At 40.0% G+C, this 288358-nt stretch overlaps 1 protein-coding gene across 3 annotated transcripts; it reads right to left on the bottom strand.

The window, feature by feature from the left end:
- Positions 1–50204: 50204 nt before the first annotated feature.
- Positions 50205–281265, bottom strand: LOC306854699 (band 4.1-like protein 1). Of its 3 annotated transcripts, XM_079392905.1 has the most exons (21): positions 281120–281265; positions 236966–237154; positions 228028–228140; positions 227512–227673; positions 208753–208857; positions 199605–199647; positions 194977–195052; positions 168615–168833; positions 168073–168160; positions 167689–167841; positions 162174–162271; positions 161411–161586; positions 131151–131347; positions 121051–121080; positions 109244–109381; positions 95270–95392; positions 84736–84783; positions 53366–53461; positions 53019–53099; positions 52527–52643; positions 50205–52275 (listed from the first exon to the last, which is right to left on the bottom strand). In XM_079392905.1, the coding sequence occupies exons 3-21, from the start codon at positions 228127–228129 to the stop codon at positions 52270–52272; spliced, it is 2058 nt and encodes a 685-aa protein (XP_079249031.1). In that variant the 5' UTR covers positions 228130–228140; positions 236966–237154; positions 281120–281265; the 3' UTR covers positions 50205–52269. The 3 variants fall into 3 exon arrangements, with proteins under 3 accessions (XP_079249031.1, XP_079249032.1, XP_079249033.1); XM_079392906.1 differs by lacking the exon at positions 121051–121080; XM_079392907.1 differs by lacking the exons at positions 121051–121080; positions 236966–237154 and having other exon boundaries at positions 281120–281246.
- Positions 281266–288358: the final 7093 nt, after the last annotated feature.

Below are 288358 nucleotides of genomic sequence, written 5' to 3'. Positions count from 1 at the left end.
AAGCTAAACTCTTAAAATTGCATGAACCAACTTTCTCTCACTGAGAAAGAAGCTTTTCAGCATCTGTGGATTTGCTTTTTCTTCATTTGGTTAGTTTCATGAAACACAGCATTAGTGTTCTTAGAAGCTCTAAACAAGGGATTCTGTGCATTTAAGCTGTAACATGACTTGCTCTGCATAAATGCTCCAAAACATGAAAATATGTCTCCTGCATGGCAAATAACATTTCATGCAAAAGAAACATCTTTCATGTACTTAAGCTTTACTCTTAAAATTTCATGAACCATCTTTCTCTCTGAGAAAGAAGCTTTTCAGCGTCTGTGGACTCGCTGTCTATTCATTTGTTTAGTTGCACTAAACACAGAATTAGTGTTCCTTAGACGCTCCAAACAAGTGATTGTGTGCTTTGAAGCTCTAATATGACTTGTTCTGCAAAAAATCTCTAAAACATGAAAATCTGACTACTGCATTGCAAATAACATTACATGTCATTAGAAAGAAACTTTCTTCATGCACCTAAGCTTGACTCTTAAAATTGCACAATCCAACTTTCTCTCACTGAGAAAGCTTTTCAGCATTTATGGTTTAGCTTTCTGTTCATTTGCTGTTTCTGTAATTTCATGCTCAAACATGACTTGCTCTGCAAAAAATCTCTAAAACATGAAAATCTGACTTCTGAATTGCAAATAACATTGCATGTCATTAGAAAGAAACATTCTTCATGTACCTAAGCTTTACTCTTAAAATTACATGAACCAATTTTCTATAACTGAGAAAGAAGCTTTTCAGCATCTATGGCATTGCTTTCTCTTCATTTGCTGTTTCTGTAATTTCAGGCTCAAACATGACTTGCTCTGCAAAAAATCTCCAAAACATGAAAATCTGACTTCTGCATCGCAAATAACATGTCATTAGAAAGGAACATCATGTACTTTAGCTTTAAAATTGCATGAACCCATTTTCTCTCACTGAGAAAGAAGCTTTACAGCATCTTTGGCCTTACTTTCTCTTCATTTGCTTAATTTCATGAAACACAGCATTAATGTTCTTAGAAGCACTAAACAAGTGATTCTGTCCATTTAAACTGTAAAATGACTTGCTCAGCAAAAAATCTCCAAAACATGAAAATGTGACTTCTGCATTGCAAATAACATTACATTTCATGAGAAAGAACCATCTTTCAGGTACTTGATTTTTATTCTTAAAATTTCATAAACCACTTTCTCTCACTGAGAAAGAAGCTTTTCAGCATCTGTGGATTTGCTTTTTCTTCATTTGGTTAGTTTCATGAAACACAGCATTAGCGTTCTTAGAAGCTCTAAACAAGGGATTCTGTGCATTTAAGCTGTAACATGACTTGCTCTGCATAAATGCTCCAAAACATGAAAATATGTCTCCTGCATTGCAAATAACATTTCATGCAAAAGAAACATGTTTCATGTACTTAAGCTTTACTCTTAAAATTTCATGAACCATCTTTCTCTCTGAGAAAGAAGCTTTTCAGCGTCTGTGGACTCGCTGTCTATTCATTTGTTTAGTTGCACTAAACACAGAATTAGTGTTCCTTAGACGCTCCAAACAAGTGATTGTGTGCTTTGAAGCTCTAATATGACTTGCTCTGCAAAAAATCTCTAAAACATGAAAATCTGACTACTGCATTGCAAATAACATTACATGTCATTAGAAAGAAACATTCTTCATGCACCTAAGCTTTACTCTTAAAATTGCATGAACCAATTTTCTATCACTGAGAAAGAAGCTTTTCAGCATCTATGGCATTGCTTTCTCTTCATTTGCTGTTTCTGTAATTTCAGGCTCAAACATGACTTGCTCTGCAAAAAATCTCCAAAACATGAAAATCTGACTTCTGCATTACAAATAACATGTCATTAGAAAGGAACATCATGTACTTTAGCTTTAAAATTGCATGAACCCATTTTCTCTCACTGAGAAAGAAGCTTTACAGCATCTTTGGCCTTACTTTCTCTTCATTTGCTTAATTTCATGAAACACAGCATTAATGTTCTTAGAAGCACTAAACAAGTGATTCTGTCCATTTAAACTGTAAAATGACTTGCTCAGCAAAAAATCTCCAAAACATGAAAATGTGACTTCTGCATTGCAAATAACATTACATTTCATGAGAAAGAACCATCTTTCAGGTACTTGATTTTTATTCTTAAAATTTCATAAACCACTTTCTCTCACTGAGAAAGAAGCTTTTCAGCATCTGTGGATTTGCTTTTTCTTCATTTGGTTAGTTTCATGAAACACAGCATTAGCGTTCTTAGAAGCTCTAAACAAGGGATTCTGTGCATTTAAGCTGTAACATGACTTGCTCTGCATAAATGCTCCAAAACATGAAAATATGTCTCCTGCATTGCAAATAACATTTCATGCAAAAGAAACATCTTTCATGTACTTAAGCTTTACTCTTAAAATTTCATGAACCATCTTTCTCTCTGAGAAAGAAGCTTTTCAGCGTCTGTGGACTCGCTGTCTATTCATTTGTTTAGTTGCACTAAACACAGAATTAGTGTTCCTTAGACGCTCCAAACAAGTGATTGTGTGCTTTGAAGCTCTAATATGACTTGTTCTGCAAAAAATCTCTAAAACATGAAAATCTGACTACTGCATTGCAAATAACATTACATGTCATTAGAAAGAAACTTTCTTCATGCACCTAAGCTTGACTCTTAAAATTGCACAATCCAACTTTCTCTCACTGAGAAAGCTTTTCAGCATTTATGGTTTAGCTTTCTGTTCATTTGCTGTTTCTGTAATTGCAATAAATCTCCAAAACATGAAAATCTGACTTCTGCATTACAAATAACATGTCATTAGAAAGGAACATCATGTACTTTAGCTTTAAAATTGCATGAACCCATTTTCTCTCACTGAGAAAGAAGCTTTACAGCATCTTTGGCCTTACTTTCTCTTCATTTGCTTAATTTCATGAAACACAGCATTAATGTTCTTAGAAGCACTAAACAAGTGATTCTGTCCATTTAAACTGTAAAATGACTTGCTCAGCAAAAAATCTCCAAAACATGAAAATATGACTTCTGCATTGCAAATAACATTACATTTCATGAGAAAGAACCATCTTTCAGGTACTTGATTTTTATTCTTAAAATTTCATAAACCACTTTCTCTCACTGAGAAAGAAGCTTTTCAGCATCTGTGGCCTTGCAGTCTCTTCATTTTCTTAGTCGCACTAAACACAGCAATAGTGTTCTTAGAAACTCTAAACAAAGTGATTAAGTGCTTTGAAGCTCTAACATGACTTTCCCTGTAAAAAATCTCCAAAACGTGAAAATCTGTTTTCTGCAATGCAAATAACATTACATATCATGAGAAAGAAACATCTTTCAGGTACTTGAGCTGTACTTGAGCTCTTTCCAAACATGAAAATATGACTTCTGTATTGCAAATAACATTACATGTCATTAGAAAGAAACATTATTCATGTACTTAAGCTTTACTCTTAAAATTGCATGAACCAATTTTCTCTCACTGAGAAAGAAGCTTTTCAGCATCTATGGCCTTGCTTTCTCTTCATTTGTTGTTTCTGTAATTTCATGCTCAAACAAGACTTGCTCAGCAAAAAATCTCCAAAACACGAAAATATGACTTCTGCATTGCAAATAACATTACATGTCATTAGAAAGGAACATCATGTACTTAAAATTGCATGAACCAACTTTCTCTCACTGAGAAAGAAGCTTTTCAGCATCTGTGGATTTGCTTTTTCTTCATTTGGTTAGTTTCATGAAACACAGCATTAGCGTTCTTAGAAGCTCTAAACAAGGGATTCTGTGCATTTAAGCTGTAACATGACTTGCTCAGCAAAAAATCTCCAAAACATGAAAATATGACTTCTGCATTGCAAATAACATTACATTTCATGAGAAAGAACCATCTTTCAGGTACTTGATTTTTATTCTTAAAATTTCATAAACCACTTTCTCTCACTGAGAAAGAAGCTTTTCAGCATCTGTGGCCTTGCAGTCTCTTCATTTTCTTAGTCGCACTAAACACAGCAATAGTGTTCTTAGAAACTCTAAACAAAGTGATTAAGTGCTTTGAAGCTCTAACATGACTTGCCCTGTAAAAAATCTCCAAAACGTGAAAATCTGTTTTCTGCAATGCAAATAACATTACATATCATGAGAAAGAAACATCTTTCAGGTACTTGAGCTGTACTTGAGCTCTTTCCAAACATGAAAATATGACTTCTGTATTGCAAATAACATTACATGTCATTAGAAAGAAACATTATTCATGTACTTAAGCTTTACTCTTAAAATTGCATGAACCAATTTTCTCTCACTGAGAAAGAAGCTTTTCAGCATCTATGGCCTTGCTTTCTCTTCATTTGTTGTTTCTGTAATTTCATGCTCAAACAAGACTTGCTCAGCAAAAAATCTCCAAAACACGAAAATATGACTTCTGCATTGCAAATAACATTACATGTCATTAGAAAGGAACATCATGTACTTAAGCTTTACTCTTAAAATTGCCTGAACCAATTTTCTCTCACTGTGAAAGAAGCTTTTCAGCATCTGTGGCCTGGCTGTCCCTTCATTTGCTTAGTTGCACTAAACACAGCATTAGAGTTCTTAGAAGCTGTAAACAAGTGATTTTGTGCATTTAAGCTCTAATATGTCTTGCTCTGAAAACAATCTCCAAAACATGAAAATCTGGCTTCTGCATTGCAAATAACATTACATGTCATTAGAAAAAACATTCTTCATGTACTTAAGCTAAACTCTTAAAATTGCATGAACCAACTTTCTCTCACTGAGAAAGAAGCTTTTCAGCATCTGTGGATTTGCTTTTTCTTCATTTGGTTAGTTTCATGAAACACAGCATTAGTGTTCTTAGAAGCTCTAAACAAGGGATTCTGTGCATTTAAGCTGTAACATGACTTGCTCTGCATAAATGCTCCAAAACATGAAAATATGTCTCCTGCATGGCAAATAACATTTCATGCAAAAGAAACATCTTTCATGTACTTAAGCTTTACTCTTAAAATTTCATGAACCATCTTTCTCTCTGAGAAAGAAGCTTTTCAGCGTCTGTGGACTCGCTGTCTATTCATTTGTTTAGTTGCACTAAACACAGAATTAGTGTTCCTTAGACGCTCCAAACAAGTGATTGTGTGCTTTGAAGCTCTAATATGACTTGTTCTGCAAAAAATCTCTAAAACATGAAAATCTGACTACTGCATTGCAAATAACATTACATGTCATTAGAAAGAAACTTTCTTCATGCACCTAAGCTTGACTCTTAAAATTGCACAATCCAACTTTCTCTCACTGAGAAAGCTTTTCAGCATTTATGGTTTAGCTTTCTGTTCATTTGCTGTTTCTGTAATTTCATGCTCAAACATGACTTGCTCTGCAAAAAATCTCTAAAACATGAAAATCTGACTTCTGAATTGCAAATAACATTGCATGTCATTAGAAAGAAACATTCTTCATGTACCTAAGCTTTACTCTTAAAATTACATGAACCAATTTTCTATAACTGAGAAAGAAGCTTTTCAGCATCTATGGCATTGCTTTCTCTTCATTTGCTGTTTCTGTAATTTCAGGCTCAAACATGACTTGCTCTGCAAAAAATCTCCAAAACATGAAAATCTGACTTCTGCATTGCAAATAACATGTCATTAGAAAGGAACATCATGTACTTTAGCTTTAAAATTGCATGAACCCATTTTCTCTCACTGAGAAAGAAGCTTTACAGCATCTTTGGCCTTACTTTCTCTTCATTTGCTTAATTTCATGAAACACAGCATTAATGTTCTTAGAAGCACTAAACAAGTGATTCTGTCCATTTAAACTGTAAAATGACTTGCTCAGCAAAAAATCTCCAAAACATGAAAATGTGACTTCTGCATTGCAAATAACATTACATTTCATGAGAAAGAACCATCTTTCAGGTACTTGATTTTTATTCTTAAAATTTCATAAACCACTTTCTCTCACTGAGAAAGAAGCTTTTCAGCATCTGTGGATTTGCTTTTTCTTCATTTGGTTAGTTTCATGAAACACAGCATTAGCGTTCTTAGAAGCTCTAAACAAGGGATTCTGTGCATTTAAGCTGTAACATGACTTGCTCTGCATAAATGCTCCAAAACATGAAAATATGTCTCCTGCATTGCAAATAACATTTCATGCAAAAGAAACATCTTTCATGTACTTAAGCTTTACTCTTAAAATTTCATGAACCATCTTTCTCTCTGAGAAAGAAGCTTTTCAGCGTCTGTGGACTCGCTGTCTATTCATTTGTTTAGTTGCACTAAACACAGAATTAGTGTTCCTTAGACGCTCCAAACAAGTGATTGTGTGCTTTGAAGCTCTAATATGACTTGTTCTGCAAAAAATCTCTAAAACATGAAAATCTGACTACTGCATTGCAAATAACATTACATGTCATTAGAAAGAAACTTTCTTCATGCACCTAAGCTTGACTCTTAAAATTGCACAATCCAACTTTCTCTCACTGAGAAAGCTTTTCAGCATTTATGGTTTAGCTTTCTGTTCATTTGCTGTTTCTGTAATTTCATGCTCAAACATGACTTGCTCTGCAAAAAATCTCTAAAACATGAAAATCTGACTTCTGAATTGCAAATAACATTGCATGTCATTAGAAAGAAACATTCTTCATGTACCTAAGCTTTACTCTTAAAATTGCATGAACCAATTTTCTATCACTGAGAAAGAAGCTTTTCAGCATCTATGGCATTGCTTTCTCTTCATTTGCTGTTTCTGTAATTTCAGGCTCAAACATGACTTGCTCTGCAATAAATCTCCAAAACATGAAAATCTGACTTCTGCATTACAAATAACATGTCATTAGAAAGGAACATCATGTACTTTAGCTTTAAAATTGCATGAACCCATTTTCTCTCACTGAGAAAGAAGCTTTACAGCATCTTTGGCCTTACTTTCTCTTCATTTGCTTAATTTCATGAAACACAGCATTAATGTTCTTAGAAGCACTAAACAAGTGATTCTGTCCATTTAAACTGTAAAATGACTTGCTCAGCAAAAAATCTCCAAAACATGAAAATATGACTTCTGCATTGCAAATAACATTACATTTCATGAGAAAGAACCATCTTTCAGGTACTTGATTTTTATTCTTAAAATTTCATAAACCACTTTCTCTCACTGAGAAAGAAGCTTTTCAGCATCTGTGGCCTTGCAGTCTCTTCATTTTCTTAGTCGCACTAAACACAGCAATAGTGTTCTTAGAAACTCTAAACAAAGTGATTAAGTGCTTTGAAGCTCTAACATGACTTTCCCTGTAAAAAATCTCCAAAACGTGAAAATCTGTTTTCTGCAATGCAAATAACATTACATATCATGAGAAAGAAACATCTTTCAGGTACTTGAGCTGTACTTGAGCTCTTTCCAAACATGAAAATATGACTTCTGTATTGCAAATAACATTACATGTCATTAGAAAGAAACATTATTCATGTACTTAAGCTTTACTCTTAAAATTGCATGAACCAATTTTCTCTCACTGAGAAAGAAGCTTTTCAGCATCTATGGCCTTGCTTTCTCTTCATTTGTTGTTTCTGTAATTTCATGCTCAAACAAGACTTGCTCAGCAAAAAATCTCCAAAACACGAAAATATGACTTCTGCATTGCAAATAACATTACATGTCATTAGAAAGGAACATCATGTACTTAAAATTGCATGAACCAACTTTCTCTCACTGAGAAAGAAGCTTTTCAGCATCTGTGGATTTGCTTTTTCTTCATTTGGTTAGTTTCATGAAACACAGCATTAGTGTTCTTAGAAGCTCTAAACAAGGGATTCTGTGCATTTAAGCTGTAACATGACTTGCTCTGCATAAATGCTCCAAAACATGAAAATATGTCTCCTGCATTGCAAATAACATTTCATGCAAAAGAAACATCTTTCATGTACTTAAGCTTTACTCTTAAAATTTCATGAACCATCTTTCTCTCTGAGAAAGAAGCTTTTCAGCGTCTGTGGACTCGCTGTCTATTCATTTGTTTAGTTGCACTAAACACAGAATTAGTGTTCCTTAGACGCTCCAAACAAGTGATTGTGTGCTTTGAAGCTCTAATATGACTTGTTCTGCAAAAAATCTCTAAAACATGAAAATCTGACTACTGCATTGCAAATAACATTACATGTCATTAGAAAGAAACTTTCTTCATGCACCTAAGCTTGACTCTTAAAATTGCACAATCCAACTTTCTCTCACTGAGAAAGCTTTTCAGCATTTATGGTTTAGCTTTCTGTTCATTTGCTGTTTCTGTAATTTCATGCTCAAACATGACTTGCTCTGCAAAAAATCTCTAAAACATGAAAATCTGACTTCTGAATTGCAAATAACATTGCATGTCATTAGAAAGAAACATTCTTCATGTACCTAAGCTTTACTCTTAAAATTGCATGAACCAATTTTCTATCACTGAGAAAGAAGCTTTTCAGCATCTATGGCATTGCTTTCTCTTCATTTGCTGTTTCTGTAATTTCAGGCTCAAACATGACTTGCTCTGCAATAAATCTCCAAAACATGAAAATCTGACTTCTGCATTACAAATAACATGTCATTAGAAAGGAACATCATGTACTTTAGCTTTAAAATTGCATGAACCCATTTTCTCTCACTGAGAAAGAAGCTTTACAGCATCTTTGGCCTTACTTTCTCTTCATTTGCTTAATTTCATGAAACACAGCATTAATGTTCTTAGAAGCACTAAACGAGTGATTCTGTCCATTTAAACTGTAAAATGACTTGCTCAGCAAAAAATCTCCAAAACATGAAAATATGACTTCTGCATTGCAAATAACATTACATTTCATGAGAAAGAACCATCTTTCAGGTACTTGATTTTTATTCTTAAAATTTCATAAACCACTTTCTCTCACTGAGAAAGAAGCTTTTCAGCATCTGTGGCCTTGCAGTCTCTTCATTTTCTTAGTCGCACTAAACACAGCAATAGTGTTCTTAGAAACTCTAAACAAAGTGATTAAGTGCTTTGAAGCTCTAACATGACTTGCCCTGTAAAAAATCTCCAAAACGTGAAAATCTGTTTTCTGCAATGCAAATAACATTACATATCATGAGAAAGAAACATCTTTCAGGTACTTGAGCTGTACTTGAGCTCTTTCCAAACATGAAAATATGACTTCTGTATTGCAAATAACATTACATGTCATTAGAAAGAAACATTATTCATGTACTTAAGCTTTACTCTTAAAATTGCATGAACCAATTTTCTCTCACTGAGAAAGAAGCTTTTCAGCATCTATGGCCTTGCTTTCTCTTCATTTGTTGTTTCTGTAATTTCATGCTCAAACAAGACTTGCTCAGCAAAAAATCTCCAAAACACGAAAATATGACTTCTGCATTGCAAATAACATTACATGTCATTAGAAAAGAACATCATGTACTTAAGCTTTACTCCTAAAATTGCCTGAACCAATTTTCTCTCACTGTGAAAGAAGCTTTTCAGCATCTGTGGCCTGGCTGTCCCTTCATTTGCTTAGTTGCACTAAACACAGCATTAGAGTTCTTAGAAGCTGTAAACAAGTGATTTTGTGCATTTAAGCTCTAATATGTCTTGCTCTGAAAACAATCTCCAAAACATGAAAATCTGGCTTCTGCATTGCAAATAACATTACATGTCATTAGAAAAAACATTCTTCATGTACTTAAGCTAAACTCTTAAAATTGCATGAACCAACTTTCTCTCACTGAGAAAGAAGCTTTTCAGCATCTGTGGATTTGCTTTTTCTTCATTTGGTTAGTTTCATGAAACACAGCATTAGTGTTCTTAGAAGCTCTAAACAAGGGATTCTGTGCATTTAAGCTGTAACATGACTTGCTCTGCATAAATGCTCCAAAACATGAAAATATGTCTCCTGCATGGCAAATAACATTTCATGCAAAAGAAACATCTTTCATGTACTTAAGCTTTACTCTTAAAATTTCATGAACCATCTTTCTCTCTGAGAAAGAAGCTTTTCAGCGTCTGTGGACTCGCTGTCTATTCATTTGTTTAGTTGCACTAAACACAGAATTAGTGTTCCTTAGACGCTCCAAACAAGTGATTGTGTGCTTTGAAGCTCTAATATGACTTGTTCTGCAAAAAATCTCTAAAACATGAAAATCTGACTACTGTATTGCAAATAACATTACATGTCATTAGAAAGAAACTTTCTTCATGCACCTAAGCTTGACTCTTAAAATTGCACAATCCAACTTTCTCTCACTGAGAAAGCTTTTCAGCATTTATGGTTTAGCTTTCTGTTCATTTGCTGTTTCTGTAATTTCATGCTCAAACATGACTTGCTCTGCAAAAAATCTCTAAAACATGAAAATCTGACTTATGAATTGCAAATAACATTGCATGTCATTAGAAAGAAACATTCTTCATGTACCTAAGCTTTACTCTTAAAATTACATGAACCAATTTTCTATAACTGAGAAAGAAGCTTTTCAGCATCTATGGCATTGCTTTCTCTTCATTTGCTGTTTCTGTAATTTCAGGCTCAAACATGACTTGCTCTGCAAAAAATCTCCAAAACATGAAAATCTGACTTCTGCATTGCAAATAACATGTCATTAGAAAGGAACATCATGTACTTTAGCTTTAAAATTGCATGAACCCATTTTCTCTCACTGAGAAAGAAGCTTTACAGCATCTTTGGCCTTACTTTCTCTTCATTTGCTTAATTTCATGAAACACAGCATTAATGTTCTTAGAAGCACTAAACAAGTGATTCTGTCCATTTAAACTGTAAAATGACTTGCTCAGCAAAAAATCTCCAAAACATGAAAATGTGACTTCTGCATTGCAAATAACATTACATTTCATGAGAAAGAACCATCTTTCAGGTACTTGATTTTTATTCTTAAAATTTCATAAACCACTTTCTCTCACTGAGAAAGAAGCTTTTCAGCATCTGTGGATTTGCTTTTTCTTCATTTGGTTAGTTTCATGAAACACAAGCATTAGCGTTCTTAGAAGCTCTAAACAAGGGATTCTGTGCATTTAAGCTGTAACATGACTTGCTCTGCATAAATGCTCCAAAACATGAAAATATGTCTCCTGCATTGCAAATAACATTTCATGCAAAAGAAACATCTTTCATGTACTTAAGCTTTACTCTTAAAATTTCATGAACCATCTTTCTCTCTGAGAAAGAAGCTTTTCAGCGTCTGTGGACTCGCTGTCTATTCATTTGTTTAGTTGCACTAAACACAGAATTAGTGTTCCTTAGACGCTCCAAACAAGTGATTGTGTGCTTTGAAGCTCTAATATGACTTGCTCTGCAAAAAATCTCTAAAACATGAAAAGCTGACTACTGCATTGCAAATAACATTACATGTCATTAGAAAGAAACATTCTTCATGCACCTAAGCTTTACTCTTAAAATTGCATGAACCAATTTTCTATCACTGAGAAAGAAGCTTTTCAGCATCTATGGCATTGCTTTCTCTTCATTTGCTGTTTCTGTAATTTCAGGCTCAAACATGACTTGCTCTGCAAAAAATCTCCAAAACATGAAAATCTGACTTCTGCATTACAAATAACATGTCATTAGAAAGGAACATCATGTACTTTAGCTTTAAAATTGCATGAACCCATTTTCTCTCACTGAGAAAGAAGCTTTACAGCATCTTTGGCCTTACTTTCTCTTCATTTGCTTAATTTCATGAAACACAGCATTAATGTTCTTAGAAGCACTAAACAAGTGATTCTGTCCATTTAAACTGTAAAATGACTTGCTCAGCAAAAAATCTCCAAAACATGAAAATGTGACTTCTGCATTGCAAATAACATTACATTTCATGAGAAAGAACCATCTTTCAGGTACTTGATTTTTATTCTTAAAATTTCATAAACCACTTTCTCTCACTGAGAAAGAAGCTTTTCAGCATCTGTGGATTTGCTTTTTCTTCATTTGGTTAGTTTCATGAAACACAGCATTAGCGTTCTTAGAAGCTCTAAACAAGGGATTCTGTGCATTTAAGCTGTAACATGACTTGCTCTGCATAAATGCTCCAAAACATGAAAATATGTCTCCTGCATTGCAAATAACATTTCATGCAAAAGAAACATCTTTCATGTACTTAAGCTTTACTCTTAAAATTTCATGAACCATCTTTCTCTCTGAGAAAGAAGCTTTTCAGCGTCTGTGGACTCGCTGTCTATTCATTTGTTTAGTTGCACTAAACACAGAATTAGTGTTCCTTAGACGCTCCAAACAAGTGATTGTGTGCTTTGAAGCTCTAATATGACTTGCTCTGCAAAAAATCTCTAAAACATGAAAATCTGACTACTGCATTGCAAATAACATTACATGTCATTAGAAAGAAACATTCTTCATGCACCTAAGCTTTACTCTTAAAATTGCATGAACCAATTTTCTATCACTGAGAAAGAAGCTTTTCAGCATCTATGGCATTGCTTTCTCTTCATTTGCTGTTTCTGTAATTTCAGGCTCAAACATGACTTGCTCTGTAATAAATCTCCAAAACATGAAAATCTGACTTCTGCATTACAAATAACATGTCATTAGAAAGGAACATCATGTACTTTAGCTTTAAAATTGCATGAACCCATTTTCTCTCACTGAGAAAGAAGCTTTACAGCATCTTTGGCCTTACTTTCTCTTCATTTGCTTAATTTCATGAAACACAGCATTAATGTTCTTAGAAGCACTAAACAAGTGATTCTGTCCATTTAAACTGTAAAATGACTTGCTCAGCAAAAAATCTCCAAAACATGAAAATATGACTTCTGCATTGCAAATAACATTACATTTCATGAGAAAGAACCATCTTTCAGGTACTTGATTTTTATTCTTAAAATTTCATAAACCACTTTCTCTCACTGAGAAAGAAGCTTTTCAGCATCTGTGGCCTTGCAGTCTCTTCATTTTCTTAGTCGCACTAAACACAGCAATAGTGTTCTTAGAAACTCTAAACAAAGTGATTAAGTGCTTTGAAGCTCTAACATGACTTGCCCTGTAAAAAATCTCCAAAACGTGAAAATCTGTTTTCTGCAATGCAAATAACATTACATATCATGAGAAAGAAACATCTTTCAGGTACTTGAGCTGTACTTGAGCTCTTTCCAAACATGAAAATATGACTTCTGTATTGCAAATAACATTACATGTCATTAGAAAGAAACATTATTCATGTACTTAAGCTTTACTCTTAAAATTGCATGAACCAATTTTCTCTCACTGAGAAAGAAGCTTTTCAGCATCTATGGCCTTGCTTTCTCTTCATTTGTTGTTTCTGTAATTTCATGCTCAAACAAGACTTGCTCAGCAAAAAATCTCCAAAACACGAAAATATGACTTCTGCATTGCAAATAACATTACATGTCATTAGAAAAAACATTCTTCATGTACTTAAGCTAAACTCTTAAAATTGCATGAACCAACTTTCTCTCACTGAGAAAGAAGCTTTTCAGCATCTGTGGATTTGCTTTTTCTTCATTTGGTTAGTTTCATGAAACACAGCATTAGTGTTCTTAGAAGCTCTAAACAAGGGATTCTGTGCATTTAAGCTGTAACATGACTTGCTCTGCATAAATGCTCCAAAACATGAAAATATGTCTCCTGCATGGCAAATAACATTTCATGCAAAAGAAACATCTTTCATGTACTTAAGCTTTACTCTTAAAATTTCATGAACCATCTTTCTCTCTGAGAAAGAAGCTTTTCAGCGTCTGTGGACTCGCTGTCTATTCATTTGTTTAGTTGCACTAAACACAGAATTAGTGTTCCTTAGACGCTCCAAACAAGTGATTGTGTGCTTTGAAGCTCTAATATGACTTGTTCTGCAAAAAATCTCTAAAACATGAAAATCTGACTACTGCATTGCAAATAACATTACATGTCATTAGAAAGAAACTTTCTTCATGCACCTAAGCTTGACTCTTAAAATTGCACAATCCAACTTTCTCTCACTGAGAAAGCTTTTCAGCATTTATGGTTTAGCTTTCTGTTCATTTGCTGTTTCTGTAATTTCATGCTCAAACATGACTTGCTCTGCAAAAAATCTCTAAAACATGAAAATCTGACTTCTGAATTGCAAATAACATTGCATGTCATTAGAAAGAAACATTCTTCATGTACCTAAGCTTTACTCTTAAAATTACATGAACCAATTTTCTATAACTGAGAAAGAAGCTTTTCAGCATCTATGGCATTGCTTTCTCTTCATTTGCTGTTTCTGTAATTTCAGGCTCAAACATGACTTGCTCTGCAAAAAATCTCCAAAACATGAAAATCTGACTTCTGCATCGCAAATAACATGTCATTAGAAAGGAACATCATGTACTTTAGCTTTAAAATTGCATGAACCCATTTTCTCTCACTGAGAAAGAAGCTTTACAGCATCTTTGGCCTTACTTTCTCTTCATTTGCTTAATTTCATGAAACACAGCATTAATGTTCTTAGAAGCACTAAACAAGTGATTCTGTCCATTTAAACTGTAAAATGACTTGCTCAGCAAAAAATCTCCAAAACATGAAAATGTGACTTCTGCATTGCAAATAACATTACATTTCATGAGAAAGAACCATCTTTCAGGTACTTGATTTTTATTCTTAAAATTTCATAAACCACTTTCTCTCACTGAGAAAGAAGCTTTTCAGCATCTGTGGATTTGCTTTTTCTTCATTTGGTTAGTTTCATGAAACACAGCATTAGCGTTCTTAGAAGCTCTAAACAAGGGATTCTGTGCATTTAAGCTGTAACATGACTTGCTCTGCATAAATGCTCCAAAACATGAAAATATGTCTCCTGCATTGCAAATAACATTTCATGCAAAAGAAACATCTTTCATGTACTTAAGCTTTACTCTTAAAATTTCATGAACCATCTTTCTCTCTGAGAAAGAAGCTTTTCAGCGTCTGTGGACTCGCTGTCTATTCATTTGTTTAGTTGCACTAAACACAGAATTAGTGTTCCTTAGACGCTCCAAACAAGTGATTGTGTGCTTTGAAGCTCTAATATGACTTGCTCTGCAAAAAATCTCTAAAACATGAAAATCTGACTACTGCATTGCAAATAACATTACATGTCATTAGAAAGAAACATTCTTCATGCACCTAAGCTTTACTCTTAAAATTGCATGAACCAATTTTCTATCACTGAGAAAGAAGCTTTTCAGCATCTATGGCATTGCTTTCTCTTCATTTGCTGTTTCTGTAATTTCAGGCTCAAACATGACTTGCTCTGCAATAAATCTCCAAAACATGAAAATCTGACTTCTGCATTACAAATAACATGTCATTAGAAAGGAACATCATGTACTTTAGCTTTAAAATTGCATGAACCCATTTTCTCTCACTGAGAAAGAAGCTTTACAGCATCTTTGGCCTTACTTTCTCTTCATTTGCTTAATTTCATGAAACACAGCATTAATGTTCTTAGAAGCACTAAACGAGTGATTCTGTCCATTTAAACTGTAAAATGACTTGCTCAGCAAAAAATCTCCAAAACATGAAAATATGACTTCTGCATTGCAAATAACATTACATTTCATGAGAAAGAACCATCTTTCAGGTACTTGATTTTTATTCTTAAAATTTCATAAACCACTTTCTCTCACTGAGAAAGAAGCTTTTCAGCATCTGTGGCCTTGCAGTCTCTTCATTTTCTTAGTCGCACTAAACACAGCAATAGTGTTCTTAGAAACTCTAAACAAAGTGATTAAGTGCTTTGAAGCTCTAACATGACTTGCCCTGTAAAAAATCTCCAAAACGTGAAAATCTGTTTTCTGCAATGCAAATAACATTACATATCATGAGAAAGAAACATCTTTCAGGTACTTGAGCTGTACTTGAGCTCTTTCCAAACATGAAAATATGACTTCTGTATTGCAAATAACATTACATGTCATTAGAAAGAAACATTATTCATGTACTTAAGCTTTACTCTTAAAATTGCATGAACCAATTTTCTCTCACTGAGAAAGAAGCTTTTCAGCATCTATGGCCTTGCTTTCTCTTCATTTGTTGTTTCTGTAATTTCATGCTCAAACAAGACTTGCTCAGCAAAAAATCTCCAAAACACGAAAATATGACTTCTGCATTGCAAATAACATTACATGTCATTAGAAAAAACATTCTTCATGTACTTAAGCTAAACTCTTAAAATTGCATGAACCAACTTTCTCTCACTGAGAAAGAAGCTTTTCAGCATCTGTGGATTTGCTTTTTCTTCATTTGGTTAGTTTCATGAAACACAGCATTAGTGTTCTTAGAAGCTCTAAACAAGGGATTCTGTGCATTTAAGCTGTAACATGACTTGCTCTGCATAAATGCTCCAAAACATGAAAATATGTCTCCTGCATGGCAAATAACATTTCATGCAAAAGAAACATCTTTCATGTACTTAAGCTTTACTCTTAAAATTTCATGAACCATCTTTCTCTCTGAGAAAGAAGCTTTTCAGCGTCTGTGGACTCGCTGTCTATTCATTTGTTTAGTTGCACTAAACACAGAATTAGTGTTCCTTAGACGCTCCAAACAAGTGATTGTGTGCTTTGAAGCTCTAATATGACTTGTTCTGCAAAAAATCTCTAAAACATGAAAATCTGACTACTGCATTGCAAATAACATTACATGTCATTAGAAAGAAACTTTCTTCATGCACCTAAGCTTGACTCTTAAAATTGCACAATCCAACTTTCTCTCACTGAGAAAGCTTTTCAGCATTTATGGTTTAGCTTTCTGTTCATTTGCTGTTTCTGTAATTTCATGCTCAAACATGACTTGCTCTGCAAAAAATCTCTAAAACATGAAAATCTGACTTCTGAATTGCAAATAACATTGCATGTCATTAGAAAGAAACATTCTTCATGTACCTAAGCTTTACTCTTAAAATTACATGAACCAATTTTCTATAACTGAGAAAGAAGCTTTTCAGCATCTATGGCATTGCTTTCTCTTCATTTGCTGTTTCTGTAATTTCAGGCTCAAACATGACTTGCTCTGCAAAAAATCTCCAAAACATGAAAATCTGACTTCTGCATCGCAAATAACATGTCATTAGAAAGGAACATCATGTACTTTAGCTTTAAAATTGCATGAACCCATTTTCTCTCACTGAGAAAGAAGCTTTACAGCATCTTTGGCCTTACTTTCTCTTCATTTGCTTAATTTCATGAAACACAGCATTAATGTTCTTAGAAGCACTAAACAAGTGATTCTGTCCATTTAAACTGTAAAATGACTTGCTCAGCAAAAAATCTCCAAAACATGAAAATGTGACTTCTGCATTGCAAATAACATTACATTTCATGAGAAAGAACCATCTTTCAGGTACTTGATTTTTATTCTTAAAATTTCATAAACCACTTTCTCTCACTGAGAAAGAAGCTTTTCAGCATCTGTGGATTTGCTTTTTCTTCATTTGGTTAGTTTCATGAAACACAGCATTAGCGTTCTTAGAAGCTCTAAACAAGGGATTCTGTGCATTTAAGCTGTAACATGACTTGCTCTGCATAAATGCTCCAAAACATGAAAATATGTCTCCTGCATTGCAAATAACATTTCATGCAAAAGAAACATCTTTCATGTACTTAAGCTTTACTCTTAAAATTTCATGAACCATCTTTCTCTCTGAGAAAGAAGCTTTTCAGCGTCTGTGGACTCGCTGTCTATTCATTTGTTTAGTTGCACTAAACACAGAATTAGTGTTCCTTAGACGCTCCAAACAAGTGATTGTGTGCTTTGAAGCTCTAATATGACTTGCTCTGCAAAAAATCTCTAAAACATGAAAATCTGACTACTGCATTGCAAATAACATTACATGTCATTAGAAAGAAACATTCTTCATGCACCTAAGCTTTACTCTTAAAATTGCATGAACCAATTTTCTATCACTGAGAAAGAAGCTTTTCAGCATCTATGGCATTGCTTTCTCTTCATTTGCTGTTTCTGTAATTTCAGGCTCAAACATGACTTGCTCTGCAATAAATCTCCAAAACATGAAAATCTGACTTCTGCATTACAAATAACATGTCATTAGAAAGGAACATCATGTACTTTAGCTTTAAAATTGCATGAACCCATTTTCTCTCACTGAGAAAGAAGCTTTACAGCATCTTTGGCCTTACTTTCTCTTCATTTGCTTAATTTCATGAAACACAGCATTAATGTTCTTAGAAGCACTAAACGAGTGATTCTGTCCATTTAAACTGTAAAATGACTTGCTCAGCAAAAAATCTCCAAAACATGAAAATATGACTTCTGCATTGCAAATAACATTACATTTCATGAGAAAGAACCATCTTTCAGGTACTTGATTTTTATTCTTAAAATTTCATAAACCACTTTCTCTCACTGAGAAAGAAGCTTTTCAGCATCTGTGGCCTTGCAGTCTCTTCATTTTCTTAGTCGCACTAAACACAGCAATAGTGTTCTTAGAAACTCTAAACAAAGTGATTAAGTGCTTTGAAGCTCTAACATGACTTGCCCTGTAAAAAATCTCCAAAACGTGAAAATCTGTTTTCTGCAATGCAAATAACATTACATATCATGAGAAAGAAACATCTTTCAGGTACTTGAGCTGTACTTGAGCTCTTTCCAAACATGAAAATATGACTTCTGTATTGCAAATAACATTACATGTCATTAGAAAGAAACATTATTCATGTACTTAAGCTTTACTCTTAAAATTGCATGAACCAATTTTCTCTCACTGAGAAAGAAGCTTTTCAGCATCTATGGCCTTGCTTTCTCTTCATTTGTTGTTTCTGTAATTTCATGCTCAAACAAGACTTGCTCAGCAAAAAATCTCCAAAACACGAAAATATGACTTCTGCATTGCAAATAACATTACATGTCATTAGAAAAAACATTCTTCATGTACTTAAGCTAAACTCTTAAAATTGCATGAACCAACTTTCTCTCACTGAGAAAGAAGCTTTTCAGCATCTGTGGATTTGCTTTTTCTTCATTTGGTTAGTTTCATGAAACACAGCATTAGTGTTCTTAGAAGCTCTAAACAAGGGATTCTGTGCATTTAAGCTGTAACATGACTTGCTCTGCATAAATGCTCCAAAACATGAAAATATGTCTCCTGCATGGCAAATAACATTTCATGCAAAAGAAACATCTTTCATGTACTTAAGCTTTACTCTTAAAATTTCATGAACCATCTTTCTCTCTGAGAAAGAAGCTTTTCAGCGTCTGTGGACTCGCTGTCTATTCATTTGTTTAGTTGCACTAAACACAGAATTAGTGTTCCTTAGACGCTCCAAACAAGTGATTGTGTGCTTTGAAGCTCTAATATGACTTGTTCTGCAAAAAATCTCTAAAACATGAAAATCTGACTACTGCATTGCAAATAACATTACATGTCATTAGAAAGAAACTTTCTTCATGCACCTAAGCTTGACTCTTAAAATTGCACAATCCAACTTTCTCTCACTGAGAAAGCTTTTCAGCATTTATGGTTTAGCTTTCTGTTCATTTGCTGTTTCTGTAATTTCATGCTCAAACATGACTTGCTCTGCAAAAAATCTCTAAAACATGAAAATCTGACTTCTGAATTGCAAATAACATTGCATGTCATTAGAAAGAAACATTCTTCATGTACCTAAGCTTTACTCTTAAAATTACATGAACCAATTTTCTATAACTGAGAAAGAAGCTTTTCAGCATCTATGGCATTGCTTTCTCTTCATTTGCTGTTTCTGTAATTTCAGGCTCAAACATGACTTGCTCTGCAAAAAATCTCCAAAACATGAAAATCTGACTTCTGCATCGCAAATAACATGTCATTAGAAAGGAACATCATGTACTTTAGCTTTAAAATTGCATGAACCCATTTTCTCTCACTGAGAAAGAAGCTTTACAGCATCTTTGGCCTTACTTTCTCTTCATTTGCTTAATTTCATGAAACACAGCATTAATGTTCTTAGAAGCACTAAACAAGTGATTCTGTCCATTTAAACTGTAAAATGACTTGCTCAGCAAAAAATCTCCAAAACATGAAAATGTGACTTCTGCATTGCAAATAACATTACATTTCATGAGAAAGAACCATCTTTCAGGTACTTGATTTTTATTCTTAAAATTTCATAAACCACTTTCTCTCACTGAGAAAGAAGCTTTTCAGCATCTGTGGATTTGCTTTTTCTTCATTTGGTTAGTTTCATGAAACACAGCATTAGCGTTCTTAGAAGCTCTAAACAAGGGATTCTGTGCATTTAAGCTGTAACATGACTTGCTCTGCATAAATGCTCCAAAACATGAAAATATGTCTCCTGCATTGCAAATAACATTTCATGCAAAAGAAACATCTTTCATGTACTTAAGCTTTACTCTTAAAATTTCATGAACCATCTTTCTCTCTGAGAAAGAAGCTTTTCAGCGTCTGTGGACTCGCTGTCTATTCATTTGTTTAGTTGCACTAAACACAGAATTAGTGTTCCTTAGACGCTCCAAACAAGTGATTGTGTGCTTTGAAGCTCTAATATGACTTGCTCTGCAAAAAATCTCTAAAACATGAAAATCTGACTACTGCATTGCAAATAACATTACATGTCATTAGAAAGAAACATTCTTCATGCACCTAAGCTTTACTCTTAAAATTGCATGAACCAATTTTCTATCACTGAGAAAGAAGCTTTTCAGCATCTATGGCATTGCTTTCTCTTCATTTGCTGTTTCTGTAATTTCAGGCTCAAACATGACTTGCTCTGCAATAAATCTCCAAAACATGAAAATCTGACTTCTGCATTACAAATAACATGTCATTAGAAAGGAACATCATGTACTTTAGCTTTAAAATTGCATGAACCCATTTTCTCTCACTGAGAAAGAAGCTTTACAGCATCTTTGGCCTTACTTTCTCTTCATTTGCTTAATTTCATGAAACACAGCATTAATGTTCTTAGAAGCACTAAACAAGTGATTCTGTCCATTTAAACTGTAAAATGACTTGCTCAGCAAAAAATCTCCAAAACATGAAAATATGACTTCTGCATTGCAAATAACATTACATTTCATGAGAAAGAACCATCTTTCAGGTACTTGATTTTTATTCTTAAAATTTCATAAACCACTTTCTCTCACTGAGAAAGAAGCTTTTCAGCATCTGTGGCCTTGCAGTCTCTTCATTTTCTTAGTCGCACTAAACACAGCAATAGTGTTCTTAGAAACTCTAAACAAAGTGATTAAGTGCTTTGAAGCTCTAACATGACTTGCCCTGTAAAAAATCTCCAAAACGTGAAAATCTGTTTTCTGCAATGCAAATAACATTACATATCATGAGAAAGAAACATCTTTCAGGTACTTGAGCTGTACTTGAGCTCTTTCCAAACATGAAAATATGACTTCTGTATTGCAAATAACATTACATGTCATTAGAAAGAAACATTATTCATGTACTTAAGCTTTACTCTTAAAATTGCATGAACCAATTTTCTCTCACTGAGAAAGAAGCTTTTCAGCATCTATGGCCTTGCTTTCTCTTCATTTGTTGTTTCTGTAATTTCATGCTCAAACAAGACTTGCTCAGCAAAAAATCTCCAAAACACGAAAATATGACTTCTGCATTGCAAATAACATTACATGTCATTAGAAAGGAACATCATGTACTTAAAATTGCATGAACCAACTTTCTCTCACTGAGAAAGAAGCTTTTCAGCATCTGTGGATTTGCTTTTTCTTCATTTGGTTAGTTTCATGAAACACAGCATTAGTGTTCTTAGAAGCTCTAAACAAGGGATTCTGTGCATTTAAGCTGTAACATGACTTGCTCTGCATAAATGCTCCAAAACATGAAAATATGTCTCCTGCATTGCAAATAACATTTCATGCAAAAGAAACATCTTTCATGTACTTAAGCTTTACTCTTAAAATTTCATGAACCACCTTTCTCTCTGAGAAGGAAGCTTTTCAGCGTCTGTGGACTCGCTGTCTATTCATTTGTTTAGTTGCACTAAACACAGAATTAGTGTTCCTTAGACGCTCCAAACAAGTGATTGTGTGCTTTGAAGCTCTAATATGACTTGCTCTGCAAAAAATCTCTAAAACATGAAAATCTGACTACTGCATTGCAAATAACATTACATGTCATTAGAAAGAAACTTTTCAGCATCTATGGCATTGCTTTCTCTTCATTTGCTGTTTCTGTAATTTCAGGCTCAAACATGACTTGCTCTGCAAAAAATCTCCAAAACATGAAAATCTGACTTCTGCATTACAAATAACATGTCATTAGAAAGGAACATCATGTACTTTAGCTTTAAAATTGCATGAACCCATTTTCTCTCACTGAGAAAGAAGCTTTACAGCATCTTTGGCCTTACTTTCTCTTCATTTGCTTAATTTCATGAAACACAGCATTAATGTTCTTAGAAGCACTAAACAAGTGATTCTGTCCATTTAAACTGTAAAATGACTTGCTCAGCAAAAAATCTCCAAAACATGAAAATATGACTTCTGCATTGCAAATAACATTACATTTCATGAGAAAGAACCATCTTTCAGGTACTTGATTTTTATTCTTAAAATTTCATAAACCACTTTCTCTCACTGAGAAAGAAGCTTTTCAGCATCTGTGGCCTTGCAGTCTCTTCATTTTCTTAGTCGCACTAAACACAGCAATAGTGTTCTTAGAAACTCTAAACAAAGTGATTAAGTGCTTTGAAGCTCTAACATGACTTGCCCTGTAAAAAATCTCCAAAACGTGAAAATCTGTTTTCTGCAATGCAAATAACATTACATATCATGAGAAAGAAACATCTTTCAGGTACTTGAGCTGTACTTGAGCTCTTTCCAAACATGAAAATATGACTTCTGTATTGCAAATAACATTACATGTCATTAGAAAGAAACATTATTCATGTACTTAAGCTTTACTCTTAAAATTGCATGAACCAATTTTCTCTCACTGAGAAAGAAGCTTTTCAGCATCTATGGCCTTGCTTTCTCTTCATTTGTTGTTTCTGTAATTTCATGCTCAAACAAGACTTGCTCAGCAAAAAATCTCCAAAACACGAAAATATGACTTCTGCATTGCAAATAACATTACATGTCATTAGAAAAAACATTCTTCATGTACTTAAGCTAAACTCTTAAAATTGCATGAACCAACTTTCTCTCACTGAGAAAGAAGCTTTTCAGCATCTGTGGATTTGCTTTTTCTTCATTTGGTTAGTTTCATGAAACACAGCATTAGTGTTCTTAGAAGCTCTAAACAAGGGATTCTGTGCATTTAAGCTGTAACATGACTTGCTCTGCATAAATGCTCCAAAACATGAAAATATGTCTCCTGCATGGCAAATAACATTTCATGCAAAAGAAACATCTTTCATGTACTTAAGCTTTACTCTTAAAATTTCATGAACCATCTTTCTCTCTGAGAAAGAAGCTTTTCAGCGTCTGTGGACTCGCTGTCTATTCATTTGTTTAGTTGCACTAAACACAGAATTAGTGTTCCTTAGACGCTCCAAACAAGTGATTGTGTGCTTTGAAGCTCTAATATGACTTGTTCTGCAAAAAATCTCTAAAACATGAAAATCTGACTACTGCATTGCAAATAACATTACATGTCATTAGAAAGAAACTTTCTTCATGCACCTAAGCTTGACTCTTAAAATTGCACAATCCAACTTTCTCTCACTGAGAAAGCTTTTCAGCATTTATGGTTTAGCTTTCTGTTCATTTGCTGTTTCTGTAATTTCATGCTCAAACATGACTTGCTCTGCAAAAAATCTCTAAAACATGAAAATCTGACTTCTGAATTGCAAATAACATTGCATGTCATTAGAAAGAAACATTCTTCATGTACCTAAGCTTTACTCTTAAAATTACATGAACCAATTTTCTATAACTGAGAAAGAAGCTTTTCAGCATCTATGGCATTGCTTTCTCTTCATTTGCTGTTTCTGTAATTTCAGGCTCAAACATGACTTGCTCTGCAAAAAATCTCCAAAACATGAAAATCTGACTTCTGCATCGCAAATAACATGTCATTAGAAAGGAACATCATGTACTTTAGCTTTAAAATTGCATGAACCCATTTTCTCTCACTGAGAAAGAAGCTTTACAGCATCTTTGGCCTTACTTTCTCTTCATTTGCTTAATTTCATGAAACACAGCATTAATGTTCTTAGAAGCACTAAACAAGTGATTCTGTCCATTTAAACTGTAAAATGACTTGCTCAGCAAAAAATCTCCAAAACATGAAAATGTGACTTCTGCATTGCAAATAACATTACATTTCATGAGAAAGAACCATCTTTCAGGTACTTGATTTTTATTCTTAAAATTTCATAAACCACTTTCTCTCACTGAGAAAGAAGCTTTTCAGCATCTGTGGATTTGCTTTTTCTTCATTTGGTTAGTTTCATGAAACACAGCATTAGCGTTCTTAGAAGCTCTAAACAAGGGATTCTGTGCATTTAAGCTGTAACATGACTTGCTCTGCATAAATGCTCCAAAACATGAAAATATGTCTCCTGCATTGCAAATAACATTTCATGCAAAAGAAACATCTTTCATGTACTTAAGCTTTACTCTTAAAATTTCATGAACCATCTTTCTCTCTGAGAAAGAAGCTTTTCAGCGTCTGTGGACTCGCTGTCTATTCATTTGTTTAGTTGCACTAAACACAGAATTAGTGTTCCTTAGACGCTCCAAACAAGTGATTGTGTGCTTTGAAGCTCTAATATGACTTGCTCTGCAAAAAATCTCTAAAACATGAAAATCTGACTACTGCATTGCAAATAACATTACATGTCATTAGAAAGAAACATTCTTCATGCACCTAAGCTTTACTCTTAAAATTGCATGAACCAATTTTCTATCACTGAGAAAGAAGCTTTTCAGCATCTATGGCATTGCTTTCTCTTCATTTGCTGTTTCTGTAATTTCAGGCTCAAACATGACTTGCTCTGCAATAAATCTCCAAAACATGAAAATCTGACTTCTGCATTACAAATAACATGTCATTAGAAAGGAACATCATGTACTTTAGCTTTAAAATTGCATGAACCCATTTTCTCTCACTGAGAAAGAAGCTTTACAGCATCTTTGGCCTTACTTTCTCTTCATTTGCTTAATTTCATGAAACACAGCATTAATGTTCTTAGAAGCACTAAACAAGTGATTCTGTCCATTTAAACTGTAAAATGACTTGCTCAGCAAAAAATCTCCAAAACATGAAAATATGACTTCTGCATTGCAAATAACATTACATTTCATGAGAAAGAACCATCTTTCAGGTACTTGATTTTTATTCTTAAAATTTCATAAACCACTTTCTCTCACTGAGAAAGAAGCTTTTCAGCATCTGTGGCCTTGCAGTCTCTTCATTTTCTTAGTCGCACTAAACACAGCAATAGTGTTCTTAGAAACTCTAAACAAAGTGATTAAGTGCTTTGAAGCTCTAACATGACTTGCCCTGTAAAAAATCTCCAAAACGTGAAAATCTGTTTTCTGCAATGCAAATAACATTACATATCATGAGAAAGAAACATCTTTCAGGTACTTGAGCTGTACTTGAGCTCTTTCCAAACATGAAAATATGACTTCTGTATTGCAAATAACATTACATGTCATTAGAAAGAAACATTATTCATGTACTTAAGCTTTACTCTTAAAATTGCATGAACCAATTTTCTCTCACTGAGAAAGAAGCTTTTCAGCATCTATGGCCTTGCTTTCTCTTCATTTGTTGTTTCTGTAATTTCATGCTCAAACAAGACTTGCTCAGCAAAAAATCTCCAAAACACGAAAATATGACTTCTGCATTGCAAATAACATTACATGTCATTAGAAAAAACATTCTTCATGTACTTAAGCTAAACTCTTAAAATTGCATGAACCAACTTTCTCTCACTGAGAAAGAAGCTTTTCAGCATCTGTGGATTTGCTTTTTCTTCATTTGGTTAGTTTCATGAAACACAGCATTAGTGTTCTTAGAAGCTCTAAACAAGGGATTCTGTGCATTTAAGCTGTAACATGACTTGCTCTGCATAAATGCTCCAAAACATGAAAATATGTCTCCTGCATGGCAAATAACATTTCATGCAAAAGAAACATCTTTCATGTACTTAAGCTTTACTCTTAAAATTTCATGAACCATCTTTCTCTCTGAGAAAGAAGCTTTTCAGCGTCTGTGGACTCGCTGTCTATTCATTTGTTTAGTTGCACTAAACACAGAATTAGTGTTCCTTAGACGCTCCAAACAAGTGATTGTGTGCTTTGAAGCTCTAATATGACTTGTTCTGCAAAAAATCTCTAAAACATGAAAATCTGACTACTGCATTGCAAATAACATTACATGTCATTAGAAAGAAACTTTCTTCATGCACCTAAGCTTGACTCTTAAAATTGCACAATCCAACTTTCTCTCACTGAGAAAGCTTTTCAGCATTTATGGTTTAGCTTTCTGTTCATTTGCTGTTTCTGTAATTTCATGCTCAAACATGACTTGCTCTGCAAAAAATCTCTAAAACATGAAAATCTGACTTCTGAATTGCAAATAACATTGCATGTCATTAGAAAGAAACATTCTTCATGTACCTAAGCTTTACTCTTAAAATTACATGAACCAATTTTCTATAACTGAGAAAGAAGCTTTTCAGCATCTATGGCATTGCTTTCTCTTCATTTGCTGTTTCTGTAATTTCAGGCTCAAACATGACTTGCTCTGCAAAAAATCTCCAAAACATGAAAATCTGACTTCTGCATCGCAAATAACATGTCATTAGAAAGGAACATCATGTACTTTAGCTTTAAAATTGCATGAACCCATTTTCTCTCACTGAGAAAGAAGCTTTACAGCATCTTTGGCCTTACTTTCTCTTCATTTGCTTAATTTCATGAAACACAGCATTAATGTTCTTAGAAGCACTAAACAAGTGATTCTGTCCATTTAAACTGTAAAATGACTTGCTCAGCAAAAAATCTCCAAAACATGAAAATGTGACTTCTGCATTGCAAATAACATTACATTTCATGAGAAAGAACCATCTTTCAGGTACTTGATTTTTATTCTTAAAATTTCATAAACCACTTTCTCTCACTGAGAAAGAAGCTTTTCAGCATCTGTGGATTTGCTTTTTCTTCATTTGGTTAGTTTCATGAAACACAGCATTAGCGTTCTTAGAAGCTCTAAACAAGGGATTCTGTGCATTTAAGCTGTAACATGACTTGCTCTGCATAAATGCTCCAAAACATGAAAATATGTCTCCTGCATTGCAAATAACATTTCATGCAAAAGAAACATCTTTCATGTACTTAAGCTTTACTCTTAAAATTTCATGAACCATCTTTCTCTCTGAGAAAGAAGCTTTTCAGCGTCTGTGGACTCGCTGTCTATTCATTTGTTTAGTTGCACTAAACACAGAATTAGTGTTCCTTAGACGCTCCAAACAAGTGATTGTGTGCTTTGAAGCTCTAATATGACTTGCTCTGCAAAAAATCTCTAAAACATGAAAATCTGTCTACTGCATTGCAAATAACATTACATGTCATTAGAAAGAAACATTCTTCATGCACCTAAGCTTTACTCTTAAAATTGCATGAACCAATTTTCTATCACTGAGAAAGAAGCTTTTCAGCATCTATGGCATTGCTTTCTCTTCATTTGCTGTTTCTGTAATTTCAGGCTCAAACATGACTTGCTCTGCAATAAATCTCCAAAACATGAAAATCTGACTTCTGCATTACAAATAACATGTCATTAGAAAGGAACATCATGTACTTTAGCTTTAAAATTGCATGAACCCATTTTCTCTCACTGAGAAAGAAGCTTTACAGCATCTTTGGCCTTACTTTCTCTTCATTTGCTTAATTTCATGAAACACAGCATTAATGTTCTTAGAAGCACTAAACAAGTGATTCTGTCCATTTAAACTGTAAAATGACTTGCTCAGCAAAAAATCTCCAAAACATGAAAATATGACTTCTGCATTGCAAATAACATTACATTTCATGAGAAAGAACCATCTTTCAGGTACTTGATTTTTATTCTTAAAATTTCATAAACCACTTTCTCTCACTGAGAAAGAAGCTTTTCAGCATCTGTGGCCTTGCAGTCTCTTCATTTTCTTAGTCGCACTAAACACAGCAATAGTGTTCTTAGAAACTCTAAACAAAGTGATTAAGTGCTTTGAAGCTCTAACATGACTTGCCCTGTAAAAAATCTCCAAAACGTGAAAATCTGTTTTCTGCAATGCAAATAACATTACATATCATGAGAAAGAAACATCTTTCAGGTACTTGAGCTGTACTTGAGCTCTTTCCAAACATGAAAATATGACTTCTGTATTGCAAATAACATTACATGTCATTAGAAAGAAACATTATTCATGTACTTAAGCTTTACTCTTAAAATTGCATGAACCAATTTTCTCTCACTGAGAAAGAAGCTTTTCAGCATCTATGGCCTTGCTTTCTCTTCATTTGTTGTTTCTGTAATTTCATGCTCAAACAAGACTTGCTCAGCAAAAAATCTCCAAAACACGAAAATATGACTTCTGCATTGCAAATAACATTACATGTCATTAGAAAGGAACATCATGTACTTAAAATTGCATGAACCAACTTTCTCTCACTGAGAAAGAAGCTTTTCAGCATCTGTGGATTTGCTTTTTCTTCATTTGGTTAGTTTCATGAAACACAGCATTAGTGTTCTTAGAAGCTCTAAACAAGGCATTCTGTGCATTTAAGCTGTAACATGACTTGCTCTGCATAAATGCTCCAAAACATGAAAATATGTCTCCTGCATTGCAAATAACATTTCATGCAAAAGAAACATCTTTCATGTACTTAAGCTTTACTCTTAAAATTTCATGAACCACCTTTCTCTCTGAGAAGGAAGCTTTTCAGCGTCTGTGGACTCGCTGTCTATTCATTTGTTTAGTTGCACTAAACACAGAATTAGTGTTCCTTAGACGCTCCAAACAAGTGATTGTGTGCTTTGAAGCTCTAATATGACTTGCTCTGCAAAAAATCTCTAAAACATGAAAATCTGACTACTGCATTGCAAATAACATTACATGTCATTAGAAAGAAACTTTTCAGCATCTATGGCATTGCTTTCTCTTCATTTGCTGTTTCTGTAATTTCAGGCTCAAACATGACTTGCTCTGCAAAAAATCTCCAAAACATGAAAATCTGACTTCTGCATTACAAATAACATGTCATTAGAAAGGAACATCATGTACTTTAGCTTTAAAATTGCATGAACCCATTTTCTCTCACTGAGAAAGAAGCTTTACAGCATCTTTGGCCTTACTTTCTCTTCATTTGCTTAATTTCATGAAACACAGCATTAATGTTCTTAGAAGCACTAAACAAGTGATTCTGTCCATTTAAACTGTAAAATGACTTGCTCAGCAAAAAATCTCCAAAACATGAAAATATGACTTCTGCATTGCAAATAACATTACATTTCATGAGAAAGAACCATCTTTCAGGTACTTGATTTTTATTCTTAAAATTTCATAAACCACTTTCTCTCACTGAGAAAGAAGCTTTTCAGCATCTGTGGCCTTGCAGTCTCTTCATTTTCTTAGTCGCACTAAACACAGCAATAGTGTTCTTAGAAACTCTAAACAAAGTGATTAAGTGCTTTGAAGCTCTAACATGACTTGCCCTGTAAAAAATCTCCAAAACGTGAAAATCTGTTTTCTGCAATGCAAATAACATTACATATCATGAGAAAGAAACATCTTTCAGGTACTTGAGCTGTACTTGAGCTCTTTCCAAACATGAAAATATGACTTCTGTATTGCAAATAACATTACATGTCATTAGAAAGAAACATTATTCATGTACTTAAGCTTTACTCTTAAAATTGCATGAACCAATTTTCTCTCACTGAGAAAGAAGCTTTTCAGCATCTATGGCCTTGCTTTCTCTTCATTTGTTGTTTCTGTAATTTCATGCTCAAACAAGACTTGCTCAGCAAAAAATCTCCAAAACACGAAAATATGACTTCTGCATTGCAAATAACATTACATGTCATTAGAAAAAACATTCTTCATGTACTTAAGCTAAACTCTTAAAATTGCATGAACCAACTTTCTCTCACTGAGAAAGAAGCTTTTCAGCATCTGTGGATTTGCTTTTTCTTCATTTGGTTAGTTTCATGAAACACAGCATTAGTGTTCTTAGAAGCTCTAAACAAGGGATTCTGTGCATTTAAGCTGTAACATGACTTGCTCTGCATAAATGCTCCAAAACATGAAAATATGTCTCCTGCATGGCAAATAACATTTCATGCAAAAGAAACATCTTTCATGTACTTAAGCTTTACTCTTAAAATTTCATGAACCATCTTTCTCTCTGAGAAAGAAGCTTTTCAGCGTCTGTGGACTCGCTGTCTATTCATTTGTTTAGTTGCACTAAACACAGAATTAGTGTTCCTTAGACGCTCCAAACAAGTGATTGTGTGCTTTGAAGCTCTAATATGACTTGTTCTGCAAAAAATCTCTAAAACATGAAAATCTGACTACTGCATTGCAAATAACATTACATGTCATTAGAAAGAAACTTTCTTCATGCACCTAAGCTTGACTCTTAAAATTGCACAATCCAACTTTCTCTCACTGAGAAAGCTTTTCAGCATTTATGGTTTAGCTTTCTGTTCATTTGCTGTTTCTGTAATTTCATGCTCAAACATGACTTGCTCTGCAAAAAATCTCTAAAACATGAAAATCTGACTTCTGAATTGCAAATAACATTGCATGTCATTAGAAAGAAACATTCTTCATGTACCTAAGCTTTACTCTTAAAATTACATGAACCAATTTTCTATAACTGAGAAAGAAGCTTTTCAGCATCTATGGCATTGCTTTCTCTTCATTTGCTGTTTCTGTAATTTCAGGCTCAAACATGACTTGCTCTGCAAAAAATCTCCAAAACATGAAAATCTGACTTCTGCATCGCAAATAACATGTCATTAGAAAGGAACATCATGTACTTTAGCTTTAAAATTGCATGAACCCATTTTCTCTCACTGAGAAAGAAGCTTTACAGCATCTTTGGCCTTACTTTCTCTTCATTTGCTTAATTTCATGAAACACAGCATTAATGTTCTTAGAAGCACTAAACAAGTGATTCTGTCCATTTAAACTGTAAAATGACTTGCTCAGCAAAAAATCTCCAAAACATGAAAATGTGACTTCTGCATTGCAAATAACATTACATTTCATGAGAAAGAACCATCTTTCAGGTACTTGATTTTTATTCTTAAAATTTCATAAACCACTTTCTCTCACTGAGAAAGAAGCTTTTCAGCATCTGTGGATTTGCTTTTTCTTCATTTGGTTAGTTTCATGAAACACAGCATTAGCGTTCTTAGAAGCTCTAAACAAGGGATTCTGTGCATTTAAGCTGTAACATGACTTGCTCTGCATAAATGCTCCAAAACATGAAAATATGTCTCCTGCATTGCAAATAACATTTCATGCAAAAGAAACATCTTTCATGTACTTAAGCTTTACTCTTAAAATTTCATGAACCATCTTTCTCTCTGAGAAAGAAGCTTTTCAGCGTCTGTGGACTCGCTGTCTATTCATTTGTTTAGTTGCACTAAACACAGAATTAGTGTTCCTTAGACGCTCCAAACAAGTGATTGTGTGCTTTGAAGCTCTAATATGACTTGCTCTGCAAAAAATCTCTAAAACATGAAAATCTGACTACTGCATTGCAAATAACATTACATGTCATTAGAAAGAAACATTCTTCATGCACCTAAGCTTTACTCTTAAAATTGCATGAACCAATTTTCTATCACTGAGAAAGAAGCTTTTCAGCATCTATGGCATTGCTTTCTCTTCATTTGCTGTTTCTGTAATTTCAGGCTCAAACATGACTTGCTCTGCAATAAATCTCCAAAACATGAAAATCTGACTTCTGCATTACAAATAACATGTCATTAGAAAGGAACATCATGTACTTTAGCTTTAAAATTGCATGAACCCATTTTCTCTCACTGAGAAAGAAGCTTTACAGCATCTTTGGCCTTACTTTCTCTTCATTTGCTTAATTTCATGAAACACAGCATTAATGTTCTTAGAAGCACTAAACAAGTGATTCTGTCCATTTAAACTGTAAAATGACTTGCTCAGCAAAAAATCTCCAAAACATGAAAATATGACTTCTGCATTGCAAATAACATTACATTTCATGAGAAAGAACCATCTTTCAGGTACTTGATTTTTATTCTTAAAATTTCATAAACCACTTTCTCTCACTGAGAAAGAAGCTTTTCAGCATCTGTGGCCTTGCAGTCTCTTCATTTTCTTAGTCGCACTAAACACAGCAATAGTGTTCTTAGAAACTCTAAACAAAGTGATTAAGTGCTTTGAAGCTCTAACATGACTTGCCCTGTAAAAAATCTCCAAAACGTGAAAATCTGTTTTCTGCAATGCAAATAACATTACATATCATGAGAAAGAAACATCTTTCAGGTACTTGAGCTGTACTTGAGCTCTTTCCAAACATGAAAATATGACTTCTGTATTGCAAATAACATTACATGTCATTAGAAAGAAACATTATTCATGTACTTAAGCTTTACTCTTAAAATTGCATGAACCAATTTTCTCTCACTGAGAAAGAAGCTTTTCAGCATCTATGGCCTTGCTTTCTCTTCATTTGTTGTTTCTGTAATTTCATGCTCAAACAAGACTTGCTCAGCAAAAAATCTCCAAAACACGAAAATATGACTTCTGCATTGCAAATAACATTACATGTCATTAGAAAGGAACATCATGTACTTAAAATTGCATGAACCAACTTTCTCTCACTGAGAAAGAAGCTTTTCAGCATCTGTGGATTTGCTTTTTCTTCATTTGGTTAGTTTCATGAAACACAGCATTAGTGTTCTTAGAAGCTCTAAACAAGGGATTCTGTGCATTTAAGCTGTAACATGACTTGCTCTGCATAAATGCTCCAAAACATGAAAATATGTCTCCTGCATTGCAAATAACATTTCATGCAAAAGAAACATCTTTCATGTACTTAAGCTTTACTCTTAAAATTTCATGAACCACCTTTCTCTCTGAGAAGGAAGCTTTTCAGCGTCTGTGGACTCGCTGTCTATTCATTTGTTTAGTTGCACTAAACACAGAATTAGTGTTCCTTAGACGCTCCAAACAAGTGATTGTGTGCTTTGAAGCTCTAATATGACTTGCTCTGCAAAAAATCTCTAAAACATGAAAATCTGACTACTGCATTGCAAATAACATTACATGTCATTAGAAAGAAACTTTTCAGCATCTATGGCATTGCTTTCTCTTCATTTGCTGTTTCTGTAATTTCAGGCTCAAACATGACTTGCTCTGCAAAAAATCTCCAAAACATGAAAATCTGACTTCTGCATTACAAATAACATGTCATTAGAAAGGAACATCATGTACTTTAGCTTTAAAATTGCATGAACCCATTTTCTCTCACTGAGAAAGAAGCTTTACAGCATCTTTGGCCTTACTTTCTCTTCATTTGCTTAATTTCATGAAACACAGCATTAATGTTCTTAGAAGCACTAAACAAGTGATTCTGTCCATTTAAACTGTAAAATGACTTGCTCAGCAAAAAATCTCCAAAACATGAAAATGTGACTTCTGCATTGCAAATAACATTACATTTCATGAGAAAGAACCATCTTTCAGGTACTTGATTTTTATTCTTAAAATTTCATAAACCACTTTCTCTCACTGAGAAAGAAGCTTTTCAGCATCTGTGGATTTGCTTTTTCTTCATTTGGTTAGTTTCATGAAACACAGCATTAGCGTTCTTAGAAGCTCTAAACAAGGGATTCTGTGCATTTAAGCTGTAACATGACTTGCTCTGCATAAATGCTCCAAAACATGAAAATATGTCTCCTGCATTGCAAATAACATTTCATGCAAAAGAAACATCTTTCATGTACTTAAGCTTTACTCTTAAAATTTCATGAACCATCTTTCTCTCTGAGAAAGAAGCTTTTCAGCGTCTGTGGACTCGCTGTCTATTCATTTGTTTAGTTGCACTAAACACAGAATTAGTGTTCCTTAGACGCTCCAAACAAGTGATTGTGTGCTTTGAAGCTCTAATATGACTTGCTCTGCAAAAAATCTCTAAAACATGAAAATCTGACTACTGCATTGCAAATAACATTACATGTCATTAGAAAGAAACATTCTTCATGCACCTAAGCTTTACTCTTAAAATTGCATGAACCAATTTTCTATCACTGAGAAAGAAGCTTTTCAGCATCTATGGCATTGCTTTCTCTTCATTTGCTGTTTCTGTAATTTCAGGCTCAAACATGACTTGCTCTGCAATAAATCTCCAAAACATGAAAATCTGACTTCTGCATTACAAATAACATGTCATTAGAAAGGAACATCATGTACTTTAGCTTTAAAATTGCATGAACCCATTTTCTCTCACTGAGAAAGAAGCTTTACAGCATCTTTGGCCTTACTTTCTCTTCATTTGCTTAATTTCATGAAACACAGCATTAATGTTCTTAGAAGCACTAAACAAGTGATTCTGTCCATTTAAACTGTAAAATGACTTGCTCAGCAAAAAATCTCCAAAACATGAAAATATGACTTCTGCATTGCAAATAACATTACATTTCATGAGAAAGAACCATCTTTCAGGTACTTGATTTTTATTCTTAAAATTTCATAAACCACTTTCTCTCACTGAGAAAGAAGCTTTTCAGCATCTGTGGCCTTGCAGTCTCTTCATTTTCTTAGTCGCACTAAACACAGCAATAGTGTTCTTAGAAACTCTAAACAAAGTGATTAAGTGCTTTGAAGCTCTAACATGACTTGCCCTGTAAAAAATCTCCAAAACGTGAAAATCTGTTTTCTGCAATGCAAATAACATTACATATCATGAGAAAGAAACATCTTTCAGGTACTTGAGCTGTACTTGAGCTCTTTCCAAACATGAAAATATGACTTCTGTATTGCAAATAACATTACATGTCATTAGAAAGAAACATTATTCATGTACTTAAGCTTTACTCTTAAAATTGCATGAACCAATTTTCTCTCACTGAGAAAGAAGCTTTTCAGCATCTATGGCCTTGCTTTCTCTTCATTTGTTGTTTCTGTAATTTCATGCTCAAACAAGACTTGCTCAGCAAAAAATCTCCAAAACACGAAAATATGACTTCTGCATTGCAAATAACATTACATGTCATTAGAAAGGAACATCATGTACTTAAGCTTTACTCTTAAAATTGCCTGAACCAATTTTCTCTCACTGTGAAAGAAGCTTTTCAGCATCTGTGGCCTGGCTGTCTCTTCATTTGCTTAGTTGCACTAAACACAGCATTAGAGTTCTTAGAAGCTGTAAACAAGTGATTTTGTGCATTTAAGCTCTAATATGTCTTGCTCTGAAAACAATCTCCAAAACATGAAAATCTGGCTTCTGCATTGCAAATAACATTACATGTCATTAGAAAAAACATTCTTCATGTACTTAAGCTAAACTCTTAAAATTGCATGAACCAACTTTCTCTCACTGAGAAAGAAGCTTTTCAGCATCTGTGGATTTGCTTTTTCTTCATTTGGTTAGTTTCATGAAACACAGCATTAGTGTTCTTAGAAGCTCTAAACAAGGGATTCTGTGCATTTAAGCTGTAACATGACTTGCTCTGCATAAATGCTCCAAAACATGAAAATATGTCTCCTGCATTGCAAATAACATTTCATGCAAAAGAAACATCTTTCATGTACTTAAGCTTTACTCTTAAAATTTCATGAACCACCTTTCTCTCTGAGAAGGAAGCTTTTCAGCGTCTGTGGACTCGCTGTCTATTCATTTGTTTAGTTGCACTAAACACAGAATTAGTGTTCCTTAGACGCTCCAAACAAGTGATTGTGTGCTTTGAAGCTCTAATATGACTTGCTCTGCAAAAAATCTCTAAAACATGAAAATCTGACTACTGCATTGCAAATAACATTACATGTCATTAGAAAGAAACATTCTTCATGCACCTAAGCTTTACTCTTAAAATTGCATGAACCAATTTTCTATCACTGAGAAAGAAGCTTTTCAGCATCTATGGCATTGCTTTCTCTTCATTTGCTGTTTCTGTAATTTCAGGCTCAAACATGACTTGCTCTGCAAAAAATCTCCAAAACATGAAAATCTGACTTCTGCATTACAAATAACATGTCATTAGAAAGGAACATCATGTACTTTAGCTTTAAAATTGCATGAACCCATTTTCTCTCACTGAGAAAGAAGCTTTACAGCATCTTTGGCCTTACTTTCTCTTCATTTGCTTAATTTCATGAAACACAGCATTAATGTTCTTAGAAGCACTAAACAAGTGATTCTGTCCATTTAAACTGTAAAATGACTTGCTCAGCAAAAAATCTCCAAAACATGAAAATGTGACTTCTGCATTGCAAATAACATTACATTTCATGAGAAAGAACCATCTTTCAGGTACTTGATTTTTATTCTTAAAATTTCATAAACCACTTTCTCTCACTGAGAAAGAAGCTTTTCAGCATCTGTGGATTTGCTTTTTCTTCATTTGGTTAGTTTCATGAAACACAGCATTAGCGTTCTTAGAAGCTCTAAACAAGGGATTCTGTGCATTTAAGCTGTAACATGACTTGCTCTGCATAAATGCTCCAAAACATGAAAATATGTCTCCTGCATTGCAAATAACATTTCATGCAAAAGAAACATCTTTCATGTACTTAAGCTTTACTCTTAAAATTTCATGAACCATCTTTCTCTCTGAGAAAGAAGCTTTTCAGCGTCTGTGGACTCGCTGTCTATTCATTTGTTTAGTTGCACTAAACACAGAATTAGTGTTCCTTAGACGCTCCAAACAAGTGATTGTGTGCTTTGAAGCTCTAATATGACTTGCTCTGCAAAAAATCTCTAAAACATGAAAATCTGACTACTGCATTGCAAATAACATTACATGTCATTAGAAAGAAACATTCTTCATGCACCTAAGCTTTACTCTTAAAATTGCATGAACCAATTTTCTATCACTGAGAAAGAAGCTTTTCAGCATCTATGGCATTGCTTTCTCTTCATTTGCTGTTTCTGTAATTTCAGGCTCAAACATGACTTGCTCTGCAATAAATCTCCAAAACATGAAAATCTGACTTCTGCATTACAAATAACATGTCATTAGAAAGGAACATCATGTACTTTAGCTTTAAAATTGCATGAACCCATTTTCTCTCACTGAGAAAGAAGCTTTACAGCATCTTTGGCCTTACTTTCTCTTCATTTGCTTAATTTCATGAAACACAGCATTAATGTTCTTAGAAGCACTAAACAAGTGATTCTGTCCATTTAAACTGTAAAATGACTTGCTCAGCAAAAAATCTCCAAAACATGAAAATATGACTTCTGCATTGCAAATAACATTACATTTCATGAGAAAGAACCATCTTTCAGGTACTTGATTTTTATTCTTAAAATTTCATAAACCACTTTCTCTCACTGAGAAAGAAGCTTTTCAGCATCTGTGGCCTTGCAGTCTCTTCATTTTCTTAGTCGCACTAAACACAGCAATAGTGTTCTTAGAAACTCTAAACAAAGTGATTAAGTGCTTTGAAGCTCTAACATGACTTGCCCTGTAAAAAATCTCCAAAACGTGAAAATCTGTTTTCTGCAATGCAAATAACATTACATATCATGAGAAAGAAACATCTTTCAGGTACTTGAGCTGTACTTGAGCTCTTTCCAAACATGAAAATATGACTTCTGTATTGCAAATAACATTACATGTCATTAGAAAGAAACATTATTCATGTACTTAAGCTTTACTCTTAAAATTGCATGAACCAATTTTCTCTCACTGAGAAAGAAGCTTTTCAGCATCTATGGCCTTGCTTTCTCTTCATTTGTTGTTTCTGTAATTTCATGCTCAAACAAGACTTGCTCAGCAAAAAATCTCCAAAACACGAAAATATGACTTCTGCATTGCAAATAACATTACATGTCATTAGAAAGGAACATCATGTACTTAAGCTTTACTCTTAAAATTGCCTGAACCAATTTTCTCTCACTGTGAAAGAAGCTTTTCAGCATCTGTGGCCTGGCTGTCTCTTCATTTGCTTAGTTGCACTAAACACAGCATTAGAGTTCTTAGAAGCTGTAAACAAGTGATTTTGTGCATTTAAGCTCTAATATGTCTTGCTCTGAAAACAATCTCCAAAACATGAAAATCTGGCTTCTGCATTGCAAATAACATTACATGTCATTAGAAAAAACATTCTTCATGTACTTAAGCTAAACTCTTAAAATTGCATGAACCAACTTTCTCTCACTGAGAAAGAAGCTTTTCAGCATCTGTGGATTTGCTTTTTCTTCATTTGGTTAGTTTCATGAAACACAGCATTAGTGTTCTTAGAAGCTCTAAACAAGGGATTCTGTGCATTTAAGCTGTAACATGACTTGCTCTGCATAAATGCTCCAAAACATGAAAATATGTCTCCTGCATTGCAAATAACATTTCATGCAAAAGAAACATCTTTCATGTACTTAAGCTTTACTCTTAAAATTTCATGAACCACCTTTCTCTCTGAGAAGGAAGCTTTTCAGCGTCTGTGGACTCGCTGTCTATTCATTTGTTTAGTTGCACTAAACACAGAATTAGTGTTCCTTAGACGCTCCAAACAAGTGATTGTGTGCTTTGAAGCTCTAATATGACTTGCTCTGCAAAAAATCTCTAAAACATGAAAATCTGACTACTGCATTGCAAATAACATTACATGTCATTAGAAAGAAACATTCTTCATGCACCTAAGCTTTACTCTTAAAATTGCATGAACCAATTTTCTATCACTGAGAAAGAAGCTTTTCAGCATCTATGGCATTGCTTTCTCTTCATTTGCTGTTTCTGTAATTTCAGGCTCAAACATGACTTGCTCTGCAAAAAATCTCCAAAACATGAAAATCTGACTTCTGCATTGCAAATAACATGTCATTAGAAAGGAACATCATGTACTTTAGCTTTAAAATTGCATGAACCCATTTTCTCTCACTGAGAAAGAAGCTTTACAGCATCTTTGGCCTTACTTTCTCTTCATTTGCTTAATTTCATGAAACACAGCATTAATGTTCTAAGAAGCACTAAACAAGTGATTCTGTCCATTTAAACTGTAAAATGACTTGCTCAGCAAAAAATCTCCAAAACATGAAAATATGACTTCTGTATTGCAAATAACATTACATGTCATTAGAAAGAAACATTATTCATGTACTTAAGCTTTACTCTTAAAATTGCATGAACCAATTTTCTCTCACTGAGAAAGAAGCTTTTCAGCATCTATGGCCTTGCTTTCTCTTCATTTGTTGTTTCTGTAATTTCATGCTCAAACAAGACTTGCTCAGCAAAAAATCTCCAAAACACGAAAATATGACTTCTGCATTGCAAATAACATTACATGTCATTAGAAAGGAACATCATGTACTTAAGCTTTACTCTTAAAATTGCCTGAACCAATTTTCTCTCACTGTGAAAGAAGCTTTTCAGCATCTGTGGCCTGGCTGTCTCTTCATTTGCTTAGTTGCACTAAACACAGCATTAGAGTTCTTAGAAGCTGTAAACAAGTGATTTTGTGCATTTAAGCTCTAATATGTCTTGCTCTGAAAACAAACTCCAAAACATGAAAATCTGGCTTCTGCATTGCAAATAACATTACATGTCATTATAAAAAACATTCTTCATGTACTTAAGCTAAACTCTTAAAATTGCATGAACCAACTTTCTCTCACTGAGAAAGAAGCTTTTCAGCATCTGTGGATTTGCTTTTTCTTCATTTGGTTAGTTTCATGAAACACAGCATTAGTGTTCTTAGAAGCTCTAAACAAGGGATTCTGTGCATTTAAACTGTAAAATGACTTGCTCAGCAAAAAATCTCCAAAACATGAAAATGTGACTTCTGCATTGCAAATAACATTACATTTCATGAGAAAGAACCATCTTTCAGGTACTTGATTTTTATTCTTAAAATTTCATAAACCACTTTCTCTCACTGAGAAAGAAGCTTTTCAGCATCTGTGGATTTGCTTTTTCTTCATTTGGTTAGTTTCATGAAACACAGCATTAGCGTTCTTAGAAGCTCTAAACAAGGGATTCTGTGCATTTAAGCTGTAACATGACTTGCTCTGCATAAATGCTCCAAAACATGAAAATATGTCTCCTGCATTGCAAATAACATTTCATGCAAAAGAAACATCTTTCATGTACTTAAGCTTTACTCTTAAAATTTCATGAACCATCTTTCTCTCTGAGAAAGAAGCTTTTCAGCATCTGTGGACTCGCTGTCTATTCATTTGTTTAGTTGCACTAAACACAGAATTAGTGTTCCTTAGACGCTCCAAACAAGTGATTGTGTGCTTTGAAGCTCTAATATGACTTGTTCTGCAAAAAATCTCTAAAACATGAAAATCTGACTACTGCATTGCAAATAACATTACATGTCATTAGAAAGAGACTTTCTTCATGCACCTAAGCTTGACTCTTAAAATTGCACAATCCAACTTTCTCTCACTGAGAAAGCTTTTCAGCATTTATGGTTTAGCTTTCTGTTCATTTGCTGTTTCTGTAATTTCATGCTCAAACATGACTTGCTCTGCAAAAAATCTCTAAAACATGAAAATCTGACTTCTGAATTGCAAATAACATTGCATGTCATTAGAAAGAAACATTCTTCATGTACCTAAGCTTTACTCTTAAAATTACATGAACCAATTTTCTATAACTGAGAAAGAAGCTTTTCAGCATCTATGGCCTTTTTTTCTCTTCATTTGCTGTTTCTGTAATTTCATGCTCAAACATGACTTGCTCTGCAAAAATGCTCCAAAACATGAAAATTTGTCTTCTGCAGTGCAAATAACATTACATTTCATGCGAAAGAAATATCTTTCATGCACTTAAGCTTTACTCTTAAAATTGTATAATCCAACTTTCTCTCACTGAGAAAGAAGCTTTTCAGCATTTGTGGCTTAGCGTTCTCTTCATTTCCCATTTCGGTAATTTCATGCTCAAAAATGACTGGCTCTGCAAAAAAACTCCAAAACATGAAAATCTGACTTCTGCATTGCAAATAACATGGCTTAGCGTTCTCTTCATTTCCCATTTCGGTAATTTCATGCTCAAAAATGACTGGCTCTGCAAAAAAACTCCAAAACATGAAAATCTGACTTCTGCATTGCAAATAACACTTGTTTAGTGCTTCTTAGAACATTAATGCTGTGTTTCATGAAATTAAGCAAATGAAGAGAAAGCAAGGCCAAAGATGCTGTAAAGCTTCTTTCTCAGTGAGAGAAAATGGGTTCATGCAATTTTAAAGCTAAAGTACATGATGTTCCTTTCTAATGACATGTTATTTGCAATGCAGAAGTCAGATTTTCATGTTTTGGAGATTTTTTGCAGAGCAAGTCATGTTTGAGCCTGAAATTACAGAAACAGCAAATGAAGAGAAAGCAATGCCATAGATGCTGAAAAGCTTCTTTCTCAGTGATAGAAAATTGGTTCATGCAATTTTAAGAGTAAAGCTTAGGTGCATGAAGAATATTTCTTTCTAATGACATGTAATGTTATTTGCAATGCAGTAGTCAGATTTTCATGTTTTAGAGATTTTTTGCAGAGCAAGTCATATTAGAGCTTCAAAGCAGACAATCACTTGTTAAAGAGTAAAGCTTAAGTACATGAAAGATGTTTCTTTTGCATGAAATGTTATTTGCAATGCAGGAGACAGATTTTCATGTTTTGGAGCATTTATGCAGAGCAAGTCATGTTACAGCTTAAATGCACAGAATCACTTGTTTAGAGGTTCTAAGCACACTAATGCTGTCGTTCATGAAACTAAGCAAATGAAGACAAATCAAAGCCACCGATGCTGAAAAGCATCTTTCTAAGAGAGAGAAAATTGGTTAATGTAATTTTTAGAGTAAATCTTAAGTAAATGAAGGATGTTCCTTTCTAATGAAATGTAATGTTGTTTGCAATGCAGAAGAAAGATTTTCATATTTTGGAGATTGTTTACAGGGCAAGTCATGTTAGAGCTTGAAAGCATAGAAACACTTCTTTAGAGTTTCTAAGAAAACTCTATGGCATCTCTATGGCATCTATTAGCATTAGAGTTCTTAGAAGCTGTAAACAAGTGATTTTGTGCGTTTAAGCTCTAATATGTCTTGCTCTGAAAACAAACTCCAAAACATGAAAATCTGACTTCTGCATTGCAAATAACATGGCTTAGCGTTCTCTTCATTTCCCATTTCGGTAATTTCATACTCAAAAATGACTGGCTCTGCAAAAAAACTCCAAAACTTGAAAATCTGACTTCTGCATTGCAAATAACATTACATGTCATTAGAAAGAAACATTCTTCATGTACCTAAGCTTTACTCTTAAAATTGCATGAACCAATTTTCTCTCACTGAGAAAGCTTTTCAGCATTTATGGTTTAGCTTTCTGTTCATTTGCTGTTTCTGTAATTTCATGCTCAAACATGACTTGCTCTGCAAAAAAATTCCAAAACATGAAAATCTGACTTCTGCATTGCAAATAACATTACATGTCATTAGAAAGGAACATCACGTACTTAAGCTTTAAAATTGCATGAACCAATTTTCTCTCACTGAGAAAGAAGCTTTACAGCATCTGTGGCCTTGCTTTCTCTTCATTTGCTTAGTTTCATGAAACACAGCATTAATGTTCTTAGAAGCACTAAACAAGTGATTCTGTGCATTTAAACTGTAAATTGGAGCAAAAATGCTCCAAAACATGAAATCTGTCTCCTGCATTTCAAATAACATTTCATGCGAAAGAAATATCTTTCATGTACTTAGGCTTTACTCTTAAAATTGCATAAACCAACTTTCTATCACTGAAAAAGAAGCTTTTCAGCATTTATGGTTTAGCTTTCTGTTCATTTGCTGTTTCTGTAATTTCATGCTCAAACATGACTTGCTCTGCAAAAAATCTCTAAAACATGAAAATCTGACTTCTGAATTGCAAATAACCTTGCATGTCTTTAGAAAGAAACATTCTTCATGTACCTAAGCTTTACTCTTAAAATTACATGAACCAATTTTCTATAACTGAGAAAGAAGCTTTTCAGCATCTATGGCCTTTTTTTCTCTTCATTTGCTGTTTCTGTAATTTCATGCTCAAACATGACTTGCTCTGCAAAAATGCTCCAAAACATGAAAATTTGTCTTCTGCAGTGCAAATAACATTACATTTCATGCGAAAGAAATATCTTTCATGCACTTAAGCTTTACTCTTAAAATTGCATAATCCAACTTTCTCTCACTGAGAAAGAAGCTTTTCAGCATTTGTGGCTTAGCGTTCTCTTCATTTCCCATTTCAGTAATTTCATGCTCAAAAATGACTGGCTCTGCAAAAAAACTCCAAAACATGAAAATCTGACTTCTGCATTGCAAATAACATTACATGTCATTAGAAAGGAACATCATGTACTTAAGCTTTAAAATTGCATGAACCAACTTTCTCTCACTGAGAAAGCTTTTCAGCATTTGTGGTTTAGCTTTCTGTTCATTCTCAGTTTCTGTAATTTCATGCTCAAACATGACTTGCTCTGCAAAAAATCTCTAAAGCATGAAAATCTGACTTCTGAATTGCAAATAACATGGCTTAGCGTTCTCTTCATTTCCCATTTCGGTAATTTCATGCTCAAAAATGACTGGCTCTGCAAAAAAACTCCAAAACATGAAAATCTGACTTCTGCATTGCAAATAACATTACATGTCATTAGAAAGGAACATCATGTACTTAAGCTTTAAAATTGCATGAACCAATTTTCTCTCACTGAGAAAGAAGCTTTACAGCATCTGTGTCCTTGCTTTCTCTTCATTTGCTTAGTTTCATGAAACACAGCATTAATGTTCTTAGAAGCACTAAACAAGTGATTCTGTGCATTTAAACTGTAAAATGACTTGCTCTGCAAAAATGCTCCAAAACATGAAATCTGTCTCCTGCATTTCAAATAACATTTCATGCGAAAGAAATATCTTTCATGTACTTAGGGTTTACTCTTAAAATTGCATAAACCACTTTCTATCACTGAAAAAGAAGCTTTTCAGCATCTGTGGCGTTGCTGTCTATTCATTTGCTTAGTTGCACTAAACACAGCATTAGTTTTCTTAGAAACTCTAAAGAAGTGTTTCTATGCTTTCAAGCTCTAACATGACTTGCCCTGTAAAAAATCTCCAAAACATGAAAATTTGTCTTCTGCAGTGAAAATAACATTACATTTCATGCGAAAGAAACATCTTTCATGTACTTAGGCTTTACTCTTAAAATTGCATAAACCAACTTTCTATCACTGAAAAAGAAGCTTTTCAGCATCTGTGGCCTTGCAGTCTCTTCATTTGCTTAGTTGCACTAAACACAGCATTAGTTTTCTTAGAAACTCTAAACAAGTGTTTCTGTGCTTTCAAGCTCTAACATGAACATGAACATCTGTATTCTGCAATGCAAATACAAATAACATTACATTTCATTAGAAAGAAACATCTTTACTCTAAAAATACATAAAACTCCTAAGGCATCTGTATATACTAATGGCATACAATCTCCCCCCTTCTCTCTTCAACGTGGGACACGACAGGGCTGTCCCCTTTCTCCCTTACTTTTTAACTTGGCCATAGAACCTCTAGGTATCTGGCTCCGTAGTCACAGTGGTTTTGAGGGAATTTCTCGTCATGGTTTAGTTCACAAGCTTTCTCTTTATGCTGATGACCTTTTATTATATATCTCAAACCCAGCTGCCTCTCTACCCCCGATTTTGGATATCCTAGATAAATTTGGACAATTATCTGGCTAAAAGATAAATTTACAAAAAAGTGAACTTTTTTTCGTTAACTCTGTAGCTAAAACACTTCCACGTACACTCCTACCTTTCAAAATTGCCCCTGAGGGCTTCAAATACCTGGGGGTCTTTTTTGCAAGTTCATATAGTAAGCTGTTCGCAATAAATTTTCAGCCATTACTTGACAAATCTAAATTGGATATGTCTATATGGGCCTCTCTCCCTTTATCTCTAGTAGGTCGGACCAATTTGGTCAAAATGGTTATCTTACCCAAATTTTTGTACCTATTTCAACATATACCTATTTGTATTAATAAATCTTTCTTTACTGGCTTAGATAGTATTTTGCGCTCATTTCTATGGGGGAATAAACCTGCTCGCCTCAAGAAGTCAATTCTACAACTTCCTAAAGCTAAAGGAGGCCTGGCACTTCCTAACTTTCAGCAGTATTATTGGGCCTGTAACATTAAAAATCTTCTCTTTTGGAATAGGGACAACTACTCAGACAATTGTCCTCCCTGGGTACATGTGGAAACTTCATCAATGAAAAATACCCTTTATTCTATTGTTTGTTCGCAATTGCCCTTAGTTGTAAACAAAGTCTCGGATTATCCGATAGTAACTAGCTCCCTCAGAATCTGGGTCCAATTTAGGAAACATTACGGTTTACAAAGAGGCTCTACTTGCATGCCCATCCTTAACAATTATTTTTTTCCTCCATCTAGCTTAGATTCTGCATTTCTCCTTTGGTCATCTAATGGCCTTCTCAAGATTAATGATCTCTATGAAGAGGGGGTATTTGCCTCTTTCTCCTCCTTATCTAAAAAGTATAATCTACCTAGTCACCATTTGTTTCGGTTCTTTCAAATCAGGCACTTTATAAAGAAGCAGTTCCCTCACTTTCCTAATCGCCCCCCTGAATCACAAATTGACCACTTTCTTGCTCTAAACTTTAGCCGTAGGCATTTAATTTCAGTCATTTATAATTTAATAAATTCTATTACTGCAGACCCTACTGACACTTTTAAAGGTATCTGGGAGCAAGACCTGGGCGTTTCTATTACAGAGGACTTATGGCATAGCATCTTGAACCAAGTACACTCCTCTTCCATATGCGCCAGGCATGGGTTAATACAGTGCAAGATACTATTCAGAGCTCACTTAACCAATGCCCAATTGGCCAAAATTTTTCCAGACAGGAGCACTGCCTGCAACCGTTGCAAACAGTCACCTGCCAATCATCTGCATATGTTTTGGACATGTCCGAAGCTAGCAACCTTTTGGTCTTATGTATTTGAGACACTTAAAAAAGCTCTTAACATTAACATTGTCCCTGATCCATTTTTAGCCCTCTTTGGGGTTTCTCCTATGCCAGATTTGATGGCCCGAGAACGCAAGTCATTGCGTTCACTACAATCTTGGCCAGACGGGCTATTCTGCTTAAGTGGAAGCATACTTCTCCTCCATCTCATGACAGGTGGATACAGGACATTTTCTATTGTGTTGGGCTGGAGAAATTGAGGTGTTCACTCTCTGGTTCACTTGAATCTTTCTATAAGACTTGGGATCCCTTCTTAAATTACATTAAAGGTTTACCTTGCTCACCTCCAACTGGAAACGACCCATAAATTTGAACTATTAAAAGACTGACTTCGGGAGGAATTTAAAGTTTATTTCCTTTAATTACTGGTTTATTTTATTTTATTCTTATTTATTTTATTTATTATAATTATTAGTATTTGTTTCTGCAATTTGAATCGTTTAGGGGTTATTTGGGTTGAGGGAAGGGTGGTGGGAGAGATTAATGTTGGACAGTTTCTTGTGATCTGCTTTTCTTTCTGTGATGTACCATTCTGTAACTGTCACTGAAAATGCTAATAAAAAAGATTTGAAATAAAAATACATAAAACAACCTTCTCTGGTAACACTTTAGAATACTGTTTCTTACTGCATAACTAATAAGCAATTATTGATGAACACTTAAGTCTCTAACACTAATTTAACTAAGGAAGATGTTAACTAATCAGTATGTACTAATCAGTATGTAATACAATTTTATGATTGTGTTAATGAAATCCTGTGCTGACCAGCTGGCCCCCATGTTCACTCAGATCTTCAACAGATCACTGAAACTGTGAAATTCCCTCATGCTAATCCCCATCCCAAAGAAACCCAAGATTACAAGGACTTAACATCACTACAGACCTGTGGCTCTAACATCTGTGGTCATGAAGTCATTTGAAAAACTGTTTTTGTCTTATCTGAAGGACATCACTGGACCCTTACTGGGATGATGGATGTGGATGATGCAGTCAACATGGGACTGCATTACACACTGAAACACCTAGACAGACCAGGGATTTATGTGAGGATCCTGTTTGTGGACTTCAGCTTGGCCTTTAACACTATCATTCCAGACTGCCTCCTGCTCAAACTAACTCAGCTCTCCGTCACCACCTCCGTCTGTCAGTGGATCAACAGCTTCCTAACAGACAGGCAGCAGCTAGTGAGGCTGGGAAAATACACATCCAATACCCGCACTATCAGCACTGGAGCTCCTCAGGACTGTGTTCTCTCCCCACTGCTCTTCTCCCTCTACACCAATTACTGCACATCTAAAGACCCCTCTGTCAAGCTCCTGAAGTTTGCAGACGACACCACACTGATCGGCCTCATTCAGGACGGTGACGAGTCTGCTTACAGACAGGAAGTTTAAGGAGCTGGCTGTCTGGTGCAACCTTAACAACCTGGAGCTTAACACGCTAAAAACTGTGGAGATGACCGTGGACTGCAGGAGAAACCCCCCTGCTCTCCCCCCACTCACCATCATGAACAGCATTGTGACTGCAGTGGAGTCATTCAGGTCCCTGGGCACCACAATTTCAAGGAAGTTCAATCTGCCACAGGACTTGCTGAAACAGTTCTACTCTGCAATCACTGAATGCATCCTCTGCACTTCAATAACTGTCTGGTTCAGCTCAGCTACCAAATCTGACCTCAGAAGACTACAGAGGGTAGTCCGGACTGCTGAGCGAATCATTGGTACAACCCTTCCCACTCTCCAAGAACTTTTATCCAGAGTGAGCAACTTTGTTACAGTCCACTACTACTATTATTAGCTATAATAGAAAGGAAATATGCATTTTGTTTGCTGCACACCCAAATGGACTCATTACTATAATTGTACATAACGAGGGGTGAGAACCAGAAGGGCGTAAGAGCAACTAATATGCATTAGTTATTGAGTAGCTAACTGTTACTTAACACAATCATAAAATTGTATAACATACTGATTAGTTAACACATCTTCCTTCGTAGTTAACTGTTAATGTGAGTTGTGTTAATGAATAATTACCTGTTAGTTCTTCAATAATTCCTTATTAGGTATGCAGTAAGTAAGAAATGGTATTCTAAAGTGTTACCAACTCTTTTTATTTTGGTTGTCATTTGTTGAAATACATATAAAAAATACAATGTGTTTGTGCCTGTCTGCTGAATGTAACCCACAATATCTGACTCTTCTCCGTGGCCATGGAAAAATTTATATTTACAATGACAATAAATTATACTCCAACAAAGAAATGGGTGGACTTCCACTTTACATGCAAACTTGTTGAACACAATTGTATTTGGATATTCTACCATTTGATGGCTAAAGCAGCAGCGAACATCCACCTTTGACACTATTTTCACCCTAATCAGATCAACATTGTAAACCAAATTCTAAAAAACTTGAGATAAAAAATAAAATTCTCAGGTGAAGTGATAACGCTTCTCTTCCCTGAAAATGATACAATGAAGAACGTGAATATTTAACTTCAAGGCCAAAACAAAGCAAAAGATAAGCAGGTATCCTCATTACTGTAATTTCAGCATTTGCAGCAGAGGGAAATCTTCCTAGAATGGTGGCGGTGCCACTGCATGCAACACGGCGTGACATAGCTTCACATTCTCTATACATGAGAGGACTCTCTTTTCATTATTTTCCCTCTTTAGCAAGTTAACTGCAAAATGGATATTCATCGTTTTTAAATAAACCTGCTAATAAAAATGCGGTGGACTGAGTCACTGCTGGCTGAAATGTAACTAACTAAATGGCATTTTTACTCTTTATAGTAAAAATAAAAGTGAAACTCTGCCTAAGACTATCAACTGACAAATGAAGGCTGCAATACTAGATCTCTCAATCCTAGATATTCAAAGAATTTCTCCATCTTGTCTTCAGGGTCCTCATTTATAAAAGGTTGCTCAGAAACCATCCTACATTTAATGTTACGATCATTTCTCAAATATGCGTACATTTCATTCATAGAATGAACATACGAAGAGAAAACGCGTACACGTCTCTTTCAGATGTGAAATCTATGAATCGCAAATGATTTCGAACTTTGCATGCAATTGAATGGTTTCAGCCTTGTAAACGACTCCTAATTAATATCATTAACATATTAAAATATCACCAATTATCATAATTTAGAACAGCGAGCTGCAAGAACAGCTTCATTTAAAAAAAACCTGCAATACTCGGACAATAAAAAGTGCGTACATATACGTGCAAAAGTGCGTTTTTATAAATATGAGCGCTGGCGTGGATTTAAGCGTATGCACACTCTAAGATCAAATCTGTGCGAACGCACGCTTTATAAATGAGGCCCCAGACCTCATATCCTTGTGCTGACTGTGTTAGGTAGTTTGTTATAAGGCTGCTGTTTAGGATGAGGCCAAGGTCCTTTAGTATTGTTCAACAAGAATGCGCATTCACAAGTAACATCTGCTGCTCTGCTGTCTTATGAGTTAACTATTGCATTACTTCACAGGTGTACAAGGGTCTCCTCCACATGTTCATCAGCATTCCTGTTGTACTTTTTACAAATATTCTTTTCAGATCGTCCCATTCCTCAGTTTCAGGGATGCATATGCCCTTTGGTGCAGGCTTTGGGATTGAGCGCTGATTGAGCGCTGATTCTGGGATGGACATATCTGGATTTAAAATAAATATGTGCTGCATTTGTGTGTGTTATTAAACAGGTCTTACTCATTTCACATGTAATATGGGTATTTAGAATGGAGCACTTAAAGCAGACAAGCAAAAATGGCCCATTTAAAATTTAAAAAAGAATGAAAAACTTGCAACATGTGAGGCATGTAACATGACAACTTAAAATCTGGTCTAATCAGAATTATACAAGATAATTTAAATATGTTGTCAATAAAAGACAATTATTAACATTGTCAAATAAAATTGTAATTTTTAGTAATTAAAAACTAAGCTAATTTTGGAGTTTGATAATGAATACACAGCAAAAGCAAAGCTATATATCACTATATGATAGATCAATATATGATTGATACAATGAAGTTCTGTCATATTTATCACAGTAACAGTCCTTTATTCCATTAACTTTTTGCTTAATAACAGACTCAACTGCTTGAAACCTGATGATGCTCTTGCATCTACATATGAGAATTTTCCCTCCCTTCAACACAACCAATCACGTAGTAACATTTTTCCAAAATGAACAGTAGGATTAACTTTTGAGCAGGTTCACAAAAATTCAGCAGATTATTTTCTGCAGACATTTCCCAAGCTTCCATCCCTCAGGAGAAAGTGTTGAGAAGTACATACAGAGACAAAAACCATGGTTAACAGTGACACATTGGTGCATATATCTGTAATGTGGAATAAACACAGTATGTATAATCACAGTTTTATCTATAAACATTAATTATTGCAGAAGTATTGAAAGGAAGAGCTCACAGTATCTAGTACCCCTCTGTTAGTGGTTTTCTTTTAGGTTACTGCACTAGAATGCATAGAACATACATTTAATATGATGATTGTTTTTCACGACAATGCATAATTTTATAATTATGTTTTTTTTTTTAAATTATGTGTTATGCTTTTTGATTGGAATATACACATACTGTAGGTCAGATATAATGTTACATTCACACTGCTGTATGGTAACAATTTATAGAGATGGAAAACCCACATAAAAAAAGTCATAAAGTCAAAGTCATATAGCATAACTTAAATAGAACTCACTGAAAATCCAAAAAAGCCTTACATGATAAACATTTAAAAAATAAAAAGTAAAAAACTAAATTAATTTTATTGATCAAGCATAAGTAACTAGAACACAACCTTGTAAAGTTGCTTTGTCCACTGCCTTCCAAGACAACATCCTGAAACTGAATTTAAACATAATATAGAAAAGATCTACAACATTCAACGATACAATATGTCAAATAACATTCCACACAGAAGACTGAGAAATTTATTTAAATAAAGAATGTGAGTAATGACATGATACTCTAGTAAAAATAAAAATACACATTTTTAGTTATTTATAAAACATTATTATTTAATTGATTCTATATAAGCAACACTTCTCTAACCACAACCATCATCTTTGATTGCATATTTTCACTGAGACCATTAAAATTTATTTAGGAATTTCCTTATTTAAAAGTGTTGCTTAGAATTCAGACAACAAAGGTTTCTAAGACAGTATAATTATCTTTTTGAACAGCCTTTGTGTCAGGTTAATGATGCCTTAAAAATGTCACCAATAAGCAAGTCAACAAGTTTTAGAATGGAGCCAAGTTAATACTGAAGATACTCATTTGACCTAGTGAAAATAAGGTTGAAGAAGCAAGTTTTTTTTTTTTTTTTTGCCACAAATTTGCCACAACTTAAAATGCCATGTGGATTTCAATTTGGTGTGTGGAAATATTTGTTTATTATTACGGCATGTGTAATTCTGCTTTGTTCAGCTGTTTTGATGTGGGGTATACACTCTTTTCATTTATTAACTGGTCAGGTGTGGGTATCTTTCAAAATGCTAAACTTCAAACATCCAAAATTTTGGCATATGCACAAGACAGTTGAAATTATAAATATTCATAATTTACAAGCAAACACTTGATCAAATATTATAAGCTGGCCATCAAGTATACGTAGCTTCTGTGTATGTCCATTCTTATACTTTTTCAGGTACTTCCTTGAAAGTCATGCCTAAATTTTAAATGGAAGCCTAATCTTCCAAATCCAATTTCAGGAAGAGTTCAAAAAAGCTGTGAGCTCAAAAAAGGTGCACGAATGAATAATGAAGTGCACGCATGATAGCATTAGTTTTCCAACACCCTCTAATTAAATGTTAAACTACTGAGATTTACACAAGACTGAAGATAATTCAGACTACTGTTGATATGGTGAAAGTACTCCGAATGGTACAGAACATTGTAAAGACACCAGATGATGGGAGATTGTCACTAAAATGGATAGATTAGAGTGTGATGGCAGAGTACTGGGTGCATGGGTGATTTGTTTTGAGCAAACTGTTCAGTAGCATAAGTAGCACAACTCCTTTCAAGTGAAATACATAGAACCAGAGCTGATCTTCCCTCCATGTTCCAAATAGCACCTTCTATTGATCAAGACTGGAACAATTGGACAAATGCACAGTACACACACACACACACACACACACACACAGAGAGAAAGATGTACCACAGTTAAGTCAAGCTCAGTAAGGTGCAATCATTTAACTGCAGAGATAAACCCTATAATTCAAATGAATTTTACTTAATTTCACTTTACGTTTAACATGTTCAAATATCACCTTAATGGCCAATAAGAAATTTGAAGTTTTAGAAATTCAATGACCAATGTTTTTTTATGTTTGCTGTACCTCAGATGTTCGATGTTTCTCTTCACATGAAGAGTCTGTTTCCCGGACCACTATGGCCTTAGTCACCAGCATATCAGGGTGCTGTTGTTTGGCCTCCTGTATTGCCATGGCAAGAGCCTGCAGAAAGTTAGGTTCAATGACAGTAAAGTGATTTTAATATACATGTACCATTATATTATTTGCTGACCTACATAGTATGCTAAATTAGGTTTAGTGCTTTCTAAATCATACTAAATTATAAAAAGTTTTTGGAGAATTTTATACTAGCAGAAGAAAATTAATAAAGAACAAATAAATAAAAATACAGGTGAATGTGTCTTAGCAGCCTGAACATTGTCTTTTAGTCAGGGTAAGCAATCATGAAGGGCTATGTGGTGTCAACATTTATTTATTGCATGTTAAAATTTACCAGCACTGGTCATCTGGCTTCCTTCATATTTAATAAGTACACACTTGACAATCACTATACATACATTACATTTCTTTGCTTACCTGATGTTGATCCACATCATCATCTCCTGTTATGATGATCCTTTTTTCAATCCTGGTCTCTGAATAACCTCCTTTCACTGTCTGAAACCAGTTAAAAACATTAAAGAATTTAATCTGACAAAACATTTCATCAGCTGCCATTTTTATAGTCTTTCGCCACCATCCTGTTTATTTAAAGCTTTTTTTTTTTTTTTAATTATCAAAATATTTGCCTTATTAATGTTTGCAGATAAATTGATCTGTCCATTTACTATCTGCAATTTTTGAAGTTATGTCAAGTTGAATAATAATGGTGTGTTGGCTCAGAGGGCATATTGTTCTCAAACTTAAGGTGACATGTCTCTTACCTTGGTCACTTGAGTCGTGGTTTCTGAGGTAATGTTTTCTGTAGTGACGGTGACGGGAGAAGCAACAAAGTGTCTTTCAAGACTGTTTGACCTTACCTGAAATACAACAATGTGTTATATATTTTACTGTTAAACAGTTTTGCCTCTCTACCCTTTGCAAAGTAATAAATAAATAAATAAATATCACACAGACAACTGTACATACAGTACACAATTAGTAAACCACGATTCAGATCCTTTGCCATGACACTAAAAATTTATCTCAGATGCATTCCATTTCCAAGGCACTTCTGGGGAAGGCTACAAAAAATCTCCTCCATTGAAGGTTGCCAAGAGTGGTCTTCATTATTCTTAAAAGAAAGAACAATTTTGGAACAACAAGGAATTTCTTAGAGCAGGCCATCCACAGCAATCAGGGGAGAAGGGTCTTGGTGAATAAAAACCCACTGATAACTCTGGTTGAGCTCCAGAAATCATGTGTGGAACAACCAGAACCCTGTAGTCCATAAGTCCAGAAAACTTCATGACGCAGGATAACTTCACTATAGCATTTGAGCATTTGTACAGTGCTCAGACGCACATTGTCTGCTCATTAACTCACGCGGAACAAGCAGCCCCCTGTCTCAGTGCAGCATTCAGTCATGTATGGAACACAAAGGAGTTCCAGTCGCTCACTCATTCAGGTGTTATAAGCAGCCGTGCCTTTGAGCACCGGTCAGCCGTGTATAAATAATAAATATGTATGAATCACTCACAGTTTCCAGTTTAAATGAACACTAGAGGCAGGAAATAAGGACAACTTTTATTCCTTTTCACACAAAGTATGATTTACATGGTCAGTTTTGATTAAGAAAGACTTATTTTCGCACAATATTATGACTTCAAAACAATTTTAACATGCTGCAAGGTTTGAAAACTTTTGAAACTTTGAACGCTAGCATCACATATACAACTTTATATATATGGGTTCCCTTTCGAGACTCAACACCGCGACTATTTAGTCACTTGGGCGAAACTCCTTTTACCTCACAATCTTTCTCCTTCACTCAGCTATGCCATCTTCAGAAGCCTCTTGTTGCTTACTGTTAAAGGTCTGCTCGTCAGAGGACAGTGCCTGGATTGCTGTTCCCTGTCTTCAGGAAGTTCCAACCGCTCACACAATGTAAGCGGTGTGTTCGGAGCACAGGAAAATTTCCAATCAGTCACCCGTTCACTCAATACAAACAGCCCCAGTGGTCAAGGGTAGAAAAAGCCCAGTCGCAGCACCAACCATGAAAATAGTGGGAAAATAGTGAAGTTCCACTCCCTCACTCATTAACACAATGTAAGTGTCCCCTGCCTCAGCGCAGCAGTCAGCTGTGTATAGAGCACAGAGCAGTTTTCGACCGCTCGCTCTTTGTCACGCAGCGTATGCAGAGCTCCTTTTTAAAGACACTACCAGATCCTTCCTTACATTGAATTTAGTAACACTGGATTAGAGCCCTCTGTGATTGTAACATTGTCCTCACAGGAAATGCTTTATCACAAGCCTCCTACACAACTTTGGACAAAACTAAACATGCAATATAGTCTGTGTAACTTCTCTGTCTGGGCAACAGCCTCCAAGACCATTTGCCGAACTCCAAAGGTCATGGCTACCCTCAGCTGCTCAGCCTGTTCAGCCTGCCCATCCTCAGGTACAGCCACAGCATCAACCGATTCCAGCGCAACCTGCACCCACCCATTTGCAGTGACCACATCAACCAGTTGCTGTGCAGTCTGTGCCAGCTCCCATTCAGTCTGTACCAGCTCAACCAGCGATGCATCCTGAATGCCTTTTTCAACCATTACCTCTGCCTCCACCTCCCTGGCCTAGACCACAACTACAGTATTATTATTCTGTCAATCCTGTGGCACCTGGACTGAAGGAAATAGCCACTGGTCCCTCCCATGGCATACCCAAACCAAGCTGTCAGTCTTCTCCTAAGAGAATGAGAGGGATTTTCTGATGCTTAAGGACTATTATCCTTGGCCCTCAAAGGCATTTGACTGAGGACTACAAGTGTCAGGTGCCCTTAGATCATCTACAACTGCCTGCTGCTTGCTAGGTAGCTAAGACGTATGTTAACATCCAATTTCCCTACACCAGTTCTATGCCCTAGAGCAGAGGTATGGTCAACCAAGCCAGCTAATTCAGAATGAGCTAAGAGCTATTCTGAATGCTCCAGCCATTCAGCCAGGTAGTGCTCAAAGTGCCAGTTCCAGGACTACACCTTGCCAGAGTTTGTTGAATAGCTGGAAAGAAATGCTCAGGCCATTCAAATATCAAGGCATGTAACAGGGTTAGTTCATGCAGAGCCACTTTGACGAGAGCAGAAACCCTTTCCTAACCCTAAAGCCAAGGCAGCCACAATTCTCACAGGCAGTGAACAATCTAAAGCCAACAATGTGCCCTCTAGTTCCCTAACAGACATTAAATTGGCAGCTACAGCTAACAATCACCTAACAATCTACTGCAACAACCATGAGCATTATCTCAATGCTTGTGCCTTTTACAAGCTGAACCACATTCAAAGAGGAAGCTGGATTAAAGAGAACAATAAATGCTGGAGATGTGGACGAGAACACAAACAAGGGAGCTTTACATTTAAGAAAACATGCCCTACATGTAGGGGGCTTCACCTGCTTGTTCTGCAAGAAGTTTTGTTTACTGTGGAGAACCAAATCTGACCTGACAAATGTGTATAACACAGAAATCGTCTCAGGTTACGCAGGTAACCATGGTTCCCAGAAGGGAACGAGACGATGCGTCCGAAAACGCTTAGGGAACGCCTTCAGCGTAGCCGTGCTCTGAATCATCTGTACAATCAGTCCAATGGAAGGGCGAGGCGTCACGGGTGGGTGACGTCATGACCAGGAAGCTTTAAAAGCACGTGAGGAGGAGCCGGCTTCAGCTTCTAGGAATGAAGCAAGCGCTGGCAGGGATGCCGGAGGTATGGCCTCGAGATGCAGCATCTCGTTCCCTTCGGGGAACCATGGTTACATGCGTAACCTGAGACGTTCCCCTTCAGGAACTTGAGCTGTGTCCGAAAACGCTTAGGGAACGAGATACCCACGCCACTAGACTGACAAGTCCCTGCCTAGTGTGTACTAGGACGAGAGAACAGAAGAGCCCGGAGCGGAGGACAGAAGGCCTGAAGTACGACGGGCTGTGGCATCACAGAGGGAACTTTAGGTACATACCCCGCTCGGGGGTAGAGAAAAACTTTGGCCATACCGGGCGCAAAGTCAAGATAGGCAGGGGCCACTGAAAGGGCCTGTAGATCACCAACTCTCTTTAGAGAGGAAATAGCTAGAAGGAAGGCAGTCTTAATGGTGAGGAGTCTGTCATATATCTCCACAATGGGCTCAAAGGGAGCCTTGCAAAGAGCCTCTAGTACCACAGCCAGGTCCCACGTGGGGACACAAGAACGTACTGGCGGCTCAGCCTCAGCGCACCGCGGAGGAAACGTGTAACTAGGGGGTGTCTACCCACTGACTGACCACCGACAGGAGCGTGGTAGGCCGCAATAGCCGCCACGTAAACTTTAATGGTGGAGTGGGTTAACCCCGCGGAGAGACGGGCCTGCAGAAACTCCAGAACTGTACCAATCGGGTAGTTAACTGGGTCGAGCTGGCGGTCTCGCACCATGAAGTGAAGAGTGTCCACTTCAGGGCGTACAGTTTCCTTGTAGAGGGAGCTCTGGATTGGAGGATCGTCTCGACAACCTCGGTTGAGAGACCGGAAGCTATGAGCTCTGCCCCCTCAGTGGCCACACCCACAGCTTCCACAACTCCGGGCGAGGGTGGACGACAGTGCCCTCCGCCTGTGAGAGGAGATCTCTCCTGACGGGAATCTCCCATGGAGTGCCATCGAGAAGAGAAAGCAGGTCCGAGAACCATACTCGGCCCGGCCAGAACGGCGTTACCAGTAGTAGACTGACCTCGTCCCGGCGTACTCTCGCCAGAACTCCCGGGAGCAGAACAATAGGGGGAAAAGCGTACAGACGAAGCCTCGGCCAAGTCCACCTGAGCCTGGCCAAAAACTCTCCATATCTGCTTCACTACGTCGGGGTGAAGCATCCATTCCCCGGGCCACGGCCCCTGTCTCAACAGAACGTCTGCTCCCACATTGAGATGCCCAGGAATGTGCACTGCTCTTAATGAGAGGAGTTTGCCCTGGGACCACACAAGGATGTGGTGCGCCAGCTTGTACAAGGGTCGCGACTGCAGACCTCCTTGGCGGTTTATGTACGAGACCACCGACGTGCTGTCGGTGCGCACCAACACGTGGTGATCTCTTAGGTCTGGGAGGAAGTGTTTGAATGCTCGAAACACGGCCAGCATCTCCAGCCAATTGATATGCTATGTCAGATGGCAGCCACTCCACAGGCAGGGTGGCCACTCATGACCGCACCCCAACCGGTGAGAGACGCGTCCATCGCTAGTGTTACACGGCGACAAGGAGCTCCCAACACCGGGCCCTGGGACAAGAACCAAGGTTTCCTCCACATGTTTAAGGCACGTATGCAACGTCTCGTGAACTTGAAGGTGTGGAGTGGGTTTCCCCTCGGGGAGAACCCCCTGGTTTTGAGCCACCGCTGTAAGGGTCTCATGTACAGCAGGCCCAAAGGTATCACGTTGGACGCAGCTGCCATCAGACCCAGCAGTCCCTGAAACTGCTTGACAGTGAGTGACTGGCCCTCTTTCACTCTCTTGACTGCTGTGAGGATCGACTCGATACGAGCAGGGGACAGATGTGCCTGCATCGTGGTCGAATCCCACACCACGCCCAGATAAGTGGTCCTCTGTAATGGAGAAAGCACACTTTTCTTGGTGTTTAGTCTTAACCCCAGGTCTTTCATGTGGGCGAGAATGACATCTCGATGTCGAGCCGCCGTCTGCTCTGATTGAGCTAGAATCAACCAATCGTCTATATAATTCAGTATGCGGATGCCCTGAATCCGCAACGGGGCCAGTGCCGTGAAAGTCCGGGGTGAGAGTGCTAGGCCAAAAGGAAGAACTCGATATTGGTAAGCTTCGCCCCCGAAAGCAAACCTCAGGAACTTCCTGTGACTGGGAAGGATGGAGACATGGAAGTACCACGCGGACGGCTAAATCAGCGGTCCTCCTGAGTTCAGAAATATCTTCTGCTTTGAACTCCTCACCCTCATCTAACTCCTTCAGCAGTTCGGCTTGGTACGCCTGTAACACAAACATTGTGTGCAGACACGCACCAGCCTGACCAGCATACCCTTTGCTCACCAACGCAGATGTAGTACGTAGCGGCTTGGTAGGCAAAGTTGGAGCCTTCAGAGACGATGCAACACCTGGCGACAGATAGCTCGTCCGTTCGACCCGTGGCATCGCTCTGTACCCGCGCTCATTCAGTCCCGCCACATTACCATAGTAATCAGACGCGGGGATGAAGAGGCGGGATGAAAACGGTTTAACCCACGATCTCGACACCTCGGTGTGGAGATCGGGGAAAAACGTCAGGCTCCGGTGTGGAGGTGGTGGCCTCATACGCAGAAAGCGCTCATCTAATCTGCTCCTCTGCGGCTCAGATGTTTTCTCGGCGGGCCAGTCAATGTCTAGCTTGGCAACCACTCGAGTAACCACCTCCAACAGCTCCTCATACTGGGGCGATTGAGGAGGCGAATCCTCATCGGTGCTCACCACCTCAACCTCCTCGGAGGAAGAGAGACGAAGCATTGAGCCCTTACCTCGGGGGGAAGAAACCGCAGAACAGGCTACTAAACACAGGGAGAGGGCACCAGATCTGGCATGCGAAAAAGAAGATAGGGACTCGCCCATCTCCATTCCCTCTGCCAGATCAGCCTGCGAGCCCCACGAGTGCAGCCGCCGGCCAGCACCGTGGGGAACACTCGCAAAGGCTCCCTTCTCGAAGAGAGCCCTCCGGGAGCGAAGTGTGCATAGCGAAAGCCCCTCGAGAGCCGACTCCGCATGCCACGAACCCAGGCAGACCACGCACAAACTGCGTGTATCCCCGCTCGTGATGTAGCGGGAATTATGCATAGATTTATGCTTAGATTATGCTTAGATTTACTTCTGGCCTTGGACATAGTGTTTTATTTTGACACACAACACCAAATAAGACTCACAAAACAAATATCGGACTGACAGACAGAGTGCTTGCTGAATGATAGAAAGCTGAAGCCGGCTCCACTTCACGTGCTTTTAAAGCTTCCTGGTCATGACGTCACCCGCTCGTGACGCCTCGCCCTTCCATTGGACTGATTTTACAGATGAGTCCTCAAACATGCACAACTTGCACGACTGAAAACTTTTCAAAGAGCACGCTCTTAAGCCAATAAACCTGTGCATTCAAATAGTCGATTAAGGTCCCTTCTCCAGCATTAGACCCAGATCTTGGTCTGATTAGAGTGGGTGGTAGACTGCAAAAAACTGCAACAATCCCAAAAGATGCAATATGAGATGGAAGGTAATATTCCTGAATGTATATTTGCAATATAAATTAATGTATATCACTAATAAATAAATTCCTGTGCATTTAAATTTTTTCTAAGAAGTCATTATAATTTAGTTTTTGTTTATTAGTGTCATTCTGGAGAAAGAGTTTTATGAGTTGTGTACTGCTAATTTGTACTGCGTTGTGACATCATTACTGTTCAGCTGGTGCTGCGTCCTCAATCTACTTTGAGTGCGCTGAGGAGAGGTAAGCGGTTAGCGGTGTTCTCTCAAGATAAAGTCTGTAAAAGTTCTGTTTTAAAGGAAAAAGGATCTATTTTAAAGTCAATGTCTTATGTTTCATAAGCATGTATTAGTGGTTGTAAAAGCCCGACTCGCTGTTCACTAGAGGAACCATCTCCCTTTTGCAAGCAAACTTTGTACTTCGGCCCAGAGAACACGATAATTGCTGTCCTGTACCTAAGTTTGAATAATACCTCTGAAGCAAGGTGGCCTGCGTATGAACTGGAGCAAGTAACCTCATTCTATGGTCCGCAGGACCCAACTTGAAATGCCCTTTTCAAGCTTGGAGCTGGGTGGCAAGAATCTTTCGAGTGGCAGGTCACCTCAGAGCGGTACTGTGCTTTTGAGCAAGTAGGCCCGCAATTACAATGGTAATTTGCTTGGGCATGCATTGAGTGGGAAGGACGGGCCCAGCATGAACAATGCTTCCATTGCCTGGGGTTAGACGGGGAACTGGAAAGTGAGCATGGGTGTTTAGCCACTTGAGGGTACTGTTGAGCCCATGCTTTGATTTTAGCAAAGGCCAAGCTGGAGACAGGGCTTCGCAGAATGCTGGGAAGACGGAAGAGTCAAGGAGTTGAGGGGAGACAGTGGACTCGAGTAAAGGCGACTAAAGTGGACTCTGTCTGCATCCTTGATCTCTTTTAAATCCAGCCAAGCTGGCCATTGCCCAGCCAATTGTCTGTGCAATAGCCTTAGTAACGTGCAGAGCCAGATCGGTTGCTGTGCGCAGCTCCTTAAAAGCATCAATATTAGGGCCGGACTCATCCAATTCATGGAGGAGTTTAGCATGAAACACTAGAAGCATAGTGTGAAGCACTAAAAATGACTCTGGTCTCTGGCGGGAAGTTCGTTGACAATTTTTAGTATGTAACTATGAAAGTAAACCTGATACATTCAAAATTAAGCAAGTGCATGTCTTAGATGAGGTATTGAATCATATTGAGTGCATTTACATGCACCCTCTTAATGCAATTATAATGAGATTTTGACAATATTGTGATTAAACTTTATCTCAAGTAAATGCAATACTTTGATCTAAATATTGCGATTAAGCTCGTAATCGCAGCAAGCATAATCGTATTAACATAGGTGGTGTACGCCGATTTTAATTTAAATATACAGGCTTGTAAACATTTTAATTGTAGTATTTCCGCTCTGACCAAAGTGCGCATGTGCTTGTAACATACATGAATGACGTGACACGCACCTGAAATTATATGCATATTATTAGAAACGATGGCGGGGAAGAAAGCATTGCATTTCTGGGGAAAACATAACTCACTGCCACCAGTCTCTTACCCTCATCCAGAAACGGCGAATAGAACACGACGGCAGCATAGGCAAACGAATTGCCATCACATTTCTATGGTGCCGAAAAAGCATGGAATATACAAAAGTGTTTTGCATTAGAAATTAAAATTAAAACAGTGGCCAGTAACACACCTGCTCTTTCTGAGTCCATCATTTGTGCTGTGCAGTGGGGTATGTGAATAATGGAAGTAAAAATTAACCACAATTCTTAGCGAATAATAAGAATAATAGAAATTGCATGTAAACGGGAGTGAAGAGCTTTGCTCTTGACATGTAAACATCATAATGCGATTAAGTCCTTTCTCTGATTATTGGAAATAATCGCATTATTCGTGCACATGTAAATGTAGTCATTGACTCATCCAGTTCATTCTTAATGCTAAATCCTTCATTAAAGGAAGAAACTCATTGTGAAAAAACTCAGAGATGTGTGACTGTTTTGCTGTTTTCTTTGTTTGGAACTATTTTCAGCTTATCAAATTGAGCATTTTCAGTTTAAAGACAACTGACAATACTGTTTTAAAAACCAGTCACTCATTATTAACTAATTCTATACTGTATGAACTCTTATATGAAAATCAATATCAAATTTCATACCAGTTTTCAGTGAGAAACGCATTCTCTTGGTCGTGTCCTGTCGCTTAACTAGGCTGTATCATATATTATAAACATAAAACTGTATGTTTCTTCTGTGTGCAGTTGCGTTCATTTGTTTCGATTTCACCCTGAGATTTCGCAAATCAGACACTGAGCGTTGTGACGAGTCGGCTGCCTCCCCCCTGTCCATCATCACAACCCCGTCCCGTATTCGCCGCCCTTCACCAGGCTCCCGACGGGAGTGGAGAGGAGGGGCGCTGAACACCCAGGGCTGGCGGCGTGTGATGAGGCGCACCTGATGTTGATAGAGCCTCATCACCGCTGCTGTTTAAACCGCGCAAGAGACGCCGCCGCCACTCGCTCCCGGCCCCGAGAGGGGAGCGCGTGCGGCCACCGGCTTCCCTGGACGCTTCCCTGACGAACACTACCCTCCTTCACTAGCCCCGCGGCACAACGAGGACACCAGATTCCCCGTTTATTTGGACACTTTTCCCCTTGGACACTTTATTTTCCCTTTTTATTGTTTAATAAAAACCTCTCCGAGGCTTGATGCCACGCCCACTGTGTCTGTCGTTTGCTCCTCCCGCCACAGTGGTGGAGAATGCGGGCAGGCGGAGCCTAGACAGCGCAGTTGGGCAACATCAGATGACGTCATCCCCTCTCGCTCGCAAGAAGCCGACGAGCCCGTACGGGGACGGAGGAAGGACGGGGACAGCCTCCCAGCCACCAAAGGGGTAAGTGACGTTCTTTCTATTTGTCATTTACCCTGTGGCTGGTTGAGGCTGATAACTAATACCCGGTTCCTCTGTCCCGGTTCCGGCGCGGTGCGAGAGGGAGAGTTGCCCGGAGAGGAATCCCTGCCCTGCCTACTCCGACCGCTGGAGCCTGGTTGAGGAAGGTAGCACTCCCGCGTGGGCGGCGACCCTAGGACGGGGATGTCGCTTGGGGGGGGGGGATGTGACGAGTCGGCTGCCTCCCCCCTGTCCCCCAGAAGCGCCGGGAACCCCGGAGATGGACGAAGCCGCGCAAGAGACGCCGCCCCCACTCGCTCCCGGCCCCGAGAGGGGAGCGCGTGCGGCCACCGGACTCCGCCCCTTCCCTGGACCCTTCCCTGACGAACACTACCCTCCTTCACTAGCCCCGCGGCACAACGAGGACACCAGATTCCCCGTTTATTTGGACACTTTTCCCCTTGGACACTTTATTTTCCCTTTTTATTGTTTAATAAAAACCTCTCCGAGGCTTGACGCCACGCCCACCGTGTCTGTCGTTTGCTCCTCCCGCCACAGCGTAAATATCACCCTTTCCAAACCTCTTTCTAGAGACCGTTGGCATTAGTGTATTGTCAGTTTATGATTATCTAATTTGCATTAGATTCCATATATAACTAATGTCAGTTAATATCAAATAATCTCTTGATTTATTTGTTGAACATAGAATAATGTTTAAATGATTACTTCCAGGAAACTTCAGTTTATCTTTCCATAAGATAACGTCCATAGTAACATCCAACTCAGTCACGTGGATTTATCAATCTTTGCACTTTATCCATTCATTGTATCCATTTAGCAGTTGTGAGCTCCCCTTCAGGAACTCAAGCTTTATCGAAAACGCTATGGGAACGCTTTCAGCATGACCACACTCTGAACCACTTGTGTAATCAGTCCAATGGATGGGCAAGACATCACGGGCGGGGTGACGTAGCGACCAGGAAGCTTAAAAGCACGTTTCGTGGAACCGGCATCAGCTTTCTGTCACAGCAGTCGCTAGAGTAAGAGAAGGCAACCCACTGTCAAGCAGTCTCAAAGACTGCTGGGTCTGATGGCATCTGCGTCCAACGTGATATCTTTTGGCCTGCTGTACATGAGACCCCACAGTCAAGACCAAGGTGTTCTCCCCGAGGGGAAACCTGCTCCGCATGCTCAAGGTCACACGGCGATGCCTATGTGCCTTAGACATGTGGAGGAAACCTTGGTTCTTGTCTCAGGACCTGGTGCTGGGAGTTCCTTGTCGCCGTGTAATGCTAGCGACAGACGCATCCCTCACTGGTTGGGGAGCGGTCATGAGTGGCCACTTGGCCCACGGTCTGTGGAGCCATCGCCATCTCTCGTGGCACATCAACTGCCTGGAGATGCTGGCCGTGTTTCTGGCATTGAAACATTTTTTCCCAGACCTAGACCCAGAGATCACCATGTGTTGGTGCGCACCGACAACACAGTGGGGGTCTCTTACATCAACCACCAGAGAGGTCTGTGTTCACGCCCTTTTTACAAGCTGGTGCACCAGATCCTTGTGTGGTCCCAGGTAGGGATGGGCGATATCTTATCGTTTGCGATATACCGTTGAAAATTCTCCTCACGATAAAAATTTGTCTCCTCACGATAATAACGATAAGTCTAGTTGATGACGTAGTTTTGTGTGCGCCCGATTCACTGTTCACGTGCGGAGTGAAAACAAGCATGGCGGAAGGCGGACGTGAGGCTGACAGTGCGTTCACACCGGACGCGACTTGCGCGAATAAATCGCGCTATTCGTGCGTAGTTGGACGCGTGAACATTTTGGGTTTACTCGCTTCATTCGCGCGTGAAATTCACTGCACAACAGACGCAAATTTGCGTCATGGGCGGGGCTTCTGCCAGGCGCACATGTATGACTGCCACAGAGAGCATATGTATAGAATTTCGCTCTAAACGCTCAATTCGCGTCTTTGCATTGACTTAACATGTAAATCACTCGCGCTTAACGCTTCATTCGCGTCTGGTGTGAACGCACCATGAGGAGGAGCTTGTTGTTACGCGAGGAGCTACCTCCACAATTTGCAACTGGTTTGGTTACAGAAAATCAGATGAGGAACAAACTACCGTAATATGCAAAGTGTACAGAAAAATGGTGGTTACAAAGAGTGGAAACACGTCCAATTTGAATTTGACAAAAGATGCCATACTTTTAATAAAGTTAGAAAAATGCCATTACAAAGGTAAAAACAAAATTCCCTGTAAATCACTTTAAGGAGTCAAATATCACCTCGTAATGGGAAGGTTCATTTTTGATCAGAATTGTTGATTATTGATTTGACCGTGCTCCTAAATATTTTAAATTAGAAGCACAAGCGCTCCTAAAAAGAAAAGTAAGCGTAGAGCCCTGAGAAATATTTCTCTTGTATGTGACGAGCCCCAATTTTAAGTTTTCTTTTTTTAATTATTATTATTTTAAGTTGTTTCATTATTAGGAAAAAATGCAAGTGATCCGCGCGAGCACCTCACTGTCATGCATGCGCATTCTTTTCCGCACAAACACTTGCATATGCATAATAGTCTAGACTCTAGAGCATAGCCTCATAAACTTGTTTTAATAAATCGCTTATGCATTAAATAAAGATACAAAACAGGTTGTTAAATATGCTGAATATATTGTTCAAATATTTATAAAATGTGAAACTGTAGCTAATCGTATTCGCAGTCTAGCGTTTTGCATCTGCATAACATAGTGAATTATTCTTAACATGCAATGATACAAAATAAAACCAAACAAGATTTGTAATGAAGAAAAAAAATGTAGACAAATAAGAATGATGTAGCCCACATCTCTTGAGCGTCTCACTCAGCATGCGCGTGAACACGCAAAATCTTGCTCTCTGCATGAATGCAACGCAGATGGCGACATAAGTTTGTTTGAAACACATAAAAAGTTTAGATAAGATAATAATATTAACAATGAACATTATATGACATTTAAAATAGTTTTGGCGATTTTTCCTTTAGTCCGCCTGTGCATTTCTGACCCAAACAGCAAAGCAGTGTAAATCTCTGCGATGTTCTCGTTAAATATGCCATTTCTGAGATATTACAATGACTTAATTTCTAAAATGTTATGATATGGAAAGCCTGAAACAGATCACAGCAGTATAGCCATAAACAGGCTTTCAGTCATCAGCAACGTGGTAAACGTGTGCCAGTAGCCTATGCATATGATTTAATATGAAGCATCCGTAACGCATTATTATGGTTGATAAGAGCAATTAATGGAGATGAGCTGTTGATCATAATTAGCATGGCCATAAGTTGGCTGTGTACAGAAAGTTTCAAGTTAATTGCATTAATAATACTATATGAAATAAACTTAATCTTTAAAACTTAATCTATTTATATATATATATATATATATATATTATCGTCATTTGTATCGTTATCGCAATAAATACCTGAAATTATCGTGATAAATTTTTTAGGCCATATCGCCCATCCCTAGTCCCAGGGCAAACTCCTCTTGCTGAGAGCAGTTCACATTCCTGGGCATCTCAATGTGGGTAGTACAGTGTGAGTTGACATCCTGTCGAGGCAGGGGCCGAGGCCCGGGGAATTGGGGCTTCACTCCGAGGTGGTAAAGCAGATCTGGAGAGAGTTGGGCCAGGTTCAGGTGGATCGGTTTATGACTCTAGAGACATTGCACTGTCCCTTTTGGTTCTCTCTGACTCATCCAGCTCCATGGGGTACAGACTTGGTCGAAGCTTTGTCTGTACGCCTTTCCCCCAATTGCCCTGCTCCAGGGAGTTCTGGAGAGAGAGCACCTGGACGGGGTCCTTCTACTGATAGTAGCCCCGTTCTAGCCGGGCCCAGTATGGTTCTCGGACCTGATTTCTCCATGGGAAATTCCCATCAGGAGGGATCTCCTCTCACAGGCGGGGGGCAGCATCTTTCCCCACTCGGATTTGTGGAAGCTGTGGGTGTGGCCCCTGAGTGGGAACAACTCATAGCCTCTGGTCTCTCAACCAAGGTTGTTGAGACCATCCTCCAATACAGAGCTATCTCAACGAGGAAACTGTACGCCCTGGAGTAGAAGCTTATCACTTGATGGTGTGGAGACTACCAGCTTGTGTTCCTGCAGGCCCGATTCTCTGCAGGGTTGACCCTAAAGGCCTACCACGCCTCTCTTGGTGGCCAGTAAGTTACACGTTAGATATAGTCAATCATTCCATTCTTATTTCTTTTTTTTTTAAGTGAGTGAGTGAAGTGACATAGTGCCAAGTATGGTGACCCATACTCGGAATTCGTGCCAATTTAACCCATCCAATGTGCACACACACAGCAGTGAACACACAGTGGGCAGTGGGCAGCCATTTATACTGCGGCGCCCGGGGAGCAGTTGGGGGTTCGGTGCCTTGCTCAAGGGCACCTCAGTCGTGGTATTGAGGGTGGAGAGAGCGCTGTACATTCACTCCCCCCACCTACAATCCCTGCCGGCCCGAGACTCGAATCCACAACCTTTGGATTACAAGTCCGACTCTCTAACCATTAGGCCACGACTTCCCCTTTTAGAGCACTATGTAGGCCTGTGGGGTAATGTCCTTCAATGGCTTATTTCTTATTTGACCAAAAGATGTACAGTCAATATTGCAAATTCCACATCATTCTTGGCTAGTCTTACCTGTGGAGTCCCACAAATCTCCATTCTCTGTCCCATTTTTTCTCTCTTTCTATTAGGGCTGCACGATTAACCTTTATCGCATCGATATTGAGGTTTTAACTCCCGCAATAACCTAACCTCAGGAGACTGAGGTTTTTTCCCCCGCCTCTGACATTTGAGTGACAAACCTATTAGCCAATCAAAATGGTCGAATCTCGCGTTCCTGGCTTGCTGGCCAATTAGAAATGGCAATGGAAACAAGGTTGTATGCAGTGCACCGGCTTTCTGTCAGCAGCAAAGCAGCTAACACACAACGTGTACCTCGAATTGTGCCACCCTTTTTGAGTCGACGTCACGATTACGTCACAGCACAAGCTGGAGGCAAAACAGAGGGAGAACTGGAGGCGGCCCATTCAAACCAGCGCAGATTCAGCAACATAAGGAGCTTTAAATATAGTCTTGTTGTGATGTTGGGTGCCAGAATCGACATAGTAACTTACAGGCTCTGATTTTAAATTTTATCGCTTACCTGCTGCCACTGCCAGACAAAAACGGACGACTGTGATTAAAACGCGATAAAACCAGAGGACTGGACAGAAACGACCGTCAAAATGCTCGCGTTTGCAACGCACACTTCTTGTCAGAAAAGGTGCAATAAAGTATTGTCTTTTGTTGTTATGAGTGCGTCTATAGATTTCTTATGCATCTCACGATTATGTTGTGTATGAAATAATGTCTGTGTGCATGTGTGTAAAAACAACAAACTTATAAGCTTAATCATTTGTAATTGTATTGTTATGAGTAATTGTGGCTTGGAATAATAATGTTTTTGTAAAAATAGTTGCCTGCTGAAATTGAAAATACATCTTCATGACTAGATAGACACTGTGAGTCTGTCTTAACTACACAGGTTAGATGTGAGTCAGTCAACCGGAGGGAATCCTGTCAGATCGTCCATGCTTCGAGGAAAAGCGTGCGCGGGTCGGCCGATCTGGTTTCGTCCATTAAAGTTAACCTTTTCAAATAACAATCGCGGTCCTGGACAGTGCGTGACCTTACATATGTGGGTGAAATCGGATTTTCTCCAGTTATTGTTAAAAAACAAGCTAACAAACTTCATAGCTAGCGTAAGTGAAGCGGTCAGTGGAATCTTTCTGCCTCCAGCTAAGTTCCGCCCACAGAAAAACGTCACAATGTTTACTAACAGAAAAAGCTTGTAACTGCGCAGAAATGCACATCAAAATGCACGCAAAAATCGAAAATCGCATCGCAATATTTGTCAGAAAAACTAGGTTTTTTCTCAAAATCGTGCAGCCCTACTTTCTATGCTTCCAATGGGTGATATTTTCAGAAAACACTGAGTATCATTCCATTGTTATGCAGATGACACCTAAAATTACTTGCCATTAAAAAAATGCTCAAGACAATGACAGCCTGTTTTAAAGATCTAATGAATTGGATGTCGCCGAATTTCCGGTATCTAAATGACTTGAAGACTGGGATGATTATATTTAATTAAGTATACATTTTAATTTATAAATCTATTAATAACCTTGCTCGCTTATAGACAGTTTCAATGGCAACATAAACAAACATTACTGCGCATGCAAGCTTTTGTGGCCCGAACTTAACTTCTGGTAGATTTCCGCAAAGAATCAATAACAACAGCAAAGTCCCTCCAGAGAAGATTATTTCTGATAACAAGCTAATTATGTTTGCTGCATAAATCAGATGAGCTTATTGAAAATGCAAATTAATTCTCTGCCAGCAGGAGGTGCTTTTGGAGTGGCAGAAATAGCGGTTTCCCCAGTAATGGCTGTACACTAAGCAGCACTCTGCTCACAAGACGCGAGCCAAGCCCCGGACGACGACCTCTCTCCCTCCGCCACCTCCGGTCTTCGAGATCTCCACCCGGAACCGCTTCGCTCCCCTCCGCGAGACGGAACGTGATGCTGTGATCGTCGGAGATTCCATTGTCCGGCATGTCCGTGCTACGTTAGCTGAAGGTAAAGGGCACACTCACTGTTTCCCCGGTGCTCGTATTCTCGATATTTCTGAGCAGAAACCCGCAATCCTGAAGGGCGATGAGAGCATCAGTGCTGTCGTGCTGCACGCAGGGGTTAACGACACCAAGCTGCGGCAGACGGAGACACTGAAGAGGGACTTCAGGAGCCTGATCGAGACGGTATGCCGCACATCGCCCGCGACAACGATCATCGTGTCAGGATAGCTTCCCACGTATCGACGAGGAAACGAAAGGTTCAGTAGACTGTCTGCTTTAAACGAATGGTTATTGTCATGGTGTAAAGAACAGAAACTGCTCTTTGTTAATAATTGGAATCTTTTCTGGGAGCGTCCTAGGCTTTTCCGTGCTGATGGCCTGCACCCCAGCAGAGTCGGAGTGGAACTCCTGTCAGACAACATCTCCAGGACGCTACACTCCATCTGACTAGTAAGACAATTCTCAAATAACTGCTATGATGACTTTTGTTCTACCCACTTAAAAGATAGAAGTACTTGCGTTGTCCAATCTATACAGACTGTGTCTGTTCCCCGAATAGCAAGGTCAAAATATAAATTTAATGCAGGATCTAGAAAAAATCTGATCATGATTAAACCAGAAAAACGCAAAATAAATGAACAAAAACTATTTTTAAAGCTTGGGCTCCTAAATATTAGATCACTCGCACCCAAAGCAGTTATTGTAAATGAAATGATCACAGATAATAATTTTGATGTACTCTGCCTGACTGAAACCTGGCTGAAACCAAATGAATATTTTGGTCTAAATGAGTCTACTCCACCAAGCTACTGTTATAAACATGAGCCCCGTCAGACTGGTCGTGGCGGCAGTGTGGCAACAATATATAGTGATATTCTCAATGTTACTCAGAAAACAGGATACAGGAGGTTTAACTCATTCGAAATACTTCTGCTTAATGTTATACTGTTAGATATGCAAAAGAAATCTCTCCTATCTCTTGCTCTGGCTACTGTGTATAGACCGCCAGGGCCATATACAGATTTCCTAAAAGAATTTGCAGATTTCCTCTCAGATCTATTGGTTAATGTTGATAAACTGCTAATTGTCGGCGATTTTAACATTCAAGTTGATAATACAAATGATGCGTTAGGACTTGCATTTACTGACCTAATAAACTCTTTTGGAGTCAAGCAAAACGTCACCGGACACACTCATCGTTTTAATCATACGCTAGATTTAATTATATCGCATGGAATTGATCTTACCGATATAGATATCGTACCTCAAAGTGATGATGTTACTGATCATTTCCTTGTATCGTGCATGCTGCATATTACTGATATTAATTATATGGCTTCGCGTTATAATCCGCGCAGAACTATTGTTCCAGCCACCAAAGACAGATTCCCAAATAACCTGCATGATTTATCTCAACTGCTCTGTGTACCCATAAATACACATGAACTAGACGAAATGACTAGCAACATGGGCACTATCTTCTCTAATACATTAGAAGCTGTTGGCCCCCTCAAATTGAATAAGGTTAGAGAAAAACGTACTGCGCCATGCTACAACAGTTATACCCATTCTCTCAAGAAATAAACTCGTAATCTTGAGCGCAAATGGAGAAAAACTAACTTGGAAGTTTTTAGAATTGCGTGGAAAAACAGTATGTACAGCTATAGACAGGCTCTAAAAGCTGCCAGGGCAGAGCATATCCGCAAACTCATAGATAATAACCAAAACAATCCAAGGTTCTTATTTAGCACAGTGGCTAGATTAACAAATAAACAGACACCGCCCGATCTAAATATTCCCTCACAGTTTCATAGTAATGACTTTATGAATTTCTTTACTGTTAAAATAGATAACATCAGAAATACAATAACAAATGTAGATTCTACTGCGTCTAGTATTTCAGCTTCATTCATCGCACCCAAAGAAAAACTGCAGTGCTTTACAACTATAGGACAGGAAGAGCTAAATAAACTTATCAGTGCATCTAAACCAACAACATGTTTATTAGATCCTGTACCCACTAAACTACTGAAAGAGTTGTTACCTGTAGCAGAAGAACCGCTTCTCAATATTATTAACTCATCGTTATCTTTAGGTCACGTCCCAAAACCATTCAAGCTGGCGGTTATTAAGGCTCTTATTAAGAAACCACAACTAGATTCTAATGAACTGGCAAATTACAGACCCATTTCAAATCTTCCGTTTATGTCTAAAATTTTAGAAAAAGTTGTGTCTGCAAAAAAGATGATCTCTATGAAGAATTTCAGTCAGGTTTCAGGCCTCACCATAGTACAGAAACTGCACTTGTTAAAATTACAAATGACTTACTTCTTGCTTCAGATCAAGGCTGCATCTCATTGCTAGTATTACTTGATCTTAGTGCTGCGTTCGACACTATAGACCATGATATACTCATAGATCGATTACAAAACTATACTGGTATTCAAGGGCAGGCTTTAAGATGGTTTAGATCCTACCTGTCCGATCGCTACCACTTTGTTCATTTAAATGGAGAATCATCACAATTATCACCAGTAAAGTATGGAGTACCACAAGGATCTGTCCTAGGTCCTCTGCTATTTTCAATATACATGTTGCCTCTTGGTAATATTATTAGAAAATACGGGATTAGTTTTCATTGTTATGCTGATGATACTCAACTATATATCTCAACAAGACCAGATGAAACTTCTAAACTATCTAAGCTAATAGATTGTGTAAAAAATGTAAAAGATTGGATGACCGATAATTTCCTCCTATTAAATAGAGACAGAGATATTACTTATTGGACCAAAAAACAGTACACAGAATCTCTTGGATTACAATTTGCAACTAGACTGTCACATCCTCTAAAGTCAGAAATCTGGGTGTTATATTAGACAGCAACTTGTCCTTTGAAAATCATATTTCATGCTTTTTCCCATGTTACAAAAACAGCATTCTTCCATCTTAGAAACATTGCCAAGCTTCGAAACATGCAACCTGTTTCTGATGCAGAAAAGCTAGTTCATGCATTCATGACCTCTAGACTGGACTATTGTAATGCACTGCTAGGTGGTTGTCCTGCATCTTCAATAAACAAACTACAGATAGTCCAAAATGCAGCGGCTAGAGTTCTTACCAGGTCAAGAAAATATGATCATATTACCCCAATTTTACAGTCTCTGCACTGGCTACCTATTCAGTTCCGTATCATTTACAAAATATTATTACTTGCCTATAAGGCCCTAAATGGGTTAGCTCCTGTGTACCTAACTTGTCTTCTACCACGCTACAATCCAACCCGCTCCCTAAAGTCGCAAAACTCTGGACTTTTGGTAGTACCTAGGATAGCAAAGTCCACTAAAGGAGGTAGAGCTTTTTCACATTTGGCTCCCAAACTCTGGAATAGCCTTCCTGATAACGTTCAGGGTTCAGACACACTCTCTCTGTTTAAATCTAGATTAAAGACACATCTCTTTAGCCAAGCATTCACATAATGCATCTTATAATCTTGTACTGCAGTTATATCTGATCAAATGTACATTATTATTATTCTTTAGCTTGGGTTGAACAAATCATCTTTGCTTAGATGGAACAGCAGCTACGCTAATTATGTCTCTATTTGTTTCTCTGTTTCTGCCACGGGATTAACATACCGTGGTAACTAGGAATGACAGAAGCTTCAGTCTGGATCCAACCCTTAAATGATCTGAGATGACCGAACACCTGAGGAAAGATAATGCCAACCCCTCAGAGGACTTCGGAGGATGCCAATGCTCAGACAACATACAGAATTACCAAATTTTGCCATAAATTAAGCATATTAAGGTTCTGCAATATATAAATATATTGTGGAAACTTAAATTCCTGTAGAGCTGCTTTGCAACGATTTGTATCGTAAAAAACGTTATACAAATAAACTTGAATTGAAAACTTGAATTGAACTGTACAGAAGAATAGCAGAAAATCCTCAAATCCAGGTGTTACTGATGTAACACCTGGATTAGCCAAAAAACTTTAGTTTGTAATCGCTGTCAAATATGCTTTAGATGAGTACTGAGTTAAGGGTCTGAATATTTAAGTCAATGTAATATTTTAATTTTTACTTTTCATAATGAATTTGCAAAGTAACCAGTTTTCTTTGTCATTATGGGGTACAGTGTGTCTAAACATGGGCAAGGTTAATGATAACCATACCCATAAACAGAAAAGCAACCCTTTTGTCAATTCTAAAATCTACCTCCAGTCTTGTCAAAATAAATAAACAAATAAAGAAAGAAAGAAAAAATAAATAAATGAAAACAATAAACTGTTTCATAAAATTTAAATATCAATTAAACTGTATTCTGTGAATATAATATCTGCATTGTATCTGAACAGTATTAGCCACCTCTATACATCACAATCAGCCATTACAAAAAAAAAAAAAAAAAAAAACTTTTTAGTCCACCATTATTTATTGGGGAGTGATGCTGCCTGTCCCTGTCGTGCTGCTGAGAGGTTTGCGATTGTAGCTCCGTGTAGCTTCGCTTTTCTGTTGAATCTCTATCTTACTTTCACTCCCTGTTGTTTAAAGTGATAATATATAACTTAATTCCCACCATATTTCTGGTATTATCTATCAAACTAATTTGATCGTTCGCTTTTTAAAACCGCTTGTCACTCGCGGTTCCATTCGCATTTCTATTAGCGCCTCTTATTGTTCTCTTTTTTCTCGCTCCGTTTTTCACGAGTTCATCAAACAACAGTGGTAAGCGATTCATTCTTCAATCATGGTGAGTAATGGCTTCTTCTCTTGCTATTGTTGTTTGCACTGTTTGCCATTTTGAAATAGTCAGGAGAAGATTTCACGCATCCAAACTTTAGTTGAGGACAGTAAGAATGTTAGGGCTGTAGATACTGCTTTGGATGTGAATAGCTCAGGGAGTCCTGTACATTGTTCGGTTCCAGTAAAGCCCATGCAGCAGGGCAACTGGGTGACTGTGAGGGTCACCTAGTCGCGGGTCAAACACCACTCAGTGAGAAACCTGATGAAAGTGCTTTAGTTATTGGCGATTCAATTGTACGGAACATGAAAATAGAGACACCAGCCACCATAGTCCAATGTTTACCGGGAGCCCGAGGGCCTGACATCTTGGCAAATTTAAAAGTGCTGGCTAATGCTAAACGTAAATTCAGTAAGATTGTTATTCATGTCGGTGCTAATGATGTTCGACTTCGCCAGTTGGAGATAACTAAATATAATGTTAAAGAGGTGTGTGGACTTGCAAGTACGATGTCAGACACTGTAATATGCTCTGGTCCGCTCCCTGCTTACCGGGGTGATGAGATACATAGCAGACTGTCGTCACTCAATGGCTGGATGTCTAAGTGGTGCCCGCAGAATAACATAGGTTTCATAGACAATTGGAGGAATTTTTGGGGCAGACCTGACCTGTTGAAAAGAGATGGTCTTCATCCCTCTTGGGGTGGTGCCGCTCTTCTCTCTAGAAATATGGCACACAGTCTTAGAGTTCGCACTTGACTAACTGGGGCCCAGGTCAGGAAGCAGACAGACTGGCTAAATGACCAAGATGGCAGCGCGGACACATCGCGAGGCTCAGCATCTCTCCAGTTTTTGCAATTTTGCAGTATTTTTCCTGCTCATCTCGGGTCTGTTCGCACTGAACAGCTTTGCCTTAACATCATACACCCGACAGGAGCTTTTGGATATCGGTCTGCACTTTTCCAACAGTTTTATAACCAATCATCAACTCATCCCTGAGATCTCCAGAACACCCGAGGCTACGCACTCTGCTTGGCCGGGCGGAAGTGCTCACAGGCGGCGCCGAGATCGAAAACAAAGGCAGGGGAAGTGCAGAGGGCTAAGAGCTAAGCTAAAGCTAACACCACAACGGCTCTCTTTACCCAGCATTTTCCTCGCTAATGTGCGGTCATTGGTGAACAAAATGGATGAGATAAGACTTTGCATCACCCATAGTAAGAAACATTTGGACTGCAATGTCATGGTTTTCACTGAAACATGGCTACATAGCGACATACCCAATAATGTTATTGATCTAACCGGACGCTACACGCTCCGAGCAGATAGAACGGCAGATGACTCCTGCAAGACCAGAGGCGGAGGATTGTGCATTTATGTAAACAAAGCTTGGTGTACGAACTCTGACATTGTTGGAAAACACTGCTCACCTAACCTAGAGTTTCTCATGGTTAAGTGTAGACCTTTCTCTCTGCCGCGGGAGTTCACTTCCACCATCATAACTGCAGCTTATATTCCCCCGGATGCTAATGCCAAGCTTGCTATGAACGAACTGCATGCGGCCATTAGTAAACAATAGACTGTACACCCGGAAGCTGCATTTATTGTTGTGGGTGATTTTAATCATAGTGCTCCCCAAATTCCATCAGCATGTCTCCTGCCACACTAGAGGAGAAAAAACTTTGGATCATGTTTACACACACATCGCAGGAGCTTACATCGCGACACCGCAAAACTGCTTTCAGATCAGATGACGCTCAGGCCTACAGCATATCCAGGGCTAACCTGAAGAGGGGCATCAAGAAGGCCAAGCACTGCTACAAGCTAAAGGTAGAGGAGCATTTTTCCAACTCTGACCCCCGGCGCATATGGCAGGGCATCCAGGTCATCAGTGACTACAAGCCATGCAACTCCACTCCGACGGTCACAGACGTCTCCTTCCTTAATGAGCTAAATTACTTTTATGCTCGCTTTGACAACAACAACAAGGAGACAGCCACCAAGATCACACTCTCAGGAGACCATCAGACCCTCAAACTCACCTCCAAAGATGTCTGCACAGCATTGAGCGGATCAATGCATGCAAGGCTGCTGGCCCCGATGGCATTCCTTGACGTGTGCTCAGGACATGTGCAGAGCAGCTCGCAGGGGTCTTCACAGACATTTTCAACCTGTCACTCACCCAAGCAACGGTGCCAACATGCTTTAAGTCCACATCCATTGTGCCAGTGCCGAAACACTCCTCCCCAACGTGCCTGAATGACTACTGCCCCGTAGCACTTACACCCATTATTATGAAGTGCTTTGAGCGACTGGTCCTGGCACACCTCAAGAACTGCCTCCCACCCACACTGGACCCACACCAATCGAAGCAATAGAAGCACTGAGGATGCAGTATGCACAGTACTGCACTCGGTACTCACACACCTGGATAACAACAACACATATGCACAGATGTTGTTTGTTGATTTCAGTTCAGAATTCAACACCGTCATTCCCTCCAAGCTGATCACTAAACTTGGTGACTTGGGTGTTAACACCTCCCTCTGCAGCTGGATTATGGACTTTCTGACCAAAAGACCTCAGCATGTTAGGTCAGGCCACACCTGCTCCACCACCATCACACTCAACACCGGCGTACCACAGGGCTGTGTGCTGAGCCCATTTCTCTACTCCCTCTACACCCATAACTGCAGGCCTGTGCATGGATCCAACTCCATCATCAAGTTTGCTGACGACACCACAGTGATTGGCCTCATCAGAGACAACGATGAGACTGCCTATAGGGAGGAGGTACAGCACCTGACTGCATGGTGTGCTGACAATAGCCTGCTCCTCAACACCAGCAAGACAAAGGAGCTTATTGTGGAATTCAGGAAGAAGAAAAGTGGAACGCATGACCCCATCCACATTAACGGGATGGTTGTTGAACGTGTCTCCAGCTTCAAGTTCCTGGGAACCCACATCTCTGAGGACCTGACCTGGACCACCAACACATCCAGCCTAGTCAAGAAGGCTCACCAACGCCTCTTCTTCCTTAGGACACTGAAGAAGAACCACCTGTCTCCAGCCATCCTGGTGAACTTCTACTGGTGTACGATTGAAAGCATCCTGACCAACTGTATCACAGTCTGGTATGGGAACTGCTCAGTTGCTGACCGCAAGGCACTGCAGAGGGTGGTGAAAAACGCCCAACGCATCACAGGGACACCACTTCCTGCCATTGAGGACGTCCAGAGAAAACGCTGTTTACGTCGAGCTCGCGGCATTCTTAAGGACTCCTCTCACCCTGACCATAGACTGTTTAACTTACTGCCCTCTGGGAGGCGCTTCAGGAGCCTCCGAACAAGGACAAGCAGACTCAGGAGCAGCTTTTTCCCTACAGCTGTTTCCCTACTATACTCTGCCCAATGATACCCCCCTCACACACCACTACAAACTCTTCACCCCTCCCCATCATTAAATCGGTAAAAATCTACACACTGAGTACTATGTACTGGAAATTTTTAATTTCAATGCACTTTCAATGTTCATTGCACTAGTGTTTATATATCTTAATGTATAGCTTATTCATATCCATTTGTAATTATATTAATAGTTTTTGCTCATAGTGTACATACATTTACTGCACAATCCATCAGTATAGTATGTTCATATCACCCATCTGTATTTCATACTGATAGTATTTAAAAAAAAAAAATTTATGTCCATAGTACTACTGTCTTATCTGTATATTCTGTACATATGTAACATATTGTAGGCACTGTATATCCTGTACCTCTGCTTATTGCACTTCTGGTTAGATGCTAACTGCATTTCGTTGCCCTGTACCTTACATGTGCAATGACAATAAAATTGAATCTAATCTAATCTAATCTAATCTAAACCGACCATCTGCTAGAAGTCAGTTGATTCTCAGCACATAGATACTCTTTCACCTAGATATCAAACTATAGAGACTGTGTCTGTTCCCCGAACTAGAAAATACAGAAAACATCCAAACCAAAGTAAGAGTAACAATTTAATTGATGTTCAACAAATAAAAAACAGATATAATACAGATAAACAAATGATAAAGCTTGGCTTATTGAATAAGCCAAGAAAGATCCCTTTCTACAAAAGCACTTTTTGTAAATGATATGATCACTGACCATAAACTAGATGTGCTTTGTTTGACAGAAACATCGCTAAAACCAGATGACTACATTACTTTAAACGAGTCGACCCCCCAAGATTACAGTTATAAACATGAACCGCGCCCAAAAGGTAAAGGGAGAGGTGTTGCCACAATTTATAGCAATATTTTCAGTATTTCTCAGAGGTCGGGTTTCAAGTATAATTTGTTCGAAGTAATGGTGCTTCATATAACGTTATCCAAAAAAAATAAGTGTTAATGATAAATCCCCTGCGATGTTTGTACTGGCTACTGTATACAGGCCACCAGGGCACTATACAGACTTTATTAAAGAATTAACTGATTTTCTATCTGAGGTAGTGCTGGCTGCAGATAAAGTCCTAATTGCTGGTGATTTTAATATCCATGTTGATAATGAAATAGATTAGCTGGGATCAGCATTTATAAACATTCTAAACTCCATTGGTGTTAAACAACACGTTTCAGGACCTACTCATTGTAGAAATCATACTCTCGATTTAATACTGTCATATGGAATTGATGTCAGTGGCATTGAAGTATTGCAACAGAGCGATGATATCTCAGATCATTATCTAGTTTTGTGTATATTCCATATAGCTAAAGCTATAAAGCCAACTCCTTGTTACAAATATGGTAGAACCATCACTTCTACCACAAAAGATTACTTTATAAATAAACTTCCTGACTTATCTCAATTCCTCAGCATATCCAATAGCTCAGAACAACTTGATGATGTAACAGAAACTATTGACTCTCACTTTTCTAGCACTTTAGATACGGTTGCTCCTAAACGCTTAAGGAAGATTTAGGAAAAGAGTCCAACACCGTGGTATAATGAGCACACTCGGGACCTAAAGAGAGCAGCCCGGAAAATGAAGCGCAGCTGGACAAAAACTAAATTAGAGGTATTTCATATTTGCTTGGCAGGAAAGTACCCTGTCCTACAGAAAAGCATTAAAAACTGCTAGATCTGCTTACTTTACATCTCTTTTAGAAGAAAACAAACACAATCCCAAGTATTTATTTAATACAGTGGCTAAATTAACAAAAAATATAACATCAGCAGGTGCAGACATTACCCAGCAGCACAGTAGTAATGACTTTATGAACTACTTTACTTCCAAGATCGAAACTATTAGAGATAAAATTGTAACTATGCAGCTGTCAGCCACAGTATCGCATCAGATAGTGCACTATAGATCCCCTGAGGAACAATTCCACTCATTCTCTTCTATTGGAAATGAAGAATTGTATAAACTTGTTAAATCATCTAAACCAACAACCTGTATTTTTGACCCTGTTCCATCTAAGCTCCTAAAAGAGGTGCTTCCAGAAGTAATAGATCCTCTTCTGAATATTATTAACTCATCATTGTCATTAGGATATGTCCCAAAAACCTTCAAACTGGCTGTTATTAAGCCTCTCATTAAAAAACCACAACTTTCATTAAAAAACCACAAGCCAAAGAATTAATTAATTACAGACTGATCTCGAATCTCCCTTTTCTGTCAAAGATATTATAAAAGGTAGTATCATCACAACTATGTTCCTTCTTAGAGAAAAATTATATATGTGAGGAGTTCCAGTCATATCATACCATATCATAGTACTGAGACTGCTCTCATTAGAGTTACAAACGACATGCTTTTATCATCTGATCGTGGTTGTATCTCTCTATTAGTGCTACTGGATCTTAGCGTCACGTTTGACACTATCGAGCACAACATACTTTTAAATAGACTAGAAAATTATGTTGGCATTAGAGGAAGTGCACTGGCATGGTTCAAATCGTACTTATCTGACCGCCATCAATTTGTGGCAGTAAATGAAGAGGTATCATACCAATCACAAGTGCAGTATGGAGTACCTCAAGGCTCAGTACTTGGCCCCTTACTTTACACTCTTTACATGTTACCCTTGGGAGATATCATTAGGAAACATGGTGTTAGCTTTCACTCTTATGCTGATGATACCCAGCTCTATATTTCTTTGCTACCTGATGAAACTTACCAATTTGCAAAACTAACGGAATGTATAGCTGATATCAAAAACTGGATGACTAGCAATTTCTTACTGTTAAATTCTGAAAAAACAGAGGTGTTAATTATTAGACCAAAAACTTTTGCATGTAATAACCTAGATCACTGTCTCTTGATGGCTGCTCTGCAAATTCTTCGTCATCAGTTAGGAACAGTGGTGTCAAAAGTATTCACATTCATTACTCAAGTAGAAGTATAGATACTAGGGTTTAAAAAGACTTCTTTAGAAGTTGAAGTATCAACTCAAGTTTTTTACTCAAGTAAAAGTGTAAAAGTACTGGTTTCAAAACTACTTAAAGTATAAAAGTAAAAGTAATGGAAGGAAAAAAAATGCCATTAAGGACAAAAGCTTAGGCCACGGCACAGGGGCCTATTGTGCACTACCCCACCTCCTCAAAAAAATTTTTTTCTAAAGGCCATAATGACTATAATGTTATATTAAAATGTTAATGTTGAAAAATGTGGGATGCACTAGGCTACCTGTTTCAGCCGGATATGTTCCCACTGAAAATGAACGCATTTTAGTACAATGCAAATACATTAAAAAACCATGTGTACTACTGAGCATTAACGTGTTTCATGGAGCGGAAGATATGATGACTAGTTGCCTGTAAGTATTGTAATGGTGCAAAAAGTCAAACTTCAGAGGCATGTCATCAATAACATTTATTGGAATGTAAATGTACATCCAAGCTTAGCTGCAGGAATCTGTGAGGGCAACGGACGAAGAGAAAGCACCCGTTTGATAAATGAGCCAGTAGTGGAGAAATAATAACTTTTAAGAAATAATCTTTTTTGAGTGTGACGTGATTTGTGTCATGTGCAGGTGCGATGGATCGCGTACAAACCAATAGGGTGTCGGAATGGTATAGGTTTTTATTCTCATCCAACCACAATTCACTCTATCCGGATGGCGTGATTTATCTGGATAGGTTTTTATTACATTTTTTTTTTTTTTGAGCGATGACCAAGGGCGATGCTAGGATTTTCATTTTAGGGGGGCTCAGCCCCCAATGATTGTATAATAATAAAAAAGAAATAAATATTTACAAAAAAAATTATTAATAGGGTAGGATGGTATACTAAACATATTGCAGTATTCCACTGTATTGCATAGATGGGTATAACATCCGAGTACAAGCCAAATACATACAAGTCTACCTGATCTCACACATACACACACCTGTTTACTGTACAAACCAAAAATGTTACTGTTTGCATTACTAGTACAAATCTTTTTCTATGCTCAAGTACAAACAGAAAATTGTAAACATAAAACATCATATCACTTTAAACTTACACTGACTATCCATATTAGCACTATAAACAACACAGCTATAAGGCTGGACAATGGATTAAACTATGTGGGTGCTGTAATTAACTTTTAAAAGTAAAAAAATAAATAAAAACCCGCAAAACTGAAGCAGTCTGTGAGAAGGACACACAATGTTTCAATCTCTGTCAATCACTCTGATATGCAATTAAAATGAGTGCACTGACTGAGTGCTGTCTGTCACTGTCTTTAATCACTTCCATGCATAACTGTATGGTAGTTAATGCCACATGCACTGTAATATTAAGTTCTATATTGAAAGCTAAATTTTCAAATGAAAATAGCAATAACGTGATCGTTTTATAAAGTATGCGTATAATGTGTTAAGGGCTTTCGCTGAAGGAAACAGCTGTGGTGTGATGAGTGGTGAATGCAGCGAAAACTTTACAGAAGATTGGAAACCGATTGCTCTCCCATGACTTTTTGTAAACTGTATTTAAGACAAAGAACTGCACAGATGTAGATATTATAACAATCTATCGATAAACACACACCTTGTCCTCTCCTCAGCGCCACCGCAGTCTGTGGATTGAAGAACGCGCAGAAAGATGGGGAGGAGCCAGAAGTCTGCTGCCATTTGACATTTAAAGGGGAAGAATCGCAAGATTTTTAGGGGGGCTGAACAGAAATTTAGGGGTGCTAAAGCCCCCCTAAAAATGACCTAGCAACGCCCATGACAATGACAAGCCGGAATGAAAACGAGCCGAAATGAAATAGGAGTAACGAGGCTATTTTTAAAATGTAAGGAGTAGAAAGTACAGATAATTGCGTGAAAATGTAACGAGTAGAAGTAAAAAGTCGGCTGAAAAATAATTACTCCAGTAAAGTATAGATACTCAAAATTTCTACGTAAGGTAACGAAGTATTTGTACTTCGTTACTTGACACCTCTGGTTAGGAACCTGATAGCAATCTTTCCTTGGAAAAATGCAGTTTTACAAATGCTAGAAACATGTTTTTCAATCTTAAAAATATATCTAAATTATGACCCATGCTCTCAATGTCAAATGCAGAAACATTAATTCATGCATTCATGACCTCGAGGTTAGATTATTGTAATGCTTTACTGGGTGGTTGCTTTGCACGTTTAATAAACAAACTCCAGTTGGTTAAAAATGCAGCAGCTACAGTTCTTACTAGAACCAGGAAATATGACCACATTAGCCCGGTTCTGTCAACAGTGCACTGGCTCCATATTAAACATTGTACATTTTAAGATCTTGCTAATTACCTATAAAGCCCTGAATGGTTTGGCACCTCAGTATTTGAGTGAGCTCTTATCGCATTATAGTCCGTCACGTCCGCTGCGATTTCAAAACTCTGGCCATTTGATAATACCCAGAATATCAAAATCAACTGCAGGCGGGAGATCGTTGTCCTATTTAGTGCCCAAACTCTGGAACAATCTACCTAACACTGTTCGGGAAGCAGACACACTCTGTCAGTTTAAATCTAGATTAAAGACCCATCTCTTTAGCCTGGCTTACACATAATGCATTATTGCATTTCTATAATTCAAATCCGTTAAAGGATTGTTAGGCTGCATTAATTAGGTCAACCGGAACCGGGAACACTTCCAAAAACACCTGATGTACTTGTTACATTGTTAGAAGAATGCTATCTACGCTAATATTAGTCTGTTTCAAGATCACAGGAACCAGATGAGTCCTTTGCACAATCTGATTCTGCTTTAGCCTAGATTTAAACTGCTGATTTTGTCTGGCCAGAGGAGAGTGACACTATTTCGACAAACTATTTCCCCATCTAAATACTGTAAAGCTGATATAAAGCCACCCAGCCCGCGAGGGATTAAAAAAAAAAAATTATACGAATTTGCAGAGGTGGGCAAACTACGGGCCTTTTAATCCAGTCCGTGATGCAGTTGTTCCAATATGCAGTATCAGTAAAATCCAATAGATGGCGCTGTAGCCTGTAGTGCAGTATATAACCCCTGATTTACACCATCCCACCACTCCAGTCAATCCGCGGCACGTTTCAGAAGCGGCTCTCCGCGGGGCTTCACTAAAGACAGGCGCCACGTCTATTTTTGACGGACGCCGCCGCGTTCAAGCCGCACAGCGAATACAAAATAAAAAGTCAAAATAGCTATATACACTACAAAACTGGCACAATAGTAAATAAGTTACATGTTTTAAAAATGTGAAAGTGTTCATTTGTTTTGAAAAATGCCTTTATTGTAAAAATGCTTAAAAGACTTTCCAGTATCAGAACAAATGCCAGTGTTATCCTCCTGCTCACGGGTGCTGTAATTTGGGGAAAACATGGAAATAATTTGTCATTTTATCTTGCAAAGATATGATTTCTTCTGTTTTCCACACACATTTTTATGAAAATGGATATAGTACAGTTTTTCTGGATTATAAATTGCATTTGTTCATCTGAAACGTGCTGCGATTTCCAAGGCGACTTACATAAAGCAATCAAGGTCAAGTGCAAAGCGCGCACATCAGGATTGGTGATGAATGAGAAAAGGCAAGTGAGTTTAAATTGTGCATATTCTGCGCGTTTATAATATGTTTATGGTGAATGCCACTATAATTTGTGTTTGTTTTTTACTTATGTTTTCGTTCTTTTTTCTATTCTGAACACTGCTAAATTTACAGGACTTTTTGTGTAGTGTAGGGAATATAAAAAACGTTTCTAATGTTTGTAAACGTTTCGTTTATTTTACATTATTTCTGAATGAAAGGATAAAATGTGTCTTATACATCGACTTGTACACCAATGCAACTTATCTGTGTGTCATAAAGTGTTCATAAAAATAGGTAGAGATGGTACAAGAAAATAACTGCCATGTATACATAGTACAGTAGTAAGTGAGTGTCAATTTAGAATTAAAAAAATAATAATTCAAAGCTTCATTTGTCATAAACCTATTATGCGGCCCCTCACTTAATGTGGAAAATTTGATGTGGCCCTCGAGTCAAAAAATTTGCCCACCCCTGCGCTATACAAACAATATTGACTTGACTATTGACTTGACTTGAGTGATTATATGCACAGACTCACAGGGGACTCATTCTTTTTTGCCTCCTTAAGCCTGCTCTCTTCCAGTTTCTGCAACAAACATGAGAAAAGAATCAAGAAGCACCAAGGCAATACAATTAAGAGCAATAAAACCTGAAAATACAGTCTCGTTGCCAGCAGATGGCACAATAGTAGCATGCAGTGAAATACTGTTTTTATCCCATGTATGAATGATAAAGGTAAAAATAAAAGAACCAGCTTTTAGATTGCTGAATGACTAATGAAACAGTATAAGCATTTCTTGTATATTACTGCTATTTCACTGCTACTTACACCTGAAAAGCAAATGAGCAAGACATAACAGCAAAATATTTGGGAGACGATTGTTGGGAGTTTGACTATATTGTATTGAAGTAGACACAAAAGTAGAGAGAAAGAAAGTGTATCTTTATATAGGACAAGAGAGAAAGACACATGACAATGAGGACTTGAGGCCTTTAACCCAGTTGTCCAGGAAGGCATATGTCATTTATTTTCAGTTATATTCTAGAAAGAAACTTTATGAGACACAAGATAAGACAAAAACAGTAACATACCACGGATGTTTCATTTAAAATATTGTCCCTGGAATAAACTGATTCACATTTTACCAGTTTTTTTTTTTAATAACATATTTAGTTAACTAGTAATATTTTGTATATTACAAATATTATGTTCTATTTCATCTCAGTCAACATGTTGCCATCGTCAAAACGGCCATGCCGCCACCCTTATGAGTTTTCATTGGCAGCGTCCATCTTAAAATTGATCTTACGATCATCTGTCAAATATGCGTACGTGTGATTCATAAAATGAACGTGCGTACAGAAAATGCACGCATGGGTCTCTTTCAGATGTGAAATCTACGAATCATAAATGATCTCGCAAATGAATGGTTTCAGCTCTCTGCTTGTAAACAACTCCTAATTAATGTCCTTAAGATGTAAAAGATCACCAGTTATCATCCAAATTCTTTTATTTAGAATAGCGAGCTGCAAGAACAGCTTACATTTCCAAAAACCTGCAGTTCCTCTTCAGGAACTCGAGCTGCGTCAAACGACGCTTTGGGGAACGCCTACAGCGTAACCGGCTCTGAATACATTTATTCATTTAGCTGAAACACTGCACAGGCTCCTCATATGGGACAACAGAGTGGGTGCAACATGCTCGACGCCTCCCATGTCAACCTCCTCGGAGGAAGACGCGAGAAGCGCCGATGCCGCTGCCCGAGGGGAAGAAACCACCACGCGTGCTTCCGGACTCGGGGAGCGGTCGCGGGATCCGGCAGGTGCGGATGGAGAAAGAGACTCGCTCGTCTCCGATCCCTCTGCCAGATCCCGTTGAGAACCCCACGAACGCCGTCTCCGCTCCGCCTCAGCGGAAGCGGGTCAGTGCCGCGGGGAACGCTAGTGAAAGAGCCCTCTCCGGAGAAAAGAGCCTTTCGGGAGCGAAGCACACGCAGGGGAAAACCCACGCAGTGCGGACAGTCAGCCCCCTCGAGGGCTGCCTCCGCATGCCTCGCTCCCAAGCAAAGCACACACAGACTGTGTGTGTCCTCCGCACACAAATAGCGTTTGCACGAAGGAACACACAGCCCGTATTGCGCCTCACTCCTCAAACAGACAACGGTAAAAAGGACTCACCAGTCACAGAACGCGTCGCTGAATGACAAAAAGCTGATGCCGGTTTCACCGCACGTGCTTTTGTACCAGCTGGTCATTACGTCACCTCGCCCGTGACGTCTCTTCCCATTTCTGGACAGATTTGATTGGTATTCAAATCTCTGTTGTCCCATATGAGGAGCCTGTGGAGTGTTTTGTCGAACCGCAGAGAGGGTTATACTGCGTTCTCTGCGGTTTCAGACTCACCTCCACATCTGAGCCTGCCCTTTTTTTCCCCCGACCTCCACACTGAGGTGTCGAGGTTGTAGGGAAAATATTTCGGCCCGCCTCTTCGTCCCCTCATTCTGTTACTTCGGTAGTGTGATGGGGACGAGTGAACGCGGTTACAGAGCGATGCCGCGGGTGGAACAGACGCTGGCGAGCTATCTGTCCCCTGACGCTGCGTCGTCTCTGAAGGCAAGGGGTACGCGACAGCAGGTCGGGCTGGCTTATGTCTGCACATCATGGTGGCATGCCAGGCTGACCTGCTCAAGGAGTTGGATGAGGGCAGGGGATTAGTGCGGAGCACATCCGTGAACTCCGCAAAACCGCTGATTTGTCTCTCCGCGCCGCCAGGGAGACCGTCAAGGCGATCTATGGCAGCCCTGGTGGCGGCAGAGAGGCATCATTGGTTGACCCTGTCGGATTTATGGAAAACCGTGACAGGGCCTTCCTTCTGGACGCCCCACTTTGCCGTCTGGCCTTTTTTGGTTCGGGAGGCAGGTGGCGGCGTTCCAGCGGTTTCTCCCTCGCCGCTCTTTAGCTCATGGGGCTGCTGGGCGAGAGCAGCCCCTGCCGCGTGCTGGCTCCTCGTATAGGCAAGCGTGCCCCCGCGGGAGCGGGTTGGGGCGGTAAGAAGGGTGCGCGGTCAAAGACCTCCCAGCCAAGCAGGCGAAGACGTCTTCGGCCAAGAAGCCCTGATGTGAGTGAGATCAGGGCTTATGAGGGTAGCCCCCGCTGTGCGTTCGTCGCCCCCCCCAGCGCCCTCAGGAGATCGTTCTGCCAACCCTGCCACATATGGTGCTTCAGGGCGCAGCGGTCTCCAGCGAGCGCATATCTCAGTCTCTTTCGCCCGGTATCGTAGCGGAGCTGAGATGCTCGCCACCCCTTCGGGGGTCTCTGGAGCAGCTAGTTCGGCCGTTCCCTTCCGGGGTTCCGCTTCAGGGCACCGAACGAGCCGCTCCGGGTTACACCAGAGGCCAGTCTCGAGAGACTGGTTCCCTTAGTAGACTATTTTGCAGCGTGGATACTACTGCCAAATGTGTCTCAATGGGTCCTGCGCACTGTAGAGAGAGGCTACAGAATCCAGTGTGATTCTCGTCCGCCTCAATTCAATGGGGTGAATTCCACGTTGTGGGCCCCGAGCAGGCTCTGGTAATGGAACAAGAGGTAGATACTCTCTTAAGGAAAGATGCCATCGAGGTGGGTCTTCCTTCCGAAGAGAGTCCGGGTACTACAGCCGGTACTTCATAGTTCCAAGGAGCAGCATACTCAATTACATCGACCTTGGTTGATTCTCGCTCTATCAGAGCGGAGGGCGGCTCGACATTGAGGTGTTGTTCTCGCTCACTTAAAAGTGTTGGGGTTAAGACTGAACCCCAAGGAAAGTGTGCTTTCTCCATTACAGAGAACCACTTATCTGGGGGTGGTGGGGATTTGACCACGGTGCAGGCACGTATGTCTCCTGCTCGGATCGAGTCAATCCTAACGAAAGTCAGGAGGGTGAAAGAAGGCCAGTCACTCACTGTCAAGCAGTTTCAGATACTGCTGGGTCTGGTGGCAGCTGCGTCCAACGGGATACCTTTTGGCCTGCTGTACATGAGACCCCTACAGTGGTGGCTCAAGACCAAGGGGTTCTCCCCGAGGGGAAACCCGCTTCGCATGATCAAGGTCACGCGGCGGTGCCTACGTGCCTTGGACATGTGGAGACAACCTTGGTTCTTGTCCCAGGGCCTGGTGTTGGAAGCTCCTTGTCGCCGCATACGCTAGCGACGGACGCATCCCTCACCGGTTGGGGAGCGGCCATGAGTGGCCACCCTGCCCACGGTTGGTGGAGGGGTAATCATCTCGCCTGGCACATCAACAGGCTCGAGATGCTGGCCGTGTTTCAGGCTCTGAAATACTTCTCCTAGACCTAAGAGGTTGCCATGTGTTAGTTCGCAGCGACAACACATTGGTGGTCTCTTATAGCAACCACCAAGGAGGACTGCGGTTCGCGCCCCCTGTACAGGCTGGCACACCAGATCCTTGTCTGGGCTATGAGGCCGAGCTCTCCTGGTTGGTCGAGCTGGCATTGCTCCCCTCAACTTTGAGGGTCACCTTTGAGCATGCCGCTCCCTTCTGAGTGTCTAAGTTCCCTCTCATGCAGAGAGTTAAGTGCTCCGCTCTCCAGAGCTCTGCCTTGGTAGAGCTAGCATTGCTCCCCTCACTATGAGGTCACCTACGAGCATGCTGCTCCCTCCCGGCTCTCCTGCCGGTCGAGCTGGCACTGTTGCCCTCAACTTAGAGGGTCACCTGGAGCATGCCGCTCCCTTCAGAGCATCTGAGTTAGTATCTCAATGGGGAGCAGACACCCTGTCGAGGCAGGGGCTGTTATCCGGGGAATGAATGCTTCACACCGAGGTGGTGAAGCAGATCTAGAGAGTGTTTGGCCAGGCTCAGGTGGATCTCTTCGCTACTCAGGCAGCACAATGTCCCCTCTGGTACTCTCTACGTCATCCAGCTCCGAGGGGCTGGATGCCGTGGTACAGACGTGGCCGAGGCTTCGTCTTTATGCCTTTCCCCCGATTGCTCTGCTCCCCGGAGTTCTGGAGAGAGTGCGCCGGGACGGACACCGGCTGCTATTGGTAGCCCCGTTCTGGCCGGGCCGAGTATGGTTCTCAGACCTGATTTTCCTCCTCGACGGCTCCCCATGGGAGATTCCAGTCAGGAGGGATCTCCTCTCACAGGCAGCAGGCACCCTTGTGCACCCCTGCCTGGAGTTATAGAAGCTGTGGGTGTGGCCCCTGAGGGGGCACAGCTGATAGCTTCTGGTCTCTCAACCGAGGTTGTTGAGACCATTCTCCAGTCCAGAGCTCCCTCTACGAGGAAACTGTATGTCCTGAAGTGGAGACTCTTCACTTCATGGTGCAGAGATCGCCAGCTCGACCCAGTTAACTGCCCAGTAGGTACAGTGCTGGAGTTCCTGCAGGCTCGGCAGGGTTAGCCCACTCCACCTTGAAGGTCTATGTGGCGGCAATTCCTGCTTACCACACCCCTCTTGGTGGATCGACAGTGAGCGCACAACCCCTAGTTACACGTTTCCTCCGTGGTGCACGGAGGCTAAGGCCTCCGGTACGGTCCCGGGTCCCACCTTGGGACTTGGCTGTGGTACTGAACGCTCTCTGTAGGCCTCCCTTCGAGCCTATCGAGGAGATTTCAGATCGCCATCTCTCTGAAGACCGTGTTTCTTCTGGCAATGGCATCTCTTAAGAGAGTGGGGGACCTTTCAGTGGCCCCTACCCATTTGGACTTTGCGCCTGGCATGGCCAAAGTTTTCTATACCCTCAGGCAGGTTCCCCAAGGTTCCTTCTGTCACACCACAGCCTGTCGTACTGCAGGCCCTTAGTCCTCCTCCCTTTCGGGATCCTGACCAGCTGAAGCTAAACCGTATGTGTCCAGTGCGAGCACTGGGCGCGTACGTCCACAGAGCTGCCATGTGGAGAAGGACGGACCAGTTGCTAGTGTGCTACGGTCCTCCTAAGAGGGGTCTGCCTGCTTCCAAGCAGACCCTCAGTCGGTGGATTGTGGATGCCATTCACATGGCTTATGAGTCTTCTGACCTCCCCTCGCCGATGGGAGTCAGGGCTCATTCCACTAGGAGTGTGGTGGCCTCCAAGGCCTTTCTCGCAGGTGTCCCTATTCAGGACATCTGCAACGCTGCGGGTTGGTCCACGCCTCTGACCTTCGTCAGGCTCTATGGCCTGGACATGTGAGCCACTCCAGGTTCTTCCGTTCTCTTGCCCTAGCTGTGCGCCCTTTGTGGACACACAGGGCAGGGGTGCGGAAGTCTGGAGCCGTTGGTATCTCGTTCCCCAAAGCGTCGTTTGACGCAGCTCGAGTTCCTGAAGAGGAACGTCTTAGGTTACTTGTGTAACCCTAGTTCCTCGAGGGAACGAGACGCTGTGTCACGGAGCCACACTTCCGGCATCCCTGCCAGCGCTTGCTTCATTCTAGAAGCTGATGCCGGTTTCACAGCACGGGCTTTTGTACCAGCTGGTCATTACGTCACCTCGCCCGTGACGTCCCTTCCCATTTCTGGACAGATTTGATTGGTATTCAGAGCCGGTTACGCTGTAGGCGTTCCCCAAAGCGTCATTTGACGCAGCGTCTCGATCCCTCGAGGAACTAGGGTTACACAAGTAACCTAAGACGTACTCCAACAAGAAAAAGTGCGTATGTCTGCTCAGACCCTGATGTGACGCTAAGCATTTTTTAGAAATATGAGAATTGGTGTGGATTTAAGCATACACACTCTACGATCAAATCTGAGCGTACGCACGCTTTATAAATGAGGCCCCAGGAGTGTTTGGAAGGGATGAAAATTAAGTGCCTTCAGAACCAGATGACATCTCTGAGTCATAAACAGGGGATAGTGCGTCGGAGACTTCAGAGGCTATTGCACTGGACCCTTCAGACAAAGCAGTGATTTCCAGAGCAGCTGAGCATGCAAAACTTCCTTCCCAAGCTGCTTCAACATCAACCTCAGTGTTTGATAAATGCATCGACAGAAAACAGAGGGGTTGCCAATACTTCCCGATTTTAGAGTTGCAGTCTTCATGGAAGGCCCCTAGTTCTACAGCACTCCCCAGGACACAGCTGGGCAACCTGACAGGGGCAACATCTTATGGGCTTGCTACAGCTCCTCAGATCGGACCCACATTTGCTATGTTAATGGAGGCTATGGCCAGGACTGGAAGAGATGCTACACACCCTAAAAAGCATGGCAGGATAATCGACAGTCAACTGAGGAAAGACGTTATCATTTTACATGACTATTTTCCTATTTTGATATTGTACAGTTGCTTTGACACAATTTGCATTGTTAAAAGCGCTATATAAATAAAAGTGACTTGACTTGACTTGACAAGTGCGCATGCTCAAGGCCTGGGGCTATCCATGGCCAATATGGTTCAAGCATGCCATCAGGTATGACTATCTCAAGCTAATCTGTTAGATCAAGACTGCATGGCAGTCATTGCAGCTCCATTAGTGCTGGGGGAGGTCTTTGGATCACCTGCAGAAGCAGCCTTAGATCAGTCTCGTAGGACAAGAGAACTGACTCAGTGGGTCGAGCACCAGCTACTTGTGGGCTACGCACATCAGCTGGAAGCAGCAATTGTGCTCGGGCAGAATTATCAAGCCGGGCCTTCGTAGGTCAGCGCTGGTCTGCTGCCCAAGGGGCACCCATAAAACCAAGCCAAGGAGTTCGGCAGTCCTTTCATAGGACACGGCAGGCAGAGTTTTCCAGCACACGTGCAGCAGGTGGAAGAAACCGCCACTGATGGTTATAAACCTTCGGCCTCACGTTTTTCTTTTTCCACTGGCGCCAATGCACTGAATGTACATGGGAGCTGAGCACCTTGGAGTTCAGATACAGGCTCCAATTCAAGTCCAAGCCACCCCAATTTCAAGGGATTGTTCCTACTGTTTTGAGAGAAGAGACACAGTGCAGGTCTCTGAAAGACGAAGTCTCAGTTCTTTTAGGAAAAGGAGCAATAACACGCCTGCCCTTGGGATCAATAGGGCAGAGGTTTTATTCAACCTATTTCCTGATTCCAAAGAAAGATGGGGGTCTTCAACCCATCCTGAATCTCAGGAATCTCAATAATCATTTAAAGCGACTGCCATTCCGTAACACTTTATTTTTCAACCCTTTTAACCTTCATCAGACAAGGGTATTGGTTCACAAGTGTGGATCTCCAAGACGCTTATTTCTACATCCCAATTCATGAGGACCAAAGGAAGTACCTTAGATTCTACTTTCAGGGCAATACTTATGAGTATAATGTTCTCCCCTTCGGTCCCTCATTGGCTCCCCACACCTTCACCAAATGTATGGATGCGGCACTCATTCTTCTTCATCGCCAGGGTATACGTATTGCACGTATTGCCAATTACCTGCACAATTGGTTAATTTGCTCTCCTACAGAGCAGCAAGCCAGGAGCAACACAAAGGTGGTCTTAGCCCACTTGCAGAAATTGGGGCTGACTCTGAACAGCAAAAAGAGTTGTCTCACTCCCACAAGGGTAGTGATATTTCTAGGCTTGAGTTTGAATTCAACTATAATGAGAGCATCTCTGATCTCTCCACAGAGGTAGTCAGTGTTGGAGGAGTGTCTGTCCGAGTTCCTCAAAAAGGAGCAAGTTACAGTGAGGTCAGGCCGGAGACTGCTTGGCCTAATGGCAGCAGTCAGTCAGGTGGTACCATTGGGGTTGCTTCACATGCGCCCATTACAGCGATGGTTAGCAAAGTACAAAGTGAGTCCATATGAGAATGGATAGCGACTGATTCCAAGGGACCTGGATTGTCTTCCAGCAGTCAAGTGGTGGCTCTCAACTCCAGGCCTAAAGGAGGGAGTCAAGCTGGGCCTGATATGTTCAAGAGAGACCATGAAAACTGATGCCTCACAGGCAGGCTGGGGTGCTGTCTGGCGAGGCAATCCAGTACAGATAAAATGGGATGCCTCTTGGATAGAAGCACACATAACCCTCTTGGAGCTGGAGGTAGTATTTTCGGGCCTTGATCCATTTTATTCCTCAGCTTCAGGAGAAGCAGGTGATTGCTCATTCAGACAGCACAACAGTCATGTCATACATAAATCACCAGGGTGGATTACGTTCAATATCACTACACAGCAAGGCCCGGGATCTCCTGTTATGGGCAATTATTCAAGGGGTGTCCCTGAGGGCTGTACATTTGCAGAGAGAGGACAATGTAGCAGCCGACCTTTTGTCCAGGGGGGTTCCAGACCAGGAGTATGGTGACTTCACCCAGCAGTGGTACAGGCCATCTCGCTTTGGTTTGGGAAGGCCAAAGTAGATCGTTTTTCGACACAGGAAACCACACACTGTCCCCTGTGGTATTTAATGGTGGGCCCCAGAGGGCCCCTAAGGGTGGATGCTCTGGCAAACAAATGACCCTTAGTACTACTGTATGCATTTCCCCCTTTCCCACTTCTGCCTGCAGTCCTAGCCAAGGTGAGGATTTTGAGGGCCAAAGTCCTCCTGGTTACACCTCCTGGTCGTTAATCGCTTTGCTAAGGGGGTCACCATGGTGTCATTTCTCCAATTCCTGCTGGAGACTGGATTAACGGAATCAGTCTTGAGAGAGTATGTAGCTGCTATATCTGATCATCATGAAGGCTATGGAGGTTACACAGTTGGGTTTCAACCTCTTGTCAGGCATTATCTGAAGGGGCCTGACAGATTGTGTCCATCTTGAGCTTGGCTAATTCCCTCATGGGATCTGGGTATTGTCTTAAAGGCTCTGACAGAACCTCCTTTTGAACCATTAGATGCGATAGGGATGGAATTTCTTACGTTGAAGACTGCATTTCTTTTCTCTGTTTCTTCAGTTAAGAGGTTGAGTGAAATTTGCAGCTCATCTATTTCACTTCTTCCAAACCCCTCCTTTCTGCCAAAAGTTCTGCCCTTTGCTTCCAGACTGTATCCAGACTGCATCTAATCTACCCAGTTAGGCCACTGAAAAGATACATTTCTCGCACACAACAGATAAGGCATGTTAGCTGTTTGTCTGTTATGGGTACTCTGTGCAAGGCCAGGCAGTGTCCAAGCAGAGGCTGGTAAAATGGGTGGTCAGGGTGATAGAGCTAGCCTATCACAGCGCAGGGATGCCTCCTCCTACGGGAGTGGTGGCCCACTCTACAGGAGGAGTGGTTGCCTCCTGGGCATTGTTTAAAGGTGCCTCTCTGGAGGATGTGTGTGCAGCTTGGTCATCATTTGTGACATTTGTCAAATTCTATCATCTGGATGTTGCTACAACAGTCTCATCTACTGTCCTGCAAACAGCAGAGCAGATGTGATCTGCCTTATGTAGACAATCTCAAGGTGGTAAAAACCCGCTGAATTAATTGTGTAAATAACGGGGAAAACTAATAAAATGTTCTGTTGGCATGAATTGGTTTCCTTGAGTTTCATTGCCCCACTTGGGTTTTATCTCCCCTCCTGACCTTATCTGGTACACAGTAGACCCATACTGTGGCATGTTGACTGAGATGAAATAGAACGAAGGGTTACGTAGGTAACCTAGTTCTGTGATTGAAGTCAACACGCCACACGGCGTGGTCACTCGGGGAGCACTTGTCACTAGTCGGCAAAAGAGAAAGTGCTGGCTACCTCGCACCTGTATTTATAGACAGTGATTGCAAGGGGGGCATGGTTAATTTGTTATACTGTCTCCTGACACCTCATCCTTAGCAAGGCTGACCCATACTGTGGCATGTTGACTTCATTCAAAGAACTAGGTTACCTACATAACCCTTTGTTTTAATCTTATATTGTTTTTCATTTACATCACAAATGTTCAGTGTATAAATTGTATAAAATTATACTTTTCCACAACACTGTTTGCATACTGACAACTGGTCTACTCACACTCATTCCAGCAAGACCACCTTGGTCAAACTTAACATTTGTAGAAAGGAGACTTTTCTGCACCTCTTACAATCTTGAATTAGAATTTAATAGCTATTTTAAGTTAGTATTTAAAGTAAATTTTATTAACTTTTTTAAAATGAAATTCAGCAACTTGAGCATAGAAAATCCAAAAATTTCAGTATTAATATGTAGGAATGATATTATAGTTATATTCTTACATGGTCAGAGATGTCTTTGACAGGAGCCTCAGAGCCATTAGAATGCAGTTCCATTTTAACTGCTCCTTTTCTCAACATCTGGGCTGCATTCACTGCACTGGGGTCTTTCTTGGCAATAGGGGGCTGATGAATAAAAATAGGAAAAAACAGTTACATTAGTATGTGGGGTATACAATATGTCTGCTGAGTACTTGTTACGAAAAGTAATATCACATAATCCAAACAGTACTATCGCAAACAGTAATATTAGAAATAGTAATAAGTAAAATCTGTTTTGTTCGAAGGTATAATTAGATGTATAACAGATTTAAAGGCCATGATCTACACATATGCATGATATGTATGTGATCAATAATGACACTAATGACATGTTTCAGAAAAAAATGTGCTTGGTATCCAAAATATTTTTATTTCATAGTAAAACAGAGGAGGTCCAATACAAAATGTTTAATTATTATTAGCCATTTAATAAATATATAAATTAATCGAAATGAAATATTTCCCATTTGAAAAATATTGCAATTTTTGTCAAGAGGAAACTCTTTCTTATTCATTTTATTTATCATTTTTATTCTTTTCCATAATGACGAGTCTGGTAATTTAGTTTTTTATTAGTAATTCTGTTAGTTATTATTTTTATTAGTATAATTTATTTATTTATTTATTTTGCATGATGGGTAAATTTCACATTAAGGGTGCTTTTACATATAGTTCATTTTAAATGAACCAAACCCAGCACCAGAAAGTGAACCAGTCAAAAGTGACCTCATTCCTTTTGGTGTTCACAATATAGTGGACTCAAAAGAGTACCCGTTCTTTTCTTGGACCACTCCAGCACCTATCCTCAGACCCTTTATTACCCACAACTTCACAAGAACCAAAACTCCAGCTTTCTGTGCAGCAGTGGAATGCTGGAGTCTGACCTACTGGAAAATTTGGAAGATGAAGTGGACATGGAAGAGGGTGAGGAAGAGCTGGCAATCTCTGATCATGACACCAGTCAAAATATTTGCAGAGCTTTAACAACACATTTCAGTCAATTGAACAAAAGCTTTTGTGTCTCGGGCCATTGCCGCAGCACGGATGCAGTTGCCTGATGCCATGGATTATGCTTTTACTGCGTTGCTATAATGATGAAGTGTGAGCACCAAGTCGTTTTTAGCTCCGAGCTTGCGAGATTGTGAGATCACGGGCGGAGCTATATTCAGCTCAGCTGAGCCGCTCTAATATGCTTTTTATTGTGTATGGAGAGCCTTGCTGGGCGTGGATATACTGAATGCTCTGTGGAGAAACGCTTGCGAGATTTCTCTCCCAGGGTGTTTCAGTCACCTAGAGTGGTTATTGGGAATGCTCCTTCCTGTGCTCCTTCCATGGGTTTAGGTGTGGGCTTCCTCTCCAGGCTTCTGGGTATTTTTTAGTGGATGGTCCCTCTGAATTAGTAAGTTTGGACTGAGTAGACTGTTCCCCCTCTTGAGTGCTTTAAGTGAACAGTCTATGCTCAAAGGGAAGCTGTCTGTGGATGGTTATGCTGCAGCTCAAGCTTGCTTTGCTCTGGAATATAGCAGTCTGAGGGCATCTATGTTCTAGCCTGACGTCTATGACTAGGTTGGGTTCCCCGTGGCACAAGCTCTCAAAGATAAGTGCTGAAGTTTTTGTCTAAGAATCTGCTATTTGAGGATATTTGTGTTCCAGCCCGAAGACTACTCCCCCTTGTGGGTTTTTTAAGTAATGTTCTCCTTGAGCCTTTGCCTAGACTGTGCTGTCTCCCCTGTTTGGGTTTTAAGTAGATGGCCCACTTCCATGGTCTGGGCAAACTTCAGCCTTATCTGAGGGAAATGCTATTCGAGGATAGCTGTGTCCAGCCACCAAGTGTTCTGGTTGTTGCTTGCATCAGGCTTTGATCTTGGGCTAATGTTTTTTTATGTGTACACTCTTTAGCGAATCATGTACTGACAGTCTTGTATCTTGTGAGCCTCTGGTCAATATAACAGTGCTCTCTAGCCTACTGTGGGACTGACATTGACTCCCCTTATAGGGTTTATAATTAGACAGCCTTCTGCTGATGGTCTTGGCAGTTGCAGTGGTCCCCTTTCCTAGAGCCTAGCTATTTGAGGATAGCCATGTGCAAACTCAGTAACTGCTCCCCTTCTTAGGGTCTTTAAAGATTAACTCCTGGAGCCCCCACCTAGACAGCGCTGTCTTCCCTGCTAGGGTTGTAAGTAGATAGCCCACTCTTTGTGGTCTGGGCAACCTCATAGGAGGGTTTACCTACTGTAGTTATTTAGGCTAGCTGTGCGGGACTAGCTGTTTGATATCTCGGTGATTGCTCCCCTTCTTAGGGTCCCTTCTGGAAGACTCCTCAGACAACAAAGTTGGTGACGTACCCTTTTATACATTCGTGTACCTGCCTATGACGTCACAGGCCACGTGAACCAATAGGACTGGCGTTGTTTAATAAGTGCTTCAGACACCAGTCATGCTGGCAGCATTCCCCAAAGTGTCCCCTAGAGGGGGACGTAGCATCTCGGTCCCTCTCAAACGAACCCTCTGAGTACGGTTTGCTTGTGGGTCCTTTTAGGGGAGTCTGAGATCACATGTTTGTTCACATATTCGAGCTGAACTGCTCCAAGAGCGTTTGCAGGGCTCAAACTAGGTGTGAAAACACCCTTATACTACAAGGGGCCTTAAATTAAAATCCAAATGTTTGCAGTAGATTTACTATTGCTGTTGTAGTCTTCACTTCAGAAAATCTTCTCCAATACAGTTAAATCATTGTGGATGCCTTTTTGATTTAGGAATTTCCAATAAATTAAATAATAATAAACACAATGAAGTAGAATGAAAAGAATTAAAAGTAACAAATTCAAATATTTTACCAAAACATAAATGATATTCACTGAGAAAAAAAAGGCACAAAACAATTTGCAATATGATAATGTAATTTAAATGATGTAATGAATGTCACAATTGTGTAGATCTCTTCCTCGCTTGACCTGTTTATGGAATACGAACTTGCCCTTACAGGTTCTATATCTTGGTGACTACGATCTTCAAGGAGATGTTCTCTTCCAGGTGATACATCTTGCAAATTCATGTGACAGATGGAGTGAGACCTGGGAGTGTTGTCAAAACTCTCCCTGCCCAGCTCTAATTTGTCCTTCTCAACCAACTCAGTCATGCCTCTAGAAAATTCCTCCACATCACTGTGTAAGTCCATAATGACAGTGAAATCCACCTCAGCTTCCAGGCTTGAAGTGGAGCTGACAGTCATACTCGAACATTTCCTCTCGATGGCCAGGTCCTTCAAGCCAGCAAACTCACAATTATAGTCGTCCTCCAGGGCAGAGTGAGATTGCTGCTGTTAAGGAAAGAAAAAGAGTAGCGTTTTTCTACATCACATAATGAAACAAACCGTAATGATGGAGATATGAAGAAATCATGGGTGTGATTTTGAGCAGTTGATTGTAAAGCGCTTTGGGTGTACGGCAATACACAATAAAAGTGCTATATAAATGCATCATTCATTCATTCATTCATTCATTCATTGATCATGCTTGAGTGAAATGATCCAGTGTAATGATCCAGTCATGAGATCATATATGTTGATGCATTCTGTTCTCCCAACAGGTAAATTTTATCATATGGTTTGCAGTAGGCACGTGACAGTTTCGACAGTTTTCGACAGTCGCGATAATTGCTGAAGATTTTGTCATGATAAACCAGTATTGTATTACCACAGAAATTAAGTACACTGCTAAAAACAGGTTACTAAAAAAAACTTCAATATTGCGTCCTTAATAAATTTAATTTTCCAAATAAAAAATAACCATAAACATTTAAATACAATAACACAACACACAATAAAATGAAGGCTATAATCTAAACAAATGAGAAACCCCATACTGTTTAACATACTGTATGTATGTAAATACAGTTTAACTTCCTGTCTTTTACATGACAAACTGGCGTCAGAAACAGAAAATGGTAATGCTTCTTTAGGTAACAGTGGTAACTGCTGTATATTTGTTGTTCTATAAGTGCCACCTACTGTCAGACAGCAATTTTTGTTGAAATATTTTTAACCAGTTAATGGAAAAGAAGCTAATGAGCATTCTAAAAAATAAAATCAAACAAATCAAAGGATAATGAGGCATCAAATCAAAGGATAATGAGGCATCTAGAATTATTCATGGTATTTAAGTGCCCACGATAACAATCCCTTGCATCAGCTTTCTCCAAGTTTTGCTCCAAACTCCAATCATCAGTGAAGCAGCTCACAGCTAGATGATCGATTGCTTCTGTCTGTCCCTGTCTATCGTGCTGCTGAGAGGTTTGCAGTTGTAGCTCTGCTTTTCTGTTGAATCTCTATCTTACTTTCACTCTCTGTTGTTTAAAGTGATAATATATAACTTAATTCCCACCATATTTCTGGTATTATCTATCAAACTAATTTGATCGTTCACTTTTTAAAACTGCAAGTGCAGCGCGCATGCAGCACGTTAGCATTCGTTAGCCGGTTAGCTTGTCACTCGCGGTTCCATTTGCGTTTCTATTCACGCCTATTATTGTGTTCTTTTTTCTTGCTCCGTTTTTCACGAGTTCATCAAACAACAGTGGTAAGCGAATCATTCTTCAGTCACGTTTCAGTGACTGAAGAATGGCTTCTTCTCCTGTCTGCCGTTCTGCTGAGAGGTTTGCGATTGTAGCTCAGTGTAGCTTCGCTTTCTGCTGAATTTTACTATCATTCTCTGTTGTTTAAAGTGATAAAATATAACTTAATTCCCTCCATATTTCTGATATTATCTATCAAACTAATCTGACTAATTTGATCGTTAGCTTTTAATCTAAAACCGCGAGTGCAACGCGTGTGCCATTCGTTAGCCGGTTAGCTTGTCATTCGCATTTCCACTCGCGTTTCTATTCGCGCCTATTTTTGTTTTCTTTTTTCTTGCTCCTTTTCATCTCTCTCTTGCTCTTCTGGCTTCTTCTTCTGTCTGCCGTTCTGCTGAGAGGTTTGCTGAGAGGTTTGCGATTGTAGCTCCGTGTAGCTTCGCTTTCTGCTGAATTTTACTATCACTCTCTGTTGTTTAAAGTGATAAAATATAAATTAATTCCCTCCATATTTCTGATATTATCTATCAAACTAATCTGACTAATTTGATCGTTTGCTTTTAATCTAAAACCGCTAGTGCAACGCGTGTGCCATTCGTTAGCCGGTTAGCTTGTCATTCGCATTTCCACTCGCGTTTCTATTCGTGCCTATTATTGTTTTCTTTTTTCTCGCTCCTTTTGATCTCTCTCTTGCTCCGTTTGAACTCACGAGTTCATCAAACAACAGTGGTAAGTAAATCATTCCTAATCATGAGTAATGGCTTCTCCTTCTCTTGTTATTTGCATTTCATGTCACATGTATAGTTTATCTCTCTCTGTCGGGGATGAGGAATTCACATGTGATAAATGCAGGGATATAGCTGTCGGCGACGAGGGATTTACATTTGATAAATGCAGGGATATAGTTAGGCTGACAGAGAAGATTTTAGAACTAGAGACACGCATCCAAACTTTAACTGAGGAAAGTAAGAATGTGAGGGCTGTAGATACTGTTTTGGATGCGACTAGCTCAGGGAGTCCTGTACATTGTTCAGTTCCGGTAGAGCCCATGCAGCAGGGCAACTGGGTGACTGTGAGGTGGCCTAGTCGCGGGTCAAAACACCACTCTTCCGTTCCAATCAAAACGCCAAACAGGTTTTCCCCACTCAGTGACGCACCCACTGAGAAACCTGATGAAAGTGCTCTAGTTATTGGCGATTCTATAGTATGGAACGTGAAAATAGAGACACCAGCCACCATAGTCCATTGTTTACCGGGAGCCAGAGCGCCTGACATCTTGGCAAATTTAAAAGTGCTGACTAATGCTAAACGTAAATTCAGTAAGATTATTATTCATGTCGGCGCTAATGATGTTCGACTTCGCCAGTCGGTGATCACTAAAAATAATGTTAAAGAGGTGTGTGAACTTGCAAGTATGATGTCAGACACAGTAATATGCTCTTGCCCCCTCCCTTCTTACCGGGGTGATGAGATTCATAGCAGACTGTCGTCACTCAATGGCTGGATGTCTAAGTGGTGGCCGCAGAATAAAATAGGTTTTATAGACAATTGGACAAGTTTTTGGGGCAGACCTGACCTGTTGAAAAGAGATGGTGTTCATCCCTCTTGGGGTGGTGCCGCTATTCTCTCTAGAAATATGGCACATAGTCTTAGAGTTTGTACTTGACTGATTGGGGCCCAGGTCAGGATGCAGACAGACTTGCTAAACCGACCGTCTGCTAGCCACCTCACGTCACAGAAGTCAGTTAATTCTCAGCACATAGAGACGCTTTCACCTAGATATCAGACTATAGAGACTGTGTCTGTTCCCCGAACTAGAAAATACCGAAAACATCCAAACCAAATTAACAGTAACAATCTAATTGATGTTCAACAAATAAAAAATGCTTACAATACAGAGAAACTATTTATAAAACTTGGCTTACTGAATATCAGGTCCCTTTCTACAAAAGCACTATTTGTAAATGATTTGATCAATGATCATGACCTAGATTTGCTCTGTTCGACAGAAACATGGCTAAAACCAGATGAATACATTACTTTAAATGAGTCTACCCCCCAAGATTACTGCTATAAAAATGAGCCACGTCCAAAAGGTAAAGAGGGAGGTGTTGCTACAATTTATAGCAATATTCTCAGTATTTCTCAGAGGGCAGGCTTTAAGTATAACTCGTTTGAAGTTATGGTGCTGTGTATAACATTATCTAGAGAAACACGTGTTAGTGATAAATTCCCTGTGATTTTTGCACTGGCTACTGTATACAGGCCACCAGGGCACCATACAGACTTTCTTAAAGAATTTGCTGATTTTCTATCTGAGTTAGAACTGGCTGCAGATAAAGGCTTAATTGTTGGCGATTTTAATATCCATGTCGATAATGAAAAAGATGCATTAGGATCAGCATTCATAGACATTCTGAACTCTATTGGGGTTAGACAACATGTTTCAGGACCTACTCATTGTCGAAATCATACTCTAACATCAATTCCATGTGACAGTATTAAATCTAGTGGTGTTGAAATTCTGCAGCAAAGCGATGATATCTCAGATAATTTCTAGTCTTGTGTAAACTCCATATAGCTAAAACTGTAAATTCTACTCTTTGTTACAAGTATGGTAGAACCATCACTTCTACCACAAAAGACTGCTTTGTAAGTAATCTTCCTGATTTATCTCAATTCCTCAGCATATCCAATAGCTCAGAACAACTTGATGATGTAACAGAAACTATGGACTCTCTCTTTTCTAGCACTTTAGATACATTTGCTCCTTTACGCTTAAGGAAGATCAAAGAAAACAGTCTGAATCCGTGGTATAATGAGCACACTTACACCCTAAAGAGAGCAGCCCGGAAAATGGAGCGCAGCTGGAGGAAAACAAAACAAGAGGTATTTTGTATAGCTTGGCAGGAAAGTACCCTATCCTACAGAAAAGCATTAAAACTGCTAGATCTGATTACGTTTCGTCTCTTCTAGAAGAAAACAAACATAAGCCCTGGTATTTTTTCAATATAGTGGCTAAATTAACGAAAAATTGTATCTGTCTACATGTGTAGAGGTCTGCAGAAGAATGGAATGTGCAGACGTATGGTTTAAAGTAAAACTGCACATCCTGTTTTGACAAAGTCATGTCTCTTCACTTAACGTAACATACAGAGGGGCTATTGTCTGCTCTAGGAAACAGATGGAGACTGTTTCTTAGAAACAATAATGCTATAGGAAATGTATAGAACACGCCTTAGGGGGAAAACTGTATTTAAGAGGGAACGAACACAGATTCGGGAGATTCGCTGCAGCATCTCTCGGTTTTATTGTCTCTGATAATAAAATCTAAATTCTGGCATCAAAACCCCAAGGCTTCAAGACTGGTTCTTTAGAGAAAACGGAGGACACGACATCCGTAGGAGAGTTTTGTTTGGTTTTTGGCTAAATACTGATAATGTCAAATCGCACATCGTTAAAACAACAATTACGATATTAGCTTAGTTTATTTAATTTACTATATACAGGGACGATGCACAACAAAAGTGTTGTGCCAGAGTTAGCTATAAAGCTAATTTGCATCGGCAAATTATATTATCGCAGATGATATACAGTATATCGCACACCCTGCACCACTGTCGTTTTGGCTAATTTGTGCAGAACCTTTTGCTAAACTGTCAAAGCTTCATTTTAACCACCAATGCAATGATGCAAGTATTTACCTTACCTTTACATGCTTGCAAAGGGGTGATGTCGAGATTTTATAAGCTGCTAGTTTGGTATCCCTAGGCAAACACAGCTTAGACCGAATAATAGAGCATAAATATGGCCAGGGGTTCACTTCATTTACTTCAAGTTCAACTTCAGCACAATATGACGGGGTTTGAGTTTCAGCTGGGTCTGCGCCATAACGTTGTCCGTATACATCTTTTTAGTGATTTTAGCGCCAGTTTGTTCCAGGGTGCGATTTAAAAAAAAAATTTTTTTTACTAAAATTAATTACTGAGTAAAAAAAAATTTTTACTCAGTAATTAATGTGTTTTAAAATGTAGCGAAGTACAATACTTCAAACAAAATATACTTAAGTAAAAGTAAAATTACAGATTTGAAAAATTACACAAAAAAGCTACTCAATTACAGTAACGCATGTAAATGTAATTCGTTACTTTCCACCTCTGCATATAACCAAATACAGGCACATGTCTAGTTTGTAGAAAAAAAGGAATTAATTGACCAAAGACATTTTGCATGCATGATTTTGAATTGGGAACAACAAAAACTACTGTAAGAAGTCATTCTAATTTTCTAATCATCCTGACCGCTGATTGAGCAAGTACACTAAACTGTCACTTGGAACACCTAAAAAGTATTCGAAAGCATGCTTTTAATATTGTTATTTTGATTTTAAAAGAGCCTGAGTAGAAAATGAAGTATTTTTTTAAAAAACATGCAAGAACATGCAAACAGTGTGGAATGAGACACCTTAACATCATATTGTGGGTCTTCAAAAGTAGAAGCAGTGGACAGAGGCTCCTGCAAAGGAAAAGCAGAACAAGAAAGAAAGAGAAGCAGTCTAAAGTTAGCTGTGTTTATGAAGCAACACACCAGTAAAGAAAGACATACATTGCAACCTAAACACATACATTTAAATCACTTTGTAAGTGACTATAAAATTCTCTAATTCTTAAAATGTGGTTCCCCTTCAAGGGAACTCCACACTGCATCCCCTAGGGGACACTTTGGGGAATGCCATCAGCATGACCGGTGTCTAAAGCGGTGTCTGTGGAAAAAACTCCAATCCCATTGGGCAATGCAGCCTGTGAAGTCATTAGTGATCTGTTTGTTCAGCGTGTGAGACATGGATAGGACTTAATCTGAGCGTTTTAGGAAGTGTGTCCTAAAACACAGTTCTAGATTTTTGACACCTGAGGACTTGCACGACCTATGTTTGGGAGAGAAGCATGTGTGTTCAGTGCTCGAGGGCATTGAATGTGTTCATTGCGAGAAATTATCAATGAAAAAGCTCAGATGTCTTTATTCTCCAGGGATGCAATGAAATGGATGACGAGAGATCTTTCTGCTTCTTTTGTCAAAAGCCGCAGGATCTGGACACGCTCTCTCTCTCTCTCTCTCTCTCTCATTTTTACTCATCCGGTTCGGCAGTTAGTAAGCTGCTGGCGTATCAAGACGAGGATGTGGATATAGTTGGTGATGACGAGGAAAGTGTGAGCATTCCAGCGCGCCAGCCCCGCATACAGGGAGATATTGGAGGTTATGGCCCGTGCTACTAAGAGACTGGAGTTGGTTGAGGGCATGAGAAACAGAAGCGTATGTGGCAGCAGGTTAGGCCAGGGGGCTCTGCACACTATGGCTGTGTTGCAGGCACACCAGGCAGACCTGCTGAAAAATCTAGATGAAGGTAAGGGTTTGTCCCCTGAGGCTATGGAGGAGCTGCACCACAGATCTCGATCTCCATGCTGCCAAGCAAACCGCTGCTGCCATAGGCCGGGTGATGGCGCAATGGTGGCTACGGAGTGCCATCTGTGGTTAAATCTAGTAGACATTGGGAGTAAGGAGAAGAACCTTTTCCTTGATGCTCCATTCTCACCCTCTGGGCTTTTTGGCACATCCGTTGAGGCATTGGTCAAAAAGTTTAGGGAGGCGAGGGCGCAGTCTTCAGACTTAAAGAGGTACATTCCTCATCATTCTAGATCATCTCCCAAAACCTTTGAGGGGGGCTGGTCTGTCTCGGTCCGAGGATCGCAGACAGGACCAGAAATCTAGCATGGCCACTTGTGCTCCTCCCCCTTCCAGGAGTAGAGCACACAGGAGGCGTGACGCTAAAGAGATTAGAGGGTATCTCCGGAAGGTGATAGAGAAGAGGCGCGCTGATAGCAGGCACTCTGTTTCTAACTCCCCTTAGTGCTGGGTGTCGGCCCTCTCATTGATCGCCCCCATCTCCGGTGTATGTTTACCTCTATTCTTGGTGGTCAGGCATGCACCAGGGCATGGAGTGGTTGGTATTTCATTGCCCAAAGTGTCCCCTAGGGGACGCTGTGTGGAGTTCTCATGAAGGGGAACATTTTAGTCTAAAACTTGTAACTATGGTTCCCCAAGAGTGAAAGTGAAGTGACATACGGCCAAATATGGTGACCCATACTCGGAATTCGTGCTCTGCATTTTAACTTACAGTTTTGCAACTTACTTACAGTTTTGAGTAATATTGCCTATTGAAACCCCATTAACCCATTTTCTGGGTTGATATCAGCACAATGACTCAATTCTAGAACCTAGAGAGCTGTCTATTACCAACATTGGCCAAAAAAATACCCCTCATAAGTGACAGATTTAGAATGCTCTACTTGGGGAGCAACTCCATGTGTCACAAACAGCGTTACTTACATAAAGCGTGCGGAAGACTTGACTCACAACTGATGGACAGGTTCCCTGCATCCCCCACGTTTTGTACGCCCATGCCCATCACACAGCATTCATTATTTAATGTGACAGTCGCCACAAACCTTCTGTTAAGGCTTGAATGCTCAGGCTGGTTGCTGTTAGTGTTTCAAAAATTTTCTAAGGTACTATGTAATTTCACAAAATTTACTATGAAGAAATGGTCTGTCGAGGCAAATGGCCAAAACATTTAACCTCCAGACAATTATAAACATATTGAGGAAATAGTTTGAAAATAAATAGATATTTTTGGTGCGGTCGATTGCATATTAAACAGAAAACTACTCATTAATGGTTGAATTGTAGGCTTCTCTAATCCCTCTCTTCATGGGGAAGCAAACAGTATAATTTTACAAGTACTGTAAACACAAGTATGTTTAAATTATAAAAAGGAAAACAATGAATGTGTGAATCAATCTTAAGTTCATGCAATACTTGTTTGTCCAGTGACTGAAAATTAAAAAAATGCCATGTTGATTACCAGAAGGTTCTTTTTGTTGGCTTCAAGAGTTGGGTCTTTGCTGAAAATGCGACTATTGCGCAGAAAGAGACCTGATTCTCTTGCTTTCTTTGTTTTGACTGGAGGTGTTGGAGGGGACATTTTTTGGTTAACTGTCTGTCTGGAGAAGTGAAGTTCTGAAATTCTCTCATCAGTATGCAGAAGATCTCTGTGGACTATTCTGCTGGGATGTCTTGTAGTGTCTTCATTCTGTTTACCCCTTTCTTTTGGTGAACTCTCAAGACTCTTTATCGCTTGATGCTCTGAGCACACACAGATGTCCTTGATAGCTAAAGATAATTCCTGACTTGTATTACCTTTCACTAGACTTGTGGTGCAGTTTGCATGGAAATAGCTAGTGTCCCTGATCTCAAACTTACAGGGGTCAAAGTGTCTCACGAAAGATTCATTCATACTGTATCTTTTAAAATTTCTTTTCATTAGTTCAGAGCCTTGTCCAATATCTAGGTCATCTTTGTAGCCTTCGCTCCTCACTCTCTCAGGTTTTAATGGAACAATTCTTGTTATATCCGTTCTCACATGTCCAGTAACTCTCTGGCTAGTTTTTCTCAGTTCCATGGCCAGTTGGATTTCTGCAGATTCTTCCAGTTCAAAATTGCTTATCTTCTTTTCGAGAACCAAATCTTCTGTTTCTTTCTTCTTTGCTTTTCCAGATTTCGCTTCATTCTCGCTATTATCAATCATGATGACTTTCATGACTTCAAATCTGATATCACCCTTGACAATTTTCTGGTCATCTTTGCCAGGGCCACTGAATGAATCTGGGTTTTCTTGTTTGCCTTCAGTGTTCATAATCTTCACTTCGTTGGATAGCTGCTCTTGACATTCTACAAAATTTCTTGCATCATCAGACTTTCCTGAATCATGCAAACTTTCATGCATCTTTCTTGCTCCCTGATTCGGACTCTGCAAGTCTTTTCCCATTACTCTGTCAAACTGTGCATTTTCTTTAAGCGGTGCTGCAGCATATGTATTTGTGGCTGGCTGATTTAGCTTTTCAGCCATGGATGATGTCCATGTGTCTGTTGTTGTGCTAAAATTTTCAGGATGACAGATCACAATCTCCTTTACAAGTTCGGTATTGTTGTCCTCATCAGACTCTACACTATCGTGTGTGATGTTTGAACCTTTGGCTTCTGTCTCATACACAAAGTCTCTTGACTTCCCCAAGTTTAAGCTTTGAGGTCTTTTTTCCCTTCTGACCTTATGTTGAGAACTCTCCTCCATGATGTCTATAATGGTAATCTTGTTAGGCTGAGACTCAGCAAGTGGTGTAGGCTCTTTTTTTGATATTTCATGAGACACATTAGATGTAATCTTAGATGTGGCATCTTCCCCTGTGATGATATTTTCCTTAGATTCACCTGACTTGTCCATTAGTGATATTTTTGAGGATGCAAAAGTCTTCATGTGCAATTGTGTTTCATCACTCTCCTCTCCACCTAGTTCAACGTGTGTCATCTTGGTTTTCTGTTGTTTTTCTGTCTCCTCCTTTGGAAGGGGATCAATGACCAGAGAAGGTGGAGGTGTACTAGCTTTGTACTTTCCTTTCTCCTCCATTTCATAGTCGAGCAACACCTGTTCTTCAGAGCCCTATTTAATCATATAAATTCAAATTGTTAGTTCTTTAACTTGTCATAAATCAGTAACCATTAGTGAATTTTAAATGTCAAAGGAACCTCATGTGAAGTTACTAGAGTCTTCTGGATGAAGCCCTCCACCGAGAGGCTGTTGTCAGGTTCCCCTACCCCTGCACCAACAGCCTCCTGATAGATGGCCAGCTCCAAGATAAAGAAGAAAAGAGGATAAACCAACAATCATCTTATATTATGAACATTTAAAGAGCAATTTAAGATGTTCAAAGAAAAAAATAATGAAAAAGATAAAAGAAATAGCAATACAAGTGAAATTATTATAAATAATGGGTTTTAACAGCATATAAACATGAAATCAGCATAATTAAAACACAGCAGCAATAATGACTTGGACAACCATTAAATACAATAGCACAACAAAATGCAACATAGTGGAGAACTGAATATAAAACATTACAAATTAGAATGTTAAACCAACATGACATACCAGTTCATTATATCCGGTAAAACAAAAATCCGTATCAGCACACAACAATTAGTTTGGCAATAAACACTACACCCACACCACATAATACTTTCTCTTTTTACCTTTACTAGACTAGTCAATGCAAAATCGCTCCAAAAGGTGTAACAACTGAACTGACACTAAGGATTTTCCTTGTCAGTGAGGAAAAACACATTGCACACAATAAATAAAGTGTTTACAGCATGATATCCATGATGATTGCAGCCAAACAAGAAAGTAGAGATTAAGCCAAGTATCAGCACATGTATTAATATGCTGTCTTAATGTAGTATTTCCATACTCACTGCCTTCTTCTCTGGAGTGCCGCCTGACAGATGTTTTTCCCGGTTCATCAATTTACTGTTGGGCTCCCTCAGGGCCCTCTTCAGCTCATTGATGCTGGCTTGGTGCTTCAAGAGAACATCCTCTGATTTGTCTAGAAACTACAAAGAGTACCAGAGAAAGAATAGCAATGATCAGGAAAACATCTAGTGGGATTTTAAACATTTATATTTTAATCCATGTTGAAAGAGTTATGAGACTTATTTTCTATTCCTTAGAATGGTATAGTAATGCTTGAGATGTGAGTATAGACTGAATAAATACTCTACAACAGTGGTCGCCAACCCGTCGATCGCGATCGGTAGATCTTTATCACTGTCCCGGTAGCTCCCGAAAATAAAAACTTTTTCAGTTTTGCAAGCATCTGTATTTCTTAATCCAACTGCTTTATTTATTTTCAATGAAGTGACCAATCAGATAAAAGAAGAGCACCCGTAAATTAACTGTCGCAAAAGTCAATATGGATCTCCATGGTGATAGCCCGTGGCACCGAGGTAACAGTCAAACTAGAATGGCGGAGGCTCCACGAAAGAAGGCAAAAACATACAATTTTCATCCAGAATGGGAACAGGAATTTCTGTTTACCTTGGTAAAAGATAAGTGTGTATGTATGTTGTGCCACCAAAAACAAGCATTATGTAAAAGAGGGAATCTGGAGCGGCACCACAATACCAACCACCCGAAATTTAAAGACCGCTACCCGCAAAAGAGCGCGATTCGTGCACGGAAAGTTGACGAGCTGAGATCTGAGTTGAAGGCCCAGCAATCATTTTTTACAAAATCTGCTGATCAAAATAAGGCTGCTACTGAAGCATCGTTTCGTGTAAGTCACTTTCTGGCTAAAAACAAAAAGCCTTTTACGGATGGCGAATTATTCAAGGAAGCCATGGTCATTACTGCAGAGACTTTCAAGGATTTTGAAAACAAAGGCGACATAAAAGCCTCACTCCGTGCTGTACCTCTCGGCCCTGCATCAGTGGCAAGGAGGGTCGAGTCACTGTTAGAGGATGTGGATCGACAGGTGTTAAAGGACTTGTCACTCTGTGAATATTTTTCAGCTTGTTGTTTTTGTTAGAATGGCTTTCCAGGATTCTACAACAAAAGAGGACTTCCTCACTCTTTTGCACTTAAAGGAGAGAACGCGAGGTGAGGATATTTACAATGAGTTTAAAAAATATGTAAGAGAAAATTATATCCCCATTCATAAACTGGTAGCAATTACCACCGAAGGAGCACCGGCGATGCGTGGCGTGCGCTTTGGTTTTATAGCACTGTGACCCTGATTTTCCCGAGTTCAAGAATTATCATTGTGTCATTCATCAGCAGGCCTTAGCAGGGAAAGTCGTAGACTTTTCACACGTAATGTCATTGGTGGTCAAACTGATAAACTCGATACGAGCAAAAGCACTTCACAGCGTCGCTTATTCAAGGCGTTACTGGATGAGCTCAATGTACGGAGTACGGAGACCTACTACTTCATGCTAATGTGCGGTATGTTGAGCCGCGGGAAAGTGCTCCAGCGGTTTGTTGACTTACTGCCTGAGATAAAGACATCTCTATCTGCAAGAAACGAGGAGCACAAGGAACTGTCAGATGATGCGTGGCTGTGTGACCTGGGGTTTCTGACAGACTTTCAGACAACGAGCTCCAGGGAAAAGACCGACACCTGCCATACATGATCAGCACAGCGAATGCTTTTAAGTCTAAGCTCGGTGTTTGGATCACACATCTTAAAAACGGGAGGCTAACACACTTTCCCAACCTGGAAAAAATGTCACAGAGCATTAAAGACAAGGACGTTTTTCACCCTGAGAAATACTGCGCTCACCTGGACAAAGTTGCAACAGAGTTCAATATGCGTTTTGGTGAGTTAAACAAAATGGAATGTATTGTTGCATTTGTCTCAAACCCATTCATGCTCATTGATATAGAACAGGTTGCAGCCAAATTCCAGCAAGTATATTCTTTGTCAAGTGGAGTTGACATGGAGATTATTGATTTGCAAAATGACATTGAGCTGAAAGCCAGATCAAGGGACAGTGACTTTTGGGGACTTGTCAATAGAGAGAAGTTTCCGCTCCTCACTGCATGTGCACTAAAAGTGAGTGCCTACTTTGGATCAACTTACCTCTGTGAAATGGCATTTTCACAGATGAAAATAATCAAATCAAAATACAGGAGCCGCCTTACTGACAGACACCTCACAGACTGCCTCAAACTGGCTGTCTCTAGCTATGAGCCAGACTTCAGAGGACTCACAGACAGTATTCAGTCACAGCCATCACACTGACTTGAGTGAGTAACATTACTGCAGCAGTTTTGCCTTCTGGTGGCATTGAGAAAAGAGATGTTGCATAAGATGGGACATAACTGCAATTAGCTTAATTGAGATTGTTGATCATTTTGTTTCCACAGTTCATTTATAAAATGTTAAGGGTAGTACCTTCAGAAACTTCAGTGAATAAGCACTTTACTGCTGACAATGGCATTTTACTTGAGTTCAGTGCCACTTCATATGATCTGATTATATGATGGTTGCATCCGGGTTAAGTAAAAAAAAGAAAAAGAACATTTAATGTATATAAAATTCAAATACAATTCAAATCCTAAATGAAAGGCCTCAAGTTGGAAGTACAATCTGCGCTGTCTTTTTCTATCTATTCTTCGATAGATAGGTAGATCTTGCCTTTCATTAAGGCCGAGGTCAGGGATCTTCAGCTTGAAAAGGTTGGTGACCACTGCTCTACAACCTAGACACATACGATTATATAGACTATTGTGATGAAATCAGAATGAAATACCATGCCTACCATATCCACGTACCATGGAGTTTACATGATATTCTAAGGTACTTACAGACATACAGCCATGGTATGTGTCCAAAAACTGATTTGATGTCATATTCATTGAAGCTTGGCATATCATATAACTATTTTATATTTTGTTTTTAGTAGTGTACTTTACTGCAGAATGTATGGATTCTTCTTTGGAAAATTAGACAATAACTGACACAAAAAAGTGGGTGGTATAACTAACATTCTATATCATAGAATGTTACAAAGCCAACATGGTCCTCTTTTTAAATGTATTATTATGTAATTGGCTTAATGTATTATGTAATTGGCTTGATTATCTATTTAAACATCATAGTGATGCAGTTGTCCTGCATTGGTATGGATGTGAGTGACAGCTAAAATTATGAGGGTTTTTTTGGGAGAGATGAGAGAAAATCAAGACATGTGGATGAGCTCTTTTGACTAAGGACTATTTTTTGACTATTTTGTCTGTTCTAGAAGATCACATCAACCATGTCAGAGTAGTTCTCCATCACCTCTAAAACAACCAACTGTTAAAGCCAAGAAGTGTGAGTTTCACATTACAACCACTACTTTTCTAGAATATGCCACCCTGAACTTCACCACCCTGATCTGTCTCTACCCTTCATTGTTGAAGTGGTTGGCTTCAACTTTGACATAAAAGCAGTCCTCTTACAACATCATGGTAACCCAGCTAAGATGTACTTATGTGCATTCTATTCCTACAATTTGAATCCTGCCAAACAGAATTCTGATCACTACACCACCACCATTATTATTTATATAGCACTTTATACAATGCAGATTGTGTCAAAGGAGTTTAACAGTTTTAAACAGGGAAATAGTGTGTCGAATTATGATGTGAGTAACTGGGAACTCCTTGCCATTAAGTCAGCCCTGAAAGAGAGACAACGCCCTCATTGTCTTAATCGACCATCAAAACGTGAAATACCTTAAGACAGCAATACAACAAGCTTGCTGGTCTCTCTTTTTCTCCTGATTCAAAGTCTCATTTACCAACTGACCTGTCTTAAAGGGGTCATCGGATGCCCATTTTCTACAAGTTGATATGATTCTTTAGGGTCTTAATGAAACGTCTATAGAATACTTCGGTTAAAATTTCTCAATGGTGGTGTAAAACAACACCCTTTTTACCTTGTCAAAATCATCTCTGTTCACAGCAACCTGTTCTGTTGCATGTTCCTTTAAATGCTATTGAGCTCTGCTCACCCTGCCCCTCTCTTCCGTGGGGTGACAAGCTGTTCTCGCTGAGACTGTTTACTTTAGCCGCATATAGCCGCGAAACGTCTCAGGTTACGTATGTTACCCCGGTTCCCTGAAGGGAACGAGACACTGCGTCAAAAGCTCTAGGGGAACGCCCTCAGCGTGACCGCGCTCTGAACCAGAGTGTAATCTGTCCAATGGAAGGGCGAGACGTCATAGGCGGGTGACGTCACTGACCGGAAAGCATAAAAGCACGTGCGGTGGAGCCGGCGATTGCTTCCAGGAATGAAGCAACCGCTCGCAGGGATACAGGAAGTATGGCCTCGAGACGCAGCGTCTCGTTCCCTTCAGGGAACCGGGGTTACATACGTAACCTGAGATGTTCCCTTCCAGGAACTCGAGCTGCGTCGAAAGCACTAGGGGAACGAGATGCCCACGCCACCAGACTTCCAAAATACCTGCCCTGTGTGTATCACTGGGAGCACAGCGAGGGCGAGAAAAGAGAAGAGCAGGGAGTGGCCCTAAGATCAAGGCCGTAAAACCGAACAAAGGTGAGGGGCGTGGACCAACCCGCAGCATTGCAGATATCCTGCATCGAAACCCCTGCCAGAAAGGCCTTGGAGTCCGCCATACTCCAGAGGAGTTAATAAGAGAAATAGTATCCACAATCCACCGACTAAGGGTCTGCTTAGAAGCATACAATTAAGCTTCTGGTCGGGCTCCCCAAAGGGAGGAGGACTGAAGGCCTGCAGCACAACAGGCCGTGGTATAGAAGAGGGGATCTAGGAAATAACCCGCTCGAGGGTAGAAAAACGCTTTGGCCAGACCAGGGGCAAAGACGAGATAAGAAGGGGCCATGAAGGGCCTACAAATCCCCACTCTCTTAAGAGAAGATATCGCCAAAAGGAAGGAAGTCTCAAAGTGAGAATGCGATCAAAAATCTCTTCAAAGGCTCGAATGGAGGTTACAGAGAGCTTCTAAAACCACAGCCAGGTCCCCGGAGGGACACGTCGTACAGGAGGCCTCAGCCTCAGCGCACCGTGGAGGAAACATGTAACCAGGGGGTATCGACCCACTGTAAGGCCACCGAGAAGGGCGTGGTAGGCCGATAAAGCCGCCATGAAAACCTTCAGGGTGGAGTGAGTTACCCCTGCGGAGAAACGGGCCTGCAGGACCTCCAGCATTGTAACAAACGGGCAGTTAACTGGGTCAAGTTGGCAGTCTCCGCACCAAGAAGTGAAATATTTTCACTTCAGGGCATACAGTTTCCTCGTAGAGGGAGCTCTGGATTGGAAGATGGTCTCAGCAACCTCGGTTGAGAGACCGGAAGCTATGAGCTGCGCCCCCTCAGAGGCCAGAGCTTCCACACGTAATGCACGCGTCGCCTCGGCAACGTGCGCTGCAACAGCGAGCAATCACTCAGAGGGGGAAGAACCGCACACGCGGGCTTCCACGAGCGAGAGCGCTAGATCTGGGGAACGCAGGAGGAGATAGGGCGAACCCATCTCCAACCTGTTCGCCAGATCCATGTTGCCATCCAGAACTCGATTGGGGAAAACCATACAGACGAAGCCTCGGCCAGGTCTGTACCATAGCGTCCAGTCCAGAGGAGCTGGAGGAACTAGAGGGGCATAGCGCTGACTCTTGAGTCGTAAAGCCAAAACCCTCCATATCTGCTTCACCACCACGGGTGAAGCATCCATTCCCCGGGCCTCGGCCCCTGCCTCGACAGGATGTCTGCTCCCACATTGAGATACCCAGGGATGAAGATGGCTCTGAGCGAGCAAAGTTTACCCTGGGACCACACAAGAACCTGGTGTGCCAGCTTGTACAAGGGGCGCGAATGCAGACCTCCCTGGTGGTTGATGTAAGAGACCACCGCTGTGCTGTCGGTGCGCACCAACACATGGTGATCTCTTAGGTCTGGGAGAAAGTGCTTGAGTGCACGAAACACGGCCAACATTTCCAAACAATTGATATGCCACGTTAGATGGCGACCGCTCCACACTCATGACCGCTCCCCAAACGGTGAGGGATGCTTCCGTCGCTAGCATTAGGCGGCGACAAGAGGCTCCCAGCAGGTCCCTGAAACAAGAACCAAGCTTGGCTCCACATGTCTAAGGCACGTAGGCATCGTCGCGTGACCTTGATCATGCGAAGCGGGTTTCCCCTCGGGGAGAACCCCTTGGTCTTGAGCCACCACTGTAGGGGTCTCATGTACAGCAGGCCAAAAGTAATCACGTTGGACGCAGCTGCCATGAGCCCCAGCCGTTTCTGAAACTGCTCGACAGTGAGTGACTGGCCCTCTCACTCTCTTGACTGAGGTGAGGATCGACTCGATCCGAGCAGGGGACATACGTGGCTGCATCGTGGTCAAATCCCACACCACGCAAAGATAAGTGGTTCTCTATACTGGAGAAAGCACACTTTCTTGGCGTTCAGTCTCAACCTCTTCATGTGTGCGAGAACGACATCTCGATGCTGAATCGCCACCTGCTCTGATCGAGCTAGAATCAACCAATCGTTGATGTAAAAATGCGGGCTAAGACTGCAGGGCCAACGGGAAGAACCCGATATCGGTAAGCTTTGCCCCTAAAAGCAAACCTCAGGGACTTCCCGTGAGAGGGAAGGATGGAGATGTGAAATATGCGTCCTTAGATCCATCGTGACAAACCAGTCCTCGGACTTGGCCTGAGACACGACTGATGAGTGTAAGCACCCTGAACTTCAATCACATGACTGAGCGGTTCAACTGACGCAGATCTACCATCCTTCTTTGGAACAATGAAGTACCGGCTGTAGAACCCGGACTCTCTTCCGTGAGGAGGGACCACCTCGATGGCCCCGTTCCTCAAGAGAGTGTCTACTTCCTGTTCCATGATCAGAGCCTGCTGGGGGCCCACGCACGTGGGAATCACCCCGTTGAAAGGCGGTGACGGAGCGCCGAACTGAATACAAAAGGCCTTTCTCTACAGTACGCAGGACCCAATGAGATCCATTTGGCAGTAGTTTCCACGCTGCCTAAATGGTCTACTAAGGGAACCAATCTCTCGAGACTGGCCTCTGATGTACCCAGAGCTGCTAGCTCGGTGCCCTGAAGCGGAGGACCGGCAGGAGACGGCCGAACCAGGAGCTCTAGAGACCCCCGCAGGGGTCGCGAGCTTCTCAGCTCCGCTACACTTTGGGGCGGAAGAAACTGAGAACATCGCTCGCTGGAGCCAGCTGCGCCCTGGAATTCTGGCAGGGTTGGCAGACTGCTCTCCCGAGGGCACTGGGGGAGACGGACACCCGATCTGCCCCAGAGGGGTCTGCCCTCGTAAGTCCTGGGCACAGCACCAGGACTGCCTCAGCCGAAGCCTCCTAATGAACGACGGTCCTCAGACCCGCATCATTCCTAGGAAGATCAGGCTGATAGAACCAGACCCTGCAAGGCAGGACCCAAAGAGACACATTGGCAGTAGTTTCCACGCTGCCAGATGGTCTCCTAAGGGAACCAGTCTCTCGAGACTGGCCTCTGGCGTGCCTAGAGCTGCTGGCTCGGTGCCCTGAAGAGGAGAGGAGATGGCCGAACCAGGAGCTCTAGAGACCCCCGCAGGGTGGCGAGCTTCTCAGCTCCGCTACACTTCGGGGCAGAAGAACTGAGAACATTGCTCGCTGGAGCCAGCTGCGTCCTGGAACACTGGCAGGGTTGGCAGACTGATCTCCCACGCCCGTAGGCTTCTTGGCTGAGAACCCCCTTAGACTTAAGAACGGTCCGCAGATCCGGCTTAGCCTTAGAGGTCCCCGACCCACAGCGTTTGCCGCCACGGCCCCACCTCGGTGGGGTGCGAGTAGCCACGCTCTGTTTTGTGCCTCTCTGATGAGTAAGTAAATAAGTAAGTTTTATTTATAGAGCACATTTAAATTCAGCATTACACTGACCAAAGTGTTGAACACAACCAATAAAACAAATACTAAAATAGAATACAATTAAAATAACAACAATAATAATAAAATAACATTAACAACAAAAACCGTACACACTGAATTAATAGCCGAAAATGCAAGAGAATAAAAATGTGTCTTAAGTCTGGACTTGAAAGTAAATAGAGAAGAAGCACACCTAATGTCAGATGGCAACTGATTCCACAAACGTGGAGCGGCAACTGCAAAGGCTCTGTCTCCTTTTGATTTAAGGCGTGACCGAGGAACATGTAATAAAGATTTATTTGCCGACCTAAGGGACTTGGGCATTGAATGCAAATTAATTAGTTCCCGAAATATAAGATGGGGCATGTCCATTAAGAGCTTTGAAAACAATAAGTAAAATTTTAAACTGAATGCTATAAAAAACAGGAAGCCAGTGAAGAGACGCTAAAACTGGCGAAATATGGTTTTTTGGTGCCGGTTAACAGTCTGGCCACCGCGTTGTGAACCATCTGCAGCCGTGACAATGAAGATTGTGGAAGACCAACATATAACGAGTTGCAATAATCCAGGCGTGATGTGATAAAAGCATGAATGACTATTTCCAGATATTGAAAAGAAAGCAATGATTTAAGTCTGGAGAGGATCCTCAGCTGATAATAACTATTCTTAACAACTGAGCTAATTTGTTTTTCAAGTTTTCTAAGTTCCCAGCAACAGAATTTCTTGTTTTAGAGGGACCAAAGAAAATCACCTTAGTTTTATCATTGTTGAGTTGCAGGAAGTTATTTGACATCCAGCATTTAATATCCTCAAGACAGTCAATGAGAGACTGCACAGAATCACAAGATTTTAAAGGAAGATACAGCTGAGAATCATCGGCATACAAATGAAAAGAGATTTTATATTTCCTTATGATATTACCAAGTGGAAGCATATACAAATTAAAGAGCAATGGCCCTAAAATGGACCCCTGAGGGACTCCACAGAAAAGAGAGGCAGATGATGAAATAAACTGGCCAACAGACACTGAAAATGACCTAGATTTGAGATATGACTTGAACCAGCAAAGTGCTGTACCCTTTATGCCCACCCAATGTTCAAGGCGTGACAGAAGGATATTATGATCTACTGTATCAAAAGCGGCACTCAGATCCAATAAAACCAAAACTGCATTATCTCCAGAATCAGCTGACAGTAACAAATTATTCAACACTTTTAACAAAGCTGTTTCAGTGCTGTGGTGGGTAGTATAACCTGACTGAAAAGGTTCAAGTATATGTCAAGTAAAAACAGTGGCTCAGATGTCGGGAGTAAATGATGACTGCGATGCTCATTATTACTTGCAACAACAGAACACCTCAAACGCTTAGGAGCCATTCTTGTCTACCCCAGCTCCGGCGTTGAAACAATGGTGGACTGTTCACAGATCACTCAGGCCGGGTCAAAGGTAAAACGCTAGTGTCAATCAACAGTCGTGGGAGGGGCCAGGGTCTCTGTGATGTCACACAGACAGGCATCTGAGAATGGCTTGATATGAGAAAGGGTTTAACAAGATTAAAAAAAAAAAAAAAAAAAACACTGGGTGGATCTTTATCATTATAGGATGGTTGTGTACACACACTGCCAACACACATTTCAGTTGAAACAACTTGTAAAAGTGCATGTTGCATCCAATGACCCCTTTAAGGGATTCAAAAGCAGAAGCCCTGTCTAAAATGTAATCCCCTCACAACTCCAAAAAACCCCAAACTTCCTGCCTCCAGGAAACTGAGCAAGCATCAAGAGCATAAGCCTCCACATCCCATACCTGACTACGCTCTAGTCATTTGCGTGAGAAATGCACCAATCAACTGGTTTAGGACAAGTTCTGCTGGCCTTTCCTTCTGTAGAATTAGAGGTCGACCATTTGATCAGTTTTGCCGATTAATTGTCACTGTTAGCTAATTGCTGGAAAAACTGGTTATCAGCAAAAATCCATTCCTGATAGTTTTTCCAGGTTGCATCCGTTGCTAGAGAAACTGAGAAGGGTCCGCTGTCATTATACAGTATGAGAGCATCCTCTAGTGGCGAAATCACTGACACCTCATGCTGTTTTTTTTATTTTTTATATGTGAGACGTGAGCTGCACAGAATGGCACACGTCAGATGAGGATTTAAGACAACAAAACAAAAAAAAAACGTCTCGCCCCTCAGCTCAGAGGCATGTGCTCCGGTTGTATTGTAAACAACGGCATCGTCTATATTGCTTATCAGTTTGAGCCCGATTGAGACCCAGAGAATATTAGTGAAGAGGACTGTGCAGAACCTGTGCAAGCACGGCTATTAAAGGTGGGGTATGTAATTTTCCAAAAACACTTTAGAAAACTGAGTTGGGGCCTTGTACCAAAACAAACTTAAGATACAGATGCGGATAAAAAACAAAAGAGGAAAACGTCTGCTGAACGATAAGGCAAGAAGTAGCACCCATGTAAATATTGGATCAGCTTTCCAGCACTGGAGAGAACTCAAGGAGCGGAAGGCCTGCGAACGGATGCCGAGGTTGCTTTGTTTCTTCTCGATAGATAAGTAACACAGTGTCTACAACGGACGCACTGCGCCGCAACAGCTAAAGTCTGCCTACACTGGATGCGATAAAGTGACCGTTGAAAATCATTTGAAATTTGTGTCAGCACGTCATAAATAGAACGCAGCAGCAGTTTTCTGTCTGAGATTTGTCATGCCAGCATCATCCAGTGTAAACAGCATCACTGATTATAATGACTTTTATATTAGTATTTTGTCGCTCCGCTCGCGTCCGGTGTAGACACGGTGTAGCATTTGTTTTGCTTTGTTTCACAGAACTAATCGTTGCCTGGGTTGCGTAAGTATGTGTGGGGCGGAGCTATCAAAATGGGGGCAAGACCCTTTTGGGGTAGGGGCGTGTTTGTTTTGGTGATTTCAAATTTCAACATTGGCTACCAGAAATCGCCTTCCCCACCTTTAATGGTATGTTTTTGTTTGTTTGTTGATGTCTCATACTTTTAGATATGCTGTTATTTGTAAGTGCTTCTGTTAGCTTTTAATATATGGTTTTATCCTGATTAAAGCTTTAATACAGCACAGCAACCGCACGCGCATCCATGTATAACATTTCTCATTGCTATGTGAAAATAAGTGTATAATTGGAACAGTTTGTTGGAGCTGATCTGACGGTCTGAATGAGAGAGAGAGATGCAGAGCATGTGCAGAGCAGGGGGATGCGAGGTACAGTATTAAGAACCTCTTCTTTAGAACATAGGATTTTGAAACTTGTGAATCCATTAGAATCGTTAGAAGACAAAATTGCGATTCATATATGAATAATTTTTATGTGCCGAACATCATTGGTAATGTTATTATTTTAGTGATTGTGCAAACAAAATGTCATTTTATTTGTTGTTTGTTGATTCTTAAATATAAAACTTGGTGAAGTGATTTATGTGTCTGTGCTTTTAGAACATCTCCAGCACATTTTAACAATACCGTGATAATACTAATAACCGTGATCATTTTGGTCATTATAATCGTGATAAGAAATTTTCATACCGTTACATCCCTACTATATCTTTAGTTGGACTTCAGCACTATTTCCCCACAATTAAAGTGCATTAAGTACAAAATTAGTTGTTCAAGTTTAGCAGTCTTTAAGTATACCAGTTTAGTATACCAAATGTACAATTACAGTAGTATACTTAGCATAAAATAAATGTATTTTAAATATATTTTAGTATGTTTATTTTTCACTAGGGTAACCAGCTCTAGACAAATACATGTTCAACAGAAGAACCTTAAGGAAGAGATACCTCCTGCTTGTGTAGAGGGGTTGACTCCTTCTTCAAGTGTAGATGACAGGTAGATGGAAGCAGCAGAGATGGAGGAATAAACAGGATCAAGTTTGATGTTAGTTACAGACAAGGGCAGAAGAGCAAGAAACACAAGAACGAGGCCTTCTACAAGAGCAAGAACAGATCAGGATTAAACAGGATCAGATAGGAAAAAAGTTTTTTTTGGAAGAGTTCAGTTATATGTAGATATGGGACATCAACTGTATGCAGACACTGTACACAACAACTTTTAGTCCAAGGAAGTAACAGCACATAGACTTTATCTGGAGATGTTGGAGTAATTGGAGAATAATAAAATGCCTAAAAACTAGAGCAGGGGTCGGCAACTTGGCATGGGGTAATCACTGGCATTTGAAAAACAGAGATAAAAAGGTATATTTCATTTGGATGGATTTCCTTGCATATGCATACTGATCTACATTTTAAGGTAATGCTTTCTCCTTGTTACATTACCTATACAGAAATAGGAGTTAAACACTAAGTGTGAGAATTAAACTGTGTTAACTAAAGAAAACTTGTAGTGCTCCAAGCAGGTGTGTAGAGCCATGGGAATACTAGAATATGAACAAGAAGGTAGCAAGCCACACACTGAATCCAATACAGACTGAAAAAGCCTAGAATATTTTTATTTTATTAATTGCATCATACAAAAAGTGCGAGTTAAAAACAAGTGGACAAGTGCTCGTTACACTTGTTGACACTTTTACACAGCCGGAGCAGTGGGCAGCCATTTTTGCTGTGGCACCCAGGGAGCAGTTGGGGGTTCGATGCCTTACTCAAAGGTCTCACCTCAGTTGTGGTATTGAAGGTGGAAGAGAGCGCTGTACATTCACTCCCCCCACCCACAATCCCTGCCAGTCCCAAGACTCGAACTTGTGACCTTTGGATTACAAGACTGACTCTCTAACCATTAGGCCACGACTGCCACCAATAGTGTTGCCTTTTAGTGAATTTTACAGTTTTTAAGCTAAAATATATGTGCACATTGTAGAAAAGCATATGCTTGATCACCGTTATAATTATATAGGGGTCAATGGAATTTTTTCAAAACATACATTGCACATTTTGTATGCCTCCCTTAAGCCAGGCATACACTATGCGAGTTTGGACACTCGGGAAGTTGTGAGCCCTTGCAAACATTATAAGTCAGTTAATATGACAATTGTGTCAAAGCAATTGGTACACGGATCGACTATACTGCGTGCCAAGCTGGCGACAATTATCAGAAGCTCAAGAGGTGATCCCAATATACAGTAAGTGGCACTGAGTGGCTATATATTTTAGAATCTTTCCACTGAATAACAGCAACCAAACACACACAAACAGCTGTTCAGAGAACCTATCTGTCTGGTAAATGCACAAACCACACAAGGCAGAGTGGCTGCAGGCGTGGCAGGTTGGCTGTATCCTCCCCAGCTGCCGACTCACTCAGGGTGAAAGCTGAGAGAGTTATATCAATGGAGTTATATCACTGACTTTGGGCACATACTATGGTCTGCTCTTGGTTTAAGGATGGCTTTACAGACATGCCAAAAACCATGCAAGTCTCGCTGACTGAAATAGCATGCATATTGCTGACTCGCTTAACGGTAGCAAGAGTGAGTAAAAGCTCTGTTTTGAAAGAGAGTTGTTTTGCGCCTCATAAAAACTTAATCAGATTATTTCTCCCAACCGACTGGTTATCCATTTAATTATAAAAAGCGGATACAGCAGCCATGTACACTTTGAGCATAGAGGGTGGTGTACAGCTGTCACCCAAACGCTCCTGTAAAATGGACAAAACTACTGGGATTGGGCAGTTTACCAATCCTCTTCCCTAGAGCTGCACAAATTCATAATGACTTTCCATTTGGGAGTTTTACGTCTAGTAGACACGATTCAGAAATCATTCTCAGCACTTGGTATTGAAGTGAAACTGATGCTGGCATGCTCTGTTGAATGGCCAGATTTGCAGATTCCGTACGTTTAGGTTGGGGTCATTTGCTTGAGAGAGGAAGTCCCTTTTCAGGAGAATGTTCAATTGGACACCTGACAGCATCTCCAGCAGGTCTGGGAACCTGGGCTAACAGATCTGACTCATTCCCCTGGCTTATTTTGCACAATACTTGGTGCAGGATATTCACTGGGGAAATGCAAATTTGCTCTCTCTTGGCCAGTAGTGAGCATCCACTCCCAGTGTGGAATGCTCTGCCAGAGAGAAAAACAGCAGACAGTGAGTGTTCTCCACTGACGTAAAGGGGTCCAATTCTGCCTGCCCAAAAACACTCCATAATTGCATCCACTGTCCGATGGTGTAGCTACCATTTTCCTTGGGCTACCCCGTATCTTGTCAGTGTGTCCGCCCAGCAGCTGGTCTTAATGAGTTGTTCTCCTCCAGGGAGCCAGTGTCTCTAGGCAATTGTGATTCACCAAGATGTGCAGTGAGCCATAGTGCCAAGTGTGTGCAGAAATGCAGATCTTCAAACAGAGTGGAGCACCTGCATGTAAAGTAGTCCAATGTGACATTGCTGAGGGAGCTGCCATCAAACTGAGTGTTCTCTGAAAGCTCTATAAGACTTCCATTCTTCGAAGATCGCAAGCGAGTTTATGATAGCTTGTGTACACTCCGGTATAAGATGGGCTCACATGAAGACAGAGTTGAGACTCTCATTCAGAAAGGGAACACACATTTCTTTGGAGATGGCTTTTAAGGCGAGACACTACAGGTGAATAGGGTAAAATTTTTAACTAGCAGATATCACCATGAAACTTTCCCAGTTGATTACCTACATTAAGATGAGAAAAAAATGTATTACAAAGTTTCTGTAATTTTATGTTTAAATATGCAAATTATGCATTATCTAATTAAATATGCGCTAATTTGCATATATTTTAAAAAACGAAATCTCAGAATTGGATAAAGCCAGGTTCAAAATTCTTTTTTCATTGTGTTCACATATTAGATGGGAAAAAAATTACAGAGGGATTTATGGATATCTACTTTTGTTATCCTGTAAATCAGAATATACTGTCAATAGCCTTAAAAAATGTATTTTCGCCATGTTTTTTGGAATAAAATGTTATATAAATCAGGCTAGGAATAATATATTTACAAATCCCTCTGTAATTGTCTTCATAATATAACTAGGTACAAGACTGGAAAGTTTGGTGTATATAGGTGCTACTGAAGTGGAGATTTCGGACTTGGAGTATGAGAGAAAAGTCATTTTGAGAAAACGGGCTTTAAAGATTTATATTGTAAAAATCCACACATTTTTATATGAAAACATTGCTAACAAGCAAAACAACTGGCCAAGTAATTGTTTATAACAATGTAGACCATGAACAATGACAACTGAATAAAACAACATTGCCAAATAAGACCTTCAACTAACCACAGAGAACCACAAATACAGACACAAACTTATCATCAGAACTGCAACTCTAGTCATCTATGTCCATCGGAACACAAAGTTCACCCATGAGGGTTGAAAGCCTAGCTCTCCATGCCTGCACCATATGTAGGCCCCTCACCCCTCTCTTGCTGATGCCTTTTCAGCTTTTTAGCTGTGCTCAGAGTCTTTCTGCAACGTTTTACACTCTCAGACTGGATGGATTCGGCTTTTGTGATCCTCAGCATGTCGGTTTCCCTGATGGTGGTGACGGTAACGACAGTGCTTTCCAGCCAAAGCTTATCCATAATGGCAAGCATGGCAGAGGCCCCCTCATTAAAAGTGTGATGATCCCAATCCCATAGTGTGATGTGAACCCTCTTTTCTGCCAAGTGCCATCAAAAGACACACTGATATTTATCACCGCATCTGCATCCTCTCTCAGCAACTCTGCCACATCTGCATCAATATCTGCATAGGCCTGCCTGACCTGCTCCCTGGTCCTGTGAAGTGACTCAAGACCTCTCTCAATTTATGCCACTAAAATTAAATGTGTATTGTATCAATAACTGTTCATTTGTTTTGTTTTTATAGATACAGCACACAGAAATCTGTACTGTAAAAGTAAAACTGACCACCGCAACACAACATAATGAATGAGATGGCACTTTATTCTAGTCTTATAAATCTTATAAATAAATAAATATTTCATCCATACAAAACAAATATTGTTACAGTAATGTTATAATATGTTACAAGGTGGTAACAGCCACACGTATTGGGCTATTTCTGACATTAGAAATTCTAAACCTCCCATCGACAGCTTACGTTCAGATGCGCTTCCCGAGGGCATTTCACTGGGTAATCCATCACTAATTTTCCTTTTCCCCCTTGCAAGTGACAACTGCTGTACTCTTTTCGATGATTGACGCGAAGTCATTTTCATTAATTCACTCAAAAGATCCCGCGGAAAGCTTAACCAAACAAGGAAGCGTCAAAGCATACCATGTCATGTGACGATTCTGAACGAATCACGTTGTCAGAAATTGTCTTCAGCCAATGAGATTGCGCATTTAGAGTTAAATCCCCTCTTTTACTTTCACGATTGGTTGCTGATAAAAAGGAAATGACCATATTTGGATCCGACAGCATTGTAGGGAAGAGAGAGAGCTTTCCAGCAATATACGTGATGCTTGGTACAGGCAGAGATCGCGGAGCAGCATGTTGATTTAGAACGCCAACTTTTGTTGAATTTATGAGAAATCTACAGACGCAAACAGACAAAGTGCAGTAAAATAAAGACCTAAATGTGTATTTCGGACTTTTTTTCACCACAAGTCTGAAAGAAGACATGTTATTGAAGACAAATATCCAAAAATCTCAAAATTGACCAATAAAAAAAAAACGATGTTTTTGCCTGCCGTGTCTCGCCTTAAGTTGAGTCTGAGCCTTTAAGCACCGCAGCTGGTTGATAAGCAGATCTCTGTGACTGCATAGCACATCCTCTGATTGGGCCATAAGCAGCCAGTTGCCCCAATAATTCACAACATGTACTCCACTAAAACGAACAGTGGGGAATTTTAGCTTGAACCTTAGACAACACCATGCCATTGAAGCAGGGTAGGTCTGTTTTCTTAGAAGGGCAACATGTGCCAGCATAAACAGCAGGTAGTGCAAGCAACTGTCAATGAGTGTGAGGCCAAAGGGTGAAATGAAGGTGAATGATTCTCGAGGAAATGTCACTCAGCGAGAAGAAATATCACTTCGAGAAGAAAGGTATTTCCCCATAGCATCAGCTAGCTGTACACAACATCGTGAGACCATCTCGAAAGGGAACCCCTGGGCTAGTTGACTAGTTTCGCACATCCCTACTTAAAGGGATAGTTCACCAAAAAATTAGTGATCGACCGATATTGATTTTTTTATAACCGATACCGATACCAATTATTTGCATGTTTATGTGCCCGATAACCGATATGCAGAACCGATATTTATTTACTGTTATAAAGTGAATAAATGACTGCGTGAAGTAAGTCCATACTTCACTTTGGGTTTTCCTCCTTTCAGTCATCTTAACAAAAAATGTTTTGAGAATTAGCAGTCTTTCATGCAGGGCTCTAGACTCATTCTTCCCGGTGATCTCACTTTTGCGATTAACTTTCTCAGTTGGTTGCACGAGCACATAATTTGGTTGCAATTTATTTTTTGTTTTTGCACATTTGAACATTTGACTAATCAATGCATGCTGATGAACTTTTATCATAGTTTATAGTTATATGATAACGAAAGTGTTCAACATTCAACTCATTCCTTTTCATCGGTATTATTTGTGATTTAAATTTTGTGAACAGGAATTCCTTTTTTCGTGCGCTTTCACTTTCAAATTTGCGATCTTGGTGTCACATTTTACAAGAAAAGATAATTGTCTGTTTTGCTTATATCTATACACCTTTCATTTTTTAGGACTAAAACAAAAGATGGATTCGTTGCTATTCTTAATTAAAAAGCACAACAACAATAAAACAGTACGTTGACAATGACAAACTAGCTTACATAACATTTATCAGCAAAAAGGAATATGACGAGGCATGGCATATAGGACACACCACATGCTGTACTATATACCGAGTATATTACAGAATGTTTAATATAATGGGTGGTGAAGGCGCAGTGGATAAGACACATGCCTTTGGTGTGAGAGACCTGGGTTCGAATCCACTGTGAGACACCAATGTGTCCCTGAGCAAGACACTTAACCCCTAGTTGCTCCAGAGGCGTGCGACCTCTGACATATGCAATTGTAAGTCGCTTTGGATAAAAGCGTCAGCTAAATGAATAAATGTAAATGTTTAGCAAACGCTGAGGAAGCAAATAAATATTAATATATATATTTTTTTTTAATTAAGGAAAGCCTCCATAGCATAACGTGAGGTAAACAGCAAAGATAACAAGCTTCTCAAAACGAAAACAAAAAGAAAAGTAAAACTAAACTGGCTGTCGCTGACAGGACTTTCATGTTTTTTCTACAAGAACACCACCTTCGTGTTCACCTTCTCTGGTTTAAGAAGCGGCCTTTTACTTTAGTTTGAAAACAAAATCCTCCGTTGTGCTCCGTCCGCGACGCGCACCTTCGAGCTCGTGCTGACGCGCCGAGTATAAACCAGGCTCTACCCACGAAGCGCTCGCGCTGAAAGCACCTCTCTTCACGTGATCAGTGAAATCTGACTCCTGCTATAATGTGCTGCGGCTGACAGCGCGCGCTGTATGAAGCACACGGTTTGGAGCAGCGCAGACCATGCACTCGTACAAATGCGACCACGTCAAATTTTAACTTGCAAAAAATGACCATTTTGGTCGCATTCTAGAGCCCTGTCATGTTAAATTTAATCTTCGTATTACAACAATAAAAAACATTTTATTTATAAAAAGCTTTAGCAGCAACACTAATATTAGCAGTAAGCAAAATAAACGTAGAATGTCTAATGTTTTCAAATGGAGAAAATAAATAAAGGACAGGAGTCATATCAACTTCATTTTTAACTACAGTTTTAGTAGGTTTATAAGCTGTTTAATAGGCTAAAGAGTGAAGAATAATTCACTGGATAATGTTAATTCACGGAATAATATTCTCTGGAATATTGGAATATAACAAGCATTGTATTTTATTGCATTTCTCAACTGGCATGCTCTAAATTATGCTGCTGACAGCGTGGTTTATCTATGCATTTACACAGAACTATAGGCTATTCAAACTGCGATCGATTGCAGAGATAATAAATAATACATTTCCATAGAGTTGTCTTAATTTAGATGTTTATAAACGAAATAATGGTTATATAGTAAGTGTTAATACAATTTAGGGTGCTTCAAAAAAGTGAATCTTGTTAAAAGTTACATGCAGTGGCCGTGCTGAGCATTTCTTGAGCATCAACCGCTGAGTGAACAGCAATATGAAAGCGGCTTCACGAGACTAATGATGAGTATATAGACAACAGAGAGAGAATTAAATTCAATGCTTTTATTTCCAACAAGCAATCATTCATGGCTGTATTATTTAATTCATGCAAAGTTACGTCTTTATTGGGAGAGGACTTGACGGATTATCTACATGACTCCGACTTCACGAGACTAATAGACCACAGAGAGAGAATTCAATTCAGCGCTTTTATTTCCAACATGCTCTAATTCATGGCTGTGTTATTTCAGGCAAAGTTATATCTTTATAGGGACAGGGCTTGACAGAGCATCTTATTTATCATATTTCTTAGAGCCAAGTTGCATAAACTATATATCAGGCATTTATGTAATACATCTAATTTGTGCATTAATGACTGTAATATTAAATAGTTTACTAACTACAGCAAATCAAGTACCTGCACGCCGTTGTTGTTGTCTCGTCTCCCCTCAGATGCGCTGCAATTGCGATCCTGCGATCAAAACGCCCACAAGATGGCGGTGTTTCCCGGGGAATCCGATATTACAAAACCGATATCCGATTATGGAAAAAATGCTTAAATATCGGGAAAAATATCGGTAAATCGACATATCGGTCGATCTCTACAAAAAATGTAAATTAACTTAAATTTTTGGGTGAACTATTCCTTTAACAACACGTGAACTCCTAAAATATGTCTAAAAGCGCAAATGCTCACTATGATCAAACTATGATTTGCATTAAAAGGGAAATGTATAATGGACATAGACACTGATGCTTTAAAATACCTTCTGCATATTAAGTCCCAGATATGCTTCCTCCTTTAGCTGGGATTTAATGGAAGAAATAAATCATAGCATTGTTTAACTCTTAATTAAAATCTTAATTAAAGGGGGGAGTGAATAACCAACACTCTCTCCACCCTCAATACCACGACTGAGATGAGACCCTTGAGCAAGGCACCGAACCCCCAACTGCTCCCCGGGTGCCGTAGCATTGGCTGTCCACTGCTCCGGGTGTATGTTCACTACTGTGTGTAAAACTCTTGGTTTCATAAAAAAAAGCAACATTTTGAGCAAAAAGCTGAGAAAGTTGCATTTTTATCAAATACTACATCTGAATCATATTCAGTACAATGATCAAAGCAAATATGCAGTAGATCTAGACTCATTCAGGAGATGCGTAATAGTGCCCCTGAGTGTATAACATTGAAAACGCGGAAACCAGTAAAATTTTGTGTTTGGCAAGGAAGCGTTGTCTCATGAATAACGTAAAATTCTGTGTTTGGCGGGGAAACAGTTAATGTGTTCTAAAAAGAGAGTTGGACTTGTAACCCGAAGGTTGTGGGTATGAGTCTCAGGTCCGGCAGGGATTGTAGGTGGGGGAGTGAATAACCAACACTCTCTCCACCCTCAATACCACGACTGAGGTGAGACCCTAGAGCAAGGCACCAAACCCCCAACTGTTCCCCGGATGCCGCAGCATTGGCTGCCCACTGCTCCGGGTGTATGTTCACTACTGTGTGTACACTTGGATGGGTTAAATGCAGAGCACAAATTCCGAGTATGGGTCACCATACTTGGCCACACACCCCTTTCCCTTCCTTTCCTAGAGAGAGACAACAGCAGATATATGTTGGTACAGTTGGTTGCAGGCAAGTAGAATTGAAACATGGGTCTAAGAAAGGTGTTTCCCCATATCGTCAGCAAGCTATACACAATGTCGAGAGACCATCTTGAAAGGGAACCCTGTTGACTAGCTGTCAACTAGTCTCACACATCTCTACTTAAAGGAATAGTTCACCAAAACATGAAAATGAACTTTCATTTTTGGGTGAAATACACCTTTAATAACATTTGGCAGTGTTTTACAAACTAAATTTTACAGTTCCTCAAAAATAGACATGTTCACATCATGGTGCATCTGGAGCAAAACCAAAACAACATCAACAACAACAACAACAACAATAATAATAATAATAATAATAATACTATACAGCTGAACATAGTGTGTCCCATAAAACTATAAAATAAAATAACTAATAACTGTAATAATAGTATTAGTATTTATAGTATTTATTTTGCATATTTTAAAATAAATTAATGTGAAGTGTGATAATACTATTATATTTTTAAGTAAATGTGAGTATTGAATAAAAATATTTTTTTTATTTAATAATTTATTTATAGTACAATTAAAAATTCAATGCTAATATTTACTTTTTTATTTTTTATTATTATTATAATTATTATTTTTTAAATAGCTAGCAAGGTTTTATTTTGGCGGGTTGCGGGCAAGTAAGTATATAAGTGCATAGCCAAGATTTATGCTTTCAGTTTGATTGGAAATCTTATACAGTATTACAGTTAGTCGATCTAAATCGTTGATTGTGGATTACTTGTCAGCCATGTCGGTACACAAATGAGCGGTCTTAACTATTTACACAGCACTTTTTCTTTGGTCGCGCATGCACACCACTTATATGCACCCCCTGTATATATATATATATATATATATACATACATATATATATATATATATATATATATATATATATATATATATATATATATATATATATATATATATATATATATATTACACACACATAATAATAATAAATGTACATATCTATATTTTGTACTGAAGGTTTATGTTTATTTATTTATTTCAGGGAGGTAAAATAGGAGATACAGTAGAATTTGTGAAATTTTTCTGAATTTGTGATTTATCATAAAATAGTATCTTATTACCTTAATGTCCTTTTTTCTTGTAGGCGACATAACAGTCTCTTCACAGTTGCTATGATCTTGATCTTGTTCCTGGTCTTGATCCAGACTGAGGTCGGCATCAGCTTCATCTCCAGAAAGAAACTGAGGCTGCTCACTCTCACTCTTCTGAGAATGACCATCATGAATTTCACCCAGTGTGGATACCGGTTGACAAAATTCTGTTTGACACACAATAGAAAAAAGAAATTAAAGAAACCTTTCATTAAAAAAGAAACCCTATTTCTTCTGGGTTTCCAGTAGAAATATCAATAAAATACGATCAGTAAATAATTAAGCAACTTAAAGTCAACGTAAAATAGCAATTTATCTTATTTGGTTTCTTAATATATGTTATGTAATGTTATATTAAGTTGTAATATATATAATATATAATACATTATATTGTGTAATATTATATACTGTCCACAATTCAGGTTTCTAAGGGTCATCCAACTGGGCACTGGTAAAATACCCACTACAATATAATGAATTACATTTTATATGTTGCTTTCAAAAAATTTAATTTAATCATAATACAAATATTTTTCTATATAAATATATAACACAAAGTTATTTCTGAATGGCCATGAAACGAGAAAGGTGCTCTTTGCAGCCACTAAACAATTGCCCTAAACCAATGCATTACATCTAATCTTATATTCTTAATATACATTGTTATTACAAATTATTTGATCTTACATCAGAAGTACAAATAGTATAATTCATACATAAAACATGCTTAACTACTTAAAATGTGTATTATTTTCAAATGTTTTATAGAACCACAGGCACAGAAGATAGCAACCTTCAAAACGCCTTTCCACCACTGAAGTGCAAAAGTTTCACTTTAAAGTGGAAGTGAAGCAGTCAGTTAAGTTGACATTATTTAGTAAAACACGCAAGAATGATAAACTTTGAGGAAGCAGCACTGGCCCGACCGTTCAGATAGGTGATTAGTTAAACACTACGGCCTGTTAACAGCAGGAAAGCTAATTGTATTCATAAAATAAAAGGTAAACATAAAATATGATGCATACAACTGGTGAACCAGTCAATGTAATGCATATGTCTGGATGGTCTGATTAACAATAAAATGCGACATGAATGATACTGTATTAAGCGTTGTTTGTTTATATCAATTTGCGCCTCGCATTATGAAAACAATGTTTGGGATACAGGGCGTGTCTATGGGGGAGGGGGCGGAGTCTTTTTGCTAGGAATATAGCCGTTTCCCCGGTAACCGCAGTAAACAAAGCAGCGCAGCACCTGACTTTGAAACTTGCAGCGCTCATATTTAATCAATTAAACCATAGCCTTTTGAAGTGTAAGCTATATCTCAATTTACATGTATAGTTTATTTTTTAATTTTTTTACCAAAGCACCACCTAAGTATTCTCCTCCGATATCTACCAGTGAACCCACAGCGTCCGTGGATATAACCGCCATCCGCGCATCACTGGGTTGTAGGTTGCCAAGTTGCCAGTAGGATTAAAAATACGGGAGAAATACGGGAAAATATTTAAACGGGGTGATAGCGGGATAGAATGGTAAAATACGGGAGAATCCTGGGAAAAACGGGAGGGTTGACAGGTAGCCAAGTACTGAACATGCCTTTAGAGAGAAATGCAACCTTCATACAGATTACAATAATCAGGAAATATTTGTTTTTGAATTGGTTTGTTTAAAAGTAGACATTTTAAACTTTCTATAGATCTAAGCCTATTTCACATGTAATGGCAACATGTAGGCAACTTTTTTCTGACGTGCTCCGCAGGGGCGTTGTTTCCGTGGCCATACCCTAGCCCAGTCAGGTGTGCCGTGTAAAATGATCCAAACTTCATATCTCTATAATATTTCGTTATTATCATTTTAAATCAGTGCTATTGATCTTCCTTATGTCTGTGTGGGGGTTTTACAAATATTTAACCAGTGAAAAGTAATTAAAAGAGCTTGTCAGTAAAACTTTGTAACACCATTGGATCCTCAAACTACCTCAAACTTTACCCCGCCTCCATTCAGAATGAAGCACTGCGCACAGCCTGGAGGAGACAGATCTTCGCTTTTTCGCAACGCAAGCGTAAATAAATAACTTATATTTGCATAAGAACAGCGTTTTCTTTACTTAAACACTGTGTCTCTAAAGGCTAATTTTGTGTGTGTTTGAAGAGTGGAGAAGAGTTACGTTTGCCATCTAGTTGTAGCCAATATACATTTGTACGTTTTAAATATCCTGTGCATACAGCGCTTCATATCATTCATGTTTTGATATAAGAGTGCAGATTTCCAACATTAACAATGTGTTTTTCTTTCCCCACAGAGGGCCCAAACACAATTACTTTGTTGTTTGATTGATGTTACCTCAAATCTATGGCCAGGATAGTACAAACTGAAGGTGCATGGATGAATGGAGCAGTAGGCACTGTAGCGTCTGCTTATGATCCTTGATGGTCATTGTGGTTTTATGTCTTAGAGACCCCTTTTAACCTGTGACATTAGCTAAATAACTCACAGACCTGGCCCCAAATTCTACATTTATATGGTGTGTAATTGCCAGTGGTTGCCCCCCCCCCCCCCCCCCCCCCACTGTCAGATACTAAGCAGAATTGACTATCTGTTCTCTCCCTCGGACTTCAAACACATTCCGAAAAGGAGTGAATGCCCCCTGTGCCAGGCACCAACGGCCTGACTAGACCAGTGGTCTCCACAATTTCAAATACACATCACACACACACACACATAAAGACATTTGCTTTATTTAGGCTATAATTAAGCAGTTATAAATGTATCTGATATATGCATGTGTTGTATGTATATTCCCCTATTATATTAACCTAGTTACAACCCTTTACTTGTATTAGTTAGACTCTAAACGCCTATATTCAGGTGTATGAATGTATCTCTGGTTTAATATATGCTAGATGTTTCTTTCTTGATATCAAAATGATCTGCTCTTCATTTCTCAAACAATGATGTACACTGTGACCTTGTGAAATGCATCATAATATTCCTACAGTACTGTGGGAAGAAGTACACTGATCCAGCAGAAGTCATAAAACATGCAAATGAGGTGTAAGTGAGACACCTCATTGAACTGAACACTCTCCCGCCGAAACTATACGCGTTGTTACTGGTCGAACTGACCAGAAATGGGCGTTGCTGAATCCAGATAAAAACTTCTAACACCACCCAAAAGACCTTCTTCCTCACTTCTTTTTTTACCTTCGGTGCACTAGAGACATCATCACCGTGGAAACTTTGCGACTCTCCTTCGGGGGAGTTCGAGCTCATGGCAGCTTTGAGCTCAGTTATTTTGGCGACTTAACTTCGGACCAATCAACCCGTGGCTGGAATGACAAAGCTTTCGCTCCTAAAGGAATTCATCAAGAATTAAGAAACACATTGCAACAAACCAGTGCAAGCAACCGCTTGATAATGTTTAGACGCGCTTCTAGGCTTCGACCACAGTTTGATTAAGGTGATGTAATTCTTTGATGGTTCTAACAGGTTGTGTCAGCTGATGTACAACTCCTGCCATTATGCTTTCTTCCTCTCCCTTGCGCACTCGCGCAAGCGCTCTCTGCTCTTTCTCTTTCTCTCTCTCTCTCTCTCACTCTCTCCATGCCTTCCTTGCGTTGGCATCTGTGTTTAATGTATGTATGTTTGTGTTTAGTTCAATGTTATATGTACCCCTGTAGTGTAGTTTAATAAACATCCATATGTATTCACACTTGGTCGTCTGTGTCTGCAGCTCACAGAACGAGGTCACTTTAACGTTCCGGTTTTGTTACACGCTCAGTGTTAAGAAGGAGATTATTCTCAGTGACCAGAGAAATTATTTTCCTTAGAGTCAATAGACGATTGAAACTTTCCGTACTGCGGACGAACAAATAATTTCATTGTACTGTTAATGCTACAGTTAATTCCTGAAGATGAATATATAATTGATAACGACCCGTTATGATAAATTATGTTCATTTTACTTTGAGCTAATTTGCTTCAGCACTTTATCGGTGATCTTTTGATTTCTCTCTATCACTGATTTAAACTACACTTTTTATTAAAAGCATGCAGTAGGCGGCAGATTTAAAGGTATTAGCCAACCTACATCATCTGATGAAAATCAGATTGGTGAGTTTGTGATCGCGAAATCCGCGCAGGCCACGTGAGATTCAAATGCAACATCGGGTTCCTGACGAACAAATTATTGAAAGTATAGGATTTTCAAAATAATCCAATATCTAAATTAATATACAATCGATATTTGTGATCAGTTTTTTATTAGAAATAAGTCTAACTTGAAAGATCATTTGAATTTGGAGTCAGAATAAACATGGAACTACACTAAAATTTAAACTAAATCTTGATAAATTAAGTGAACTTTGCAGAAGCACAAGTAAAAGACAGAACACGCAGAATACCTTCAACCAGGTCACTGGACTTCACTTTTGGGCTGACGAGTGGATCCTTACAATTCACTTTACGAATGAAGCAAAACACTGTGTTTATGAATGTTTCACTGACTCACCTGATTCGTTCAAAAATGCACCACTGTTGGTTGCTCAGAGGTTGCACGGCTGTTCTGCTGTGGTCTCTGTTTGAAACCATCTTCAACAGTTAATATTGTGTCACTTAATAATAATGGTTTGCTTATTGAAATGTTGTATAAAATCAATGTCACATTTGTAATCATGCTGATATTTGGGACAACAGCACTCTTGGTCAAGTAGGAACCTTCAGCCCGTGGACAGATCCCTCATTCCTTCAGGCAGGAGTGCCCCTGGAGCAGGTATCCAGGCATGCTGTGGTGTTCACAGATGCCTTGGCCACTGGCTGGGGAGCCACATACAACGGGCATGCAGTGTCAGGGGTTTGGACGGGTCCCAAACTGCGTTGGCATATCAATTGCCTTGAGTTGTTAACAGTACACCTGGCTCTGAGCCGCCTCAGAGGGCGCCATCAGGGCAAGGATGTTCTGGTCCGCACGCACAACACTGCGACTGTAGCATACATCAACTGGCAAGGCTTTACGCTCCCGTCGCAACTCGCCCACCACCTCCTCCTCTGGAGTCAGAAGCATCTGCGGTCCCTTCGTGCCATCCACATCCCAGGAGTGCTCAATCGGGCAGCCGACTAGCAGTTTCGAGCAGCACTTCCAGGGGAGTGGAGACTCCATCCCCAGGCGGTTCAGCTGATTTGGAGGCGGTTCGGAGTTGCTCAGGTATACCTGTTTGCATCTCCAGAAACCACCCACTGCCAGTGATTCTTCTCCCTAACCGAGGCAATGCTTGGCGCAGATGGACTGGCCACAGCTGGCCCTGGGGCCTGCGCAAATATGCGTTCCCCCCAGTGAGCCTACTAGCACAGACACTGTGCAAGATCAGGGAGGACGAGGAGCAGGTCCTGTTAGTGGCTCCATATTGGCCCAACCGGACCTGGTTCCCGGAACTCATGCTCCTTGTGACAGCCCCTCCCTCTGAGGAAGGATCTGCTTTCTCATGGACGTGGCACCAAGGATATTATAGTTTTGAATTTTTAAATTAGTTTTTATTTTAATATAGTTTTCAAATTTACTATCATTTCAGTTTAGTTTTAGTTAGTTTCATTAATGGTTTTGTTAGTTTTAGTTTAGTTTTTATTTTGTGAACATTTCTATTTAGTTTTATATATTTTAGTTTCAGTTTTAGTTTTAGTAATTATAGTTTAACAGCGTTAATGAAACACTTCAGTGTAGAACAAACCAAGACATTTAATTTTAGCAAAGTTGAATGTTTGCAGTTTACAGTTAACTCGTGTGCAAAGCTCTTAATAATGAAAATAAAATAATTATTTACAATTCAACCAAAGCCCAAAATATGCAACTTATATTTATACAATTTATTAATTCATATTCATATTCATTCATATTGTAATCTTGTTTAATATGCCAATAGTTTACAAACAACAAGCTAATCAAGGTTTTCAGAGTTACTAGACAGCATCAGGCAGTTTAGTTTTTATCAGGGATGGAGTTAAATTCTGCAGGACAATGGCCCTCCAGTGCTGGATTTGAGGAAACATGCCCTGCATCCCAATGTGCATACTATCCACCCTATCTGCCCTAATAGTGTTAAAAATGACTAATATCACATAGAATTTAGCATAGACAGTGTGCACACTGGGATGCAGGCATGTTCTTTGCAATCTTCATTGAAACACTGTAAACTTTATTTTTGTCCATCTGTGTTTTCAATGCATTCATTTGTTGGATCTTTTGCACAGAGTCACTGGTGCACACTACTACTGTATGTCCCGTCTCTCCCTCTATGAACATACACAATAAGAAGAAACCATCTAAAATGCTTTGAAACCTCATACTACTCAAAAATAAATACGATATGGTGATTTAAATGATGTTTGCACTTTACTTTGACGAGCCGATCCAGCGCGCACGCGCTTCAGATGAGCAACGCAATCAATCCCCGTTCTAAAGCCCCTTTTACACAACACGGCAAGTGCTGAAAACACAGTGCGGCTATCGCTTTCTCTCATTGTGGATGAGTTTTATACAGTCAAGGCGGTGCTCGTGTCATGGACTCGAGGCGGACGAGTCAGCTCATCCAAAAATGTAAATTTTGTGTCCGTTAACGCACTCTCATGTTGTTCTCGCACGTCATGGATGCTTTTAAACATTTGTGCGGTGTAACGTGTGCATTATTATTATTTCCCATGTTATAGCCCGTGTCTTTTTTTTTTTAAAGCAAAAACGCATTCTTAGGACTCAGCTCACGTGCATGAATCGTTCAGGTCCGCTTTTCTGACACAGAACGAGAGTTTATTAAATCACGAACACGATTATTTATTTTTGCTAATTATTATTTTATTTTAGTTAGTTTTTCAGTTACTGTTGTTAGTTTCGTTTAGTTTTAGTTTTTCATTTATTTAGAAAGTTTAATTTTATTTCAGTTTACGAAAATGTTTTTTGACCAATAGTTTTAGTCTTAGTTTCAGTTTTCGTTTACGAAAATAACCTTGCGTGGCACCCTCTGGCACTCGCATCTGGACCTGTGGAAACTCCACGTGTGGTCCCTGGATGGGACATGGAGGTTCTATGTGACCTACCTCAGGAGGTAGCACTCATTATTGCTTCAGCACGAGCTCCGTCCACAAGACGGGCCTATGCGCTGAAGTGGAACCTGTTCGTCGAATGGTGTTCCTAGCACAGCGAGGACCCCTGGAAGTGTTCGATCAGAGGGTTGTGTGTCCCCCTCCACCCTTAAGGTTTACGTTCCTGCTATTTCCGCCCACCACAACCCCATAGAGGGGAGGTCGTGGGGAAGCACGGTCTGGTTGTCAAGTTCCATAGGGGAACCAGGAGATTAAATCCTCCTAGGCCTCCCTCCCTACTTTCTTGGGATTTTGCATTGGTGCTAAGAGCCCTACGAACTGCCCCCTTTGAGCCTTTGCAGTCAGTCAAGTTGAAGTTTCTCTCTATGAAAACCCTACTCCTGACCGCATTGGCCTCGATCAAGAGGGTGGGGGACCTGCAGGCATTTTCGGTCGACGATTTGTGCCTTGAGTTTGGGCCGGCTGACTCCAGTGCAACACTGAGACCCCGGCCCGGCTACGTGCCCAAGGTTCCTACCACTCCCTTCAGGGACCAGGTGGTGAACCTGCAAGCTCTGCCCCTGGAGGAGGCAGACCCAGCCCTAGCTTTGCTCTGTCCTGTACGCACACTGCGACAGTATGTAGATGGAACTCAGAGCTTCAGGACCTCAGAACAGCTCTTTGTGTGTTACGGAAGATAGCAGAAGGGGAAGGCTGTCTGCAAGCAGAGGATGGCCCACTGGATAGTGGATGCCATCACCTTGGCCTATGAAGCACAAGGTGTGCCCTGCCCGCTCAGGCTGCGTGCTCACTCCACTAGGGGTGTTGCATCGTCCAGGGCGCTGGCTCGTGGTGCCTCGCTAGCAGACATCTGTAGAGCTGCGGGCTGGGCGATTCCTAACACATTCGCTAGGTTCTATCGTAGGTAGAACAGGTAGTGGCACTGAGAGGCCCGGTTCAGAGTCGGCTTGCGGTGTCCTTAACAAGTCAAGTCAAGTCACCTTCATTTATATAGCGCTTAATAAGCAACTTTCCAATATCAAAATAGGAAAATATTGTGTCAATAATGTAAAATGACAAGATTAAACACTCAATTTTCAGTTAAAGGCATTTCATTATTGAATTCAGTGATGTCATCGTCCAGCTCAGTTCAGTTTAAATAGTATCTGTGCAATCAAGTCGACGATATCGCTGGACATTAAGTGGATTTAACGCCTAAATTCTCCAGAGAGTTCCCTGACCGGGCAAATCCTGTCGAGTCCTCCAGCACTCTGGCGGCCAGACGTGGCGGAGTGTCCGGCGCCAGGCCATTTAGCCAGTGAATTCTTGAAATCTGGTGTGAGGCTAGTGCCCATGTGAGTGACCCTGTTGGGATCCCATATGTGTATTTCCACGGTACACTTACTAGGGCCATGGTTTCCCTGGCAGACCACGTTCTGCCGCCTCTAAATGATGCAGGCTTTGCCATCTCAGAGACTTCCATGTGCAATAGGGCCCTAAGGGGTTACTTGACATGTCACTGAACCCCCTCTAGGAGGCGGTGACTCCGCAGTGTGCCTCTTCCAGGTGGAAAGGCACGGTTTCCCAGTATTATCTAAGTCCTACTGTTTGGGTTGATCGAGGAACAGCAGTAGTCGACCTTCTCTGTGTAGAGCCCGGTGCTATCGTCTGCTTTATAGGAAGAACCAGGAGGCCTACACAGGGCATTGGAGGGGGCAGCTCCTGTGGCGCTTTGGTAGGGATCCCAATTCGTCGGTCACCGATGTGACTCGGAGTGACCGACTAAAAGGGAAGGAGGGAACAGAGACGTCACATCCCATCGCCACAGTCGCTGTACCACAGATGAGCTGCCAGGTCACTGGCTCGGCTCCTCAGCGAAAACATGAATTAATGCGGTGCACCTGCTGCCTCTTATACCCGCGCTGTGGGGTATGGCAGTATGGCACAAATTCAGTCAGATGGCCAGCAAAGAAAAATAAAAGAGTGACATCCAGTGTTTTAGTTTGTGTGTTCCTCCCTGTCCACGTTATATTACAGGTGGGGATACACACAATCTATGCATTGCTGGTCTGGTATCGAAAGATGCACAAGTTGTTCTCAAGGGAGCTGACTGTGTCTTGTGTGTGTCTGCTGTTGTGCATGCTCCGTTCCCATCTGGCATTCTTCGAGGAGGGTGCACAAGCTTGCAGTCCTTGTGGTTCTGGTCCTGCTACTGCCAAGGCAAAGCAGCGATTAAGATCGTGGGAATCACAGATGGATCTAATCACAGATGGATCTATATTCACCACTCTCTCTCAGGATTCGGTAGCATGCTCTGGTTCCAGGAGGTTAGGAAGCAGGAGACTGCATTCCAGCAGTACCTTTCTCACTGGGGTCTGGTCTCAGGGGCTACTAGGTGGGAGCAACCCCAACTGTCTTCCAGCTCCTCACATAGAGTGCAGCAGAAGAAGAACATCACTTCCTGAGCTCACCCACACGGAGATCAGGGGTCAGGGTGGCCGAAGTGTTCCAAGGAGAAGGTAGATCTGAGGACCGACATTCCTTCTCAGAAAGCTTTGTCTAAGAAGTCCTGACGCCACGTATGCCAGGTTTCTGAGGGCAGGCCTCTGTAGGGAAGAACGGTGTACACCTCATCATACGGTGCTAGTTTCTCCTCAGTGCCCTCAGGAGACCGATTTGTTAACTCTCCGGTGTTTCTTGGTGCAGCGGCCTCCAGCGAGTGTAGCATTCAGTGTCCGACCGGAAATGTAGTGGGGATGGAAGGCTTGCATCCCCAAAGGAGGTTATTAGAGCAGACAAATCGGACGGTCTCTGCTGGTCATCCACTTCAGGGCACCGAGCTAGCTGCTTAGACTACACCAGAGGCCAGTTTCAAGAGATTGGTTCCCTTAGTAGACTCTTTGGCAGCATGGAAGTGCCTGCCAAACGTGTCTCAATAGGTCCTGCAGACTGTGGAGAGAGGCTACAGAATCCAATTTGGTTCTTGTCTGCTTCGATTTAATGGTATGTCCCAAGCAGGCTCTGGTGATGGAACAAGAAGTGGCAAATCTCCTGAAGAAGGATGTCACAGAGTATGTCCCTTCACTTGGGAGAGAGTCCAGAATTTACAGCTGATACTTCATTGTTCCAAAGAAGGATGGGGGGGTTGCGTCCTATTATAGATCTGCACCAACTCAACCACTCTGTCAAGATGTTCAGATTCAAGATGCTGACGCTCACTCAATTTAGATCCGAGGACTGCTTTGTCACCATAGATTTGAAGGATGCAGTCTTCCACATTTCCATCCTTCACATGCACAGGAAGTTCCTGAGGTTTGCTTTCGGGGGCAAAACATACCAATATAGGTTTCTTCCGTTCTTCCGTGGGAGATTCTGATCTGAAGGGACCTTCTGGCAGGCATTTTGTCCTCCTGTCTTCCAGGATCCAAACCAAGAGAAGCTTAATTTAGTGTGTCCAGTTCAAACACTGGACATCTATGTCCACAGAGCTGCCCTGCAGTCACGAAGAGGCGTTCCAAAAGTGATTGTGCTCTGGAAAACATCAAAATCTAGTATTTTCAACGCATTTTGCAGTGCTGAGCAATGTAGCCAATCACAGATATATCTGTTGATCGCTTGAATTCAATGGACAATTAGAGGCATTTAAGTCAGGAATCCCTCACTACTGAAAACATCAGAGTTTTTGTCCAGTGCAGCTCTGCACACTTGAGAATAATCTCATAATAAAGTGCAGACATGATGTAAATAAGAGATTTGTTGTGTAGTGTGGAGAGATTCGGTTTCAAGAAATACATTTGCATATCCTGGATTTAAAAACAGGAATGACTGACCATAGTTGGGATAGAAATAGATGTGAAAATAGATGTGCATTAAGGCTAGAGCGCCTTCAGGGATTTCACTCTCAGTGAGGATTGGCCTGGTCAAACCTCCACAGACAGTGTGCATACTGAGTGAGATCCAGTTCACAGACCAAAAACATGTGCAAACTTTATTGAGATTGGGCCATATCAATGAGATTGAATTTCTCATTGAAAGAATGAATGGTATGCAATTTATGACTGTCTTGAATATAGTCCAACAATTGATTGGGTTTATTTTAATTTTTTTATTTATTCACTCAACAGACACTTATAAGACACTTATAATGAGAATCAGAACCATTCAAATGAATGAATGAATGATGATGCATTTATATAGCGCTTTATTGTGTATTGCGGTACACCCAAAGTGCTTTACAAACATGTGGGGGTCTCTCCTCAACCACCACCAGTGTGCAGCATCCACTTGGATGATGCGACGGCAGCCACAGTACAACGGCGCCAGTACACTCACCACACACCAGCTACAGGTGGAGAGGAGAGAGAGTCATAGAGCCAATCAAGTGTATGGGGATTATTAGGAGGCCATGACTGACAAGGGCCAGTGAATTTGCCCAGTACACCGGGGTTACACCCCTACTCTTTATGAGAAGTGCCATGGGATTTTTAATGACCACAGAGAGTCAGGACCTCGGTTTAACATCTCATCCGAAAGACAGTGCTTTTTTTGACAATATAGTGTCCCCGTCACTATACCGGGGCGTTAGAACCCACACAGACCACAGGGTGAGCACCCCTTGCTGGCCTCACTAACACCTCTTCCAACAGCAACCTAGTTTTCACCGGAGGTCTCCCTTCCAGGTACTGACCAGGCTCAACCCTGCTTAGCTTCAGTGGGCAACCGGTCTTGGGCTGCAGAGTGATATGGCTGTAATCATTGGCTCAAGTCAGCAGTTAAGGACAATCCAGTTTATTAAACACTGGCAACCTCAAATCTTACTTATCTGACTGCCTATCTGACTGCCATCAATTCATGGCAGTAAATGAAGGGGTATCATACTAATCACAAGTGCAGTATGGAGTACCTCAAGGCTCAGTGTTACTCTTGGGAAATATCATTAGGAAACATGGTGTCAGCTTTCACTGTTATGCTGAAGATACTCAGCTCTATATTTCTTTGCGACCCGATGAAACTTACTAACTTGCAAAACTAATGGAATGTATAGTTGATATCAAAAACTGGATGACTAGCAATTTCTTACTGCTAAATTCTGAAAAAAAACAGATGTCAATTACGGGACCAAAAACTTTTGCATGTAATGACCTAGATCACTGCCTAATACTTGATGGCTGCTCTATAAATTCTTCGTCATCAGCTAGGAACCTAGGAGCACTTTTTGATAGCAATCTTTCCTTCGAAAAACATGCTTCTAGCATTTGTAAAACTGCATTTTTCCATCTTAAAAATATATCTAAATTACGACTTATGCTCTCAATGTCAAATGCAGAAACATTAATTAATGCGTTCATGACCTCGAGGCTAGATTGGGTGGTTACTCTGCACGTTTAATAAACAAATCTAGCTGGTTCAAAATGCAGCAGCTAGAGTTCTTACTAGAACTAGGAAGTATGACCACATTAGCCCGGTTCTGTCACCACTGCACTGGCTCCCTATTAAACATTGTATACATTTTAAGATCTTGCTAATTACCTATAAAGCCCTGAATGGTTTGGCACCTCAGTATTTGAGTGAGCTCTTATCGCATTATAGTCCTTCACGTCCGCTGCGATTTCAAAACTCTGGACATTTGATAATATCCAGAATATCAAAATCAACTGCGGGCGGGAGATCGTTTTCCTATTTAGCGCCCAAACTCTGGAACAATCTACCTAACACTGTTTGGGAAGCAGACACACTCGGGTTGCGGGTTCGAGTCTCCGGCCGGCAGGAATTGTAGGTGGGGGGAGTGAATGTCCAGCGCTCTCTCCACCCTCAATACCACGACTGAGGTGCCCTTGAGCAAGGCACCGAACCCCCAACTGCTCCCCGGGCGCTGCAGCATAAAATGGCTGCCCACTGCTCCGGGTGTATGTTCACGGTGTGTGTGTGTTCATTGCTGTGTGTGTGCACGTTGGATGGGTTAAATGCAGAGCACGAATTCCGAGTATGGGTCACCATACTTGGCTGAATGTCACTTCACTTCACTTCACTTCACTTCACTTCACTTCACTCTGTCAGCTTAAATCTAGATTAAAGACCCATCTCTTTAGCCTGGCTTACACATAATACATTATCGCATTTCTATAATTCAAATCCGTTAAAGGATTGTTAGGCTGCATTAATTAGGTCAACCAGAACCGGGAACACTTCCCAAAACACCTGATATACTTGTTACATTGTTAGAAGAATGCTATCTACGCTAATATTAGTCTGTTTCAAGACCACAGGTACCAGATGAGTCCTTTGCACAATCTGATTCTGCTTTAGCCTAGATTTAAACTGCTGATTTTGTCTGGCCAGAGGAGACTGACACTATTTCGACAAAATATTTCCCCGTCTAAATACTGTAAAGCTGATACAAAGCCACCCAGCTTTATATCAAGCCAATGTAAAGCTGCTTTGCCACAATTTGCATTGTTAAAGGCGCTATACCAGGGGTGTCCCAACTACGGCCCGCAGGCCATCTGCGGCCCGCTATCACTCCCGTGGCGGCCCGCGAGGGATTAAAAAAAAAATTATACGAATCTGCAGAGGTGGGCAAACTACGGGCGTTTTAATCCAGTCCGTGATGCAGTTGTTCCAATATGCAGTATCAGTAAAATCCAATAGATGGCGCTGTAGCCTGTAGTGCAGTATATAACCCCTGATTTACACCATCCCACCACTCCAGTCAATCCGCGGCACGTTTCAGAAGCGGCTCTCCGCGCGGCTTCACTAAAGACAGGCGCCAGATCAGATGGTGGATCATATCCAGATCAGATGGTGGATCAGCACCTACAGATGACCTCTACAGCCCTGAATGTCAGCAGAGACCAGGACAACTAGATGAGCCCCAGAGACTGAGCCCCAGTGAAGACCCTGTCTCCTAGACAGCCATCAGGACAAGACCACAGGAACCACATGAGTCCTTTACACAATCTGACTCTACTGCAGGCTAGATTTAAACTGCTGATTTTGTCTGGCCAGAGGAGAATGACACTATTTCGACAAACTATTTCCCTGTTTAAATACTGTAAAGCTGATATAAAGCCCCCCAGTTTTATATCAAGCTGATGTAAAGCTGCTTTGACACAATTTGCATAGTTAATAGCACTATACAAATAATAATAGTAGTAGTAGCAACCTCTTTATGTTATTCTTGACTGTGATGCTATTATTAACTGCTTTGATGCCATTCAATAAGCTATGACTTTGTTTTGATGCTTATATCCGTAAAGACATTTTTGTGAACGTTTTGCGCACATCAGTTCAATGAGTCTAACGGTTAGAGAGTCAGTCTTGTGATACAATTTTTATGAAATTAATGCCAGAAATAGGATTGACAGAGTAACAGGGATGACAGGACACATATTGTTCAGCACACTGCACATATTTGTTTACATTACTGTAAAGTTTTACCATTTTAAATTGCAATATATTGTTTTGCACTTACGTGGCATAGTTGTAAACAATAGTAAACAGTCAATTTTTTCAGTAAAACTTCATTGTTGATTTAGCACATTACATTTCTAAAAGATCTAATGTTTTAAACGGTTAGTTCACCCAAAAAATGAAAATTCTGTCATTAATTACTCACCCTCATATCGATCCAAACCAGGAAGACCTGTTCATCTTCAGAACACAAATTAAGATATTTTTGATGGAATCTGAGAGCTCTCCGACCCTCCATAGGCACGGGTTCAACCACAATTTTACGAAGCTACGAGAATATTTTTGTGTGCATGAGTTATGAAAAAAAAGTATTTTATTGAGACTGATCATCCTATCCTGGTCATTAACAACAAAAATAGTATTAATAACAATACCAACGATACTAATTAAAAATGTAACTGATGCTCATATGCCACTAAATGATAGCATATTTTAATTTTTTTTAAATTTTACACAGACAATCTTTAAAAACAGAGTGAAAACAAATCAGTAGGTGTGTTCGACTTGAAGCGGCGCTGTGCAGAATGATCAGTGTATGACATCAAAGTACCGCGAGAGCGATAAGAGAGCAGATGGATCCTTATGCTTTCTAATCGCTCTCACAGTACTTTGATGTCATACACTGATCACTCTGCGCAGCGCCGCTTCGAGTCAAATACACCTCATTTCATCCCTGTTACCCACATGTCAAATATGGAATGCCAATCCTGCCATAATTAGAAATAAATAAATAAATGTACAAAGCAGTGTAAAAAAGCAAAAATAAATAATTAATAATTTTATTTCCTTATGTATTTTCAAATTTTTTTTCCCCCCACATTTATTATTATTTTTTATTTATACATTTATTTCCACTTTTATTTATTTTCACATTTATGTATTTATTTACGTAATTATTTATTTATTTATTTCCACCTGTAAGGGAAACAGGTCAATTTAGCTCAAAGGGAATCTATGATTTTATAGGGAATTTGAACAGAATCACTGTTTCACGGCTGATCACTGAGTCGGACAGCAATTCACTGAACGAGCCATACAAAATCAACTCTGCACTGGATATTAAAATCCAAAATATAGTGAAAAATATATTAAATAGCACTGTAACAAGATCGGCAGTTTAAGACATTAACTTTTAAGCACAAAACACAAGATACTTCCCTAGTGAAAAAATTGTATACTTAAGTACAATTTATTCGTATGTACTTTAGTATAACTAAATATATTTGTGGCAAACTATAAATTGGTATACTTAAAGTCTGCTAAACTGGAACAACTCATTTTGTACTAAATGCATTGTAGTTGTTAAAAAAAAAAAAAAAAAACTCTTTCCCTCTATCTTTCTCTCCGCTTACTAGCTTGTACTTATTTGAACAATGACTGTGACTTGGTGTTACGAGCACTTCCTCTGTCTGATTGCCTCTTCAAGATTAATCGCTTTGTGTATTCCCCAATTGTAAGTCGCTTTGGATAAAAGCGTCTGCCAAATGACTAAATGTAAATGTAAATGTAGTTGTACAATAGCAGTGCTGATAAACTGGAACAACTAATTTTGTACTAAATGCATTGTAGTTGTACAATAGCAGTGCTGAAGTTCAACTAAAGTTGTATTAAATATACTTGTTTGTGCTAAAGTGGAACCATTCCAAGTATACTTAAGTGCACTTTAAATATCCACTCTTTTATAATTTTTTTTTTTTTTTTTTGTGAACAGTTATTTTTTTATTTTATTTAAAGGCAATTTAAAGGCAATAACACATGAATACAAAAACTACACATCAAAGAGAATAAGATAGTAGAAGAAGATAGTTGTTATGGACAATGGTCTGCATGATTGCTCTAGGAGAAAAGAGCAAACAACCGAAGCAGAAACAACAGAACCACCAGTGGGGAGAACCACTTTTCACAAGGGATGTACAGGCAATTCTGTCAACATTATCACCATTTCTATGCAAAATGAAAACTTTCAAATCTCTTCAAACACTTATCAAAACACCCCTAGTTCCACTATCAGTCGCAGCAAAAGCGACCACCTTGCAATATTTACCATTGCATCCATGAACACCATCCTTCCACAAATGGGCCTCCTGGACCCAAAGCAATGTCAACCCTCTTTCGCCACAATTGTTCTAAAAAACTTGAACGTTTATGGGGGCCATAAATTACATTACAACTTAGTATATTAATTTCAGTCATTACTATCAAATTAAGTGATCTGAACAAATGAGTGAAAGTTATACCACTGCAAACGAATTAACTCAAGTCTGCCTTTAAAAATCCATTAACATAAAGAAAACCCACCCCATAAAACTTTACAGACTGGGGTGAAGACCCCAGGCTGCCGCCCTCCCCTGTCTTAATCAGTGACTGTAACATGACATCCAGTACCATTCTTTAGTACACCGCCATTAGCCCTATTATAAAAGAACAGAATAACTTTGAAGTAATAAAGTGGGGTAAAAAAAAGAGCATGTATACTTTCTATAACAAGGAAACAAACATAAATAATTGCATCATGTACACTGAAAACTGTACATTAGTGATACCAAGTTTCCTAGCTTACATGAAGAACTGCCAGTAGCCGATTGTCACATGAAGTTCTAGATCAGTAAATCAGAAGTCAAGTCACTCGGTATTATCAAACCCTTATGCCACGTCCATCCCAGGAGAATGAGAAGCGGGAATGGAGCTCAGGAATTTACGCATTTTGACCGGTGACCGATTAGTTTGGTCTCGCCATGTTTCATGCCGATCTTCAGCGTAGCGGGATACTGAAGAAAGGTCTACAGGCCTGGTTCTTTCAATTCCTTCCGTATTGTACCGAAGGAACTCTGCTTCTTTGCCGTCGCGGGAGATAAGTCGGGGAAAAAGCTCAACATCACACCATCATTTGCTTTTACAGGACCACGGTGTCTTGCTTCATTTAGAATCAAATTCCTGTCGTTGTAGCGTAACAGTTTGAAGAGAAACACTCACGGTTTGGAGTGATCAGTTGAAGCTCTGGAGTAAACTTGATGCGCACGTTCGATCTCGATATCTCTGCCCGCAAGTGATGGGATCCAGATTGTCAGTGACCGTTTCAGAAAGCCAATCAGGCCATCCTTCTCTGCCCCTTTAGGTAGTCCCAGCAGGTGGAGATTACTGCATCTGCTGCGGTCTTGTAAATCAGTCACTTGTTGCACGAGGTCATCCAGACGCATAGTGTGTTCGCCGATCACTTTTTTTCTGCTCTCTCTTTTTTTTCCCCGATTAAAAAGTAAACTTTAGAGCATATATTCTGGATTGTAGTCACGTGAGAGGCGAATGCAGTGCGCATTGCTGCTAATTCAGCCTTCAAAATGTCCTCAAATCGCTTTATAGTGACCGCTATAGGACCTTCCATGTCTCGGCCCACCGCGGCCATTGGTTTTGTTTTCTTCTTACTTGGCGAGGATGATGGTGAAAGATAAGTGAGTTTCCGACTCTGTGACATCACGGAGCTCAGCTAATGTGCGTCTTGGCTCATGAAAGCATCACGTGATTTGTAGTGCATGAGCATGTAAACATACATATATTGCTGAGTCTTTTGTGGGATTGTGTATATGCAGCAGAGTGTGTAAAGTGTCTAGTGCACATAAAGGAGAGTGTGTTACTACAGGTGGTTTGTACAGGTGGTTTGCACCTGTGTGTAGCACACTTCGAATTGCACAAAAAAGTTCCATACAGTTTTTTCTTTGGTTTGCATGGGGTTTCAGAGGGGGGCGGTTTGAGTTCAGGGCTCTCACAGCCTGGTGGAAAAAGCTGTTGAGCAGTCTGGCGGAGCGGGCTCTGATGCTCCGGTACCGTCTTCCTGATGGTAGGAGCTGGAAGAGACTGTGGGAGGGATGGGTGGAGTCCTTCACGATGCTGTTGGTTTTGCTGAAGCATCGTGTAAGGAAAATGTCCAGGATGGAGGGGAGAGGGGCACCGATGATCTTTGCAGCTGTGTTCACTGTCCGCTGGAGGGTCTTGCGGTCAGCAGCACTGCAGTTCCCGTACCAGACAGTGATGCAGCTGGTCAGCACACTCTCAATGGTGCCTCTGTAGAATGTGGTGAGGATAGGTGGAGGGAGACTTGCTCTTTTCAGCCGGCGGAGAAAGTGTAGGCGCTGTTGTGCCTTTTTGGAGAGTGACATGGTGTTGGTGGTCCAGGTGAGATCCTCTGTGATGTGCACCCCCAGGAATTTAGTGCAGCTGACTCTCTCCACAGTCGAGCTGTCGATGGTCAGTGGGGGGTGGTCAACGGAGTTTCTTCTGAAGTCCATCACAACCTCCTTTGTCTTCTCCACATTGAGGGACAGATTGTTAGTGCCACACCATTCAGCCATCTGTGCCACTTCCTCTCTGTAGTGCGTTTCATCGTTGTTGCTGATGAGACCTACCACTGTTGTGTTATCAGCAAACTTGATGATGTGGTTGGAGCTGAACTTGGCAGTGCAGTCGTGGGTCAGCAGTGTGAAGAGCAGCGGGCTGAGCACACAGCCTTGTGGGGCCCCTGTGCTCAGTGTGGTAGAGCTCGAGGTTTTGTGGCCGACACGGACTGACTGAGGTCTTCCGGTTAGAAAGTCCAGGATCCAGTTACACAGGGAATTGTTAAGGCCCAGCAGGTTTAGTTTATTTATGAGCTGTTGTGGGATTATTGTGTTGAATGCCGAGCTGAAGTCAATGAACAGCATTCTAACATAGGAGTCTTTATTTTCTAGGTGGGTAAGAGCCAGGTGGAGGGTGGAGGAAACTGCATCGTCCGTAGAGCGGTTTGGACGGTATGCAAACTGGAGCGGGTCGAGTGTGTTGGGGAGGCTGGTTTTGATGTTGTGCATGACTAACCTCTCAAAGCACTTCATCATGATTGGAGTCAGTGCTATGGGACGGTAGTCATTGAGACAGGACACAGGTGATTTCTTTGGTACCGGTATGATTGTTGTGGATTTGAAACACGTGGGGACGACTGCCTGGCTCAGCGAGGTGTTGAAGATATCTGTTAGGACATCTGTCAGCTGTGCAGCAGTCTCTCAGAACATGGCCAGGTATGTTGTCAGGTCCCGCAGCCTTGTGTGGGTTAATCCTGTTGTGTACTTATTATATAATTTATTAATGCAATAAATTAACCTTTATAAATAATGCCACAGCTTAAGAATTGCCTTTTACTACCACCCCAAGCATACCACCCAACTCAATTATCCAGAGAACATCAGTGGAACATTGGACACAGACATTTGAACATTGGCTGAAGGAAACCCTGCGGACTGGATTCGAACCCGGGTTGCTGCCACACAGGTGCACTCACTTTACAACTAGGGTTGCAAAAAAATTTAAATATCGAGAAAATTGCCTTTAATGTTGTCCAAATTGAAGCCCTTAGCAATGCATCTTACTAATCAAAATTAAGTTTATATAAAATTTATGGTAGGAAATTTACTAAATATCTTCATGGAACATGATCTTTCTTAATATCCTAATGATTTTTGGCATAAAAGAAAAATCGATAATTTTGACCCATACAATGTATTTTTGGCCATTGCTACAAATATACCCATGCTACTTATGACTGTTTTTTTGGTCCAGGGTCGCATATGTATGTAAAGCTGCTTTGCAACAATGCAAAATTGTGAAAAGCACTATTTGAAGTGTGGTTAAATTATTGAAAAGGTAAAGTTCACAACTATACAAAGTACTGCATCATTATGAATTATTATAATAATTATTTGCAACTCAAAACATTTATTTTTATCTATACTATTTTATACTCAACAAGTATACAGTGTATTGTATTGTACATTTAATCATAAAAGGATTCAGCTAAAATAAATTACTGAAGTATTACTTCAAAATTTAACTAATTAAATTGTTTTATTTGCAAATCCCCCATTGTTACATTTGTGCTGTAGGCAAAAGCTGTGTTTGGAAACTCTGCCCTTACAGCACCTGTTAGCAAAAACATACTGGATGTTTCAGTTCATACCTCTTTGGTGTCTTTGGTTTGCCCAAAAAGAAAGTCTCATTTAAAAAAATTACACAGCATCATCTTAAAATAATTTCATCATTCTCAGATTTTAAATACACAGTGAGATTAGTGTCTTTAGCTGCAATGAGTCTCTAGACTCCAAAGTTCCCTTATTGAATGGGAACTCACACTGCGTCCCCCTAGAGGACACTTTGGGGAATGCCCTCAGCGTGACCGGTGTCTGAAGTGCATGTGGAAGCATGACAATGAACGTCTCGGGTTACGTATGTAACCCTGGTTCCCTGAAGGGAACGAGACGCTGCGTCGAACGCTACGGGGAACGCCTTCAGCGTGACCGCGCTCTGAACCAGAGTGTAAAATGTCCAATGAAAGGGCGAGACGTCATAGGCGGTGACGTCACTGACCGGAAAGCATATAAGCACGTGCGGTGGAGCCGGCGTTTGCTTCCAGGAATGAAGCAACCGCTCGCAGGGATACAGGAAGTATGGCCTAGAGACGCAGCGTCTCGTTCCCTTCAGGGAACCAGGGTTACATACGTAACCCGAGACGTTCCCTTCCAGGAACTCGAGCTGCGTCGAACGCTACGGGGAACGAGATGCCAACGCCACCAGACTTCCAAATACCTGCCCTGTGTGTATCACTGGGAGCACAGCGAGGGCGAGAAAGAAGAGCCGGGAGTGGCCGTAAGATCAAGGTGATAGAACCGAACAAAGGTGAGGGGCGTGGACCAACCCGCAGCATTGCAGATATCCTGCATCGAAACCCCTGCCAGAAAGGCCTTGGAGGCCGCCATACTCCTAGTTGAATGGGCCTTAAGCCCCAGAGGCGAAGGGATGCCTGAAGATTCATAGGCCAAGGAAATAGTATCCACAATCCACCTGCTAAGGGTCTGCCTAGAAGCAGGCAGACCCCGCTTAGGAGGACCGAAGCAAACTAGCAATTGGTCCGTCCTTCTCCACAGGGCAGCTCTGTGGACGTATGCGTCCAGTGCTCACACTGGACACACACAGTTATGCTTTCGCTGGTCAGGCTCCCGAAAGGGAGGAGGACTGGGGGCCTGCAGCACGACAGGCCGTGGTATAGAAGAGGGGATCTAGGAAATAACCCGCTCGAGGGTAGAAAAACGCTTTGGCCAGACCAGGGGCAAAGACGAGATAAGAAGGGGCCATGAAGGGCCTACAAATCCCCACTCTCTTAAGAGACCACAGCCAGGTCCCCGTAGGGACACGTCGTACAGGAGGCCTCAGCCTCAGCGCACCGTGGAGGAAACATGTAACCAGGGGGTGTCGACCCACTGTAAGGCCACCGAGAAGGGCATGGTAGGCCGATAAAGCCGCCACGTAACCTTCAGGGTGGAGTGAGTTACCCCTGCGGAGAAACAGGCCTGCGGGACCTGCAGCACTGTACCAAACGGGCAGTTAACTGGGTCAAGGTGGCGGTCTCCGCACCAAGAAGTGAAATATTTTCACTTCAGGGCATAGTTTCCTCGTAGAGGGAGCTCTGGATTGGAAGATGGTCTCAGCAACCTCGGTTGAGAGACCGGAAGCTATGAGCTGCGCCCCCTCAGAGGCCAGAACTTCCACACGTAATGCGTGCGTCGCCTCGGCAACGTGCGCTGCAACAGCGAGCACTCACTCAGAGGGGGAAGAACCGCACACGCGGGCTTCCACGAGCGAGAGCGCTAGATCTGGGGAATGCAGGAGGAGATAGGGCGAACCCGTCTCCAACCTGTTCACCAGATCCCTGTTGCCATCCAGAACTCCCGGGAGCAGAGCAATCGGGGAAAAACCGTACAGACGAAGCCTCGGCCAGGTCTGTACCAAGCGTCCAGTCCAAAGGAGCTGGAGGAACTAGAGGGGCATAGCGCTGACTCTCGAGTCGCACAGCCAAAAACCTCCATATCTGCTTCACCACCTCGGGGTGAAGCATCCATTCCCCGGGCCTCGGCCCCTGCCTCGACAGGATGTCTGCTCCCACATTGAGATACCCAGGGATATCGATGGCTCTGAGCGAGCGAAGTTTGCCCTGGGACCACACAAGGATCTGGTGCGCCAGCTTGTACAAGGGGCGCGAACGCAGACCTCCCTGGTGGTTGATGTAAGAGACCACCGCTGTGCTGTCGGTGCGCACCAACACATGGTGATCTCTTAGGTCCGGGAGAAAGTGCTTGAGTGCACGAAACACGGCCAACATTTCCAAACAATTGATATGCCACGTTAGATGGCGACCGCTCCACAGACCGCGGGCAGGGTGGCCACTCATGACCGCTCCCCAACCGGTGAGGGATGCGTCCGTCGCTAGCATTACGCGGCGACAAGAGGCTCCCAGCACCGGGCCCTGAGACAAGAACCAAGCTTGGCTCCACATGTCTAAGGCACGTAGGCATCGCCGCGTGACCTTGATCATGCGAAGCGGGTTTCCCCTCGGGGAGAACCCCTTGGTCTTGAGCCACCACTGTAGGGGTCTCATGTACAGGAGGCCAAAAGTAATCACGTTGGACGCAGCTGCCATGAGCCCCAGCAGTTTCTGAAACTGCCTGACAGTGAGTGACTGGCCCTCTTTCACTCTCTTGACTGAGGTGAGAATCGACTCGCTCCGAGCGGGAGACATACGTGCCTGCATCGTGGTCGAATCCCACACCACGCCTAGATAAGTGGTTCTCTATACTGGAGAAATCACACTTTCTTGGCGTTCAGTCTCAACCCCTTCATGTGCGCGAGAACGACATCTCGATGCCGAGTCGCCACCTGCTCTGATCGAGCCAGAATCAACCAATCGTTGATGTAAAATGCGGGGTACGAGTGCAGGGCCAACGAGAAGAACCCAATATCGGTAAGCTTTGCCCCTAAAAGCAAACCTGAGGGACTTCCCGTGAGAGGGAAGGATGGAGACGTGAAATATGCGTCCTTAGATCCATCGTGACAAACCAGTCCTCGGACTTGGTCTGAGACACGACTGATGAGTGTAAGCACCCTGAACTTCAGTCACATGACTGAGCGGTTCAACTGACGCAGATCTACCATCCTTCCTTGGAACAATGAAGTACCGGCTGTAGAACCCGGACTCTCTTCCGTGAGGAGGGACCACCTCGATGGCCTCCTTCCCCAAGAGAGTGTCTACTTCCTGTTCCATGATCAGAGCCTGCTGGGGGCCCACGCACGTGGGAATCACCCCATTGAAAGGCGGTGGCGGAGCGCCGAACTGAATACAAAAGGCCTTTCTCTACAGTACGCAGGACCCAATGAGATCCAATTGGCAGTAGTTTCCACGCTGCCTAAATGGTCTACTAAGGGAACCAGTCTCTCGAGACTGGCCTCTGATGTACCCAGAGCTGCTGGCACGGTGCCCTGAAGCGGAGGACCGGCAGGGGACGGCCGAACCAGGAGCTCTAGGGACCCCCGCAGGGGTGGCGAGCTTCTCAGCTCCGCTACACTTCGGGGCGGAAGAAACTGAGAACACCGCTCGCTGGAGCCAGCTGCGCCCTGGAACTCTGGCAGGGTTGGCAGACTGCTCTCCCGAGGGCACTGGGGGAGACGGACACCCGATCTGCCCCAGAGGGGTCTGCCCTCGTAAGTCCTAGGCACAGCACCAGGACTGCCTCAGCCTCAGCCCCCTAATGAATGATGGTCCTCAGACCCACGTCATTCCTAGGAAGACCAAGCTGAAGAACCAGACCCTGCAAGGCAGGACCCAAAGAGACACATCGGCAGTAGTTCCCACGCTGCCTGATGGTCTCCTAAGGGAACCAGTCTCTCGAGACTGGCCTCTGGCATGCCTAGAGCTGCTGGCTCGGTGCCCTGAAGCGGAGGACCGGCAGGAGACGGCCGAACCAGGAGCTCTAGGGACCCCCGCAGGGGTGGCGAGCTTCCCAGCTCCGCTACACTTCGGGGCGGAAGAACTGAGAACATTGCTCGCTGGAGCCAGCTGCGCCCTGGAACTCTGGCAGGGTTGGCAGACTGATCTCCCACGCCCGTAGGCTTCTTGGCCGAGAACCCCCTTAGACTTAAGAACGGTCCGCAGATCCGGCTTAGCCTTAGAGGTCCCCGACCCAGAGCGTTAGCTGCCACGGCCCCACCTCGGTGGGGTGTGAGTAGCCACGCTCTGTTTTGCGCCCGAGGGCACGCGGCGAGGGCTGCTCCCGCCTAGCAGCCCCCTGAGCTGGAGAAAGGCGAGGGAGAAACCGCTGAAACGCCGCCGCTTGTCTACGAGCCTCCTGGTACCTGTCGACGACGTAATTGACGTAGTCGCCGAACAGGCCAGAAGGCGCAAGCGGGGCGTCCATAAGGAAAACCCTATCTTCTCCTTCATGTCAGATAGGGTCGACCACAGACAGCGTTTCTAGGGAGCTCAGAGACCAACTTATAATTCAATCAAGTTGAGCCCAATCCCTCATCCAGCTCTCTAAGCAGGTACGTCAGCTTGGTGTGCCTGCAACACTCTCTCTTTTTTTTTTTTTTTTCCGGTGTGCAGACACGCACCAGCCTGACCTGCAGCCGCGAGCCTTCAGAGACAACGCCACGCAAGGGGACAGATAGCTCGCGAGCGTCTGTTCCACCCGGGGCATCGCTCTGATATGAATGAGAATAACGCACGCGTCGCCTCGGCAACGCGCGCTGCGATCCCCGCACTCACACTCGCCGCCGTGCCTCAGCAGCGGCGGGAATGTGAGATGTACAGCGGAGAGAAACACAACCAGCCCCCTTTTTTTTTTTTTTTTTTTAGAGCTGACTGCGCGCCGTTCTCATTCATAATATGCTTGTGCAAGCACTGTTTCATTGACGCGTCCACCTCCTCGGAGGAAGACAGGTCTAGGAAAGGAAGAAGACACGGGCTCGCCCGTCTTCATTCAAGGCTAGTGAAACTCACTCCTCTCTTTTTCTTTTTCAAAGAGAGCCTTCAGAGAGCAGGCGTAAGAAATGAAAAAGCTCACAAACGGGCAGTCAGCTCCCTCGAGAGCTGAATCTGCGCGCTCTGCTCTCAAGCAGACCACACACAGACTGCGTGTATCCCAAGCAGTGATATAATGTTGTGTAGGGAGGAACACACAGCCCAGAATGCGATCTGCTATCGCCCCAGTGCTTGCACATATTGCTGGAGCCTACTTAAGTGATTGTGCAGGACAAACAACACTAAATAAGACTCACAACATGCAAAGACAATACACACAGACAGAGAAGCGGTTGCTGAATGACAAAAAGCAAACGCCGGCTCCACCGCACGTGCTTATATGCTTTCCGGTCAGTGACGTCACCGCCTATGACGTCTCGCCCTTTCATTGGACATTTTACACTCTGGTTCAGAGCGCGGTCACGCTGAGGGCGTTCCCCGTAGCGTTCGACGCAGCTCGAGTTCCTGGAAGGGAACTTGACATTGGCCTATGATGTGATACTGACCGTGAGTATAAAAGGGCACCTGTAGAATACGGCATCAGCTTCTTGTCTTCAGGAGCCATTTGTTTGTGTGTGCTTGTGTGAAGCAGGACGTGAAAAAAAAAAAAAAAAGGAAAGCATGAGCTTGGGACAGGTCTCTCCCTATCCCAATCCTCATTCACCAGCTCTGTTGCTCTCGAACCGGATCTGGAAGCCGGATCTGGAATATTATGACTGGTTTATTCCGATCCGGCAGAGAGCACGTTACTCGGCCGGTCTAGCTCCGAGGAGATAGACGTGACAGGAGTCGAGGCAGACGCTACATCAACCGTCTCCTTCTCGTCACCCGCGTATGGGGAACTCTTAGATGTCATGACTCGCGCCACTGCCAGGCTGACCCTGGACTATTCGGCGGAGTTGCAGGAATGCACATCTAGTAGCTGTCTGGATGAGCACTTCCTAGCGGGTCATAAACGCTCTGCCCCTCTGAGCCTTCCATTCCTCCCTGAGCTTCACAGCGAGCTGTTGAGGTCATGGAGGAATCCTTTTTCTGCCCGCGTCTTTCCCCCTAGCAAGTCCAACTATGCTAATGTGAAGGGGTTGGAAGACACAAAGATGCCTCGGATGGAGGAATTCCTTGCGGGTTATCTCGCTGCTCCCCAGGCATCTTCGTGGAAGGCTTCTACCTTGCTTTCGAAGCCGTGCCAGTTTAAATCTAGGCTCGTGGGCAAGGCATATGCAGTGACTGGGCAGGCGGGCAGTACCCTGCATACTATTTCTGTAATGAAGGCATACCAGGCGGACCTGCTAAAAGATGCTGATGCAGCGGAGGGCGTGGCTCCTGCTGAAATCGAGGAGCTCCGCCGCTCATCTGATCTTGCCCTCCGTGCGACCAAGCAAGCGGCTCGCGCCATCGGCCGGTCTCTTGAGCCACTCATTATCACGGAGAGGCATTAATGGCTTAACCTGTTGGGAATAAAGGAGAAGGACAGGTCCTTTCTCCCTGATGCCCCAGTTTTGCCTGCCGGGCTTTTCGGAACTGCTGTAGAGACAGTAGTCCGTAAGTTGTGGGAGGCGAAGGTTAAGTCAGGGGTGTTTGAGCGCTACATCCCTTGCCGTAGGCGGCGTCCTTTCGGTCAACCACCTGAAGCTGAGCCTGCCGCCGGGCCCAGCTGGCGGCAGGGTCAGAAGGTGAGCGTAGCTGCGAGAGCCCCACCTCTGAGGAGTCGGGGCGCTGGGCAGTGACCTCGCTCGAGGCAAAGACAGGACCTCAGGGAAGTTATCGAGGCCAAGAAAGGAAGCCGAAGCCCTGAGTCCAAGGCTTTTATTTAATTTACTGTTAGCTTTCGTTAAAGAAAGCCTCTTACTAGCCTCAGTTGAATGTTGATTTCATTTTTTGCAACTTTGTTGTCATTTTCAACTTGGAATATAATATATTGCTTTCTTCTACTACAATTTTTGTCATGTAGTGGGGATCAGTCCCTGATTTCAATTCATACTTTTCCCAGTACAACGGCGGCTTTCCCGTTGTATTGGTGTTAGGTTGTGAGATGTTGAGGAAGGTGGGCTACTCCGCGAATCGCATCCCACTCCTTCAGCTATTTTTCTCTATGTGATACGAATCGTGTTATGGGTTTAGAAAGTTGGGCAGAATCATTTCTTGCTTCCCACTTCTTATTTTTATGTAGACGGGACAAGGCAGGTTGCCTTCGTACTGCACAAGACGGTGAGATGTGTTGAGAAGATGGGCAGTATTGCAGCTTGCATTCCCACTTCTTAAACTATCACGCAATAAGGCGGGGTGGTTTCCCCTCTGTATTGCGCTTAACACTGTGAGATATAGGCAAGAAAGTTGGGCTATTCCGCGGCTAGCGTCCCACTACCTCGGCTGTAATCCTCACAATATTATACGGTTTGAAGTAGATGGGCAGTACCGCTTCTCGCATTCCCACTTCTTTTAATTTACCATGTGATAGCGCAGGGAGGGTTTATTCCTCCGTTTGTGCGCACAGATGTGAGAAGTACGCAGAGATGGTGGGCTATTCCGCGGCTTGCGTCCCACCTCCTCAGCTATGATCCTCACAATATTATGACGGTTTAAAGTAGATGGGCTATATCGCTTCTCGCGATCCCACTTCTTATAACTTACAGTGATTAGCACATCTGCTTGTGTGTATATATGTGAGAAGTACGCGGAGATGGTGGGCAAATCTGCAACACAATAGTGTGCACTCTACCAAGTTCTGATATTTAGCAAATGTACAGCAAAATCGATTGTTGGTGAATTTCAGAGCTCATGAATGTATATGGTGAGGAGAGACTGACTTATCAAGCCCCCTTCACTGAACATACTGTAGCCTATATTTAGGCCGATGTTAAAATCACATTATTAAAATACTTAAAGGTGGGGTATGCCATTTTTCAAAAACGTTGAGGACGAGTACCAAAACAAACTTGTAGCCAATCAGCAGTAAGGGGGGTGTCTACTCATGATATGGAGGAGAGAGCATTCAGCGAACAGCCGAGCCTGGCGACAGAAAGATAGAGATTGCGGATAAAAAAGTCCAGCTTTTGGGTGGAGTGGCCAATCAGAGGCCTGAATTTTGAGTGGGAGAGACTTTCTTTGTCTCCGTTTATGATCCATTTGCATTTTCATTGCTGGTCTGAAGAGTTGGTGCAGTTTTACTTCAAAGTAAACAGTTTTACAGTTGTCCTGCTATTTAAATACCCTGGACAACTTTTGCACATTCCTCTTAGTACTATTTAAGTCAACAACATACTGACCTGTACTGACCTGCACATTTATATTTATATATTTTTGTTATCTCTTATTTTATTTTATTCCTCTTATTTTCTACTTTTCTTTTTCTTAATATTTGTATTCTATATAATTGCACTGTCCTTGGAGCGGACCTGACCTACATTTCACTGCTGGTTATACCCTGTATAATTGTGTATGTGACAAATAAAAATCTTGAATCTTGAATCTTGAATCAAAGCATAGTAAAACATTGTATGATGCATTTCACGATCACATGCTAACTGCATTTTTTAATGTAACCAAAAACCAAAACCAACATTGACAGTATCAGAAACAAACCCGTAAACTGATGTCCAGGGCATTTTAAAAAAACCTGTATTAAGTATGCATCATGAATATGGAATGCCACATTCTTAATTCCAATCGATAAATTCAATTAAAATAATAAAGGGCTGTTACTAGTAAAAATTAAATCAGTGTCAACAAAAGCCATCAGAGACATTATTACTGAATGCATTTACACTGCAATTAGCCTACAAATGCATAAAATGTTATGAAATTAATGTGTTAAATTTTGAAGGCAGAAATATGTCAATATGTCAATCAATTAAATTATACATTTAATATGAAACTAAAACACTAGGTGACGCCAAGTCACTGTCTTAACGAGTGAGTTCAATCCGGATTCCTTCAAATAGGTTATGCTGATTATGAAAATACCACTTGTTCAGCTGTGGATTTGTTTCTGTGATAATTATATGTAGGCCTAATGTGTTAAGATTCCATCGCTTTCTCTATTTTTTCTTTCTTTTTCTTTTTGTGTAAAGAAAACACTGTACTTTATTATTATTATTATTATAGGCAAAGACAATTTTAAAAATAACAGTATAAACCATTATTTTTTCTACTCAAACCGGTTTCGGAACGGTAATAATACAGAGGAACGCAGGAACGGAGTGAACTGATTGACACTTTTTTCATTTTTAAACCCTGACCAGGAGTGGCGTCCAAGTCAAGATTTTAGAACCTGATGAACGTAAGCGGAGTGGACCATACCGCAGTGTTGCAAATGCCGTATAAGGAAACACTGGAAAGAAAGTCCTTGGAGGCTGCCGTACTTCTAGTAGAGTGAGCCCTGACCCCCAATGGAGAGTGGAGATCAGATGACTCATAGGCTATTGAAATAGCATCCACTATCCACCTGCTTAGTGTCTGCTTGGTCACAGGGAGACCTTTCTTAGGAGGACCATAACTTCTCCAGGATCTAACTTTCTCCACAGGGCAGCTCTGTGGATGTACGAGTCAAATGCTCACACTGGACACATATTCCATGTTTCCTGCAGTCCCACAACAGTTCAGCAAAATGTTCAATGGGTGTTTTTTAAAGTTTTTTCATAATGATTGTAGCGACATGGTCACCACTGAACAAGGTGTGCGCAACCATAATTAACTCCTAGATTAACTGTGTCCATTGTGAAAGACTGGAAGTAGTGGAAAGCTACAATATAGAGTCTAGCCAAAATGCAGACAATTTTGCAACAGCAAAAGGCAAAGTAGAGGAAAACAAAAATGTTCTAACCTCCATCTAGACTGCGAGAAAGAAGGTATCTCTTGCTGGTGAACCGTTCAAAGTGGGGAGCGGGCCGATCGATCAGAGCACTGGCCTGCCGTGTCTGGGCCTGGGTCCTTCCACTGTATCTGAACTTTGAACCCATCACCAGAAAGCCCTTTGGTGGTGGCTCAGGAGACACTAGCCTAAAACAGACCAATACAGGAAAATGTTATTGGTTTACTGATATTAACGTCATTAATAATCTGCATGAGAAGGTACTGAAAAGACAACCCCCCTGTATTAATAAAAAGCTATACAGTGGTTGATAGGTAATTGTCTCAAGTCAAAATAGCCCAACACCGAGTCTCTATGGTATTCTGGTCTTTATAATAACATACCTAGAGCAATAGAGGTTATGCAAACAGAGGCCTTCAATCTGAGATTCTTTATCAATGTTAGTCATTCCTAAACTTTTTCATATATTTAAAAAAAGGCAGTGTAACTATCAAGACATAGCCACACCAGACTATGTTCTCCATTGATGCCATTTAAATTTCATGCAAATGTGGGAGACCGGAGACAAAACATATTCAATAGTATGACAGCTTCAGGCATTGGGAGGTCAAATACAAATGACTGAAAGTCATAAAAGATAAATTCATAGGACAATGGTGACCCAAGGTTTGTCACTAAGAAATGTGAAGTAAAATAATGGCTGCCACATTGACATGAGCATGACTACAATGTTGATAACAAAATTATATAAATCAAATTAGTCCAGCTAGTTTACCTGAAAAAGGTGTGGTGTTCAATGCAAACCTTCCATAGCCTCTTGGCGGCTCTGTGATTAGACAGCTTGAAGCCAATGGTGCTCTCAAATTGCTCATACTGTGTAAAAGAAGAGGAAGAACAAATCAGTTAGTTCCCTGTCACGATCTGGTCACTTTTGTCTGTTATATGTGGTGACAGAGTCCTGACACCCATGTTTTTGTATTTTGTGTCTGGTTGAGCACACAGATCGTGGTAATTCTCCTTGGCTGTATACTCTCCTGTTCCTTTTGTGTTGGAGTGTAGGGTATGGATCCTGACACTTCTGTCTGCATTAATGTCATTTTTGTGGTGTGAACACTTGGCTTCTGTCATGTTTGTTCCTATTTACCATATGCTCTTCTATCTCATGTCTTGTCCCTGCCCTCTTGTTATCTTGTTAATAGTTCATTTGCCCCACCTGCTCTCCCTTAATATTCTTTTCATTTGCTGCCCTATTTAACACCCCTCTCTTCTGTGTGAGTTCTTGTGCCTTATGCTGGGCACACACTGCACAATTTTAGCCCCAATCACATAGTGTGTGTTATCAAAGACACAACTTGAGAGAAGCACATTAAATATCTGGACCTGTTAGCGAGTCCTGCAGTGTAAAATATGATTTGACTGAAGATGACACTGGCGATGACCAATGTTTCCTTTTTTTTTCTTGCTGAGCAAACCTTTTCTCAATTGGGTGGACATTTCGGCCACCTGAGCAAAAACATTCTTAACACCAAACCTGTACAGCGTGTGCACACACACAAAAAAAATTTGTAACTTTTAACTGTAATGTGCTGTTTATATTTGATTCGACCATTGATGTAACTAAATGATGCACATTTTTTTTACAGTGCAATTTCATAGCAGAAAATTCTATTAAAAATTACGCAACAGTTTGACAGTTAACAGTTTGAGTCTTTATTATAATATAATAGGCCTATAATAATATAATATAATATAATACAAAAAAAATAAACTTTTTGAGGTCAATTATTAGATTTATATAATATTATATAACAATATACTGTAATGTAATATAAATTGAAACTATAATATAATAAACAAATTGAAGCATTTAAACTGAAAGAATAGAATAGAATTAAATAGAATACAAAGCATTTAAACTCATATTGTTCAAAAATGTGAATGTGAATTCTAATAATTACAGTATCTAAACATCCCTATGTAGTAGCGTTTGCACACTACTACACCTGACTGTGGCTTTTAAATGTCTCAGACTTTTGTTACCGTTCTGTGCCCATCATTTGTATTTTTGATATACTAAACTAGAATAGTAAAGTCTGCTAAATTGGAACAACTAATTTTGTCCTTAATGCACTTTAATTGTGCAGAAGTAGTTCTGAAGTCCAACTAAAGATATACTGATGCATATTTGATTTTGCAAAAGTGGAACTATTGCAAGTATACTTTAGGTACACTTTAAGGGTGCTTTCATACTTCGTTTACCTGGTCCGAACCCGAGTTCGATTGCTCCCCCCTCCCCCTGCCCTCACTGGACTGCATTTCTATTATTTTATTTGGGTCCCCCTACCCCATTGCTTAGTAACAATGGCACAGGGGAAGGCGGCAAAATTCATAACATTACTCTCTTCACTTTTAGATATTTGTTTTTGAACCATTGTTTTGTTTCCAAAGCTTCAGTACATAACTGCACATATGTCTGTCTTACGAATGTACTGCAAATGCTCTAAAGAATACTGAAGGGGAACAGAAATGCGATATATATAGCTCTCTACTTTCAGAGCATCAGTCATAATCGTCAGGAAAGTGCGTGACACATGCACACAAACTCACATTTCAGTCAGGACCACTTCCGTCAAAGTATATTTATCACAATTATATTGCACACTGTTAGTGTCGGCGGTATGGTTCTGTTCTGGGCAAAACTCCACACGCTTATCCATGAGGGTCAACACATCTGATGCAATTTGAATGGTCAATGATGGGAAATTTTGCTTAATAATCATATTTATGGGGGGGAAGCATCACCCCAGCTCAGCAAGCGAGGACATGCAACAAGCATGCTGCTTGAGCTGTTTAAGCAACTGTGATCATAGAAGCGGGAAACATACACCCCTAGCAGCAGCAAGTCTGATACAACAGCCTGTTGTATATTATCCAAATTAAAGTGTCTAACATGCTATTAATTGCATTAATGGGGAAGCATCACCCCAAGCTGAGCAATTGAGGATATGCAACAAGCACGTTGCTTAAGCTGCTTTAAAGCAAATATGAGATTGTAAAGGTGTAAAATTGTAAAGCATACACCCCTAGCATAAGCAAGTATAATACAAGTAGGGTTGGGCGATATGGCCTAAGAAAAAAATCCCAGAGTTTTTCACAAAAAATCCGATTTACGATTAAAATCGTTTTTTTCCCCCCTACTTAAAATCAATCTGCAGATGACAAAAAAAATTGTTAAAAAAAACAAGTTTAAGATCTTGCTATTCAGTAGATAGTTGGTAGTTCTGATAAAGTGCAAACAAAACATTCAACAGCATTAAATATCAGTGACTACAGGTAGTTTTTTGGTGGGACGATGACGAATGATTTACAGATCCTGAGCACCACTGACAAGCATCTGATCTTGTAAAATGTGTGGTAAGTACTGCCGCTCCATAGTATACAAACAGAGTACGTGTGATTGCGAATCTCGAAAGTGAAAGTGAAGCTAAAAGCGATCGTGCATTCAAAAGAGGTTTCAATGCCAGGCAAAATAGCGGCTCCCTGATGCCTGCAATTTTATATACAGTATGATTACCCAATGATAAAACTGCAAGAGAAAGTACTGAAATATATATTTTCCTCCCACCTCATATTTATTCCCTTTAAGGGGTTCCATAGTACACGTCATTTTCTTTCCGTACACAGTATTGGGATGTAGTGGATTGCGGGGAGGAGGATCACGATGCCGGCTTAACATCGTGATGTCTATCAGCCATTCATCTATCGCCCCAACCCTACATGGCAAACGCTCGGGGGGAGGGCTGAGCCCATTCGGAACTACGGGAGCCCAGAGGGGAGTGTCGGCGGATGTTAGAGAAAAACGATTTTCATTCAAACAAGTCGACGTAAAAAACACACTCGAATTAATCGATAAAATCGATTTATCGCCCAGCCCTAACAACAAGCACGCTAATATGTATTTATGTATATATTGTACCATATTATGGGGGAAGCATCACCCCAAGTTGAGCAATGAGGATGAGCAACAAGCGTGTTGCTTTGAGCTGCTTAAAGCAATTATGTGATCATAAAGGGGGAAGCATACACCCCTAGCAGTAGCAAGGACATCAATCATGTTGTATATTGCATAATTTAGTATAGAGCTTGGGGAAACTATGTAATTGCGCATTGCATTCTGGGTGGTCGCCACCATGTTTTAAGAGATGCTAAGTAGCGTACAATGACAACAAATACAAATCACCAGAGGAAAATGACTGTATTAACGTAATTTTTTTAAAACGCTGCTTGCACTTGGACTAAATAATAATAAATGGACTAATATTTAAATATTGATACACTTTGTACACTTCTACTTAAGAGATAATGACTGAGCCAGTTGCATCAGGGACCTGCATGGGCTGGGTCCAATGGCAAAATGGTGGGAGTAAGAGCCAAACCACCAACTGTGACCCTGGACCACAAAACCAGTCATAAGTAGAACAGGTATATTAGTAGCAATAGCCAAAAATACATGATATGGGTCAAAGTTATAATTTTTTATTTTATGCCAAAAATCATTAAGATATTATGTAAATTTCCTACTATAAATATATTAAAACTTAATTTTTGATTAGTAATATGCATAGCTAAGGACTTCATTTGAACAGCTTTAAAGGCAATATTCTCAATATTTAGATTTTTTGGCACCCTCAGATTCCAGATTTTTAAATAGTTGTGTCTCGGCCAAATATTGTTGGTAGCACTTTAATTTACAGTACGTGTACTTCCCTGGTACATACATGGTAAATATCTTGTACCTGCATATGAGTGGTAACACAAAGTACTTACCTGAAGTGTATGTACATGGTAACTGTTAGGAAATGATCAGAACATGAAACGTGTGGATTCATCTGCAGGGTTTTATTCAAAGACATGGTCAGAAACGAGCAAGCAGTCACAGATGAGGCAAGATAAAGAGTATTCCTAGGACAAGCGTGGGTCTATAATCGGCGAACGGTGTCCAACAGGGCAAGGCAAAGAGAGATAAACCAGGTAAACAAGCAATAATCCGGGCAGGGGAAAACACAATCCAAAACAGCAAAGCAAAGGGTTAAACCAAGATACACAGGCTAGAATGAAAACAGGCAAGACTATGACTATGAAAACTACGATAGGCTCCGTAACGTAGCTATCAGCAAGGGTAGCGATATGTGCTTACAATACTCGGCAATCTGAATGAGGAAGTCCATGGCTTAAGTAAGGCGTGTGATAGGAATCAGCTGTGTGTGTGTGTGTCATCAGTGTAATGGATGATGGGAAATGTAGTCCGGGGGGGAAGTAGTGTACTACAGTAGTGTAGTGCAAGTGTCCATGTGGTGAGCGGGTGACCTCTGGTGGTGAGTGAACAGAGCCAGAGGCCAGGACAGGGCCGACAGAGCAGGGACCCACCAGGGCGGAGTGGACGGAACAGGAGCCGACCAGGGCGGAGCGGACGGAACAGGAGCCCACCAGGGCGGAGCGGACGGAACAGGAGCCGTGTGCGACTTAATGTGCGACTGTTAAGTACAGCCGTGTTTCTTATTTTTTTACCATGTACATACACCTCAGGTAAGTACCTTGTGTTACCACTCATTTGCCTGTAGGTACAAGATATTTACCATGTATGTGTTAGGTAACACTGTAAAATAAAGTGCTACCATATTGTCATATCCTAACAAATCATACATCAACGGAAAGCTTATTTATTCAGCTTTCAGATTATGTATAACTCTTAATTTAGAAAAATGGACCCTTATGACTGGTTTTGTGGTCCAGGGTCACAATTAGATTTCTAGACTCAACAGGGTCCAGGACTTCTGGCAATCAGTTAATTTCCCCTTTTTCATTAAGATTCAAGCAATTGACACTGTCACGTGACTTAATAAAAATGGTCAGTATCAGTAATAAAAATCCCAGGGTCACTAATAGTTAATTATATGACCAAACTGAGAGTGTGCAAGCAACTATTGGCCAGGTTTACAAAACCTGGCAAATCAGCCTTATCTCATAAAGGTGCAGATGGCAGTGGAAAGTTCTGTGGGTGATCTACTAACCAAAGTGCAGTTAAAGAAAATCAATGCTTTCAGGTTAAAATCTCTATTCATATTGTGTGTATGAAAATTGGGTACATATTTTAAGCCAAGACTACAGCTTACTTAGACTATTTAATGCTTTCAGCAATATACCGCAGTTTGCTTGTTCTATATTTTTTCAAGAGATGGATACTTTTGAGAAATTATCATGGTTTAAGATCTTCTGAAAGATCTGATTACCTCTCCAGGGCGGATTTTGATGTAGAAATTGCTCCTTTTGTAGGAGATCTTGAGGATCTTTGGCCAGGCAAATCGATTGATTCTCAGCCTGTCACGGTAAATCAATAGACCATTGGCACACACGCCCAGCATTATGTCAATCCCTTCTGAATCCTGCCTCAGAAAGAATGGGTGATTATTAAAGGCACAGTCAGCTAAATTACATAACTTCTACTGCAAGAAAGTTTGCCTAATACTAACTCTTAGTAAATAATTTTTTAGAAAACATTTTAATGTTGAATGTATGATTTCTACATTCACTAATGGCACTAACTGAGAGCTACTTGCTGTTGTAGTGTCTTTAGCAGTTGTAGTTACAAATTGTACCATGTGATTTTTATGTACCTTAGCATGATGCAGGTCGACACCGTACATGGACAGTTTCTTAGCATTTTCCAAGAAATTAATTTCCGCCTCAGCAGGTGTCATTCCCCTGAGAAAAAGGAAGAAAATAACCATTCTGGTTATACAAAGGTGCCCCTGACAGTCACATGTGTGCATTTATCAGCATTTACAACAGCTTCAAACATAGTTGCAGCTCCATATAGAATTTACAATCAGAACTGATTTATTCATTAAAGAACTGATATATTTATTAAAAGTTTTATAATAAGATTTTAAGAAATCATTTAGAACTATTCTGAAACAGAACAGAATATTTGTTAACATTTGGTAATATTATACATCCTATCCATTGTCCAACTGCCTTTCCTATGTATGGTTTACAGGGATGCTGAAGCCCATCCCAGCACCTCAGGCCATAGGCAGGGAACATTACATATACTGGTAGTAATATTAATATAATCTGTAATATAATCTCTTTTGAATTAGACAAGTATTGTACAATCTCTCTGTAATAAATACAGTCTATAATATCTCTCTCAGACCTGTAAGTTCTATGCAGTTCCATCACCCTCTCCTCCAGTTCACGAGTTTGGTTGGGGGCAAAGTGGAAGTCACTAACATAGTCGGAGCCATGGTCATCTTGGTCAAAGTCTCCCAGTTTTGCCTGCACAGTGTAGGAACCCAGCAAAGCATGTGTGACAAAGGAACAGGGCAGACGGCCAGAGAGGATGTCATTTCGCAGCTGCCAACACAGGTAGTACCTGGAACAGAGAATATCTCCTGAAAGTATAAATTTTGTAATATTCTTATCTTCGTTGTTAAGGTCTGACCTGTAGAAAAGCTGAGGGGTCTTCAGAATGACATACTATCATAATATATTTCAGTATATATATATATTTTTTTTTTTGTTAACTTTGCACAGCATGCAAATGTTCTATAAACTTAAATTAAAAATAAAAATAACCTGGAAACAATATAGTACTTGATTTATCATCTCTTTTGTGATGGGAATGTCAGTTGGAATGCCAAATTTTAACATTTTTACACAATGTAATCCAATGTAATGTAAACATATCATGTAATTATGCCTTGCAATTGACAATGTTTATTGTGGCATACTGCAACGTTTATTATTACATTGGCCAATAATCATGTTGGCTTGGCTTTTTACGAGATGTAATAAATGTCTCAGGTGTCCTTTAAATGTGTCTGTAAAGTTTTAGCCCAGAAATACCCAACAAATCATTTGTAATTACATGCTGTAAAAGCCCATTTTTTAACAGAAGCAAAAACATACTGTTTTCATGCATGTATCTTTAAATGCAAATGTGCTGTTTTTCCCCTTTCTGCCAAAATATTTTTTTTAGATTTGATTATCATGACATTGCAGTTCTTTGACATTTTTTGACAGTTTATTATTTGCATGCATTTTTAAATCATATCAGTTTAAAATTCTGATATATGGTTTTCTGAGAGCACACATCTGAAGCGAATGCACAGAATTGTCCATTGAACTGTTCACCAACTTGCACCATGTCTGCACAGCTGACATGACACTAAACAGAAAAATTGCAGTATGCCTATCTAGGGGTGGGAGAAAACATTGATTCTCCCATAACCCCATAACTATTGTCTGTAAACTTTCGAATACTTAAAGAACACTTATTTTAAATAAGTAATTGCTTTAAAAAGTAGCCTGCTTATATAATAAAAAATAAAATAAAGTAAATTTTGAACAAAATAAATTTGATTTAAAATTTATATGAAAATGTAGCCATGTGCAGTAGGCTAATATTGAAAACTGAGAATGTGACGCATCGTGATATTGAGTTGATAATGATAATCATAATTTAACTGAATTATGAAACCAAGATTCACACCCCTACATTTAAGATGGCATAAGGCTACTGACACACAGAGATTCCAACTATAAACAAAAAGCATAAAAACTGCAATTTTGGTAGAGATGTAAAGTTGTAAAGATGTATTTGCACAGCAGAAGAATTAATTGGGGAAAAAATGTAGATCAAAAATAATTTTGGAATTAGATCGTGACTTCCAGAATAGGAATCGGATCGGATTGTGAAGTGCCTGAAGATTCCCACCCCTATGCCTAACATGGAAAGTATAAAAGAACAGAAGATGCCAAGACCATTTCTTTTGAAATAAACACTTGGGAATTTACCATTTTTATAAGGCAGCGGCTATTTACACTATGTGTACACTGAGTGATAGGGGCTATTTTCATTATATGATAACACTAAGTGTAAATAGCAATGGATTCAATTTACACAAAGTGAAAATAGCAGTATTTTCTTAGCGATATTCTGCTATTTATACTACCTATTGCAAATATTGGCAATTATCTGCACCTCAGAATTGTAGTACATTATAAAACAGTATGCAATAATAACGCATTGAGTGTAAATGATTATTTTGGCCTAATTCAAATTATTAAACGCATGCCACCTTATTGGGACAATATAAGCCCTCCCTACACCTACACTAACCCTACCCGATACTTTATTTTCAACTTTTGAATAAAAACGATTATTTCCCTCATTTTTATTGAAAACAAATGCCTTTCTGACATGATATGAGATTTGAAAAGGAAGAAACAAATTTGACAAAAGGTGGATTCGAACTTGGGTCGATCGCATCAAAAAGACTGCAGCATGCTCTTTACCATCTACACCACTGGAGATGCTGTTAGACTAGTGGAGATTTGCAGTATGCAAATTTGGAAAGCCATAATATCGAGACCATACGGTGGCCGAGAAGTGCAAAACAAATCACAATTCTGAAACCAAAATAACAAATTACAAATGCAAATGCAAATCTAAAAACAAAAAACAAAATAACAATTCAGAAAACACAACAACAATTTCGAAAGCATTATAACAAGTCAGAAAACACAACGACAAATCTGAAAACAAAACAAGCAAGAAAACACAACGACAAATCCGCAAACACAATGACAATGAAATGAGATATACAGCTAAGAAGACCACCATCGGATAGGATATGACAGAAAGGAATAGTTATAAATCGTATAAACCGCTAAATAGTTCATTAGACTTCAATAATTTTCTATAGAGAGAATAATGTCTAAAACAGCTTCTTTTTTAATGTATCTTAAGGCAGTCAATAGATTAAAATGATTAACAATTAATATCATGTTTCTCATGGTTTTCTCAAAATTTTACACTTGCTTCTTTTCCTTTCAAATCTTAATACTTTATTTGTAATGATGATGAAAAAAAAACCATACAGATTTGTTAAAGATACCACAGTGTTTTATTGATCGGTGGTTTTTCTCTTGAAGCAGATTTGTTAAAGATACCACAGTGTTTTATTGATCGGTGTTTTTCTCTTGAAGCAGGGTCAGAAATTAACATGGAGTTTTAACATACGTATGAGCCTAATCATTCAGAACTGCTGCACTAGAGTCTCATGAACATGCAGTCGTGCACACAGACCTACGACCAAGGTCAGGATATTCATTAAATAAACTAAATTTCGATTTGTTTTTCACCAAACCCTATCATTTACCCCCAAAACACTTGGATAAGAATAAACTTTTGTACTAATATTAGGACATCAGACAATCATCAGATTTCACTGTCAATTCTCAGCCATTTATGTTTGTTTTTTTGGGGGGTAATGAGGGTAATCAGACACAGAGGCACCTACAGTTGCAATTAAAATCATTCAACCACTTTGACCAGCAAGAAGAACAAAAGTGGTAGCACTTTATTTTACAGTACGTGTACTTCCCTGTTACATATATGGTAATTATCTTGTACCTACAGGCAAATGAGTGGTAACACAAAGTACTTACATGAAGTGTATGTACATGGTAACAAATAAGAAACACGGCTGTACTTAACAGTCACACATGCATGGTAATTAGTTTGTACATACAGACAAGTGTGGGTAAGAATGGTCACTTACAGGTAGTGCCCGTACATGGTAACTAATCAGATACTTTACTGTACTAACTAATGTACAGGTATGAAAATTTCTTATCACGATTATAGTGACCAAAATTATCACGGTTATCAGTATTATCACGGTATTGTTAAAATGTGCTGGAACTGTTCAAAAAGTACCGACACATAAATCACTTCACCAAGTTTTATACTTAAAATAAAATAAATTTTATTTGCTGTTTGCTGATTTTTATCACTAAAACAATAACATTACCAATGAAGTCTGGATTTTAAATGACAACTTGACTGACAACAGTTTAATAGCATGTTCAAATAAATAATATAAATGTTCAAATAAAACTTTGAAAAAGTTTCATATAAAAGTAAACCTCACATTTCAGCCTTTAAATAAAGAAAAGGGTTAAGTCAAAATGATAATTGATTAATAAATGATTATATGTATTTTATATGCTCCATAAATAATTCGATATAGTTTATCTGAATTGTTTAAATGTGTAGAATCCACATAAGCTTGTTTTTCATCAACCTGTCAAAATTTACTGCAGGGCATGCAAATTTGGTCCGTTTTTGGCCAGACAGAAACTGCAGTGCGCACAGACTGAATTTAAATATAAGTCTCTGTAACTCCACTCAATGACAGCAGGTGGCGCTTTATATGGAAAAGCTGAACTACAGAGGATTCCCGTGAACTCCATGGACAAAGCAATATTGCAATTAAAAACACTTCCTTTAGGTATTGGTACATGGAGCGAAGATGAAAACAAAATGCCATCGAATCATTTCTGAAGACAGTCAGAACCTTCAGAGGTACATTCATATAAGTAATTCATTGATATATTCATTTGTATAATTCCCTTAGCACTCTTTTAAACCCTCCCAGCTTTTCCACCCTATTTTCACTCAAAACGAAATTACTCTGCGCGCTGTGCGCACGTGAGACAGTTACTTAAAACTCTCCTTTATGCTGGACAGTATTTATTTATCGTGAGTTGTTCAGATCGCGGTAATCGAATATGGTTTTAATGATAATTAAAATATGAAACGATAATACTAACCGTGGAGAATTTTATCATGATTTATCGTCAAACCGGTAATCGTTACATCCCTATATGTATATACATGGTAATATTAAGTACTTATGGACAAGTGGGTGCAAATAGGCATGTCCTTACAGTATCCATATATGGTAACTAATAAGACACATCACTGTACATACTAATGGTATGTACATGGTAAATATGTTGCACCTACGGAAAAATTTGCTATTATGTGGTAACAAACAAGACACATACTGTACTTGGTATACACATGGTAAATATGTAGTACTTACAAACAAGTGTGTTAATGTTAAATTGCTCTCCACAACAGTGCTTACAAAGTTTGAAGAATTGGTAATTCCTGTGTAATGTTTATGTAAAATGGTGCACTGTCACGTTGCACACAACGGGGAGGAACACGAGACGAGGATAAACTCAAATAGCAGTCTTTAATGTAGACATCAGGGCAAGGCAGGCCTGAGGGCTCTGGAGGCCCCTCAGGACACACATGGATAGGCTTACAGGACGGGGACCTCCAGAGCGGAACAGACAGAACAGAGGCCATGGCAGAGCTGGGAGCTCTGGAGGCCATGACGGTGCAGGGAGCTCAGGAGGCCATGGCAGGTGGTCCTTGTGGCCGTGGCCTCGTCCCTCAGCCCGGCCACTCCAAACGGAGTGGGCATCCTCTGGGCATGACGAAGGAGTCAGGGGCCCTCACAGGGTCCCTCTGCAACCACTTGCACTTCCGTGATGAGTCACCGTGGCCATGACAAGTCAAGATGAGTTAAAACTGTTCCTGTGGGCACGACAAGACTAAAAATCCATGACTCCTGGGAACATGAAACGGCACTCCTGGCTGTGAAGTGGACTGGATCCATGGGACCGGGCTGGAGTCAGCAGTGGGCCGGCGGGATTGAGTCAGCGGCATGCTTAGGAGCATCGATCTCCCCGCGAACGGCAGCGTCGATCTCCCGCAAACGGTGGGAAATAGGACTGTAAAATAAACTGCAGCATTTTACATAAACATTACACAGGATTTACCAATTCTTCAAACTTTGTAAGCACTGTTGTGGAGAGCAATTTAACATTAACACACTTGTTTTTAAGTATTACATATTTACCACGTGTATACGAAGTACAGTATGTGTCTTGCTTGTTACCACATAATACCACATTTTTCCGTAGGTGCTACACATTTACTATGTACATACCATTAGAATGTACAGTAATGTGTCTTATTAGTTACCATATACCTATACTGTAAGGACCTGCCTGTTTGTACCCACTTGTCCGTAAATACTACATATTTACCATGTATATACATTAGTAAGTACAGTAAAGTATCTAATTAGTTACCATGTATGGGCACTACCTATAAGTGACCGTTCTTACCCACACTTATCTGTATGTACAAACTAATTACCATGCATGTACGACTGTTAAGTGCAGCCATGTTTCTTATGTGTTACCATGTACATACACTTCAGGTAAGTACCTTGTCTTACCACTCACATGCCTGTAGGTACAAGATATTTACCATGTATGTACCAGGAAAGTACACGTATCGTAAAATAAAGTGCTACCACAAAAGTTTATGAAACCAATTCAAAGGCATCAGTAGACTATTAGAGAAAGTTTATTAATAAACATTTGAGTGTTTATTAATCTCTGCTGTCAGGTATACATTTATTATACATTTGTCAGGTAATTGTGTTAAATACATTGTGCTCATAGAACACACTGTATAGTTGTTTGTGCTACTACATGTGCACAGAGGCTAGTTAAGTTTATTATTTCAAACACGTTTTGCTGTCAGTGTTCTTTGAAATGCTTAGGTAAAAGGTTGTAGATGCTATGCATTCTAGACCATGTGTCTTGTGTAGCATTTGGACCAATCAGACACACAATTTTGCATTTGATTTAACAAATCAATTAGTTATTAGATTAACAAATGGTCAGAGACCCCCCCACCCAATACACATACTGGGTGCTGGTATGTCTGTCAATTACTCCAGGCCCCCGGTTCCATGGCAACCAATCTGATAACACTTGTTTTATTGCTCAAAAAAGAATGCGGGCAGAGAAACTCACTTAATTTTCCCTTAGGAAAGACATTATGCCATAAAAATTGACTCTTCTCTAATTAATTCATAGAAAAACCTTTCTTTGAATGAACACACATATCTTCAGGTCATAGTGTATATTATTACAGTTCTTGTATATGTTTTTGTGTATTGTATCCTGTTTTATCCATGTTAATGATAGAACACTAGTTAATATTACCTGACTTATACCATGTTTGGTCTCTATCAATTCGTCTTCGGATGATCTAATTGAGTGTATATTATATGTCGATACCTATGCAACATATAAGTGTTCTAAGAATCTTTAATAGTTTGTATATCAACTTCCATATCAACAGTAGCAAAGCCGGAAACTTTGCTTCCGGCTTTGCTACTGTTCGGACGCTCTTGCACTTTTCTCAGATCTCTCTAAGATTTTAACTTCAGCAGATCACCACAGTGCTCAGACAACACATTTTTTGGGGAAAATTGAGACTCTTTCCCAGCAGTTTACATTCCAGAGACGGAAAAACACAGCTGTCTACATTCAAACAGACGAGATAAAATGCCTCTCGTGGAATCTATTTGCTGCAGAAACTGCCACAGACTTCTACAAAGGATTGTGGTTCTTGAAACAAAGTTACTTGCTGGACTTCCAAAATAGGCGGAACACACAGCAGATGGTCATCACGGACCCCCTCAGCATACAGTCGGTGAGTCCTGTGAATCTAGTGAATCTCAACAGTTTATACAAAGTGTAGAGGAAAAAGCCGAAACAGATCGACAGACAAATCGATGGCACAAACAGGGAGCGAGACTCAAAGGCAATCGAGACATCAGATTATCACGAGTATCTCGTATTGCCGCTGTAGCATCCTCTATCCCAGATACGGCTATGACAAGACTTGTAAACACTGGTATCCTACCACCCCCTATACATCTTAAGAACAGATTTGAAGCATTAATGAATGTGGGTGAGGAATCCGCAAATGTGACTAAACACGGATCGAATCAGCCAGCAGCTAACATCGCTACTAACAGGCGCTCAAGGTCGAGCAGACAGCGGCTTTCAGCTCAGAGCGCAGCCGAGCCCAGGACTCTGATAGTGGGTGACGCTATTATCAGAAACATCAGTAGCAGGACTACAACTACATACTGCTTTCCTCAAGCAACCGTCTCTGATGTGAACAAAGAACTTTGGAACATTCTGATGAAGCACAAGACTGCAAATCGAGTCATCATCCATGTGGGGAAGAATGATATTCGGAAGGAGCAGTCAGAACTCCTTAAGAAGGATTTCAGTGAACTCTTTGAAACTCTTCAAAGTCTTGAAGTTCAGCCGTTCATCAGTGGACCATTCCCAGCAAGGGGAACTAACATGTTTTCACGGTTGCTTGGGCTAAATACATGGCTACAAAGAACCTGCAGTATAAAAGGAGTCAACTTCATCGACAACTTCAATCTTTTCTGGGGCCACAGACAACTGTTTAAACTGGATGGCCTCCACCCAAACAGACTCGGTGCAAGAGTGCTAAAGGACAATATCTATTTCTCCCTCCGTCATCCTTCAGCGGTGTGTGCCAATCTACTCGGCCTGAATGGCACACACACACCTGGACAGAATATGAATGACCACAAGACTTCATGTCAGCTTTTGAGTCAACATGTGGTTGACACATCCCACAAGGATACTGATAACACTACGCAGCCACAACAAGCACTGCTCATGGACATCCCGGCTGAGCCCTGCCCACAGAGCTCATCACATGCAGACTGTGACGTATTACAACAGCTCCAAAACTCAGCACCCAAGGACGACTTTCTGGAAAACAGCCAGGGAAGCCAGGACAACATCTCACAGCCACCGGAAACACCAGAGCCAGAGCCCTGCTCACCAGACACACTTTCCCAATCTCCAGCATCTCCACTTCTAAGCTTCTCACAGAAAATGGAGGAACTGGTGTATGCTGGGACCAAACTCTCCCACTCTTTCGCTGCAAGCCCCCAGATATAAACTAAAAACCGGTGGGCCCCACAACCACCAAAGACTGCAGGCCCAGCTCACCCTCCTCCTCCTGCGAGAGCTCTCCGGCCGCTGCCACAACGCCAGGGTCCAAACCCTTCTCCATCTGGTGTAGGTGAACCAAAAACAACTGATAACAGCTCTCAGTGATATGTGTCGGGTCCCCGCTATATTAGCCACAACATTCACAAATGTTTACAGAATAAGCGGGAACCCAGTGTGCCTGTAGCCTCCTCTATTTCTATTTTATCACGTGATAGAAAGTCTAAGGCCTTCTCAAGCCGTACGGCTGACCCATCTAACCTGCGGACTATAATGCATAAATCTAAGATTGCTGTAGAGACAAAATGTAATTCCATCAAGTTAGCATTTTTAAACATTTGCTCACTTAAAAATAAATAATTTCTGATCAACGATTTAATAACCACAAACAACCTGGATTTTATGTTTCTAAATGAAACATGGTTAGAAGACAGCTGCAGTGCAATAGTCCTCAATGAAACAGCCCCTCCTAACTTTAATTTTATAAGTGTCTGTAGGACTGTTAGGAGAGGTGGAGGTGTAGCTGCTCTGTTTAAAGATGTTTATCAGTGAAAGCAAATGTCATTTGGTCAGTATTTGTCTTTTGAATACCTAGGTATTGTGCTGAAAGGTGCTCCACGCACCCTGTTTATCATTATTTACAGGCCTCCAAAATATTCTCCAGCCTTTGTTGATGAGTTCACCGAACTGTTATCAATGATTTCCTCAGAGTTTGACTGTTTTGCTATTGTAGGGGATTTTAATATTCACATAGATAATGCAGAAATCAAAACTACAAAAGAAATTATAACTGTTTTAAACACTTTTGACCTGAGTCAGCATGTGCACGGACCCACACACAATCGTGGACACACTCTAGATTTACTCATCAGTAGAGGTCTAAACATCTCATCCATTGTAATTAAGGATGTAGCACTATCTGATCACTTCTGTATTTTCTTTGATATATTGATCTCAGTCACCACTGAATCTAGATCTGTCTCTATCAGAAAGAGATGCATTAACGAGAACACTAGTGCGCTATTTATGAAGGCAATATCATTAACACCAAGCATTTCTGCAGACCCTGTTGATCTTCTCCTGGAGTCATTTAACTCAAAAGTTAAGAATGCTATTGATGATATTGCTCCGATAAAGGTCAGCAAGAAGACTGGCAGACAAAAATCAGTTTGGAGAAAATCAACAGCAGTTCAGAGCATGAAAAGACAATGCAGAAAAGCTGAGCGGATGTGGCGGAAGACGAAACTCGAAATTCACTATAGCATCTATAAAGACAGCCTTCATGCTTTCAATGTGGAACTAGCCACAGCTAGACAGACTTTCTTTTCAAACCTTATAAACAGTAACTTAAACAACACTCGCACTCTTTTTGCAACTGTTGAGAGACTGACAAACCCCCCAAGTCAGATTCCCAGTGAAATGCTCTCCGACAGCAAATGCAATGAGTTTGCTTCCTTCTTTTCTGAGAAGATCAATAATATCAGAAAGGAGATTGGCACATCCTCAAGTTATGCAGAGGTCACACAGATTCGACCGCAATTTCAAAAAGAAGTGACTATGTGTGTTTAAAAAAAAATTGATGATAACATTTTGGAAGAAATAGTACAGCACCTTAAATCTTCAACCTGCTATCTTGACACACTTCCCACATCCTTTTTCAAAAATGTGCTTAACTGTTTAGAAGCTGATCTCTTAAAAGTAGTGAACGCCTCACTTCTTTCTGGGACTTTTCCAAACTCCCTTAAAACTGCAGTTGTTAAGCCCTTTCTGAAAAAGCGCAATCTTGATAACACCATGTTGAGCAACTATAGACCCATATCAAATCTTCCTTTCATAGGTAAGATTATTGAAAAGGTAGTTTTTAATCAGCTGAACAACTACTTAAACTCAAATGGATACCTGGACAATTTTCAATCTGGTTTCCGAGCACATCACAGCACAGAGACAGCACTCATTAAGATAATAAATGATATTCGCTTCAATTCTGAATCTGGCAAAATATCAGTGCTGGTACTACTAGATCTTAGTGCTGCGTTTGACACTGTCGATCATAACATACTTCTAGAGAGACTGGAAGACTGGGTCGGGCTTTCTGGGATGGTACTCAAATGGTTCAGGTCATATTTAGAAGGGAGAGGTTATTATGTGAGTATAGGAGAGCATAAGTCTAAGTGGACGGCCATGACATGTGGAGTCCCACAAGGCTCAATTCTTGCACCACTCTTGTTTAGCCTGTAAATGCTCCCACTAAGTCAGATAATGAGGAAGAACCAAACTGCCTATCACAGCTATGCTGATAATACCCAGATTTACCTAGCCTTATCTCCAAATGACTACAGCCCCATTGACTCCCTCTGCCAATGCGTTGATGAAATTAACAGTTGGATGTGCCAGAACTTTCTTCAGTTAAACAAGTCATTGCATTTGGTAACAAAGATGAAGTTCTCAAGGTGAATGCATACCTTGACTCTAGGGGTCAAACAACTAAAAATCAAGTCAGAAATATTGGGGTGATTCTGGAGACAGACCTTAGTTTCAGTAGTCATGTCAAAGCAGTAACTAAATCAGCATACTATCATCTCAAAAACATTGCACGAATTAATGTTTTGTTTCCAGTCAAGACTTGGAGAAACTTGTTCATGCCTTTATCACCAGCAGGGTGGATTACTGTAATGGTCTTCTCACCGGCCTTCCCAAGAAGACCATTCGACAACTGCAGCTCATCCAGAATGCTGCTGCCAGGATTCTGACTAGAACCAGAAAATCTGAGCATATCACACCAGTCCTCAGGTCCTTACACTGGTTTCCAGTTACATTTAGGATTGATTTTAAAGTACTTTTACTTGTTTATAAGTCACTCAATGGCCCAGGATCTAAATATATTGCTGATATGCTCACTGAATATAAACCGAACAGACCACTCAGATCATTAGGATCGAGTCAGTTAGAAATACCAAGGGTTCACACAAAACAAGGGGAGTCTGCTTTTAGCTATTATGCGGCCCGCAGTTGGAACCAGCTTCCAGAAGAGATCAGATGTGCTAAAACATTAGCCACATTTAAATCAAGACTCAAAAATCATCTGTTTAACTGTGCATTTGTTGAATGAGCACTGTGCTATATGTCCGAACTGACTGCAATGAATTTTAAGTATAATCATTTTCTTTAAATTTATTTTAAATCAATTTCTATATCATTTTAAAATTCCTTGTTTTTATTATTTTTATTTCCATGTTTATTGATTTTTAATGTCTATTTCACTTTCTTTTATGCAAAGCACTTTGAATTACCACTGTGTATGAAATGTGCTATATAAATAAACTTGCCTTGCCTTGCCTTCCAATCCAGTACATATGCAAATTACCATGCATAGAGACAAAGAGTCGTAAACTTTCCCTCCAAAAGTTCAAGTCACCATAGGCTCTTTGACTCCCCAGAAGTGTGACCTCTATAGCAGATAAAGCTCTCACGTAAGTGACCCCCCGGCAGTCTGCGGTTCTGTTAGATTCTGAGAAGATGAGGATGTGAGCTAGAACTCTTCTACACCTTTTAAGTTTTGCGCCAGGCCTTTCAGCCTTGACTTTCCATTCAACCAAAGCTCCTCGGACCTTAGCAGATCTCTTTCTTAGCTCTTTTTCACTTTCTACCTGGCAAGAACATTTCTACCTCAGAACATCTTTGGAATTCATCACTCTTCAACCCGGAAGAACGTGATCGGGAGTCCAAAACCTTCATCTGAAACTGCATTCCGGACACTCGTCACAACCAAGCAATGCAAGTATAACATTTAACTAAATGAAACAGAGGTTTAGTATAAGTTATAAAGCCCGTTATGAATGGTGCTGATGATTTTAATCAGGTGGTTAAATTACTTTTTCCATAACTGCATTCTCTGGTTTTCCTGATGGTTTCATCAATCAACTCTCATTTGCCCTTTCCCCATGTATGAGTGATTGAACGTATGCTTGTTTGTTTGTTAGACTAGTTTGCGTTAGTGTTTAGTTAATAAAAGTCGTGTGCACAAATTAGTTTTGAGTTTCTGGTTCTGCCTTGCAAATTAAATGTCTCTTTACGATTTTGACCCTTAAAACATGCTTTAATGTATTAATACTTAGAAAGGTATTTTCTGTGGCCAAGAAAATATCCTTTCTTAGAGTTGATATGAATTTACACTGAATGTTCCCTGGACGAACGGATTAGATGATGGCAATTTAATTCTGTGACAGTTATTACTGTCAGCCGATATAAATAATTGTAATTAATCATAATTAATTGTGATTATTTATATGCAATTCCCTTTTGAGCTAATTTGTTAAACTTGTGTTAAATTAGAATAAATTATTAGTTCAGCCATGAAACTCTATTGGCACTCTAATTGGATTCAGTGTTCTCAGCCAATCAGGTTCACATACTCATTACCGTGTGCCATATATAACCCGGATGTATGCTTTGTATGCCATGTCTGCGCACAATGCTTATCCTCCTATTAGTGTTCTGGCTCCTTCTGGGCATTCCCAGATTTACGAGGATCATGTCTAACCCTGATGTCGACGAGGAGTCATCCCTTAATGACCCTGGATCAGATCCAGATGATGACACCGCAATCTCGCAAACTGCCGGAGTCAAACAACTCTTCAACCCTCTTGCCAAATGCAGGAGTGTTCGTCTGGCCCAACGCCAAGCCTTAATTTTTAGAATGGCTAGTATCTAGGATTATGGAGAATTTATTCAGCCGTAACATCGTAGTTCCCACAGGATTATCTCATCAAGATTTGTTTACTTTTTTTCTCGCCTCTTCCGATCCTGATCAGACTCAACCTACTATATCCAACCCTGCCCTAGTGAAGGCTAAGGCTAAAAGGAAAAACACGACGCCCGCGGCAGCTTCCACTCCTTCAGCCAAAAGACCTATAAGATGTTCAGGACCCTGTGCTCGCAGCTCTTCTTGACATTAAAGATTCAATCAACAAAATAGACACCAGAGTAGCAACGCTGGAGAAATCTTCCTTTGCGGGAAATCCCTCACCACATTCCGCAGTACTCCCAGGTGTTTCCCAGTGTGACGTGTCTCTGTGTCACACGTTGGTGACAGCGACTCTGGCACCATCCAGCGGACCTCCTTCATTTCACCTGCAGCCACCATCCCCGCAAATTTGAGGAACCAGATTTTAGCAGGTAATGACGTCAGTTTTGTTAAAATACTGCTTTGCTCTCCTGGGATCATAGATAAAAGAATCGTTGACTGTGGGGACATCGTTGTTCTGAAAGAATGTGACCCTAGACTGTCCTGTCACTTGTAGAATTCAATGTTGCATTCTGAGTTTTCAGTGACACAATTTGCGAGGTTTTTCCAAACAGAAGTACTGAACTAGACACATACTTGTCTATTATCTCAGATTTGGCATTTAACTACGGTGGTTCTTTGTTTTACGAATACCATAAGTCCTTTTCTGCCAAAGCAGCATTGTACATTCAGCGCTTCAACGTTAAACTGGATCGGTCTGTCATCGATCTCGAACTGATAAGTAGACATTTTACTGGTCACAAGACTAATTCTTGCTCCATTTGTGGCTCCTTCTGCCATACCGCAAATCTATGTCCTCGTACTGCTTATGAAACATCCCATGGGAAAGTCCTTCAAATCAGACATCGGGTCCAAAGTCCAAGGTTTACCTAGCAAAGGCAGAGTATTACAACCCGAATTTATGCTCACTTCGAGGCTGCAGCTAATCACGCTAGCGGCGCTAGCAGTGCAAACTGCATGCACGCTGAGGAAGCCGGTGAGGACAACGTGTTCACCATCACGGAGCATGACGTGAGGAGGGCATTCAGGAGAGTGAACATCAGGAAGGCAGCAGGACCAGATGGCATCACAGGTCGGGTTCTGAAGGCCTGCGCTGACCAGCTAGCACCGGTGTTCACTGTGATCTTCAACCTCTCCCTGGAACAGTCCATAGTCCCCTCATGCTTTAAGCAGTCCACCATTGTTCCTGTCCCCAAGAAACCCCAGCCCACCTGCCTAAACGACTATCGCCCTGTAGCCCTCACATCAGTGGTGATGAAGTGCTTTGAGAGACTGGTCAGAGACTTCATCATTGCATCACTACCAGACACACTGGATCCACTACAGTTTGCGTACAGACATAACCGTTCCACGGAGGACGCCATCTCACACCTCCTCCACACCACAACAAGTCACCTGAACTACAGTTCAGCGTTTAACACCATCATTCCCTCCACACTCACCTCCAAGTTGGAGGTCCTTGGTCTCAGCACATACTTGTGCCAATGGATCTCCAGCTTCCTGAAGGACAGACAGCAAGCCGTACGGATGGGTAAACACACCTCATCCTCCATCACCCTAAGTACTGGAGCCCCTCAAGGTTGTGTTCTGAGCCCCCTGCTGTACTCACTGTACACTTATGACTGTGTGGCCACTTCCAACTCCACCACCCTCAGCAAGTTTGCTGATGACACTGTTGTGTTGGGCCTGATCTCAGACAACGACGAGACGGCCTACATACAGGAGATTAAGAACCTGGAGAGTTGGTGCCAGGTGAATAGTCTACACCTGAACATCAGCAAAACTAAGGAGCTGATAGTGGACTTCAGTACGAAGCAGGAGCGGTCATACCAGCCGATCACGATCAACGAGACTCCAGTGGAGAGAGTGGACAGCTTCAGATACCTGGGTGTTCACATCACGCAGGACTTGACTTGGTCCTGTCATACCAGCACCCTGGTGAAGAAGGCCAGGCAGCGTCTGTACCATCTGAGACGCTTAAGGGACTTTAGACTTCCCTCTCGGGTGCTTAAAACTTTTTACACCTGCACCATCGAGAGCGTCCTGACGGGCAGCATCACTTCCTGGTTCGGGAACTGCACTATGCAGGACATACGAGCCCTCCAGAGGGTGGCGCGTTCAGCGGAACGTACCATTCACACCGAGCTCCCTAACCTGCAGGAGATCTACAGCAAGCGGTGCCTGACCAGGGCCAGGAAGATAGTGAAGGACCTCAGCCATCCCAACAATGGACTCTTTTCTCTGCTGCGTTCAGGGAGACGCTTCCGCTCCATGAAGGCGAACACAGAGAGAATGAGGAGGAGCTTCTTCCCGCAGGCCATTCGGAGTCTTAACCTCTCTCCACTCTAAGCACATCACCCCACACTTCCACTTTGCACATTTTCAAATACAATCTGCACTAATTTGTAGAAGGTTACGTAAGGATAAATGAGTGGGATTTACATACCATTTGTCTTTTGTCTTTAGTATTCCTTTTACTCACTTATACACTTTACTGCACTGCACAGCACACGGACACTTTATCACTGACATACTCTTTACTTTTTATAGAATCTATATAGAATCATATTCTATTTTTTATTCTTCATATCTATATTTATTCTCATATCTATTTTTTATTTTATTTTATTGCTAGTTTATTTCTGTATATATGTTTACTGTACTTTTTCTATTTGTATTTTTGTAAACTTGAGGTTTTTCTTAATTTTGTTGGACAATTTGTTGGACAGTCGTACAATACATTTCACTACATGTTGTACTATGTATGTATATGTATGTGACAAATAAAATTTGAATTTGAATTCCTGAAATGTTGGGACGTTTTTAAAATTTGAATAAAATGAAAACTAAAAGATTGGTAGCTATTTTTCTGCTTCAGCATCTATCACCTGTGGGGCCCCACAAGGGTCCATCTTGGGTACAGTCCTGTTTTCACTGTACATGCTCCTGTTGGGAATGATCTTTAAGAAGTAACCCTTGTTAGCATTTTTAGGATGGCTACCAGTACAATTTAGGATACAGTATAAGATTTTGATATGTTTTTAAAGCGCTTCATGGAATGGCGCCAGAATACTTAGCTAGGCTTAAGCCCTACAGTCCAGGCGTAATATTGAATGAATGATGCATTTAAATTTATATAGCACTTTATTGTGTATTTCTGTACACCCAAAGCGCTTAACAATCATGTGGGAGGGGTCTCTCCTCAACCACCACCAGTGTCTAAAAGTCTCAAACCCAAAGAGATATTCTTTATAAAAGTTAAGACTCGTCCACACCCCCCTAAAATGGCTCATTTAAACACGCCCCCACGTGTCTATGTCACTGTGTGGGAAGAATTGCATAACACTGCCCAAATGTATACGCAAAGAAAGAAGGCGTGATTTTTATTCTCGCTGTAGTATTGTTGCTGCCGCTGACGCCATGTCCTGTAAACGCTGTGTTTCATTGTGAAAGCGAAACTACTTTGTTTGGGCTTCCAAAAGAGGACAGAACTAGAAATCAGTGGTTAAGTTTTATTTACAACACTGTTGCAGAACAGTTCAATCCAAATATTAGAGTGTGTGCAGCGCATTTTACGGAGGACTATTTCCTGAACCTGGGAGAGTAGCCTACAATACCAGCTGTAATATTGAATGAATGATGCATTTAAATTTATATAGCACTTTATTGTGTATTTCTGTACACCCAAAGCGCTTAACAATCATGTGGGAGGGGTCTCTCCTCAACCACCACCAGTGTCTAAAAGTCTCAAACCCAAAGAGATATTCTTTATAAAAGTTAAGACTCGTCCACACCCCCCTAAAATGGCTCATTTAAACACGCCCCCACGTGTCTATGTCACTGTGTGGGAAGAATTGCATAACACTGCCCAAATGTATACGCAAAGAAAGAGGGCGTGATTTTTATTCTCGCTGTAGTATTGTTGCTGCCGCTGACGCCATGTCCTGTAAACGCTGTGTTTCATTGTGAAAGCGAAACTACTTTGTTTGGGCTTCCAAAAGAGGACAGAACTAGAAATCAGTGGTTAAGTTTTATTTACAACACTGTTGCAGAACAGTTCAATCCAAATATTAGAGTGTGTGCAGCGCATTTTACGGAGGACTATTTCCTGAACCTGGGAGAGTAGCCTACAATACCAGCTGTTTCTATAAAGTGGGGCAATTCCAACTTTGCAAGGACAGTCTGGCGCTTCTGACGCACAGCCTGTAAGTATGTTTTCATATTTAAAGAATTTGCCACTACACTGCTCAAAACTCGCGTTTGAATAGTCAGAGTAGTGCTTGTTGTTTGTTGTTTCTCCGATCACAAATGCAGACATGGTAATATTTATAAAAGACAGTTTGAGTCATTATAATCAGTAATTATGTCTCTCACTGGATGCAACAAATGCCTCGTTTATAGTGGGTTTTATTGTTTCATCTCATCGTGCTGGAACACAGCATCACAATACGATAAGGGGCTTAACATTTCCGTCTCACGCTTGAGGTATTCGGCCAAAGACAATGCACTGGACTAATTTTTTCATATTTTTTTTTGCGATTTTGATTAATTATTTGATTCTATAAATACTTCTTCTAAAGTGTCTTAGGTAAGAAAAAAAATAAAGACAAACTATTTAAGATTATTTATTGCAAACAACTTGAAAGTAAGCATTAAATACATGTACATACAGGCTACTTGACATATAACTTAGACTGCAATGTGCCAATAAAATAAAATAATATTAAGATCATCGAACAAGTTTCTCTTAATTCCCTGAGCGCGTCTCAAATTGAAGGGTGATCATGCTTTCTCTATCGTTGGCCCAAGGCTGTGGAACAATCTGCCATTGGATGTTAGATCATCTTTGATTCTTAATGCTTTTAAGGATCATTTAAAATAATTTTTGTATTCTCTGGCGTACATTGGTATATTGATGTTTTTTTTGTTTATCTTATTGTTCTGCTTTTCATTGCAATGTACAGCACTTTGGAGTAGGGATGTGCCCGAATCCAAATCTGATATTTGGAAAGGAAATGATGTGTACTACGGCAACCGTAAAGGGAATAAATACGATATATACAAGAAAAATATATTTCAGTGCTTTCAGGGAGCCGTCATTAATATGCAGGACATTGAAATCACTTAAGAATGCGCGTTTGCTTTTTACTTTCACTTTTGAGATTCGCAATCACACACAGCCTACTCTACTAAGGAGCAGCACTACTTGTCACACATTTCACAAGATTAGATGTTTGTCAGTGGTGCTCAGAATCTGCAAATCATTCGACATCGTTCTATCGGTCATCTCTCCTTATTGCTCTCTGTTTATGTGGTAAGTGAAATTTCATGTACTTGGCAACTGCTAGTAAGCGGCTAACCATGTCCCTTTTGTGGCTCCGTAGAATGCATTATTCGTTTTCTGTGCCTTTCCGAATACTGATTCGCTATTTGGGCACATCCCTAGCTATACTGTGCAGCCTGTAAGGTGCTATATAAATAAACCACAAATTAATAAATTAGTCCTCCCGTTTATGTAGAAAATTCATCTTGATTTAAGAATCTTCAGCTGTTTTGAATGGAAACAAGAAGACAACAATTCTAAGAAAAGCATTTGCAGTGCAGGTACATTCATTGCGCATATTTTCATCATGCAGACACCATCAAAGCATTCTATAGATGAGGTGGCTGCTTTTTTTCTTTTTTTTTTGCCATATTCACAATGCATATTTATTTAAGTGGTACCAATTAAACTGTGGTTTTCTATAAAACATTGGAGATGCAGAGCACATCAGAAAGGCCACTGTATGCAGACCGATAAGGAAAGTGTGCGTAGCTTTTACGCTCTTTCTCAGAATTGTTTTTTTTTTCTGGGTACAAATCTGTCAAAGAAGAGTTTCACTGGACTGTAGATCAGTAGTGTAGATTGGTTTAATTGAGGCAAATCTGATAAATGATGTTCACTTGATAACATCTTGCTGTGAACTCTGGAAGTAACCCAATAACTAGAATTTCTTTCAGGATTTCCAGTGTGGTTGGATGCATTGATGATACGCATATTCCCACCTTCACGTCTTCTGAAAAAAAATTGGATTGCTGTATGGAATGGAAGGATGCCAGATGGAGAGGTAGTTAGAGAGATATGCCGTAACCACAACAGCTATTAAATAAACACAAATTATTCACAATTTATTTGGTCAATTTTTTTTTACTACAAATACACCAATTATTTTTTTTAAATTTTTGGATTTTAAAATTCTTCCAATACTTGACCATCTCCTCTTCATCTGTCAGTGGTGCTTTGCAGGTTCTCCCCCCATTTTGCGAGCCTCTGCCTTCTTGCTGTCGACATTTATTTTTTTCCTTTATTATTTATTATTTTCTAACTCATTACTCTAAGAAATGCAACAGGTTGGATTAGAGAATATTTAATTAGCCTATGTGAAAAAGAGTGAAAAAAGCTGCTGCGCATTGAAACGATATTTAATACTGTATGTCAAATGTGTGTAAAGTCATGTACAGTAGCCTACACCCATGAACCTTTTATGCTTAAAGCTTTAGCTTGATTGAATTATGTTTCGTACTTCATTATTAGCTGCTGGTACGTTCCTTTTTTTTTCTTTTTACTTTTTTTGCTGTGGGATACCATGAAAATTATTATTAGTTCAATAATTTACAGTTTTCACCTCTGATATTATAAGTAAAGTGATTAAACTTACATGTTGACTCAAAGTATATGGACGTCTTTTTGTCGGGTGCTGTTGCTGTGGTGAATCATAATTTCGGAGCTCCACTGATCATGTCTTCTCATAGTCATGGTGCACGTGCTAAACTCAGTCAACCTACTAAGAGTGGATTGAACTAACACAATTCAGCTGTTCTGAAACGGAAAACTCAGAGTTTCGCGTCTCAGGGTAAGTCAACTCAAGAGTTCAAGTTTCAGAGTTGGTTGAACCTCCTTATTGAAACGGGCCCCAGTTCTCCCTCAGTGTTTGTCAGTTCTCGTTTATGTTGGTGTGTAATTATTCCTGTCTTCAGTATCTTTATTAAAGTCTATTTCCTAGAGTTTATCTTCATCTTCATGAGCTTTATTACACACATATGTTAACAGAAGAACTAAGACAGTTCATAATTTAGCAGTGTTTTTTTTTTCTTTCTTTTGTTTTATTTTTTTCCCCTATGGAGTTGCCTGCTGTCCAACTCCTATGCCGCGAGCAGGACGACCATTTCCTGGAGGATCACACCAGAGACTTTTTGGATTTGGATCTGGTGAAAGCCAAATTGTTGTTCACTAGCACCCACTCCACAAAAGCAGCGAAGTTCTTTTGGAGAGGTAATACCCAATGTTCCTGAATCTCCAGAGTCTCCTACAACTGGTTCTGCCCAGCTCTCCTGAGTTTTCTACGTCTCCTGAATCTCTGGTTCTGCCCAGCTCATGTTTTCCTGTGTTCCCTCCCAGCCTCCTTCTACTGCCTCCTCTTCTAGAACCGGCCAATTACTCAGCCATGCCTCTGCTGTTTCCTGTTAGTCCCTCATCCTCAGTCAACTCCATCCTGTTGTGCGAATCCACCTCAGGCCTTCCGGTCACCAGCTCTGCATAGGCAAGAAAAATTTCTGTCTCCGCCCTCCGAGTCCTGGATTCCACCTTGACCCTCAGACCCATTGGCTCCGCCTTGCCTCCTTCCTCTCTCTTGCTCCACTGGGCTCCCTTGTCCCTCAAGTTCCGCCTTGGTCAGAAGTGTCCACCTTACTCTGCTTTGGGATTCCACTCCTCCGGCTTTGCCTCATTCCTACATTCCTGAGGCTCAATATGGCTCTTCTTTCGCTCCAGCTCCACCGTTGTCCTCAGTTGCTCCGGCTCTGCTGTGGTCTTCCAGGTCCCCTTCTCCCACCTCGCTCACATGAGTCATCAGGTCTGCCTTGGCCCTCCTTACCTTGGGTGTCACCTAGACTCTCCTTCTGCTCTGCTCCATCTGGGTCTCCATCTTCAGCAGCTCCATCTCCGTTTCCATTGCTTGTCCCCAGGGTGTGTCCTCTGCCAAGTCAACACCATGGCTTTCCCTCCCTTGACTTTGCCTTGGGGCCTTGTCCTCGTCTCTGGACCATCATCTGGCTCCCCCTTCTCCTGGCTCTTCACTGGATCCTCCCACCTCCTCTCCCAATTGGATTTATTCTGTGGTATTTTTTTTTTTTTTTTTTCCTTTCCTACTCCAAGCCCTCCTCTACAGCCCGCACCCTCCCTCCTCAGTTGGACTACTTATGGAGTGAGGACGCGCGTTCCACGGACGGGGTGAACTGTAACATGTATATCTTGTGTTTCCATGCTTATAAGTCCTCAGTTCTCCCTCGGTGTTTGTCGATTCTTGTTTATGTTGGTGTAATTATTCCTGTCTCCAGTATCTTTGTTTTTAAAGTCTATTTTCTAGAGTTTATCTTCACCTTTGTGAGCTTTATTACACATACCGTAACAGTCGGCCTTTTATGTTCTTCTTGGTCAAGAGTATTATTCAGCAAGTTGCCTCAACATGACAGCCATACTTGTCTAGTGTTCTTATACTCTGCCTTGAATGTTTTTTTTTGCCTATTTTCATCGTCGTCATCTTGAAAGTATTTGGCAGTACATTGCAGGTTTTTCTAGGTTGCTCAGGTACAACACATTTTAAGCTACGGAATAAGATTGTCAGTCGTCTCTAGGAACTTTGAACTATGAAATCTTCATGTAGTCTTAGACTTTCTAATGTAATACAACTATTTCTTTATAGCATTTGTGAGAGCTCTATTGACTTATTTGATATTCAACTTAAGCACATGCATGGGCTAAATGTAAAGTACTGCAGTCTCTGGGGGGTTGAATAATTTTGATTGCAACTGTATGTATTTGAATAAAAGTGCTTTTAATGGACATTGTGATGCAGACAGATGCGCAGCGTGCAATAGCACAAAATCAATAGCATATTGTGCGACAGCGGTTGTACTGTAGGCCTACTTGGTTATTGCACCCGTTTGAACCGGTCAACCACTGAGCAAGTCCGACAGTGTTGCTACGCCATGTTCAGATGTGCATCTTTGATCGTTATTCAAATAAAAATATTTTCAATTTCACAGCTAAGTAATTTCTTCCTGCCATTAAAACTAAGCATACCATTTAATATAAAACTATTCTAAAAGCAGAGCACCAATAATATTTCCACTTTCACTGATTTCATGTAATTGCATATGCACAGCATGGGGGCATTGCGCACATTGCACCATTTATTGTTTATAAACCACAATATGTGCTATAATTTTGTGATTTATAATTTTTATATTAAGATTTATAAATCTGGCCTGTCTGGTCAATGCAAATGTATTTTGCTTCACATTTATAAATTATGTAGATTATCATATACAGTGGCATGCGAAAGTTTGGGAACCCCTTGCAGAATCTGTGAAAATGATTGAGGGACTCAAACACAACAATTAAAAAAGGTTCAAACATTCACTGATGCTCCTGAAGGAAACACGATGCATTAAGAGCGAAATGCATTAAGGGTGAAAACTTTTGAACAGGATGAAGATGTCCAAATTTTTCTTATTTTGTTGAAATATCATATTTTTCCATTTAGTACTGCCCTTCTGACGCGACAGAAGATACTTGCATGTTTCCTGGAAGACAAATGAAGTACAATTTACCTTGATCTTCAAATTCAAAAAGTTTTCACCCCCGGCTCTTAATGCATCGTGTTTCCTTCAGGAACATCAGTGAATGTTTGAACCTTTTTTAATTGTTGTGTTTGAGTCCCTCAATCATCCTCAGCGTGAAAAGGTGGATCTCAAAATCATACAGTTACTGCTGGAAAGGGTTCAAATATGCAAAAGATGCTGGAAAACTGAAGATTCTGCAGGACCTGGAGGATTTTTCTGAAGAACAGAGCTCAGTTGAACTGTTCAGAACAAACAAGGGACTCATGAACAACCATCACAAAACAAAAAAACAGTCGTAGATCATCCAGGTAACCACACACAGTATTAAGAACCAAGGGTTCCCAAACTTTTGAATGTGGTTATTTTAATAATTTCAGCTATTTTTTTGTCTTGTGGACTATATGTAAACATCTTTTATGGAAAATATCTTACTCAGGACAGTACTAAATAAAAAATAACATGCATTTTGTATGATCTCTCTTATTTTGGTAAAATTATCCACATTTTCACAGATTCTGCAAGGGGTTCCCAAACTTTCGATCCCCACTGTAAGGGACCAACTGGAGATTTAGATCCTATATTGCCATTTACCCAAGAAATATTAAGCAAATGCCTCATCATACTTTGTTTAGAATATCACTCTGAAATGCAATTCCAAATTTGACCCCCAAATCCATTCACCAGTGACATAATACCCTTTCAAATCAAGCAAGGAAACAGACCAATTAATGCACGGCCATTCAATATTTATTTTTAACTTGCCCACAAAAGTACTCAAACTTTTTTTTTTAATCCTCGCTTTGACGATGACAATATTTACATCACTGTCTGGTTCAACACCTTAAAATAGTCTTTGCCAGATCAGTGGCCCGTTCTTCATATGTGGATTACTCAGTTAGCTGGATTTTATTGTTGGCGATTTAACATGATCCAGGATTATTAAATTATTCAAAGCTCAATTTGGAGTAGCTGTCATCGCAACAGGTCAGGTTTATTTCATGTAAACGGGACTAAACTGCATCTTTTTAGGTGAAGGTGATCCTGAAAGTCTGTTCCAGCCACTGCTACTTTATTCTAAAAGTACCTTATTAAACCAGGATAAATGTATATATTTTTTTAATTCAAATTTTTTAATGATTTAGAAAATAATTTGAATGTTGTGTAACTTATAGTTACTTTAATAATAGTAAAAGTTAATAATGTAGTTAATAATCTCTTAAATTAGATTAAATGAGCAAATATCGACCCTTAGAAATATCGAAAGTTCAATTCTGTCACTGCACTGTATTGATATGTTTTTTTTATATTGATCATTTCTTCTTAAATTTGTTGTTTACAATAATGATTCTGTATTATTATAAGTATTATAGTAAATTATTATTATTATTATTATTTATAAATGGAGAGCCAATACCAACAGTCGTGGAGAAATCTTGGACGTTGGTACACTGCAGTACACCTCTATCAAGCCTTGTGAAATAGTACAAATGCGCCAAAGCTAGGCTGGAGATGAATAATATACTGACAATGCACACTAATGCCAAGGTCTCTGGAAAGAGGTTTGGTGAGGAGATAATTACATTCTGATAGGTGACATAAGTCAGAGCGGTAATTGTCTTCCACTGGTTTATGTAGAAGGTATTGCTGCACAGCAAATGTTTGTTAATTTGCATTTCTTTAGGATTGTGCGTGGGGTGAGATGGCATTTAAAGTTTTCCAAGCTTTTGTTTTCCAGAGCTCTTGCTGAATGGATTTTGCTTGTAAACATTTGCGGCCAAGGCTTGGTTATCTTCCCAAAGTTGCTTCAACTCCATTTTGCTCTCAAGCTGTTGTGCTGCACTCTTTCTCTCCTCCACCCTTTGTGTCGTGGAAGAGTGAGAGATTGCACAAGCTTTGATTGAAGATTTACAATGACCAATTGTTCATTTGTTTTGGTGGTTGTAACAAAGGTTTTGTAGCTACCATGAATGTTGCATTTTGTGAGAGATACAATTTTAAAGGCCTATGAGGTGTGTGAGGTACTTTTGTGTGCACTCTACAAGAGTTTTTGTCTCAAAGAGTGTCTTTGGAAGGTATTTGGGTGACCTTTTAGCAGGTTTTGTAGTTTTGATATTGACTTGATTACTCAGGGTAATAAATTGCTGATCACGTCGTAGTATGCTGTTGTGTTCTAGTGTTCACATAGCATCAGACTGACAGTGTTGAGTAAACCAACTCAAGGAACCAAAGTTACACACACAAACAAAATGCTCTCAATGGGCCTCATTCATGAAACACGAGCAGAACGAAGTTTTGTGTAAATCATTCATAAAGCTGTTCTGATGTAAATTTTCAGATTCATGAAAATGTTCGTATTTTTAAAACGCTAGTTAGTACGAAAGAAATTTGCACCTGCTCCATAACAGGTGTAAATGGTGCGTAAAATATTCTGTTTTCTTTTTGGCAAACTGATGACACTGAATTTTGATGCACTGCCATTATAATATTTTACAAGCTCGTTTGCTTTTTTTTTTTTTTGTAGCTGAGAGCTGATAAACTGTTTAGCTCCAGTTTAGGGCGCTTGTCACTGTCACTTTTTAGCCAGTGGAGGAGGAGCAGGACAAATACTACACCGACCAGTCATCCTACATGTACAACAATTGAACAACAATAGAGAAGTTAATATTACTGGTTACTGCATTTTTATATTCAGTAATATTCTTCAAAACGAGATACTGCCATGGATATTCCACATCATAGCAACCAAATCGACAGATGGAAAAAAAATATTTTTTTTACAGTCTATGGGAAAAATGCTGTGCCACCAAAGCGTTTTCAAGCACCACCAGCTGGCCGTTTTCAAAAGAGCACCTGACATTGAATATTTGCTGTTAGCCATATGGCCTATTAGTCTTTTTTGCAATATACTGGAGCCAAACCTGAGAAAGTAGACCAGAATATTCCACTGCGTTCCTGGACACGAAATTTGCGTAGCTGTAGTCATAGGTGGGGATTATGCTAATTGTGAATAAGCATGCACGAGCGCCCTATTTACGAATGATTGGAATTCATTAACATACATGTTTAACTATCAAATCGGACGTTTACAAAGCATTTGTGAATCCGGAGGAAAGTTTTCGAGAAGGTCTGTTTTACTAGGAATTTACTCCTATATTTACGAATGTTTCATGAATGAGGCCCAATGATATTAGAAATTTTATGTACTGTATGTCACATTAAGTTATGCATATATCAGCTATCCTGCTTTCTACATATTGGTACTTGCCAAAAGAAAAAACATACACGTTGAGAAATAGCTGTAGCATTTAACTTTACTCACCTTGTAATGTCTTCCATTAACTGGGAGGGGTCCGGTGGATAAAACTTTACAGCAAAATTAAATTGCCAAGAAGAAGCTGTAAAAACATACAAACAAAGTGAGAGCAAAAAAACACAACATGCTTGCAGAGTGGTTGACTGATAAACTGAAATTTTTCTCATAGTTGGACATAATTTAAGTGGTTTTTGCATGTAGCAAATAAAAGCAAAGATCAGAGCAAGTGAATTGATCAGTACTGAACAAGACAGGGTTGTAAACATGGGCTAATTGTTTGAGTGAATTTGATTTGCGTGATTTTTCTAAATCAAATTTAGAAAGCTCTTAATGTTTTATCCTAATTATTTTGCATTATTGAAAGTAACTTTAGAGTTATGTAAAATCAGCCAGGTTAAATGTATACTACATATCGGAAAAATTAATGCATAATTATTTTAAATTAATGATGTTTTATTGCAAAATGTCTAGGTTACTGTGTTACTAAGTAGGAACGAAATGCTGTATAATGACACAATGGGAACGTATCAGTGGTCACAGGGTCAGCACTCTGAAAAATCACAGCAATTTTTGGCTGATGGTGCTAATACTTTAGCAGAGATATAAAGGTAAAAAGGAACTGCATCATAGAGCCCTTCTAAGAGTGTGTTTAGCGCAATGACCTTACCTATGCAGCAACACAGTGTATCGGTAGCTACGCAGCTTCTCATTCCCACTCAGGAAACTAGGCTTACATTGAGTAGGAACTCAATGTATAATCACACAGTAGGAAAGATGTAACCTCACACATTCAAACCATTTGTAGAAGCTTATTCATAATACAGGTTATACAATCTGAAGTATGGAGAGAGGACCAATCTCCACCATACAAATGCCCTGTAAATAGGTAACTCTAGCAAGGGCCCATGTAGACGCCAAACTTCAAGCAGCATGCTCCCGAATATCCAGAGATGAAAGGCAATCCAGAAGCCTCATAGACCCCAGTAAAATCACATCCAGCAACCAATGCGAAAGTCTCAACCTGTCTGGTCAACATTAGCCTTCAATGCCCTAACCTGCCAGAGCTCAGGACAACCCATCTAATAATAAAGTTTCCCCTTTTGGGGCCAAACTCTCAGCCATTCAAAGTTCTGGCTAGATGTGACAAATGTGCCCTGGGCTTCAGACAACATGTCCTTCTGATGCAAAATCTCCCACGGTACACTGTCCTGGAGAGATGCCAAAGTTCAGACTGCAATACAGAGCCACCACTGCAACCATCATTGCCATGCTGTGCTCACCGAGCATGCAATGTCCTTCATGGCCTAAGCGCCAAATTCAGTGCCCTACAGAACTCACGAGTGGCCTCAGAACGCAATCCAGCACCTTATCCATGAACCTCGTCAACCTGCAAGACCTCCAGGGTGTGCAGAGCCAATGCTGTGTGACCTGAAGCCACAGTGTGGCAGGCTTAAGTAGAGTCTGCTGCCACCTTGTTTAGTAATTTTGGCAAAATATGACCAGGATCTTGAAACCTTATAGTGGAGATCTGGAGAAAAGGGAAACAGCCTTGCGAGGTGTGGTTGCGCTCTGGTCCAGCAGAAAAAAATGTAATCAAAAAGATTTCTGCTCCTCCGATTGGGAATATTCTGGCCATTAAAGAGTAGGGACCCTTCCGCTGGGAGAATCTAGTCTCGGCTTTAATTGAGCTGTTCAGACTCCAAAACCTCAGTAGACATGGCATTTGTTTCTACATCATCCATCTGAGACAGAAAATGTCTCTTGAAAAATGCAGGTCAGGAGATGAAGAAAGCGGTAGCTTCAGGTCCCCCATGTGCTCGCTGATGGGCCGTGTGGTGCTATTAGCTGGGTGGATAGAGCACACCCGTGATGTCAGCAACACGTACTATGGGCTTCCAGATTCCTCTAAAGTGGCCTCTGCATGATGGACCCCCAAATAGGAGACACATGTTGTATGTGTCTTTGCTGACAATAAAGTGCATGGATAAGAGAGGCATATTCTAAACATCATTTTGCACTCAAGTTTGGGAATCAAATATGCTTGACTGTGAATTGGTAGACAAAACAAGCTTAAACTATCATGCACTGATTTAAAAAAAAAACTGAAACGATGGTGCAGCACCTTATGAGCAGTGCTTTAGCACCATCAGCCAATTAATTTAGCATGATTTTATAGAGGTTCAGAGTTTGTGACCACTGATGTGTTCTCATTGCTTCATTACGTAACTTTGGGTTTCTACAAAAGGAAAGAAAATTAATTAATGCAATTCAATGAATTTCTCTTCCTGTCATTTAAATTCAAGTCCAATATAATTAAAATTAAACCCATTAATTAACACAGAGCCAAGTCATACGGAGCCCCGCAAATGACATGCAGGGAAAAAAATAAAAAGTGGCAGCATGTCCAAGTAGCTTTTCTCAACTGTGTGTGTTTTTGTGTTTGTGCGCTTTTTCTTTTCTTATTATGAGTGAAGCAGCAGACAGACTGGTGTATATGAGGGACGATCTTTAGGCACTGAGAAGTTCAAGATGTGGGGCTAAACGTTTCATACTGCAGAAGATTTACCGTTGCTGCAGAGCTGGGGCTAAGCAAAAGTAAAAACAGGGAGACAAGAAGTGGAGATACAAGCCGTTTCTGCCATCGATACTCATACTTGACTGTATATTGACTGTCTCACAAGAGAAAATATAAGATATTAAATCTGTTGCATGCAAATGTCAAGTAGGGTTATAGTGCTATAGCCCAACCACCACTTTGGAAATCAGACCATAATCTGGTCTTTCCAACCGACATACAAACCTTGTGTAAGGAAAGTGCCTGCAACAAATCATACTTTGAGGAAGTGGACATGGGAGGCCAGTGAGTCACTTAAGGACTATTCTGAATGTACTGTTGGAGTCACAGGAAAACAATAGGCACATGGACATTGATAGGATGGCAGTGTTATTGATTATATTACTTTTTGTTGGGACACTGCCAGCAAGGACTGTACGCTGCTTTCCTAACAATAAACCTTGGATCACTAACAACATTAGGAAGAAGCAAGAAGATGAAGCATGTTCAACATGAGCTGAAGAAGAGTCTAAAGCAGGCTAAACTGGAATACAAAAAGAAAGTAGAGAAGAAGCTGCAGCATTATAACATCAGAGCGGTCTGGAGAGGCATGAGGAATATTACTGGCTATAAGAAGAACAGCCAGACAACAGAGAGTGACTTGGACAGGGCAAATGAGTTTATCCTGTTTTACAGCAAGTTTGATTGAGCAGCTGGTGTTTGTCCAGCCTCTGAAGGACCTACTTCTCCTCGCGGTCGCTAACCTTCTACAGCAGCTATAAATCTTCCCACTATTCAATCACCCTCCTTTTAGGATCCACTGTGGATACTCTATTTGTACTGTTGGTGCAACTTCCTACAAACCTGGCTCCCCCTCCCTGACCTTTACAGTAGAAGAGGTGAGGTCAGCGCTTGGAAGGATACGCCTATAGGGAAAGCGTTGGGCCCAGATGGTGTGTGTCTGAGATTGCTAAAGGAATGTGCAGCCCAACTAGCCGAACCTCTTCAGAGGATTTTCAATATCAGTCTACAGACAGGGAAGGTGCTGCTGTGGAAAACGTGTCTTGTGCCAGTACCTAAAGCAGGGCACCTGAAGGAGATTTTTGCACATTATGAAAACCATGGAGCGGTTACTTCTTCGCTTCTTAAGACCAGCGATGGCAGGAGTTTGGACTGTGTGGGATTGGTAATGTAGAGAAGTATGAGGAGAAAATTGCAGGCAATACTGTACAATGCTTAACATCCTCTTTATAACATCTGAATTAGTCAGAGGGGCAGTTGCAGCAGACGATTTTCTTTGCGAAGATCTCTGATCCCTACAGCCATTAGGTTGTTTAATAGTTATTCTCTCTCACCTCTCTTTTACTTTTATTATTACAAACTTTATAAAATAATGGATAAGTTGAGGCAATATTTTGGTATGTATTATTTTTTTTAATTTTTTTTTTAATGGACTTTTAGGGACCATGTGTTATCTATCTATGTCTGTCTGTTTGTCTATCTACAACTTTGTACACACAAAATAATAATTTGTCCCTAAATCTTGCACAACATCATAATTTGTTCTCTCATTTTACTAAATCATGCACAAGACATTACTAAATCATAAGCATGTTTTAGTTTAATCAAATCTAGTGAGCAAATTATTATATTGTGTGCATGTTTTACTTAAAAGAAGGGATAAGTAAATTAAGAAGTACTAAGAAGTTAGTAAATTGTGCGCATGATTTAGTAAAATGGGGGAGCAAATTAAGTTGTGCACACAATTAACTTTATTTCCCCTGTATTTTATATGCTGGGCTTTGTATATTCAGATGTTTTTGGGGGGGTGGGGGGGTTATTTTTGCCATTTTGCCCTTATTACAACAGAATAGTGTAGAGCAGACAGGAAGCAAAGTTGATGAGAGAGATGGGGGCAGGATTGGGAAAGGTCCTTGAGACTGGATTAAATCTTGGGTTGCCCGAAGCGCAATGAGGTTATATGTCACTAGGCATACGGCACCGACAGAATTTTGTAGTTAAACATTTTACGTGACACACCAGTTTACATGACATATCCATTCATATGAGTGATACTCACTTCTCATCTGTTTCTTGATCTCTTTGGACAGGTCCAACCAGTTCTGCAAAACACAACAGAAACAACTAAATCTTATTGTTTAAGAACTATTTGGTCTGTTCCAGAATGGTTTGTCTCTGTTTCTCTATATGTCTGCATTGAGACAAAATTTGCAGAAGGAGATTAATGCAAATCTCAACATCTGTCTTTCCCACTGTGGCTTTAAGTGTAACTGAGATACTTTGTATTTAGGACACCAGAAGAGATCAATGCACATCTGTACATCTGCATGATCTTCAGCATAAGGTTGACTGGAACCATAGAAACAAAAGTACAAGAGGTTGTGGCTTTAATCTTCAAAATCACTGTTTAATCTTTAGATTAAAAAACAAAGACTATGTTTTGAATGTTCCATATATATTATAGGACAAAGAATATAAAAATCAGAATGAGCTTTATCAGAATCAGAATGAGCTTTATTGGCCAAATATGTTTACACATACGAGGAATTTGTTATAGTGACAGAAGCTCCACAGTGCAACAGAAAGACAGCAACAGGACAGGTGTCATGAATCAGACCTCTGTGGCTCTCTCCGATGGCCACCGGAGGGCACCCTCTCCTGAGTATTGACTTTCCCGGACTCCATTTCAGAGACTAATCATCTGCACAGGTGTTCCCCATTATCCACACTACTTAAACAGCATTCACTCTCACTCTCATTGCGAAGTCTTGTTTTGCCCTGGCTGACATTTCTAAGCGGTTACCTTGTGATTCTGTGACCCGTCTGTGTATGATTTTGGATTGTTTGACTACTGTTGATTCTCTGCCGCCTGCCCTTGTGATCTTGCTTTCTGGAACTCTGACTGCTTTGCTGCCTGCCCTGACTCAAGCCCGGTATCGTTTATGTCTCTGCTCTGCCTCTGATATTCCTGCCACTGTTGTTTTGAACACTGCCTGCTTGATCCTGACTTTGATTATTAAAGATATCTGCAAATGGATCCACACGCTTCTGACCCCTCATTACAACAGGACACAGATAATAAAGAATAATATACAAATATCCAAATAGGCAATGTACAGAACAGCAAAAACACAATATATAATATAGACAATTGTGTAAGTACAGGTCTGATATGTGCAAATTTGAAATGATAAAAAATAAAAGTGTGGTGGATAAATAATGTATAATAGTTGTGTGTTCTGCGTTTATTGTCAAGTGTTCATGAGATGGATTTCCTGAGGGAAGAAACTGTTTCTGTGTCTGGTCGTTCTGGTGCTCAGAGCTCTATAGCGTCGACCAGACGGTTAGAGTTCAAACAGGGAGTGTGCTGGATGTGAGGGATCCAGAGTGATTTTACCAGCCTTTTTGCTCACTCTGGATAAGTACAGCCCTTGGAGAGTGGGGAGGGTTGTACCAATGATTCGCTCAGCAGTCCGGACTACCCTCCATAGTCTTCTGAGGTCAGATTTGGTAGCTGAGCTGAACCAGACAGTTATTGAAGTGCAGAGGACGGATTCAATGATGGCAGAGTAGAACTGTTTCAGCAGCTCCTGTGGCAGGTTGAACTTGAACAGGTGGAATGCAGCCCAGAGGAGCTCCAGTGCTGATGGTGTGGGTGTTGGATGTGAATTTACCAAGCTTTACTAACTGCTGCCTGTCTGTCAGGAAGCTGTTGGTCCACTGACAGACAGAAGTGGGGACGGAGAGCTGTGTCAGTTTATTCTGAAGGGTGTTCGGGATGATGGTGTTAAAAGCGGAGCTGAAGTCTACAAACAAGATCCTCACATAAGTCCCTGGTCTGTCCAGATATCTGCAGGGTGAAGTGCAGTCCCATGTTGACTGCATCATCCACAGACCTGTTTGCTCTGTAGGCAAACTGTAGGGGGTCCAGTAAGGGTCCAGAGATGTCCTTCAGATAATCCAAAACCAGTATTTCAAATGATTTCATGGCCACAGACGTTAGAGCCACAGGTCTGTAGTCATTAAGTCCAGTAATTTTGGGTTTCTTTGGGACGGGGATGATGGTGGAGCATTTGAAGCATGAGGGAACTTCGCACAGCTCCAGTGATCTGTTGAAGATCTGTGTGAAGATGGGGGCCAGCTGGTCACCACAGATTTTAAGGCAGGCAGGTGACACACCGTCTGGGCCTGGTGCTTTCCTTCTTTTGTTCTTTCTGAAGACCTGGCGCACTTTAACTTCACTTAACTGAATTGTAAGTGTGGGAGAGAGGGGGGTTGCTGGAGGTGTGAATGGTTCTGTGGAGAGGTGTTCAGGGCGGGTGTGGGGTGTTTTTTCAAACCTGCAATAGAACTCGTTAAGGTCTTCTTCTTTGGCCTGACGGAGCTTGACGGAGTTTTGCAGTGAACCATGATTTTTCATTGTTGTAGGTTAAATGAGTCGTGGTAGGAATGCACATATCCTCACAGAAACTGATATAAGATGTTACAGTCTCTGTGAGCTCGTCCAGTTCGGTGGCAGCAGCTTCAAAAACAGTCCAATCAGTGAGAGAGAAACAGGCTTGTAGATCCCGCTCTGTTTCATTAGTCCATCATTTAACAGTTCTTAATACAGGTTTTGCAGACTTAAGTTTCTGCCTTTAGTTCGGAATAAGATGAACCAAACAGTGATCAGAGAGTCCTAAAGCTGCCCGTGGGACAGAGTGATATGCATCCATTATTATTATTGTTGTGTAACAGTGATCCAATATATCACTCTCTCTGGTGGGACATGTGATGTGCTGTCTGTATTTTGGCAGATCGCGGGAGAGATTTGCTTTATTTAAGTCCCAGAGAATGATTAAAACAGAGTCCGGGTGTTGTTGTTCTTTGTCTGTGATCTGATCAGCGAGTTTCTGTAAAGCTGAGCTCACGTGTGCTTGTGGTGGAATGTAGACACTCACGAGAATGAACAAGCAGAACTCCCGTGGCGAATAGAACGGCTTGCAGTTAATGAAGAGTGTTTCTAGATCTGAACAGCACATCTTCTTTAACACAGTTACATCTGTACACCACCTCTCATTGATGTAAAAGCACATCCAGCCGCCGCACGATTTCCCCATTTATTCCGCGTCCCGATCTGCTCTGATCAGCTGGAAATTAGCCAGATTTAGCACGTTGTCCGGAATGTCGCCATTCAGCCAGGTTTCCGTGAAACACAGAGCAGCAGAGTTAGAAAAATCCTTGTTTGTCCAAGAGAGCAGAAGGAGTTTGTCCGTTTTGTTGGGTAGAGAGTGGAGATTCGCCAAATGGATGCTAGGCAACGGCATTTGAAATCCGCTTTGATGAAGCTTCACAAGCGCACCGGCTTGCTTTCCCCGTCTGCGCGTCCTGAAGCGTTTGACCAGAGCTACGGCTCCGCCAACTACAATGTCCAGCAAAACGTCTGAATAGTCAAAATCCGGTAAAAGATTTTGTGGTGTGTTCTGCCAAATGTTCAGCAGGTCATCCCTGGTAAAACTGATCGTATTTGAGAAACAAAAAACAGGAAAAACAAACACAAACACAAAAGAGCAAAGCCACAGTAGCTGCCATCTGCGGCGCCATCTTAGAAGACAGTAAAAAGCAGCCATTATTATTATTATTATTTATCACTATCTGGAGATATATACCCTTCTACTAGCTCTTTTAATGATATAGAAGTTACATATACCAAAAAAGGGAGAATCACATTCATACAAGTCTGTATTTTAAACAGAATCCGAGTCCAAATTCCAGAATTTCATGGTCATGGAAGAATTGGAAATCAATCTGTGTGGAGATCCAGACACTGAAGGGAGAACTCACAGTAACATCATTATAATTAATGGTGGGTCTGAACACCAATATCTTATTTTTAAAGGCATGGATAATGGCTTCAAAACAAATAATGAATTCTACTAATAATAGGAAAAATATTTGACACAGTAACTCAAGTTTTCGGGATAACAAATAAGCCAGGACAGTACAATCACAAATCAGTGCCAAACAGTCTCTCTTAGAAATCAGAGCTGTCAAAGAGTTATATCAAATAAGATGCTGAATTATACACATTGTCTACTATTTGAATTGTCTATTTAAATGTTTTAAAGCTTGTAAGAGAATATTTTTTATACTCTATCCTGGAGCCAGTCCTTCATTTATGTATTTTCTATCATTTGTTCAGATTTGCATGTATAGAAAAAGATGTTTTGAACCACTGAATATTTTATTTAATTTTTAATATCTAATATTAAGACTACACCTTACACAAAAGTCTGGGGACAGTTAAAATTCCTTATTATTGCAGGTTTACATAGAGTTTAGTGTTTCAAATCCTTGTGTGATATGATGAGGAATACAAACCTGTCTTTGTTATTATTATTATTATTATTACTACTACTACATTTACATTTAGCAGATGCTTTTACCCAAAGCAACTTACAAATGAGGACAACAGAAGCGATCAAAACCAACAAAAGAGCAATAATATGTAAGTGCTGTGACAAGTCTTGGTTAGTCTAACACAGTACAAATAACAAGCTTTTTTGTTTGTTTTTTATAATACATAAAAAGAAAACAAGCAGATAGAATAGAAAAAGAATAGAGAACGCTAGTTTTAGAGGGTCATTTTTTTAAATAAATAAAAATAAAAAACAAGTCAAGAGAATAGAATAAGAATAGACAATGCTAGTATTAGAGGGTTCATTGTTTTAATAAAAAGAAAACAAGTAGTAGAATAGAAATAGAATAGAGAGTGCAAGTGTTAGAGGGTCAAAATAAATAAAGGGAAAACAAGTAGATGGAATAGAATAAGGAAAGAAAACGCTAGTGTTAGAGGGTTCCTATTTGGGAAGGCACCACAATGCATCGTTCACTTGCAGTACACATTCATTATATTAAGTTATGACTTAAGTCAAGTCACCTTAATTTTTATAGTGCTTTACACAATATAGATTGTTTCAAAGCAGCTTTAAAGTTATAAACATGATTCAGAATCAGAATGAGCTTTATTGGCCAAGTATGTTTACACATACATGGAATTTGTTGTAGTGACAGAAGCTCCACAGTGCAACAGAAAGACAGCAACAGGACAGGACACAGATAATAAAATAATAATATCCAAATATCCAAATAGGCAATGTACAAAGCAGCAAAAACACAATATATAATATAAACAACTATATTATGCAAACAAAACAATTATGCAAACAAAATTCTGCTGTAATGCAGCTCTAAAAAGTTAATAGTAAACATCTCAGTTATGTTCATAACACTCGTTCCCTGATGGAGGGATACGTTATGTCGTTTCAACATTAGAGGTTTACTCGGGCCTCAATCATCTCTGATTTTAAGAGAAAACGCCAATGAAATTTGGCTAGTGGATTTTGCATGCTGAGCCACAATATAAACAGGCGATAGGTGCATCCACTCATTCATGTTTTACGCTGAGGAGCTGAGAAGATGTCCTTGGCAACCAGAGATGTTTTGAGATTGTGGCATGGGGATATAACGTCTCCATTCCCTCTTGATGAGGGTTACTACGTAACTGAGATGTTCCCTATCTGTTGGTCACTACAAGTTATGTCTTGTCGACATTATGGGTCCATGGAAAGCGCCACAATCCCAACATTGTCACGGCCCTGTGGCATCACAAATGTTGACAAGCAGCTGTCAGACAAATGCTGTGCAAAGGTCGTAACCTTCCGGATGCCCCAGCGCAAATTCACTGACCTTGGTGCCTGTGGGGACCAAAAGGTGAGTGCATCGCTGCTGGAGATAGCCATGCTGCTGTTCCGTTCACAAAAAATTCTTAACAGAAGGGATTTCAACCTTCAGTGAAAGAATTACTTCGGATCTTTCCTATTTGTTGTTATCAGCTTAGGCAATAACGATGGGGAAGTGAGCCTTCCAAAGAATCGTAAATGTGATCATATGGGATCGCCTGAAGGGAATCAAGCCATATGGACACCTAGACCAATACAGGGGCTGACCGGAGACCCGGGCAAGCTAACACCGATACAGGGCCTGGTGTCAGACTGCTCCGCCCAGTCTGACTGCCGGGGGTGCTGAATGACACTCAACCAGGGTTCGCCGTCCAGGGAACTCTACTGGAGGAGGAAAAAGGTGCTTGCATCCCCAGGTGAGAGGGAATGGCGATGTACGTCAAGGCAATGGCATCCACTATCCAGTGGGCCAATCTCTGCTTGGAGACAGCCTTCCCTTTCTGCTGTCCTCCGTAGCAGACAAGAGCTGCTCAGAGCTTCTGAAACTCCAAGTTTTTTTTTTTTTTTTTTTTTTACATCCATAATATTTGGGTGAGGGGGCACAAAAATATAATTCTGCTTAGGGCGCCCATTTGGCCCTGAGTATACTTTAAAGGCTTGCGCACTCAACTGTTTGCAAAATGGAGCTTTGTGCTTGTGTATCCTACCTCTCTCATTCGGCACAAATCCATGGCTGAGAAATACAGTTTCACTTGCCATGTAAAAGGGTGATTTGGGGTCAGAGATATTGGTAACTTTACAGGTTATTAACTAAATTAAAATTATTTAGGTGGGAGACCAGTTCTGTAGCATGGGGATTGATAAAAATGATTATGATAATAAAAATATGATTAGTGGTCAATTACATTTATCAGTTAACATTACTAATGATCTATTAGTCAACAAAAACAAGTAAAATGCTTGCCAAAATGTTCAGCAATGTTAAGCATAAGTTGTTGTTCTTTTAGTAACTCTGATGTATTGTTGGAGTATATGAAATACACATGTATAGGCAACATTCTATGTGATTTTACCCTATACATTGTCAACAAGTAGGCTAACACATTATTAAATCACATTTATTTGATTTCTTGCAGCTCTACAGTGTGGTCCACTTCTCTTTGCACCCTGGGAAGGGCAATGCTGTCACAAGGCTGTTTTTTGTAAGTATTATTTAAATTAATTTAATTTTTATTTACATTTTAAGTCAAAAGTTTACATACACTTTGCAGAATCTGCTAAATGTTAATTATTTTACCAAAATAAGAGGGCTTATCATACAAAATGCATGTTATTTTTTATTTTGTACTGACCTGAATAAGATATTTCACATAAAAGAGGTTTACATATAGTCCACAAGAGAAAATAAGTTGAATTTACAAAAATAACCACATTCAAAAGCTTACATCCCCTTGATTCTTAATACTGTGTTGTTACCTGAATGATCCACAGCTGTTTTATTTTATTTTATTTTTATTAAGTCCCTTGTTTGTCCCGAACAGTTAAATTGCCCACTGTTCTTCAGAAAAATCCTTCAGGTCCCACTAATTATTTGGTTTTTCAGGCATTTTTGTGTATTTCAACCCTTTCCAACGACTTTGATTTTGAGATCCATCTTTTCACACTGAGGACAGCTGAGGGACTCATATGCAACTATTACAGAAGGTTCAAATGCTCACTGTTGAAGAATTTTTTTTTTAGTTTTTTTGAGCAACTGGGATGGTGCGTGTGTCCATTAATTCCACGAGACCATAGGGTGTCTTCTATCTTCTGTCTTCTAGACTTCTACCCGAGAGTCATGGCGACATTACGTCACAAAAGTGCGGACTCAGAGGAAGACCACGAGGGTTTAAGGTGCCATTTGGGACAGGGCCATGGTCACTGTCTAGTGGGCTTTGTTTTCAAGTGCGCAACTCTGTTCTTCTGCTGATGGTTATCAAACAGCGTGTCATTACTGCGCCCCCTTCTGGATTGGGGGTGAATTGCCTGTATTCATTGTAAGGCCTCATGCACCAAACAGAGATGTCCATACCGTGACGGTTCGGTACGAATACATGTATCGTTCCACCCCTATTGGTCACGTATCCAGGGCGGGGTCTCAGGACAACGTGAGAGTAGGCCGGCCCGAACACAAGGCACTCTTCGCTCACCAAAAATGCTTGGAGGTCCCCGACCCTCTTGATGGAAGTGAGTGTGGTCAGGTGCACTGTCTTAGCAGACAGGAATTTAAGCTTGACTGAATCCAGTGGCTCAACGTGCTAGAAAATCGTTTATAAAGAAAATGTTGCGTTTTGTTCCGTTCTTCTGACCTCATTTGCTTGCCTGTATATAGTTTGCATCAGGTGTATTCAGAGATCTGTGGTCTTTTTTATATCGCTGTATTAGTTCACTGAGGCACGTTAAGCGTTTTTCATGTTAAGCCCAATTTATACTTCTGCGTCGAACCTACGCCGTAGCTACACCATAGGCTGTGTGTAGCATGCACAGCCTGTGGCGTAGCTTGATGTGCACCTCTCCAAAAATGTAAAGGTGTGTCAATTCTACGTGGACCGCAAGCGCAGTGATTGGTCTGCTAGAACCCCTCCCTACTTATGAATTTGAGTTTTGTGTGCTTTTTACATTTTAATATATACAGCCTATGGCGTAGGTCCGACGCAGAAGTATAAATCAGCCTTTAGGCATCATTGGGGAATCCTGGAGTGTGACGTATGAGGGAAACCCCAGTATTACAACCCAGTGTCACACAGGCCATAATACAAAGTTATGGAAACTAAGCAACCGAATACAATATGTCTCCTCAGATGTAATGTTAGTTCTGTACATCAGCGAAGGGTAAAATAGCATTATAATCTCCTTTGCGATAGAGAAAGGTTCCCGGATGAGAAATATTGAAATTTCTGCCGAATTTTAACCACTGAATTTGTGGAAGCGAAAATCTTTCACAAATCACCTGTTGAATATTATACATCATATTTTTAAACAGACTGAATATTTTGGAAGTGAATTCTAGAATGTGAATATGAATTATTTAATTTTTAATTATGAAAATGTGTGAAATGTTTTGAATTTAAATATTCACAGTTTAAATAAACAATTATGTTAAATTTCAACCCCTAAAAATGCAAGCCCGGAAAATACAAGGCATTAAAATGCAAGCGTTGTTAATCAAAGCATTATTTTTTCAGTTAGTGCAACTCAATATACTTTTTTTTTTGTTTCAAAGACATTTGTCATTATTTTTCTTCCATAGACTGATGGCCGACTGGATAGTGAAACAACAAAGTAGCTGATTTAGTCTTCAGATGTTAGCTTGAATCTTGAATTAAGTTAATTTTCCTTACCTATCTGTGAACTCATTTAATTGTGATACAAGTGATCTTGTAGAGATATTATTTGTGAGTCTTCTGTTCTGTGGGATAAAACTGTAATATGTCTGAGATTTCTGACCTTTTGGCTGTCAGAATCACTGAAGGTCAAGCCGAAATAGTCCTTTTCCAATAAGTTTAGATGTTCACACACCAGGTCCAGGAGAACCTGCCCCTTACACAGTTTCTGCAAAAATAACAAAAAACAAATGTGAAAGAGGTAAAACATACATATAAATTATGCAATTAGCAGACCATAATAACCATGTTTATAAGATGTTTTGACACTTGTTTATTTGATGATTTGGTCCTAATCAGAGATTAATTCCATCCTCCTACCCCATCAGTAGTTGCTTGTCACATATATTATTTTACAAAAATGCATAAGCATTTTTACAATAAATGTACCACAGCAATAACATTAACAACAACAAAATATCAGATTCTATTTTCCAATAACTGTGGGGCTGTTTTAGTTTATTTTTCAGTATTTTGGTGAAATAAATGTATTCTTCCTGGCATAATCACCCAAAAAAAGGTTTAGGAGTAGGGTTAATGTAGGGGGATAGAATAATTGTACAATATAAAACCCATTGTTCCTATGGAATGTCATCATAATGATAGGAATACGTGCATGTACCAGGAATTTGTACCAAGAGCCTCCCTTAGAGGACGTCTTCATTTGTAAAACTGTGCGTTTTGCAATTTGTGAACATACAGCAGCATACAAGGGAGAGAAATTGATCAGAGATGTATCAGAAGAAGGAAGACAGATGGAATCAATAACAGCATTTTACATTACATTACCATGGTAAAGACTATACAGTATTACATGGCATAGAGACTGTACATTACCATAACTAACCTTTCATCTGAAAAGTTCAGTTACAGTATAAATTCAATATTATATCATAATGCATTGACAGTAATCTCTGTTCTAGCACAAAGCCGTATGGCCATGTCATTCATCATTATATCTTTTTATACAGTAACACACTGTATAAATACTTTTACAAACATTATGGATTTAGTGAGTTATGCCAATTATTGCCTGCATTACTGTAATTATTTCAGCAATAAATGTGATTTGAAACCTGTCTCTTGCATTGTATGATCTTGAATGAACTGATTGTTAAAAGTACTAAATTGAAAGAAGATCACAATGTTGTTTCGATGATTAAATCAAATAAATATAATGTGTAATTGTCACGGTGAGACTCGCAGGAAGCACGAGGTAGGCATGAATACTCTTTAACCTGTTAACCAGCCCCCATTTTGGGCCTCACAGGTGAAAATAACCTACCTAAATTAAAATGGTAACAGTTCCTGACAAAGTGTGCTACACAAACAAATTAGGTATCTTTGGAAAGAAGACACTCTAGGCTTTACTATCCATCATCCAGAGTTGATAATGCTCAAAAAGATAAAAAGTTATAGACACTGACGTGCCTTGAAAAATGTTTTTCCACACTGAATGTTTTTTTTTTTCATATACAAATACATGAAATACGTCCTGGAGCAATCCAGAAAAGTAATGGGTTGAAAGCCACGTGTCTCATGAGTTTATATTTCAAATTTGAAGACGATACCATGAAAAATAAGATTCCTGCAATATTTTTTCTGAAAATATTTATAGTCCCCCCAGCCCCTCTGTTTGAGGAAAAATAACCACCAGAATTGCAGTATTGCAGAATTATACAAACTATTTTAGTCATTATACATATTCATGACATGGTCATACAGTCAGTAATCGCACGCTGATGTGCTTCCATACAGATGATAATCATACAGATGGGCCATATAATCAATAATAGCTGAGCATTGAATCACAATGATAGCCGTCATAGAGTCGGTAATAAACATGCTGATGTCCGTCCATACATATGATAATCATGCAGATACGGCCACATTCCCCACACACATATAAAAAATGTAGAAGAAAAAAAAAAACAGTTTTTTATGGAAAAGGCAGATCGCTAAGTTACACCCCCCTCAGATGACAGCTGCGTCACAGTGTGCGTCACGCTTTCAGGAGAGAGCGCCAAATTCAAATAAACTATATTCCGCTTTTCTGAGACTTTTTTTTCCGTGGACGGTCTCATTCTGTTTGTAAAACTGTATGCTACAACACCGTGTTGTTTTTTTACCACCAAGACGCTGTTTTTGAGCGTAATTTATTCCATAACAGACGCGAACAATAACTCTCCCGAAGAAATGAAATGTAAACAAAGAAATATTCATCCTTATTACAACGTTATTGTTTCGCTGGACTAAAAGTGCTCGCTGGGATGTTGTTCTCTGGACCCTTACCTGTCTAACTACACTGGGATTTCAGCAGTGGACGCGTTTGTGACTCGTTATTACAATGAATCTGGTACGTACTGCTTTTTTATTCTGCATGTTTTGATGTGTACTGCTTACACAAATGTAGCAAATACATTCCTTATAAGCTCTCTATCGGAAAACAGCGATCTGTCGTCGATGCTTGAGGCTTAGACCTTCAGAATGATATATAGTTTGTCAAGATTAATGATATTCTTTCACGTTAAATTCATTCATAAACATTAAACTAGTGGGGAAAAAAACGCTTCAGTGCGCCGTCGCTCTGGCAAACATTATCAGGTTAACTGTCTTTAATGATTAAAATGCAGGGGAATAATCCAACATAGGAAAAGCACAAACACACGTAGCAAATGGGTAGACCCGACAAAGGAACACAGAACAAACAGGAACTTAAATGCAAGGGATAATTACAAAACACAGGTGCAAGGAATGATCAATTAACTTAACAAGAAAAGGAACATGACCAAGTAAGGAAACAGGAAGAGAAACAGGGGCAAAAGCCCTCTCTGGGCTTAACTGGGTATCAGGAGCCCTCCCTGGGCTTAACTGAGGATCAGGAGCCCTTCTCGGGCTAAACTCAGAAACAGAAGCCCTCCGTGGGCTAAACTCGAGAACTGCAGCTCTTTCGTGACGCTGGTCCGTGGCTAGAGCCATCTCACGACTCTGGTCAGGGGATAGAGCTGATACTGGAGGGAACTCTGGGGCTGGAGCCGACACTGGAGCGAACTCTGGCGCTGGGGCCGACACTGCAGCCACAGCTGGTCCGAGCCGTTGGTGGGGTATGTGGGGGTTCCTGGTGCGGGGTGAGCTGGCAAGACGAGGCGTGCCTCAGCAGGGACTGGACGACAAAACTGAAACTTTTTCTTTTAAGTCTTCAACTTCATAATTTCAATTGTTCAAATAAAGAACGAGATTAATCAGCTCGATCATTACATTACAGTAATTGTAATAAAAGCATGAGATCAGATTTTGAAAGAATGACTAGTGGTGTTACAAGTGTGGATTTCAATCACTTTGGATTTTTCTACTAAGAGTTTTGAAAATATACACCTTTCTTGTGAAAATAGTACCAAAGCGAATAAAAAAATGAACAAAAAAACTGCATGTTGATATTCATTCTTATTTTGATTTAATACATTTACAGATTTTTTTTATTTGTTTGGTACCATTTTCATTAGTAAGGTGTACATTTTCAAAGGTATGACATGGCCATAAGGTTTGGTGCTAGAACAAAGTTTATTGTCAATGCAGTATGACATATGACTGAATCTATACTGTAACTGAATTTATCAGATGAAAGGTGAGTTATAGTAATGTGCAGTCTCCATCATGGTATCACGGTATCTTCTGATATATCTCTGATTAACTTCTCTCCCTTGTATCCAGCTCTATGTTCACAAATTGCAAAACGCAGTTTTACAGTCAGGTTACATCAGGACATTCTGGATCATAATGTCTCCGTCGAGGGCTTTCTGATGGTTCAGTCCGACCGGGATTGCAACGAGAGCGGTAAGAGAAAGGGAGGGGGGCTTGCCATTCTAGTAATTTACAGATGGTGCAACCCTTGTCATATTATGGTTAGGGATCAGATATGTTGCCTGGAAATTGAACTACAACCCCAATTCCATAGAAGTTGGGATGTTTTGTAAAATAAAAATAAAAATCAAGAATATGTGATTTGTTCATTCTCTTTAACTTTTATTTAATTGACAAAAGTACAAAGAGCTTTCCAAAGTTTTCACTGACCAACGTAAACGTATTTTGTAAATGTGAACAAATTTGTTTTTTGACGGCTGCAACACATTCCAAAAAGTTGTGACAGAGGCTAAATAAAAGTGAAAAGGTTATTGAATATCCACGTTAAACTGTTTTGAAACAGTTCACAGTAAGCAGGTGAATTGGTAATTGGTCAAGGTATCATGTTTGGGTATAAAAGGAGCATTTCAGTCTTTGCAAGCAAAGCTGGATCATGGCTCATCACTTCATACCAAATTTTATGAGAGAAGTGTCAAACAAATCAAAAATCACATTCCGCAATTCAAAATTGCCAAGAATTTAGGTCTTTCACCAAGTACCATACATAATATTGTGAAAAGATTCAGGGAATCGTAGGGCAAGGCAGGAAACCTCAGTTGAATGTGCTTGACCTTTGAGCCCTCAGATGGCATTGCATAAGAAACCATCATGCTGTGGTGTTAAATACAGTGCCCTCCACTAATATTGGCACCCTTGATAAATATGAGCAAAGGCGGCTGTGAAAATAAATCTGCATTGTTTATCCTTTTTGATCTTTCCCTCAAAAAAAATTCACAAAATTCTAACCTATCATTGAAATAAAACAATTGAAAAGTGGGGAGAAAATCTCATGATGAAATAAAGTTTTTTCTCCATTGAACAAGACAACAATTAACTAATAATCACACTTAACAAGGACAGGAAACAAACCAAATAAGGACACAAGAGGCAGGAACAGGAGCCTGGAGCTCTGGAGGCCATGGCGGTGCAGGGAGCTCCAGTGGCCATGGCGGTGCAGGGGGCTCAGGAGGCCATGGCAGGTGGTCCTTAGTGGCTGTGGCCTCGGTCCCCTCCGCCTGGCCACTAAAGCCAGAGGTTTACTACCCCCCCAAAAACAGGAACAAAGAGGAACAGGACAGCCCACAAGAACACGAAGCCCTCCTTGGAAGCTGAGGTTTCCACTGGGCATGACAAGGAGTCAGGCGGGCTCGAGGGAGCCGCAGCCGGCGGTTTGAGCGAGCGGCAGCCCGCGAACTTGACTTTTTGGAGTCGCGGACGGCGGTGGTGAATTCCCTGCGAATGGCGGGCTTGAGGGAGCGGCGGACAGCGGCGGGACACACAAACAGGGAACTAACAGGGAACGTTCCCACAACTTTCATTAACATTGTTTCAAAGGTATATAAATGTTAGGACAGAACATTCTTAAAATAATGTTTATAGGATGTTCTAACAACGTTATTATGCTTGATTTACATTCTTGTAACGTTAAGAGAAAACATTTTTATAACAACATTTTCGGAACGTTCTTTCGATGTTATTTGTACACGATTGAGGTTCTTGTAATATTAAAAGAAAACGGTCTTTTAACAACATTCTCGGAACGTTATTTTGATGTTATTTGTACACGATTGAGGTTCTTGTAATATTAAAAGAAAACGGTCTTAGAACAACACTCTCGGAACAATTTTTTAATGTTATTTGTACACGACTGAGGTTCTCGTAATGGTAAGAGAAAATGGTCTTATAACAACATTCTCGGAACGTTATTTTGATGTTATTTGTACACGATTGAGGTTCTCATAATGGTTAGAGAAAATGTCTTTAGAACAACACTCAGAACATCCTTGTGATGTAATTTGTACTTGATTGTTCTCATCATGTTAAAATAAAACTTTCTTACAGCATATTTAAGAAACAGCCTCATAATGTTGATATAAAAAGTGTTTAGAAATATAATGTTATCATAACGTTAATGTCAGGGTTCTGTCACTTCAGTCTAGAGATCCCTGACATTCCCGTCATGTCTCTATTTTCTTGTGAGAATGCGGCTTCGAATGCACTCTCATCTGCGTGCCCTGTTTCTTTGTTTCATGTTGGGAGCATGGTGATCGGATCCCGGCACTCATGTCTTGTTCAGGCTCAGTTTTGGCTCCGTGTCGGGGTTCGGACACTCATGCTCCATGTTCTGTCTTGTTGTGAGAGCGTGTGGTCTCGAGTTCACTCCGGCCGTGTTATGTCCACGTGAGTGGTGTTGTGTTTTGTGTAGCAAGCGGTTCATGTTCGGCCACGTGCTTTTCTCATTTTCTTGTGTTGTTGCATGCAGTTCGTGTTTTATCAGCTTGTGTTCTTCATTGGCTGCATGCTTTCATGTTGTCATGTCTTGTGTGAACACGCGGCTTATGAATATTCTCAATAGCTGCGTGTTCTATGGATGGTAAAATTCACCAATTCGCACCGGGGTATTGGCATAAAAGTTAGCGATGCGATGCATTAATTTAAAAAGTGTGCATCGGATACAAGTTTGCATTTATATCGCGATGCATCATTTGTAACATATTTGCATTGGAGTTCTGTAGTACAGTGATTTCCTTTCTGAATATGGTATTCGGATTTGGGCACATCCCTGTGCCATACTGAATTGCATAGCATCATTTTTTTTTTTCCATTGCATCATATCGCATTGTTTTGAATTGAATTGAAATCAGATCGTACTGCATCATAATAGGGGTGAATCGTATGTCATCGCATCGGTAACTGCTTCATATGTATCTTGAATGTATCGTATCACTGGTTATGCATATCGCATCGGGCTTAGCTTTGGAGATGCTCATCCGCGTAGTCGTCTTGTTTTGCACATGGCCCGTGATTTGTTTTGCTAGCCATGAGCTTGTTTTTGTTTTGTGTGAGCACTTTTTTTTTTTGCATTTGCTCTCATATCTATTGTCTTGACCCCGCTCATCTTGTTACCTCATTATTGGTTCAGTTGTCCCTCATTACCCTCCTCATTTGCTCCTTATTTATTCTCCTTGTCCTGTGCCAGTTCGTTGTCATATGTTCTCTGGTTGTGTCCTGATCCTGCCCAGCCTGTCAAATTGCCAGCTGAGTTTTACCACACGGGGTAGTTTTCGTTGTTTGTTTTGGTTTTGTTTTTATTAATAAAATAACATCTTCTGCACTACTGAGTCATTGCCTCATCCCACACTCCTGACAGTTATGAAAATGTTATATTGGGATATTCTTGTAACATTCACATAACAGAGAAAAAACATAAAAAAACCTGGACGTTTCGAACGTTTACATAACATTAAAAATAACATTGTCATAAGAGGTTTAAAAGATCAAAGGGAATGTTTGTCCAACGTTTGTATAATCAGTAAAAAATGTTCTCATAACATAAAATATGGGTGTTTCAAACAGAGAGAAAATTTAAATATAAGGTTCTCATAATGTTATGACAATGGTAGATTAGAATCAGAATCAGAATTACCTTTATTGCCAGGCATGTTTGCACATACGAGGAATTTGTTTTAGTGACAGTAGCTCCACAGTGCGACAGAATGACAGCAACAGGAAAGGACACAGATAGTAAAAAAATGAAAATAAAATAAATTATGTACAAATATACAAAAATGGACAATATGCCAAATAGCACAAACACAATATACAAAATAAACAATTCAGTATGTATAGGTATGTTAGGTGCAAACTTGAGATGTAATAAGTATGTGTGTACAATAAAAATAAAAAGTATGATAGTGTTGTGTGTTTCATGTTTATTGTTAAGAGTTCAAATGTTCATGAGATCGATTGCCTGAGGGAAGAAACTGTTGGGCCTATGTCTGGTCGTTCTGGTGCTCAGAGCTCTGTAGTGTCGACCAGTTCAAAGAGGGATTGTGCTGGATGTGAGGGGTCCAGAGTGATTTTACCAGCCCTTTTGCTCACTCTGGATAAGTACAGTTCTTGGAGAGTGGGGAGGGTTGTACCAATGATTCGCTCAGCAGTCCGGACTACCCTCTGTAGTCTTCTGAGGTCAGATCTGGTAGCTGAGCTCAACCAGACAGTTATTGAAGTGCAGAGGATGGATTCAATGATGGCAGAGTAGAACTGTTTCAGCAAGTCCTGTGGCAGGTTGAACTTCCTCAGCTGGTGAAGGAAGTACAACCTCTGCTGGGCCTTTTTCACAATAGAGTCAATGTGAATATCCCACTTCAGGTCCTGAGAAATTGTAGTGCCCAGGAATCTGAATGACTCCACTGCAGTCACAGTGCTGTTCATGATGGTGAGTGGGGGGAGAGCAGGGGGGTTTCTTCTGAAGTCCACGATCATCTCCACAGTTTTGAGCGTGTTGAGCTCCAGGTTGTTAAGACTGCACCAGACAGACAGCTCCTTAACCTCCTGTCTGTAAGCAGACTCGTCACCGTCCTGGATGAGGCCAATCAGTGTGGTGTCGTCTGCAAACTTCAGGAGCTTGACAGAGGGGTCTTTAGATGTGCAGTCGTTGGTGTAGAGGGAGAAGAGCAGTGGGGAGAGAACGCAGCCCTGAGGGGCTCCAGTGCTGATGGTGCGGGTGCTGGATGAGGATTTTCCCAGCCTCACTAGCTGCTGCCTGTCTGTCAGGATGCTGTTGATCCACTGACAGATGGAGGTGAGGACGGAGAGCTGAGTTAGTTTGGGCAGGGGGAGGTCTGGAATGATAGTGTTAAAGGCCGAGCTGAAGTCCACAAACAGGATCCTCACATAAGTCCCTGGTCTGTCTAGGTGTTGCAGTGTGTAATGCAGTCCCATGTTGACTGCATCATCCACAGACCTGTTTGCTCTGTAGGCAAACTGCAGGGGGTCCAGTAAAGGTCCAGTGATGTCCTTCAGATAAGCTAAAACCAGTTTTTCAAATGACTTCATGACCACAGACGTTAGAGCCACAGGTCTGTAGTCGTTAAATCCTGTAATCTTGGGTTTCTTTGGGATGGGGATTATGGTGGAGCGTTTGACGCATGAGGGGACTGCACACAGCTCCAGTGATCTGTTGAATGTTCCTCAAACATTACAAAAACTGGACAGAACGTGTACAAAACATTCCGTAATAGTGTTTTCATAACATTGTCAAAATGGTAGGATGGAATGTTCCTGTAACGTTCGCAGAAACCCCACAAAAAAACTTTCTTAATACATAAAAAAACTGGACGTTTTCAACGTGTACAAAACTTTCCGAAATAACGTTTTCATAACTTAATGGGAATGTTAGCAAAATGTTCTGACAACTCGTTTTTGTTAGCTGGGTGGGCGCCGCTTACTGTTGTGGTCTGGTCTTCTGTCACGGTGCACACAATGGGGAGGAATGAGGAACACGAGACGAGGAGAAAACTAAAATCAACAGTCTTTAATGAATCCAAACACAAGACACACACGACAGAGGACTGACAATTGTAGAGGTCCTGAACTTTATGTTTGGCAGCAAGCTTTGCTCTGAAGGGTTCAGTTCTGAGCTATCCACAGGCAAACCTCACTGAGGTTTGAACCCCCCCTGAAGCCTAAGCAATTGGCAGATATTTTAATATGCACAGTAATATACACAAAAGTAGGGTAACACCGTACTGTGGATAATATTGAACTATTGAGCAACATGAGCAGGATAGGTGATATATCTTCATGGGCGAGCAGTTAAGTGATCATGGATCTGCATAAGGAGGAGTTGGGGATGAAGGAGGGTAAGCGCATGTCTGTGCGACAGAACTCAATTCTGATAGAAGCGCATGTCTGTGCGACAGACAATAATAAGAGTACGGATGATCTTATATATCTTGTTAATTGTAGTGGGAGTTACAATCAGATGAGCTTAATATTTAGAGTAACTTCTTACTATGCAGAGATTTCACCATTATCAGATCAGGTTACGTATTGGCATGATGGGCAACAAGACATTCCATGGCCATATTATGCAAACAATGTTTAAGTTATGCGCTGTCCTAAATGCGCGTCTCAGAGCACCGACCGCCTCCACAGCAACTGGAGCCTCCAACAGCAGCCGAAGCTACTTAATCCATCAGCAAATGGCTCATAACTTATAAGGCGGGGACCTACTGTCCACTCTGCATGCTGCACTTCCTAAAAGGCATATAATGTCATCTAGAGATATTTAGCAACTCAAACAGGCTTTAGCTACTCACTGAAAATATCCAAAGTCCCTTTAAGGCAAGTCATGTCACTCGGCGGCCATCTTTGAAATGCCTCTTGGCCATGCAAGTGCAGCAACTATCTCTTTAAATGGGGAAACATCAAATTCTCCAAACTGATCGCTAACGATAACAAAATACTGCAACAGCATTCCAATAACAAACAGAAGCTTTTCAACAGCATATTTGTTAAAACACAGCTAGCCTTAACAATGAGAATGTTCCCAATGATAAACATGAAATCCTGGCAAACAGTAGGTTCCAAATAGTGACTAAATAGCTTTTAAGCAAAAGCAAAACCAAACAAGCTATGGCCAACTAGATCAGAAGACTATAGCGACAGCGTGTACTGAGAAATTACACTTAGCAACAGCGCGTTGCCAATATCTGATAACTTTAAGCATGAGTATGAAAAGAAACTTGGCTTAGCTTCATGAAGACACGTTCGGATGAATGGAGAGTGAAGTATATCCACATCTGTTGAGGATGCTTATCTTCTTAATAATGTACAATTCCTTATGCAGTGAGGCCCGATCTCGACTGAATTGTTCTTGAGTTCCGAATCAAGCCGCTTTACGTTATACTGGTCGATGCGGTGAATCGTGTGTTCAAACGGATCTGAATCGATAACTGTATGATCAACATCCTTTAAATTCATTTGAAGCTGTCCTGAGTGAGTGTTTGTGACGAACTAGAAGACTGTTAAGCAAGTATCTGTGCAACGGATTAGCGTTTTGAAGCTGTCTTGAGCGTAAAAGCGAGTTTCTGTGAGACAGAACTGAACTGACTCGTTTGTCTGTGCGACAGACTAAAACTGTTTTAGCACGCGTCTGTGCAACAGACCTCAAGGCTGACTGAGTGCATTTCTGTGCGACAGAACTCAAGGCTGACTAAGTGCATGTCTGTGCGACAAAACTCAAGGCTGACTAAGCGCATGTCTGTGCGACAGAACTCAAATCTGATAGAAGCGGATCTTAATGCGTGGTTTTTCCTTCTGGAGCATCAGTGAGCGTTTGAACCTTCTTTAATAGTTGCATATGAGTCCCTCAGTTGTCCTCAGTGTGGAAAGATGAATCTCAAAATTATACAATCATTGTTGGAAAGGGTTCAAATACACAAAAATGCTGGAAATCCAAAGAATTTATGGGACCTGAAGGATTTTTCTGAAGAACTGCAGGCAGTTTAACTGTTCAGGACAAACAAGGGACTCATGAACAACTATCACTAAACAAAAAAAAAACACAGCTTTGGATCGTTCAGGTAACAACACAGTATTAAGAATCTAGTGTATGTAAACTTTTGAACGGGGTCATTTTTATAAATTCAACTATTATTTTCCCTTGTGGACAATATGTAAACATCTTTCATGTGAAATATCTTATTCAGGTCAGTATTAAATAAACAATAACATGCATTTTGTATGATCCCTCTTATTGTCAGTCCTTGTCTTGTGTTTCCCCTCCTCCCGTGCCCATATTTGGCCTTCCTGTTCCTGTCCTCGTTTGTCTTCATTAGTTTAATTAGTCCCTAGCCCTGTGTTTGATTAGTCCACACCTGTTCCTTATTTCCCTGTGTTTATAAGCCCTGTGTTTCCTAGCCCCTGTGTCCGGTCTAAACGTCATAGATGTTCGTCTCTCCCCATGCTCCCTGTCTGTCTGCTGGATTCCAATAAAGAACCCTATTTGGAACTTCCACGTCTCCGCACCTCCTTGTATCCCGAGAGGGAACGTGACAGAAGACCGGACCTACAACAACACTATGGCTGAAGACAGGCTTTGGTGTCTGCGGCAGGATGGTCGGGAGTTGGTAGAGTATGTTGAGGAGTTTCTTGAGCTTTCCAACGAGGTGAGCTGGATTGACGCCTCGCTCGGTGTGTGTTTTCGGTTTGGGTTGGACAAAGATGTCATCAGCTGCGATCTCCCCACGTCCAGTTTTTCCCTGATCGGGCTGATAAATTATGTCCTCAATGTACATGGCATTGATTTTGAAGTCGAAGAATGTCAAACTGATCTTCGTCCAACCCAACCCGAGAACAACCCGGCCTCACCAGCTCACCGCTCGCCAGGACCCTCCACATGCCCTGCAAAATGTTCCGGCCACCCAACTCTTCCCAGCACTGCTGCTGTCCTCAGCCCAGAGCACCCCCGCAACCCCGCGCTTCAAGAGCGCCCTCCTGTACCTGCTCCTCGCAAGTGCCCTCCTGAGTTCCCGCTGGCTCCGTCCAGCCCTCCTGAGTTCCCGCTGGCTCCGTCCAGCCCTCCTGAGTTCCCGCTGGCTCCGTCCAGCCCTCCTGAGTTCCCGCTGGTTCCGTCCGGCTCTCCTTCGTCTCCGCTGGTTCCATCCAGCCCCACGCCTCCCGAGCGCCCCCAAGTGTCCGCGCCTCCCGAGCGCCCCCAAGTGTCCGCGCTTCCAGAGCGCCCTCCCGTGCCGGCTCGACGCCCGTGCCCTCCTGAGTTCCCGCTGGCTCCGTCCAGCCCTCCTGAGTTCCCGCTGGCTCCGTCCAGCCCTCCTGAGTTCCCGCTGGCTCCGTCCAGCCCTCCTGGGTTCCCGCTGGTTCCGTCCAGCCCTCCTGAGTTCCCGCTGGTTCCGTCCAGCCCTCCTGAGTTCCCGCTGGTTCCGTCCAGCCCTCCTGAGTTCCCGCTGGTTCCGTCCAGCCCTCCTGAGTTCCCGCTGGTTCCGTCCAGCCCTCCTGAGTACCCGCTGGTTCCGTCCGGCTCTCCTTCGTCTCCGCTGGTTCCATCCAGCCCCGCGCCTCCCGAGCGCCCCCAAGTGTCCGCGCCTCCCGAGCGCCCCCAAGTGTCCGCGCCTCCCGAGCGCCCCCAAGTGTCCGCGCCTCCCGAGCGCCCCCAAGTGTCCCCAAGTGTCCGCGCTTCCCGAGCGCCCCCCAGTACCGGCTCCACGCACGCGCCCTCCCGTGCCGGCTCCACGCACGCGCCCTCCCGTGCCGGCTCCACGCCCGTGCCCTCCTGAGTTCCCGCTGGTTCCGTCCAGCCCAGCTCGTCAAGAGCGTCCCCAAGTGGCTGCGCTTCAAGAGCGTCCCCAAGTTTCTGCGCTGCAAGAGCGCCCCCAGGTGTCCGTGCTTCCCTTGCGCCCTCCCGTGCCGGCTCCTCGCACGTGCCCTCCCGTGCTGGCTCCTCGCACGTGCCCTCCCGTGCCGGCTCCACGCACGTTCCCGCTGGTTCCGTCCAGCCCTCCTGAGTTCCCGCTGGTTCCGTCCAGCCCCGCGCTGCAAGAGCGCCCGACAGAGTCCGCGCTGCAAGAGCGCCCGACAGAGCCCGCTCCTCTGTGGCTCCCAGGGGGGAGCTTCCCCAAGAAAATTTTGGGGGGGGGTAAGAGGGTCACAGCCTGTGTGGCCGGGCCAAGGCCACAGAACCCCTTGGGGCCCAAAAAAAATAGGCCGTGGCCTCCCGAGTCCCCTGACCCGCTCTGGCCTCCCGAGTCCCCTGACCCGCCCTGGCCTCCCGAGTCCCCTGACCCGCCTTGGCCTCCCGAGTCCCCTGACCCGCCCTGTCCTCCCGAGTCCCCAGATCCGCCCTGGCCTCCCGAGTCCCCTGACCCGCCCTGGCCTCCCGAGTCTCCAGATCCGCCCTGGTCTCCCGAGTCCCCTGACCCGCCATGGCCTCCCGAGTCTCCAGACCCGCCATGGCCTCCCGAGTCCCCTGACCCGCCATGGCCCCTGGAACGGGCACCGCCCTGGAGGCCTCCAGAGCGCCCACCCCCCCTCCCCATTGGATGGTGTTAGGCATGAGGACACGCCTTCCGGAGGGGGGCGTAATGTCAGTCCTTGTCTTGTGTTTCCCCTCCTCCCGTGCCCATATTTGGCCTTCCTGTTCCTGTCCTCGTTTGTCTTCATTAGTTTAATTAGTCCCTAGCCCTGTGTTTGATTAGTCCACACCTGTTCCTTATTTCCCTGTGTTTATAAGCCCTGTGTTTCCTAGCCCCTGTGTCCGGTCTAAACGCCATAGATGTTCGTCTCTCCCCATGCTCCCTGTCTGTCTGCTGGATTCCAATAAAGAACCCTATTTGGAACTTCCACGTCTCCGCACCTCCTTGTATCCCGAGAGGGAACGTGACACTTATTATGGTAAAATAATGAACAGTTTGCATATTCTGAAATGTTTATGTAAAGTTTTTACTTCAACTGTATATATATATATATATATATATATATATATCTCAAACATCCCCTACATCACCACATGTTGTTCAGGAGGGTTTCAAGGAAAATTTTCCTCACTCAACCAAAAACAAACTCCAGCAAATTCAGTTGTCAGACACGACTGGAACTCCAAATGGCACTGGCTTCTATGGTCAGATGAAAATAAAAAAAAAAAAGCATTAAACAGTATGCAATTGTTTACTGCCAATGCATTAAAAAGCATTGGCAGTAAACCCACCAGAAGAGTTTAGTACAAACAGGGATAAAAAAGTACCCCATGTCCACGGTTAAATATACTGCTGGATCTTTAATGTTGTGGGCCTGTTTTTCCGCCAGAGGTCCTAAACATCTTGTTCAGATGCATGGCATCATGGAGTCTATCAAATACCAACAGATAAAAAATCTAAACCTGACTGCCGCTGTTAGAAATCTTATTATGGGCCGTGTTTGGATCTTCCAACAGGACAACAATCCAAAACAAACTTCAAAATAAACACAAAAATGGGTCACTGAGCACAAAATTAATATTTTACCATGGCTGTCCCTGTCATCTGAGTACAGCACACATTTTAACTGTCTTTTTGACTAACTGAGATAAGATCTGGCCCAGAGAACCCGGCTACATCGTTGCGTTGAATTGATGTATAGCTTTCTCCTAGAGTAACAGATATTCACGTTGCATTTCTTGATGCAGCAGCAGACTGTGGTAAATGACAGTGGTTTTCTGAAGTACTCCTGAGCCCATGTGGCTTTGTTTAACACCGCAGCATGACGGTTTCTTATGCAATGTCATCTGAGGGCTCAAAGGTCAAGCATATTCAACTGAGGTTTCCTGCCTTGCCCTACACGTACTGTGATTTCTCTGGAATCCCTGAGTCTTTTCACAATATTTTGTATGATTCTTGGTGAAAGACCTAAATTATTTGCAATTTTGCATTGCAAAATGTGATTTTTGATTTGTCTGACACTTCTATCGTACATTTTGGCATGAAGTGATGAGCCATGATCCAGCTTTGCTTGCAAAGACTGAGATGCTCATTTTATACCCAAACATGATACCTTGACCTATTACTAATTCACCTGCTTACTGTGAACTGTTTGAAAACAGTTTAACGTGGCTATTCTATAACCTTTTCACCTTTATTTTGCCTCTGTTCCAACTTTTTTGGAATGTGGTGCAGCCGTCAAAAACGTTCTCGGTTACTATCGTAACCTCGGTTCTCCGAGATATAGGAACGAATACTGCGTATGTAAGACGCTTGTAGGGGGAAAAACTCCTTTTTTCCTCTTCAACTGAAGCCTTTTCAATCACACAGTTAAACTGCATGTCCATTGGTTCGTGCAGTGCTATAAAATTTAACCAATGGCTCAGCAGCCCGCCAAAATGCCACATCTCAGATTTCTTTGAATGAAGCGACTGAGGTGTGCAGCTCATAACACGGCCAGGAACGCAGTACTCGTTCCCATATCTCAGGGAACCGAGGTTGCAATAGTAACAGAGTACGTTCCCTTTCGATATTCCACTCGTAATGCGTCTGTAAGACACTTGTATGGGAACCAGTACAATCACGCTGTGCTATGATGGAGAACGACTCAAACCCATGACTCACGTGGGAGTAAGACCCAGGGGAGTTAATAAAATACACCAAGCACAGGCTGAGCCATCAGGGTCATCCGTGGCCTGGGTGTCGCCCGTATAGTTGATACTTGGTGTCTATATAATATGGACCGTCCAAGTGAAGGAGGGACTTGAACAATGCTGGTCAAGTGAACCCATAAGACTGCTTAACTAGCCGCAGGCGGCGAACTAAGCAGAAAGGACTCTGGCCTGCAAGGCAGGGATGTCCAGCATGGAATCCCATTCATTGTATTCAAATTGAATTTATATTGATTGGTATTTTGGTAGATTTAAATGTCATTAAATTTTTTTGTTGTTCATACAAATGCTGTGGAAATCTGATGTTAAAAAAATGCAAAGAAAACATCTTATGACTGGAAGATGTAACTTTTATTTAGAATTGGAAAACATAAAAACAAGACATCAAGTTAATATGTTCCTTTGTGTTACATAGCTTAAGTAATTCAAAGTATTCTAAAGTATTTAGATTAAGTTACTAAACCTGAGTAATCTAATGAAATAAATTACTGATTACTTTTGAAATCATGTATTTTGTAATCTGTAGTGAAATACATTTTAAAAGTAACCTTCCCAGCCCTGCACGTACATGAATTAACGAGCTGTTTTGCTGCCACTGGGACTGATGAAGTGCAGAAAGTAACAGCAGTTATCAAATGACTAAATTATGATATTTGCTCAGGTCTCATTTGCTGGGGTCTTATTTATCGGATTGCAACGTACAGTGCCCTCTATAAGTATTGGAACAGTAAAGACAAAATTGCTCTGATGGCTGTGGAGTCAAGACGTTTGCAAATATGATTAAAAGAGGAATATGAGACAAAACTACAGAATGTCACATTTTATTATTAGCCGTTTCAACACATATGTTTTACCAAATAAAAAGAACAGCACTTTTAGAGTTCATCCCACTCATTGATGTGAGCATAAGTATTGGGACATTTGAACACAAGGCAGATATAAAAGATTAGAAGCCTTTAATGCAGCCAATTCCAACTGTTGCTTGTTTTGGGAGTTTCTGCCTTTATTCTCCTCTCCAGCTGGTGAAATTCATGTTCAATCGGATTTAAATCTGGAGATTGACACTTTCCATTTCTTTGCCCTTATAAATTCCTTGACTGAACTGGCAGGGTCTTTTGGGTCATTGTCTTGATGCAATATGAAGCACTTCCCAATGAATCTGGTGGCATTTTCTTGAATATTGGTAGGCAAGATGGTTTTGTACCCTTACAAATTCATTCTGCTACTGTCATCATACATTAAGTCATCAGTAAAGTTGAGAGGGCCTGTTCCAGAGGCAGCCATGCATGCCCATGCCATGACAACACCTCCACTATGCTTTACAGATGAGGCTGTATGCTTGGGATCATTGCAGTTCCCTTTTTTTCTCCACATTTTTGCTTTCCCATCACTTAGATAAAGGTTCGTTGTCTCATCAGTCCATAAACACAGTTCCAAAAGTTCTGGCTCACCTTTGTGCTTTTTTGCAAACTCTAATCTTGCCTTTCTATTTTTGGTGCTGTTCAGAGGTTTGCATCTTGCTGTGTAGCATCTGTAATTCTGTGTCAGTCTCCTGAGGACAGTAAATTGTCAGAGCATCACCCCTGCTTTCTAGAAGTTGATTTTACAGACACGTCTTTTAGGATTAATTTTCACAGCTTTTATGATTTGTCTGTCATCAGCTACTGTTGTTTTCTCAGCTGATCAGGTCGTTGTTGGTTGCTGGTGGTTTCCAAACTCTTGATTCCTCCATGCCCTTTGATTTTGCTATAGCTCTAACTGACTTCCTCTTTTCTTTTAGCATCCAAATTGCTTGCTTTTCTCTCAAAGTCAGCTCCCTCATCTTCATCCTGGTTTGTATGTGTCATCATCGAATGCAAAATTCAGAATACAGAAGTAATGGATATAACTGATACGATACATTCCCTGCTTTTAATATCTGAAGAATTAATGTGACAAGACACAGCTGATCACTTAGAAAGAGCTGTGAGGCAACTGTTCCAATACTTATGCTCACATCAGATAGAGGGATGAAACTCTGTTCTGAACTTCTTAGCTGGTAAAACATCTATCTGTTGAATCACCCAATAATAAAATGTGACATTCTGTAGTTTTGTCTCATATTAATCTTTTAATCATATTTGTAAATGTCTTGACTCCACAGCCAACAGAGCAATTTTGTCTTTACTGTTCCAATACTTTTGGAGGGCACTGTATATCCATTTTGTTAATTAACATTACACATAGTGCGCATCTAATTCGAGTTAAGCCCGTCGGTGTGGTAGCCAAGGCTCACATAGTCATAGGCCACTAGTGTTAAGCCGGTTGGCGTGGTAGGCCAGGCACAAATAGCCATAGGCCACTAGCGTTAAGCCGGTTGGTGTGGTAGCCCAGGCACACATAGATAGTAATCCATGCGGTTCACATGGCTCTTCGAAGCAGCAACAGTACATATGTCTTGGCGATAGATCTGCTTGTTGGGGGGTGTTTTGTTCTTGTTTTGGCTTGTATTGTCCCTTCTATGTCTCCTGCTTTGTGGGGGGTTAGCTATATTTGCAGCAGCAGTATTTCTTACATGCTCACAGCAGCATGTTGTGGATGTATTGCAGTAGCAAGTCTCAGTACTTGGTACTGAGAAGTACCAATTCCAGAAAAGTCCCAACTTCTCTGGAATTGGGGTTGTAGAGGAAACAATTATTTTGTGTAGTGAAAAGGACACTTTGTGATTGTGTGTATTGTACTAAGACAATTGAAATTACGCTGAAATGTTTGAAAAAACAGCACTTTTGAGGTTAAAGAGAATGGAGAAAGGTTCAAAATCTTGTTTATTGTATTTTCCAAAATGTTTTTTTGGAGTTTGTACAGTCTAAAACATCACTGTGAGGGAAAGTGTATTTTATAATAACCTATGGTGGTTTCAATTTAGAAATGATTCCAGTCAAAGCTGTCAGTGACAAAAACAGTTGATTTATGAGTTTATTAAAGGGTTCATGCCAACACCACTGAAACCCTACTTACCTCAATGTTCACTTCATAAATAGAACTGTCCAAAAGTGCGACTTTAAAGGGAACAGTCTTGGAGCGTTTGGAGCCTTTCTGAGGGGATCTTGGGCTCTTGTTGGACGTTGTTCTGTCTGATGCATCATGTACGTCTCCAGAGTCATCATGAGGCTTGACATCCTATAATCAGTATATATTATCAGTTTATTACATTATATCAGTTTATATTACATAATATTTTTTCCACATCTGTTAATCATTAAAAAAAATATATATATTTTTTTTTTCTCTTTCTTTCTTTCTTTCTCTTAATTTTTTTGTTGAAAAAACAAAATTGACAAATTAGGCAGTAATGCGAGTCTACAGGAATGGGTCCTCTTTGTCATGTCATCTGTCTTGTGGTTTTCTTGTCAAATGGTTTCCTGCATGTTGGTTTACTACACTGTCTTTGATTTAGTGGACAAGTTTTTAAAGAAAAAAAATAAATGAACAAATGTCTAAAATATTAGTTGGACATTTAAAACAATTCCCTACCTCTTTCGCCATTTTACCATCTGAGTCTGACTCTGGAATGGTAACTTCAGTACTCTTATGTTGGGGTGTCACCTCAGTCCCAGGCCCTGTCTCAGTCCTCATAGTCACCTTTCCTGAAAAGAAAAAAAAAAGTTATTTATTACATTGTTCTCTACATACAGTCATGGCCAAAAATATCGGCACCCTTGCAATTCTGTCAGAAAATGCAACCCTTCTCTCAGAAAATTGTTGCAGTTGCAAATGTTTTGGTACTCACGTTTATTTTTATTTATTTTTTTTGCATTGGAGCAACAAAAAAAAAACAGAAGAAAAGTCAAATCTGATACAATTCTACACAGAACCCAAAAAAACGCACTATACAAAATTATTGGCACCCTTAACTTAATATTTGGTAGCACCCCCTATGGAAAAAAATTTACTGAAATCAATCGGTTCCTCTAACCGTGAATGAGTTTCTTACACCTCTCTATTGGAATTTTGGACCACTCTTCTTTTGCAAACTGCTCCAGGTCATTCAGATTTGAAGGATACCTTCTCCCAGTTTTCCTGTTTCCCTGTTTTGAGATCTCTCCACTATGGGATTCAGATCTGGACTCATTGCTGGCCATTTCAGAACTCTCCAGCGCTTTGTTTATAACATTTCTGAGTACTTTTTGAAGTGTGTTTCGGGTCATCAAAACACATTGTGCAAAGGAGCACATTGTGTTTGATGCAAAACCAACTCGACTAAATCAAAAGAAAAATCACGCTGTAACTGTATTTTTATGTTTTCTCAAGCAAAGCAAATTTTAAAAGTCCACTGAAAACATATCTTCTTACATTTTTGGTTACAGACAACGTATGCATGTTGAAGATATAGGCTAGTGTATGTTATTGTCAACATGCGTAATTGGTAAATTACAAAAAAAATTTTTTTATAAAGTCATGGGCTATATAAAATTTTAATAGCCTAATAAAAACATCAGGAAAAGAAAGAAAGATGAGTCCTCTGAACATTTTGAACATTAACAAGTTATTGTTCCCTTTGTTTTGCATATGCTAAAGTCCTTCTCTGATTTTATTGTTGTTTGCCATGTTGCAACGTTACTTAGAAATATTTTAAAGATATTAATATTTGGGGTATTTTGCATGGTCTGTTATTGGAGTAGTGTCACCTGGGTGGAAGTTTTAACTTCTATTCACACATTTTTTTTTTTTTTATAAATGTAAGGTTTTTTTTTTTTTTTTATTATATAATAAAAGAATTTAATAAAAAGATAAAAATAAAACAGATACAAATACACAAATAATAGAGCAAGCTAGTGCTATAGAAGCCTTTTTTTTTTGCTTTTATTAATTGTATAATAAATAAAAAGAAAACAAATAGAATACAAAAAGATTAGAAAAGCAAGTGTTAGTTTTTATTTATTTTTTGTTATTTTTATAAAGAACAGAATTAGAATAGAGAGTGCTAGAGTTATAGGGTCAAATAAAGATGGAAGAGATGTCTTTTTAGCCGATTCTTGAAGATGGCTGCTAGGATTGAGTTAGGCAGGTCATTCCACCAGGAGGGAACATTTAATTTAAAAATCCTTGAAAGTGATTTTGTGCCTCTTTGGGATGGCACAATAAAGCGACGTTCACTTGCAGAACGCAAGCTTCTAGAGGGCACATAAGTCTGAAGCAATGAATTTAGGTAAAGGGGTGCAGAGAGAGTGAAGGTTTTGTAGGCAAACATTAATGCCTTGAATTTTATGCGAGCAGCTCTTGGTAGCCAGTGCAAATTGATAAACAGAGGTGTGATATGCATTTTTTTGGCTGATTAAACATTAGTCTTGCTGCCACTTTCTGGTTTAATTGTAGAGGTTTGATAAAACTGGCTGAAAGACCTGCCAAGAGAGCAATAATCCAGCCTAGACAGATCAAGATCTTGAACAAGGTGTTGTGAAGTGTTTCCGAAAGAAAGGGCCTGATCTTGTTGATGTTGAATACATCAAATCTGCAGGATTGGGCAGTTTTAGCAATGTGGTCTGATAAAGTCAGCCGATCATCAATCATAACTCCAAGGTTTATGGCTGTTATTGAAGGAGTTATGGTTGATGCGCCTAACTGGATAGTTCTGTCTTGGCAAGGTTGAGTTGAAGGTGATGGTCCTTCATCCAGCAAGAAATGTCTGTTAGACAAGCTGAGATACGAGCAGCTTTTCTCAAATACTCAGGATGGAACGAGAGGTAGAGTTGAGTATCATCAGTGATGTGAAAGCCATGTTTCTGAATGACAGAACCTAGTGATGCCATGTAGACAGAGAAGGACCTATCTGAGAGTTAAGACTCAAAACACTGGAGTGCGGTTCCTGAGATGCCCTTTGCCAATAGGGCTGACAGGAAGATCTGGTGGTTAACAGTGTCAAAAGCAAATCCAACAAGATAAGTATTGAAGATTTGGAATCCGCTCTTGCCAGTCTTAGGGCTTCAACAACTGAGAGCAAGGCAGTCTCAGTTGAATGTCCACTTCTAAAACCAGACTGGTTGCTGTCTAGGAGATTGTTCTGTGTGAGAAAGGCAGAGACTTGGTTGAACACAGATCGTTCAAGTGTTTTTGCAATGAAAGGAAGAAGGAAAAACAGTCTGTAGTTCTCTAAAAGAGATGGGGTAAGGGTGGGTTTCTTAAGCAGTGGGGTTATACTAGCCTGTCTAAATTCTGAGGGAAAAACACCAGTGTGAAGGGTTGTTAATGATGTGAGTGAGTGCAGGTACAACTGCAGGAGAAATGGCTTGAAGGAGATGAGATGGAATAGGATCAAGCGGACAAGTAGAAGGATGATTAGAAAGGATGAGTTTGGAGACTTCTTCCTCGGAGAGTGAAGAGTAGGATGTGAATAAATGTATGTTTGCTGTTAAAATGTGCTTGACAGATTATGGTGTGGAAAATTGCGCACAGATGGTTTTAATTTTATTAATGAAGAACGTGGCAAAGTCGTCAGCTGTTAGAGTTGATGGAGGAGGAGGACAAAGGAGGGAGGAAAATGTTTTAAAGAGCATGTGAGAGTTAGACAAATTGTTAACTTTGTTATGATAGTATGTCCTTTTAGCAGTGAAGATATTAGCATGGCTATTACCCATGGCTGGTAACCACAAATGATGATTTTTTTCTGTGTTGTACTGTATACACAATTTAAAATAGAATTGCAATATTTATACTTACATAAGACATTATATAAATGACAAATACAGATACATGATACAGAACTTTGATGAATAAAAATATCTGTAACTTTGTACACCCTTTAAAGGGGTAAATACACACACAGACACATACATGTTGGGTTTCCATGTTTTATGGGGACATTCCATAAATGCAATGATTTGAATACTTTACAAACTGTATATAGAGGATATCTCATAAATCTTTATTGTTTTTATATCAGGTTAATGACCCCTGCCCCTAAACATAATCATCACAGAAATATGTGCAAAACACTAGAGTATATTTAAACATAAACAGCTACCTGTTTGAAAAAGTAGATGCTACTTTTTTTTTTTAACTAAGGCCCCGTCCACACGAAGACGGGTTTCTCTGTATACGCATAAATTTTTTACCGTATAGGCGTTTCGTCCACACGAAACCGGCATTTTCGAAGAGTGAAACCGATCATTTTTGAAACCGGGTCCCAGGGTGGATAAATTTGAAAACGCCGGTTTCATGTTTTCGTGTGGACGGCGAATCCGTATATTTTCTGAAACGATGACGTCATCAGCCCACGTCTCGCCCCTAATCAGACACCGCTACGTCACATAACAGCGACAACAACAACAACAATGTCAGACTACGTGCCTGTGTTCGTGCTGCAGAACCTACTGAGCTCATTAGTTTTATTAAAGAAAAATCTTCTGCTTTGTGTGTTAGTTTGTATTCAGCGCGCAAGGTTTATGCACATGGTCCAAGTCTTCTTCTCTGTTTTTTGTGTATCTCTGTGGCAGAATTACAGCGCCACATATTGGTCTGGCATGTGTACTACATCGTTTTCAGTCGTTTTCAGTGATTCCGTGTGGACACAGATATTTCCTGAGACGACTCCGTGTTTACGGAATTTGAGGCAAAAAAAAAGATCGGATACGGAGAAACCCGTCTTCGTGTGGACGTAGCCTAAAACTAAAGCTATTTAGGGGGGCAATACCTTAAAGGTATAGTTCACCCAAAAAATAAATTGTCATTAAAGGGATAATTCACCCAATAAGGAAAATTCTGTCATTAATTACTCACCCTCATGTCATTCCAAACCCGTAAGACCTTTGAAAAACTTTTTGTGTGCAAAGAAAACAAAAATAATGACTTGATTCAATGATTTCTTCTCTTCCGGGTGCAATCTTGTTTAGTTTGACTAACGCCAGAAACACACTGCATCACTGGTATTCTCACACTATACAACTGTCTGGAGTACCATTTACAGTAGTTGCTTTTGTGTGCACACTAAACAACATATCAGTGAGAGGGGCTCACACATTACAAAATTTTCAATAGGAGGGATCATTGTCAACTCTGTCTGGTCTACAAACTATGTTTCACAACCAAACACACGCAAGAAGTGATGCAGGAAACAATGTACCATTTCCAAATTTCACACTGCAGGACTCACAGACAGGTCAAGATATTCAGCATGCTAAGTATCTTAACAGTATCAGTGATGAATCAGCTCTTCTCTCAGACTGCGACTTTGATAATTTACACTACATGATTGTTACTCATGTGACCAAGCACCGATTTGCCCCTACTTTTGGGGTTTTGTTGGAGATTTCCTCAAAACTGTTGATAAGTGATAATCAGGGCTAAAACTGTGCAGTGTGTAATTGTCACTCTGTGTGAAAATCTGATAAAAGAAAATTACATTTATAGGTAGTGCACGTCTCTATAAGCTCTGCCCATTTTGACCAGAAACTACTGGCCTGGCGCTGCTGTCCCAAAACTTCTGTGATGTATGGTTCTGTGGTTCCACTGTTAGTTAATATTTGATGGTATGAGCACTGCAGTGGGCAAAACCATATGGAATCAAGCCAGTTCAATGAATCAATCCCTTGATGCTTTCATCGAACACTTCAAAAAAGTCTTCCATCATCCTATCAGAGACTCATCAATCCATGACAAGCTCTATCATTTAAGTCAGCATTTGTTCCAGTGGTGCTGGAAACAATATTTTTGAAAGGGGGAAGTTGAGGTGATCTTGGGGGACATTTGTTTGAGTTGAATTTCCACCACAGATTCGCAGCTAAATGAGCTGAATCATCACAACTAATTGCAAAAGAATATGGTTTGAACCATTCCAACACTGTGACTAAACTGTACGCATCTTATGCTCCAAATCCATTGTCTTGTTTCCTTATAGCAAAAGTGTGGAGTAGGTCAGAAATAGAAAGTGGCATCTGTTTATTACTTGTGTTTGTGTAAAGAACAACTGATTACAATGAGTTATGGTTTTGTTGTCATGAGCCGGGTTTGCCTTTTTTTCCCTTTCTTTCCTTCTCTCTCATTCTCTGTTCTGCACGTATACTTAGACTCAGCTCTTTGCCATTGCAATCAGTGCTCATGCTGATTGAGATGGCACCTGTTTTCTCTTTTCTCTGATTTTCTTCTCTATTTATCCCTGCGTACTTATAGGCTTTTTGCCAAATTATTTTTGGTTACTGACTGACCGTTCTAAGGATCTCCAGACTTCTTTTCTAGTCTAAGTCAGTTTCAGTCCAGTCCAGTCCTATCTAGTCTGGTCATGTCCTGTGCTTCATACCTGTTCTCTGCCCAGTCATCCTGCTGCCCCTGAATACTATTCCTGTTGCTGAGTGCAGGAAAGAGCTGGTTGGGGACTGCACTAGTCACACTCCACCTGCCCACTGCATGGACTTCTGAATACCTCACCCAAGACCTTACGCTGACATGCTTTTTCACCTAATTTTGTATTCAGCTCTGCACCTGCCAAGTTTGGCTAGAGAACGGCAAACTGCCTATGTTTCTTTTTATTAATAAACTATTGCATTTACTTGCCTTTGCCCTTGGGTCCACATTTTACGCTATGACATTTGATGCACACCAAATTCATAAATGAAATCTTCTGGCAATACCTGCATAACTACATGCTTATCCACATTGATTATATTCTCCATGCAACCTAACAAAGCACCTCAGACTCGTCACCTGGGCACTCAAGAAACTGTAAGAACACTGTTTGTTCCTCAAGGCTGAGAAGTGTTCTTTTCATCAACCATCAATACAATTCCTTGGCTACAACATCGGACCTGTGTGCAGATGGACTCAGAAAAGAAGAAGCATTCAAAACCTGGAAACCTCCTTGTACTGGGAAGGATCTTCCATGCTTTCTTGGCTTTACTAATTTCTATAGAAGAATCATTTGTAACTATAGCATGATTATTGCTCTGCTAACCTCCCTCCTCCAATCTAAGCCCAAGTTTCTGTCCTGGAATCCAGAAGCCTGCTACATATTCCAACACCTCAAGAATGCCTATGTGAGTGTCCCTTTCCACATCTATCCCAATCCAGCTCTCCGCTTCATCATAAAAATGGATGCATCCACCACATAGTGTAGGAGCAGTTTTAGCTGAGCAGTAGGGGAATACAGCAAAGCTTCATCCATGTGTCTTCTCCTCATGTAAACTCAACTCAGTGGCGCAAAACTGATGGTATCATCAACCAAGAGCTCCATGGGATTTCCCCTTACAATTCATCATGGACCATCATAACCTTGAATAACTCAGAACTGAGACAATAGAACCTTGCCAGGCCTGGTGGCCCTTGTTCTTTACCAGGTTCATCTTAATTTGTCACCTGAATGCATTTCTCTTACATGTCCCTTCGAGAACTAGACATGTTCCTTCCTCCTCTCATGGTTGTCAGCAACCTCCAGTGTGCAGATCCATATAACAATCTATTACTCATTTTAATGTTTGTTATTTTTATTACTACTAAATAAAGTACCAGATAGTTAAATACACATTGTTACATGAACAACCAGACCAACTGACTCTGATGTAAGTCAAGTGGCAGAGAGAATTTTGATATATACTCAAGATGTCCTGAGCCAATCTCAAGGATTGGGATCGGGGCAGATCAAGCATTTTTTTAACTGATCGGTATCGGCTCTCCTGAGCCCGAGCCTTATTTTATGTCAGCTGTCATGCAGTAGGTGGCATTATTCGCTAATAAAAACATTGTAAGTTGTTAATTATGACATTTTCATTTCCACGGTTATTCAAACAGCGAATAAATTATATACAGAAAGTGAGTAAAGAACATAATCACTAATCTATCGTGAGTTAAAGTACTCTAAAAAGCTGTTGTTATAATTACTGAAGCTGTACATACATCTGCACTTTGTTGTTGAATTCGCAAAACCCATGTCTTTCTGCGATGACGCCTCTGATTGGTCATTGCATTCATAAACTCAACAGAATTGTGTGTGATTGGTTATAATGCACAACGATGTAAAAATGCATACAAAGAAATAAGGTGCAACATGAGCAAATCTTAATGCTGCAATCAATACTTTTCATTAATGTTCACTACAATTCCCATTTTCAATTTCAATTCGCAACAGACAATAGATTTGGTTTGATTGTGCACGTGCATTTTTGCCATAAGTCCCTGTGGCCAGGGCAAGGCTAAGCCTTCGCTAAACTTACACACACACACACACTGCCTATGTATATATCAGTATTGATCAAAGCAATACAACATTGCAGTAGGTTTGAGATTTATAAATTAGCTGTTCATGATACTCCTGTGCAGATGATAAACAACCCTTAATTTATTTTTTACAAAAGTTTATCTTCGCCAGTTGTCTTAACACATAAGCAGTCCTGATGAAATAGTAAAGTGATACTGACAGCTGATATATGAAGGTGACCTTCAGTTATCAGAAGGGGACAATTTAATGTAGGCTTTTACATTATATGCATCCAAGTTATGCACATTAGTGGGTAAGTTGATTAAAGTTAAATTGATTAAAATGTAACTGCTTGTGGGTATAATGTATTAGATGTTTCTACATATCTGATGAAACTTTGAAAAGTATTATCGATGAGACAAATGCAAATTTATTGTACATGTTGCTAATGCAGTGCCGGATAACTAAATGGTGAACACACTTTATCCTTAAAATAATTGAATGCATGTTCATGTCGGTGTTACTGTCTGCAGTATTTATCACCCTGTGTAGGCTGTCATATATATCTCAGGTATGTCATTATGCGTTTATGTTTATTGTATTTATTGTTTGTTATTTTTTTATATGATTGTTATACAAATTATCTTATTTCTCGGTTCAAGAGAACATGAGTATTGCTGCTGTGGTCTGTGTCAGTGCCTGCATTGTTTATCACCCTGTGCATCCTGTATAAGCAGTGATACATCAACATGAAAAAGATAAGCTGTGACTTTGTATGCATCCATTATTTGATTCTGGACCTGTGTTATATGTGAGATGAATGACCATTACACTGATGCCGTAACTGTTGCACTTGGTAAAAATAAGCTGCAATGTAAACCAGGCTTTATGTCAATATTGACTACTGGTTGTGTGACAGTGACACCAATTTATAGTTTAAGGCAGGGAAATCCTGTTCCTGGAGATCTAGGCACTGGTTTAAAGAGTCTAATGACACTGTATATCAATGGAAATGTGGCTATCGCATCCCCCCCAAAAAAGCTGCTAAGATCAAAGCAAGAAAAACTGATCTTGGGCATTGTCAAATGTAAAGATTGTAACTGATTGTAAATATTTTTAGCAAGAGATTTTATGAAGCCTACAGAGGACTGTTAATCCTCATGCATAACTTATTGTCTTAAATAAGAGACTAAACATTAGTTGTCTCTCATTACATTTGATATTCTTACAAATAGCCTGCATAACCTGACAGGACAGTTCATCATACATTATGAAACAATGCCTACTTACCACAGAGGAAGATGAAACAGTGCTAAGTATTTGTTATGAAAGACTTTGCGTCGATAGCCTCGTGGGCAGCACACCGACATACAACGCCGCTGTGCTTCAGGTGTCCTGAGTTCGAGTTCCGGCTTGTAGACCTTTCCCGATCCCCTTCTCTCTCACTCCCACTTTGCTTCCTGTCCTCTCTGCACTGTCCTATCAAATTAAAGGCAAAAACACATAAAAAAATTAAATCTTGAAAGTCTTTGTGAGTTTCTCTCACTCTCAAGTTCTTGTTCATTTATATTCTGTCATAATTTTTGGGGCAGAATTTTAGGGTTGATGAGCAATGATTAGGTATAAATATTTAAGGCCTCAGTGTTAACCTTTTCAGGGGATCTTAGGTTTTTTATTTTCGTTCTGTATAACTAACATGATAAATCAAATCTGCTTTGCCTCTGTCATGACACTTGGTGCTTGTCTAAGTCAGATAAACACAAGAACCAGTCACTGTGCGTAGTCATTTCAGCAAAAGTTCTTATTAGAGGAGCAATTTCTTACATTTTGATAAAATAAATTTCACAATTTACAAAGACACAGAACAATCCAATTCTAGAAAAAAATGGGATGTTTTGTAAATAGCAATAAAAAAAAAAAAATGGTCTTTTAATTCTCCTTGGCCTGGTTTCACAGACAGGGTTTAGACTAAACCAGGATTAGGCCATTGTTCAATTAGGAAATTTAAGTAATTTTTATTAACATGCCTTAGAAAAAACATTACCGGTGTGCATCTCAAGACAAAACAAAGGCACTGATATATTTTAAGATCAGTCAGTGCAAGTTTATTTCAGTTAAAACAGCTCAGATTTACACTTTAGTCTGGGACTAGGCTTAAGCCTTGTCTGTGAAACCGGGGGTTTAAATTTTATTTAATTGACAAAGAAATAAAAGTGAAAATGTTATAAAATATCAAAATTAAGCTGTTTTGAAACAGTTCACAGTAAGCAGATGAACTGGTAATAGGTGAGGGTATTATGTTTGGGTATGAAAGGAGCATTTCAGACTTTGCAAGCAAAGCTGGATCATGGTTTATCACTTTGTGCCATATTTCATGAGACAAGTGTCAAACAAATCAAAAATCACATTTCCCAATGTAAAATCACAAAGAATTTAGATCTTTCACCAACTACCATGCATAATATTGGGAAAAGATTCAGGGAATCCAGAGAAATCTCAGTCTGTGAAGGACAAGGCAGGAAATCTCAGTTGAATGTGGATGACCTTTGAGCCCTCAGAAGGAACTGCATTAGAAGCCGTCATGCTGCGGTGTTAAATATAGCCACATGGGCTCAGGAGTACTTTGGAAAACTGCTTTCACTAAATAGTTTGTCGCTGCATCCATAAATGCAACTTCAAACTTTGTTACTCTAGGAGAAAGCTACACATCAATTCTATGCAGAGATGCTCATTTCAGATAGCCAAAAATAAATTAAAGTGATCAAGATGGCGCCGCGCATGGCAGCCATTGTCCTTGGCTCCCCAGTTGTTTTAGTGTTTTTGTTAGTTTTTCCTGTTTTTTGTTTATCAAACACGATCAGTTTCACCAGGTAAGAACTGCTGAACATTTGGCAGAACACAACACAAAATCTCCAACCGGTTTTTGATTATTCGTTTTGCTGAACATAGTAGTCGGTGGAGCTGCGGCGCTGTTCAGATGCTTCAGGACGCGCAGACGGGGGAAGCAAGCCGGTGTGCTCGTGAAGCTCAGACTGCGCGGAATTTGAATGCTGTTGCCTAGCATCCATCTGGCGAATCTCCGCTCTCTACCCAACAAAACGGACGAACTCCTTCTGCTTTCTCAGTTAAACAAGGACTTTTTAAACTCTGCTGCTCTGTGTTTCACGGAAACTTGGCTGAATGACGCCATCCCGGATATCGCGCTTCATCTGCTGAGCTTTCAGCTGATCAGAGCAGATTGCAATGCAGAATCAACGGGGAAATCGTGCGGCGGTGGGACATGCTTCTACATCAATGAAAGGTGGTGTACAGATGTAACAGTGTTAAAGAAGATGTGCTGTTAAGATCTAGAAACGCTTTTCATCAACTGTAAGCCTTTCTACTCGCCATGGGAGTTTTGCTCGTTCATTCTAGTGAGTGTCTACATTCCACCGCAAGCGCACATGAGCTCAGCTTTACAGAAACTCGCTGATCAGCTCAGCGATCAGCGGACTCTGTTTTAATCATTCTAGGGGACTTTAATAAAGCACTCTCCCGCGAACTGCCAAAATACAGACAGCATGTTACATGTCCCACCAGAGAGTAATATACTGGATCACTGTTACACAACAATAAAGGATGCATATCACTCTGTCCCACGGGCAGCTTTAGGACTCTGATCACTGTTTGGTTCATCTTATGCCGACCTGCAGGCAGAAACTGAAATCAGCTAAACCTGTTTTAAGGACTGTAAAACGATGGACTAATGAAGCTGCTACAAATGATCTGGATGAGCTGACAGAGACTGTAACATCATATATCCGTTTCTGTGAAGATATGTGCATTCCAAGCAGGACTCATCTAACTTATAACAACGACAAACCATGGTTCACTGCAAAACTCAGACAGCTCTGTCAGGCCAAAGAGGATGCTTACAGGAATGGGAACAGAGTCTTGTATAAACAGGCCATATACACACTGTAAAAGGAGATCAGAGTGGCAAAGAGGAATTATTCCGATAAGCTAAGGATCCAATTCTCTTCCAGTGACACAGCTTCAGTGTGGAAAGGTCTGAAAGACATCACCAATTACAAGACACCATCCACCAGCACAGTGGAGAATCAACAACTGGCAGACGATCTGAATGAGTTCTACTACAGGTTTGAAAAAACACCATTCACACCTCCTGCAACCCCCTTCTCCCCCCCCCCCCCCCCCCCCCCACCTCCTGCACTGCAGATCAGTGAAGATGAAGTGCGCCAGGTCTTCAGAAAGAACAAGAGAAGAAAGGCACCAGGACCAGACGGTGTGACACCAGTCTGTCTGAAATCCTGTGCTGACCAGCTGGCCCCCATCTTCACACAGCTCCAGTGATCTGTTGAAACCAACACAATGTTCAGTCTGTCCAGTCTAACTCATTATTTTTAATGCGATCCCGTCCCCTTGCCTTCACATGTAAATCACCACGTGATCCGAGCGTGCTTGGAGACACCCAACATAAACAAAGTGTCAGGAGTGAAGAGTTCAGCGCTGCTATACTGTTCGTTTCTGGAAGAAGACGCGCTGAGTAAAGGCTGGATTTCCCTCAAAATAAGAGCAAGAGTTCATCAAGTAGAGAAGATCGATCTGATGAGTAAGTAATACTTCTTTTTTGCATTAGTTAACGTGTTATTGTGACATAAACTTGAACACATTACTAGTTGGGTTGTTCCCAAACTACAACACGATGAATGCTACGCATCTAAGAAAGTTTAGACCATGTTTATTATTAATAATCTGTTCACAAATATATTTTAATAGCGTGCTAAACGATAACAATTAGTTCTCAGATATAAAATATACTTTTTATAGTGCAAAGTTCATCCTTTTATAGTACAAAGCATGCGTAAGTCTATGACTGCAGAATCATATCTTCTATACTATAAGATCATACATGATGTTTCCTTATGAAACCAACACAATATTCAGTCTGTCCAGTCTAACTCATTATTTTTAATGCGATCCCGCCCCCTCGCCTTCACATGTAAATCACCACGTGTCTATGGCTACAAAACCTACCTGTATATATATATATATATATATATATATATATATATATATATATATATATATATATATATACACAGATGCTCCTGATATAAACATGCTCACAAATGTTTTTTCTTTTTTTTGGTTGTTTGTACTTCATCGAATCAGACACCTGCACCACAGATGATGAATCCTGCTGACTTTCAGTCTCTTCCAACTGTTTTCCTCTGAGAGCGCTGCACCAACATCAGAAGTTCAACTACACTGATATTCTATGGTAAAACAACTGATCCTTGACTACTGATTATGTTTTTTCTTCTTGAATCCATGGAAAGTAGCAGAAACACTTAAATAACACATAAATATCAGGTATGATTTATTTGTTTCACTTGTTGAACAGAATCTGTTGCAGGAATGAGTCAAAATCTCTTCACATCTCTGTGGTTAGATCAGTGTGCATAATAATGTGTCTTTTGACCTTCATTATGTATGTTTTGATTATACTGTGTTGTAAATAAATACAAATAATTTTAAAAACCCATTTTTCTAATCTCCTCACATTCTCTCTTACCTGCCTCAAAGTCACAGTCACACTGATGGCCCATTAGCAGCCTTTTGGGGAGGGCCCTTTGTCTCTCAGGTGAGAATCACTTAATATTCAAAGCCATTACCACTCCCTCGCATATTGGCTTTCAATCACAAAACATGTCTTTAAAAATGTAAATCAATGTAATGTTTTCTGTGAGAAACAAGATGATTTTCACATAATTTTGAAGCAAAAATTCTAGGCTACAAGATCCAGTTCTCAAAAGTCTTGTGAACAATTGTTCTGTATGTGTGTTATGGTCTTATTTCAGTGACTTAAAATTTTTAGTTTTTCACTAACCACGCATAAACGTTGATTTCTCAAAAACACAATCATGTACATAAATGCTGCTAACATATTATTGTAGCCCAGTTTGTGCTGTTTACAGTGTTATTATATCTATTATATTATTATAATGATATATTTTTATAAGCAACTGAAAAAAGCACAAATGTCAGGGCATGTCGAAAGTTCTCCAGGCCCCCAAAACACCCTCAGACCCCAGAGGGTTAACACACATACTTATTACATTTCAAATTTGCACCTAACATACCTGTACATACTAAATTGTCTATTTTGTATATTGTGTTTGTGCTATTTTGCACATTGTCAATTTTGTATATTTGTACATTATTTTTTTATTATCTGTGTCCTGTCCCATCGCTGTCATTCTGTCGCACTGTGGAGCTTCTGTCACTAAAACAAATTCCTAAAAAGCTAATTCTGATTCTGTTTCTGAAAAGACAGTAGAAATGTGTGCTGTGGTCAGATGAGTTCCCATTTCAAATGAGTTCTCAGTCCCAAAGGCCAAAGGGACCATCCAGACTTTCATCAGTGACAGATGCAAAAACAAACATCTGTCTTGGTATGGGGGTGCAGCAGAGCAAACAGCATGAGTGACTGCAGGGCCGTAGCTGGGGTTTGGGGGGCCTGATGCAGGTTGTACCCATGGGCCCTGTTTGAAACTGTGTAAATAGCACAAATAAATAAATAGAACAAAGATACAAATTAAACAATGTTTACGTTTTTTCAAGTTTTGTAGGTGTCCAGGTACAGAAACTGAAAAATCAAATGTAAAATAGCATTGGATAGTCTTCGCTGTATAAATGAATATACTTTAACCCTTAAGGGAAAGGGGTGTGTGGCCAAGTATGGTGACCCATACTCGGAATTTGTGCTCTGCATTTAACCCATCCAAGTGTACACACAGTAGTTAGTGAACATACACCCGGAGCAGTGGGCAGCCAATGCTGCGGCGCCTGGAGAGCAGTTGGGGTTCGGTGCCTTGCTCAAGGGTCTCAGTTGTGGTATTGAGGGTGGAGAGAGTGTTGGTTATTCACTTCCCCTAACTACAATCCCTGCCGGACCTGAGACTCGAACCCACGACCTTCAGGTTACAAGTCCAACTCTCTATCCATTATGCCACGACTGTCCTAAATGCATGAATGTTACGCCAATCATTATTATATATTCGGTTCTTTAGCGACCCGAACCTATATATCCAGCACCCTTAAATGCATGAATGTTATGCCAATCATTATTACATATTCCTTATATCCAGCACGGATGGATCTCTAACTGCTGCAATAGCAAAAATCTCTCTTGATATTTTAAGAACAATTACAGAAGAATAAAATAAAGCATATTTCGTTACCTTTTGAAACTTAGAAGGATTAATTTTCAGCAGATGATTTTACCATCGCTGTCATCGTCAGAGCGCACTTCCCCAATATGTTCAGCATCTGCCTCATATTCGCAATTTCAACCATATTCTCAAAACTATCATTTTCAATGACTTCAAAATCAATATTTTGATCACTGGCAGCTTATTCACCACATCCACCATCAAATGACAGTGACATTTATATTTCATTGCGTACAGTAATTGCTCTGCAGTAAAGCCATTCAAACCAGTTTAATTTTTGCTGATGATATTCTTTTGTTTTATGCCTGCGGTAATTATGAATGAAACATCATGTCATCATTGTGTATCAAACAGTGCCACCTCGAGGAATAAAGATGCATTGCAAGTACTGAGTCATCAGATATGTAAATATAGTTGTGCAGAAAAAATATACTATATATTAAATATAATATGTATATATTATATAAATATACACTTTTTATAAAATATGAATCATAAAACAGGCATTCTTTATTTTATAATTTTTTTCTTGTTATATTGTTTATATTGAATAGATTGAGGAATACTAAAAAAGTTGATGTCTAACTTTAAAAAAATGAAGTAGGGAGAGGGTAGAGAATGATGTTCCGGGTCGCTAAAGACCCGAGGTATGCATTTAAGGGTCAATTCTTGTTAAAACTACAAAGTAATTCAATAAAGAGCTGTGAGTGATTTTTTTCCCATTTAATTTATTGGATTAACATTAAGGACACCGACAGCAGCTAGTAGGCTAAATTGGGCGCGGTCACTTTAAGAGACAATGCTTCCAATATCACAATGCACATTAAATTTATTTTTTAATTGTTTACTTTCACTTAAGACATAACCAACAATTTTGTCGAGAATACTCTCAAAGACAGGTATTGTGACATAATTTTTTATGTATTTGTCAGTTCAAGAGCAAGAAGAGGCAAAAGTCAATTCGGCGTTCAAAGGCTGTGAGACACGGCTCTCTCTGTGTGCGGTGGGTGCCATATTTTTGTGTTTGTATGTTTAAACTGACAAGGTATATTTGTTCATTCAGGTGCAGGAGGAAGAGAAGGAGACACGGCTCTCTGTGTGCACACTGAACTCGGCACACTGAACTCAACACAAGATCTCAGTTGAGTTTTTACACGCCTTATTTGAATACTTTAAACAGTTTTGAATGTTCAAATTGGCAAGGCTGTCCTGAGCGTCTTTTTAGGCTAGCCTCGGCCAGTTGGTTGAAATCCCCGGGGGATAATCCCCTATAATATTCACCATCTTTCACCTCACTATCGATGGCTCTGGGATATGTGCAAATGTACCATTGATATGGAGGCATAAATTGGAATTGTATAATTGGAATTGAGTCATATACCTATAAAACTTTAACAATTAGTATCCTCAATTCCCAAACATTGTAATTAAAAGGAAAGTTGATGTGACACAGTGTTAAACGTGCCTCTGTCCCAACTTTTTTGGAGTGTGTTGCAGCCATCAAAATAAAAAAAACATTATATTTACAAAAGTAAGTTGTCCAGTAAAAACATTGGACATTTTTCTTTGTACTTTAGTCAATTAAATAAAGGTTAAAGAGCATAAACAAATAACATATTCTTGATTTTATGGCATTTCACAAAACATCCCAACTTTTCTGGAATTGGGGTTGTAACATGCACTGATAAATCATGAACAATAAGACCAACAATGTGTATTGAGAAATAAACAGGGTCAGAAAGTACATTTTAATTCAATTTTAATTTAATACTTAGGTTAGCAATGTTCTCAAACTCAATTCCGGCCACAGCTCTGCACAGTTTTGCTCCAACCCTAATCAAACACACCTGATCCAACTAATCGAGGTCTTCAGGATCACTAGGAATTTCCAAGCAGGTGTAAGTTGGAGCTGGTTGGAGCTAAACTCTGCAGAGCTGTGGTCCGCCAGGAATTGAGTTTGAGACCACAGGGTTAAAGGTTTAAAAGACACCCCAAATAGAATATTTTAATTCCAATTTAGTCCTGCCTGGCATGTATTGTAATTCATTGCCTCCCTCTAACAAGAAAATACTTGCTCATAGGTGTGGTACTTTGTGATGGATGTGACAGGAAATATAGTTGGGCGTAACTGGGTGTAGCATGTAAACCAAGCAGTTTCTTTAGGTGTGGAAGAATAGCGACTTCTGTAAGAATAGAGCAAACTTTTCCCAGTAGTCTTGGAATTTTCACATTCATTATCTCCATGAGCATTTTAAAATCTTCGATAGTGGCTATGTTCAAAATGGTATACTAATGTACTGCTTATTACATACTGCACATTAAGCACTGTGTGTTGCATAATAGGTTTTCAATAGTATGAAATACACTACACATTATTCTGCTTTATGTACAGTATGTTTACGAGAACAACATTTATCTCTGGCAGGCCTACATATGGTCAAACACACCTATTAATATGCTATTAATAATGTTGTCATGTCCTCACTTTGTTGCATATTTAAGTCAGTGTGTGGTGTCCAGTTACCACCTTGGAAACAAAATTATAATTTTCCATTTTTACTAGCCTACTATTTTGTGTATAAACATTTTAATTTTTGACAGTCTGAATCCAATTATTAGAAATTATCAAGAAATTATCAGGAAACTAATTATGGCAAATATTACTTACATTAACGTGTGTTCACCAGAAATGTGTATAATACGTATTTGAAATGACACGACGGTGACAAAATGATGTTCATGATGGGTGAATTTTCATGATGGGTGAGCTATTCTGTACTTTAAGAGTTTTGTTTTAAGAGCTTGTGGTAGGTCTGTCTTAAAAGGTTTACAAGTTCAAACTAAACATTTAAACTGTTCTAGAAATAAACCATTCCTTACGAAATTTCCCAGTGTTCCATAAGGTATCATTCACAGTGTGAATAACTGTAGTATGTCCAATGGTCTATTTATGATGTACGTCACGTAATACGCAATGACGTTGAAAAGGTCATGGTTGATTTAGGCGGAAGTTTACAAATGTGCGGAAGGAGGACCATATACACATATTCAAATGTCTTTGTGTCAGTTTATCGTTTAAAATGCCCATTTCGTGTGCGTATCCTGGATGTTTTAATATTAAAAAGCCTACTGACTCGGTACTTCCGCCTACCTCAACCGTGACCTTTTCCACGTAATTGCGTATTACGTGACGTCACGAACGTGCATCACAGAACAGAGCAAGGTGAGCATTTGTGCTTATAAAACTTAAACTTTTTTATTTATTTTTGAAATGACCGATCGTTTCGCTAGATAAGACCCTTATTCATCGTCTGGTATCGTTTAAAGCCCTTTGAAGCTGCACTGAAACTGTCATTTGGACCTTGAACCGTTTGGGTCCCAATGAAGTCCATTTTATGGAGAAATGTTTTCATCAAAAACCTTAATTTCTTTTCGACTGAAGAAAGAAAGACATGGACATCTTGGATGACATGGGGGTGAGTAAATTATCAGCAAAAGTTTTTTTAAAAGTGAACTAATCCTTTAACAACTACCTTACTAACTATTAATAAGCAGCAAATGAGGAATTTAAGGAAAAATCGTAGTTAATAGTGAATAAGTGTTACCTATTCTAAAGTTTTACCGAAATTTTCAGTGATGATGATAATACAAACTTTATTATAATTATAATAATAAATACTGTATTTGCACAGATGAAGCACACTTTCCCCGGTTTCACAAACCAGGTTTAGGCCTAATCCCAGACTAAAATGTAAGTCTGAGCTCTTTCAACTGAAAGACACTTGCACTAACTGATCTTAAAATATGTATATGTATTTGTTTTGTCTCAAGATGCACACAAGGCGTGTTTATAAAAAATATTTAAATATCCTAATTGAACTATTGCCTAATCCTGGATTAACCTAAACCTGTGAAAACAGGCCTTAAATTTAAAGCGAGAGATACAGGTGAAGTTGGCTTATTGTTTCAGAGAAATGTGACTGTGCTCACAGTTTATTGGCTCCATTTGTAATGAATCCGTTCCGTGACCTTCCATCCGATTGCCACCAGAGGTCGTCCTTCCATTATATTGACTTTCACACCACACAGACTGTTACACATCACCCTGGACTGCATTCCCATCATCCATTGCACTGATTACACACAGCTTTAACCAATAACACTCTCACCTGAAAGCAATTACATGCACTTTATAACACCCACTCAGATCCTGCACAAATTGCCGAGTGCTGTCTGCGTTTATCGCTCTCCAAGTGATAGCACTTTACGGAGCCACTTTATTGTCTGAGTTTTAGTCTAGTTTATCCTGTCTATTACCTGAGTCATTTGTGTCTTGATCCTAGCCTGTGTATCTCGTTTCTGTGTTATCTTCGCCTGCCCTGAAGTTTATAGCCTGCCTTGGATTGCTCTCTCGTCTTGTTGTTTGGACTTACTTTGTACCTCGCCTGGATTATCATCGTGTATTCGGATTACCCCTCTTGTCAAACCCCCTGGATATTGTTCGCCGATCGAAGACCACCATATTTATATGGTGATCGAAGACCACCATATAAAGCACATATTTTGCATGGCCATATTCTACATCCCTAATCCTGCCCAATACCTAAACTTAACAATCACCTTTCTAACTATTAATAAGCAGCAAATTAGAAGTTTATTTCAGGCAAAAGTCATAGTTAATGGTTTGTTAATAGTGAGAATTGGACCTTAAAATAAAGTGTGACCAGAACATTTATAAACTTAACTGTTAAATCCCACACCCATTAAAACTGTGCCAACTCAAGAAAATGTTGAGGTTCTCGTTGGTTTGTTGGCATGTGGGTGATTTCATGTGCAAGAAAAGCTGTCCACAAATTGTTTGCCTAAGTGGAAAAGTGCGTTGTTGCCAGATCTCGGTTAACGACAAAAAAGAATGCATTTGATGCAAAACTAACTCCATTAAAGACACCTTGCAGAATGCCACTCTTGACCAAGAAGAACAAAAAAGGCTGACTTGAATATGCTAAAACAAATTTGGGTACACATTGAGTTCTGAAAGAATGTTCCACAGAATGGTGTAACCAAAAAGGAACTTGTTGGACCTATGAATTAGCAGTATGTCTAGTGCAAAAAAGGCAAGGCTTATAAGCAGAAGAACAGCATCTCCATGGTCCAACATGAAGGTGAACTAGACTTGTTATGGGGGTACTTGGCTGTCACAGGAAAATGAAAATCTTGGCTGTATGAAGGACATTATGGATTCTTTGAAGTATCAGACAATTTTGGCAACATCCAAGTGTGTGTGTGTGTGTGTGTGTGTGTGTGTGTGTGTATATATATATATATATATATAATGTCTGGTACCTTAACGGTAATTTTATCAGTACTTTTATTTATATATATATATATATATACATATATATATATATATATATATATATGTGTGTGTGTGTGTGTGGGTGTGTAAAATAATTATCATATAATGAAATTAATATAAAACATAAATTTGTAAATGCTCCAGTGTGCAGGTATTTTTAGTGTTTTATATAAGATAAAATAAAGTATTGTACTGTACAGTATTGAGTTGTTATAAGATAAGATATAAGATAAGATATAATGTTTTTTTTTTCATTAAGGTCTACTAAAATGTTTGTTCAGGTAAGTATTATAGCCTACAAAAAATCTTACAAAATAACCAAATGTAAAATAGGACTGCATCGTTTTCACTGTATAATTTGATAGATTAATTGTTATTGAAGCTAACTTTATTCAGTTTAAGAGCTGTGAGTAATTTTCACTTTGCATTTTGTTGTTTGATTAACATTGATGCCCAGGTGACTGCATATACTGTATATTGACACACATTTTCTCGCAGCTGTTCGCAAACTAAAGACATAAACTGTGTTTACGTGAATACTCTCCAAGCCGGCCATTCTGACATATTTTTGTGTGTATTGTTTGGATGCACACTCGAGCCCAAAGTGTAATCTTCTTGTCCATTTTGGAGCGCACATATAATTCAGCAACAGTAAATACTGCATTTTACAACGATCACGATTGCGCTGATCCTGACGTTAAGTTTGGGTTTTAGGGAGGAACGAACATGCGCCGCTGTGAAGGGAAAGAAGTTGCGCTAGACGAAACACGGCTAGTTTTTAATAGTTTTACATCATATCTTCTTTTTTATGATCTTTGGAAGCCAACATTGAAATCAACAATAACATTGGCTTAATATCACAGCTTCAGGCCTAAAGTGTAAGTAGACATTTGAATATTTAGTTCTCTCCTCTGTCATCACAATTAAACAGGGCTTTCATGTTGTGCGCTCTGTAGTTCCTCTGTGTGAGCGTGATCTCTCTTCTGAATTGTGAATAGCAAAAATGCTTCATAGACAAATGTTCTAATATTATTCCATATAGAAACAGCTGACGACCCTGGCGTGATAGAATTTGCAATATAATGTCTATATAGCAATAATAAATGTATGTGTATTTTCTTAATTTCTCCAGGACCGACAGCAGAACCGTTAACATCAGAGCTTATCGATACACTGGTCTTAAATAATTTAGCTCGGAGCCCATTTAATACTGGGTTTCGGTACCCACCCCTACACACACACACACATACACACACACACACACATATATGCTATACATTCTATTTGTCTAATGAACACACTAATGTGTCCTTTGTTTATACGTACAACAATAAGATCAGGCGGGACAGATTCCACTGAAGATTCACATGGAATAAATATGACATTGAAAACTGGAATAGTCTGAACAGTATGGCGGAAAAAAGTTAACAAAAAATAGAGTCATTTCAGAGAGTTGCAGATATGTGGTCATGATTGGCTTGTGCTTGGATGCCAAGCGGATATCCTGTCATGGACAGCAAAAGACAGTTTTCTTAAAAACAGTAAGACAGTGTTGTCTCGCACAGTGCCTGTCATACACTGCCAGACTCATATGAGGCCCTCCAGCAAACAAACTCCCTCCACTGTCAGCTGGCACTGGTTTTGTCCTTGAGAAAGACGGAAAAAGATAGCGAGGGACAGGAAAATTGAGGGGAGGATAGAAACACGGAATAGAAATGCATCACAAAACTTTTTTTTTTAATTATCGTCCTAACACCACACAACATTGTTAGTTATTTGTCCCAGTTTTATATGTAATCCCTCTCTAAACACACACTCAAGTGTGCCACACACTGTTTTCTGAAGGAGTTAACAGACAGTAACTGAGTGACACTGTCAGAGTTAACAAACTAAATCTAGTAAATGAACAATACTGTAGAGAACAACATATTCTAGGCATTCTAGAGCCCAGTTTTATGGCTGGTCCCTCTCTGACTACCACAGTAGAGAAAGGTGCTACATTGTGATTGGATCGTGGTGGACTAACACAAACACAATGTTCAGTGCCATTATACACTGCTCAAAAAAATTAAAGGAACACTTTGAAAACACATCAGATCTCAATGGGGAAAAATATCATGCTGGAGATCTATACTGATATGGACTGGGTAAATTGTTAGGAATGAAAGGATGCCACATTACAACACAGCCACATCATACTTATTCAAAGTCTACACCGGACGCGACAGTTGTCTCGCCGCACTGCAACAGCTAAAGTCTGTCTACACTGGACGCGACAAAGCGACCGTTGAAAATCATTTGAAATTTGTGTCAATACGTCATAAATAGAACACAGCAGCAGTTTTCTGTCTGGGATTTGTAGCGCCACAACACGCTGTGCCGCATCCAGTGTAGACAGCATAATAGGGTCTATTGTATTTTGTTGCGTCGCGCCGCTCGCGTCCGGTGTAGACACGGTGTAAGAATAATGACAGCTTTTTGTAGTACAACAGTTAACACAAATTCAGCTGTTAACTCTTTCCCCGAATTTTCATGGAATGTTCCGTTATTCATGAGACAACGCTTCTCTGCCAAACACGGAATTTTCTGGGTTTCCTAATTTGGTTTTGTCTGTGTATGTTTTTTTTTTTCTCTCAAAGCCGCGAGTCCCATTGACTGCCATTATATGACTGACAGACTGCAACGGTTAAAAACCTTTGTTTGTGTTCTACTGAAGAAACAAAGTCACATACATCTTGGATGGCCTTGGGGTAAGCAGATAAACATAACATTTTTGGGTGAACTATCCCTTTAAATTAATTCACATCATGTCTGTAACATGATTAGCTATAAAAGGCATGTCTTAGAGAGGCAGAGTCTCTCAGAAGTAAAGATAAGCAGAGGCTATCCAATCTGAGAAAGAGTGCGTAAAAAGATTGTGGAATACTTTAACCCTTTGGGGTCGGCTGTATCGCCGGCGATACGAACTCGGTTTTTTTACGATAAGTGCAAAAGACACTAAAAATGCTCTGTTGATTTTGGTCACACAAATAAGTGTTATACATCAATCGAAACTGTTAAGTGTCTACTTCTTTTTGAGTACACTCACGATTACAACAAAACTTTGTGGTTTTGGGGAAAAAAGAAAACAAACAGGGTGCGCTCTCTGTCTTCTCCTTCTCCGCGATATGTTTATAGTAACGCGTCACTAAAATGAAGTGTAACTCAGCAAATACTCAACACAGAAACATGAGAGTTATATCTATAGAAAGCCTAAAGTGTCTGCTTTCAACTGAACTAAGTGTTGTCGAAAACAAATGTTCTGTGATAAAGTAATCCGTATGAAACCGACACGATGTTCAGTCTGTCCAGTCTAACTCATTATTTCTAATGAGATCCCGCCCCCTCGTGTTCACATGTAAATAACCACGTGACGCGCGCGCGCTTGGAGACGCCCAACAACAAACAACAGTCACGAGACTCCGTTCATCTCTGCTGCTGTTAGTTTCTGGAAGAAGACGCGCTGAGTAAAGGCTGGATTTACCTCAGAATGAGAGGAGAGTTCATCCAGAATACATCGATCGATCTGATAAGTAAGTAAATGCTTCTTTTTTGCATTAGTTAGCGTGTTATTGTGACAAACCTGAACGCGTTTAGTTGGGTTTTCCCCAAACGACAACATGATGAATGCTACGCATCTAAGAATGTTTAATGTCCATAAATAGATTTAATATCGTGCTAAACAATAACAATTAGTTTCTCAGATATAAAATATCCTTTTTTTTAATGGTACAAAGTACATCCTTTTGTGGTTCACAGCATACATGAGTCTATGGCTGCAGAATCATAACAGCTTCTATAAAATCAAACATACTAGACTATATGACTGCAAAATCATAGTTGTTTTTTTTCCAAACTGTAATTCCAGACTACAGTGTTTGAATATGATGGACAATTCATTGTATTTAAATTTCTTACGGCACGATGATGTTTTCATGCTCTATATAAAACAATAATATGAGAGTATATTGTAACATGATGAATGCTACGAGTCTAAGTATGTTTACAACATGTTTATTATTAATAGTCTTCTCTGTTCAAAATTTGATTTTAATAACGTGCTAAACAATAATAATTAGTTTCTCAGATATAAAATGTATTTTTTTGTGTACGATAGTACAAAGCATGCATGAGTCTATGCTCACAAATGTTTTTTTTTTTGGTTGTTTGTATTTTATTGAATCAGATCCCTGAACCACAGATGAATCCTGATGACTTTCTTCAAGATGTTTTCCTCCGAGAGCGCTGTACCAACATCAGATGGTCAACTACACTGATATTCTATGGTAAAACAAGATCCTTGACTACTGATTATGTTTTTTTCTTCTTGAATCCATGGAAATAAGTAAATGTTGTCGAACAGAATCTGTTGCAGGAATGACTCAAAGTCTGTTCACATCTCTGTGGTTAGATCAGTGTGCACAATAATGTGTCTTTGACCTTCATTATGTATGTTTTGATTATACTGTGTTGTAAATAAAATACAAATAATTAAAAAAAAAATGTTTTCAGTCTCCTCACACTCTCTGTCTTACCTGCCTCAGTCACAGTCACACTGATGGCCCATTAGCAGCTTTAGGGGAGGGCCCTTTGTCTCTCAGGTGAGAATCACTTAATATTCAAGGCTATTACCACTCCCTCGCATATACGCTTTCTATCACAAAACATGTCTTTAAAAATTTAAATCAATATATTGTTTTCTGTGAATGAGTAAGCTGAATGATTTTCACATAATTGTGAAGTAAATATTCGAGCCTAGAAGACTGATTACACAAAAGTCTTATTCAGGACGATTTAGGGTGGCTTTTATGCCTTATTTCAGCTACATTTCTTTCCCCAAAACTTACTAACCACGCATAATATTTTTTTTCTAACAAATGCAAACATGTACATCCACCTTGGTCACATATTATTGTAGCATAGTTTGTGCTGAATACAAAAAAAAATACATGTAAAAAATACATGTATGTAAAAAATACATGCCCTTATATTTGTGCTGAAATAAGCACAAATATAAGGGCATGTCAACACATCTCAAGGGCCCCAAAATTACCTCAGACCCCAGAGGGTTAAAAACAACGTTCCTCAATATCAAATTGCAAAGGCTATGCAAATCTCATCATCTACAGAGCATAACATCATCAAAAGGTTCATAGAAACTGAAGAAATCTCTGTGAGTAAGGGACAAGGCCGAAGACCTTTGTTGGATGACACCCTCAGACGACACTGCATCACTCATCGGCATGATTTTGTCATTGACATTAATAAATGGGCCCAGGAATACTTCCAGAAACCACTGTTGGTAAACACATTCTGCTGTGCCATCTGCAGATGCCAACTAAAGCTCTAGCAAAAAGGAAGCCATATGTGAACATGGTCCAGAAGCGCCGTTGTGTCCTGTGGGCCAAGGCTCAATTAAAATGGACTGTTTCAAAGTGGAAAAGTGTTCTATGGTCAGACGAGTCCAAATTAGACATTCTTGTTGGAAATCATGGACGCCGTGTCCCTTTAAGAGGAGGGAGGCCTTCCAGCGTGTCATCAGCGTTCAGTTCAAAAGCCAGCATCTCTGATGGTATGGAGGTTCATAAGTGCATACGGTATGGGCAGCTTGCATGTTTTGGAAGGCACTATAAATGCTGAAAGGTAGGGTAAACGTACCTATTAAGCTCACCAAAATCTACATTGAGACATTTTTAGTACAAGATTTTGTACTGAAACCAAGATATTACAAAAAGAAGTACAAAAAGTAAAAAAAAATTATGTTAAAATAAAATATTAATCTCTCACACAAAAATATTAAATTTTATTTTAAATGACAAAAGCATTTCAATTAAGATATACATAATTAAATTTAAAAAGTCTGGCTGTGCTTAATGGGTACATTTCCGTACCCTTTAAGCCACTGGTCTCAAACTCAATTCCTGGAGGGCCACAGCTCTGCACAGTTTAGCTCCAACCCTAATCAAACACACCTCATCCAGCTAATCAAGCTCTTCAGGATCACTAGAAACTTCCAAGCAGGTGTCATTTGGAGCTGGTTGGAGCTAAACTCTGCAGAGCTGCGGCCCTCCAGGAACAGAGTTTGAGACCTCTGCTTTAAGCACTCCCCTGTTCCCATTAAGCACACATCATGTTTTATTTAAAATTCTTGTTTATTTTAAGGAAACTTTTTAAAAAATAATTGTAAAAATATATTTTTTTGAAGGTACAAAGTCAATCACAAAAAAAAAGAACAGAACACTAAAATGAAGCAACAAATCTATCGGTTATATATTCATTGTGAACTGTCATTTAAGCACATTCTATCTATAGTAACATCTATAGTCCACGTTCAGCTAAGTAACACACATTCAAAAATCAAATAAAACAAACCAATTAAACATTTAATTAATGGGGATGTAAATGGATTTCAACTTATCTATAGTGTCTTAAGGCTGGAAAACACTACACAATTTTTGCCCCGATTTTCCACAGATTTACAGTCTGGAAAAGTTGATGCTAGCTGCCAAAGATCAGAGCCATTCTGCAGATTTGAGTTGACAGAATCCATAGAAAATCGATTAACTTAACAAAAAGTGACAACCATCAGTTTATATGTAAAGTCTGAAGTATTTACATAGACGTTCAATGTGGAGGAGCTTAAAGAGAACACACTGAGCTTGATTGGAGCAGCAACAATTTTTTATAAATTTCATGTAATTTAATATAATGACAGGATTTTGCTAAATAAATAGTCTAGGTTGTGTATTAAGTTAACAACTATTATTAACAATATCTATGAAATTATACTTTTTCTTATTGATGTCACACTGAAGCTGTGTGATTTTCATAGTAGTGCACCCTTTAAGCTCACCTTAAAGGTGCCATGGAATGCATTGATACAATATTTTAAATTGTTCTCTGATAGCTACATAGAAGTTATGTGGCTTAAGTAAGGGCAAAAATTCTCCAGAAACAGTTTTACATGTCGATTTACAACCCTAAAATTTCTCCCCAGAATGAAACGGTCTGTTATTAGCTTATTTGGAAGGGTCATGAATAATAATGTTGAGCTCTGCTCAACATGCTATCTATGTTCTACTGTGAATAAAATATTGGCTCATGTGATTTGAAAGTCTTTTAGTTTTCATTTTATTCAAATAAAAAAAAAAGTCCCAACATTTCCAGAATTTGAGTTGTAAAAAGAAGATTGCTTCAGTTACTCAACTCATCCTAATGCAACCAAATGTGACAGGTGTGCATTATGCCATAAAAAATAAAATGATAGAAAACGTAGATTACTGTTAATGAGAAAATTATGATTGATATAGGCCAGAGCATAATTTTCTAACCTATGTTTTTCACCATTTCACCACTTTAGAGTCACAAATAAATGGTTTGAAACTTACATTTACATAGACTACTGCATGTAGACTACTTATTCTTATTTGTCCATTTTTTGACAAATCTATTCCTGTAGTACATAAATAATGTCCATAAATTAAGAAATCGTTGATCACTTTAATCATTAAATCATTCATTTTTTATTAGTTAACACATCAGAGCACTATATTTATTTGTTCCAATGATTTAACTAAACAAGTAAGAAACAAGTAAAAGCTGGTCACAATTTAAACAATGGAAAATAATGGGAACCTAAACCAAAGGGAACAAATGAATAAAACATCTTCATATTTAAACTAAACCTAATGGTGAATAAAGAACACTCCTTTTAATCACAGATGTTGTCAACTATATTCAATAAAGACCACAATGCACAATTAATCTCTTATTAACATTGTGTGTGCACTTTTTTAATTATAATGAGAGAACCTGTGTTTAAACACGAGGACAGTTTATTAATTCGTCCCTTCTTTTTAGGTCAATCATTTTAGCTAAATTGGTATGTAGAAATTCATGCCGTTTTATTAGCACAGTTGTCATTAGATTTGTATTTGTGAAAAATATTAGGTAATGTAACAATATTGACAATTAGCATATAAATGCATGTTTTGGACAGGCTACCACTTTTAATGCTCCGATGCAAAGTAAACCAACTTTTCTTTGTTTTATGATAATATAACATATGATTCATATAATGTAAATAATACTGCATCACTGTTAAATGTCCAAAAATCTAAAATACGGTGTAGTAGTGTGTAGCATACAGTAAAACATAAGCACAGGCTCACAGTCTTGACATTTATGCTGCTTGAATCCATTCTAAATAACAAACACATTTAATTTCATATACTAAATTTGGTTCTGTGAATATTAATTATTTTACCTAGTGTTTTTCCACCACTTATCCACCAACTTATCCACTGACTGCAGATGTCAAGTAAGAAATAGTAGGGCATGGATCACGGACGCCGGGGGCCACCCAGACCTGGGAATATTGAGGTCTGGTACAAATATTACATACAAAACTACGAAGGCTATAGGCTCATATGTATGCACGATTAATCATTAAAAGATCACAATCTTGATTCAAACACGTATTCCAAAATGATGATGATTCCACAATGTCTACTAAACCTATCACATTGGATTATTTAAGCCTGCTTTCGCACAGCCGCTGATCCAGAGAGAGAGCAGCTCTCATCATCAGGACCTAGGACTGATGATCCTAGGACCTATCCTAGCACTGCTCGATTATGACAAAGATCATAATTATGATTTTAATTATGAACACTTTGAACAACCCGAACACTAGTGGCCCCCCAAGACAATTCTCTTTTGCATTTTAAATAGGGTTGTCAACCGTTCTGCATAATCGTCCCATATTTAAGGTATCAGTTTATCCCGTATTTGAAGGCATACGCCGTATGACCACCTACCATACCAATAACAAATGAATTATTCTTCTTGCAAATCATTGTTTGAATTGCGGCCGTAGCCGCTCCAGGAAGCCCACTCCCACTTCAGTGAGTGGAATCATATTTTGATTTCTGCAAATGAGTTTGGGCGAATGCAAAGATGTGATCATAAGCACATCCAGCTAAAAAAAATACAATAAGACGTCTTTGTCTATAGTCAGTTAATGCTGTTAAATAGAGAAACAAAATTATAATTTTTTTTAAATTTTAACTTCTAGCATATAAGAACAGCAGGAACATGCCCTTTTAGTGGAGAGTGATAGACTATGTAATTAAATTTTCTGGGCTGTTTCTGATTTGTAAGATTATTACTCGATAATTTTTGCCTACTGAAGGATTATGAAGTGTGCATTGTGTTTTGTTTATTTTTATTTCACTAGTAGCGTTACATGTGCATCAGTGTTAGATTGCACATTTGATTTACTAATTCATTGAATAAAACTGGTGTGGGTGGATTGGTTGGTGGGCCCAAAGCTGCATTAGCCCAGGGCCTGCTCATCATGTAAGCTTTATGTTTGAAACAGCTTGAAAACAGTCTACACAGTAGGCTACCTTACAAAAACATTAAATAATAATGAAAGTATTGGGATAAAAGTTTATAGTATTTGATGTCTGAATCATTCATTCAAGAGATTTGTTCAAAACTTCTGGGTGAAACAAGTCTTCATTCATTTCAAATGATTTTTTTTACATAATGAATTCAAAATTAATAAATATTTTAAATTGACTCATTTACCACATTATACACATTCAATAAAACATTTTGTACAGAAGCTCTAGTAAATTAGCCTACATATTATTTTGTTTGGTTGTCAAATGCTTTGTTTTCAGAATCGTGGAAGGACCGTGGTCTGTATTCTAAAAATAAATTATCCAGAGTCATGATTTAAAAAATACATAATATATAATATATCTGGCATCTAACTAATACTATTAGTATTGTTTCTAATATTAAAATGTAGACTAGGATGTAAACAAGGATTTAGTACAATTATAATGCATTGTAATGCCACTTAATCAGTGTGTCAACGTGCGAAGTTCTGAAAACCACACCCCAATCACTAATCCTGATCCTCCCCCACCCCAGGCACCCCTTTCTTTTGGTCCATTCCACGATCCATGGGCAAGGCAAAGTTTACTGCTAATAATGAAAAGGCTTTGATACATTCACCTGATAACTTGTCGAAGTCTGTGGTTAAAAACCCACTTAGCACTCAAAAACTCCAAATGCGGCAGTACCTGTGGCAGTAAACAGCTTATTCTGGTTGCATACCATCTGTAAATATCACTTACGCAAACCTTTTTTTCAGCAATTTGGATGCTTAAAGAAAAGAGGAAGTCAATTAGAGCTCTAGCAAAAACAAAGGGCATGGAGAATTCAAGAGTTTGGAAATCACTAGCGACACCAGCAACCAACAACGACCTGATCGGCTGAGAAAACAACAGTAGTTGATGACGGACAAATCATAAAATCTGTGAAAATGAATCCTGAAAGACGTGTCTGTAAAATCACCAACAAATTCCAGAAAGCTGGAGTGATGCGCTGACAATCTACTGTCCTCAGGAGACTTTGACACAGAATTACAGATGCTACACAGCAAGATGCAAACCTCTGACCAGCACCAAAAATAGAAAGGCAAGATTAGGGTTTGCAAAAAAGCACAAAGGTGAGCCAGAAGAGTTTTGGAATTGTGTTTATGGACCGATGAGACAAAGATGAACCTTTATCTAAGTGATGGGAAAGCAAAAATGTGGAGAAAAAAGGGAACTGCAATGATCCCAAGCATACAGCCTCATCTGTAAAGCATGGTGGAGGTGGTGTCATGGCATGGGCATGCATGGCTGTCTCTGGAACAGGCCCTCTCAACTTTACTGATGACTTAATGTATGATGACAGTAGCAGAATGAATTTGGAAGGGTACAAAACCATCTTGCCTACCAATATTCAAGAAAATGCCACCAGATTCATTGGGAAGTGCTTCATATTGCATCAGGACAATGACCCAAAACACCCTGCCAGTTCAGTCAAGGAATTTATAAGGGCAAAGAAATGGAAAGTCTTAGATTACCCAAGTCAATCTCCAGATTTAAATCCGACTGAACATGAATTTCACCAGCTGAAGAGGAGAGTAAAGGCAGAAACTCCCCAAAACAAGCAACAATTGGAATTGGCTGCATTAAAGGCTGGGAGAAGCATTTCAAAGGATGAGACCAAGAGTCTGGTGATGTCTATGGGTCACAGACTCACTGCTGTGATTGTGTGCAAGAGATCTGCAACTAAATAATAGCTTTTAATCTTTTATATCTGCCTTATGTTCAACTGTCCCAATACTTATGCTCACATCAATGAGTGAGATGGACTCTAAAAGTGCTGTTCTTTTTATTTGGTAAAACATGTATGTGTTGAAACGGCTAATAATAAAATGTGACATTCTGTAGTTTTGTCTCATATTCATATTTTAATCATATTTGCAAATGCCTTGACTCAACAGCCAACAGAGCAATTTTGTCTTTACTGATCCAATACTTATGGAGGGCACTGTATATATTTTTGCTATATTGCTAAATTTATTCCCCATTTCATACGATATTTGTCACGATATTCACTTAGAAAATGCTTTCCACTTGTTCGATAGACCTTAAGAATGAATGTAAACTTAACTTGTTTGTTCACAATTAATAGAAGCTGCGAGAACACTTTTTGTGTGAAAAGAAAACAAAAATACTGACTTTATTCAACAATTCTTCTCCTCCAGAGAAATCCCGTCTTCCACCATTATCGTCTTCCGCCATTATTATATAGTATTATATTGTCATAATTCAAGTAAAACAGAACATTTATTTTGACGGGTTGTCATGATTTGACGGGTTGTCTCAAATGCGAAATTCTCAAACTAAAAAGCGACACTAACAGCAGCTCTGAAAAGGAAATTAATATGTTCATGTCCTCATATATTGAGACAGCAGACACTGCAAACACTGTGAGTGTCACTATAAGAGTTTGAGTAATACATACAGAGACATAGAACATGAAAACGAGTTAGCGACATGTACTGACTTTCTGTTGTCATGTATATTTCTGTTTTATTGTTTTATGATAGGCTGTTAGATTAATCCAGCTGTGTATTTCTTCGTGGCTAGATGAAACATACAAAGTAACAAAACTAACGATATAAAAAAAATTAGATAAGTAATAATTTACTACTATTAAATACTGAAAAAAAATAATTAATTGGGGTTTTAATTATTGGCTCAAAAGCCAATGATGTAGATGCAATAACCTAGAATACTCTTTAATACTTGATGGCTACTCTGTCAAGTCTTCATCATCAGTTAGGAATTTGAGTCTGCTATTTGATAGCAATCTTTCATTTGAAAGCAATATTTCTTCTGGTGTTTTTCAGAATCATTAAAAAGGTATCTTTAGTGTCTAAGAAGTAACTCTCCCACATATGTACCAACTTTAATTTTTCAAAAAACATTAGTTATTTGTAATTGTTCTGTTATTCAAAGTGTCAAAACATCATGTGGTGCGACCGTCCGGCCATAACTGTTGTTTTGGAAACATCTTTGAAATTACCCTAAATTTATTCAGATTAATTTTCTGCACTATTTGGCATTTTTTGGCAAGTGTTTTGTAATCCTGTATAAAATTGCAAAGCATTTGTATTTATATTCCCATCATAATATTTAAACAAACTTTGTCCGATAATCTCCATTTTATGAAATATCATGTGGTGTGACCATCAAGAAACTACCATTTAGGTACTTTTATGTTGAAATCCATTCAAAGATAGGACGCCAAGGACCCATAGAAGCATCAAGCAGGTTTGTAACTCTCTTTCAAATTTGGAAAACAAAATAACCTTTTTAATGGCTGGTATGTAGTTACCACATTTGGATATCATGTGGTATGACCTCAAAAAAACAATGAATATTAAGTTATTTCTACAAGCATTTATCTTTATTATAAATTTCATAGTGACCTTTCATGGGAAGCTAGCTTGTTTTGTTTAGGTGGCTAATTCTGTGCTTGAAAATTTTGACTGAATTTGAAAATATCATGTGGTGCGACCTCTGCAGAGTGTTTTCCATTACAGATATATGTCCCAGATTTGCAGTTTTTGTGCTTTTATATTCAATTAATTGTTTATATACACAAAATACTTTATTTTAATATAATTTGGAATAGATTTTTATGCAGTTTGGGTCATTTCGAGCAGTTTACGTGTAATCTTTTTACAATATGAAACAAAATGGAAAAAAAATAGGAATTTAGAGCATCTAATTTCAGTTTGGTAATTATGCATTTATTAGTAATTTATTATATTTATTAATAACTATTTTACTCTACCAGATTTCACTGCCAAGCAAAGTAGAATAAACGCTCACCATAGGCAGCATGTTAATTCTGACGCTGCAGTCAATCACAAACTCTGTCAAAAATCTGCTAACTACAATTAAGAAGGCAACTGAAATTATAGAACAAAAATATCAGTATGCACAAAAACTCAAAAGAAATGCAAATACTTTCTAAACACTTCAATTACTGAGAACATCTAAAAAAATGTTAAGCATGTTAAAGAAATTAATTAATTTTAATATAAATCATGGTCGCACCACATTACATTTTTTAAGGCTACGGCTGATTCATCTAGATAAAAAAAACACTAAAATCACTTAATTAAAATTTCTAATATGAATTTATGTGTACACAACCTTCTTAATGTGTGAACAACTACAAAATATATTATTTTTTGTATTTTAAAATTTGCCTGTCGAAAATCCTTATACGTCAATGATCCATATACATACACACAGTCTGGCAAATAAACCAAAAAACATTTACTACAGTCTATAATGTGGTCTATTTATACTGGATATGTGATCACCAGTTTGCATTTTAAAATGGCTTCAAACAGCTCATCCAATCCAAAAACCAAAGTTTGACCTATCCGTTTTATAAGGAACCTTTAATGCAAGTCTAAACAGGCATGCAACTAAATTACTCTGCAGTGGTATGATATAGGATTTCAAACAAACTCCAGAGATAGTGTCCTGTGAATTATATGCATACTAATAGAGAGATGTCACATATGCTGTCACCAGATTACACTATGCTGTGAATTTTCAATTAAAAATGGTGAAAAAACACCAGCAGGGGTTGCTTACTGCAGCGATATGTGCTTTCCAGCAGAACAGAGAATGCGTGCAGCCCCACAAGGCATCTTTGCATGCTGAGGAGCATGTGTGAGAACACGTGTCTACTTTCACATGCTTGTGTTTGTGTGACCGGTAGTGATGTTACAGCATTGAGTGAAGAGGTGTTGTTTTTTTGTTTTGTTTTTGTTCTTTGAGCAAACAAGCAGATTTCTCTGCTGACAGAAGGTTTGGTTAAACAGTGTGGAACAATAACAACCATCACTATGTCAAGTGAATTGTCAAAGCATACTGCTGGCATGTACTAAAAACTACTTTACATGTCATTTCTTTTTTCACCCAAAAAGCATTTGACTGTACAGAAATCCACAGTACAATAATAAGTACAATTTATATACAGAAATATTGGAAATATACACGAGCACATCGTTAGTTTTGGAGCGCGCACATAGAGTGGGCCCACAACGAAACAAGGATGTTCGGAACACATGACGAGATGCCAGTACACCACCAAGAACACTAATAATGAAGTTCCTAAACTTCAAACAAAAAGAGCAGGTGCTTAGAGTGGCCAGGTCCAAGGGGGGTGATTTCATACAAGGAACACACTCTTCGCTTTCATCCAGATGTTTCGGCTGAAGTTCACAGGAAACAAAGAGCTTATGATGGAGTGAGACAGAAGCTGCGAGAGAGAGGAATTGGTAAACACGGGATCATATATCCCGCTCGTCTACTTCTTACTCACCAGTCGGTCAAAAGCTTCATTGAAGAATTAGACACAGAATAAAGGTGGGCTCAATCCATCTGGACTATTAAAAACCTGAATGAAGGTTTAAAATATCTCCGATCATACACCATAAACTATCCGTTTTGTTGTGGGGACTCGATAGTGAATCCAGACCAATTTGTAAAATAATATGTTCCAGTATTATTGTTGTCTGGAAGTGTGAAAAAATGTGTTCATAATTTAATATAAGTGGTGAGAGTAATGTTACAAATAGGGTTGTGATAATAAATATAGACGCAGAAGTACATGATAGTTCTTCACGGGTGTGTGGACCAATCAGCGTCATATACGGAGTGTAAGGGGTGGGGGGGTCAAACGCCGTAGTATGGACGCTACTGGGGAATTCGGGGCTGTTGTGGAATGTTCTATGTTCATGATTGTTTACAGTTTTATTTTTTGTTTCTCAGTATTTAAGATGGTTGAGTTTGTAAAAGGAAAAATACCTCTTAATAGGAAATGTAAAAGATCATGGGGAAACGGGGAATGTGAAATTTGTAACCTGGAATTGCAGAGGACTGGGCAATGTTAAAAAAATAAACCAGGTAATGGATCAAACAATTACAAGCAAAAATAGTTTTTCTTCAGGAAACCCACATGATAAAATATGGAGATAAAACAGGACGGTTACTTGCTTGGCAAATTCGACAACAACAAACGGAGCGTATTATCACAATAAACGAGAGTTCAACTGGAGAAGTCGTGGGGAAGTCGTGGCCTAATGGTTAGAGAGTCGGACTTGTAATCCAAAGGTTGCGGGTTCGAGTCTCGGGCCGGCAGGGATTGTAGGTGGGGGGGAGTGAATGTCCAGCGCTCTCTCCACCCTCAATACCACGACTGAGGTGCCCTTGAGCAAGGCACCGAACCCCCAACTGCTCCCCGGGCGCCACAGCATAAATGCTGCCCACTGCTCCGGGTGTGTGTTCACGGTGTGTGTGTGTTCACTGCTGTGTGTGTGCACGTTGGATGGGTTAAATGCAGAGCACAAATTCCGAGTATGGGTCACCATACTTGGCTGAATGTCAAAAAAGAAAAAGGAGATATAGTTGACCCAGTAGAGATCAATGAAACATTTAGAACTTCTTATGAAAAACTCTATAGCTCAGAGTGCTCACTAAATGTAGATATCCAGATGCAATTTTTAGATAGTCTAAATATACCTCAGATTTCAGTTGAAGAAAAGAACAAATTAGATGAAGACCTAACATTACAAGAAATCGGAGAAGCCATTGACTCTATGAAATCATCTGCGGGCCCAGATGGGCTTCCTATAGAAATCTATAAAATATTTAAAGAAAAGTTGCTAATTCCTTTTATGGAAATGATAGTAGAGGCGTATCATCAAGATATTTTGCCTGCATCAATGAGAGGAGCTTTAATTACATTATTACCAAAACCAGGAAAAACTAACACAAAGTGTGAAAATGTGGCCAATTAGCTTGTTAAATTCAGACACAAAAATATTATGTAAAGTTATGGCTAAGAGGTTAGAAGCGTATCAAGAGGGTGTAGGCAAGGTTCTCTCCTTTCTCCTCTTCTTTTTGCCATCTCTATCGAGCCTTTTGCAATAGCAGTAAAAAAACATGTGGAATTAACAGGCATTAAGATTGGACAGATAGAACATAAAATTGCGTTATTCGCTGATGATGTCATTCTTTTCCTAAAGCATCTTGATACAGCAATACCTGCGTTATTAGATCTTATCGGTACATTTGGAAAAAATTCTGGATACAAAATTAACAATTCTAAAAGTTCTATTCTATATCTAAATGAGATTGACAGACAGCAACCTTCAATATAGTTGACCATTTTACATACTTGGGTATAAAAATCGTAACAAAACTAGGAGATGTTGTGCAAGTAAATTATGATCCACTTCTTGAAAATGTCAGTAGCTCTATAGAAAGATGGATGTCCTAACCCATATCTTTAATTGGTCGAATAAATATTTAGAAAATTAATATTTTGCCAAACTTTTTATATTTATTCCAGAACATTCCTCTGCCTCCCCCTAAACATCCATTTCAACAACTTAAAAAAATGTTCACTAAATTAATTTGGAATAACAGATGTTCTAGACTCCGTCTGGCACTTCTATATTTGCCATATGATAGAGGAGGTCTACAGTGTCCTAATTTTCATTGTTATTATTGGGCTGTGCAACTTATAACAATTATGTTTTATTTTTTTTCTCTGGACTGCCCGTCTTGGGTGGATATGGAATCGGCTGCCATTAAGTCTGGCCTGCCTTTAAATTTGTGTTTATATTCCTCAGAATTGAAATATCTTAAAAAAAAATGTTTCCAATCCTATAGTTATAAATATGATTACCGTATGGTTTGATGTGAAAAAATCATAGACTTGCCGATGCACGGGCGGTCTCCTTGGTGACGTGGAGAGACAAATCAGCGGTTCTACGGAGCTCAGAGATGTCAGCAGTTTTGAGCTCCTCTCCCTCAGCCAGCTCTTTAAGCAGGTCGGCTTGGTACGCCTGTAACACTGCCATGGTGTGCAGACACGCACCAGCCTGACCTGCAGCCACGTATCCCTTGCCCACCAGCGCTGAAGTTGTGCGCAGCGGCTTGGTGGGCAAGGTCGGAGCCTTCAGGGACGACGCCATGCCAGGGGACAGAAAGCTCGTGATCGTCTGTTCCACCCGGTGCATCGCTTCTGATATGAAAAGGATTCACAGAATGAACGAGAATATGGTAATGCACTGCGGCTTTACAAAGCTCATCGACATCCTTCATGTCCACCTCCTCAGAGGAAGACAGGAGGATTGTCGAGGCCTCTCTGGGGGGAAGAAACTGCTGGGTGGGCTTCCGATCCCAGAGAGCGAGCGCTGGATCTGATGGGAAATGTTATTTTTCACCCCCGGCTCTTAATGCATCGTGTTTCCTTCTGAAGCATCAGTGAATGTTTGAACCTTTTTTAATTGTTGTGTTTGAGTCCCTCAATCATCCTCAGTGTGAAAAGGTCGATCTCAAAATCATACAGTCACTGCTGGAAAGGGTTCAAATATGCAAAAGATGCTGGAAAACTGAAGATTCTGCAGGACCTGGAGGGTTTTTCTGAAGAACAGAGCTCAGTTGAACTGTTCAGAACAATCAAGGGACTCGTGAACAACCACCACAAAACAAAAAAACAGTTGTAGATCATCCAGGTAACCACACACAGTATTAAGAACCAAGGGTTCCCAAACTTTTGAATGTGGTTATTTTAATAATTTCAGCTATTTTTTATCTTGTGGACTATATGTAAACATCTTTTAGCAGAGCAGAGGCCGAAATCAGGCCGCCTTTCCTCTGTCAGGCCAGTAGACTCGCGGCACTCCTGTAAAACCCGCCCTAAACACGCCTTCACTGGACTACGTCACACAATACAAAGTTCCACCAGCGAGAGGGAGATGAATTAAATTAATTGCTAAACAAATATATCAGAAGCTATTGTTGTTTAATCTTTATTTACAAACTTGGACACCACACGTGGCTATTGACTGACTACGAACAGAAAATAGAACTTCCTTGCAACATTTTTGATTCATTAATGTCTCGCTGTCTTGCTGGGGTTTTTTTTCTTTGTACAATAAAATGATCTAAAAGGGTGTTATAACACAAGCGTTACTGAACATGTACCGAGTAAAATATTACTGAAAATTGTTTAGTAATGCCTTAAGGCCATTGCACACTGAGTCCGAATTTTTCGTCCGAAATTTTCGCACGTTGAAAAATAAATACGACCTCACGTTTTGTCAATCACGTTTGCACACTGCCTTCGAAATTTTCGTCCGTCAAAAGAAAATTTGGATCGGGTTCGATTTTTTGCGTTTTTCGCATCCGTATAAAGCATTTTGAGATGCTTTGAGAAGGTGTTTTGACAATTCAGAGCCACCGTACAAGCGAAAGCCAAAATCTAAAATAGTGTCAGACAAATTAATACACTTCGTCTTGCAGCACAGAGCACTTTATGACAAACAAATTGCGGAATACAAAGATACAGAATATAAAGAACTGCTGTTGCCTATTTTTTTATGCCTGGCGCGCACCTTTCCGATGCCGCAGTTCGGTGTGTGTGTGTGTGTGTGTGTGTGTCTGTTGGTGTATCCATACCTCAGACAGTCTCTGTTCAGGATAAATTGGTTCACGGAAATTGGTGGTCTTCTTTTTAATATGTGGATTCAGTATCGCTAGCAAAGTATCAAACTGAGGCACTGACATAAATAAAAAAAAAAAAAAAAGAAATAAATTTTGAATCTCTCGGGATAATCCCGCAGCTCTTTGATAATGTCAGTCCTTGTCTTGTGGTTCCCCTCCTCTCGTGCCCATATTTGGCCTTCCTGTTCCTGTCCTCGTTTGTCATCATTGTTTAATTAGTCCCTAGCCCTGTGTTTGATTAGTCCACACCTGTTCCTTATTTCCCTGTGTTCTTAAACCCTGTGTTTCCCTGCCTCTGTGTCCAGTCTGACCGTCAAACCCCTCTCTTCAGTTGCTGTCTCCACGGTTCCTGTGAATCTTAAGTTTGCTTGATTAAAGTCTGTGTTGAAGAGAAGTTGCTCGCCTCTTCCTTTCCCTGCTCCCAGAGGGAGCGTGACAGAAGACTGGACCTATACAACTCAACTATGGCTGAAGACAGGCTTTGGTGTCTGCGGCAGGATGGTCGGGATTTGGTAAGGTATGTTGAGGAGTTTCTTGAGCTTTCCAACGAGGTGAGCTGGATTGACGCCTCGCTCGGTGTGTGTTTTCGGTTTGGGTTGGACAAAGATGTCATCAGCTGCGATATCCCCACGTCCAGTTTTTCCCTTATCGGGCTGATAAATTATGTCCTCAATGTACATGGCATTGATTTCGAAGTCGAAGAATGTCAAACCGATCTTCGTCCAACCCGAGAACAACCCGGCCTCACCAGCTCACCGCTCGCCAGGACCCTCCACATGCCCTGCCAAATGTTCCGGCCACCCAACTCTTCCCAGCACTGCTGCTGTCCTCAGCCCAGAGCACCCCCGCAACCCCGCGCTTCAAGAGCGCCCTCCTGTACCTGCTCCTCGCAAGTGCCCTCCTGGGTTCCCGCTGGCTCCGTCCAGCCCTCCTGAGTTCCCGCTGGTTCCGTCCAGCCCTCCTGAGTTCCCGCTGGTTCCGTCCAGCCCTCCTGAGTTCCCGCTGGTTCCGTCCAGCCCTCCTGAGTTCCCGCTGGTTCCGTCCAGCCCTCCTGAGTTCCCGCTGGTTCCATCCAGCCCCGCGCCTCCCGAGCGCCCCCAAGTGTCCACGCTTCCCGAGCGCCCTCCAGTGCCGGCTCCACGCACGTGCCCTCCCGTGCCGGCTCCACGCACGTGCCCTCCCGTGCCGGCTCCACACACGTGCCCTCCCGTGCCGGCTCCACGCACGTTCCCGCTGGTTCCGTCCAGCCCTCCTGAGTTCCCGCTGGTTCCGTCCAGCCCCGCGCTGCAAGAGCGCCCGCAAGTGTCCACGCTTCCCGAGCACCCCCAAGTGCCGGCTCCACGCACGTGCCCTCCCGTGCCGGCTCCACGCACGTGCCCTCCTGAGTTCCCGCTGGTTCCGTCCAGCCCCGCGCTGCAAGAGCGCCCGACAGAGTCCGCGCTGCAAGAGCGCCCGACAGAGTCCGCGCTGCAAGAGCGCCCGACAGAGTCCGCGCTGCAAGAGCGCCCGACAGAGTCCGCGCTGCAAGAGCGCCCGACAGAGTCTGCGCTGCAAGAGCGCCCGAGTCTCCAGATCCGCCCTGGCCTCCCGAGTCCCCTGACCCGCCCTGGCCTCCCGAGTCCCCTGACCCGCCCTGGCCTCCCGAGTCCCCTGACCCGCCCTGGCCTCCCGAGTCCCCTGACCCGCCCTGGCCTCCCGAGTCTCCAGATCCGCCCTGGCCTCCCGAGTCTCCAGATCCGCCCTGGCCTTCCGAGTCTCCTGACCCGCCATGGCCTCCCGAGTCTCCTGACCCGCCATTGCCCCTGGAACGGGCACCGCCCTGGAGGCCTCCAGAGCGCCCACCCCCCCTCCCCATTGGATGGTGTTAGGCGTGAGGACACGCCTTCCGGAGGGGGGCGTAATGTCAGTCCTTGTCTTGTGGTTCCCCTCCTCTCGTGCCCATATTTGGCCTTCCTGTTCCTGTCCTCGTTTGTCATCATTGTTTAATTAGTCCCTAGCCCTGTGTTTGATTAGTCCACACCTGTTCCTTATTTCCCTGTGTTCTTAAACCCTGTGTTTCCCTGCCTCTGTGTCCAGTCTGACCGTCAAACCCCTCTCTTCAGTTGCTGTCTCCACGGTTCCTGTGAATCTTAAGTTTGCTTGATTAAAGTCTGTGTTGAAGAGAAGTTGCTCGCCTCTGCCTTTCCCTGCTCCCAGAGGGAGCGTGACAGATAAGGAGGTGGAACTCTCCTTCCTCTCTGCGCAATCTAAGGATTTGATGGACCCAATATTTCCTTTTTCTTTTTCTTTTTTTAAAAAGAGAGAGGACAACAAAATCATCCTCACTGCTTGAAGACATTTTGTATAGTTTTGCGAATTTTTTCGCAACGGATTAATTAAAACGCATCGGACTCAGTGTGCAAGGTCTCTGTGCGTGACTAATTTTTAAGATTGCGAATGCAATTTTAACACTAATTTACACTACTGCGTTACAGTAAAAAGTAATCCGTTACTGAAATGCATTACTTTTGTAATGCGTTACTCCCAACACTGATAGTAAATGACAGTAAATATTTTTAAGTGGTTGTTGACATCGTATCTAAAATGTGATTTAGCCAAAAAAAAACAATAACGTTACCACTCTAATATGTCTTGCAATATCTGTGCGTGCAATCCTCTTATATTTTCGGGGTCTGAATCCGTCTCAAACTGATATGGCAATATTGACGCCATCCTTAACTATACCGGAGCAGACGGAATTTGCTGCTTTGGCAAGGGGCGAGGCAGTACTGAAATATCGTCTAAGCTGTTCGCCAATTACAACGCACTGGGACAGCTAACCAATCACAACACATTTTGTTTTTCGGAAGGCAGGCCTTCATCAAACTCAGAACTAATCGAGCCATTTGTGCCAGGCTGGGGAGAAAGGTATTGTAACAATGTAAATTATGTGAAAAATAATGCGTTTTTCGAACCACCAAGCATGAGAGCATGTTCTAGTACACCCCCGAAATAAAATCAAGACTTTGTAAAAGGGCATAATAGGACCCCTTTTAAAACAACATTAGGTTGAGTAAATGATGGCAGAATTGTCCTTTTTCCAACTGTCTCTTTTAAGAACCAATCCCCTAAAACAATCTTGATATTATTAAAAAATGCCAAATTCTTCTAGTAAGTAAAGTAAAGTAAAGTCGTGACGTATTGTCAAGTATGGTGACCCATACTCGAAACTGGTGCTCTGCGTTTAACCCATCCAAGTGCACACACACAGCAGTGAGTAGTGAACAAATCCACACACACACACACACACACACCGTGAACACACACCCGGAGCAGTGGGCAGCCATGCTGCAGCGCCCGGGGAGCAATTGGGGGTTCGGTGCCTTGCTCAAGGGCACCTCAGTCGTGGTATTGAGGGTGGAGAGAGCGCTGGACATTCCCTCCCCCCACCTACAATTCCTGCCGGCCGGGGGCTCGAACTCGCAACCTTTCGATTACGAGTCCGACTCTCTAACCATTAGGCCACGACTTCCATTGTGTAAATGAAATTGTGCTTGAAGAACACTGATCTAATGAAAAAATTACTGGGTGGTGGTCACACTATTACCTTATAATGACTGGTCTATCATCAGCCATCTGCCTTTGGTTGTGCCTGGCAAACAGTCTTGATCCTGGACAGTCTTTTCCTTTCCACATTAAGACAGATAAACTGACACTCTGTTCTCTTTCGTCACATCCCACAACAGCTCTTTGTTGTGTTATTTTTTTCCCCACTGGCAGGTCCCTCTCACACAATAACTAATTAAATGAATGAAATTGTATGCACCTGACTGAATAGTTGAAATACAACAGTGTAGTATATTATGAGTATGACATCACTCAGGATAAACGAATGCATACCCTATTTGAGAAATACATATGCATATTTCTTGTTTTGTTTTTGTCCTGATAATTATATTATTATTATTATTATATTTTAATAATAATAATAATAATAATAATACATTTGCTTATTTTTTATAGTTGCTAAAGTAAAAATTAGCAATGATTGTTCACAATGTTGTTGTTGTCTGACAATTTTCCTAGATCTAAACTAGTTTGAGAATCTGTTTAGTTTAGATCAACTGTTTTGATCTAGTATTGTTTTAATTCACAATGCAACAATCTTATCACTTAAAGGGGACATCAGATGCCCATTTGTCTTCATGAGAAGTCAATAGCATACTTTGGTTAAAAAATTCTGGTAGTGTAAAACAACACCCTTTTTACCTTGTCAATAACAGCTCTGTTCACAGTGACCCGTTTTGGTGCAAGTCCCTTTAAATGACAATGAGCTAATGCTCTGCCCACCTCTCTCTTCCGGCGATTTGCAAAGATTCATAAAAAAAAAAAAAAAAGTATACTCACTTCTTCTGGAGGTGAAACTGGATCACGAACAGTTGGTCCTGATCCAACCTTCAGTAACAACTTTTTAGCAAAACCTGCTTTGTACTAACCCTCGTTTACAAAGTAGTCTGGTGTAAAATGATTCGCGCAAACAGAAATGCATTTAGGTCCACTTTGCCCAGAGTCAGAGTCTGCTCTAAGAAAGTGCTTATGATTTGTGGGGATTTTAAAAAAAGCACTGAGTGGATTTCTATCATTACAGGATGGTTGTCTACACACATTGCCAAGACAAATTTAAGTTCAAACACCATGTAAAAGTGAATTTTGCATCTCATGTTCCCTTTAAAAATAGTAATACCACACCTGTTCAACAGGCTACACAGTTTGAGGTACCAATTTCCATAGCACAAAAAAGATCTGATAAGACATCTCAGATCTCAGGAAAAATCTGAATAAGTAGGAACGATACAAATAATAAAATAAGAATATGTAATTCACTTACATAATGATAGATTCAATACATTCACAGCACCAGTGCATTTAGAAACATCTCTAAGCATACTCAGTCAGCAACATTCAGGTGCTCACAGTCAAAGAGCTTGGAATCAAACACATTTGAGTTGCAAATGTTTGCTCCATCTGTCAGTCACACACACAGATTCTCACTACTTCTTTTTATATACACGCACATAATTGATTTTTCACTTAGGGGCACTTTTAACTGGTTGAAAGTTTGAAATCTTCTTTATATTTAATTTATCGCATGTCCTAGAATAAAAATCTGTGTGATAAAAATCTTATGTGATTAAAAAATAAATGACTAAAAAATAAAAATGTTCACATTTTAGAGAAAAGGATGGATGAAAATTAACCAATATTTTAAAATAAAATAAAAATAAGTGAAGATGTAAAAATCTTAAAAGTAATTGTAAGAAACAAAATAATTTAGTGTAGTAGCTGTGAAGACATTCATTTTATAGCTTTGTGTTATCACTGTTTGGCAACAAGAGCATTTGCTTTTTATGAGGCAAAGTGTAAAATTAAACCTAAATGGGGATGCCATTAATTCTTCTGATCTATTAAAAAGCAACTTCTGAGCAAAATGCTTCCTAGGAAGACCTGTCTTCTTTTAATTTTTTAAAGCAGCAGTATACATATTTAAATCCCCTGACTTGCCAAATACTTAATTCTTTGAAAATAAACTTGCTTCCGATTTCTGCCTTTAAGATTGGCTAAATAACATCTGAAACAATATATGTTGTTAACAGAAAGCACATAAAACACTTAACAATACTCTTAACAATAAGTGAAGTGAAGTGACATTCAGCCAAGTATGGTGACCCATACTCGGAATTCGTGCTCTGCATTTAACCCATCCATCGTGCATACACACAGCAGTGAACACACACACACCGTGAACATACACCCGGAGCAGTGGGCAGCCATTTTATGCTGCAGCGCCCGGGGAGCAGTTGGGGGTTCGGTGCCTTGCTCAAGGGCACCTCAGTTGTGGTATTGAGGGTGGAGAGAGCGCTGGACATTCACTCCCCCCACCTACAATTCCTGCCGGCCGGAGACTCGAACCCGCAACCTTCGGATTACAAGTCCGACTCTCTAACCATTAGGCCACAACTTCCTAAGCGCTCTTTATAAGCGCTCATATTCATATAAAGTAGCAATTTTAGATACATAATGAAGCTGCAGTAATACATCTGCCATTATCAAACTAAATCAATATCCATCAACCACAAAGCAGCACAGGTTTCAATAAGTCTGACTGAAGTAGTTCTACAAGTTTTAAGTTTGAAGGTTTTCAGTTTGAAGTAGTTTAAAGCATAAAGTTTGAAATTGCAATGCCATTGCTGGGCTATTTGGGGTGGTTGCTAGGGTCTTCCTGTGTAGGTTTCAATACTTTTGTCAAATACTATATCCAAACTAGGGGTGCTTTCAGACCTGTAGATGGTTTGCTTTGTTCCGAAACAGGGATTAATTTGTTACATTGTTGCATTTTCTTCTTGGTTCGGTTCGCTTTCACAAGGAAACATTGCAAAGCGTACCAAACTGTGTTTATGCAAGTCACATGTGAGTAAAGCTGTCCTCTTATTGGTCAGAGTTCACTTGTTTACGTTCCTCTGCGTCATTCATCAAGATGGATTGACAAGTTTTCTCCGCAGGTTTATTGCGGCTTTATAGCTGTCCTGGCAAACGCAAAAAAAATGTAGCTGTCATTCATCTCTCTAATACATCTATATATATATAATTATATTTTCACAGATACATATATATATATATATATATATATATAGTGAAAATATAATTATACATACATGCATATATATATATATATATATATATATATATATGTATAATTATACATACATGCATATATATATACAAATGCTCAGTTACAGCCAGAGGGAATCGAGGCTTCGTCAGGACAGCATTCTTGTAATGTGCAGAGAAGAGTAATTGATTACACAACATTTTAATATGAAGAGGTGCTCTTTGGTTTTCAACTGCAATAACAAATACTAGGTATGAGGCAGGTGTGAAAGCACCCTAGGTAATACAAAAAACTACTTTGAAGTTGGCTTGAGAAAGTCTGACTGAAGTAGTTCTACAAGTTTTAAGTTTGAAGGTTTTCAGTTTGAAGTAGTTTAAAGCATAAAGTTTGAAATTGCAATGCCATTGCTGGGCTATTTGGGGTGGTTGCTAGGGTCTTCCTGTGTAGTTGCTAGGGTATTCAGGGTGGTTACTAGGATGTTGCTATGAAGTTACTGGGGTATTTGGAATGGTTGCTATGCAGTTAGTAAGGTGTTTTGGTGGTTGTTAGTAGGGATGTGTGCCATGTCTAATTTCATTCATGTTTAAATTAATGAAACCGACTAGTCGATTAGTCTAACAAACCACTAAAACAGCCTGAATAAATGATCCATTTAAAATAGCTTTACGTAATCTATGAATCAAACATGCCACTGAAAAACAGATAATATACCTGTATTATGCAATGTGCTTGCCTTGCATTATGAGACGGGATTGGGCGAGTGCCCTGGGGCACCAGCCAATAGGGGAGGCACCAAGTGATTAAGATAATTACTAGACCGTTAAAATATTTTCAATGTTTTGTATATATTATTTTGCTGGAAGAGATGCAGGTGCATAGTAAATGAACAGTTAATGATACAATATATACAGAGAGAATATAAAATATTTGCATGCATATAAAGAATTGCGATTAGGTCAGATCACAGTGTATTTGCCCCCTCCCCCCAGTCAGAGTCGAGCATTATTCACAAATGGATAGGCAGCATCAGTTTAGAGGTTGTGCGAAACGTAAATTTAAAAAAGAGAAAATATCACGACACATAGCCAGGGCTCTACAGTGCGACAGAAATGTATTGCGTGCGACTAAACCCGATCATCAGCATAGGCTATTTGTGTTTGCGCTGAGGGGAGCTTCAAAGATTTCTACTTGCGTGTTTTTGCAGCGTTGAGTAATGTATTGCAGTCGCAGACATTATGTTGATTAATGCAATGTTAATCAGAATCCACTCACTGCTCAAAATACTGGAGTTTTGTTCATTGCTAAATTATGCAAGCTCACAAATCCTCTTGTTATAATAACAAACAAAGTGTAGACAGGGTGTAAAGAAGAGATTTGTTGTGCAGTGTAGAGAGCTTATTTTTTTATTTCTTATTTTATTTTTTAATTAGACATTTTTGAAAAGCTTATAGATATACAATTGAATTTGACATAATGACATACTCTTAATAAAATTAGAAAAAAAAAAGCCATTACAAAAAAATACCAAAAAATGCCCACTTTAAGGAGTCAAATATTACCTTGTAATGGGAAGGCTAATTTTTGTTATTGATCGGGGTGCACTTCAAATGTGGTCACCCTAGGGCACTACACTGTGTTAAACCGGGCCTGGTTCCTTGTGTATGAAAATGTACATGATGGGTGGCAAAATTGCAAGATAAGCTTGACATATACCACCAACTATAGCTACATTATTTAAGAGTATTCTGTTCATTAGGACTTTGATGATTTGTTGTTGTCAAGTAAGATTTGAATATAGTCTGTAAAGGTATATAAAAAAATATATATAAATGTGCAAAACATGAATATAATCACAAATATATTCAGTGTCAAGTCCCATCAGCACCATTAAGCAGTATCGTGTAGTTCACTAGTCTCGGACATCCCTCCCTATTGCTAGAGTGTTCTGGGTGGTTGCTATTGTAGGTTGATCTTGGATGGTTGCTAGTGTGCTGCTATGCAGCTTGCTATGGATAGATGCCTCATTTGGACATTCAGTCTATGTAAGTATATGGGATTTATGCAGCGTTTTTTGGGCTTTTTAATTGTCCATTCTAGGAAAACCTTGTCTGATTAGTTCAATTAAAAAAATATAGATATAATAAGATAAATAAAAACAGATAGCACACTAATGCCACAAAACACACAACACGATTTTCAAAGTCGTCGGATCACTGCTCTTCTCACACTACATGACTGTCTGGGGGTACCATCTAGTTGCTGTTGTGTGCAAATTACACAACGTATCGGCGACAGAGGGTCACACATTACACAACTTTTCAATAGGAAGAATCACAGACATCTCTGTCTGATTTGCAAACTACATTTCACAAATGCAAGAAGTGATGCAGGAAATAACATAAGATCACAAATGAGACAGGAGTTCTCATGCCACAAAAAGCTTAAGATACAAGTTGTGTGTATGCTGGTTTTCAGCAAAAAATTTAAATAAGAAGATTATAAAGGAGGGATGGTTGCTTGCAAAAACCATGCATGCTGATGTTTTGTTGCAGATCTATGACTCCACCCCCTAAACTTTTCCTTGCCCTATAGTGTGCTCTCTCATTGGCTGTAGGTCATTACCAATGTCATTTTCAGTCAAAACACATTTCACACTGCAGGACTCAGCACTTCTCTCAGATTGCATCTTTGATAACATACACTGTCACACACTGATGACTGTCACACACATGAACCAGTATCAATTTGCCTCCAATTTTGGCCATTTGTTTGCGATTTCCTCAAAACTGTCTGCAGTTGAAAATCAGGGCTAAAATCGTGTAGGGGCTAAAATTCCGCCTGGCATAAGTCAGAACAGTCTGAAGGTCTGAGCCAAGTTTGATGGTTGTAGCTTTAAAGCTCTAGGAGGACAGTCAGATATTTTAGCCTTATAATCAGGGTTTGAATTTAACTTTTTCTCTCACCAGCCAAGTTGGCTACAAAATTTTTAAAAGAAGAAATAAACCAACAGCTTGCGGCTGTCCACACTGGATGTGACAAAGCGGGCGTTGCAAATCACTTGAACTTTGTGTCAGTACGTCATAAACAGGCGCGCAGATGGCACTAGGGACGGGGGGGACATGACCCCCCCAGATTCATAGTGACCCGATCCGTCCCCCTCAATGTCTCTACGGAAGTCAACATCAGTATACGGAGGATAAATCAGGGTACATTAGCCTACTTAGTGGCGGCCAGGCCACATGCACTAAGCCATTTTTGAAAAACGCTTTTGACCGCAGTGTCTGACCGAGTCCCAAAACACGTGTAGCCAATCAGCAGTAAGGGGGCGTGTCTTGTACTGATAAAGAGAAGAGAGCGCTCTATTTGAGTGCACAGGAGTCAGGATGTATATTAGCAGATCGACTATAGATAGAGAGAGATGGCAGAAAAAAATATCATAGAAACAAAACATTAAAAAGAAGGCTTACGATCAGGCAAGAGGTAGGACCCGTGTAAATATAGATCGGAGCAGCTTTCCAGCGGTGGAGAGAAACTCAAGGAGCAGGAAGGGCTCGAATTGGACACCGAGGTTGTGTCGTTTCTTTTTGATAGGTGAGTAACGTTGATTTTGCTTTGTCTCACACAACTTATCCTTGTTGGCTTTTGCTTGAATATGCTTTTGTGTCATCTTTGCTTGTTTCTGTGATTGTCATTGCCATGGTTGTGTATGTAGGCTAGGCCTACATGTGGATGCTGAGATTTTTTTTTGTTTCACTTTAACTTTCGAGATTCGCAATCGCACATATTCTGTTTATACTATGGAGCACTAAGCCAGTACTATGAAGCAAGATTCACACTTCGAGCACACCCTCTCACCCCCCCCCCCCCCCCCCCCCCAACAACTGGACTGCTGTCAACTTGGTCCCCCCCAGTTAAAAAATCCCATCTGCGCCCCTGGTCATAAATAGAACGAAGCATCAGTTTACTGTTTGTTGTGTCGTGCCGCATCCAGTGTAGACACCATCACTGATCATAATGGGTTCGCTCGCACCCAGTGTAGAGGAGGGGGAAGTCGTGGCCTAATGGTTAGAGAGTCGGACTCGTAATCGAAAGGTTGCGAGTTCGAGCCCCCGGCCGGCAGGAATTGTAGGTGGGGGGAGGGAATGTCCAGCGCTCTCTCCACCCTCAAAACCACGACTGAGGTGCCCTTGAGCAAGGCACCGAACCCCCAATTGCTCCCCGGGCGCTGCAGCATGGCTGCCCACTGCTCCGGGTGTGTGTTCACGGTGTGTGTGTGTGTGTGTGTGTGTGTGTGTGTGTGTGTGTGTGCATTTGTTCACTACTCACTGCTGTGTGTGTGCACTTGGATGGGTTAAACGCAGAGCACCAATTTCGAGTATGGGTCACCATACTTGACAATACGTCACGACTTTACTTTACTTTACTAGAGTCTTCAGTCGTTTTTCACTTCAATGCAATTTTTGCCTGCATTCGGTGGATTGGCGGGTATTAATTTCAACCCCTTATAATAATAATAATAATAATTATTATTATTATTATTTCTCCAGCCAACATATTTTTTGTAGATGTTTGGCAATTAACCTAGCCATAACATAAATGGCAATAAACAGAATCCAAATATGCTATCCGTTGTGAGAAGAAGAAAAAATAACAGGCATTGTCATGTTGCAACAACTGCAGTGTAATTAGTGCTGGCATCCTTGGTATGATAGAATTTTTTTCTGTTACATTAAACTAGGGACCAGAAGAGCAGAGGTTATGCCTTCTTAACACAGAATGTGTTTGATGACAGAACTCATTAGCTGCGTTTCCATCCACCTATTTGTATGCGCTTTTTGGAATATCGCATAAAAAAACGCTGGAGAGAAACGCTAAGATGCGAATAAATTCTAAAAAATGCGCATAAAAAACTTATGCGCACATTTGAGTAGGATACATTTTTTATCCAATAAGAAAAAATGCACATAAAACACATTTACCGAATAAATTTCTCCATACGCATCGAAAAAGTCATGTGACTTTGCGCTATGAGATGGGATAACTTGACTAGCAGCAGACTGATCTCGTTCACAGCATCTATATGTTGTTATGGTCATTCTGAAATGCCTGAGGAAAGTCTGTCATCGAAGTATTTCTGTATAATTACTGTCTTACACGACTGTGTTCCGAAACAGCAGCATTCACCTCCGAAAGTAATGACTGCATTTATTGTATCTTGTCTGCTCGCTCTGAGGTGCAAGTAAATTATGTAATTTTATATATATGTCAAATTATTATATTCAGTGGCTTCTCGTATATTCTTAGTGATATTTAGTGCCACATTTTACCAGGAAATGACGATTTTGTTCTCTTTGACTCGTTGGATGGAAACGGTGGTTTATTCGCATATGTTTTATGTTATATTCCAATTTTGCCCATAAGTTTAATTTGAATCTTTGGATGTAAATATAGCTATTGTCTATCTTCCCTTGTTGTAGTCCACATTTGTGTGTTTTGTAAGAACTAAATAAACCAACATGTATTAACTCTAATAACAATAAACTTCAGAGGCTCAAATATTTTCAAGTTGAACTTGTTTTTCAGTCTTGTGGCAGAGGTCTGTAGGAACGCCTGACTGAACTTGCAACTCCCCGGGGTGTTTTCTTAACTGTTTGGGAGGGAGATGTCACATGCAGTGTTGGCATAAACACTGAAATATGTGTGCATGTATCTTTGTAACATTGTAAGCTTGTAAATCTGCTAGATACACTGCATAGACAGGTGTTAGAAGTCACAGCCACATAAGGCCAGAAAACACAAACGTCAACTATGCAAATTTTACAAGTGGAATATAAAACCTAATTTGGGCTGACAGTCACACTGAGATGGCAGATGACAAATTTATCAATCCAAAGAAAGCATAAGAGACTGCATGACTTTCAAAAGTTGTGATACTCATAAAAAATGGCCAGAGCGACAGAGACTGTTGGCCTGAGTAGAGCTCAACTTTATGCAAATGAGCAGTGACAAGCAATAGGACGATAGTGATACAGCACCTGATATTGTTGAATACTTCAACCTGATTTTAACATTTCAATGCAGTGAAATGTCTAGCTTCACACATACATAATTATCCGAGAGTGCCATCTACACATTTGTTGAACTGACTGCAGTAATTGGCGGTTGCACCACCAGGTGGCAATTAGTCTGAGCTGTTACTAAATTAACCTGACTCAGTTACTTAACTGTAAACTGCATGTAGCATAAAACATGCCAAATAAATATGCAGATGATCTGATGCAGCAACCCCTAACAGGATCTTCCAAAAGCGAGAGAGCTACATGACTGCAAGTGATTACTTAATCCATATCCACCTTGAAATGAACCAATACCTGTTACTTTTCTTAATGCTGTCATGCTCTGGCAAGTCATTGGACTAATGTTTTGAATCGTTTGAAGTGTTTTCGGTTCTGTGGGAATGTCGCACCACCTTTAGAGACTGCTGACGGCAGTAAATGCAAGCACAAATGAACTAGAATTCCTAAATTATGCACACACAGAAAAATGAAAAAAATGAAAAAAACAAAGAATGCGTATTATGCCTCAAAGATTACACGTTCTTAAAGGCTAGAATACCAGACAAATATTGTACTGTACATAACGCATGCCAGGCTACTTATGAGACATTCATTCAACAAATTACATAAGAAACCGATACACTTTTGCTTGATTTTGATCTGTAATAGTCGATTTAATAGTACAATCGATCTACAGCATATTAAAACATGACATAACTGCGATCTCTTTCATGCATCAGTCAGTGGATGCCCTGACAATGTCTGCGTACTTTCATGACGTGATTGTCATTGAATATACGCAGCTATATTGCTTCAGTACCAGTTGTTCTTCTTCTTCCTCACCCACATACATTACATTTACGATGCATTCAGCTATTATGTCCATTGAGCAAAAGGCTGTAGCCTATTGGTTTTACGCTTGCATGATTTTTTTTTCCTTTCTTTTTTGTAATGCGTTCGCGCACTAAAGCTGAAACAAGGAATCGTACTGTAGTAGCCAAAACAGCAGTGTTGCGCATGACATAACCTTTCTAGATCTAATGTTTCTTCTCCACTGCAAAACATACTAATAATAGTTTACAAATGCACCGGCGTTTCGATTAATTGTACATTAAATTACAACATGTTGACAACGCAGCCTGTCACTCACCTGAGCTATCAAGCGGTCGTCCAGGTGGATCACGGAGATTTCAGAGTAATGAAGTGCAAGCAGTAGAGGCGATTCGGTCCCGCCCAGATCCCTTCGACTGTTTCTCAGCAAGGCACCAACCAAATGCTACAGTGACTCTGAGCAACAGAGCACGGTTAAACGTCACTAGGAGGGGTATAGACAGTATGAGAGGTGTTCAATGTGTACAACCCTGGGGAAATAAGTTTAATTACTGAATGACTTACGTGGGGGTCGACCTTTTTCTTTTTTTAGTAATTTCTGTCAATAATTTTATGGGCACTATCAGTTGAAACCAAATGCGCTTCTTAGCACAGTTAGCTAACATGAACATTAAAAGATGTTCAACGATATGTAACCTTATTTTATAATTTATGGGAGGGGTGCCTTTTTTCGCTTGAGCACCTGTTCCCCAAAATTTCACCTTTCAAATATAAATATCAATCATTTTTTATGATACAGAAAAATTGCTTCGAAAAGAGGGTAAATGGAGAGCATTCTGTCACTAGCCCAAAGAGAAAGTCTGGCACAGACCAGCGAATGCTGTGCAGTCCATAAAAGGAAATGCTGAAGCTGGACAAATTCTGATTAAATGCACTTATTAGTTCAGTTCATGACAGCTGTCAGTGCAAAATGCCCAAACAAGACCTGGACAGGCAATCAATTTTCCCTCCACCAGAGGGCTTTAAAAACACATCAGCTGTGTCAGTGTGGAGGATGTGTTTTGGTTCATTATTATAATTTTTTAATAATCCATTTTTTTGGTGAGTACTTGTTAGCATGTTCACTGTCTAAGAATCATCTTTCTGTAAAACATCTAGTTAATATTTGGAAGGGGCTGAGTGACTGTTAATCATTTTTACTTCTTTTGGAACAACCTTTGTGTTCGGACGGAGCTTATGATGTCTTAAAATCAAATAGGTTTTGGAACAGAGCATCTACTATATCTATTTGTCTCTCTTTCTTTGTTAGAGAGGATCTTAATTTCATAAGCTGTGTATTTGCACTCATGATAAACTGCCTTAAGGTCATATGAGGGTTATGGGTGTGTGTTCTCCGAGGATTGTTTGCATGAGGAGGCACACCCTGTCACGAGTCACCTCTCGTGCATGACCCAGCAGTAGTTTGCTTGGTCACAGCTGCACAGGATGCTGACCTGTGCATCCTGAACTCTGGCCTTGCCCTTTCCCAACTGGCTAGCATCTTCCAAATACACACACAAAAAAATATCTTACCTTGTTTTACAGTCATCTTTTTTCAACATGATTAGTTATTTGTGTGTGTGTGTATGTGGTATGTATTAATTTAAGTCAAACTGAGAAATGTCTGAATGTCACTGCATTAGATAAAGTATCAAAATAAATGGAACATATTTTAAAGAAAGATTTCACAAGCACATTTTCCTCCTTTAAAAACATTTCAGAAGTTTGTCAGGTTTTAAACAATAAAACAGTAACAACTGTTCAAATTATTAATTCAAGCCTTTAACCACCACTAACCGTTCTGACACTGCAATGAATATGGGCAACATAATATGAAATCCTAATTCTCACAGGACTTCTAATTTTGAATAATATAAATAACAAACACATTTAAAATCATACATTAAAAAATCTTTAATTATTTTTCAAATTAATTATTTTTAAATTGATTTTGAGCAAAAACAATAATATATAAATCTTTTGAAAAAGACCAACAATGAACTCTTAGGTGATAGCGTATGTGTTTGTAGAAGCCATAAGTCAGTATGATTGGAACTTCAATTACTGATTGAGAACTACACTTACCATCATCCTAAGAGAGATGCACCCAACAGAGAATTTGCTGTTACCATGGAAATGAAAATCATACTAATAGAGCTCAGCAGAGACATCTTACTGCTAGTGAAGCGTTGCAAATGGCATAAATCAAAAATGTCATTATAAAATTTCTAATAATATAAATAATTATGTTGTTTTTAATAGATATAATAATTTAATAAATCAATATACAACTTTGAGAAAAAAATTATATATATATATAACTAGTCTTTGATGACTTTCAAATGCTTTCACAAGTCAGAGTTTGCTAAACTAGAACTCTCATTCGAAGCAAAGATTCTTTATGCATATGCTTGCATTCTCATGTTTTTACTCTTCACTATTCACATATTGTATGGAGGTAGCCCACGTACAATCAAATTCCCATGTGTTTACCAATTATGATCAAAACTTGATCATGAAAAGTAGAATAAGTAATAAAAGTTAAAGGGGGAGGTGTTGCCACAATTTATAGCAATATTTTCAGTATTTCTCAGAGGTCGGGTTTCAAGTATAATTCGTTTGAAGTAATGGTGCTTCATATAACGTTATCCAAAGAAACAAGTGTTAATGATAAATCCCCTGCGATGTTTGTACTGGCTAACGTATACAGGCCACCAGGGCACCATACAGACTTTATTAAAGAATTAACTGATTTTCTATCTGAGGTAGTGCTGGCTGCAGACAAAGTCTTAATTGCTGGTGATTTTAATATCCATGTTGATAATGAAAGAGATTCGTTGGGATCAGCATTTATAGACATTCTAAACTCCATTGGTGTTAAACAACACATTTCAGGACCTACTCATTGTCGAAATCTTACTCTAGATTTAATACTGTCATATGGAATTGATGTCAGTGGCATTGAAATATTGCAGCAGAGCAATAGTTCCTTGTATATTCCATATAGCTAAAGCTGTAAAGCCAACTCCTTGTTCTAGGAGTTCAACTTCTACCACAAAAGACTACTTTATAAATAATCTTCCTGACTTATCTCAATTCCTCAGCATATCCAATAGTTCAGAACAACTTGATAATGTAACAGAAACTATTGACTCTCACTTTTCTAGCACTTTAGATACGGTTGCTCCTTTACGCTTAAGGAAGATTAAGGAAAAGAGTCCAACACTGTGGTATAATGGGCACACTCGGGCCCTAAAGAGAGCAGCCTGGAAAATGAAGCGCAGGAGAAAAAATAAAAATTTGGAGAAAAACAAAATTAGAGGTATTTCGTATTGCTTGGTGGGAAAGTACCCTATCCTACAGAAAAGCATTAAAAACTGCTAGATCTGCTTATTTTGCGTCTATTTAGAAGAAAACAAACACAACCCCAAGTATTTATTTAATACAGTGGCTAAATTAACAAAAAATATAACATCAGCAGGTGCAGACATTACCCAGCAGCACAGTAGTAATGACTTTATGAACTACTTTACTTCCAAGATCGAAACTATTAGAGATAAAATTGTAACCATGCAGCTGTCAGCCACAGTATCGCATCAGATAGTGCACTATAGATCCCCTGAGGAACAATTCCACTCATTCTCATCTATTGGAAATGAAGAATTGTATAAACTTGTTAAATCATCTAAACCAACAATCTGTATTTTTGACCCTGTTCCATCTAAGCTCCTAAAAGAGGTGCTTCCAGAAGTAATAGATCCTCTTCTGAATATTATTAACTCATCATTGACATTAGGATATGTCCCAAAAACCTTCAAACTGGCTGTTATTAAGCCTCTCATTAAAAAACACAACTTGACCGCAAATAATTAATTAATTACAGACCGATCTCGACTCTCCCTTTTCTGTCAAAGATATTAGAAAAGGTAGTATCATCACAACTATGTTCCTTCTTAGAGAAAAATCATATATGTGAGGATTTCCAGTCAGGTATTAGACCAATCATAGTACTGAGACTGCTCTCATTAGAGTTACAAACGACCTGCTTTTATCATCTGATTGTGGTTGTATCTCTCTATTAGTGCTACTGGATCTTAGCGCTGCGTTTGACACTATCGACCACAACATTCTTTTAAATAGACTAGAAAATTATGTTGGCATTAGAGGAAGTGCACTGGCATGGTTCAAATTGTACTTATGTGACCGCCATCAATTTGTGGCAGTAAATTAAGAGGTATCATATCAATCACAAGTGCAGTATGGAGTACCTCAAGGCTCAGTACTTGGTCCCTAACTTTTCACGCTTTCATGTTACCCTTGGGAGATATCATTAGGAAACATGGTGTTAGCTTTCACTGTTATGCTGATGATACCCAGCCCTATATTTCTTCGCGATCTGATGAAACTTACCAATTTGCAAAACTAACAGAATGTATAGTTGATATCAAAAACTGGATGACTAGCAATTTCTTACTGCTAAATTCTGAAAAAACAGAGGTGTTAATTATTGGACCAAAAACTTTTGCATGTAATAACCTAGATCACTGTCTAATACTTGATGGCTGCTCTGTAAATTCTTCATCATCAGTTAGGAACCTAGGCATGCTTTTTGATAGCAAACTTTCCTTCGAAAAACATGTTTCTACCATTTGTAAAACTGCATTTTTCCATCTTAAAAATATATCTAAATTACGACCTATGCTCTCAATGTCAAATGCAGAAACATTAATTCATGCATTCATGACCTCGAGGCTAGATTATTGTAATGCTTTATTGGTTGGTTGCTCTGCACGTTTAATAAACAAACTCCAGCTGGTTCAAAATGCAGCAGCTAGAGTTCTTACTAGAACCAGGAAGTATGACCACATTAGTTCACACTGCACTGGCTCCCTATTAAACATTGTATACATTTTAAGATCTTGCTAATTACATATAAAGCCTTGAATGGTTTGGCACCTCAGTATTTGAGTAAGCTCTTATCGTATTATAGTCCTTCACGTCCGCTGCGATCTCAAAACTCTGGCCATTTGATAATACCTAGTCTAGAATATCAAAATCAACTGCAGGCAGGAGATCGTTTTCCTATTTAGCACCCAAACTCTGGAACAATCTACCTAATACTGTTCGGGAAGCAAACACACTCTGTCAGTTTAAATCTAGATTAAAGACCCATCTCTTTAACCTGCCTTACACATAATTCACTATCGCATTTCTATAATTCAAATCCGTTAAAGGATTGTTAGGCTGCATTAATTAGGTCAACCAGAACTGGGAACACTTCCCAAAACACCTGATGTACTTGTTACATTGTTAGAAGAATGGCATCTACGCTAATATTAGTCTGTTTCTTTTTTATTCCGAGGTCACCGTAGCACCCAGATCCAGACTGTATCCAGATCAGATGGTGGATCAGCACCTAGAGATGACCTCTATAGCCAGGACACCTAGATGAGACTGATCCCCAATGAAGACCCTGTCTCCAAGACGGTCATCAGGACAAGACCACATAGGAATCAGATGAGTCCTTTGCACAATCTGATTCTGCTTTAGCCTAGATTTAAACTGCTGATTTTGTCTGGCCAGAGGAGAATGACACTATTTCAACAAACTATTTCCCCGTCTACTGTAAAGCTGACATAAAGCCACACAGCTTTATATCAAGCTGATGTAAAGCTGCTTTGACACAATTTGCATTGTTAAAAGTGCTATACAAATAATATTGACTTGACTTATAATATGAATATAAATAAAATATAATAAGATCTTTTGTTTTTTGCTGACACTTGTTTTATGTAATGCAGTACCATTTAGATATTTTTAAGACTTAAAAGTTTTAGTTCTAATAAAAATGAAAATTTGCTCTTAATTTGCTCACCCTCAGGCCATCCAAGATATGTGTGACCTTTTATCTTTGTAGAAAAGTAAAAAAGATTTTCAGCTGAAATGAAACCACATTCACATTTATGTTAATTGTACTGTCCCTTTCTGAGTCAAAAAAACCTAATGCAGGCAACAGAAAATTAGTGCCCGTGACTCTTGATGACATAATGAGGTCTTAACAAGCAATCGGTCTGCACAAGAAGTATTATTTTTATATATAAGAATATTATTTAAAACATTATTACCTGTAATCCATAACCGCAGGCAAACTATTTTTTTTTTCTGTTGAGAAAAAGTAAACCAATTACTTGTAACAAGTTGAAGCAAATGGTTTACTTTGATCCAACATAATAAAAAAAATTCAGTGTTTTATTTTTAAAAGTATTTATTCGTATAATAAATATTCTTTCATTTTTCTCCAACTATACAGTAAGGGCTGAATTATCTCGATCTAACATGAGCTGATGGAGATGAAAAGACTGTCCATGAAGAGCAGAAATGTCAAGAGATACAGTAACACAAACTTGTAAGTATAGATGACTCAGATGTTAGATGGAGAGTTTTCTGTCTCTTATGTGAGCCAAAAATGACACAAAAAATACAAAAGAAAAAAAATAATTAAGGTAATCTGAAATAACCCAAACAAGAAAACATAAGAGGCAGTCTCACTCATTTGTGTCAAAACACACACACACACACACACACACAAATCCAAAATAAGGAAACCTACAGGAAGTTCCTTGAATTTGAGGAGATGAAAACACTCAAATATAATGCAAATAAGGCTGCAACATGCAACATGGCACTGATGACTGAAACATAAGAGGCAGAACAATCTTATTCCAATGTGAGATATATATATACTGTATATGGTAACACTTTAGAATAGGGAACACTTATTCACTATTAGCTATGACTTTTCCCTCAATAAATTCCTAATTTGCTGCTTATGAATAGTTAGTAAGGTAGTTGTTAAGTTTAGGTATTGGGTAAGATTAGGGATGTAGAATAAGACCATGTAGAATAAGGGAATAATATGTGCTTAATTAGTACTAAGAAATGGCTAATAAGCAACTAGTTAAGAGACCCTAAAATAAAGTGTTACCACATATTATTATTATTATTACATTTTCTATATTTCTGCATAAAAATATAATCCTGAAAGTAGACAAAGAGAACCGAATCTAACAAGTGAGAGAAAAATATTTTCTTTGTCATTTATTTATTGAGAAAAATTATGCAGTGTGCATTGCAAAAGTATGTGAATCTTTGCTTTCAGTATCTGGTGTAACCCTCTTTTGCTGCAGTAACTGAAGGTACAGTTTCTTGTAAATGCTGATCGGTCCTGTACAATAACATGTAGGAGTTTTAGATCATTCCTTAGTGCAGAACCACTTAAACTCTGTGATGTTGGTGGGTTTCCTCCTATGAATTGATTGCTTAGGTCCTTCCACAAGATTTAATTGGATTAAGGTCTGGACTTTGACTCAGCCATTCCAAAACATTAACTTTGTTCTTCTTTAAACATTCTTTGGTAGAATGACTTGTGTGTTTATGGTTGTTGTCTTGCTGTATGACCCACTCTTGAAACTCTATTCTTAAACAGATGTCCTGATGTTTTACTTTAGTATTTGCTGGT

The sequence above is a fragment of the Barbus barbus genome, assembly GCF_936440315.1.
Source record: "Barbus barbus genome assembly, chromosome: 35".
NCBI lineage: Eukaryota > Metazoa > Chordata > Actinopteri > Cypriniformes > Cyprinidae > Barbus > Barbus barbus.
This window is presented reverse-complemented; position numbering and strand designations above follow the sequence as displayed.

Coding starts and splice junctions, on each gene's coding strand:
- LOC306854699 (XM_079392905.1), bottom strand. CDS start 228,129: ATGAGGACTGAGACAGGGCCTGGGACTGAGGTGACACCCCAACATAAG. Junction 208,858..227,511: donor TTTATGAAGTGAACATTGAG/GTAAGTAGGGTT, acceptor TTATTTTTGCAG/AAACTGTGTAAGGGGCAGGT. Junction 84,784..95,269: donor TCAAAGACATCTCTGACCAT/GTAAGAATATAA, acceptor TGTTTGTTGCAG/AAACTGGAAGAGAGCAGGCT.